Source organism: Solea solea, chromosome 17 (genome assembly GCF_958295425.1).
Source record: "Solea solea chromosome 17, fSolSol10.1, whole genome shotgun sequence".
Taxonomy (NCBI): domain Eukaryota; kingdom Metazoa; phylum Chordata; class Actinopteri; order Pleuronectiformes; family Soleidae; genus Solea; species Solea solea.
In genome coordinates this window covers 8,258,596-8,470,062 of record NC_081150.1, presented here as the reverse complement: position 1 = coordinate 8,470,062, position 211,467 = coordinate 8,258,596, and the positions used below count along the sequence as shown (strand labels likewise).

Genomic DNA, 211,467 nt, shown 5'->3' with positions numbered 1-211,467 from the left:
AGAATAAATAAATAAAATACTTCTTCTTTTGCACAGATAAAAGATAAATGGCTATTAGTCGCGTCTGAATGAGTGGATACTTGAGAGTCTGAGTCTAGAATGTTGCAGAACCTTGGTTGTGCATATTATACTTTACTTCAAACACAATATTAGCAATATTAAGTCTTAAAAGTCTCTTTATTTCTCATTACAAAGTCCCCTTTTTCAAGTCTTTGCTAAAGAAACCTCCAGAGATATACTGAAAAATGAGAGAGAAAGAGACGATCACTTTCATTTAAGATTTACATCTATGAAATGCACCAGAACACACACAACTATTCTTGTCCAGCATAGTTTGTCTGATAAACACAGATAAACATTATGCATTCCTCAACTCAACCATCACAACAAAATGCCAGACCATAACCTTTAACCTCACCCTAACCCAGTGTTTCCCAATCCTCGTCCTTCAGGGATCCCTGCCCTGCATATTTTTGACGTGACCTTGCTCCAACACACCTGATTCAAATTGTCAGCTCGTTATCAAGCTCCACAACAGCCTGATAACGAGCCATTCATTTGAATCAGGTGTGTTGGAGCAGGGCAACATCTAAAAACCTGAACCTGAGTGTAATCCTAACTCTGTTAACTCTTTAAAAAAGCCTTTAAAGGCTGTGAGGACCAGCCTAAATGTCTTCACAGCCTACTACAGACACACACACACGCATATAAAGAGAGCGCTCTGATTACTTATGACGTCTGTCCTGCTCCACAGCCCTTTGACTCCCCTGCTCTTCATCACCATGGTTACAATGATGCAGGCACCTCACACACAAAGATATCTATATATGTGTATATATATACATACACACACAGTATACACCCTGTCCGTGATGCTTAGGAGTTTCTTTAGCTATTTCTGGAGGGAGACGGCAACATTGAACTGACGTCATTTCTGCTCTTACTTTGTCTTCTCTGTCAATTCACCCACTTCATTTGCATGAAAACAGATGGTGGCTGGTCAGCAGCTAAGCATTCTTTTTCTACCCTTCAGATTCATCCTCTCTGTTCTGTGTTTATGTATAATCTCTCGGTTAAAAAAAGAAGTAAACATGTAGGGAAATGATTTATGACACTGACATCAAAGATCTACACATTTGAATGGAGCGTCTTTATCTGTTGCTGCCAGTCCTGTGTATGTGACTCTTATCTCGTGTTTGTGTGCTGGTTGTCTTTGGGGAGCGTTTAAATCTGTGCTTGTTAGGTCAGACTACCACCTTGTGGTCATTGTCAGAACTGCTGGAAAAAAGCATTTTGATGACAGCTGAAATGTCTAGCAAATTTGTGAAGAAAAATAAAAGGTTTTCTGATAGTTTATGGATCAAACTATTAATCGATTAATCGAGAAAATAATCGACAGATTAATCGAATTATTGAAAATAATAGTTAGTTGCAGCTCTAGAGGTTGTGTTTGAAAAGAGGAGACACACCAAATAAAGACTGGCAGTAGGAGGAAAGCTGTATGATGAAAAGGGAGGACAGAAATAAGACAGACCTAATGGAAGAAATAAATCATTAAAAGAGGTTTGTTTAAAGTGGCAATGAAGGAAAGGAAAAAGGGAGAAAGAGTGCAAGTGAGGGATGAGAAAATAAGGTACAAGAAATGGAAAGAATGAGCTTAAATGAAATGAAGCATAGAGTAGAACAGTGTTTCCCAAGCTTTCTATTTGGGGACCCACTTTATATAAATGGCAAACTATCATGATCCAAATCACAATATCAGTCTTGACAATAGCAAGTTTGTGCCTAATGTGGCGACAAACTTAAAGTCACATTAAGTAATACCTAATATCCTTTTGAATAGGTAAACAACAATTTCCAAAATGTGCTTTTTAAATGAACATATACATGTTTGTGCACCTGTACTGTACCTGAGTATGTTCAACTTCATCCATTTTAGGATTTACTCTTAGTAGTAATCCCATTTCTTCTAATCCCTTCCCCGCCCTAATCCCCTACATGCTCTCTCACACACACACACACACACACACACACACATACACGGATGCATACGTGTAGCCCACATACTCTCATTTAGACCCGCAGCCATTCATGTTGTTGGACTACTGCTGTCGTTGTTGTGGATTCACACTCATAAAACGCCATGGACACTTGTCCCTCAAGACCACACCCACTGATACCTGGGTAAGGAAAACACTGCACAATGTAGGAATAGAGAGTTGAGATGTTTTTTTATTAGTGCAGGCTCAGTGAAACAGAAAGGTGTTTATCACTATGTCCAGTGATTGATACAGCATGAACCATTTTACTGTGTGTTTCTATACATTTTTAATATGAGTAACACTATTGTCTTCATTTGTACAGATCATGTATTCCATTACATGTCATTTAAAAAATTATTATAACAGAATTATTTACTTTCTTTAGGAGTGTGCAATAATCCCAGTGTTAAACTGGATATTTATTGAAGTTAATGCCCTCATGTCACCGTCAGACTGACAGAATGTCAGTGGGTTCAGTCACCTGATGTCATCACGGCAAACGGTGCACTGTGAAGCCTCAGTGAAGTCCAGACGAGTCCAAAGATGACAAAAACACACCAGAGAGCTGGATAATGTGTTTAGCCGACTCTGAGGGTATTAGTATGAGATCAGCTGCTTAACTGATGCCCCCACATCCTCATGGCTCTCAGAACAGTGTGTAACTAGATTCCATGTGGTTGCCAGCTGAGGTGTCTACAGTAATGTTATTTAAAAAAAAATAAAAAAAATAATCATGATCTATAATCCCATGAATTCTTAGGATGATTTTTCTCACCACGATTCACCTCCAAAGGCAGAAAAGACAAAGACCCACAGGAGTGGATGTCCACAAATGACAATGTTAAAGCAAAAAGTCATTTATAAGGAGTCTGCAAACGTGTTTTATGTGAATGTGTGTGTAGCTGTAGTGAGACACAGTAACATCTTCACATAATGAAAAAGCATTATAGTCTTCATGTGTGCATGTTAGCTAATCAGGATTGTACATGCTCTTATCTCTTACATTTAATTGGAGATCTTGTAGATTTTGAGATATTTCAGTCTACACAAAGCAGCAAAATCGCAAACATATTATCATCCTCTTAAATGTCAGAATTTGCTCTTTATCCTCATATAAAAAGTTTGGGAAACACTGTAGAATAGTAGTGTCTCCCAAACATTTTATATGAGGATCTACTTCTTAAGGTTGACAAATGATCTCAACTCAATATGTGTATAAATTATGGTAAGAAGAAATGTGTAAATTATACAACATGTCTGGCTATTTTTAGTGCCATGTCTGCAACACCTAATATGATGAACAAAGTAATATAATATATATAAGATACGTTTATTTTGTGACCCCAAACATTTCCATGCAGATTTATAAAAGCAGCGTAGAGGAAAGTTTATATATATATATATATATATATATATATATTTATATATATATACATATATAGTATATATAGCTTAGACAGTGTGAAAGTTGGCACTGAATCTCATATCTTGTTTCTGTCACAGTAGATATTTGATTTGTCACAGCAGGGAAAGCCCACGTGTAACTAAAAACAATAATGGAGGCTCCATTTCCATTGAAGTGCACCACTAAGTCAGCCTGTAAAACTGTGCAGGGCCCTGGCACCTGCACACACACAAGACTGGCATGCAGCCCATTATTAATGTAAATAGTTAAAGCTCTGTTTGACAAGCTGAAATAAAGGTCTTCTATCTTTTCCTCTGAGGTGTCGTGTAACTCATTTCCTGTAAAGGCTGCAGTTAATCATCTGTGAAAGGAGACGCCAGCGAGGGGAGCGAGCGCCGACTGTCTGCTGCTCTCTCCTGTTATGAGCGTTACTTGTCTGTGTCATTAAAGAAAGATTTGAAAATGCAGGCGAGAAAATTGTCTCTTTGTAAACAGACAAGTAGTTAAATAGCAATTATCTCTTCACCCTTAAGAGCCCCAGCTGTTGTTCTTTTATTCTGATTGATCACACATTATCAGATGGTTAATGGAAGACAATTCAACAGCCAAATGGTACAAAGTCTTTTCAGTGACCAAGATTTATATGTAACCTACTTAATTGTATTAGGATTGTAATTTCATCTTTTATTCAACTGTCAAAGGGATATGAAAGAAAACAATGGACTAAGAGCCAAAAAATATTAATAAAATATTACAGATTTTAGAACTTATATTCAGACTATACAGTCACGGGAATATTTGTAACTGTATATGAAATTTAATTTCTAAAGAAGTCCTCGTCAGACAGCAGAATGTGATGTTCAGATTCTTCTCCTTTTCTCAGGTCGTCCTGCAGAATCTGTTGATGTGCATGGTGTGTTTCTACTCTCTCTATTACATTGCGGTCAGTCTTTGCATCGGACTGTTCAGGTACACAAACACACACAAATAAAAACCTTCTTTGAGTCAATAAAGCCTTGTAATGATGTCCCTGTGTATTTTTGGTGCACATCTAAGTCCTCTTGTTGTGCTACCAGTGTTCATGAGATCAACAGCTTGTTGGCACCATTCGACTACACAACGCAACCGTCATGGCAGAACCCCAAATACCTGGGTGAGTATCTGTGGTGGGGTAAAATTAAATACCTTTACATTGAGTATTTCAATTTTATTCCCCTTGATACTTCCTAAAATCTTCTTTTTATGCCCCTGCAGAAGCTGTGACAAAGAGCAAAAACACATGTGGAACTAATACATCAAATGATTATAATACGTTTATTTTATTGAAGTGTTTTTATCTCCACATCAATCAATATGATGCCTGGTTTCTCTCAATTGTATTACTAGAACTCCGATACTGCCCCAGCTGCTTTGAAGTTATTACTGTGGTGGAAGAAAATAGCTATGTTGATTTTAATGTTTCTATTTATCATCACATGAACAGAGATTAAGAGATTAATAGATTCATTCAAATGTTTACCACAGCGTGGTGGTTATCATTGTTACTGTCACAACAAGATTGCTGACAGTTTGAATCCCAATGTGACTGTAGCTCCTTTGTTTGCAAGTCCCTGTGTGTTTAAGTTTCTCTGGCTTCCTGCCACACTCCACAAACATGCAGATTTAGGTTCAGTCCATTTTTAAACTCTAAATTCACAATTGACTGACTGAATGAATGAATGAATCAATCATTTACTGAAAATGTTAACCATGTCATCATCACATGCTTCCCTCTCTGGCTAGTTGGTGTCATTTCCACAGAAGTGACCTACGTTTTAGGAGGGCTGATCTTTGCCTGGATTGTAGAGGAGTGCGTCTGGGATTACGCCATAACTGTGACACTGCTACATGTCGCGATGACCGTGGCAGGTAAACACACACACAAAGTGGATCAATGGCATGGAAGAGAAAATGGGATTGGAAGCCTGCCTGGCCTGGTTATGTAACTGAATGCAATGGCTGTAGTTATATTTATATCTTCACAACCACAAAATAATCAATCAAAATAAATCAACTAATTTGTATTAATAATCAGATGGAAGTTAGAGGTTTTTTTTGTTTCTTTTGTGTGTTAAACATACAGTATTGGTGTTGTATGTTTGCAGTGATGTCAGACTTCCCTTCAGCTGAACACTGGTGGATAGCTCTTGGTAAGTTCTTGATTACTTCTAATTCTTCATCCCTCTGTATTGCTTCATCATGTGTAACCTTATCTGACTCCAGTCCTATTTGCAGAATCCCACTCTCTATTTCTCACCACCTCATTTCTATTTGTCCAAGACATGATTTATCACTTCATTTAATCTGTCTTTCTGCAGGATCAGGCCTGGTGATGATGATATTCGGGGGACAGCTCCTGGCCTACAAACTCTTCAGAACCAACTTTGTGTGTCCAGCTGAACTGCAGAACTTCTGATGGACACAATGAGGAAATCTTTTAACTGGCTTACTGGTTAATCTCAGGCCTGCATGCATCCTAGTGGGTACACTGTAAAGAGTGTACAGCTAGGTTCATGTTAACACTGGTGTGTGTTTGTCTCCCAACACACTTGGTAACTTTTTTCATTCTCTTATTATCAGATCCCTCTTTGTGTATAAAAAAATACATTTTATTAATCCCCTTAGGTAAAGTATTCCTCTGCATTTGACCCATCCTAGAATTAGGAGCAGTGGGCTGCCACACTGAGTAGCGCCCAGGGAGCATTGGGGGTTGGGTACCTTGCTCAGGGGTACCCCAGCCCTTTTTGGCCAGGTGGAGATTTGAGCCGGCAACCCTCCGGTTACAAGTCAAGTTCCCTTTCCACTTGGCCACGGGCAAGCATATATTGTCAATTTAGCAGTATTTTTGTAACATTCTGTACAGTTTCAATATTTTTGTACATTTTTCTTCACAAATGTCATACTGTATACAATATAGGAAAATATTTGCGAGTTATAATATATTGTACAATGTTACATGGCTGGTTTGTAGAGTATACTAGTCTGATACCCGTCAAAATACCGTCTGTCAGGTCTGTGCTGCATCTACATGTACTCAGACAACATTTTTTAACCCTTTGATGTGTTAATACTGCCAACTGTATCTATTATGTAAAATGTGTTTACAATGGATAACTTTATTCAAAAAGATTGTTTTACTTGTTAAAATTGTAAAATTGAAGTGATTGATAATGATTGCAGTCGTACAAATAAAGTGAATACAGATCTAGACTTTTCCACCAGAATTGGGCTCCCCTTGAAGTCCCCCCCACCCCCATCTGTTTGTTGGATAGACCTATTTTGCTTACAGTAAAAATTAATAATTCATAAACTGATTTATGATTTATTTATACTAAATTCCTGCCAAATTGACTCTGGCACACAAGTATATGCCTAATCAACGTACTGCAATGTTCTCTGCCAGCTGCTTTTAATGTTTTTTTTGGTTTATTTTAATCATCATATAGTAATTATGTCTATAGCAGAAAGATGCGTTTTATGATAACAAACGGCATCTATTTACTTGAGGCTATTTAACGACTAAAATGAAGGGGAAGAAGAAATTCTGGCATTGGTTATGCCATGTCAAACAAGTGAACATGTATATACAGGGACATATATATCTTGTGGCAGGGGTACTAGGCCACCAGACCTGGCAACCCCGCTTTTAATTAAGCACCTACACCTGAGCCGTAACAGTTAGCTCGACCGCTACTGTGCAGGTGCAAGTTTTCACAATATACAAAACTCTCCAAACGACAAAAAAAAGTGACTGCTCCTCCGGTGAGATGTCGGGAAACGGGTTAATATCCAGCATCCGGAGGTTTATAAACACTGAGGCGCAGCCGAGGACGAACAACAGCCAACCTGTAAGCATGCTAACCTGTTGACCATAACCTCTAACATGCTAGAGTTGTTTTATTGCTATAGCTATTGACATTGACATGCTAATGCTAATGGTAACGCTAATGATGAGATGGTGAATACCAGTGTAATATTTTCCGCCATTTTCTTCATTAAAATCCAGTCAAGAATGAACCTTTTTCAGCATTTTAGTAGTGTTTTGTAAACCTTTTTTTTTTATATAGGGGTTGACACTTTTAAAAGGTGACAATAAACCAAATAAGTACATTTAACGAGTAGATGTGTACATAATACATTTCTAATGACCAATTTAAAAGGCAATTCTGTGACACTTAATATCATTTTGAACTGGTAAACCAGGCATTTCCCATGTACTTTATTGTATGTCAGTCTTGCATAAGTTACAGATTTCAAATGATAACAAGGATGGGACATACCACTTTGTTATCACAAACTCAAATATCTACCAATACGGTCCAATGCAGTCGTTTTAGAACTAGGAACTATTTATGAACTATGATCCGTTGACAACATATTGTTCTCCCAAAAAGAAGAAATAAACAGTCCAAACATGACATTTTTACAGTCTGTGCATAGTGAACCATGCGATGTAAAGGATTCTTGGATAGTACCGGATTTTACAGTTTTTATCTGTCGGATATCAGATGCAGTCATTTTGACCAGTATACCAATACTGACCTATACTGATTCCGATCCCTAACATTTACCACACTAAAGACTGACAACGGTGAAAGTTTATGACTTAAATTGCAGCTTTTACCATTAATTGACTTGAATGTAAAAATAAGCCTTTAGATTGAGTTTCTTTTATTCCAGAGCCCATTTGAACATCTACGTCAGCAGATGGATGACCTCCTGGGAGATGGAGGGATCTTGAAAGAGGTGGTCCAGCCTGGAGTAGGCCCTCCTGTGCCCCAGAATGCTTCAGTATTGAGTATTTACAAGTTCGATTTTACATTTTATTGTATTAACTCCTGACCCAGTTATAGTTTCCCAAATGTTTTTGTTACACCCCCTCCTTTTGTTTCTTATACAGTCCATTACTCTGGTTTCCTGGAATATTCAGATCAACCTTTTGAAAGCAACACATACAATAAATACCCACAGATGTTGAAATTAGGGAGAGGTCAGTAATTATTCTCATTACTAGTCTGTACAATTTACAGCTAATAGCAGATCCTAACTTTGGTGATTACAAAGAAATGATGTTGTTTTTAAAATGTACTGTTAAAACAGATGTGACACTGGCAGGATTGGAGCTGGGTCTGTACACCATGAAGAAAGGGGAGTTCTGTCGCTTCCTTTTCCAGCCTCAATATGCCTTCGGGGAGATGGGTTGTCCTCCGTTAATTCCTGCTGCTGCCACGGTTCTGTATGAGGTTCAACTCCTCGATTTCTTCGACTCAGGACAAGTGGATGAATTTCTCACACTGAGCCCGGTATTTTCCAATGGACAGGAGAAAATGTATACTAAACCTAGGCTTAGCTAACGCTTTATTTATATTGTCAGCCATTTATACTCAAAACATCATTATTTATTTTCATTTATGCAGTCCAGCAAAACCTGAGAGTCGTGCTTTTTGCCTCCAGAAAAAACACAGTCCATTATATGATGATGATGTAAATTGAGTCTATCCATTTAAATTGGTTACCTCACAATAATTTGTGTTTTTTTGTAATCAGGAGGAGCAGAACACTGTTCCTCTTTCCAGATTTCTCGATGTTGTCGGCACAATACGGAGCTTAGGCAACCGCTGCTTCAAGCAGAGCCGTTATTACAATGCCAAAGATCGCTACAAACAGGTAAAGCTTCAAGGGAATGACAGACAGGAAAAGCTTTCTCTGCATCTTTCTCTTCATTTGTGACAATGTGCCGGTCTTAGTCAGAATGTATTTCCTATTGGATTCTCTGCTTGGCGAATATAGGCCATGACACTGATGGAGAGCAGGGGATCACAGAGCGAGGCAGAGAAGGAGAGTATCAAGACAGCTCTGCTTCCTCTCTACCTGAACCTTTCTCTCACTGAACTCCGTCTGGACAGCCCACAAAAAGCCCTGAAGTATAGTAACAAGGTCTTAAAGATTGACTCCAACAACACAAAGGCTCTTTTCCGCTGTGGACAGGTTTGTTATGATTTCTCTTATTATTCTCACAGGCTGTGAAGTGTACAAGACTGAAGGTTAAGCTTGACTTGTAAAAAAAGTAAATGCATCACATTTCCAGCTTTACATGTTTCAGTTTTACATATCTATCTATGTATTGCATTGTTTCACACTCTGATGTCATATCTGTCAGGCTTACCTGGAGCTGCAGGAGTACGAGAGCGCCCAGAGTTGCCTCATAACTGCTCAAGCGAAGAGACCCTTTGACTCTGACATTAACAATCTCCTGAGGAAAGTAGCTTTGTAAGACCAACATTAGTTCACACATTCACTGCTTTGAAAATGAACTGTTAGTAATTCATTTACATGCACACTTGACCCAAAATGACAGTACTCAAAACGGTAACACTTAGAATTTTTAATCTATTTTCAGACATGAAAAGGAGAGGGGTGGCGACTGGGATGAGCATGAAAAGATGCTCACTCACTGTGAATTTTACAGATAATTTTCTGTTCTGTTCCCACATTTTTTTATTATTTTTTTGGCTGGAAAAGTTCCAGAAAAAGTTTAGCGCAACATTTGTGGATTTTTGCAATCTCACATATAGTGGGTCCTGGATGTTTTCCAGGACAATGGCCAGCCTTCAGTACATGTCTGAATGCAGCTTTAGTGTGTGGTGTAAGTGATGTTAGCCTTAGCTGTAACCTAACAGGTTATATGTAAATGACTGTAATCACTTTCTAGATTCTATAAAGACAATTTGGACAAGGAGAAAGACATGTACTCCAAGATGTGCAAAGACCTGAGGGGGCAGTGATGATGTAAATGCAAGAGAGAGAAAAGGTAAGAAAACCTGTTCATTAAAACATGTCATTGTGAAATGAAATGAATGTTTACCACACATGTAATTTCAAGGAGTTTTGGTTTTAGACAAAGTTACTTGATTGAGGGTGTTTGAAATCCAACATAATGATTCTCCTTCATTAAACATTAATTGCTCAACTTTTACGGTCTAACAATTTTAGATAGTAATTTAACTTATAATAAAGTCCTTGTGGATTGAGAAAGTTTTACCTAACTAATAAAAATCACTGTGTTGCAGATGACAAAGCTTCAGAGTTCTGCAGCACATTTTCTCTCCAGTTCAAGTGAATCAAAAGTTACATTTTCCATCATGTTTTTGATTGTGTCATGACGGTTGTGTTGCACAGATGTGTCATTAATTTACTTTAAAATAGGTGTTTACCATTCATCAAATGGTTGTTAACACTGTGCCCCAAGAGTTATTGTTTTGCAGAATTGGCCTTTGTCACTGAGATTAGTTTGAACAGTAATGAAACCTACCAAGTGTCTGCATTTTCTATTAAGTTGCCACACTTTTTGAAATATGTTCCAAATGTTTGTACTGGATTGTTAAACATTGACTTGGGGTTTGATCACTGTTGGTGCTAATGATAAAAATAATAAATAAAAAAATATTATGTCAAATCTAATATATCTTGTGATTGTTTAACCTGCATGTGTTTGTTGAATGTTGTTTTAGTTTGTGTGCTTCAGGGTCAAATATGTAGTGCTGAATGCTAATTATTAATCAATTACTAAATTAATAATTGATTGATATTTCTGCTTCTTAAATGTATATAGTTGCTGGTTTCTTTGCTCCATATAACAAAGAAATCATTCAAACTGAACCATTTTGTGAACAAAACAAGACATTGGAGAATATTAGAGTTTTAAGGTTTTGGGAATTAATATTTATCAACATTTTCTGACATTTACTTATTTGAGAATATAATACAGATTAATTAATTATGAAAATAATTGTTTGTTGTATCCTTGGACTGTATGTTGTTCAGTATAGTACTGACAGCAGCCATTTAATTAGATTAACAGCAGATGGTGTGTGTGTGTGTAATACAGTAAGTTCAGTACAGGGCTGCTGCGGGACAAATAAGATCATTTACTAAGGGCCACTGGTTGTAGTGTTGCGCAACAGACTCTAGGGGGCATATGAGCACTCTGTCTTCGCTCTGGTGTCCTACCTTCAGAGTGCATTTTACATCAGAAATGAATGAAAACTGAAATATCTTTGGTTTACTTTTTCTCATTTGCTTTATGATATTCACCAGAGGGCAGTATTGATTTAGGTTTTTCCAGCTTTATTATTTATTTTTCACCAACTCTCTTCTGTATGCAGAAGCTGAGACATTAGGGTTATCTTTAGCAAAAAAAACATCACATGTACAATATACAATGCAGTATTATGCTGCCTTTGTTTGTCTTTAGTGTTTGTGTTGCCAGATGATGGTGGAGGATATAGTGAGGTAGAATTGGTGAGGAAATGAGACTGAGGACCAGAGTAGAAAGAGAAGAGCGAAGATGGAGTGATGGGGTCAGAAGTGGGTAGATGGACAGATGGAGGTGCAGAAAAATCTGATTGACCTTTCTGGTTAATCCACTTGTCACAGTATGTGCGTGTTTTACCATCATATCGCAGCACATGGTCACACGTTCATAGTGGGTGGTGCTTGTGACAGACAGTTGGAGCGGACACCATGGTCTCCAGACTCGCTCACTACCTTCATCTTAAGTAAGGGGAATATTTTTGTGTGTGAAAAATAATTCTTCCCTTTACCCATTTTTCAGGTGTGTGTGACATTTGAACACAAAATTCACATCTATATGTGCATTTATTTCTATCTTGTTCTCAGTATTTATTAAATTATACAATAATGATCGTGCCACTTCAATTCTGTGATGTATGTTTTTGTGAACACATTAACATGAAATATAGTCGGCAGTATTTCTATATTTTTTAGTATAATGACTCTGTCTAAAATATGCAAACATTTGACCAAATATCAATTTATTTATTATCTGTTTAGTCTTGACTTTTGTCTCAAAAAGTGACTTGTACAGACAAGGAACAATTCACTGTTTGGCCTTGAAATATTTCAGTGTTTGTTTTGGCTGCACATTCACTGAGGAAGACAGTGTGTTTAAACAAGATTTCTACAGTTGTCACTTAATACCAGTGTGAAAACGAGCTCTAGTGTTGTAGAAGGTAGTGGCATTTATTATTCATGAAGTTAAAATCCCAAAAAACAAAGATTTTGCAACAAACAATCACATTCAAACCATCATCAGTCTCAATGTCGCTGTTTAAATAGTATTTCTACTCGTCTTGTTTTACCTTATTGAACCCTTTGCTCTTATATAGCACTTAAGCTCTACAACTGTCTTGTATTAATTCAGTCACTGGCCACTTTATTAGGTACATCGGACACCTAATAAATTGGCAGGACTCTGTGGTCATTGCATATATTCTCAATGCCAGTAGATCAGCAGTTTCAGAAATACTCACCTACAACCATACCATGTTCAAAGACACTAAAATCAACTTTCTTCCACATGCTGTTGCTTGGTTTGAACTGCATATTAAATTGGATAAAACTAGATTACAGTAGATTAGATTTGACTTAATTGATCCTACATTGGGGAAATTTACTTTTTACAGCAACAAAATGGATCAGTGTTGAGTACAAAACATGTATAGGCAAAACAAAGATAACAATTAAGCGTATAAAATAAAATAGGAATAGAATTAGCAATATGAGAAAACAAGAATCTAAAAATATAAGAGAAAATATTACAAATATCTTGACCTTAATCACATAATATAACAATATTCACTGTGTAGAAAAAGATAGCACAGGGGAATAGTGCAAAAATACTAAATTGGTCAGCAGGTCCTATTGACCTTGTGTAAATGCAGTAGATTGCTGCCATGTGATTGGCTGATTAGATATTTGCAATTAACAAGCAGTCTGAACAGGTGTACCTAATAAAGTGACCGGTGATGGCTTCAAAAAGAAGGTTGCTCACTTTGAACAGCAGGGGGCGCATTCACCTGTGAGAGACTTTGCCCTGTAGTTTCAGCCAATCATAGAGCTGTGTGTGACACACACAGTTACAGGCTGGAGAGGGAGAAGGGAGACGGAGGGAAAGAAGGAAGAAAGTGTGGAGTCAGAATGAGTCGACAGCATAACAGTCCAGCTATGGAAGTCGCGGACAGATAATAAGACATATGTTCTCCACAGACTGAGCTGTGTTTATATGCGAGCGGTGTGTGAAGCAGAGCAAAGAAGAAGAAGGAGGAGAAGAAGAGGAGAAACATGAGTCGGCAGCAGCAGGAGCAGACCCAGGGAGTGGTTTTAACGGGTTACCACAGCAACACGGAACTGTTGTCGAAAACGGGACCGTGTCCTCCCAACTGTCCGTCAGCACTGGACCACGAGCCCACCGGGCACAGGTGGGACAAGTTAGTGTGTTACCACGACTTTACACTACTACAGAACGAGGGCGTAGTGTGTGTGTGTACTTGTTTTTATTATCTCTCGTTGACTTTTCTGGTGTAAACACTGACTGAAAATGTCCCCAAAGTCTGTTAGTAACGAGACAGAACCTCATTTCTGAGGCTCTGGTTACACTTAGCACATAGCTGTGGATTGTGGTTAGGTTAAGGTTAGGGCTTACTAACATGTTATGGTTAAGGTTCAGGGTAAAAGTTTAGTATGATTGTCCAAATGAATGGGAGTCAATGTAGTGTGTGTACTTGTATGTAAAATGAAGCTACAACATATCACACACACACACGTGGGGACTATGAATATTGCAACCAAGTTTATTTGTTGTTTGCATTTGTACTGTTTTGTGTATTTATTTATTATTTACTTATTTCAGATGCAAGGGGCCACTTAGAAGAAGGTTAGAAGGTTAACCTGGATTTACAGTTAGGTTTATATGAGTGTTTAGGTCACGGTTTAGTGTCAGGCATTTAGTTGTGATGGTTAAGGTTAGGGTAAAAAGCTAAAGAATCATTAGTCTATAAGTGTACTCACTAAAAATGCTGCACAAGAACGTGTGTTTGTGTGCGATTAAGGGGTGGTGAGCAAAGGTCACTGTGTTCCAAAGCAAAAATGATGAAGTTTATTGAGCAAAAGAGTTAAATAAAGCCCATCACACTAATAGCCAATACTAACCTGGTCAGTTAGTTTCTCCTCAGAAGGCAACCATTTTCTTTTTTATGTGCTTTTTATGTCCAGCTCCTCCCTGCATGGCCCCGGGTTATGTTATTCCTTCAGCAGTTTCCTTATCAGCTCATCAGCAGGTTCACCTTGACTTAGTTATAACGAAGACAGATTCTTCAGGGTTGCCAGTCTTTTACCACTGTAGGTCTAAAGATAGTACGAACACAAGGATATGAATCAGCATGCATTGTTTTGTTGCACCTTGTGGGTTTATTAATCAACTGAAGGTTAGTCAGATAAAACTGAATTTATTAACCGCTATTTGAGCAAAACAACACTTTACTAATCACCTAGTTCTGAAAGTGATACGACTGAGTTAAAAGTCAGCTGATTTACACTGAAACCAGCAAACAATCATCTCTTTTTGCTACTTAAACGACTTAAACAAGTTACTGATCAGCATGTGTGATGATTGTATTTCTGATCATTTATTCATTAATCAGTTTGTTTAAAAGTTTTCTCTGGTCTGGCTGCAACTGGAGGGATGAATACCAATATCTCTTTTGTTGTTGTTTTTATGGCAGTGGTAAACAGATCTGTGATGACTCACATCTACAGGATAATGACAACAGTCCTCTCATGCACAGGAACTACGCTTATATGGAAACAACTGTTCAGTTACACTAAAATAATTATTGGGCTTGTTTATGTGTGGGGTTGTGTGTGTGTCCAGTGCATGCTAACTTCAGCAAACAACTGATGTCAACAACTGTGATGTGGTAAAAGTAAACAATCGTGTGCAGCTGGTATTCAGGGGGACACACCTGCACTTTGTATAAAAGTGTGTGTACAGTATATGTATTTGTGTGTGTGTGTGTGTGTGTGTGTGTTCCAGATGGCTTCTCCAGCTAACTGGAAAAAACCCAGCATCACATTACAGCCTGCCTTTGTGTCTCATCTCCCACAGCAGCGTGTGTCCCGTGTGTTTGTGTGCTTGTGTGTCCTGTCTAGGTTGACATGAAGGCTTGTTTCTGTGGTCATTGTTTCCCCTGGTCAAGGAATGGCAGACAGACAAACAGACAGACAGATAATCTGCAGGCCTGTAACCAGCAGTAGACATTTGGCCTAAGGAGCTTTAAGTGATGTGCTTGCTGGAAGTCTTGCACACAGAAGTTCGTCTTTGTACAACTGTTGTATTTCCACTGTATTTAGGAGGAAACACTTCCCAAAGTATGTGTGTCACACATGGTTTTGATAAATGTAGAGTGTGAGCCAGCAGCAAGTCGGCAGATATACTGAGCTGCACAGGAAATGACATGTGGAGGAAGGAAGAAGATCTGTGAAGAGTTACAAGACACCAGCCAAACGTGGGCTGCAATTAAAAGAGCCATCAGAGCTGATGTTCTGTAGCATTCTGTTTGTTTTCAGCTGAAGAGAACAGAAGTCATAACATTCTGCCGTAGTGAACGGAAGACTAAAAAGGCTCATGTAAAATAACAGTCTTGAGAAAGAAATAGCAAGAGAGACAGAAACAGAGAAAGAGACATTGATGAAGATGAACTGATTCAGACCTCCAGCACAAAAGAAGGGCAGGGGGGTGGATATGATATGAGCAGCTGACTGATTCAGCCTGTGGGTCATCGCTCACACACCAGCAACTTTGTCCAAGGGGGAACAGAGATGGTCACTGTTTTCACAGAGGGCAGCTGGCACCTGTGGATGTAAATGGAAATACCACACACTCTTCTCTTAAACAAACCCTTCTGAACTAGCTGTGCTTGATATGAAGGCTTCTGTTTAGGCAAAAAAAAAAAAAACTTAAATGGAATCACCACATAACATATACAGTGAGCACTTTACACTAGAGTTGATCAATTAATCATTTTCCAACCGAAATTGCAAAGGCCATAGGCCATGTGTCTCACGTCATTTCTGACCCAGGTTTTTTGGGTAATGGTAATTCATATCTTTAAATTCACATCCTTGTAGAGTAGTTTCTGTAATGACCCACAATTCTCACTACAAAACCATACCCTAAAAACAACCAAACAAAACAGGAAAAACAAGCCCAAGTGTTCATACATAAATCAAATGTCCACAACTTCACTCACTGTATATTCAGGGTCAACCACGTGTGGACAATCAAACAAAAACAGGCTGAATAAAGCCAATAGGTACAAAACCAGGTTTATAAGTAAATTTTATGCAGACAAAACTTTTAATATTGCTCTTTCACATTTATAATGTGAATATTGAATGGTAGATTAATATTCAAATTGATGTCTCTCTCTCTGTGTCACTGCAGTGATAATCACACTCACATGTGTTCACACCTTGAAAAGTGCTCTTTGCAGGCCGATACTGTTTCCTTCTAGTTATTTCTGGACCTTGTTGTTTATTTTAACTCACACTTTTCATTACACACACGCACAAAGCCGCACACTTTGTCTGGGGCTTTAAGGCACTGATAAAAGGTGTGTGCGTGTGGATAAAGGTACAAAGACTAGAACAAACACTCACACAGCTGTGGGAGTGTTTTGTTTTAGTGGTCCATGAATGTGTGCCAGGGAGAGCGTGTGCTTGTTTTCTGCACAAGGGCAGCTCATCTGTGTGTGCAGTGGAGTCATGCGTACAATGACTTTTATGCGGCTGTTGCTGTTATGTTCTATGACCTGAGATAGCGACTAAAAAAAAAACATCTCAGCATTTTGACCTCGGCTCACTTAATAGAAGCCTGTCTGTTTTTCACAGATTTTCCCAGATTGGCAAATCTCCCAGAGCGGTCAACAGAAACTCCACACTGTGGAAGCCGCAGTGATTAATATTTAACAAGCTTGTGGACATATTTTCTTGCACCACAGGATTTTAGTTGAATGGAAAACAAAGCACGAGCCCTTCAGCCAATGGGATAGTATAGAATCTGTTGCATCAGAGCCATTAAAAAAAGAAAAAGTAATCAATGGCAAGCGTTGGTCTGTTGTCGCCTTTGGATATTTGTTGTACATTAGACAGGTTTGGAGATAGATGATGAATAATAGCTAATCTTGGATTTATGGTTTTCCGAGGCTGTTTTTTTACTGTAGCTCTATGAAAACCAGGACATATCTGCCGTCGTTCACATAGCTTACTGAGCTGTTCAAGGTAGCTCACATGTGTCTTTTCTAACCACAAAGTGAGACAGAGAGGAAACACACAGCAGATGTTTCTGCACACTGAGGTTTAGGTATTTAGATTTCTGAGGTTTAGATAAATGCTCTTCAGGCAATGTCAGAAAGGATAGAAGAAGAGAGCAGTTGGCAGGGGGAAAATGCAGGAAGGAAAACAGCAGGAAAAGAAAAACAAAACACAAAACTCAGAGGAAAAGGAGATGACACAAGTGCCAGGTGAGGTGTAGGAGGCGAGGAAAGGGGTGAAGGGTAGAGGAAAGAAAGGAGATTGCTGGGAGGAAGAGGTCACATGGTTTGGTAAAGTGCCGGATATTCTTTGTAAAACCAGATCAAAGTGCCTGTATCTATATTTATCAGTGGGGTTTTTGTTATTGCTGTATTAATATGTACACAATGTGTGTGTGGCAGGAAGTCTGCTGTGGTATGTGGCTTTGCCTCAGCATGACGGACCCTCTGGGTAATACTCTCATACCCATAATGCCAAATTGATTAATACAGCAAATCAACCCCATACTGTTCACTCCAACTTCAAAATTAGAATCGCTCACTATTTCATACCTTTACTGCTTTGCTTTCCACTGCAGTTGGATGTGTTTGTGAGGAAATATTGGAAACAGCCCCGACCTCATGACCTATATGAAACAATTACCTCCATTTATGAGGTTGTGTCAGTTCCAGTGGGAATAACACATTATTATAAATGTGTCGTATAAAGTATTACAGTTCACATGAATTTACACACTTCATTCATCTGCATAACCACAATTTGAGCCTGTGTTATAATATGACAACTTGTCTTTAAACACGCAAATAGTACAATCACAGAAGACAAAGCTTTGTATGCTTACATCCAGAAATATAATTATCAATAATCTGTGCTTTGTTGTTGATGTTCGACATTCATTTTTGATATTCCACCATAGTGAGATGCCTCACTTGTGTTTCAGAGAACCGGGGTTAATCGCATAACCTTAAGTTTGCTGCTGTCTTGCATTGCTTGTGTGCCTGTCATGCTTCTGGCATCTTCCCTTCATCTGTCATGATATAAAAAACATCACTCTGCGTGCAGTGCTGGAGTGTCGCCACAGACACAAAAACAAAACACTTCTGTTCTGAGAAACAGCTCTGTGTGAACTCCTTAGAGAATAGTTTCAATATAACAGACATTTGTTTATATTTAAAAGCTTTGTGCTATGAGGGCCACACGGTTGGTGTAGTGGTTAGCACTCTTGCCTTTGCAGCAAGAAGACTCATGTTTGCAACCCGGTGGAACAGGGGTCAGAACATTAGGTTGGACTCTATGAGTGTGAGAGTGAATGGTTGTTTGTCTCTATATGTGATGCCCTGTGATGGACTGGCGACCTGTCACCTTTCACCCTATGTCAGCTGAGATTGGTGCCAGCGCCTCCCATGACCCTCATGTGCAGGATAAAGCGGTAGAAGATGAGTGAGTGAGCTTTACCGAAAACCAAGTTATATGTCTTTTTCAGCTTGAAACATCACTCTACATCAGTACTTTTGTTCTTTCTTAAGTGCAACCATGTGACAGCTGCTTTCAATAATTAAATGGACCAATCGAGTTTGATATGTTGAGTTGGTGGTGATGTCGTAGGTAGTATATCAACGTTATTGCCGACAGACATTTTACTTTCTCGCTGCTGCTGTTGTATTGGTTGCTTTCAGTGTCAGTAACAGAACTGTTTCTTGTGTGCTTGGATGGTTGAAATGATTCATAAGCAGATTTGTGAATGATGACAATTTTTACAGCAACCTTTGAGCGTGATTGGAATGTGGCACGGCAATGACAGATCTGCTGCAGGCAGCCATATACACCATCAGTCACTTTTATTAGAGTTGTAGTAGCTCAGTGAATACTTCCTGTGGCTAGAGGTGGGAAAGAAAGATTGAAAAGACAGAGTAGAAGAAAGAGGGCAGAGAAAGAACATACTGTGTTACTTCCTGTTATAACAAAGAGACCATTCAGATGAGCAGCAGTAAAATCAATGAAACAAGACCCAATATCAACGGAGTTTTATTTTGTACTGAAATGAGACAAATTGAGCTTGTTCCAGAAACAGAATTAATGTTAGTCGTGGAAGAAAATATTGATACACAAAAATATAATGACATTAAATGGTGTGAAAGTGCTGTATTGATATGGAAATAATGTTGACATTGGTTTTCTGAGTAGTTTTGTGTTGTGTTTACGACTTTGTCCCAAAATCAAATTGTATACAATTTGCACCATTAGTTCTGTGAACACCTCTTTGATAACCAAGCAAAATGTATATGGAAAATGAAATGTCTCTAAATTAATAAATATTGGAAAAAAATCGATTCAGAAAAAGACCTTGTAAATTGGAATCAGTAGCTATACCCAAATGGATCCTGATCCTTTCAAGTCCTGCAACTGAACAGGAACTCAAAGTAAAGACATAGGCAACACAATTACCCATTGTAAAGCAGTGTGCAATGTTTTGTTTTGTTTTGTTTTTTTCCCGAAAAAACTGCTTCTTGAAAACCACATTGTCTATTGATAGGGAGAATGGAGCCTCTTACTTTCCCACTCTGCCCCTGAACCTCTGTCCTTGCACTATGTAAGTTTGGTGAGCAGGTAGAAATCAGTGTGTGAAGTGTATGTAACTTCAGAAGCAATGTCCAGCAACATTATGGCAGCAAGTGACACAGTGTTGCTTAAAAATGTCCAAATTCGACTCCAAATTGTTATATACTTGTGAATGGCTTTCATGGTGTCTGATCTGCTGTGTAACAGGCTGCTCCCATTTGTTGTTGGGAGCATGTTGATTTTTTTTTAGGTGACTGGTTTATTGACTGCTTTAAACTGTGAAATGATATCAGCTTGTTTCAATTTCAGCATCAGTGTGACCATTTTGGTGTATTTTGATGCAGTTATGTGCGTGTTTATCACTTTGACCATTTTCTTTGTTGTAACTCTATCAGGCGGTTATATTTATAAAATGCAAAACAAAGCAGTAGAAGTAATTTGTGAATATCGTGAACATTTCCTTCATTGTGAGTGTCGGTTTCACATGTCAGAATGCAGTGTTGATATAGTATATAGTGTGCTGTATATGACAACACACGATGGCTGTCATTATAGTGAGACAAACTGTATAAGGTTACTTTAAACCTCTACTTAGCACTAATGGTTCATTCCGTCTCGATGGGGCTGAGATGAAAAGACTGTGTTGAGTAAGTAAAGTGAACTCCAAGCTGTTAGAGCTGCTATTCTTAGTCTTCTGCCGATGTTGACCTCATTAGTTGAGCTGCTGTAAATTCACCATGTCGTTAGTTATAGTCTTTTGGCTGATGGCTGTCTCTCTGACTCACTGACCACACTGTGTCATAAGCCATCTCTCCTTCTCTCTCTTTCTTTACCAGTCATTAAAGGCACACTAACTTCCACTGTAGACACAATGCTCACATAACAATTAAATGAAATAAAAGACAAAACTATTTGAACCACCACTACATACTCTCCTTTTTAGTTCTTGGATAATCCAACATTTACAATCCAGAAAGATGTCATAACGTCACCGGCGAACAAGGTGCAAAGTGCACCGCTGCAAGTGAGGCGGACCATTATGTAAAGGAGCAATGGTAGAGGAAAACAGATTAACCAACTGGTCAGTTAATCTGGATCATAGCATAGATTGATAGATTGATTTGAGTTTTAAAATGGACAGTGATTTTAAATTGGACACTCAAATTGGTGCAGTAGTGAAGTCCAGCTTTTTTCATTTCAGAAAGTTAACAAAGGTAAGGCATATAGCATATAAACAGTAATCCATGCCTTTATTACGTCTCACCTGGATTATTGCAAAGCCCTTTATTTTGGAGTCAGTCAGACTTCCCTCTCACGTCTTTTAACTGGAGCACGTAAGAGGGAACACATAACACCTATTTTAGCCTCACTCCACTGGCTGCCCGTGCACTTTAGAGTTCATTTTAAAAATGATTTTATTTGTTATTAAATCCTTAAATGGTCTTGTCCCGCCTTACCTCTCTGAGCTGCGCCAAGATTGTGGAACAATCTTCCTCTCCATGTTAGACACCCCCCTTCACTGTCCACTTTAAATGCATCTTAAAACCCATTTTTACTCTTTGGCTTGCGACCCAGTATGAAGCATTGGTTTTAGCTTTTTTTTATGGTTTTATTGTATGACCGGTTTATTTGTGTTGTTTTTATACTTTTTACAGTATTTTATTGTTTTATTGTATGTTTTATTGTTTGTTCTTCGGTCTATTAGGTCTTGTTTTTTTATATTTATTTGTTTGATTTATTTATGATGTACAACACTTTGTTTCAGCTGTTGTTGTTGTTGTTTTTAAAGTGCTTTATAAAAAACGTTGGATTGGCTTGGATTGGATAGAGAAGAACTTGTGTTGATATGTTGGCCAAGCTCAGACCATGATCATGACAAGATCATGACAAATAACCACATGTGTCTTTCTGAACCCCTGACTAACTTGTCTCTTGTCTGTTTCTCCTGTAGTCGCAGATCAGGCCATTACACCATTCCACAGAACCAAAACACACAACATGGAGACGGATGCACAAATGCCTCTGCCTCGAATGCCAGCAAGACAGGCAGTGTCAAGTCATCATCTCTGCCCAACTCAATCTCTGCGGCTTACTCCAGGTCTCACAGCTCCACCAGCCCAAAGCCTAGCTCTAGTCCAAAGCCTAACTCCAGTCTGAAGTCTAACTGCAGTCCCAGACACAGTCCCAGGTCCAGGAACCGACCCACATGTCAGCGCTGTAACTCTCAGGTAAGCCGTAATTGATGTGATGAAATAAAATAAACATGCGATGAGGCCATGGGCTCTGTCGTTGGCTGCTCTGTTTGCCCTGATCACATGTCAGTGTGTACTTTCTTTTCTATGTTTGTTTGGATTTCTGTTGGTTATATTTAGCTGTGTGTGTATATTTTTCAAGTGATAGTCAATTTCCAGGTTTGGCCACGTCTTTCTTGAAAAACAGATTTTAATCTCAATTGTTCACTTATGGAGTTCAAATACTATATTTACATTTAAACTAGTTTACTCAGTGGAAGTATCACAATGTTCATCTTGAGCAATGAAATGGAAAGATCAGACTTTAGTAGTGCTTCAACCTGTGTTTGTAGATCATTTAAATGAAGATGTTTAAGTTGTATTTCTCCAGGTATGATTATAAAACCATGTAAAAGTTTTACATTGTACAACAGCTCTTATAATAAAACTTGTATTTTTGGTTTGCAGTTATCGGCAAGATATTGTACATGTTGCTCTCATTCAGCCTAAGATTACGAATGTAACAAACAACAAATTTCACTTATCCCTCCTGCCATAAGTAATGTAGAGTAGTAATGTTTTAATGGGAATTCAGACAATTAAGTACATGTTTATTGTAAACTATTGCCTTGCAAGATTAATCAAATTTTCTTTATCAATGTAAACACAAAATATAAATGAACTGTCCTTATAAAACAGATTAGAATGGACTGGCTTTCATTTACTGTATCTATTTTGATTGTATCTATTTTGATTATATCTGGTGGTGAACGTGTGTCTAGGCTCCACAGCAGTGAGGAGTAAAAATCTCAGTAAATATCCACTGAATACATTCTAAGTTAAGTACCATTTTTGGCGAGACATGCGAGACGAGCTCTGTTTAAAACTAAGGAGTTTTACATAAACAGTGTGTGTGTTCTTTACTGTGTGTGTTAAATGAGAGCAAATGTTCCATCACGTCTTTCAAATATACAATTAACCTACAAAAACACAGTTCAAGGCACTGGAACTGGAATTTAAATTTGAAACTGTGAAATGTTTTTCTTGCAGGATTCTCTGGATGAGCTGGAGATGGACGATTATTGGAAGGAGGTGCAGAATATCACCAGTTCAGGAGAAGGAGCAGGGAGGGGAGAAGAAGGGGAAAATCAAGAGGAGGAGCAGCATAAAATTCCTGAAGGTGTGGTTCACTGAAGAACACTGTGTGTAGAGAATAACAACAAAGAGGCACATATTATTCTGTGTGTGGTTCAAGGCACATTTTCATTCAATGGACATACTGGACACAGATATGTTTCAAGTGTCCCATCTTTTCCACAAAGGGGAGAGAGAGGGACACCCCAACCAGAATTTGCTCCATAGTTAGAACAAAGCTTGTTTTTCGCCATCTTTACTGATAAACAAGATCTCTGGGATTTTCATAGAGTAGAAAAAGAAATAGAACAAACATTTCAAGCTCAGGCTTGTTCAGACTGGTGTTGTGCTGTTTTGCACATAAAATGTAGATTGTGAGTGTTATTTAGCTTAGTTATTGCAGACTATTGTCCTCAGGAGCAAACAAACTCTTTCTGTATGTGTCCAGTTCTGTCTGTGGTTACTCATTTCCCTTTCCTTCACCTCTATTTGTATATATGTATATACATGTAGTCTTAAATTGTATTTGACGTGGACAAATAAACAAATAGACAATAACTAACTGATACTGAAATCCACTTTTCCTTCAGTATGACACTAGTAATATACAGTATACTATATATTAACTCATAATATCACACACCTTTGTTTTTATTTTTACCCCTTTTTTCTTACAGAAGGAGAGCAGGAGGAGGCGTGGCTTACAGAGGCAGGGCTAGGACGAATCTTTGATCAGTCATTGGCTGACCAGGATCAGGTATTATTGAGACCAGGCTAAGTCTCAGTTTCATATTTTTTTTTTTTTTTTAGCTCAGATTGTCCTCTAAACGCTATGTCACCTGATTCATGTCCGACTTCATTGATTGACAGGAAGAAGACCATGCAGTCTTCCTGTCCACATTGACCAGAACTCAGGCCGCAGCGGTAGAACGGCGTGTGACCACACTACAGCAGACGCTACGGCGACGCAACCGGCAGCACGTCCCCGATGTTAGGGATATATTCAGACCTCGTGAAAAGGTCAGAAGACGCACACGATGGCACAGACTAATTGGAGTGTATCGACACTGAATTGGTGTGAAACATATATATAACAGCTAAAGAATGAACAGGTTTTATTGGAAACTTTGTGACTTCTTTGTTTATCAAACAAAAATAGTTTTTGCAAATTGTTTTATGTGTGTTTCTCACAAGTTGAGACCTCCATTACTCATTTTGGGGTAGTTCTTTTTCCTCAGTGATGTCTTCCTGCTTTTACAACATGAATTAAGTGTTCCACCACAACAGATACGTTTCTCATTTTCTTTTGTTAATGTGTTTCTTGTTGTGGCTTCTCCAGTCTGGAAGTGATCAGCAACCAATGAGGAAGTAGACTTAGCCACAAAAAAACGTGATACCCCCCCCAAGTCACTCCAATTCATGTTAATGGGTTTATAATACCGACATGTAAAATATGTTAATTGAATATATATTATTTAAGTTGACAGGAGTTCCAGTTTGTAAGAATGAGTGACAGTGAAAGAAATTATAACAAATGGTGGAATCTGTTCATCTTTTTCAAGTGCAGCATGGAACTGGCGTCTAAATAATAGCTTAGCTTCCACCTCAAAACAAGAAGTGATTATACACTTTTACAAACGTACTTATGGGATGTATAATTACATTTCTGCCAGTAAAACCTCCCAAATGTTACCCACTGGACCTTAAAGTATTAGACTGCTAGTTTAAACTACTGTTGTCAGCAAGAATAACCAAGTTGTTTCACTTAGATGTACCATTTGTCCAGTTATTAACAGACGAGATAATTTGTAACATGAAAAAAATGTGCTGGCCAGAGAAGTTGTGTTTGAAGTCATGGATTGTTGAACATTACACTGTGTGCTGATCACTTGTCTGCCTGTTTGCTGCAGGAGGAACAGCCAAGAAAAGTCAAAGAGGGAAGTGAGAATGGACAAAAAGATGTCATGGCTGGTATGTGTAACATACTCCTACACACACGCATAGGTCCTGAAGAGGAAACAAATTAAAGTATACATGCACTTCCATATAAACAAATGCAGTATGAGTCAGCATGGAGAATGACTAACTGAGGTACAAATAAACTTCTGCCTAGCAACTCCTAAACATATTTTAGAACAGGGAAAAAACAGTATTATGAGGGGATATTCAATTTGCATCAATATCTCACACAAACATATTTTATTGCCTGCAAATGTTCAGCAGGTGTAAAGAGGAGAGTGCTGCATGTTGACACTATACAAGGGAATACAACTCGATACAATAATACAATACAGTGATCACATTAGACCCCAGGTCCTAGTTTGGATATCATCACTGTAAAATCGGTGCAAACACCCAAGAAAGCCTGAAATGTTGGGTTGATTAACCAATGCTTTATTTATTTATGTACATAAAAGGCAGCAGGACTCTTTCTTCCTCTTTTTGCCATAGTAATGAAAACACTGTGACTTTATCACCATAGATACATGTAAATGCACTTAAATGTATACACTTGGACCATACATTACATTACATTACATTACATTACATGCCATTTAGCAGACGCTTTTATCCAAAGCGACTTACAGTAAGTGCATTTCAACATTCGGGTACAAACAAGAGCTGGAAGTAGGTAAGTGCTTCAAAAATGGCAAACTATACAGTGCTACTCATACTCTAAGTGCGATGTACAAGTAAGTGCAAGTCCATACCAGTTTAAATGGACCACTTATGTGATCTCATATGTTTTATTTTCTGTGTGTGTGTGTACACGTGAGCAGAAACAGAGACAGAGCTGAACGTTGAAGTGGCCTTTTCAGAACAAGCACTCACCTACAGGGAAAACCTCCAAGGGTTAAAGGTCATCACAAGCCCTAACTCACCTGATGACAAACTACCAGTGAGCCACACACAAAGTCGAAATCAGGGTGTTTCTTGATTGATAAATGAGTCTGTCTGTTGTTGTGGAGTACCAAGTGTTCCACTGACAGTGAATTAATAAGATGTTATGTTTTTGAATTTGTATTATTGTTGTAAGTATCTATATTGTCCTGTGGTGTGACATTCAAGCTAGATCTCACAGTTTATAAATGTTCCTTGCACTTCAATAATTATAAAAATTGTGTTTGTTTTGCTGTGTCACAATCAAGTATTAACCTTATTTATTGTGTGATTTTTAGTCCAACAAACATCCATTAGATTACGTTTTCATAGTTGATTTATTGTTAGAAAAGTGTACTGCCACACCTAATTGAGTATATAGCATAGCATGGAACACAGGTTATTTCAAATGATTATTTTGAGATTAGATGTACAGTGACATCTAGTGGTCATAGCTGGTATAACAGATTATTGCCACTATTCTTTTAAAATCCATAGTCAAAATTCTGTCCATTCAGCCTTTTATATGACGCGTTTAGTGAAAATGCTGTGTTTGTTTTACTTCTCTAGAACTTTAAGCTGCTTCGAGATAAAACAGGCCAAACCAAAATAGGAGATCTGTCTCCTCTGGATATGAAAAAGGTAAGTATGTTAGTATATGTTGTTATAATCCATGTATATGTGTGTTTGTGTGCATGTTTATTAATGATAAGCCTTGTTTGTTTTTAATGTTCTAGGTACATAGACTGGCACTTGTGGAGATGACTGCTCTGTTCGACACTGCTGGAATAGACCTTAAGGCGCACAAAGCTGTTAAAGTTAAAACTAAAGGTAAACACACATATATATATATATATATATATATATATATATATATATATATATATATATATATATATATATATATAATATGCTATCATGTTTCATTTGGTACTTACATTATTTTATTGTATCTTTATTGTCTAAGGCAGTGTTTCTCAATCCTGGTCCCTGCATGTTATAGATGTTTCTCTGCTCCAACACACCTGATTCTCATCAGCAGGCACTGCAGAAGCCTGATAACGAGCCTTTTATTTGAATCAGGTGTGTCGGAGCAACGAAACTTCTAAAACACGCAGCACAGTGGGCCTCCAGGACCAGGTTTGAGAAACCCTGGTCGAGAGCATGTTGTATCCCTGTTTTGAAAAGTGCTATATAAATGAAGATACTATTTGTATATATATTATTACCACAGAAATACACATTAGGCCCTGAAGACAAAACAATGGCAAAGTAAATGTACCTTCTCAATCCACACACGACAAATACAAACTCAAGACATGCACAATGACACAAAAACACAGAAATGACAATGAAAACAACAGATACATGAGCAAAAATATGTGTCATTTAAGTATGTTTCATTTCAAAGTCATTAGAATTGAATATTACATAGCATGAATAGGTTAGTTATTTTTTAACTGAACGTGTGTTTGTGTGTTTGTGCAGAAATTGGTCTGTTTGGTGTTCCCCTCATTACTTTATTGGATCAGGACCAGAGACGTGCTCCAGGAACCAAAGTGCCATTTATACTGCAGAGGGTGAGCAGCAGCCAATCACCATATCAGTCGGAGACAATGATGACATTTATTGATCAAACAGAAGCAACATACTTGTGCAACATACTGTATTTTTTTTATATATGATCATGCAATTTACATTACATACAGTACAACCAGATCACATGTGCCTGGTACTGTGCTGTAATCATTATTAATGATGTCCAATGTAAATCATAGTCTTCACACTTGTGGTGTCATACTTAAACATAATCTGGCTCTTGTCTCCAGCTTATCTCTCATATCGAGGAGGAAGGATTAAACACAGAGGGACTTCTGCGGATTCCTGGAGCAGCCACTAGAGTTAAGGTTGGTTAAAGTGTTTGACTGACACCATTATAGACACACTGTAAGATGGTTAAGATTATTAGGTTCATGTCTGTCATCACTGCTAACTTTAGCAGTCTGACTTCTTCTTGAAGCGGATAACATTGTGTCTGTGTTTATTTGTGTCTGTCCCATATTCAGTCACTGTGCCAGGAGCTGGAGTCCTCCTTCTACGATGGGATGTTTCCTTGGCAACAGTTGAAGCAGCACGATGCCGCAAGTCTTTTGAAGCTGTTCATCAGGGAGTTACCCCATCCTTTACTGACTGTGGAATACCTCAGTGCATTTATTGCTGTCAACAGTATGTACAACCTCTCTTCATGAAGTATTCAGCTTATTCACAAGAGCTTTAATGCCACAATGAATTAAAAACATGCATATTAACGTCTAAACACTTTTCTGTGTGTCTTTGATACAGAGCTCCCCACAAAGAAACAACAGCTGCAGGCTTTGAACCTACTGGTCCTTTTGCTTCCCGAGCCCAATCGAGACACTTTAAAGGTAAGTGCATGCTCAGTTTCAAACATTGTCATGAAAGTGATCAATCATTTTCCCTTAATTACTTTAGTAAATGTATTATTTATTTTTACTACCCCCCCCAGGCTTTGGTGGAGTTCTTCCAACATGTGATTGACCATCAGTCCAAAAATAAAATGACACTCAACAATGTCTCTGTTGTCATGGCACCCAACATCTTCATGTTCAAAGGCTTCCGTTCCAAGGTTACAGAACAACAGGAGATCTCCATGGCAACTAGCACAGCCAATATTGTCCGTCTGTTGATTAGATACCAGAATCTGCTGTGGACAGTAAGCAACTCCGGATTAAATTTTCTATATTCTGTCATTCATAACACCTGTAAAGCTGTACATGTGTGTAAGTGCCAGCAATATAGTTTTCGGTGTAGTTAGTTAAAATTTTTCCATGCAGCATGACTAATGATACTGTGCTGTACTGGGTAACACTTCTCACTCTCCATGTGTACTTCTTGTCCCCAGATCCCCAAGTTCATTGTGACCCAGGTCAGACAGCAAAACATGGAAAGTCAGCGGAAACAAAATAAAGAGAGAGCTGTAAGAAAACTGCTGAAGAAGATTACCACTGACAGACCACCTGATAAAGCTGTGGCTGAGGTAGAGGTTTAATTTCCATTTGTATAGAATAATTCCAATAATAGATCGGAGTGTAATTCAAAATCAATTTCAAAGTAGATTGTAGATTATATGACATCCCAAAAACTACCATACGTTTTAAAACAAATGTAGGTTTAAGCTTAGTATATAAAGCACATACACCGGCCACATCATGAAATATGAGAATTGAAATTTAACTGACACTCACTCTTGAAGTGTGTGTAAAGCAAATGCAGAGATGAAATATGTTAGAAAGTCGTGGCTGAGAATTTACAATCATGGAGTAAGCAATTATAGAGTGAAGACTCAAGGCCATAGATGCAAAATAAATCAATTAAGTAAAGCAGAACAGCCCTGGCACTTAATGTAAAATTCTTAAAGATGAAGAAGTTAAGTACAAAAGAAGAATAAGGAAGAGGAGCCGGCTCTTGCTATGAGCTGCAGGTACCAATAATAGAGGGCAGCACTGTAACTAATCCAGCTCAGTGTTTGTGTACAGTATTCATTAAACTACTATCAAAATGGTGCAAATGTCACTTTCTTCTCACTCTATGTTTATGCTTCTCTGTCTCTGTCCTTACAACCAGGAGAGTTCACAGGGATTCATTCGAGTCCAAGCTCCTCAGTTCAGGAAAGTTTCTATGGCAGTTCAGCTGACTGAAGAGTTGCAGGCTGCTGATGTTTTAACACGCTTCCTCAGCCAAGACAGGTAATGTGTGTTTGACTGTGTGTACAGTACATACAGTCCTTTGCGCACTGGTACATTAATAAATAAACATGATTTCCCTCCTGTATGTAAAGTTGATAATGTATTTTCTTTATTCTCTCAGTTCAGTGGCAGTGAAACGAGAAGAGCTGTGTCTCTATGAGATTGGGGGAAACATCAGTAAGTCCCTTCTCTGTCTATATAATTTAATACAGTTTTATTTGTATAGTGCCAAATCCCAACGTACATTAACTCAAGGCACTGTACATTGTAAGGCAGAAAACTTTACAATATTATAGAGAGAAGAGAAACCCAACAATTCATACAATAAGCAAACACTAGGCATCAATGCTGTGGCTCAAAAACCCCACAGGTTATTAAAGTCATACAGAGAATATCATATCCATTAGTTAATATTTTTCAAATTTAAGTAACTTTTACGGCACAAATCTGTTCTTGCCAAATCAGTTCAGAATTTTACATATCACAATGTCACGTTTTACAATTTACATCATGTACATATTACATACAGTATAAGAAAGGATGTGTCTTAAATCCATGAAATATTTATCTCTGTCTTTCTACTTGAAGAGGAGAGATGTCTGGATGGGGAAACATTCATGAAAGACCTCTTCCAGCTGAATCCTGCAGCAGAGTGGGTCATCAAAGTTGTACAGCGATGAAATTGTTCCTATGCTGGATGTCCTTCCGAGACCAGACTTCACCTTGTTCTCTGAGGTTTAAGACGTACTGTACACTTGGAGAAGTTGCAGAGTTTTAGCAAACATAGGCAGTGTAACATGGTTTTATGCCTCTGCTTTGACCTGAAATCTATCACAAAAATGAAAATTATTTAGTTGGAGAAAGGTGTGGTGAAATTTTTTTTTCCTAATTGTTTGGATGACAAGGATGCCCAGACAAGAATATATTAAAAAATTCAGTATGCAAAAACAACCATTCACAGTCTGCCTTTTGCTGTGTACTGCAGTTGTACAACTAACCTGAAGTACAATACAGTGAGTGCAATTACAAGAAAATCTCCTTTATGTGAATTACACCATCACCTCTGTGCTCCTGACAGACCACTGTTGAACGCTGGTGGAAATACATTATTTCCTCTAGTTTATCTGGTGTGGTGTTATGGTGTGAAACTGTAAGTATTTCAATGGTATACTGTGATTAATTACCTCTAATCACTTTGTTGTGCCTGCTATAATAAGCTAAAATATAGTTTGTGGCAATGAATGATCAAATTCGGTTAATTCTTGAACATTTATTTTCTGAAGCCAAATGTTGGCTTTTATTTATCAGTTTTTTTGTTCAGTCAAAGTTAACAACAGGTCATAATATCGAATGTCAGTGTGTGGATGCTCTTCATTGTAACCAGGAGGAACTATTGGACCTGAGGAGTGACTGCAGTCAGTTACATGTGAGTGGGGTCCCACATATGGCACAGTTCATGAGTGAGTGCAGCATAAACCAGCACAAACTGGTCTTATTGTCTCCACTTTTGGGATTTCATGATAAAAAAACTGTCGCAGTCAAGTAACCAGGACACGCAATGACAACGCCTCTGTTTTTATAGCACATTCATATATTGTGGTGCATTCTGACTTTAAACTGGATGTTTGAGTGTGTTACTGTACGGATCCATCCTCAAGACTGCGTAGCATAAATGTGCTCATGTGAAGAAAATGCATTTCTTTATTGTTTTTTGTATAAGAATGATCTCTGCCTTTTAACTCACATGAAATCAGTTAAACCACATGCCTTGCATGTTTTTTACATTACCATGTTAAATATACTGTAACCACTCTTACATTATAATTTTCTCACTCTAAAAATGGTCCTATGAAAAAAATACAACAGGTTGAATAGGTATCTGGACACACAATTGGAAATGAACACATGTAATACATTGGCAGCAGTTTAATTTAGCTGGGAGTATAAAATAATATTTTTTTGGCACATATGTCTTGAATAATCCTGTGTGATTTCTCAGTTTCATAAGCCTGTGGAGAATCGTATCTGCACCACAAAGTCAAACTTCACATATGTTTCCTTTGTGGAGCGCAAGCAACAAACTCTGTGTCACTTTTATATTATATTTTTTTTTTATCTCAGTATGATACTCCTTGCCTTGCATTATCGTGTTTACTGTGAAACTTTTCTTTCCAAATAATGTCTTATTACTGCCTTGGAAATGACCACTAAAACTGCTTGTAAATAAACTTGCACTTAATTTACCATTATATCTGCTGTTATGAGTCCATTTGTATATAAAGATAAAAAAAACACCTGCAGCTGAAGTGTCATTTCATACAGAAAGATAATACATATCTGTATACAAGATCTTTTCACAGATCCACAACACAGACACATGCCTTATTACACATTCTTTAGGACCAAGAGAATGTGTAGAGCTAGAGTCTACGTAGGTGAATTTATTATTTATTTACACGCTTGCACATTTCATGTATACAAATGCAACTTTATATACAGCATGTACATCTACATGAACATTTCAGATGGTCAAAATATTAATGGCCTGTACTTGACCCCCTACAATGTCAATATTTAATCTGCCAGAATAGTATAACAACAACCTTATTAGGCTATTCTAGTTTGCACGTTGTTTGTAAATTAACTTTATGGTGTATTTTGGTGTGCAGAGTACGAATTGCAAAAATCCCTGGATATCATTTTGATCAATAGATAGATAGATAAATTCTAAATGATAATATAAATAACAGGAGAAGGTTTCATGTTTAATTTTAATAAATTACAGACTCGTCAAGTGGCTTTTTTCTTTTTTTCCTATTGCAACCAACTGCATCTCCCCAACGTGTTGTGATGTCGTGGACGAGCCCATCAACGAGAAATACATTTGTGTACACACATGATAGGCTGACACGTCTTTGGTCCACGCTCATTGGCTACTGTTAAATTATACGCGTTCTGATTGGTCAAATGTCGAGAATAGGAAGTGTATCAGTAGTAGGGCTTAACATGGCTAGTTAAATAGTGTCTGGGCAATACAAACTAAACGCTTTAGTTTTTCCAGGTCTTCGTCTTTAACCTTGAATATTTTGTAGAACTTAAAGGTACTCGGCTCGTCCAAGTAGTTAGGTCACAAAGAGGGTGCGGTTTGTTGGGTCTTTGTGTGGCCCTGGCGTTGTAGCTCAACGTCTTTTTAGCCAGTTGACTAGCTTAGCTTTGCATTGGAATTTGTTAGCTTGTCTGACAGCTACAGCAGCTATAACTAACGAAGTTAGTGAAACCAGAGGGAATTGGGTTTTGTTTCATCTGGTCAGTGTGTTCGTCATATTTATTTATGCTTCTAACCACAGTGGATCTCAGCTCTACCTGAATGTTTGGTGTTAGATATAGCAACATCAACAGCTACAGCTAGCATATTGTTAGCCTGTCATTATAAGCTATGGATTTAAAAAGGTGTTTAAAGACAACGAGAACATTTTATTTGTTCACCATTCTGCTGATCGTCTTCGTCACAGTAATAACATCTGGTAAGTACCGCGGTTTTGCTGTACTCATTTGCCATTTGAAGTGTTTGTATTTGATATTGTAGGCTGCCAACTGTTTGTGTGCTCAGAACAGGTTCACATATCATCAAATTATTGATTTAAGTGCTGCATTGTTGAAACTTTTCAGATGAGGAGCAAGACGGAAATGACGGTCCAGAGCTGAAGGTATGTTAAACGGCATTTGATATTGGTTAAAGCAGTGTTTCCCTAACTTTTTATATGTAAACCACTCGCATATACATTGAAGAGCAGGTTTGTTCATAATATACTTGGGGCTGGACAAAAGCTCAATAACGATACATTTGCAATCCAATTTTCTTTAATAACAATATTAAACGGTGTGTGCCAATATATCTATTGCATTATGAAGCACTCTTTTAGAGCTGCAAATAACGATTATTTTTATAATTGATTAATCTGTCGATTATTTTCTCCATTAATCGTTTGGTGTTCAGAATATCAGAAAACCTTAAAAAATATTGAACAGTGTTTGACAGACCTGGAAATGATGATGTTATCAAATGTCTTGTTTTGTCCACAAACCAAAATGATTGACTTTTAATGATTTCTTGCTCGGAAATCTTGTTTTAATCATGAACAAAGCTTCAAACCGATTATTCGATTATCAAAATAGTTGTCGATTAATTTAGTAATCGATTAATAATTGATTCATCGATTTATCGTTTCAGCTCTACACTCTTTGAGATATAATGTAAATAAAAGTTAAAATATTGAATCAAATGTCATAAAGAGCAAAAACTAAAAAAATAATATTATCTGAAAAACTTATACATCATGTTAACACTTAGTACATTGCTGACATTTTGTAATGTGACTGGACAAGAATAGGGGATATCAGTTATGACAAATTCATGTGCGTATTTTATTTCTTTTTTTTAATGTGCATTTGGTTCCCCCACTTTTTGTAGTCTTATCACGACCCCGAAAATGAGGAGGAGGACGTACATCTGGTGTCGTCAGTAATTGTGGCAAGTGCCTCTGTGGCCTCTGGTCATGAAACCTCACACACAGAAGAGGAGAAATCTTCACCTGTAGAAGGACTGGAGGGAGAGGAGAAAGAGGACCTCCCTGACCAGCCTCCTCCACCTGAGGAGAAACCTAAAGAGGGTAAAGTCTAACATTTAAACTCGGAACAATGAGCTGTAAATAATTAATGGCAATTGAGGACTGTTAACCGTGTGCATCTACCCACACAACTCAAAAACATGTTTTCTTTTATGTACTTCATGTTATAAGGTGGGTTTTTGTGCCTTTCCGTTGTAACAGTAGAACAAAGGCTCTTTGTTGCTGTAACTTGCAGATGTGACTGTGAGAGACAGAGATGGCACCTGTCTAATTAAAACCCAGAAGAGCAGTGTGATTTTTGAAGGAAATGAATATCTTAAATCACATCTGTTTTTTAAGAATGGTTATTGCCTTGTTTTTGTGACATTGAGTCTTTTTTTTTATTTTTATTATTTGTTAATCTCTCATCAGAATTGCTGACTCTAAGCAATAGCACACATGTGGTTTCAAGGCAGCACCAGATAGAATGAATGGTTAAACCCCCTGAGAAATTAACTGTGCTGTGCACCTGTGGCTCATCTTGCAGTCAGTTACATCATTATACTTGGGGATTGTTAACCAGTTTTCTTACTGGCTTCTTGCAAGTTATATCAAACTTCATTTGGGAGGATTTATAAACCTTGGATAAAGGTTTTAATTTTATATACTCTGTGTGTTTTACACTAATTTTTTACTATAATTTTGTACAGTTCCAGTGGTGAATGGAGGTACAGCCCATGGAGAGCCCTGTGTCTTCCCATACTTATTTCAGCGGAAGGAGTACAGGGATTGTACCACCGATGGACGGGGTGATGGGCGGCTGTGGTGCGCCACAACCTATGATTATGACCGGGATAAAAAGTGGGGGTTTTGTGAAAGTAAGTCTTCAGTTAAAAGCTCTGAAACTAATTATGAAAGCTGATTTCATAGCATATTTTGTTTTATTTTCAAGAATGATAATAACCTCTCTTGCTGTTTATTTGATCTGTATGTTCTTATTGGCTTCTCCTCTCTTTCCAATAGCGGATGAGCAGGCACAGCAGAGACTGGAGGCAGAGGAGGCTGAAGAGCAGTATCAGACTGTCCTGCGCATGCTCAATATCACCACCAGGAGGACACAGAAAAAAGAGTGAGTTACTTCTTTCTGCTTTACTGTACTGTTGTAAGAAGCACACCCAGTGTGCACAACAAAAGGTTTAATTTTGTTTTAATCTTTATCTGCAAGCATTAGCTTCTCAGTTCAGTTTTTTCATTTAATTTAATTTGATTTGTTACTGGGTGAATGTAGTTACCACATCCATATTTGCATTGGATGTCACAATAGTTTTTGTGTACACATTATTTTAAAATGTCACACAGTGGCGCCACCATTCCTCCATCTCACCTCTGCTAATGCAAACACTCACTCTAACCAGGTTGTATGAAAAGCTGCTCAAAGTAGCAGAGAAGGGTCATCAGAAAGCCATGGAGAAGGTGGCCTACGCCATGCTGTTTGGAGATTACATGAACCAGAACATCACCAGGGCCAAAGAAATATTTGAGAAGCTCGCCATTGACGGCTCACCCAAAGCTCAGATGGTACGTTTACCTTTTGACAATGTTTTTATTTTTATGTTTATATTTATGTTTTACTAAAGCTTACATGTTGGGACTTAATCACATCTATACAAATGTGTCCACTTGTCAGACACACTTACATGCCACATAAACATTTTCTCTACTACTAGATTATTGAATTCTATCTTTACATCATTGAATAGCAAAGGAATCTCATTATTCATATACCAATGCCAAATAATAATAATAATCTGTATGAGGAAGAACCCAAAAGACAGACCATGGATAATCACTGTGATTTCCACTGCATTGCAAAATGGTAAAAAGTTGTGACCTGACATCTTAAATTCTTCATGTGTTCAAGATAATCATAATGTATAACGCTGTGCTTTGTTTTTCAAAGGCTCTTGGCTTTCTGTATGCTGCAGGACTTGGAGTTAACTCAAGTCAAGCTAAGGTGTTGTATATGTCTGTATTTGTTTTGTTTTTGTCTGTATGACTTATATATGCAGATTTATATGCAAGTTGTTATTTACCTCCAAAGTAAATGCAATTTCTGACTCATTTCAAACAATTGGTCACATAAGTCTTGTATTTCAGGCCTTGGTTTACTATACCTTCAGTGCTCTCGGTGGGAACTTGGTAGCTCATATGATTCTGGTAAGTTCATAGATCAGTCAAAGAATAAATTACAGTTGCATATTGAATCTATTACATTTTAAGAAAGCTTTTCTCGCTTGTCTTATTAGGGCTACAGATACTGGGGAGGTGTGGGTGTCCCCCAGAGCTGTGAGTCAGCTCTAACACACTATAGGCTTGTGGCAAATCAGGGTAAGATTTTCTTGCACTTAATAAACTCGTTATTGTAATAATCAGGTGTGATATTCAGATGCCTGAAGACATAAATTCATAATAAGTTTTTCTCTCACTGTTTCCCTTCTCCTCTTCCAGTGGCCAGTGACGTGTCTCTGACTGGGGGCTCGGCTGTGCAGAGGGTCAGACTCCTGGATGAGGTGGAGAATCCAGGGTCCACCAGCGGGATGTTGGAGGAGGACTTAATCCAGTACTACCAGTTCCTTGCTGAGAAAGGAGATGTACAAGCTCAGGTAAAACAAATCTCACTTTTTTTTTAATCACCGCAAGCAACTACATTTTCTCATCTTCTCTTAAATGCAATTTAGATTCAGTATTGAAAGTTTAACAATGACAGCTGCTTTCCTAGGCAAATAGAGTAATAGAAAATGAACAAAAACTCATTTGAATTTCTTGGTTTCATGAAGCACATCTGTGTTGCCATAACCTGTGTATATCATAATTTCTGCTTTTTCAGTTGTGCAGTTGCTTTCTATAATCTAATAACTGGCATGTCTTAGTTGAAAAACAAGTGTAGGTACATGGTCACTCATTACTTATTGCAGTGTTTCCCAAACCTGGTCCTCAGGGAACACTGCCCTGTATGTTTGAGATGTTGCCCTGCTCCAACACACCTGATTCAAATGGTCAGCTCGTCATCAAGCTCTGCAGGAGCCTGATAACGATCCGGGTGTGTTGGAGCAGAACTTTTTTTCACTATTGCACTATGTGAGAAATAAAATATCTTCTTTTATGTAGACATATCGACACCAGAATTCATATATAACAAGTTTTATAGTGTAGTAATTGTTTTTGGTTGCATAGATTATTGTATATGTTTTTGTTTCACTTCAGGTGGGATTGGGTCAGCTTCATCTGCATGGAGGACGTGGAGTTGAACAAAATCACCAGGTAGCTTCTCTTTTGAAGACCACTTTATATTATGTTTGGGGTTATTTTTTCACCAGCTAATATATTCATTATGCTTACTCTCCAACAGAGGGCGTATGACTACTTCGCTCAGGCTGCAAACGCAGGGAATACACACGCTATGGCTTTCCTTGGCAAGGTGGGTGAGATGAGATTAATGAATCTGTCTCTTACTTCATAGTTCTTGTTAAATGCAACTTTATTTTTGTTGTTCATTGGTCTTATCTGATAAGATTACTCCTCTGTCACTTCTGTGTTTGCAAATATTATGAAAATGTTGCCCATAATGTAGGAGAAACAGTCCAATAGTTGGAGAGCCACTCTCAATCCAGTCCAAAATTAAGAAAGCCAACAATCTGGCAGTGCTGTTGTAGGTGGCTTAGCGGATTTGTAGATAAGGCATTACATCAGTTAAATTAAATTAAATAATTGGCTGGCATGGGCTATTTCATCCATTTATACTGTTTTTTGTTTGTCGTCTGTTATGTTATTTATCATTCTGCACTCCTATTTTCTTAGTATGCGGTTTTAGGGGTATGCACATTTTTGTTTCATGTATGGAATTGCATAAGAAATGACGGAGAAACTCGAATCAAGTTTTCATTGCTTTGTTCCTTGTGTGGCTCAGATGTATTCGGAAGGCAGTGAGTTTCTCCCTCAAAACAACGAGACAGCACTGCAGTACTTCAAGAAGGCTTCAGACCTGGTAAGAATAAATAATGAAGAAAGTCACTTCTCCTTTTAAAAGACTCCTTATACCTCTGCAGAAGAACACGTGTTTGTTACCTTCTCAGAAGGTTATCAGACACACATCATTCAACTGTCTATTTCATATATTTATTCATCTATTTTTCCGTTCAGGGTAATCCAGTAGGACAGAGTGGCCTGGGAATGGCCTATCTATATGGAAGAGGTGTCCCAGTGGTAAGAAACCTCTTCTGGTCATGATCCCATAATTTGCCTGTACATTAACACAAGATAAACGTACAATGAATTATTTCAGACTTTTTGAACCCGACTGCTTGAGGCTTTTTGGCACTAAGAACAGTAGTTAATTACTGAGTTTCTCAGTAGTTTAATTTATGAGGCTTTCACTTTGTGTGAAGGCTGAAGTGAGAGCAGCCTTTTGAAAGTTGTGTGTTTGTGTCTTCAGAACTATGAGCTGGCACTGAAATACTTCCAGAAGGCAGCAGAGCAGGGCTGGGTGGACGGACAACTCCAGCTGGGCACCATGTATTACAGTGAGTGTTGAGGAATTAGTGCACATACACATGGCGTGCGTGTCTGTGTATGTGCACCTGGGTTTGGAGTATGTGATTTTTGCACACATTGTCCGTTGCCTCCTGTCATATTTTTTTTTTTTTTTTGCCATCTGTCTGGTAAATCATAATATCATGTCTCTTCCAATCTGTCAGTGTCTCGTTATCTTTATTTCCTTCAAATCATTTTAATTCCTGTTGACTTGAATACATCTTTTCCCAGAGTTTGTAGAAGTGCTTGAAATCCTTAAATGTTTTCATATGAATGTTGTTTTCGATGTTTGAAAAGTAGTTCAAGTGCTTGAAAATACTTTAAATGTTGTAACTTCTTTCATGACATTAGCTATTTGGCTGATGATACTTTTGAGTATCACTGTATATATTTGTGTAAGTATTTAATATACCACAGCTGTTAGGTGCTGGAAAAGCTTGAAAGTGGGCAGTGAAAGTGCTTGAAAAGTTCTTGGGTGAATGAAACCTGCTCACTGTTTTCCTCTCTTCCTCTCGCTCCCCAGATGGAATTGGTGTGAAGCGTGATTACAAACAGGCACTGAAGTTCTTCAACTTGGCCTCACAGGCAGGTCACATCCTGGCCTTCTACAATCTGGCCCAGATGCACGCCACTGGCACTGGTGTGATGCGCTCGTGCCACACTGCTGTTGAGGTGAGCCGCTCCTTTCTTTTTTTATATGCTGACATGAGAACAGATTGAGAGCATCTCTCTGCTGTGATACAGCAGTTACTCATCAATTTTTGCCCGTATGCTGCTGATTTATGTAGCCGTTCTTTTAGTTTAACACTCATTATTTACAGTATCGTGTGAGAGAGGCATAAAATTACTCAATTTGTTTGTTGTTTCACATTTTTTGTGCCTTTTTGTCTGTGCTGCAGCTTTTCAAGAACGTGTGCGAGCGCGGTCGCTGGTCAGAGCGTCTGATGATGGCCTATGGCAGCTATAAGGAGGGTGAGACTGATGCAGGACTGGTGCAGTATCTCCTGCTGGCTGAACAGGGCTACGAGGTGGCCCAGAGCAACGTGGCCTTCATTCTCGACCAGAGTAAGAAAAACCACAACATTTACATCATCAGGGTCCCTGCGGATCCTTAAAATGTCATAGATTTAATTATTGATATATAAAGGTATATCAAGTACAAGGTGAGGCAGTAAATTTCTCTGGGCAGAATGAACATATTGGTTTAATGTTTTATTTTACCTGTATTTAATGTCCCGACTTGTGGACGTGGTTAGGTATTCATTAGTGTGCGTGCACTGTTTATCGCTGTGACTATGACCGCCATTTAAATGTAGAAGAAGACAGTTTGTGCTCGAGAGCCACGGTGAGGAAAGGATCTGAAGATGAGGAATGGAGGGTGAACTATGGGCAAATGTAAATTTAACGAAAGGTGGCTGGAAGAGGACAAATACCGCAGCTCACTGAAACAATGCAGCAATGTGTATGAGACACAATGGGAACTTTGTTGCAAAAACTGCCTATAGTTGTTCATATGTGACACTTCTTTTTCCCCAGTAATGGTCTTAATTCTTTTTGAGGTTTTTAAAAGGTCTTAAAAGTCTTTTTAATTTCACCTTGTTGCCTTCACTGCTCTCTGATGCTGTTGTAGACCATTTTCTGTTTGTTTGGTCATCTTATTGAATCACAATGCGTTTTCTCAAACAAATGTAGTAAAGAATGCCTTTGTGTCAAAGCACTCATTTTCTTAAATGTAATATTCTAACCATTGAATTATTTTTGAATTAATTCAAACAGAAGGGATAAGGATCTTCAGTGACAATGAGACTTACCCTCGTGCTTTGCTCCACTGGACAAGAGCTGCAGCTCAAGGTGAGTCCACTCATCTGTCCCTCATCAATTTTGCATCTCTGTGAGATTTATTAGTAGCATTTAACCTTTCTCTTCTATTGAGACTTCATCTAGGATTTGACTGAAAGCTTGCTGAATTATTTTACTCTGGGTAGAAAGAAAGCTTATGCAGTTTATTCTCTTTCCCAGGTTACACTGTTGCTAGGATCAAACTAGGGGACTATCACTTCTATGGCTATGGGACAGATGTGGACTATGAGACGGCAGTCATCCACTACAGACTGGCATCAGAGCAGCAGCACAGTGCTCAGGCCATGTTCAACCTGGGTTACATGCATGAGAAAGGCCTGGGCATCAAGCAGGTGGGCACTGAGTCTCAGCTCAGACTCTTAAACATTAAACTTAATCTTTATTCATCTTTTATTAGTGCTTTGTTTACACTTGGTGATCAATATGTAGTAGTTAATGCAGTGGCTGATCTTGTATTCAGAGAAGATACACAGGCTGATTTGTAATTCAGATTTGCTTTGTGCAGGACATCCATTTAGCTAAGCGTTTCTACGACATGGCTGCTGAAGCCAGCCCTGATGCTCAGGTCCCAGTGTTTCTGGCTCTGTGTAAGCTCGGCCTGATTTACACACTTCAGTACCTGCAGGATCTTAATGTGAGTACTTAAATTCTTAAGCTGACAAATTGGCTTTGAAATGGAGACTTGGAGCTGTAACCCACTTAAGCACATTAAATACTTCTTCATTAGGCCGAAGTGAAATTAATCATGTTTTTTTCATTATGGTCTTTGTCCTTTTGGCTCCTCTCAGTTGGATGAGTTGACTTCTCAGGTGGACCTGGACCAGCTGCTTGGCCCAGAGTGGGACCTCTACCTTATGACTGTCATCGCCCTACTCTTGGGCACCGTCATCGCCTACCGACAGCGCCAGCACCAAATCATAGTGCCGCCTCGTCCACCTGCACCCGTCCCAGTGCCGCCTGCCAGACCTGCTCAGGAACAGCCACAGCCACAGGCCCAGGACGAGACCCAGGATCAGGGAGAAACACAAGCCCAGGACCTGGCTCAGGGGGAGGTGGATGAGGAGGAGGAGCAGCAACAGTGAGAGGAGGCTAGACGGAGCAAGGACAGGAACAGACAGACTCAAGCTGTGTTGGCACCACTGCACGAAGCAGCTGCTGGATACCCCGAGAGTTTGGGCACCTCTCTCTCTGTCTGTTCCACTTCACTCACTGGAAAAAAGACAAAGATGGCTGCAGAAGTGCGCAGCCTCACAACTCGTTTTCTTTATTTAAAATCCAGTCCTATGCTTTAGAGCAGAGGTGTTCATGGTCAGTGCTGCGGAACAGTGTTGAGAAGATGGATAATCGCGGACTTGTTTGTCTGTGACCCCCGACAGGATGCTGTCAGAAGCACCAAGGTCCTCAGCGTGGAAATAGTCTTGCAGTTGATGGATCAAGGGCATTTTCATCAACATAGCTGAGTCTGATGTGTGCATTAGGTTTTTCCTCACTTTCCCTTTTTAAGAGAGGAAAAAAAACACAGTTGAACTGCTTCAATTATTTTGTGCAGAAATTAAAATAAAAAAAAGTGAATGGAGATAATTTTATTTGCTAGCTAAATCCTCTAATGTGGATCCAGTTTGAAAATTCACATAGAATGTTGTTGTTGTTTCACTCCAGAGAGAAGCAGAGTGCATAGTCTTTGTGGAAATTAATTTTTAAGAGCAAAAGGTAGAAAAACAAATGTCCACAGCCTTGTAAAAGAAAGCAAAGGGCAGTGACAACTACTGTATATTCCTGTGATCGCTTTCTCCATAAATTTGCTTTGATTTGTTGGTTTTAGAAAAGAAAACTCAACGGTTTCCTATGTTCTTGTCATTTATTAGCCTCATGTTTGCTGAGGCAGAAAGTAGAGCAGCCTCACAAAATACGAGGGCTTGGAGTGTTTCCACTTCTCAGACAATTTTTTTTTTTTCACCCAATCTCAGCTGTTGTGAGAATATCCACCCCCTCTCATAGTTCATGTTGTAGCTCTGTGCTCTGCATTTCCTTTTTGCTCAAATGAGTCTTAATTGGTACCTTTTAGATGGGAAATGAATAAAGCCCTTGTTACAGTGTTTTATAAAAAATGTCCCACTTTCCCAGTTTATTCTATTAGGTCCATTGTTTTCAGTTATACAGTATGTACACGTTGTTGGAATTATTAGGAACTGATGTGCCGCATGACGTATATGAAGACAAAGAAAGAACAGTCAAATGTTTGTTGTTTTTTTTTTTGTTGTTTTTTTTCCAGTATGATGACAAATGATTCCTGATTCCAATGACACTGGCGTCTCTGCATTCAGGCGTTTGTACCCGCTCTCACATTCATGATGTCGCTAAAATGAAACACTGGTGAACAGAGTTGCGATGACTGCATTTTTATTATAGTAAATACAAGTTTATAAGGAAATAAATGATATATGGATATTTAGTTTTGTCACTTTTAATTTTTCAATGATGCGTTGGAAAGATGAAGGGATGAGTTATGTGTGATTGGATGAGGTATTTTGCTGCTGCTGACGCTGATTGAACGTTGAAAGATGGCTGTCAGAGGACCCACTGTTTGTCACTCGGCTTTGGAGGGAGGGCTCGACAAAGTGACAGCGTTGTAAAAAAACGGAGCATGGCATTGTGCAGTCTGCAGGGGTGACCCATTGACACTACTATGGAGTGGCTGTGGATCACCGTGGCAACATGTGTGCTCGTGTCCTGCACTGTCAAAGGTAAGTGCTGGAACAAGCAGGAGGGCAGAGCACGTGTGAGGCAGCATTCTGCATTTATTGTTTCAGCAATGTAGTGACCTACTTTAGTTTATATTAAACGTTTAGATGAAGTTTGAAGTTAAATAGCCTACTGCTTGCCTGGGGTTATGATTTTTCCTTTTTTTTGGACTAAGAATGATTCTTCTTCATTGATATGTTGATTGGTTTATTTTGAAGTGGAAACTTGTTGATAATCCTGTCAGGCAGCGACTGGTGGTTGGAGTACGAGGAGGGGATTAGACACTACAGCAAGGAGGCCCTCAGCAAGGTAATGTTTACACCTGTTTTATTCTTCAGCATGAATCTATCATACATTTAGTTTGTCATCTGATTTTGTTTGTTATTTAAACATGTCTTGGGCCTTGATGGACGCACAAAATGGACAAAAAAACAGCACATTTTATGTAACAATTGGTTATCTACGTTAACGATAAGAAACACAATTCCATGTGGTGACAGGTGACCAGAGTATGTGCACAACAAGCACAAGTAGAACCAGTCAGAACAGATTTGTTTGATTTGCTGAGTTCCAGTACACAACAATTAAGGATATAATTGGTCTGTCTAATCTGTCTCTCGATTTATTTTTCCAGGAATTTCCAGAGAAAACTCGCCCCGTGAACTTCAAGCATCCTGTTTTTCAGTGTCCAGACATGAGTCCTTCTCCCTCTGTCCCCTCATCAGGTTCTGTCCCCCATCCATCATCACATCCACAAATCACTTAACTCAGCTGAAGCTTCTCTGTTTCTCATCTTGTTTCTCTCTCTCGGCCTCCATGTTCCATTTTGTTTCTCCATACTTTTACTTCAGTTGAATTTGTGAAGGCGGCTGATATCAAAGTCATTGCTGCTTTGGGAGATTCTCTGACGGTAGGTGTTATTTTGTTATTTGTATTTCGTTTTCTTGGCTCCATGATGAGTAACACAGTGTACGACACGTATCTACTGTTTACAGTTGATTCATGCAGGAAGGGTCAAACACATATGCAGATTTTTTTTTTGTGGTAGGATCTTGAAATGTTAGGAAAGTGGAGGATGGAGGAAAGAAAAACAAAGTTAAACTTGCGATGACTAAGACTTACTCATTCCCGGTTTATTCTTATGAAAGAGTGACACTGGTTTCTTTATATATCAGATCCTGTGCATCATAATGACGTCATCTTTACTTTTCTTAGAATGAATTTATTTCTTTTGCAGACAGGCATCGGCGCCAACGCCACCACTGTCCTGGGGATTCCCATCGAGTTCCGACATGTTTCGTGGAGGTAGCGGATATTGTGTTGACATTTCTGACAATAGTGACAAATTTTCTATATATATTTACTTTACAGGAATCTTTTTTCAAATATATATGACATTTTTATTGTCATATTTTCACTGTTAATAATCTTTTCTTTTCCCCTTCTGGATCCCAAAGTATCGGTGGTTATGGGTCCGTTCAGGATGTTATTACTTTGGCAAGTAAGAGGATTAACTAATTATGTCTCACCTCCACATACTGTTTACTGAACAGGAAACATGACATGGTTTTCTTTACTTCTTCTCTTTACTGTTTGCGTGTCAGACATCATCAAGCTTTTTAATCCCAATCTGGTCGGTGCGGCCTCCGGCAGGACGATACATGGGATGCAGGCTCATATCAGCGCCACTGGCTTCAACCTGGCAGTGACTGGACATAACACCTTGTAAATTGTCATCACTGGGATGAACACTGTTTGTTTTTTACCTGTTGAAATAATCTCTGTTGATCCAGAGGGACCATTACACTTTTATGTCTCCGTGGCTAATTTTATGACCCGTTATATCATAACTGTTTCACGGTGCTTCTACTAAGAGCAATAGTGTATGCATTTCCTCTTTTATTTATCAGTGAATCTCACCAGGACGTTTTATTCTTCTGTTTGCTTGTAGCAATCTGCCCGGACAGACGAGACATTTGATCGACACGCTGAGAGATTATGAGGTATGGTGTGGTGAGGTGGAGTGTGTTGATAGACTGAGCTGCTTTTTAACACCTTCATTCTGAAATATCCAATTCATACACCCGACTCCTGTTGTCTCTTCCTTGAGGATGTGAATTTCGAAGAGGACTGGAAGCTTCTGACCATCCTCATCGGCATGAATGACATCTGTGATTACTGCAAAGACAAGGTCTGTCGGCTCCTCTTTTACACTGGTCATCCACAAATAATGCTGCAGCATCGCTTTAATTAGCTTATGCAATGTCACAACATTTATTTCAATCTACAGTTGCATTGATTTTTTTTTTTTTTTACCTACTGCTTCACTCGAGCACAACCTCAGTGAGGTTAAGGTCTGGACTCTGTGGTGGACAATCCATTTGAGAAGATGTCTTGTGCTTCCCAATGATTCCAAGCATAGGTCGTCTTAGAATATGCCACAAAAACCTAGTTATTCAGTATATTTAAGCAGTCAGCTGCACATTGTTTTTAAGGTTATTATGATGCTAAACCCAGATCACTGACCCCACAGGCTTGTACAGCAGGACACTAAGTGAAATATTAGATTATGTGACTTTTTGTTAATTTTGTCCGGGTTGTGTATGTTCTGAGGAAAAAGCAGTAGCAAATTAGTCGGACAGAATGTAATTAACCTCTGCAGCCTCTTTTCAGGCCCTTTATTCAGTGGATAACTTTGTTCACTATATGACCGTCTCCTTGGAAATGCTTATGAATGAGGTAAGATGTAAGGCATACCGTGTTTGGATTGATTGATTTTTTTGAATTCACTGATGTATAGAACACGTTGCGCTCCCTTCTGTGTCGTGCTGCAGGTTCCTCGCATGATCGTTAACGTGGTTCAGATTCTGCCCATGCAAGCTTTGAGGGAGGTACAGAAGCCTACTCCAGGCTGCCTGCTCCAACGGTGAGATGCTTGGCTGATTGTTAGCGCATTTGAAAATTAAGAGTTTGACACTAGAAGGCTCACATTTATCATTTATCTCTTACGTCCCACTTTAAAGTTGTTGTGTGTAGGTTTTTAGAATTCTTTGTTGCAGTTGATATTATTATTCTGCTCCTGGTTGGTCTTTGTGAACAGATATAATGTAACATCATTTGTTTGCTGTGTTTTTCATATGGAAGTGGGCTCTGTCAAGCACTACTATCAGACCTGACTGAGGGAGCGTCTGTGTGTGTGTGTACAACAGCAGCACAGGGGCAGGAAGGGGCACTAAGCATTTATCCCATCAAACAACGTGTTTTTTAAACATTAGCATTCACTTCTGAAACATTGTTGTCATTTTTTAAAGTCATACTCAAACCTGTTTGAGTATCACAATTAACTTCCTGTTTGCATTGGTAATGTCGCCGGGGTGACACAAGCTCTAAACGCTGCTATCCTGAGAAACACGCACAGAGAGTTGTGTACAGCTGATGACTTAATCAGAATTGTGTGATCTGATTTGACAATGCATTGAATGACATTTGTTGATATTTAAAAGTTCCGCACTACATTTTGATGGCATGAACTTTCAAGAACAAGGTCTTGTGACATCCCAACTGGGAGCTAATCTACTGCTTCACATACACATGCATACAGAAATAAAAGATTTAAAAGTGAATGGATGTAGTTTTATAAACTGTTAGCAGTTTCAAAGTGAAAACAAAATAATATCATTTTAATGTAGTGTAGCTTTAAAGCCAAACCCTGCAGTGGGTGTAGCTAATAATGACTTAAATTATGTCTTAAGTCTTTGGTTAAATTGTTGTTTGGTTCAGATTTCTACATCTTATTTGTTTTCGTCCTGATTCAGGTCTTTCTGTTCGTGTCTGATAGACCCAGTCGCCAAGTCTCCTGAGCTACAGGAGCTGGTAGAGGTCAATCTTGAGTTCCAGGTACACTTTAACTTATACCTCTAGTTTTATTGAATGTGTATTATGAGTATTTGTTTACTTTTATAAACATAAACCCATCAGTGAAGTATTGTTGTTGTCATATTTGCTTGTTTGCCAATAATACATTGAAAAATGATTGTGTTCATGTGTCCATTCTAAGAAAAGACTTGAGGAGCTGCTTTACAGAGATCGTTTCTTCAAGGATGACTTTGCTGTTGTTCTCCAGCCCTTCCTCAAACACGCTGACCCTCCCCGCCTCCCGGTAATATCTTTTCTCACTCTCTCTTTCTCTCCAAAGGCCAAAGTATTATTATATCAACATATCAGAAAGCATGGATTCACACTCGTGTGTATGTTTTGTGTCCGTGAGCAGAGCGGGAAGATTGATATGACCTTCTTCACTCACGACTGCTTCCACTTCACCATAAAGGGACATGAAGAGCTGGCCAAAGGGCTATGGAACAACATGGTGACAGCAATGACTTTCACTGGCTCTGTGCCTTTTGTTAAAGGCTTAAAAATGTAAGATACTACAAAGATAACTTTTTGTCTCACGTGAATATGTTTCCTTCTTCACAGTTTCAGCCTGAGGGAGGAAAGATGATTGTGAGCAGTTTCTCTGACCCCATCGGTCTCATCTGTCCACCCGTGGTAAGATACGGATGCTACCTGTGTCTTTAGTCTGAAAGGGTTTGGTGCATTTTCAAACAGACCGTTAAACCAAACAAGAACTAATTGATAGTTATTCTTGTGGGTGTAGTTTTATGTTTAGGGGAAAATTAAATTAGAGCATGCTTAATGCCTTTTACTAAATGTTGTTGGTTTGTTGCCATATTTCTTTCCTGGGGGTCATTTCTATTGTTGTATTTCTCTCATTTCTAATCCAATTGCTCTCAGGGACTATTCTGGGATGTTTCACTGTTGGTGCATTCAATAAAATTCAGACTTTTAGTCAATGAATGAAATAGCCAGTCTTGTATAAGTATAGTAGTTACCAGAACATGACTTTGGTAGAAGTTGAAGTCACTTTTTTATAATATTCTTAAAGTATATGACATTGAAATATCAAAAGTCATTTTCTGATATAAAATCTACTTAAACAAGTGAGGAGTTAGGATTGAGCCATGGTGGTTCAGTGGTGCGGCATGTTGTCGTTCCACTGAAAGGTTGTGGGTTCAATTCCTGGCTATATGTGTCCTTGAGCAAGACACTTAACGCTATGTTGCAGTGTGTCAATGGGTTTGAAAGATCATCAAGACTAGAAAAGCTCTGTATTAATAAACAGACCATTACCAACTCTTATTCTTCTGATTTTATTTTTTAACGAGTAACAAAGATAGTTAGAGGAAATGTAGTGGAGTAAAAGTTGCTGCAAATATAAATAAAGTAAAATACAGATACATGAATTTTTTTACTTTTGTATTATTTCCAACACTGGAAATAGCTCATGCTTAAATAGTTACATTTTCTTGTATCTTCTTCTTCATTTGTCTGTATGTAGAACATGTGTGATATAGTTGATGAAAATCTGGACGGCACCAAGAAAATCTGTTTTCAGCACCGTGTGTGTGTGCTTGCAGCTGCTTTGCCAAGCTGTAATAATTAGAACAAGACCAAAAGAAAACATCTGCTTTAGAAAAAAAGTGATGTCTTATTAAAGAGTGACACTTTGCAGAACCACAAGTGCAGTCATAAATATTCTCTGAGATTCACAACTCTGTGTCCCATCTGCAGGAACATCCATATATCTTCACCAGACCAACTGTGGCTAAGTCAGGCCAGCGTCCACTTCAGTCTGCTGCACCGTCAGACGCAGCCATCGTGCTGCTCTCACTGCTTGTGGGTTTGAGATCCCCTTGGACTTGTGTAGCTCTGACTCTGCTGAGCTATTTATCTCCGTGATCGCCTTCATTAGATCCTTCTGTGTGCTGCTCTTTTGCTTTATTGCATATCTGTGGCCTCAAACGGCAGCAAAGAGCAATGATACCGGATAATGCGACAGAGTGAATCCTGCAGCCTAAATATTTAATTTTATTCAGATGCAGTTGGAGTCGGAAGTGGTGAAGAGTTTTTACTCGTCGTTTGTGACCAGATGAGTTTTTTTCTTTTACATTTTAATTCATCACAACTGCACCATGATGATTTTGGAGATTTTTTTCCTGTAGTTATTTTTAAGAAAAGTCTTGCCTGGTTCACGTTTAACTACACTATATGACTTGATATCAATCTCAAATGTTGTAATTAGCAAATATAATTATGAATAATGTAATAACACTAAAACATTGATCTTATTAGATTCTGTCCAACAGTTTAGTGAATGTCTGTTTAATCTCTGAAAGTGTTTTCTTGGAAAAAGTACTTGGACACAATCCTGAATCTAGATTCAGTTACTCTGGACGTAATGCATCTTGGCAATGTCACAATACAAATCATTTTTGTTGCACTGGCAGTAAAAATCTCGGGTTTCCGATGACAAAATTTACAATTTGCCACAATCAGCATGCTGGAATTCATTCATCCAAGAGGCTGAATGAGATTTCTTCACACGCAGAGGTTGAAAAACCCTGATCAGCTCAGTGACACCATTTAGAAAAGAAAAAAGAAAAAAAGAAGGAATTTAAAGAGTATATCATCCATCTTATCTCCGCAGAGTTTCCAAGTAACCGGTGACTTTTTCAGCCACAGACAATTTAGTCGCACGTCTGTTCCTCAGATCTTCAGGATGCTGCTGTCCCACTTTCACTTCTCACTCCTGCAGGAGCTGCGTTATTATGCACCGAGCAAATGGAGGAGGAGGGGAAGTAAGACATCACATCAATAAATGAATACATATTTGTCTAATATTTTTGAATAACAAACCACGTACAGAAAAAAAAAATAATAATAATGAAACTAATTGATACAAATATTTAACATATTTTCAAATAAGTAATCTCTTCCCTTTGCAAAAATCATTTTAATAATACACAACCTGCTTTCTTATCATTAAATACTCCTCCTTCCACCCTCTCACCCAAAGTTAAAAACAAATTTACATTAATTATTCATATTAAACAGCAGTAACCATCGTAAGAATAAGAGGAAGATAAACTCAGCAAGAAAAAACCAACAGTAAATAGACAAGAAATTCTTGAAATAAGATAACCTTTGTTTAAACTGATTTATGCTTGTATGATGCTTTAGTTCCACACTTAATATCCACACTATACGTATATTCTGATGAATTTCTATGAATCTACTGTGTCTGCACACACGACACAAAATATGACCCGTGTTATATGATCATCTACTGCATATCACTCTTCTATACATCCAGTCTCTGGTCAAACAGAGAGAACAGTGCATTATGTATTGACTGTTTAATTAGTGTAAGCGCATGGACAGGTGGAGGCTATAATAAGCTCATGTCAGGCTACTGTGGTTCACTTTGAATTGATAATTTAGCCCTTGAATGGAAAATAAGAGCACTTTGCTTTGTATGGTTTAAATGATATGGTTTTCTACAGCCCCTTTCAAGGTAAACACAATAAAACCTATTGGAAGAGTGAGAAGGCCCTTTCTAATCTGTTTATTTAGCAATTACAGAAACTTGAGTCGACATGTTATCTCCCCATTAAGTATTTTTTGTTAACCTTACACTTTAGGATATAATGTATATCCCCGTTTTCTATAAATCTCTTGGATGTGGCGGTGGACTGAATTTCATTCAGTCCTCGTCGCTGCTGGGTTTCATAATGACCTTATTATTGCTTTCAAAGAAACCCTTTTCATGTTTAAACAAAGCGGTTGCCAGTTTGTGTGGCACAAATATGGATCAGGGCTCTGACGCAAATAGGGCCTTTATTGTCTCTCTGGAAGCATAAAGAGATCTTTGGGATCTCGGTAGGAAATTTGAAACAACAAACAGCGCGGCCCACACCTTGGAAACCTCTTTGTGTGTCATTGTGTTTTTAATGAACATGTCGGCAACAAATGAAAGTGACCACAACATCTGCGCTTATGAGGTAACGGAGAGCAAACAGTGTTCATGTGTCCACACAATAATAAGTCCGTAAGACATTTATGATGTCGTAATGCGAAACGTACAATGCAATGAATGTATTGTATGTTTTGTTTGATTCGGGGAATTTAAAAGCTGTAGTCTGTAACTTTTTAATTTAAAGAAATGTCTGCTACATTCAAACCTCAGTGCAGCTCTCACAGTGCTGAGTTAAGCCTTTCCGCTCCACACAATACTCATTCTGAGTATTCACTCAATAAAGCAGTGTTTTATTTTTGTGACACTACACTGCACACAGAGTGAAGCACTTATGTCCCAAAATGACTGGAGCAAGGCTGAAACTCAACAGCTACAAAGCGCTAGTGAAGTGATACAAATATTTAATTATGGTCATGAATTTGGTATTACCAGACCTCTACCTGAGCAAGGTACCCAATCCCCATTGCATACTGGAACCTGCTGATGGAGGCAGCAGTGGATCAACAACTCCTGTGTGCCTAATAATAATATCTATATTTTTATATTTTCTATGTGAACTATGATGCAGAGAGAGAGTGTTGAAAATGTGATTTTCCAGCCAAAAACTGTTGGAAGTTAGGAAGGAAGGAAAGGATCTTTATAGTCATTATACAACTGAAATTGCGAGGTCAGATGGGGGGGCAGATAAGCAGCAAACTAATTCTTAAGATATAGACTATGACACACATTTTAACCGATAATCTAAAATAGTTTTCGCCCTCTGTTCCTGTCTGTAGCCATGTGTTCAGATCCCAAGCTGGTTCACAAGTCACACAAGTCACAAGTCATTAACACATTAACAAATGTGTCAATATACCTCAAATTTCTTGAATTATTTAAAATAACCCTGAATGAAGTATCCACAATAATCACGCTGACTTATACTGGCTCTATCTTTAAGATATTCAGAATACATCTTGTACAATTTCATAACCATGCACAAGTTAAGCATGTGTTTTGATCTATAGTGTGTGTGTGTGCGTGCGTGCGTGCGTGCGTGTGGTCGGTTGTGTGACACCTGCATGGCTCTGTGTGCTGATAAGAAGTGAACACGTCCTGGGTTATTAAATGTGAAAGGTGGCTTTCTTTTTTTCTTTTTTCCTTTTTTAAAAAAAAAACTCCTATTCAATCCAGCGGCTCACATGATCAAAGTGGGCACTGCAACAACAATGGTGGCAATAATTTTCAATAAGCGGTCACCTAGCAACACGTTCAGGTAGTCAAGAGACATGATCAGTAAATACAGTATGATGAGACAGCATTGTCCTCCATGAGAACAGCATTTGATGGAGATGTGAGACATAATGTCACCATTTATCCACAAATACTCTATTTATAAAAACATTGAGATATAATTAATGATATAGTCACAGTGTCTTGTTTTTTTTTTTTTATCTTTGCAGAGTTCAGGTTTTGGATTTAAGGTCATTTAAGGGCTTTTTCTTTTTTTATACTGTGAAATTAAATAAACAAAACCTATATCACATATGAACCAGTCCACTTCCTGTGAGGCGCTTTAAACCTGTACACGCCCTGACAACCACTTAGGTATATGATCAGGTGCATCAGCAAATAATTTGTTCTCGGGTGACGTCACTTCCTGTGTCCACACCGCCCTATAAAGGCAGGCGCTGTCGCGTTGAGGTGTTGGTGGAGAGACCTGAGAGGACGGAGTGTGTCGGGTCACCGACGCTTCAGGAGAATTTAGCTCTCCAGAAATACCCGAAAGGCGGATAAGTTTTGGTTCAGAATGCGTCCTTGATCCACTGGACTTGTTTGAAAACGGAGGGAAAAAAACCAAAAAAAAAAACAAACCTTCTGACATAAAGCTCCGCTGTTTTTTCTATTCCTGGAGAGCTTCGTGTCCAAACATGATCGGGAGAGGACTGTTCATAGTGACAGTATTGTCCAACTGCGGTAAGTCAAGCATCCTCTCAGTGCAGTGAAGTTAATTGATGTCACAGTGGAGGCTGCTCGTTGTGCGTATATTATTATGTGAGGGTTTTCAGCACCAAGGACAGCGACAGACGCGTCCTTACATATGCAGCTACAGACGCAGAGAATTCACCTGAATGCACCTTTGGCACATTCACAGTCCCTGACGCTGACACTCACATTATTAACACACACAGTGTGAGGGGTTGTAACACGATTACTGAGGAAATCATCACATCTGTACGGGTTGTTTTTAAACAATAACAACATCTTCATTTCAATGCTTTTCTCTTGCAGTTCTGTCATTGCCAGTGACTTCAAGTCAGCTGGAGAATGAAGACGTGAAGGTAAAATTTTTTTTAATCATCTTTATTCTTGTAATATAATTTGTATCTGAAATATTGTTGCATTACGTGTAAATAGTATGATACATTTAAATGACATTGCAGTAACAATATGGTTATAATATGATTTATCTTAAAGGGAAATCATTTAATAGTAATCACTAACTAATAGGATGATAATAACATAGCCTATTGTAATTTCCATAACCAAGCTACTACCTGGAAATAACATGGTATTACTGTTTAATATAATGACACCATTACTGTTGTTACTGCCACGTTGGAAATTGCATTGAGACACTTCTACCTTAATGCTACCTCACATTACCTTGATGTTACTGTACTGTAATACAAAATGTAATAGTTGAGTTACACAGAAATCAGAGATGCACTGTACCAAATACTGTTTCATCACATTGTGGCTTTAATTGTTTCATGGTTTGCCACACTTACACACAAAATGTCTGATCTGAGCAATTGAACTCATTCATGTAGCTTCTCCACTACAAGTTCCCTCACTGTGACCTTGTTAAAATCAATACATACCATCCAGAGAGTAGAGCATTGACATGTTTTGGTATTACTGGATCCATTGCTCTGTAGAGAGAGAGCGAGAGAGAGAGAGAGAGAAAGGGAGAGAGGGAGGAATGGTGTGTGTGTGGGTGGTTATAATATTTGATATTCTCCTGTAATAATGGGACCATAAATCGTCATGGGTTCTCATCAGGCAAAACATTGTCTAAGATGTGTCACTGTAAAATATGAGAGTTGTATAGTTCTTAATACTATACTGACATATTGTATTTACAGATGCAATGTCGTACCACATGATGTTGTAAAGTGTGAATGTACAATGACGATAAACATATTTTATGAGGTGTGACGTAAAGTGAGGTTAGGTGACAGTTAGAGGTAGTTTGTGTTTGGCTTTACAGTGAACAGGAGTCGTTGTGAGGGAAGGTCGTTTCCAGAATGGGTTTTGGAGAGATAAATACATAAAGGGAAGATGTGGACGATGTTCAAAAGCTGTGTGTGTGTCGACTGTGAGGACTGACTCAGCAGCAGCAGCCAAAGATCTGGCAGAGTGAAGCAGAACAAAGGAGAGAAAGGAACTAAAAATGATCAGTCATGTGGGAATGGTTTGACATTGAACACACAGTACAGTAGGAGCTGAAATGATGTTCATGTTTCACTCTTTTAGCTGGTGGAGTTAGGAGCAGAAATGCGTTCAAAGAGAAACAGAATTATTTGAATTCGTTAAACTGTGTCTTCTTATTCCAGTCTGACCCGGTTAAAACAACTCACTTCTAGACATGAGACAAATATATGGATCTGGAGGTTTTTAAAACCAAACTTTGTCTTTGTCCACAGGTGATGAAATGTATCGTTGAGGCGTTGGCAGACGTGTTATCAAGGCCTCACCCCGTGCCTGTCAGTCAGGAGTGTCTGGTCTTATTGAGGACAGGTGAGTCGTTCCCACAGGCCAAGACATTTGGACAAACCCCATCTTTAATGTCCCATTTTTATGAGCGAAAAGTTATGGGAATGTTGAGATTTTCAGCATAAACGCATCATTATTGTTAACTTTTCTTTACAATATGTTATATTAGGGTTGGAGCTATGAATCAGTTATTTAAAAACTAATTCTCTGTTTTTTTAGCTACTTAAATATTATTATTTTGTTGCTCATTAATGAATAAGACACCAGAAAAACTAAATATTTAAAATGTGAGACACTTGTGATCAACAATGCATATTGTTTTCTGAAATGTTGTGGACCAAACAACTACATTTATGAAGGAAATAATGAAGAAGTTCATTGATTATGCATGTGATTCATTATTTTTCATATAGTTTAACAAAAACATGTCACTGTGAGTTATGTAAATTGTCACTATCTTCCTCATTATCATCGTCATGCTTCTATTAAGTTTCTTTTTTCACTTTGCCTGAACTGCAACCTTGAGAACAGCATCATTTTCATGAAAGCCATCACATCCTCTCTCCTCTCGCATCTGCATGCTGCTGCACGAGGCCTGTACATCTCAACGTTAATGGATTAATGCAGTGACTGCTGGGTGAAAAACCCACTGCAGAGTGTTATAATATACAGCAGGATCACTAACACTCATGGAAGGCTATTCAGTTACATGGTCATTGTATTACCTTGATGCCGTCCTTGTAAAAAAAAAAAAAAAAAAAAAAAAATCAATCAGAGCACTATACTCTGAGCATTTGTCACTGAGCTGGTTCTGTGAGAGAGAAACTGTAATCCACCCGAGGGATGAGGTGAGGGGGGGAGGAAAGGAGGGGGAGTCATAGCCAAGGAAACGAAGAAACGAGAGAGAGAAATACGAGAGTATCACAGGCTGATAGTAGAGCATGAAAGCACAGTCGTTGTGTCTTTTTTTGTGTGTGTGTGCAGTGTGCGGTGCCATCTGTGCGTTCAGCAGAAAGTCCGGGTTCTCTAATTCACTGGCGGGGAGTCACTGTGAGCCAAATGATTAATTGTGCGCTTGCTTTGAAAGCAGTACATTTCAGGGCAATTAACTCTGACGAATCACTGAACCAAAGTGCTGAGTCGTGTTAAAAAGAAATGAAAAGGAAAGACATATATCTGTGTTTTACCCTGCTGCCGTATCATGTCATCGTCTTCTATCTGTGTGTGTGTGTGTGAGCAGATGACAGACTTGTGACAATCCTTCGCCATCAAAACTTTCTGAAGGAGCTGCAGGAGATCGCTGTGCACGGTGAGTCACGGATCGGCCAAAGCCTACGTTCGTGAAGGCACAGACAGGAAGTTTGAATAATATCATGTTTTAATTTCAGGAGGCCAAGAAAGAGCTCAGGTGCAAAGAGACGCGGCTGAACCTGCTGCGATGACACAGACTCCTCAGACTCCTCAGACTCCTCAGACTGCAGACGACGCTTCTGGTGAGTTTCTTCCGTCGCGATGATTCACGGGAAACTGACGTGAACAAAGGTGTCCACTCTGCTGCATTGTTATTGTGTTTATTTATTTACTTCCACAACATTTCCGTCACTTGCAGTTTGAGAAAGGCACTGTAAGTATAATCAGCACCTTTAAATGCACCATCCGTCAAAAAATGATGCACGACTTCCAGTTTTGCCTGTATTCCATTGTCAGCAAAAAATAGGGCTGATAAACGGTGGAGAAGAGAAAAAGTGCTGAGGTGAATTCAAACCAATGTTTTCAGTGGACAGAATCAGGTCAGACGCACTGAGGCTTCCAGACTCACAGAACACCGCACAGACTCTGGATGAGCTGTGAGGAAAGAACCAGAGCAGCACTGACGAATATGGAAAGAAAAGATCTTTCCAGAGCATCTGGAGATTTTGTCGTAGGTTCGCCTCTCGTCTTAGGGTTAAACTTCTTCAGAATCTACAACCATGTCCAGTTGTGACAGACAGAAATCTACTAATTCTGATGTATGAATCAGTCAGGCTTTAGTTAAAAAAGTAGTTTTTATATGTTTGTAAAAATCGAACTTACTGATTTCTCTCCATTAGACAGAAACTGTGTGAAGTTGTACAGCTGTGGCTGAGAATAACTCCTCTAATACATTTTTCAGCATCACTGAAAAATCAATTCCTTCTACTTAAGTAAATTTCTACCTCTCCCATTTATTTTAGATCGATCCATGCTGGAGGCCTTGGGAAGCATCGGCGAACGATCCATCCTCTCCCAGAAAAGAAAGACAGAAAACGGGGACGGAGAAGAAGAAAAGGCTGAGAGCCTCAAAGATGGAGACTCTCGGGAGGACAGTGTTGACATCATGGAGGAGACGCCGGTGAAGAGGGAAGAGGACGAGAGCCCAGGAGGTCACGTCTCTGAGTCTGTGGATGAGTGGAGCGAGGGGAAGACTGGAAAACGGGAGGATGAGGATGAGGATGAGGAGGAAGAAGAAGAAGAAAAGAGAGCACATTCAGAGGAGAGTTCAGAGGAGGAGGAAAAGGAAAACCTGTCTAAGAAGGAGAAAGGTAATATAGTTTGGTTTTTTTAACACCAAAAAACAAACTATGTTCAGTCATAATTGTTTTTACTTATCGAAGCAAATTAAAATACTGAAGTTCTCTGAAGGCAGCACACACAAAAAAAACTGCCTAGTAAATGTAACAGCGTGCCATCACAGGACTGGCTGATTGATGGAAGTGCCTCCATCAACCAGATGAAATTCAGGTTGGGGGGAGGGAGCGAGGCCAATGATGCTGGCAGACTGACAGACACACACACACACACACACACGCACACACACACACACACACAGAAACAGAAATGATTAAACATCTCCATGACTTCGAATTTAAATTAGCTGCTAGGAGGTAGATCGTTTCACATCTACCAACATTTCAAAAAGCACACTGAGGTTAAATCTGCAGTCAAATCTTTCATCATCATTTTCCTTTCTTTTTTTTTTTTAAATGAACAGGTACATACTGTACATACTCTGTAAAAGGGAGCCTCAGCCAAGTCAACTAATTACCTCGCCATGCTTTTCAATCCCATAAAGCACAGCTAGCAGTACTGGAGCCCAAGCTGCCAGCTGGCAAGAGACGTTTGATTACAAGAAGTGCAATCCTGCTGATGGAGAGCATTGTGTGTGAGGTGTGTCAGGACGATAATGTCGACTCTGTTTGCTGTTCCCAGGTGCTGCATCTGAGGACAAGCCAGATGCACCCAGACACAAATCAAAAGAGCAGACTCTAGGTGAGGAAGGTGAGGAGGAGGAGGAGGAGGAAGACAAGAGATCTTCATTTCGCTCAAACAAACATGAGGAGGAAGAGGAAGGTGACGTGAAGGGAGGGAGCAAGGAAAGCGGCAAGCAGTGGAACAAGAGAGGCAAAGGCTTGCGACTGAAGAAGAAAGCCGAGAGGAAGGAGGCGCAGCAGCTCGCACATCATTCGAAGGAGGCTGCAGAGGACGAAGAGGGGAAGAAGAAAAGAGATGCACAGAAGAGTCCAGAGGAGAAGGAGCTGCAGATGATCGCAGGAAGGTCACCAGAGGAGAGGAAGGGTTTGGAGGAAGAGGGGAGCGCCAGTAGAAAGTCAGAGGTGAACATTTCACGCCTTTTATCTCTTAACAAAGAAGTCTCTACAGATAATGTCACTTATGTCACAGATAGCCTAGCTTAGCATACATTATTTGTCTACAAGTTAGAGCTCACCAGCACCTCGAAACCCCGCAGTTTATCATGTTATAGACTGCTTGTTGCTACAAATGGAGCAGAAATAGTGTGGCACTTTGTAACAAATGACATGTAACACATTACTCAGGGGTTGAATTTGTTATATGAATTCTTAAAAACTCTCTCTTTGTCCTCTCTCTCTCTTATCTCTGCAGGAACCTGAGATTGAAAGCCTGGCAGCCATTGAGTCAGAGCTGGAAAATGTTGCCCAGAAACTCCATGAGCTGCGACGAGGCTGAGAGAGAGAGAGAGAGCGGGAGAGAGACAGAGAGAGAGAGCTAGAGAGAGAGAGAGAGAGGCTGGTTGACACTGCTGCAACCTCCTTTGCCTCCTTTGCCTCCTCGTCCTCCTCCGCTTTACCAGATGCCTGGTTTCCATAGATAGTGTGTGAATATGTAACAAGTTTTTATCTTTTGCTGTTTCTCTCGAGGATGTCCACACTGCTACAGTCTCCCACGCCTCCCTCCCTCCCTCCCTCCCTCACGGACACACACACACACACACACACACACACATAAATACTAAAACAAAACAAATGCACCCGTTTCTCTGCATTAAAACACAAATCACAACACAACATTCAGCAAGGCTCCTGACGGGGGAAAATCTCTCTGCCAAGTGAAAGACGACAGTTTGCCTTTTCCCTTTTTCTTTCTTCTCCTCTCTGACAATCATCGCTGCCTTTCTTTGCAAATGCGTGTCGCCTGCTTTTCAGATTATTTTTGAATCCTGCACACTGATTTATGTGAAAGGTTAAGGCAGATCCAGGTATAAACACACTATCACCATGAGTTTGTACATGTACACGGCTCTTTCTTGAGATGCTTACTTAAATATTATAAGGAACAAGAATAGATACATGCCTGTTTATTATTCTAAATACAGTCGAGTCTAGTCACGCCAAGGCAATAAGTGAACATTTTTAGCAGACAAAATGGCCAGATTGTAATCTGAAACTGTATGAAATTTGTGTAAGAAAAAAAATAAATTTGAATCTGGAAAGCTGGTTGGTAGATTCCTTGGATACAATATGTGCAATAAACTTTGTATCCTTCATAGTGAATGAAGCTCCTCGCTGCAGAGAGACGATCGATTCACATGTATAGTTTGAGTCTGCACTTGTTTGTGTCTGTGGGCGATGGAGCTGAAAACATGATTCATCACATTCCATAGTACATGTGTTCATTTCTTAGACGACAACGTTTTGATCCTGGATTTATTATGCTTTGGCCGTTGCTAATGAGAAGGAGTCGTCAATCAGCCGCTGCAGAGTGGGTGACTCTTACTGATGAGTAATAGCTAAGGAGAGAGCGATGCTTGAGCAAAGGTGAAATAAATAAATAAATAAACGGATTGAGACGAGACAAAAATAGATTGCAGGCAGAGGAGAAAAGTTTGACTTTCTCTGGCAACTTATATAACTATAGCTGCTGTAGACGCAGTCGAAATCCACAACCTTTTATGTCTATATTAATATTCAAAGAATAAAAAAAATATAACACAGTTAAATCACTATTTGAAACTGGTAACACATTCATTATAAACAGAGTGGATTTTATTTGATTGCAGACCTCTTAGCCGTTAATCACACTGTATTATAATCTGCAGCAAAACACATTCATCAGGAAAAACCTTGTTATAAATGCAGAAATATTGAGGACAACAAAGTGAATTGGACACCAGGTGGCGACATTGTACAGTGGGGTTTATTTTTTCTTCATCAAAAACAATCTCGTCATATTACTCCGATTGTTTACTTTATCAGCGGTCACACACTTTCTTAATGTATCAGCTCATTACAGAAGAAGATGTTTTCTTATGTAAATTCAACAAAGAGGAAAAACTCGCGCACATGGTTAGAGGTCAATTATATAACATTACAGGATTACAAATCCTTTCAATCAGCTTTATTATTTACTTTTTTTCACTCAAGCTGCAAACGTGACACAGTGGAAATGTTTCATTCGTGTTCAAAAGTAATAATCACTTGCAGTCAGTGCTGTTTGAAGGCTTTAAATATGTTAAAAATGTCAGCCAGTGGATGTAATGAGTGAAGAGTAGTTATCAATTAATAACAATTAAAGACACATCTGGAAAGCGTGTTTTGTATAAAAATATAACATTTTATTTCCAGCTACAAAGTCAAACATGTAACATCTTTGTCACACTTCTCAATAAAAATACACTGTTGATACATTTTTCAAAGCACAGCACAACATTTTGGCTTTTTAAATTAACTTAAACTATACAAATATGTACAACATTTACATGTCGACAATAAAAAGGAATGAAATTGCAATTCTTCCAGTCGTTCCTCGTACATTTTGTACAAAATAGTCACGTCTTCGTTTCTTCCTTCTGACCTGAATCAGGAATAGTCATGTTTTCTTTCTTTTTTTTCCCTCAGTGCTGTGGCAAAGCCCACTGTCTCCATATCTAACCCTAAACTCAGGGCGCTGCTTGCTTTCTCATCCACATGCTGGGCGGAAACTCTGACCTTTCCTCCACTCTGAGGAGAGTGAACAGCGTCTTACACAGACAAGGCTGACATTCAGGCCTGTGCTTACACAAACACATGCACACAAACACACGCACGCACGCACACACACACACACACACACGCACAAGGACACATTCAGACCTGTTTGGACAGGGGAACACTGGCCTGCTGTGGTCTGCATGCTCCCTCTACAGCTGCTACAAGTGCGCAGGTCTGGTCAGGACTTAGGGTGGAGGGAGTAATTAGACACCTCATTTTTTAGAGGCGGCAAAGGTTTAGATAAGGTTTTTAAAATGCACACTGTAAAATGGACACATTTCAAGGGGAATGGGTGGAACCTGACAGCAGGCTTGTCAATAGTTATAGTGCAGGAATCTCTCGGAGCTGCTACGCAGCCCTCTGTCTGAGTCTATGTGGCTGATATTCAGCAGCCATAAAATACTCACAGACACTCAGACAAAGTGTCTGGACTACCTTTACAATGAGACAATGTCAAACTTAAACGTGAAAAAAAACAAAAACATATATACTGAGCTGCAAAATGAGATGGAGTTCTGCGTTTTTTTTTTGTTTTTCAAGTCATAAGCTCTGATCGTCCTTGAGTGGCTCACGCCATGTCTCCCAACATCTTCTTGTAATACATGGACTCAAAGATGTCGTTCTCCCCGGGGCAGTTGTGGTGGCAGGCGCAGGACTTGATGAACATCATGTGCTTCTTCATGACCTGTCCATCGGGGCATTTGAACTCCATGGGCAGGGTGGTGGTCCTGTGGGGGGTGCAGCAGCGGCCATCGAGGCAGACGCCACAGAACTTGGGCCTGTAGGACTTGGTGGTGGTGCAGCCAGAGATCTCGAACTTCATGGGTTTGGAGAGTCTGGGAGTACGGATGCATTTCTTTCCTTTCTGCAGGAAGACAATGGAGGACAAAGACAACATAAGCAGGCGTTCGTTGTGAGTTCAGGTGTGTTTCGTGTTTTATGTGAAGCGTGTGGGGGCAGCTCCGTAGAGAACAAAGACTCACCCTAATGCTCTGCTCCAGATGTGACTCGCAGGGTCGCACCATGCACAATCGGGTCTGTTTCTCAAGGCGGCAATCGCGGTTATCGTTGGTGACCCTGGTAGAGATGCCAAGGCCACAGGTCTTAGAGCAGGCGCTCCATTCAGTCGTCTGAACCAGGCAGTTCTCCCTCATCAAGGAGAGATCTGGGCCATAGGTCTCTTCCTCTCTGTAAGCTATAAAAACAAGAGGAAACACAGGATTAGATTACAGCTCATTTGCATATTAAAAAACATGCAGTATGATGCCCGTAAAGAGATTAACTTACAAGGCAAAACTGAGCCCATGAAGCTGTGTCTGTAGGGAGAATCACACTCCCACTCCTCGCAGCACTTTCCTGGCACCTTCACTCGTCTGGGCATGGGACAGTCGGGACTGGGCAGCCTGATGTCCATGGAGCAGAGAGGGACACAGCCTACAGCTCCATCCAGACAGGTACACTGGTACTTGCAGCTGCTCTGGAAAGACTCTCCACTCTTGTACACCATCCCTCCAAACACACAGGTGGCGCCTTCTCGAGCTGTGGAAGGAATCAACAGGGCAGAGGTCATGATTCAGTTCACAGCTGAGGGCATTTACAGTGGACTCCTGCTGTGGAGTCAGATTTCACCGTGGCTCACCTGTGCACACTCCGATGCGTCTGTTGATGGGGGCTCCGAAGTCGCAGTCAAGGCCTTTGTGGGGATCACACACGTCTTTCTCGGTGCAGAGTTCTCCCATCTGTTTGGCACACACCCTGCAGCAGCCACAGCCGTCCAGCACCAGACTCACTCCAGGTGCACACTGAGGGGGAGTGGAGGGGCACGAACACTGGTTGCTGCACTCCTGACCTGCAGCCTGAGGTAAATATCAAAGCCACATTTTGCATTATAGCAAGAGCTTTGCATTCAGCACACTGACAACACAATGAGCTTACTCAGCAATAAAAGTTGGAAGAGTCAATGTTCAAATAAAATGCAGTTGTAAAACTAAAACAATGCAATCGTTCTCTTTTTGGACTTACCATGTGTGAGAGCATGATGCACAGGAAAGGCAGCAAAATCATTTTCTTCAGTCCAGCAGACATCTTTTCTTCCTTGCAGAAATAAATTCTAGTTTTTCCTTAAAGTCTTCTTTAGAAAGTCTTCCTTGAGTCTTCGAGTTTGAGCTTGAGAAACCTTTTTCTGATCAAGTCGATCTCGTTTTCGTTTCTTTGCTGCTCCGGTCAATGTCTTTCTTTCTTTCTTTCTTTCTTGGTATAAGCTAGAGTTTAGCTTCAGTAGAGGAGTTGATCTGAGTTCTGACTGGAGAGGCGAGCTCCCTTTATACTCGCTGGCCCTCGCAGCACGTCACTGGGGGCTGAATGGAGAGCCAGCCCTGGACAAACATGGACATACTTGGCATTCTTTCCTCGCTTCCTGACCCCCACTCCAGACATCCCACATTCCTGCTGTCTGAAGGCAAGGCTCTGCTGCTCGGCCAAACAACACCGTCTCAGAACAGCTTTCATCTGAAATAGGAGGCTAAGTCTGGTTAGAGACCAGGGACCCCACACTGGGAATTCCTTAAGACTGACTTCACAAACAGACAGCCGTACCTAATTCTCAGAAAAAAAAGAGGAAGAAGATCAGAAAAAAAAAAAAAAGGAAGCACAAAGAGCTTTACATGAAAGATGGGCAGTTAAAAACAACAGGTAAACTCGTAAAGAAACACATAAACATGCCTCGGTTTAATAAACGGATTGATGTGTAATGGGTGGTTAGGATCATAAGCCTGCAGCTTTTACTTCAAAGGCACGCGGGCAGTCTGTACTTTAGCAAAGGAAGAGGAGCTGTTGGTGAAAGGAAAGCCATTTTGTGTCATTATTAACCTGAGCTGCTTATCTATCAAGGTGCTTGTTCCAAACTCCAGTGCCGCAGTTTCTCTTTGTCCTCTGTACTTGTGTGGTTTCGTCTGGGACACTGACTGCAGTGGCATTTTTGTCCACTGACATCAGCGGCTGAAATGCATCGTTCTGTATTACTCACTTAAACACATGTGGGTGCATGAGTATGAATGAATGAATGAAGCATTCTGGTTATTATCGGTTATTACGTGATGGTGGTGAAAGCAACGCAAAAAAAAAAGAAGAAGTGAGTTTTGTTTTGAAAACACTTGCTTTAGTAAAAGCACATGAATGCTGCTGCGGCAGGAGTGAAAGCAATCATTCTGACAAAAATTGGCTCCTTTGAGTGATCTGTAAATGTTGTTAATACAGTTGCAGCCATGCACATGTATTATTATACTGTAACAACTGTGTCCAGGTGGAGCTACTTTGTATACAGCTGCTGTAGGTAGTTTACAGTGGTTTGTCAATGATGGGTTGATGATTATTAATGGAGTAGAAACGAAAGGAGAAGAAAAGTTAGTGCTTTGTTTTGGTGACATATGGGATAATTTGACATTCATAGGCCTCCAACAGTTGTTTAAAGAAAAAGCATGGGAGACGTTCAGGGGAAAAGTTACATATCAAAGAAGAATATCAGATACTGGTATATCAACCTTTGAGCTTTTCATGGTTTTTAATGAAAGCTCTTACTTTGAAGAGTATTTACTTTTTTACTTTACATCAGAGAGAATAAAATAAATCAACTCAGCATCAGATAAACCCCCTCTTCATTTAGATTCCCTTCTTCATGACGCAATAAGATTCATCCAAGTCAAAATACCTGAAATATAAAGTGTGCTATCAATACGTTTACATTTATTTATAGGAACTGAATACTATGAGATAATGACAGTCAGTTTTCTGAGACACCTGAGCTGAATGCACAGATCAGCCAAGGCATGCACGACAGGTATTGAGGGGATAAAGACTATTTTTCTCAGTTATTAACTGATCATAGCATAAGGTGGCTTTTCTTAATTTGAGGATTTTTGCTGAACAAAACATTCGGGGATTTTATTTCACTTTTGACAAGACATTTTGTCTCCACCAGGTCTTAGAAAGAACAAATGGTGATTAAAAATCCTGAGTCGGCTGAAGTGAAAGTGCATCCCGGCCCATGCAGGTATGTGTGGTTGAGATTGTGGGAACAAAAGCTCCATGTTCCTTGGCTTCTCACCTGCCTAATGAGGTTTAGTCTATGAGCGACTTGAGAGGCCAGGTGTGCTGTGTCCCTGGCCAGGCTTATTTCTACTACATCAAACCCCAGAGTTGAGGATTGCAGGAAAGCGGCGAGACGGAGGTTTGTGTATTTTTTTTGTCGAAGGGGGATCACACACCAGGCCAGACTCTTATGAAAGGCGGCCCTGCTCCTTCTCCAGCCAGCAAATCGGAAATGAAAAACTCCCAGAGAAACCTGGAGCTGAAAGAATGTGAGAAAGAAGCCAGCAGACTGGGCTGTTACTACGGGGAGGAAGCATCCCCATATAAGGATGTCTGCTCTTTTCCTAATATGGATATGTTCTCTCTCTCTCTCTCTCTGCTGGCTCAGTACAGTTGGAACTACTATCAAACCAAGGAAAAATACAGCCGGGAATGAAAGTGTGGTTTGTGTGGAGTAGTCTGTCTCTCAAAACAGACTAGTGTGCATACGTGTGTGTGTGTGTGTATGTGTTGATTACTCATTGCAGCATCAGGACCCAAACGTCACCTCTGTGATATCTAAAGGAAGCAGCTTGACAGAGGGACACACTCCAGCCACGCGGCACAACAACATCAAGTGTAGCTGATGCTGTTATGTTGCGTGCAGAGTAATTTACTGTCTGACAGGTTGTTTATAAAGTCAGTGTGTCTTACATCACAGGAAAGAAAGGAACATTCTTGAATGGGCATTAAGGAATGTTCCTTAACGATAAATTTAAAATCCTGTTGATGGCTTTCTCTTGCCTTAAAATAGTGCAAGATGTACACATTTTCATCTGATGACATCGAATTTAAACAAGCAGCCTTAGAATAAGCCTTTTATATGTACTTTAGGCAACTACGGAAAACAAAAAGAGCGCTATCTTTCCTGGTTACCTGACTCCCTTGTTGCAATCTGCAGTCTCACCATTAGATGTCACTAATTCTGACTCACGGGACCTTTTTTCTGCATGCTGTTAGGTTACTGATTGTAAAATTCACTGAGCTCAGCTTGTCAGGTCCATGGTTTCAAATGCAGACTCACTGTTCGGCACATCTAAATGTGTGGATGGGCCTGACTGTGGTGGCCAAAGGAAACATATGTCTCCGTGTGTGGTAGGCCCCGATATGTCAAGACTAAGTATAGACCGAGATATTTGTCTAAGCAAGTGGCTGTGAGTGAAAATCAGTAATCAGAACTGTGGTGGTGATACAGCGTGTGTTCAGCTCTGTACTTGTTGGCATCGGTGTTTTTAAACATACCTGTGCAAGCTGTTTCACTTAAAATCTTTAACACATGTGCACACTCTGAAATGTAATGTTGTTCAGTGTGTCGATGATTCGTGATGATTTAATGATACAATTACAATCGTAGATGAATGAACTCAAGTAAAAGTACCACTGTTTTGATAAAATTGTACTGAAAAAAGTAGCTTGTTTAAAATGCACTGAGAGTAAAAGTTACTTAGTTACTTTTTTTTTAACAAGGTTGGGGTTCTTTCTTGTGTCGAGCAAAAAGGACAAAGGGACACAAATCTCACATTCATTATTTTTAATCAACGGCAAACCTTTAAGAATTAAACAAAATAAAATATGCATCATTCATAGCCAAAGTTTCCAGTGCGTGAAGTTTTTTATTACTCCGTAACGGATGTGATTTAAAATGTAGTGAAGTACAGTAACTTCTACATAAAACATAGTTGAGTAAAAGTAAAATGACACATGTTTAAAAATGACTTTAAAAAGGACAAGTATGCAAAAAACCTACTAGTAATGTGAGTAAATGTACTTCATTGCTCTCCACCTATGATCATTTTATAAAATGATGATGTCATGAATTATCAGTGATATTTCTGTTTTAAAGTTATTCCACTAAGTTGTTGTTTCTTGGTTATCCTGTTATTTCAGTTGCTTCCCCTCCTCCATGTTAGATAATCACCTAACTTCCTTCACCTGCTGGGCCACACCCATCTACTCCTACTCACCTGCAGGCCATTCACTCATTAGTCCCTCAGCTTATATATACGCGGTGCTTTTCACCGCTCTCTTGTCTTGTGTGTGCTTTGTTGTTTTGGGGTTGTGCTTGTGGGTTCGAAACTGTGTTCTGTGCTAGTGCGTTTAAAGATGATGTACGTGTTAAGACAAAGAACTGTCCGACTGCATGATGATGCATTTTGTCGTAAAAACAAGTAGAAATGAAAAAGTCCTTCCTCTACTAAAAAAGACACTAGTCCCATTCACACCTTTTATAAAGTGGATGTGATTAAATTGTTCATCCAGCAGAAAATGTATTGGGGGGGGTTTTTTGTCTCTGGCGCCTGGACAAGTGTATACAACACTGTATTCACCTCCTCACCAACTTCCTAATGTAAACTGTCAGTTAACAGCCAAATGTTCCACTAACTTCATTAGTTTTGGACTTGGATGACATTTTTACTGCTTGTGTTGTTGGCAACGGCTGCTTGTTGTGACAACACTGACACAGGCAGTGAATAGAAATTCCCAGTAAAGCTGTGGTCCAGAAAACCAAAAAAAAAAACAATGACACAAACACAATATAAAATGGAACTGCACTAATAGGAAACAAATGTCTCACACAGTAATTCCAGACCCTCGAAATTGCCCTCTATTCTAGTCTGGGTCCACGCATGTTGTTACCTCCCATTCATAGCCTCATGACTTCACCACTCAGTTTTTAGTACCAGTGTGACATCACAAGGCCACACAACGGTGTCACTTCAGCTGTGCAATTTCCGACTTTAGGATCAGTGGAGACGACACATGCTCCGACCCTGGCTACATATTTGCCCACATCAGACTCTGGTGATGACACTGTCCTCAGTTTCTCGCTCAGGAATGGAAAGTGGAAATTATTCACAGGTTTCCTTAACACCTCGTGTGTGTGTGTGTGTGTGTGTGTGTGTGTGTGTGTGCCCTTCCATCACACCATGTTTGGTGATGTCACAGCTAAGCCTGATGTCACACAGGAGGCCTCTGTGTCTCGTGCGACATCATGGTTCCCGCATACTGCTCATATTCAGTAAAGCTGCAGTCACACCTTCCAGGGCAGCTAAATGGGTAAATAAATAGTAAACAAGGCAACACAAACTTTGAAGTAAAGTTGCATTATTGCTCGTCATAGGGACAGATATAGAATTTTATTTCACAGTATACATTTTAGTACACAAAGTACCTCTTCAATCATCTGTCTTTCATTTGTTTTGTGTACTTTCCTTTTTATGCCAGTTTGAGAAAAGTGTGTGAGGTTTGCTGGATACATATCCAGCCCATGCTGAAGTAGTTAGTGGACTTTAATTGTACACTCACTTGCCAGTTTATGAAGAACACCGTCATAAATCTGCAAGAAAGCTTCATATTCGTTATTTTTTAATTCCTGGGTTATCATTTAAACCTTCAAACACAGTAAACACACATGTAAACATGTATTTGTTATGGTCTTTTCCTGTATTTGAAGTTGAAGCGGTGTTATCTGCTCTCAGCTTTCCATTAAACTAAATTCCATTAGTGGTAGCTGGCAGGATATTTGAGGAATGTTCCATGGCTCTGGCCTTCAAACCAACCATCTATATACCACTCCGTAAACTGAACATGAAACCGAGATCGCAAAATGATTTTCCTGTCTGCATATTTCTGCTTCTTTGAACTCTTGGACTGCCTGCAGAGAGATGTGAGGGTGGAAAAATCAAAAACAATACGGCTGCAAACTGGAGGATTCTGTTGTCCTGCATTATACTGACATTTAAGGCACTTGTATTGACTTTCTGTAAACACAGTTTGAAAAGAAGTGCACCTTTTTTGTAGCACCAGTTTACAAAACAAGGAAACAACCTCGCCAAGATCGTAGCATAAGTGCACAGCATTTCTCCATCGTCTGCAATATGTGCTTCATCAGCATCGCTAACAATGAAACGGGCCAATGAGGTCGTGCTGGGAAAGTGAAGTGCGGCCTTATTCAACAGTTTGGAGCACGCCTGCAAAAACACTTATGGGGAAAATTTAAATGGATTGGACGGTGATCTGTTGACATTTAACAGTGGAGAAGGGACAGGTCCATTACTGAGAGATGAAAGAGTTGGAAGTGATGGAATACTTTTTTGAAGCCTGCCTATGAAGAGACGAGCAGTGGAAACTAATAATGGATCTGGAGCCCGGGATGATTTGTTGAGATTTAACAATGGGGTTGGTGGGCAGATGAACTGTCAAGATGGAAACTGTTTCTATTTAAAGCCCAGAATGGGGGAAAAGGTTCAGACTGAAAACACACATGAGACCCAATCTTTTGTGCAGCCTGAACAAAGCACTTGGGTTTAGGGTTTCTTGGCTTAATGGGCCAAGATATAATATATTGATTAATACCAGAGGGGCGTTGTTGGAAGGAGGAATACATTTTTTGGTCAAACTTTCTCATAAATCATTTGGTTAGGGACATCGAGGGGAATGCATTTGCCAATCTGTTAACAAGGGAAATTATATTGCTTTCATCTGCCTTGAACTAAGTCTTTTTTTTTAATTATTGGCTGAAGCTCACAGGTGGAATCTAACAATAGACTGAGTCCCTGGGAACATTTGTACAGATATAACAAGCTGGACTGAAGGGGGAGAGAGTGGAAACTGCCTATTTAAAACCTGCATCTTGGAAAGTGTTTAGACTAGTGACGGTGATGAGAATTTGGGCTGTTGGACTCTTTCAACAAACAGCCGAAACTCATCTCAGATGTAGATTCACTGCCACACACATGGCTATGGAAGCGGAGTGGTCTTAACTTAAACACAGCTCCATGTGAGTCCAGGATGGCCTCTGTTCTGTTTCGCTGACCTTTCAGCCAGAGGTTCAGCGGGTTACTAATCTTAGCCTTCAGGTCTGACACACTGCTTGGTGCTCACTGAGCACTTTCCTCCTCTGGACCTCACATTAGACCATAACGGATGGATGAAACCAGGCAATGTCATGGAGCAGCCAGCTTTAGAAATGCCTTTTGAGCCAGCTGTTAATCACCTGAAGCCTTCAGAAGTAAAAACTAACCACCTTTCTCACGTTCAAAAATGCCTGCTGCTGGATCACACTGAACTTTTAGGGTCACATAGCATCTATGACCCGTACGTTGGTCTGCTTTTTACAGGTGATGTTCCCAAGTATAGTGTGGGTCCTGCTGCCACACACAGTGCTTCAACTAAAACAGAAGCATTTGGAGGCTCATTTGGTGTGACTAAGCCTGGCAGTTTATTGAAGGTCTGCTTCTTCTAAAGAATAGTTCAACACTTTGTGTAAAAAGTGAGTAGATTGATTTCATGTCTGTTCATTCAGTGTGGAACTTAAGAGCTGGCTCTGTGGCTTAGTGTAAGACAATAAACAAAACACAGAGCTTGACTTAATTCAGTTACATTTAAACTGTATTTTTAACTGTCATGCAATAAGGACACTCACTCGTGATTTGAAGAATTATATGTGCTGTATTGATCTTGGGCATCATTGCAGTAATTGCTGCTGCATGTTTTGCACATAAATCAAATCGCTTTAGCAAGCACAGGGTGTTGATTAGTGAGTGTTCGGGCCAGGGTTTGAATTTCATGGTCTATTAAAAAGATACACCAATACTGCTATTAGGTGTCATCCCTGTTTCATTTTAGTTCCTATTGTCTTGTACTTCCTGTCTTATTTTGATACTCACATCTTATCTTATTTCAGGTGTCTTCACTAGCTGCCCACCTGTGTTTCCCACTTCATTGATTACCTGCACGCGCCCTAATTTGTCACAGCTGCTTCTCCCTTGGTCTATTTGTCTTTCCCTTTGTCTGTGCTGTTTCTCCGTTTGTTTTGACCCTTTTCTGGATTATTCACTCTGTCATTTTGACTTACCTTTGCTGTGTGGTCTGATTTCTGTGTACTGCACCTGAATGGCCCCTTTGCACAGCAGCCATTTTGACATGTTTTAGTGTCACAGTGTGACAGTGAACCAGCATGTACCCTTAACGTGGGGAAGCCAAATGGAACTCAGCCATCATTCATTTTGATTATAGTGTGACCCTTCAAATTGGTCTATCTCAGAGCCTACATTTCCTCCTCTTGTCTCACTACTTCAATCTGATATATAGAAAGCAAAACATTCTAAACAACTTTCAAACTTAAATGGTTTTTCATCTCAAAGTGACTGAACATCCAGTTACAGCAGGACAAATAACCTGAGCACATCTCTTTTTCCACCGCTCTCTGAGCTCGACCACATCCTAACTTTCCCTGTGTTTTGAAAGTAAAAAAATCAAATCATGCACATGAGAACATGTTGAATTGAAAGGCTTGTGTGTAAATACATATTCTGTTGCGTTCTGAGGCTACGGCTTTCCTGCAGGAATGTCAGCTTCCCCCTATTAGCTTGGCACACGACTGCATACCTCAGCTAATTAGCTTCCTGTAAAAGCCTTGAATAAAAACATTGGCTTTAATCACACGCTGCCACTTTGTCTCATTCGCTGCCAAGGTAAATGTTACTTCAAGCGCCATTTTCAGTTGTGGGTTTGTGTTTCCCCCGACAGGTGTTTCGAGGCGTGATGTGCCGCAATCCAGGTCAAGGCTTCACCTTCCCATTCCTCTACATCAAATACGCTCAGACTGTTTTTTCTATCATTAGACTTTTTTAAGACTTTCATTTAATTTGTGTTCTCTTTTTTTCCCGTATACTCCGGTTGCCTGGGATGTCAGACTGGTCTTGAAAGTGTGTGTTTACCGTCTGTTTCACTGGATGGTTTGGCTGTCAGCACGAAAACTGTGTCCTCAAACACAGTGTTCACCTAAAGCTGGGAAAGTTATTTTACAACGTGTTTCTTTACTGTCAGAGAAAGAGTGTGTCTACTCTGGAGTTTGTTGACTGATTTTACTGTTGACCGTAATTCCCATTTACAGCACTCCAATCTAACTTACTCATGGTTTATGAGCTGTTTACCACACAGAACATCATTGATGTAGATGAAGAAGGGCACAGTTAGAAGAGCGAGGAGATTTTAGTGTGAAATCATAGTGTTTGTCATGGATATATGAGTCCAAGTCCAAACATAGTCATATTTCCAAGGTCCTAACACATGCTTTTATACAACATGGTCTTCAGAGATGTGTTCAAATGTAATTATTCCCCCCCCCCCAAACTCCGTCTTTATACGCTGATGAAAACCAGTAAAAGCTTCACAGACCTTGAGATGAGATGTTTTAATTTAACTGATTTGTCTTAGGAAATAATTATCTCTGAACCATAACCAATGTGGATGAGGAGTCCACTCCCATCACAGCTGAGCAAACTCAGCACGCTGCTGATGAACAACATGTGATATCACTGAACATAAACTGGTTATTCAAAGAGACAAGACTTCTAAAAATGGTCAACATGGATATATCCTGAATTTTTTTGGTTTGAGTCAAAGCTCCAAAAACGACTTGATCCATTTATTTCCCATAAAGCAACTTGATATTGTGTTTTCGTTAGACCTTTCTTGCCTGTTCAGCGACCATGTCTTTCTGACTCAACAGTTCCAGTTTGTATCACAGGATTTAAATGATGACATCGTCAAGCTGCAAAAGACATTATACATCTACTAGGTTGTATTGACTTTTTAAGACTGAGTACGCTCCATAAGCAATAAACTGACACGTGTGTAAAATCAGATTGATATGCATTTTACACAGATTTTCAAATGTCATTGGGTCAGTTCTTGTGCTGCTTTATAATAAATAATATTTCAAATCAATGAAATAGTGCTGTTAATGTGTGTCTGCACCTTGTTGGCATAGTATTGTGTGCGATGTCAATGTGAAACCAGCTTCGAGTGTAGGTGTCCCAAACCTCAGAGTGGAGGGATAAAGGAACAATGTCATCATCTAAAAGAAGACATGTTGAAGACACGTTAAAGCCACAAGTGCCCTTGTTATTAAGGAAGTGTACGATGAGTGCTTCTCAACACTGCTGGAGTTTTGGCGTTGCCGGTGGAACCTGGTTGAGCGCTCTGGCATCAGCGATGAAAACTAGCACTTGGGTGTCGTCTAAAGGGAAAGAACATTCAAGGTCAACAATACCTTTGTGCTTTGATGAACACGGTGAAAGGGAATGCTGTTTTCAAATGACTAACAATGACGAACAGCAATGAAGGTGACTTTTGTGGCTTTTTGTCTTTTGCTAAGCTGTCAATGCAAACACAAATGGACTGGAAACACAATAGGTTGCCTCTACACAAGATGGAATAATGAACTTCACTTTTGTGAAGTGGCGGTTTTGGTGAATTAATACTCAATCGTGGAGCAAACTGTTCTCAATAAACTCTTGAGAGAATTACACTGTGCCTTATAGAAACCGCTTGGCCAGGTTTCCCATCTGCTCTAATTGTTTCCAGATATGCAGTTTTCTGCACAGTGGCTAACAGGACCCCTCCCAGTCTGTCTGTATGTCTGGAACGAAAAGGCCTCTCCCCATCTGTCTGCAAGGTCAGACTGCAGCCTACACCCTCGCCCCATGTCTGTCTGTTTGTCTGTCTGCCTACTCACAATTTGACCCCTTTTCTGCCAGTACATGTGACTGTTAGATGCTAAATCACAGGTCATCTGTTGTGAATCAGTGAATTTCTCTCCTTGGCGAAACAGATCGTCTACAGTATGTTGTTTTCTGAGTAGAATGATTACTGCTTTTGTGAAGGCAATTATGACCAAGAGAGACAGAGCAGCATCTACGGGAAACTCAGTAATTGGTTACATAAAGAAGAGGACAATAAGGATTTGATGATACAACAATTAGATCAGATGTGTTAACATAGAAATTATAGGAGGGGAGACAAACCACTTGGATTCCTCAACACAATAGTTCCTAATGTCAAAGATGATAGTTATCTCATCTTCCAATCTGTGAAACACATCAATCAAGATGATTATGTTGTTGCACAAATGCAAGCGCATGGTTAAACTGCACACATAATGTGGATGTAGTTTCAATTAAATAGCCACCAGGGGGTGAGTCTGCTGGTTGCAAAAGAAGTTTGCATATTTCTTATTTGTTTTAAAAAAGATTTCTGTGGAGTTAATGGTCTCAACCACTCATTTAAAGTCTTCTGCAAAAGAACCCGATGTCCGTTTTGTAAATTATGTTCCCATTTTGAGGAAAATAGACTATAAATCATGGCACATCAGGAGACACAGAGTAAACGCCAGTGTGATCGACTGTCTGCCTGGTGGAACGTGATATCCGTGAATTTCCAGTTGCAAAACGTCTTGCCAAAAAGAGTTCAGAACCTTATGGGTGACACTTGGATTCAAGTGAAGAATCCAAGTGACAAAAGGTGTAGATGTACTTTGAATAAGCATCAAAACAAAGTCACATGATGTTAACCTTGCATAATAGCAAGGATAGAAGTGTTTAATGAAGGAAAAGTCACTATTAAGCTTTAATGTTGGGTAATGTTGCCCAACTGTGTCTGATTGTGATCAGATTGGACACGATGATTGTATACTCGATAGGTTTTATAATCTATGACTGTTGAAAGCACCAGTATGCACTCTCTTTTCGGTTCATTTGGATTGGGGCCCAAGCTAGTTATCCTGCAGTAACTGCCAGACTGTCTGCTGAGTAGCAAGACTTAAGTTTGAAGACTCTGGCATTCATGCACAAACTAAGAGAACAGTGTAATATTTTAACACTGACAGATACATGGGGGGGCGGGGGGGGGATCCAGTCCAGTCCAGTCGTGTCCTCAGCTGACAGGGTGTTTTTTTTACCTTGTAGAATACCTGCTCACGAGTGGTTGACAGTGGAAAATGTTATGCCCTCATCATCATCCTCTTCACAACAACATGGAATATTCCCCAGCTGGAACAGTGGAAGCTGGATTCCTCAGCAAAGTGAAGAGGAAGTGATGACGCAGGAAGGTGTCATCGCTCAGGCTGCTGTCAAAACCCACAGCAGATGACCCAAGTTTCGCATGTTTCTTCTACCTCAGCACAGGCTGACAGAAATATGTTTTCCACCCTCAGCAGGAGTGAATCAGAGTGAGAAACGCAAAAGGTTTAAAATAGTTATGTGGTGGCGAAACCATGACGTCCATTTGGGAATTAGAACAATGCAAATGACATTGCTGTTCTCAGTTATCCACACCTAACTTACATAACTTTAATTATTCATTATTTTAATGTTAAAGGCCCAGGGTTTAAGAATTAGTGACTTCTAATGGTGAGACACCCTAACCCAAGTGGGTGAAGGTGTTTTTCATTTGTGTACATACTAATGAGTGATATATTCAATTTATGCCATTAAAACCATTCTAAATGTTACACTCTGGACCTTTTTAAATGATGCGATATGTGAAATTAAATTAGCCATATACACATTTATGCATGAAATTGCACTGAGTGTGCACTGACAACAGTCTGCAGATCCAACAACAGAATAGAACATAGTAACAGCAAGATACTGTAATGTTTGTTTTAAAGATTTCTCGTTTGTCAGCTTTATTTAATCAAGTCAAAATTTGTACATGTCACTCCCAAATGCAACTCATGCATCAACAATGAGCTCACTGCTGTTTTTCCAGCTGTATCCAGTCCATCAGCAGCAGAGGAGGATGAGGTGATGACGCAGGAAGGAACTATCGGACTTATGTGTCCGTCAAATCAACGGCCGCAAACGAGTGATGCAAGGCATTTTTTTTTTTTTAATAGATACGACAAAACAAAGAGCCCTGTGTTTTCAGTGCCAGATCCTTGCCTCGTTAAATTGTTGTTTTCATCCCAGATGGGCTCAACAGATTATTTCAAAATACAGGAAACAAGATTAAACGCTGGACTAAATCACATCTTAAGGGCATTTCGACGGCTCAGAGTCCTGCAGGATTAAATGTGGAGGCCTGTCTCGCTGAAACTGAACCTCTATAAAGCAGCAGAGAAATGCAGGGCCCCTTGTGAGGTCTCACTTACAGCACAATGATTGAAAGGTGTGACAGTTGCATAACTACTAGGTGTTGTGTGATGCTGTGTCGCTAAGGAGCCTTGTCCCTGTATAGAGAACCTATATAGACCATGTCTGACATGTACTTGTTCTGTCACAGTGTGCCAACGTGTAGACTTCAGACTCTTTCTAACTTTGTTTAATTACCCCTGAAGTTTCTTTCACCAAATCTGACATTAGTACTTTTTTCCCTTTGTATCCTTTACCTCATCTGGCTTCACTCTTTTTCTCTCTGTGTGTTGGAGAGCCAACGATCTTTTAACTCGTTTGTTTTATGCCACACATACAGTGTTTTAGTATATTTTGTCTGGACTTGCAAAACCTGAACCTCACTTTTCACACTGGTTTGTGTATGAAGTGAAGATTGCACCTTTCTTACCCTGCAACCTTTAGTGGTCGGCTGTATTCCACTTTGCCTTCGCTTCTCACGGTAACTGCTCCCAGGTATGCTTTTCTGCTGCCTTTTGGACATGTGGTTTAGTGTGCCTGTCAAGGCGGCAGGCAGCTCTCTTGGCTCAGTGTGTTTATGCAGGTGCAGGACATTCAGGACACACCGCCCTGCAGATTATTTTGGAGGGGCTTTTCAGAGCAGTATAAGAAGGGGCCGCCTATATGTGGCATTTAATGGGACAGCCCAGAAAAGGCATTTCCTCAGGTTACTGGAAATATGGCAGTAAAAGTTTTGAAATGGGGCAAAACTCATCAGAGTGAGAGATGTTTTAATTGCAGGGGAAAAGTGGATGTGAGTTCACACGGATTGGATGAATTGTGAATTAACGCCGTCATCAACTACAACAACAAAGCCACTCAATATTCATTACATCATCCACCAGAACGTGTTGACTTACCATGCGTGCATAGAAGATTCTAGTAAATACACTGGACTGGATTATCGTCTGGACAATTTTCTTATGTTTTACTCACTTTCATGAAACAAAAACATTGCAGTGCAGAGGACAATCCCAAAGTGCTTAAGAGGTAGATGTGAAAGTCTATACCACTCTCATGACTGCACGGTGCCAGGAGACAGTTAAGCACAAAGACCGTTGCTGTGTCTTAAACTGGACACCTCCGTCTGTGTAGGACACTGTGTACTCAATGGTGTAGAGCGTCAATTCCAGCAGGATAGTGTTTGCCCCAAATCAAACACGGCCATTGTGCGTTTACCAGAAAATGACAATAACAGCGCGTGACCTCAAGTGTCACCTGCCACGAATAACTGCCAGCCACTTTGCTCACCCCACTTTATCCCTTTGTCTTCATATTCACCGATATGAAACACCAATCTGTCTTGATGCACCACCAGGGAACGTGCTTGTATAATTCTACTCTTACAAATCTGACCTGTTTTCATTTAATTTGTACAAATGTGTCACATGTAAACCTACACTCTGTTCAGTATCTCTTGTACTTTTTTGTGTGGCGTAACGCCCACGTTTACACAAGGTTCCCACAGTTCTGCCGTTGAGGAAAAACATTTTTTACCTCATAATTGCCTGGAGGTGTGAAATTGAGAATCAGTGGTTGGTTGTCACAGACTTGTGACCTGTCTGGTTTGTAATCCACCTCTTGATCAGTGTGAGCCAGGACAGGCTCATGCTGCAGGTGGGCCGGGACCATTAAACGACAACAGATGAATTCATATACAAAACGAAGTAGGGTGCTGAAAATTATGTAATTCTGTATTTATTTCCTTACTCAGGTAAATAGTTACATAATCCAAAAGTACAGTTGGCTTCCAGGACAGGGGATGAGTGTATTATCATGTCCATGTTTCTTAACTTTAAGGAACTTTGACTACATACTGTACCTCAACACAACTATGACTATGACTATGAGGCTACGAAAAGCAAAGCAGTTATTTGATTGGGTGGGTCAAGGCAATGGTTCTGGTCCAAGCCAGGCCAGCAAACTGCCATGGCCCTGGATGCCAGGGTAAAGTACAGTTCACAACTGGAGCAAATAGTTTCTCACATTTTCCTTGCTTGAAGAATCAGGATCCAGGTTAACTTTCAGCAACAGAACAAAGCCATTAAGTTTAAAATCAAAGGCCTCCTCATGACTAAATCAACAAATCTACACTCTCAAGAACAGGAAAGTAGTAAAGCATTGCCCTGCTTGGCTTACTTTTGCTCTGCGAAAAGTTTTCTGGGATAATGAATTCCTCTGGTTTGGTCAGCCAATAGTAGAAATGAGGCGAGAGGGGAGGAGGACGCCTAAAAGCATGAGAGGGAAAGCCTTGTCCGGTCAGCACTGAGGGCGTTAACAAACCTGCAGTATTATGGATAATGAGTATTGGTGAGATAAGTGGATTGACTAGAAACAAATGTGGGCGAGTCCAAAAATGTAAAATAATAGATTTAAGGCAGATTCTTGTCCGTGAACCAAAGGAAAATGAACAGATCTCAAGGAATCCTGAGCCTTCAATCAAACATAATGTAGCTGTATTAAAAAAAGAAACCGATGCATGTTGGCAACAGAAAGCAGAGGCATGTGTCTTTGACTCATCAATGATCCTCTCTGGAGCTGGCTGGATTTACAAAGGCAATGATATACTCAAACTTAATCATATTTTAACTCTCCTGTATGTTCCACTTTAAAGACTGTGAACTTTGGCACCGGCTTAAAATGAGCACATGCTCAAAGAGCTGCACTGTTGCCGCATCGGCACAGCACAGATGCACACTTAGCACACACCTTAAAAAGCAATAAGCACTCACACACACACACACACACACACTGAGCTTCCACATTAAGGTTAACTCAACTCAACTAGGTTGAGAAATTTTGAAAGAAAACAAACAGGATTCCAGAGCCGTGTGGTGTGGCGTGAGACTACTGGCCTGCAGCACAAAGAGGGGCCTGTTAGCAGCGTGCAGGAGCATTCCAGCTAACAGAACAGGCTCTGGGACACTGTTGACCTAAGCTACTTTAGAATGTTTGTGCAATAGCTTTTGACCACTTGATTAAAAATATCGTTTGATGCAGGAGCTGCCGCGTCCCAGCGAGGGGCAGTTCAGACTGGTCTGAGCAGAGCAACATGCAGGGAGCATGAAGGGAGGGCTCTTATAAGGAGGTGAGCAGAGAGCTGTTCACCTGGAACTGTGAGCCACAGTCGAACCTTTGAGGATGACCATCAATGACTGACACCTGAGTCTGTAATTATACAATGTCAGCTCTGCTGAAAGATGTGTCATTTTGGACCACGTGTCACTCTTTTTTTGTGCGTAATCGACTGAAATCTTACAGAGTAGAGAAACTGCCCTTAAAGCTGTTAAAGTTAAAGCTGCAGTGCATACATTCTGGTGTTTACTATGTTATTATTCTGCCTCTGTTTGGTCTATTTTGTAACTTAGTATAACTTTGTCTGCTTTATTATTTTATTCTTCTCTGTCAAGCAATACTATCAGACCTGGCTGAGGGAGGGTTTGTGTGTCTACAGCAGGAGCACTGGTGTTTTTGTGCTATAGAATTAAACTTCTGAGACCTTTTAGAATTAGAAATATTTCTGAGCACTTCTTTGTCTTTTCAGTCATACTCCAACCTGGTCTGGACGCTTTGTCCAGTTCTTGGTGATCATGATGACATCCTTGCAAACCTGATGAATTGTCAATATTAATGGCATGTAGCACTCCACGACTCGCCTCAGATGGCACGGCACGGTTATTTTACTAGCGATGGTACCTGGTACTTTTTTTTTTATTACCTGCTCTGGCGAGGTTCCAAGCGAGCTGAGGCGATACTATGCGTGACGTCGTCAGACTGCAGTGCACTGACTGTTAAGAGGGTCGTCTCAGGAAGAATCAAATCACTTAAATAGACTTAACAATCCTGAAAACATCTGGTTGGTTAATCTCCAACATTTAGCAAGGAAATGTCCAAAATCTCAATATTTAACAGAGGAGTCTGGTCTATGTAGTGACAGCACTGCTAAAAGCCTGCAACTGCAAATTAACTGATTCTAATGATTCAGTACATTCAGAATAAAACTGCTTTACAAGTCACTAGTTTGTGTGGGTATATGTATATGTGTATATATATATATATATATATATATATATATATATATATATATATATATATATATATATATATATATATATGTTATATGTGTGTGTGTATATATATATATATATATATTATATGTGTGTGTATATGTGTGTGTATATATATATATATATATATATATATATATATATATATTATATGTGTGTGTATATGTGTGTGTGTGTATATATATATATATATATATATGTATGTGTATGTATATGTGTATATATAAATGAAGTCACGATAGTTTCATGCAGCTGTGCTGTGATGACCCCGCCCATGTTGAGGAGGTATTTTAATGGAAAACTAACCAAAGCGTGTTGAGGCGAGGTGGTACTATATAATGGGAAAACGCCATAATTAACCTATGACAGCATCCAAACTAAGTTAAGACAGCGAACATTGTGATCAATATTCATCTGAATGTTCATTATTGTGAGTGCTCAGATGTTAGTTTATAATCATTTGCATTATTATAATTAAATGGATATTAAAGACGGTAAACTATTACTTTCTAACTGAAAAACCAGACTGGAGACATAAATAAAGTGTTTATGAGGTCATGAGGTTTCAATAGTGTATGTGGAGGCCTTAAGTTTAGACGAGTTCAGGCTGATGAGAGGTGAAATTTTATATTCCATATTTGCCAAGAAAATATAGATCAAATGTGAGCGGCTCTCCTTTTCTTCAGTTAATACCGTGGAAATGCCCTTGGGCTAATGTCTTTAATGTCCAGATTGGTCTGCTGGAGCTGCCCACTGGATCAACAGTAAAGGTCTGTGGTTGCAGGCGGCAGCAGCCAGGTATAAATGTGTGTAACTCTGTATGTGTGAGTATGGTGTTGATGAAAGAGAAGCGTGTGTGCTTGGCAAATACTCCCAGGATAAATTGAGGCAAAAAAGCAAAAGTCTTTACTGAGATCTAAAATGAAAACATTTGATGTGGTGGCAGATTGTGCCTTTGAGGGTCAGATTGAACCGGTCAGGGAACAGCTCAGATCCTGTTTAGCTTGTGTCTAATTGATTCTGTTTGAACCTTCACAGAAAATCTGAAGCAAGAGAAAAAACCTGCTTCAATTCATTTTCATTTTGATGCCAAACCAAATCTCATAATTCATTCCATTATCTTCTTTCTTCTAGTCTTGTATTCTATATAAATTATTATCACACAGTAACCAATTGTATTACCAAGCTGGAAATGACATTAGAAATAAGATGTCATTACCTACTTATCACAAATTATGAAAGAAATAGCCTAGTACTACCATGTTGTTGCTATACTGTAATGTTATTATCCATTTTGGTGTCATTTGTGATGTCTCGCTTTATCTCAGACAAAATGACTTGTCTCCATCCTTCCATCCAATCCATTCATCCATCTGGACAGTTGAAAACAAATGCCAGACAGTGAAATGGAAACAAGCAGTCTGAGAATCCCCCCGGTGTGAAAACATGACGAACATACCACACCACTGTGAGTAAACCGAGGGCCTCCCTCCTTCAAACTTTCCCTCTCGTGAGCTCCGTACCTCCTTCCCTGCCTTCCTCACACCACTCACCCTCCCTCTGACTCTCTCACAGACCTGCGGTTCGTCCGTACATGTGATGTGTTTGTGATAGCAAGCTGTGTTTGCCGAGCAGCTTTCACCCGTCCCAAACTGCTGCCCCACCCATCAACCCCTCTTAGCCTTTCACCTCCACGGTCCCACCTGCCCACTCGTACTCGTGCACACAGTCTTCACACCTCTCGCTCTGTTAGCTTTGTCCACTGCTGACGTCAAACGTCTTTCAGTGCAGCTGATTAACACGTATAATTCACCTACAGGCCTCAGGGCCAGGATGTGTAAAAATGATGGGTCTGCATTCCTGCTTGTCTGTTGTTTTCCACTCCAAGTCGACTAAAAATTAGATGAAAAATGGAAGATGACGTTTCTAATTTGTCCAACCAGGTTCAACATATCAGTGAACAAATCACTTTTTTATTTAATTATTGATTCTAAATTTGTATATTAACCAGAAATTGAAGGTACTAAGTGATTCTACTGGATTTTACATTTCAGCTTTGAATATGTGATTAACCTTCAGCAAATGATTAGCCAGAAATGTATTAAGGATGATTAGAGTGTCTGGAAAAAGAAAATCTATAGGATTTTCTGTTGTAGGATTAACAGAAGAGTCCACGAATGACTAGAACATATGCTGGGAAACTACATATATATAGAAGATGTAGTGTCGTAAATACTTGTTGTAAAAAACCCTGTTTTTTTTAAGGGTTGTGAAGCTCAACTTTTCACATGGACTCTTGGAATATTTGCAGTGCACAGCAACTCGCCACAAATCTCCGCCTTTTCCATTATTGCATTTTAATGCTCACTCTCTGCCAACCCAGTCAAATAAATTAGACGGCATGTAGGAAGGAACATGGGAGGAAAACAAACACAGAAAATGATGTAGATTCGGTTCCTTTAATTGCCTGAAACCATGCAGTTTGGACGGAACACCATCTCACTGACTCTGCTGGTATGTTTTTCCTTTCTCATCCAAATTCTCTGAATGTGAGTGTAGTTCATCAGGAACCCAGAGCCGAATTCCTCCGGTCTCACCATGACAAACACCCACAATTTATTACCCGCCGTTATAAAAACCAAGAATCAAATGCCTATTACTGTACAAACCCAGACCCTAATTCCTATGGCGAAGCCTCAGATTTTAAATCCTTACCACTGCATAACAATAACAAGGGCAGAAGCTCGGAAAAGGCCTCGCTACCAGTGTGTGTGTCTGATTGTGTGTATGTGTGTATGTATGTGTGTGTGGTCTGACCGATGCCCACATCCTTCCAGAGTAACAGCACGGCCACCTAGGAGACACACTTCCATTCCTCAATTACCTTCCTGCCTTCTTCCATGCCTCATTCTTCATTCCCACCAACGGTGAGGCGGTTGGAGATTATGACGTCTGTTGAGATGCACAAGGTCACCAGAGTTTGTCTTGTTGCATTTTTCCTCTTGGCTACATTCCTCTATACAAACGACCTCCTACATATATAGGCAGTGATTTGAGGTGAGCAAACCCGGTTGGTATTTAACTTGTACACACATAGTAACATGTAAAGGGAAAAAGTAAATGGGGAAAGTTGGTGAAGGCCTCCTATTGCTTTCTCTTTTATGACAAAAGGAATAAATCAATGCACAGTTTGACCTGCGAGTTCACTAAATCAGAGAGGGCGGCAGGATGAACAGCTGCTGGGTTTCCAGGAAGGTCAGAGAGTTAAGATACAAATGAAGCTTTTAAGCTCCACATTTAAAACACATGACACAGTAACAACAAACAAGTAGTTGGTGTAGGAGTGTAGGAAATTGTACACTGAATAAAGAAAAACTGAGATGAGATTTTTTTTTTTATATATAAATTCTGTTAAACAGCTGAAACACACTCAAATTAAAGTAACATTTCTTTTTGACAACAAATAATATAGTTGTATTGAATGTGTGTGTGTGTGTGTGCTTTCACTTTTTCCACTCCTGATTCAAGACTTAGGAGTTTTCATTTACCATTTGTACATGCACACTTGACTCAAGATGGGTGCCTAGGAGTCTTTGTGGAGGCTTCTTGAGTCAATAGTGGGTTTACATGGTGGTTAAGTGGCAAGCACGGTTGTCTTGCAGACAGAAGTTCACCAGTTTGAATCCTTGCGATGGACTGGTGATCTCTCCAGGGTGTTCCCCTGTCAGATGGCATACACCCACCAGCCACTTCATTAGGTACACCTGTTCAACTACATATTAATGTAAATATCTAACCAGCCAATCACATAGCAGCAACGACCTGCTGAATTTAAAGCTGAGCATCAAAATAGAGAAGAAAGGTGATTTAAGGTGACTTGTGGTTGTGACTGTCATGATTGTTGGTGTCAGACAGAATATCAGAGAGTGCTGATCTTACTGGGATTTTCTTTACAAACAAGGAATGCAAGAAAAAAACTCTCTGAAAGCATAATCTGACACTTAATCTGACATAAATCAAAGAGGATGAGCGATCTTGAGCGACTGCAGAGCTGTTGATCAGTGAAGTGAGGAAGGGCAGCACAGACAGGTGATTGGAGAAACATGGCATGTGGTGGAAAAGACAGAGCCAGTGATTAGAGGCACTATTTGCACTCATTTGATGTCTGATGTTTGTTTATTTTTCAGCACACGGGCAGTAAACAGGTGTGCCCATGTTTTTTTCAGGGTTGCAAACTTTGAAATGGCAGGTGAGTGCAGCGGTTTCCTCTCAGCGTGGAACATCCTGTCACATATTTAAAAGCTACTTCCTCTTCAGAAAAACATCAATATTTACCAGAATGAACACACCCTGGCAGGTTTTTCTCTTCTTGTGCCAGTTGTCATCCCACCAGTTGCCAGCTGTACCTCATTTTTATTTATGACTTTTTCTACATATTTCTTTTCAGAGAGAGGGAGTTGCACCACAGAGAGGAGCTTTTAACACGCTGCATTCCTGCTGCTGGTCCACAGCTGGACTCCAAAGTAAAGTTTACATTCCTGGGTTGCTGGGAGGAATGCTGCCCTCTGGGGCTCTGGATCAGGCCTGTGGATTACAAGTCAGGGAGCACGGATGGAGACTGGGATACTCACCTACTGGAGATATCAACAGCACTGACTCCATCTACCCAGACTTTGAGTTTGAACCACACGTGCATCGATCAGATCTATTGACTTGATGATGGAAATATAAAAACTTCAAATCGTTTTGGAGTGGCTCCTATACTCCTAAAAATGTGGCAGCATAATTATTTTAATTGTAGATATGAAGTCTAATTGAATCCATAAAGGGGGAATAATGCTAAGTCATAAAAATGTTAATTCAATAAGTCAAAAATAAGACGCAACCTGATTTTTCTTGATGTTTATTGAACTGAAAGGAAAGGAAAGGAAAGGGGGCAGTAGGTAGCGAGGAGAGTAAAACCATTTATGATGAAGACCAGGCTTCTGCTATAACAATTTCAGCTGAGAAAATAATGTAGATGTAATGCAGCTCTCACCACTCCATCTGATGAGAATCATGATTCGCTGATCTGCATCCCGGAGCAGACAAAGCATTCATTGTCTCGCTCTCAAGGACACATCTGCAGCTGAAGAGCCTAAAACTGAGCAACAGCCACTTTGAAGAACAGTCAGCACATTGATCAAAGACCCGGCTGATGATGCAGTTTGGTGCAGAAGATTTCATTATTCTTTTACTGATGCCTTCTTTCCTTTTCTTTTAACTTTCTTCCCGTCTTTTGTAACTGGTGAGAAATCAAAGATGCCAGACATCGAGTGTAAACAGCTCTTCCAAAGATTATGCTAATTACAGTCGTCATGTTAATCCACTAGAAAAAGACATTACATAGTGGAATATTTGGGATTTGAAGGCTGTGCCAGTAATCCTGCACTGCCCCCTGCTGACAGTGATAACAAGTTTTCTTTTAATATAATTCAGAAAAGGTGTTTTTGTTTTTCCCTTTTGACAAATGTATACATGAATGCTCAGTAAAGTTTGATATTCTTGTTGCACAAATTTACAAATTCATAGAATCCATACAATATACTCACCGTGATGATATGATTGGGGTTATCTTGTAATTGTTTTTTCATCATTTTGAGACACAGTTTGAGAGGAATAAGCATTTAATTAAAGATGCCAGGGAGTTGGAATAAGAAGTGTCTCAGCCTGTGTCTTTGGAGCTTAGGGTTAAGTTCAAGCCCAAAATATCCAGCGTATCTCTTTTACACAACGATTTTATCTTGTGTAACTGTCGAAAATTGTTACTAAACCATATTTGCAGTCAACTGTATCCAGTCAATTTTTTAGATTTATGAAAATGTCTCTTGTGCTCTGTCTCTGGGGAACAGTAACAAAAATGCAAAGTGCCACATTTGCTGTTAGAATTCCACATTGAGGAACACCCATGTATTTCCCCACAGCCCATGTGACATAACTTCACTGAGTTTAGTGTTTATTGCTGTAATTTGTCCACATCCTAGCAGAATGAAATGTTTATGTGCAGTCTCTACCGAGAGTCCAAATTCATTTGGTCATTATTTGTGATTTGTTCCGCATCAACAGGTGAAAAGAGCCTCTGTGCGTCAGACTTGTGCTTTCATAATGAAGGAGATTCATCAACAGGTTCAACCATTAAGTTCAACCTTCATTTTTGTCTGCTGGAGTCATACTGTATGTGGACCTGTGTTTTTCTTAAATGAGGCAGTAAAATAAATGTTTGGGCACCATGACATCAGCTGAGCAACAACCTATTAATTCCTTCACGTGTCTGTCCACTTCAAACAGCTAACTTTGCATCCGTTCAAACTTTCCTGAGCCTTCTCAGCCGTGACATTTCTGTTTGGTGTAGGAAAATCCCACTCAGCTCTTTGCAGCAACCTGCTACTTTCTGCATGTGTGTCCAGCCCAAGAATATTCCCTGTCCTACTGACGCCCAGTTCAACCCATTCTCTGCGTCCGAATCCTCCGTCTCTCACTCCGCCAAGGAAAGCTTTGCCTTTTGCGTCACAGCTCTCTGTTACTTCCACATCCCAGTCCAACTCCAACACTGCCTGTTCCGACATTTACCTCACCTGCCACCTGATCTCATCCTCTCATGCCTGCCTCTGAAATGTATTTCAGTCAGTCCTTCAGAGGGGTAAACAAGGACATGACAAATGATGTGAGTTTTTAACTCAGTTAATGTTTATTAAAACAATTTACAAGAACGTCTTCTGTGGTGTTCCACAGGGACATGTTGTTGGCCCTCTACTAGGGAACACCAGGCCTTTGTCGCAAAAGACGCTGAATCATTGGGAACGACTGCCAGTCAACAGCAGTTATGGAATGTGGAAAACTAACCTGCAGTGAGCTCTAGATGACAAGTCGAGTAGATCATGTATAAGTGTATTCATTATTTCAAAAATGGACCTGGCCGTGTAGTCAGATTAAATTTCACACGTCTCCTCTGTATGAACACTGATGCTTTCACAGCAGCACAGAGATAGTGATAAAACACTCGGACAGTGTCCTCTTCTGCTTTTGCAGTATCAGTGGTTATACTACTCAACATTTGTATGAAAGAAGAATATAATTTGACAAAAATCTACCTCATTTCCACTTCAGTACATTCAGGTAATTTATTAAAGCTTAATCTCAACATTAAAAACATATATATATATATATATATATATATATATATATATAATCATAGATCATAATTTTACATCTTGGTCAAACTGTTGTGATATGTTAGTTTGTAGTAACTTCCTCTACTTTGTTTTAACGGCTAGCAACTTGTTCCTGTGGTTGTCTTTGCATACAATATTTAAACTAATGTGTGAGTACATGTCAAGTGTCTTATTAGACCCTCTCATTGGGACCATGACTGACTGATGCAACCACGGCCGTGTGGTGTTTCAGGGGTTTAAAAACAGAAAAGCGTAGTAATCTGTGGTGTGATCAATAACTTGATTTAATAAAAACGATTAGACATGATGTACACTCACTTATTCCTCTGAGCTACACCGATATTAAACAGTCGGTCTGAAGGAAACAAACCGCTGACTCATGCTCTCATTTTCATTATCCGACTAATGAATATCTATGGGGCTCATGATTGGTTGTTAGTGGAATGACAATGAAATTAGAATGAATATGTGCAGTACTTCATTGAGCATAGTAGAAAACAATGACATTCATTTGATCAGAAATGAGCTATTAATCTTAATTATAACTTTATGTACAATAGATATGAGATTAAAAAAGCTGCATTGTCATGAAAATGTAGTTGTTTTTTTGGACTATGGTTACATTTTTTTCTGCTGAGTGAATAAACTTAGTGTACATGATTCACAGCAAATATCAATTTAAAAATGTAACCTGATAAAAAAAAAAGCAGCTAAAGAAATGTGGCATTTTGAAGACAGTTCAGCAGCTTTGTCAACACTGGACACTTTAACTATCAGCACAACAGAGATACTCTCAACATTGTCAAGGCAGCATAGAAACAGTTACTCTGTGTTTCACGGGACATAAATCGACATTTTCCTGTCAAAGTAAATCAAGGTTAAATCACACAAACAGTTCAGTTAAAGCTGAAGATAACAAGAAAGCTACCAGCGCTAGTTTTGTGGGGGAGTGTGTCCTCCAAGGACAGACAGGCAGTTTAAAAAAAAAAAAAAAGATTCCCCATTTGAGGAGGAGGAGGCACAGGAGAGGAATGAAGGCACTTCATCTCATGTCCAGGCTGATGACGGAGGAGGACAGGAACAATACTCATTTTTTGGCCACTTGCCAGATGATGATTGCAACGACAACAACAACTACAGCCAGCACGATCATCAGGATGCATATCTTCTTCCGTGAGCGCCTCTGAAGTGGGGGGAGGGGAGGGGAGGGGGGTGATCATGAAGGGCAGAAAAGCACAACTTACAACAAAAATATACTGTACAGTTATAATCAGATTTTTATTGCGTTCAGGAATTCTTTATTCGGGCTAATTGACATCTTGATGTGACTCACTCTCTTTGTCTGTTTCATTTGAGCAAAGAAACTAACAACTTGGTTACATAAAGACGTTCATATGCCCAGAAGTGCCTTAGATATATATTATGTATGTTTACATTACTATATACATACACATACTCTCTCTCTCACTCATATTCTACTGCTTTATCCTCCACATGAGGGTCGCAGGGGGTCGCTGTGCCAATCTCAGCTGTCATAGGGCAAAAGATGAGGTGCACCCTGGACAGGTCGCCAAACCATCACAGGGTCACACATAGAGACACACAACCATCCATAGAATCCCTATTTCTATAGAAGATAATTCATCTTATTGGCTTTTGCAGAACTGCTGATACATGTTTTACACATGGTTTGCCTCTGAAAATCGCAATAAATAATAAACACGAAGGCTCTAAATGCTCCTCTGCGTTCAATAAAATGGCAGAACTCTTTAGTATGAAGCTGCACATCTGCAAATATCTCACAATAAAAGCCTTGTTGAAAAAAAGGAGCAAAAATGCTGGAGTGCTTTTACTTTGAAACAAACACTGCATGTTGTGCTTGTGAGACATGGGACAGATAGAGGTGCAGTGAAGCGTCTACAGTAAAAATCTGTCACTGCTATGAGCATCTAATGCCATTTTTTTTGCATTATTGCTGTCCTGCTTGGGGCTCGACAGATCATACAGTTCATTGATTGAGAGTTTTAATATGCGACTCATCTGAAACAAGACAATAAGGTTTTGGCGAAGTTATTGTCACACGTTTTTACAGTAGCTGATCCTTGTGTAGCATATGCAACTCATAAAAAGCTGGAATACAAAGCCACTTTTGTGTGCAACAACAATAAAAAGACGGAGAGACAGAGCTCATGATCAGATGCTGCTCCCTGATGTCATCAAACTAGAACTTTTGTTGTAAATGTTTTGATTGCAAGAGAGAGAGAGAGAGAGAGACCCCTAGCAGCATACATGACATACTGCAAGTTTAAAGAACAAATACTACGTATAAGCAATGAGTTACAAACCACCTACAATAACATTTATACACTTAAATTATTTTACAGTCCTCTCTCTTCATTTGACCCGTTCTTCCTCTATCTGTCTTCACTGTCTTCCGTGGTGTTGTTACCTGGTAGTCAGCAGCTCGTGCTAGCTGCTGGGTGGCGCCCTGGACGTTCGTATCTGCACTCTCCACGTTGGCTTCTATACTGTCTGCAGTAAACACACAGTAAACACACACGGTTTTACATGAGGTAGAGGCTTTTGTTTTTACACATCTCTCAAGGCAAACTACAGGAAAACACACATGTTTTACATTTCAAATATGGTGAATGCAAATATGTGGCAGGCTTCCCATTTGTTTTGTTATTTTAAGAAGGAAAATATTATGTATTTTGATATTTAATAGCTACATATACTGTAAATATCAATAAAAACCCAGTTGCAAGGTTTATACATGGTTACATGGAGGCATGTCAAATATATCTGCTGAGACGCTCACCTATCATGTCTCCCTGCTCATGCACCATCATCCCCAGGTCCTTGAAGATGTCATTGATATCCGTGATGTCAGACTAAAGCAAAACACATGAAGAAAAAAGTTGTTCATATGAGTTATGTGGTGTAAATGCGCCGTTGCAGACATTTGATTCTTATTTGTACCTCCAACTGCAAGATGGCCGACTCCCTCTCTTGGATCAGTCTCAGGTCTTCTTCGGTGATGGCCTCGGCCTGAGCCTGCATCTGGGACTCACTGCAGGAGCAAAAACATACACATGTAATAAGAATAATAAACAGAATATGCTAATGACAGCAGAAGGAAGAGAAAAAGGTGGACTGACTTTACAAATGGAGACACATTTCCAAAGCTTTCGTCAGGCTGGCCTCCCTGTTGACGGGAACAGAAGGTACAGGATGTTATAGTGATGTTAGAACACCCATGACCTTAATGCCTCATTAAATAGAATTAAATCTCCAGAACAGTTTGTTGTCAAATATACAATATATGCACAGCTTCTTCTTTTTTTTTTTATCCTCCCTGCCAAAAAAATGTTCTTCGCCTATCCTTTCAAAAGGTGAGGAAGTGTTCCTGCTTATCAGTGTGAACACAGTGGGTACAGATAACTGAGAGGGAACAGAGTTGCCAAGCAAGCAGGCTGCCCGGAGGGAACTCTGTTTCTAAAAACAGTCACAATCTAACAACAATCTCTGAGGCACGGCGATGTGAGAGCTCCTTGTGAAAGTTTACTTCTAAACTTTCAGTGAAGATAAATATTAATAAGTGGTCGTTACAGACTACAGTGACACATGTTTTGGCAGAAATCTACAGTAATTGGAAGCAGCTTAAACAAGTTGTTTATTTATATATATATATATATATATATATATATATATATATATATATATATATATCAGAGTAGATGGCACTGACAGATTATTGAACACAAGACTGTATGTCAAATGTAGTAATTTCACAATGAATGAAAAATCTTGGCCACTACACTAAATGTTTCTGCAGTGCCGAGAGTAACTGGGAATAAAGAATACATTTAGAAATATACAAGTTTAAAATGGAATTAGACATCATTGATGTACTGCAGTTTCTACAACGTATGTGCTGGCCTTTATGCAGACTCTGATATCTACACTCAACCAAGATAAATTCTTATTGTAGCAGGAATCTGCTGCTGGAGGATATGCAGCACTTAAAAAAGTGGGTCAGTGAGTCTTGATGAGAGAGAAATGTTTCATGGGCAAAAGCAGCAACAGCAGCTACAGGACAACACACAGTGAGACAGAGACAAACAGACAGGACATGCATTCTCACAGTAAAAATAACATTGCACACGCTCTAAAATGTAAAGCCAGGTATAATAAACGCCTTAAGACACAGAACACTGTAAAAACAAACCACTATTGAAGAGTAAAGTTAACCAGTTTCCTTGTTGCGTTGAGTGATAGAGTTTGAGATGGATGGTTTTACATTTGCTCGCTCTATTTTATATATATAATAATATATCTTATAATTGTAGGTGCCTAACAAGACGCATTGTAACAGAACCTATTCAGAAGATAGAATGTGTGATAATATGGCTTATTTATAATCCTTTTCATGATATGACAGTGCGCAAACACTTCTTTATGTGTCATTTTTAATATCTGATAAAAGACACTCTTTCTGTGTCTGGTCTACGCGCATACTCTTGTGACATTGCAGGCGCAGCAGATTACTCACCGACACCCTGGAGCTGGCTCTGACTCTGGCCACAACCTCCCTCTCTTTGTCAGCTGCCTGCCGCTGGGTCTTTTGGAAGTTATTTAGAGCGGCCGAGAAGTCATTTAGCAGGCGCTCTTTCTGTATTTTTCTCTGCCGCTAGGAGACGTGCAGAAAAATATTAACAGAGTAACCACAGAGTATAAGTTACAAAAAATCTGATTCATTTAAACATGACTTTAAACAGCTGTTTGGGGGAAAGGTAATTGAAGGGTTCAGTACCTGATCAGGGCCAACAGGAAGTGCAGAGAATGTCTTGATCAGTCGGTCAGTCTCTTTGGCTAGTTGGTTGCCCTGCTGCTGTTTCTGTTGCCTGGTGACAAAAGAAAAATAATGTCAGAGAACATTTTTATTTTTTGGACAGAGGAAGAGCTGAGTATCACTGGACCTTTATAATGTTGGAAATTATGCTTTGATCACAGACTGTATATAAAAAATGGGCATAATCTTCCAGGTGCAAGACAAGATTCACACTTTGACCAGCACCATGACAGATTTTGCAACTGGAAATTCACCGACCTCACCTGCAACCAGGTTCCTATTAAATTATATCAGCTATCAATTACACCGGTGTCCACGGATATGTCTATTTTCCTCTCAGTTGGAACATGATTTACAAAATCGACATCATGTGCTATCACAGAAGACCTGAAAATAGTGATTAAGACCATTAACTCCTCTAGTTAATGTTTACTGAAGGTAATTATGGTTCAAGCACAAGGTGGGTAGAAACCTATTGAAACTGAAGAAATTATTATTATTATTATTTTCCCTTAGACTTCAACCAGTGGAGTTGCCCCCGAATGGCTAAAAGCAACTTCCTTCCCACCTCCTGGCTTAACTTTCCAAATTAGAAAGACTATCTTTATTTTTTTTAATACAGTCATTCATTTTATTAAGCTGTATCAGCATAACAAAGAATATCCACAAACTCACAGTGTGTGTGTAAGCTGGTTGCTGTCCTGCTCTGTTCCCAGCAGAGATACTGCCCTCTGCAGCTCGGAGTCTAGTGAAAAAACGAAACCGTTTAGTAAATGTGTGTGTGTATGTGTGAGTGTGTAAGTGTGTGTACAGTCTTACTCAGCAGTGTGAGCTTCTGGATGTTGGAGCTGATGGTTTGAACTAAGGCATCAGGCTCCTCTGGAATCCCAGCATAGTACGCCATGCTGAAGAGCTGCGAGGACACACAACAACACAGTCACTTCACTCGTTCATAACTCATCATAAATGATTCATCATCTGTGACTGCACTTATTTCATGCCCTTAGTAAGTGACATGTGAAAATATTGCTCGACTAAATACTACTGTGTATCGACAATTTGCATTATACGGGTGCGACATCACACTGACGGATTAGACAGACACAATAAAGCTGTTACACGCTGAAATATGTGCTGCTAACAGAGTTCAGTATGACTGTTGTTTGTGAAGAAAATAAGGATTCACAAATTAATCCACTTTGAATGATGTATGGATTATATCTTAAAATTGTTTTATGGGATGGTCTGCACTATAGTGACACAATAAATTATATCTCCCTAAATGTTGTCAACAGCGGCGTGTGCTTATCTGTAGGTTTGTCCTTCTGTTACCAAATTCCTGTCTAGTTTTTGATTCAGTTTAACTTAATCTGGGTTTTTTTTTTTGAAGAATCTATTACAAAAAAATAAAGTTTTAAGAAATCCTTGTCTCTAACAAAGGGCAAAATCGGTATGGTTTGGTTTGGTTCATCTGGATCTGATCCAGATTATAGACTTAGCTGGAATTTAAATATAACATTTATCAAGTTCCAATGTCAGGCTTATGTAAGATGTTAATAGCTATGAGCAGAGAATGTGCTCTGGGTCAAAATATCAATTTGGTGAAATTGATATTTTATTATTATTATTTTTAAATTTGTAAGTTACCTGGACGAAGAACGTTCATTGCGATTACAAGACTTTATGCACTTTGTTGTGAATAAATAGAGAAATCCTCCACTTTTAACTTTTCACGGACGTTTTGTTTTCTTCAGTTCGACAGATATCATGATGTATCGCTACATGATTGTCTTGCAATATATTGACTATGACAGAATCGTTGTATCGTGATATTATTGGTATCGTGGTAGGTTTGAGAAGCTATTGATATGTCCATATAGTGGAACTGACTAATACACCAGAGAGCATGGATTCATCAGTTAGTGATGATGTGTTCATTCTTGCATACACAGCATTGATAAACCTGTGACGGGGCTGCTCCATGTTTACTACAGTACAGTCAGTCAAGCAGACTTCCGGTGCTGCTCCCTCAAGCAAACTAACGCCACAAAGAAACTGTCAACCCTGCTATTGACTCTGAAGGTGTTCATTATACACTTAATTAATGTAAACATTTAACACACGCTTTCAGCTTCAGCCAGCCGTGCTGCACCTCCATGTCTGCAAACATTAGTCAGTTTACTGGAGTAGCCCGAGGAGAAAAATGCGGAAATCACAGCAGTTTACAACGGCAGAAGAAATTATTACAACATTTATTTCCGCCGTAGTGTTTATGACATTATTTCCACCATTGTCAACGCTGCTTTTTCTATTTCACTGCTGTCATTAAAATAAAAATTTAAAGTCGCAGAACATTTTAAAGATCGTTTCCTCTCTTCGTTTTACAAACACATTTCATTAATTTCTTTGTGTTCTAATAAACATAACACAGCATCACATGTTCAAAGTTTCACATTCGAAAGTGTCCACAAGCCTCTCACACAGTGAAAGATAAGTTCATAAAGTAAGAATTTGGTGCTTTTACCTTTCTGCTGACTTGTTGCAGCGCAGGAGTTTCCTGATTCCTCTGCCACGCCCCCTGTCACATGACAGGTGGAGCGCTGAGAACACGTGACCCAAAACATAAGAACGAAGTTCATAATAAAAAGTCAAAGTCATCAGTGTTTGAAAGCTGAAAAAGCATAAAAAGTTCATTTCAAACTAAAAGTCCAATCCTCATTGTGTGGAAACTGATCATAGCATAAAGATAACGTTTAAAACAAAAGACAAACATGAATTTAAAGGCAAGTCTTAAAATAAATTGAAGTGTAAATGCTAATACTAAATAAAGAATGGGATTTAATTTTTTAATTTTGGGATTATTAACAACCCCTCTGCTTATTTTCTTATCAGGATGTTGGGCACCCAGCCCTCACCTGTCACTTTGTTTACTTGACATGTTTGGCCAGACGTGAACTTGGACCTAGTTTTTCTAAAATCTTGGCTCCAGCCATTTATACTAAAACCTGCAAACAGTAAATAACAACTGTAACACACTCACATGTCCCATACAAGAGTAATCCACATATGTGTTACAATAGTTAACAAAAACTAAAACAATAACGAAAACTAAATAGAACCCAACAAACTCTCTCTAAAAACGAATTAAGACTTAGTCATTTTAAATTAAACGAAAAATCCAGAACTATTATAACCTTGGTGTGTTGTACAGAGATCCATATCTGTGGTCATGTGTGTGTGCCCAGCAGGATGCATCAGGGTTCACGTGGTTTAAGCTCCTGTGTTTGTTCGCAGGACAAACTTCTAAGACAGATCCTGAGGCATCTGCCTTTACACAACAACTGATGTAGCACAGTCTGTCAAACAATGTTCAAAACCAATACGGTGTCCCCGATAAAAAGGTCAACTCACATGCAGGGGTCACATCAGTTGACCTTATGTTCTGTAAATACAGTACGTGACACAAGTCATATGTAACATTATGAAATGAGACTCACTTTTAACCCTTCAACCCGGCTTCTGCTGTGAGTTAAAGGAAAAAAATAAGAAAAAACATGTTAGCTTAGTTTGCCCAAAATGCAGCACTTGTCTTTGAGACAGTTAGCAAAAGTTACATGACTGTTACTCAACAGAGATATGGCTTCAACTCTGTCCACTCATAAGGTTGATGTGAGCGTGATTTCAAATAAGTTCAAAGTATAACACGAGCAGTATATAAGACGGAAAATATCAGATGAACATATTAATTACAAAATCTTGATTCTGTTATGGATAATTCAGAAAGGTTTCTGGTTTCTTATCATTGAATCTGTCCCTTCCTGTTCATCCTTTTTTTTTTTTACACCATTTCTAAAGCTTATGGATGTTATTTTCTGTACTCTCATATAAATTCTATTTTTACTTTACTCCTGTCTCAAGCTGAAGGAGGTTAAACCTGCATCTCCTCCATTTTACAACCAATAAACCAAAGATCTGATAAACATACTGTTGCACCCTCAATGGCTCACTTAGAAATTTTATCTTGGACCAGGGAATAAAATCTCTAAATAGTTATTACCTCCCGTTTTGTTTCAATGAGATGTTGGATTTTTTTTTTTTTACTGCGTTATAAGTCTAAATTTATTATTTGTATACATTTAAATTTATACTGCATGCATGCTGCTGGCATTAATACATTGTTTGATAGAATTTCTAACACAGTAAGAACAGAATGTGGCTTGCTAATCAATTTGAAATTGAAATCCAATGTCATGTTGAACACTAAAAATGATTGTGTTTGGGTTGATAGTGTTTTATGTAATAAAACATTTGAATGACTGGATCATGACAAAATGTTGCTTTCATAAGCACCATGCACATCCATTCTGCCTATCTTATCTGTCTGTGAGGGTCCAGTGAACTATGTGTCATGTGGCCCGATGTGAGTCGATGGCTCTGTGTTTGTTTGCTTGCAGGGGTCAGAGGGTCTGAACTCTGGAGAGGATATAAACCCTGAATGTACGTAACAACCCTCAGTCTAGAGTACAAGCTCTTGACTCCCTGACATCCCTCTGCTCTGTGCAGTAGCAGCTCATCGATCATGCATCTGGCCGTCCTCAGCGTCCTCCTGGCATGTGCCGTGTCCCTCAGCAGCTCTGCTGTAGTTCTAGAAAATGGCCTGCCCGTCCTGTGGGCTCATACGACCGAACAGATGAGTGACCTGCCGAAACAGAATGACATTCTGAACCCCGATCCTTGGCACTACCTTCACCGTATGAGTCTTTACCGGCTGATGATAGCTGCTACAAATCCATTCATGGGATCCATGGGGACAGACGCTACAGACAGTCCTCTTTGGGGGCTCCCACTGCAGCTTGCATGGATGGTAACTTCAGGTATCATAACAATAATTATACCTATAAAAACCTCCCATTAAGCTAAGAGAGAAATTTAACTTAAGACAAACAAATGTCCGTGTCTGAAAATGCTTCTTACTTGTCGTGAGTGAACCTGAAATCCATGTCAAATGTCTTGCTCCTGCAGGGCGTCTCGCAGATCCAACAGGTGCTACAACCTGCGGCCTGGAAACGGGAGATAACATGTGCATTTCTACACAGAGCTGGTGGGGATGTAAGTATGACACACACAGAGTGAGTTATTTTGTGTGAGAGAGATATAGTGTGTGTGTGTGTGCCGTCTTAAATAAACTCTTACATTAATATCTCCTATTTCAGGTGTGAACTATTTGTCCTCAGTACTGCCCTTCCTTTCTGCTGTGCAGCAAGGCTTCCTGGGACCTGATCTTCAGGTACAATGAGACACGTGAAAAACTGTCTCAAAAAAATGGAGTAACTACAATAAAAGCTGCTTTTGGTTGGTTATAGACAGTTTTGATGATAATAGGACTGATTATACTGTAACTATGATCGTCATCAGGTGCAGATGCAGGTGCCTGAAGGTGTTGTGGACTATTGCACCACCTACGCTGACTGTGCCACTCGTTTTCCTGATGTCATGTCTAAGTGGGATGCCTTTTTCCAGGTGCAGTATGTGCAAAACTCTTTTGTGGGTTTGACTCATAAAGGTTAATCCATACATGATGTAGTGCAAAATGACATTTTGCACTTGTCTGCCTCACGTGTTCGGACCGAAATGGGAAAAAAAAGCTTTCACAGTGCCTGTGTTCTTAAATTGTTACTGTGACTACAACTCTTGCACTTTATGTTTGTCTAGTTGTACTCTTGTATTTCCATGTTTGTATTGTAGTAGCTGCCTTCCTGTTTTTATTTAACTATGATGTGTGCTGCTGCCTTTCTTGGCCAGGTCACCCTTGTGAAAGAGATTTTGATCTCAATGGGTCTTTTATCTGGTTAAATAAAGGAGAAATAAAAAAATAAAAATACAAAACAACATAGCAGTGTGAAGTCAACATCAACAACAACAGCATCTGTAACAACTGTATTTATCGTATTATGTACTCACAGAGAGTATGAGGCTGCGGTTTGTCTCATCCTGACAAACCACACAGCAGAATCAAGACAAACAAACAAATCATGATAACTGGGGTAAAGGCGAGTTTACTGTTCACAGGTGGGAAATGATATAACTGTGACACACATTTACAGATATGTTACAAGCCAAAAGAACGGGCATCAGGGAGGCTCTGACAATCACAATGTCTCAGTTTCTGCTGCTTCTGTTTGTGCCTCTGTATCCTGACTCTTTATGGAGGAACTCCTGTGTGTGTGTGTGTGTATTTTGTGTTTAAAGGGTCTCAAGAGTGCGAGTGAGTCTCCTCTGTCTGATGCTGAGAAGAAAGATGCTCTCCTTGGTCTCAACTGGGCTGCTCAACTGGCTTCAACTCATTCCTCTTCAGTATGCGACACCAGGTAACACTCATGAAACCTTAAGCACATTTCATTTGTGTGGTCTCCGCTCCGGTCTCAAGTCAAGTCAAGTAGTTTTATTTGTCAAATGTACTATATGTACGACATACAGCACAGATGAAATTGCAGTCCTCTCAGACCCACGATGCAAAACAGGCAGTTACATAAATAAACATAAATAAACAATCAACAATAAACAATCAACAATCAACAATCAACAGACATGACAGTCTCCACTTCAGTTCACACCATGCAGAGCATCTTCACGTTGGCAGTCTTGAAGCAAGCAGCCAGTTAGTTCATCATATTAAGTTTTGCCATAAAATCTCTCTACAAGCTCCTTAGATACCATGTTGAGTTAAGCAATATTGTGAATACGCCCATCTAATTACGAGCGAGAGAGCAAATAAGCAAAGAATCGCCTTGTCGTCAGTTGATGACAGCTGCAGGCTTCACTACCATGTAATACATGAATGATTTCCAGACTTCCTTTCTTTAAAACATCATGCAAGTTTATGATAACAACCTCAAATTTATTTTGATGGGTCAGTGACTTTGAATGGTTCCTCTTTTCGTGCCCCCTCTGCACCCTGAACCTCTGTCCTTGTACGTCTTAAAGGTGCGATGTGTAGATTTTAGTAACCTCTGGCTATGCTATCCTTTAGTTATAATCAAAACTCAAAAGGTGTTTAGTTTGTTAGTTAGAACACAGTGGTCCAACATGGCAGCCATCCCTTATGTATTGTAAATATAAAGGTTACTTGTAAGCTGCAAGAATCAAACCCAGCATGAAGTCAGCAAATGTTAAATAGTGTTTTAACATCTCTGATCTTGATATCCTTCCTGTCTTCTCCTCTCATCCAGGAAGAGCTTCTACTCCTCCACAGAGCAGTCGTTTTTTAACAGCTGGCTCAACTCAGCAGAGTATGTAGCGGCAGTGCATTTCCATTCCAATATCGCAAAAACTGTGCCGTTCATAAGCCCTCTGCCAGGTCGAGTGCTACAGGTACAGGCTTACCTTTTCATCCATTCATTTCTGAATTTCTGAATAATATTAGTATTATGCCATACATGTGGGCCCTTCTAATGTCTTTGTCATAATTTGTATGTCTAGGAGAACGACAACTTCGCTGATCTGAGTGACGAGGAGAGGCACACACTGTCCATCTTCTCCTGGATGCAAAGCATCAACAGTTTTCTTGGTGGGGAAGTCACACATCAAATTATATTTGTGTTTCTTTGTTTTCTTTTAAAATGGAATTGGTGTCTGTTAATGATGGCTGTGATTCTGTCTTCTTTCAGGTGGTACACTGGTTAGTATGTGGCAAAAAGCCATGTGTTCAGTACAAACAAGAGAGAAAGGCAGGGACATGCTGGAGCAGCTCCTACTCAACCCCGGGTTTGCCACGAGTTCTTTTGTGTCCCTCATCACTGGAATGGCAACGAGCTGCTGAAACTAGCCCACAAACACATTTCTACAGCGACAACTCTTGTATTATGAAAGGTTTAAGGCATGCTAAAATACATTTCACTTGATTACAGTGAATAATAGCCTATAATACAATAGATGTAAAATAATGCGATTTTGTGGAGGATGTAGATCCATCTGTATTGTACATGTTCTCATCATTATCTTGTGAATGTGTAGCAAACTCTGCATTTCCACGTTTCATTTTCATTAATAAACTCTGTAAACAAAGTTCTTAAACTCTTGCTTGTGCGTGCAGATTAAGGGTTACCACTCAAAATGCTGACATAAAACTGCAGTCAACTCAAATACAAGTGCTATATCACAGTGTATGGGGCAGATAAATGATAGCAAAGTACACCCACTGAAGTACAGGGAAGACTAATCTAGGTTGCTTTCTTAAGAGGAAAATGGTCCTTACACACAAAATAATTCAAGGATGCAAGGAAACTTAATTGCCATTCTGGCCATGTAAAAACATTAATGGAATGAAATGCAGTACTCGGGTCTCAGTGAATAGTCTACTTCAAATGACTGCAAAAATAATGAACTATAAATATAGATCAACAGAAGCTTATGGGGGTAATTGTAGAAGGTTAAAGTGCAGTGTGTGCCAATTATCTTTGTCCCGTGGCTTCAATTATTATTAAATATGATGCATGTTGTAGATTACATAAAACTCTTGGTACATAAAATGTTTATGAAATGATTATTTTATTAAAGAAACCAGTATTCGTCTATAAATCACAACATTTCCTGGAGCTCCACTTCATTCCAACAGTGCCCCCTAGTGGTGATGTGGTGAAAATACAAACCTGGCTAATTTACATGAGAAATAATTTTATTCAGTTTCTTGTCATTCAGTGTGGGAAAAAAATACTTTGAAATGTTTGAAAAACCACTGTATTATCCAAGCAGCACGGCATAGAGTAATAATGGAAAAGACAGTCAAATGCAGTTTAATCTGATGCCTTTAATGGACTAAACGTGTCCACATGCAAAAGATGTTGCCAGGCAGAAGGAATGACGGGGAATCCTGCCTGATTGGCTGGCTCATTTTAAACAGCAACGACAACACATTTTGGAAATGTTTTTATTTCAACAAAAATCTGTAACATTTACTTTAACAAAACACAACATACAATGTGTATCACCCTAGGTGATGGTATCAAATCAGAATGACATCCAAGACATTTTCAAAAGTAAGACACAAAGGGGGTTTGTTACACCCGGCATGAAAAAAGCACAATACAAAAACCCTCTAAACATTATCAACATCGTAAATCTATGCTAACTCATGATTGTCGGTGGAAAAGCAAAGTCAAACACAAACTTACAATAACAAAACACAAATACAGAATGTGTTATCCTGTCAAGGCTTGTATTTTAAGGAGGTTCATTACCGAACGTGCTGCCAAAACGTTTGCTAACTACAAAAACATAAAGAAATTGCATTGATGGAATTTCAAACACTTAACTACCAGCAAACCACTTACTCATATGACAAAACAAATGCAGAATATCCAGAATAAATCTGATTATGACTACATAAATTACAGTTGTCACATAAACTGTGCCAGCTTCCAGACACACCAGTAAATACTGTACACTTTGGACACAGACAGACCGTTTAACACAGTAATACTTGGGAGAGTTGACGATGATACAAATGCTGCACTGGTTAACTTGCAGCAGTGGTTCCCGAACCATGGGCTTGTAATCTATACTTCCACCTTTCCAAGAAACATTATGTGAGGTTACGGGTCAGAGACATCCCTGATCGGGACTGGATCGTGTTTCATTGAAGCCAAGATTCCTTTCGGAGTCCAGAAGTACATTAACATCTGCCTGACACTGCCTGTAACTGTAGCTTCTTCTGAGCCACATTTAGTACATACAGTAGATAGCCATTCAACCTTGTGACAGTGCTCTTGTTTAAAATCAATCGGCTGAAAATAAAATCCAGGTTCAGTAACAGTCACTGAGGCAGAGCAGAGCTTATCAAAGGGTTAAATACTACACATTGTAGTCATTTCTTGAATGACGCTCTTGTTGTTTCCCCTGTGTCTGTTTAACATGATGTTAAAGAGAAAAAACATAATGCAGTTCATGTTTATCTCACTGTTATTTCAGCATCAACTTGAAAAATGCTACTTATTTGCATGTTTGGCTGTGGTGGGGTCACATACCATAAAGTGAACGTGGTCTTCTGTGTTGCCAGATGGGGCTAACCTGGAAGCAACGATGTATTGAATAGCCACCGGGGGCAGCTCCTCTGGTTGCAAAAAACTTCATGGTCTCAATTCATAGTTTCAGGTCTTGTACAGTAGAAGATAAGTAAATAATGTTTCAATTTTGAAGAAAATAGATGATAAAGTAGGGTACATGTGTGTAGAAACCACTATAATTGACAGCTGTATTGTCTAATGGGTGCCTGGTTGCATGTGACGTATCAATGACTGACATGGCACTGGTTAAATTGTGAATCTAAAGGCTTCACAACAGGATTTTGCTCTGAAACCAGAGGACTGTATCCATTTTTACAAACACTCTATAGGTGAGGTGAAGGGCCAGTGAGCTTCATGGTATCCACAGGGTACATGACAGTAAAGGTCTGGGAACCACTGATTTACAATAATAATGATCTCCGTGACAGTAATAATTGACCATTACAGACAAAGCATAAATAGATGTTTCATCACCTATTTAAAGATATGTTAAAATGGTGACCCAGTAACTGCATGAGTACAGAAAACAGACATGGATTTAAATGTCAACATGCTCTAACGGGAATTATAGTCAAGGCTGTTTTATCTCCCCATTTCCTCTTAGCATTGGATATAAATTTCACCAAGCTTTACAAATACTGTGCACGGTGACAAATCTAACATTGAGTCTGTCCAGAAATGAAATCAGGAATGTCACTGGAAAGTTTAAACAGGAGAGACTGGTAGTAGAGACTGGAGGGAGAAATTTAAACAAACATCAGTCAAACCCACTCAGGTTCCCCTACTGTAGAGCTGGAACACCAAGTGAAACCGCCTCAGCAGACGGCAGCATGGTCCAAATCACACTCAAAATAAGTCAAATCAGGAGGAAAACATCCAGATGCTCGGTCTAAAATGAATGCACACCACGTTAAAGCAGGTAGCTGGTGTAACTTCATGTGGTCTAGTATAAAAGAGTTCATTATGATCCATCAGTGCTCTAAATGAAATCCTTATTTGTATTTTCAGTTCTTTTCTATAAGCCAAAAACACACTGATGTGCCTGAATATTAAAACCAGTTTCCAGTTTCAACAGTCTACACGCACTACACAGAACAGAATTGACTCTTTTTTCAATCCTGCTTTTGGATTCCTGCCATCTGCTGAGTGGTGAGGTAGAGAAGAGACTGAATGGCCGACCTGCTCTAAGCTGACTTCTGGTTGAGATTGCATGTTGATGGCGTTCGCATCTGGAGTGTTGTTCGGCCATGAGAGGTAGAGGATTTATGCGCCTCACACAGGAAACTGCCCTGAGCCTGCTAATGCACTGAAGTGTGTGTGTGTGTGTGTGTGTGTGTTTTAATCCGAGTGTGTGTCTAATTCTCTGTGAGATAAAGCTTTTGCTCATATGTGTCAATTACATGTATATGTACAAATATATGTTGTGTGTGTGTGTGTATGTATATGCGTGCAGTGAAGATGAGCCGCGACGTCATTATGCTTCTCCATGAGCTGAGGCCTTGTCCTTTAAAAGGTCGAGACACAAGTGACAGCTCCAGGTCCCTGAGAGGACAGAGAGAGATAATCAGAGGGAGGCTGAAATCATCATTGTCCTTGCTATTTTTCCATATATAGTCTTTGCCTGTCTACAACGTACAGTTCATATAATAGTCATTCACTGATGTAATAATAACAACTATATGAGAATGGCTCTTGGCTGCTGTACCTTCTGGAGGCTGGGTCATTGGAGGCTTCAGGCAGTACATGTGGTATCCTCTGTCACAGTCGTCACAGAACAGCAGCTGGTCCTGCACAAGCAGCACACAATCAAACGCACGTAAATAAATAAAGTATGAAATGTGCACAGGGGCGGGGGGCAGAAAAATAAATTGTTCTGTAGATCAATATGTTCTATATTTATGTAAAAATGTGCAAGACAAAAGGCTGACATGGCTGCCAACCGTAACCCTAACAAAAGGTTAATAATACATGACAATACAGCTTTTGTTCAACAAGGAATATATTAAAGAATCACTGAGTTATGATTTCATAATGAAAAATAAAACCTTTTCACATGAACTTAAAAGCATCAGCCTGGCATTGGCAGGCTGAAGACTGGCTGGTGGAAAGGTCATGGTATTAAAAGAAAACATATCCAATTCAACGCAGTTCAAAGAAAAATTCAAAAGGAAATCTTGCAATAACATTTGGCCGTTCATTCGAGCCTCCCCTTCCCTCTGCTACAGGACACATACATCATTCTCTGAGGTTCCACACAGGCTGCAAGACTTGCACTCGATGCACTGCCACTGGTACGTCGTCACCGCCTGCATCATGTTGTCCGTGAACTGCAGGCACGTAGGGTGACCTACGAAGGGGCGGAGAGGAGAGAGGAGAGAGGAGAGAGGAGAAGAATGAGGGAAGGGAGGAAAGAGTGGGTTTACAAAGCAAAGTCAGATCAAAGGTCAGGTCAAATCTACTGCTGGATCTATTTGACCTAGTGTTGGCTTCAGGCTTTCAAGGCTTTATAACATTATACATTACACGTATATTATACATACACTGTTGAAATTAAAATTGTTGTTTTTTTTTTACTTTAAGACAGGGATTAGTCATTACAATATGTTTCATCCATTCACCCTCTACTGCTTCACTCCCACACTCACACCTACAGTCAATTTTAAGTGTCTAATTAACCTCGGCATGTCGAGAGGGAACTGGAGAACCCACGTTCACACGGGGAGAACATGCAAACTCAGAGAGGCCCTCGGTCGAACAAGGATCCCTCAGTCTAATAACAACAAGTCTGTGTCTGTCTGTGATTTAGACAGAAGGTTCACACAGCTGTTTAACATTTAGCATCAAGAGCAATCTAGAGACAAAAGACAAGTGATTATGTATGTGAGGAAAAGCTTAATGTGGGTGTGCGGGGGGGGTTAACACAGTTGGGCAGTATATCATTTCCTCCATAAAGTAAACAATACTTTAAGAATGGTGTTTGCCTCACAATACTGTCAGCAACCAATGATCACAGTTATCTGAGCCACCCCAGGTATCAATGAGCCATGAATCAACCATAATTAAGGATGAAATGATTTATATCTAGACTGGGAAAGCAGCAGCAAGTACTGAATATTCCCCAATCAGCTAGTGACTAAAGACAAATGTGAGTAGAATTTAAAGCAGGGAACCAGAAAATATTAACATTTCAGATGATGAGAAATCAGAGAACTTGTTTTAATCATTAAAAAACACAACAGCTGCTGTCTGCCTCTCAAATAAACATGGGGAATTAGAATAATTACTGTATTTCCACTCAGCATTTATTAACGTAAGAAAGAAAATGTAGTCCTCAAAGAAAGAGAGGAGCAATTAAGTGCTGATAGGTTCTTACCTCTTGGCTATCTGTCCTCTGTCCTCTAGCCAATGAAGTGACTCAAAAATCCACGTTCAACCCTCTCCCCTCCACATTATCGGCCAGTATTTTACTCACTTTTCTCTTGTCCAACATGCTTGATATTTATCTTTTATTTATCTGATGACAGCAAGGTCAAGAGTGTGGGGTTTCATTTTTTTATGGAAAATGTCATAACAGTAATATCCATATGAGAATGTTTTTGGTTTTTTTGGGGGAAAAAAAAGCCATTGTATCCATATGAGACAAAGTTTTCAAGAAGCAGCCTGCTTTTTCATTCAAAGAAATCCGGGTCGATGTGTCTTCAAGGTGAGCCACAGAAGTCCGGGATTTGAGTCCTTCAGGAAATATTTAATGAGAAAGTAATTTTTTGTTGCCACAAGGTCCAACTGGTCACGCTGTCCTGATATCAGCTGTGAGCCACATCATCATCTGATAACAAAATGTCTTCCAGCTCTGCTTCTTCAAAGCCATGAAATGTGGAGGCCTCGCTGTCGGACGCGTTGCCGAACAACTCTTCTAGAGCACTCATCTTTCTCCCATCCTTCTTCACTCCTCCTCTTCCAGCTACCATGAAAACATCAGCGTCAGAGCAAAACAGACAAGGTCCACACACTCACACACTAGCACCGTAGCAGGAAAACTTCTCACTCACTGAGGTGAGGATCTTAGTCGTGGTTGAGCTGACTCGAGAAACATTTTTTTTGAGATATCCAGCAGTGGCTTTGACTATTCTAAGAACAAAAAGGGTGGGGAAGGAACAAAACATTGCAGCCAATTGTGTAATAAAGCATGAAAACTCAGCAACAAAAGAGTGAAATCATGACATCAAAAAGCAGAAGATCTCACTGATGGACAAGGTTGATATGGAGAAACATGCAAAATGGAAGCAAGCAGAGGAGCTGATGAATCAATAATATCTTCAATGGAATTGGCTCTCAGTTCTTCTGGTCTACATGGCTCATTGATAACCCACTGGAACTTCATTTGTATGAAATCATTGTCATCTTAAGACAAAAGCTGGTTTGAACAAAGATGACTTAGGCTGTATTTTGGCAAAGTGGACTGATTTCTAGACTTTGTGATAACGGCATAGTGCGCGTAACAGAGATAAACACTGCAAGAAAGCAAGAAATAAACATGAACAAGACTGGATCAAAGGGAAGTGAAGCAAAACAAAACTGAGGTGTGTAACTGACATACATTAAAGTATCAATCCAGCAGACAACTAACTTGTAAAAACCTTTATTTATTCATTTATTTATTTAAAGTAAAATATGGACAACGACAAACAGTGATGTAATGGATGATTGGTTGGGGACTCACCAGATCGTCCACAGTCAGAGCAGGACACCAGCTCCTCAGCCTGACCCGTCTTCCTGTTGGAGTCCTGGTCCCCCAGGCAGAAGTCACAGTAGTCGTTGGGGATGATGGAACCATCAGGACCCTTCTGAGCTGTCGGTAAATACAGGCTTACATACTTGAAGGCATTGCTGTCAGCATTAGGGATAGGATATTTCGAAAGTGTGTGGCTCAAAGTAGCCTCTTACGTTTGTGGTTGTCCACACTCATAGGAGGAGATGGGGTCATCTCTGGTTCTTTCTCCTCCTCGCCCTCTTCCTCTGCCAGGTGAGTGTGGGCGTAGTGGTAGCTCAGGCCAGGTCGGTTCTTGTAGCGCTTTCCACAGACTAAAAATAAAATATCACAGGTCTTTTAGAAATATGTAAAGTCTTTTCCAGAGCCAGTACATTGAACTAAAAAGTCAGAATCAGCTTTCAACACTGGCTAACGAAAAACAGATCTGATGAAAAAAATTGCAGGTATATTTGAACTCACTGTCAGTATTAGCACACTGCACAAATCCAAATAGAAGCATTTCATCGTATAATACCATACCAAACTGTTTTTGCAAGCCCAGTAGTTACTGCGAAGACCTAGAAATGTGTCACAGTCAATATAACATTGAATACAATTTATGGCAAGCTGCAGTGAGGCGCGTCAAAAGAATCTGCCTATTTCAACAAATAATGACGTCTGTGGCTCAGTTATGTTTGCTGTTTAGTAGAAGTGTAACACTATGTGTATTTGTGCCAAACATGCCCAACTAACTGTTCAATTCAGTTTGTGTTGTGATGCTAAATAATTATAATTCAGATAACGTACGGAAAATCTTTACCGGGACAGAATGGCACAAATGCGCATGTACTGAAACACACTTTCTTCTGTTGTTACTGCACTATGGCCTCATTATTCAATATGCAAATATAATGTGCAAAGCATTTTGTGCACTAAAAATAAAATAATCTAGTCTAACATCGCACTACATTTTGAATAAGTGAGGCTTCTTCACAGTCATTGAAGCTGTTGCCATTGTACACAGTAAATGTTGCAGTGTTAAATCAACACTGTGTCCGAGTGTATTTGGTGTATTGGTGTTTAATTAACTCTTTCTACTCAATCTGTTGTTGTAATAACTCTGTAAGAGTCACTGGACTTTGACACTGCATATTTAACACTGCGAAATTGACTGTGTAGAAGTTAGTCTGGTGTGTGTTACAGTTGTGTTTGTTGTGGAGCCGTTTCTGCCTCAACATTCGTTGGTTGGGTGTGAGACTACTCGTCTCTAAATTCATTTGTCAGTGTCAACACTTCTATAATGGCTACATCCGTGGATCACATCACAGCTACAGAGTCAACTAAGAAACATGCATCCCAGATTAGCTGAGCTGCTTCTAAAGCATCATTACAGCGCGCGGAGAAGCGTTAGTGTCATGCAATGCTTGCACTGTAGGAAGGGAGGCCTGCACTTGCATTAAGCATTGGAAAGCATTAGGAACCTTCAGAGGATTAGTTTTCAGTCAGCCATTCCTGCACCAAATGCCCATAAGCAAAAATGCCAATCATAAAGAGTTCATGGAGTCCCTGGAAACTAAAGGCAATCGTGATGACAGGTACAGATACCTTCTTCAGTCTTTTTTGAGTTATGCTTTTGTTTGTATCTATCTGGAACAGAGAAGACACAAAAGCAAACAATAAAGGAAAGACAGAAACGAGACACAAAATGAGAATGAGAGATCATTTGGTTTGAGGCTTAGTCAGCGTGGATAATCTCTGTCCACCTCCCCATGGCAATCCATTACTGGGGTTTTCGTTCAAGTACGTAAGTGGCATGCCAGTCAGGTCTGGATTAACAGAACACTCTTTCTTCATGCTGCAGAGGGTTGCTCTTAGAAACAGAAGAGAAGAGGGCTATTGTTGGAAGATGAGAGAAAATGACCTGTCTGAAAGATTATCTCTGTTTTCTGGTATATGGAGACAGTTGTCCTGACAACACATCATAAAGAAAATCACAATATGATCAAATGTTCCTTTTTAATAGCTCTGAGAGGAATGTATTTACCTCCTTGAGCTTCAAGAGTTTGACAGAAACAGCACAAACAAATGAGTGGTAAATGATTGCAAATGACGTTTTCTTCTCCCTCTTACTGTCACAGACGTAAGGTTTATCCTGATCTTCAGTGTTAGCAGGATCTGTCCTCCTGCGACTTGATCCTCTGTTCTGAAAGGAAAATCAACATCAACGACTGATATTTAATTATTTATTTAATGACATTTAACACAAAACACTGCAGACTCTACTTATTAAGTGGATTATCTCATGTTATTTTGTGTTGATTACACCAGGTTCCCACGTGTAAAATCTGTGCTTTCATCTCTGATACTCACTTTGCCTCGGTTTCTGTTTTTTCTCTTCGGAGTGTCCATTTCAAAGTCGTCGTCATCTTGGAAACCGTCTCCATTTTCATCTGCCTCCAGTACTCTCTACGGAGTGTGAACACAAAGGAGGGAAGGATTCCAGAGTCATTCAGTGTTTTTCTAAAAGTACTGAGCACAACAGGCCTCGCTTGGGTTCACACTGTGTGACTCTCCAGACCAGTTTTCTAGTTGTTGACGAGTTTTGCAACCTGCAGACAAAAGCCTCTGAGGGGCATGTGATCTACGGGTGCCAATCTCTCTGCGTGAGACCCTAAGCAGGCCTTAACAAACACACTACCTGTATTTCCAGCAACGTCTCCTCCTCCTTAGCGATGTTGTTTTTTTTCTCCAGCAGATTGTCGCTCCTGAGTAGGGCCTCCAGGGCTGTGGCTTCCCCTTGGGGCACCTCACGCTTGGGGGCCAGTTCAGCCTCTGAGGAGGACATGGCACTGAAATTAGTGGGATTATGTGGAATTTTTAAACTTGGGTGAAAACACCTGGTGGGTTTTTTTCAACCCTGTGTCACCCATGACCGAATTGTGAAGCCACGTACATGCTGGAAACAAAACATGTCGGGGAAGACAAAAAGAAAACAAATACCTCGATGAAATAAGAATTAAACTGGATTTTTGACCAGCGGATTTAAGAGAAAGACTAGGGCACTTGATATGGCAGGTGTGTGTATTTGTGTAGAATTTGTAATTCATATTTAACAATTTTGTCTATTGGTTTGCTGACCATATGCAACATTGCATGTTTTATACAAATACACTTCCTCTTTGAGGTACCTGCAAAACCAGCTTCATGTCAAATCACATGACTTTCAAAGAGCTCAGTTCTGGGTGAGAAACAAGCCAGTTTTAAGTGTAGATGGGACAACAAAGCAAGGGAAACTTGAAAGAGAATCCCAGTAACAGTGACATGGCAGCGTAGCAGGTCTAATAAATGAGGTGCACCAGGTGCAGCGCAGCAAAGGACATGATGAACCAAAGATGTAAAGTAACACCTCTTGTAAGCATGGCTTATATTTCACTCTCTCTTCCAGTCTGTTTCATCTTTCTTTTCGCTTCTTCTTTTGATTTCTGTGGAGATGAACTTGCTTCAGCAACAGCAATCTTTCCCCGTCTTTGAACTCTAATACCACAATGAATACAGAAAGGAAGAAGGGATTTGATATAAAAGGCAGAGCTACAGAGGCTGTAAGACTCTTATTGAGCTGCTCTCCCATGTTGTCTCCTCTTTTATTTCCTCTTCTTCGCCTCCTTCTTCAGCCCTGCTCTCTGTTAACAACCAAATATTTTACAATAAATACCATTTTCCTTTGAATAAGTGAACCTGAGTGTTCTGCCATTCCGAACACACACAAGCACACACTCAAATACGGTTAAATCATTTTATATTCCTCCTAAATGTCAAAAGAGTGGCACCATCCCCAAATAAACGTCCCAGAAATGTCAGCAAACAGTCCTCAGTTTCATCTCACCTCACACATTTGCTTGCAACTTTTCATTTTTAACACACATCAAAAGCTGCAGTGTGTAACCTTTGGTGATTGTTGTTGCTGATGTTGTTATTCTGCCTCTGTTTGGCCTGCATGAACAGACACATCTGCATCCTTCATCTGAAAACAGGCTCTGTCAAGAAATATTGAGGGCAGGTCATACATATCATGCTCCGCGCCTGTGAGCGGCCACTTCACACGTCCACTTGTGCGTACATGCCAGTGGTTCCATACATTCTTTTTCAGCCTAGTCCTTTGTTATTGTCTCTTTTGACCAAAACTGAGAGTGCAACACCAACTGCAGTGTATAGTGTTGAGCTATTGGAGAATGCATGGGTTAGGGTCCGTGTGGACAACACAGAAATGAGCGGATGACGTAATTTACGTCAGGCAGACACAGACAAGTGGATGTGGAAAGTATGACTTGGCCCTTATCAGACCCGACTGAGGGAGCATTTGTGTGTATACAGTGGCAGCATGGAAGTGTTTATCTTGTCAAACTGCTGAATGTAAAATGTTTTTGGAGCAGTGGATTTCACTTCTGAAACTTTCCATAGGCTCTACTCTACTCTGTGTTTTCAGTCATACTCTAACCTGTTTGCACTTAAAGGTTATGCACTACAGTTTTAAACAGGGCGTTTATACTGAGAAGAGTAAAATGGCTGCTGCAGCACAGCCTCCAGCCACCCACCCACCCACCTGAGCTGTGGCATTAAAGGCAGAGTCAAGAATCTACAAAAACAAGGAGTTAAGTTCAGGTTTCCAACTCTGTCAAAGTAACCTTTGCGACAGAGCCTTTGTATATCTTCACGCACACAGAAAAAGACTCTCTGCTCAGGAAGCATTAAATAAACACAAAGCATTTCAACTAGCCCAAGAGAGGAGCACTCACATTCCTCTGTCGTGTTATGATAGATATCTGGGCCAAAGTCGAGAATTGGATCTCAGAAAAACAAAACTGTAGATTTCAATATTTTCATACTTGGCTTCAAAGGCGTTCGTGCCCTTGCTAGCTGCACAGCATATCACTATAGTTTTCTTTCTCTTCGGTTGTTTGCTGGGTGGTTTGAGTGTTTGCAGCTCTTGTGACTTTCTTCTCCTTTACTCCGATAATGACTCTGTCCTTTTCTTAAAGCTGTGGAGTATTATATTGCATCTGGAAGACAGCGAGGGGGGAAACAATGGTGTGGCAAAGCAGAAACAAAGATCTGACTATATGTCGCCCCTGTATCAGGTTTCTGGGACATTCCTTTGCTAAAATCCCCTATAACACACATATACATGTATGCAGGCATGTATACATGCATATACACACGCACACGCGCACTTCTACCTCATTGGACTCGCTTACATTCTAATGGCGCATGGATAAATGATTATAGAGGCCCAGTCGGGGTGCTTCTGTGCTGTAACAGGGAGCAAGAGTCGTGTGTGTGTGTCTGCTGCCAGAGAACAGTGAGAGGAGGCATTGATTCAGGAGAGAGAATGAACCTGGAGACCTGGCGAGAGAGACGGGGCTAACCAGAGCCAGATGGTCAGATAGTGAGCATTAATGCCACTCAGAACACCGAAGGCTTGGTGCAGCAATACCAGAACACTAAGGGCACACATACAAACATATACTGCATGTGCGCATCAAAGGGACAGCAGTTTGACCACAGAAATGACTGCGTACACATATTATTTCATGGTCGGTACGGCTGTGGCTATGGCTTTTCACTGTATAGGCAAGTCAATGTGCTGCTGGGCTGTGTGTGGGGTTTGTGTCTTACCTAGTCGCAGTTCACACAGGCGGAGCTGGGGATCCAGAGGAGGGTGGAGTCTCCTCTTCTTTCTCCAGCATCGAGCAGGGTAGGTATACATCTGTCCTGCTGCCTGGCCTGGGTAAACACACACACACACACACACACACAGAGAGAGAGAGAAATGGTAAATGTACACACATGCAGACACACAGGCACACAGGAAGAGCTTTAACTACCTTGGGTGAGCTGGACTTTTTGACAAAACCTGCACTGAGACTCCTCCACACATATTCAATCAACCACATGCACAATAGTGCACTTAACATGCGCCAATTTCGGGCTGATGATCCAAAACCAAGTTGTGGTCATATTCATACAACTGTTTCTCACACAAAAACATGTTTTGGGTTGTTTATCACACGTACAGTATCACTGTTGTTGAAACTTGACATCATGTTGACATTAGCTATCAGCCACATCCCATTTAGCTCCAATTCATTTAAATAATTGTCAGTATGTCAGCAAACAGGTTTGTTCTAGTTTATCTCCCCTCTCGTGTGTAATCATATTCTAATCATATTCCTCCCCTAACTTGGGGGAAACATGGGGTTGGGGGTGGTGAGGTTAATGTGTGCATGAGCACAAAAAAGGCAGAGGGAGGGATAAACCCAGAATACATGCATATAATGTTAGTAAGCTCTGCCACAAAGTATAGGGTGTGGCCTGAAGGGCTTTGCATATGAGATGCAGCGCAGTCTATTTGTGTCCAGCACCCAGTAAAGAGCAGATTGTTCCCTTTGGCTGCACAGGCGACCCAGATGTGACTGTCAGTCTCAGGACTAATTACTCGTATAACTCATAAATCACACCATATGCAGAGTGTAAACTCTGTGAAAACATTAGTTAGTTAGATTTTGCAGTGACCTCCTGGAATCTACGTCATTTTCCAGGAAATATCAATTACAGGAGCAGAACAGCCCCATTAAAGGTCCAGTGGATAACATTTAGGAGAGCATATTGGCAGAAATTCTACCCATAAGTATCTTTGTATATGTTATAAAATAAAAGTAAGTACCTTATCTAAGGTATACATGCAGTTTCTATCTGTTATCGTTTATAGCTTTATTCTTTTTTATTGTTTTAGTCATTTTTTGTCCTTACCGGTAGCTGTAGCTGTTTTTTTCAAATATTTGTACAGGCTACAGCCACATCAACCCAATACGTAAACAAAGAAGGAGAAAATGGCAGACTGAGAGGGAGTGGAGAGAGTTGTGAAAGTGTGTTTACATCCTTTCTGGTTTGCAAAGGTCACTTTAGTTCCCTGATGCTCGTGCGGAAGAGAGGTGGTGAGCAGAGGAATTCTTTATTTGACAATCTGCAGTCTCACCATAGGATGTCACTAATTCTTACACACACTCTTTATTTCTTTATACCATGTCTATGCTCATTTTTGTTGTTGTTATGATCTTGAAAACTCAAGAACCCAGCAACCTCAAAAGTGACCTCTATGCTGGTGAGCTTCATATGCTTTCCCAATAATTATCTGCACTGTGACAGCCTGTTATACACACAGTTACTCAATGAACACGTTTTAACACCTCTTATGATTACACAGAAGAGCTCTAATTTTGGTTTTACTCCATCGGTTCATCTGACCCTGCAGTTCTGTTTCTCACCTGGCTGGCGGTGGCGCTTTTCCATCCAGATGTAGCAGTTGTTCTGTGCCACCCCCGTTTGCGAGTCCAGGAACGGTAAACGCACACTGCGCTCGGCACAAAGTCGGGCATTGTAGCTGCGGCAGTGTTCAATGGCCTCCCTATAGAACTGGTCACCGAGCCTGAACACACACAGACACGGAAAGAGGGAAAGTAGCAGATAAACAGTGAGGTAAACCTGAAGGAGCAGATAATAATGTGATTTGTTTAATGCAATGCATCAAGCTCATAATTGTTTACTATAACGGCTTCAATCATTCATCAATCAATAGTTTCCTCCAGCTAACATTATATTACTGATCCATTACTGCCTCAGTTTCTGCTTTCTGTATAATTGTGGTAAGTTAATGATAATAACATGGGCGGAGGATGTCATGCTCCGCCTTCATCTCCGCCTACATCTCCTCCTTTCTCTCCTGCATTCATCTCTGCATGCAATCAGTTCACCTGCGGTGGGAGCACACCTGCTCCCAATCTAATCATCAAACACCTCTACTTATTTCCTGGTTCTCCAGCCTCTCCTTGTCAGATTGTTACAGACCTCTGTGTGGCAAACGTCACGGCTCTCTTGAGGATATCTTAGTTCTCTAGTGCTTAGTTATTTGCTTTGTTAACTCCTGTGCTCAGAACTTCCTCCCGCGTGCATGCTGCCACTGACGCTTTCCTTCTCCGCCGTCTGGATCTGATCTCAGCCTTCACCTCCGGTTCCTGCATTGTTCATCTGTTAACCCATTCATCAATAAACTGTTAAACTGCCTACTGTCTACGCCTGCCTGCTCTTGGGTCCGGCACCACCTCGCCCCCCAACAGAGGAGGCTGAGGAGTTGACACAGTCCGTGAAGTAAGAATGAGTAGGCCTCTTCAGTCCGGATGAACATAACTCTGGTAAAAACACATTTTGAATTTTCTTAGTTTTTTCACTTGGTTTGTTGTGCAAAGTCTGGACATGGTGAACACATCAGAAGCAGAATGAAGCTGGGCTGAAAAGGAAAGTGTAAACAGGGGGGGGGACACAGTAAGGACTGTGTGTACAGGAAATAATTATGAGCCATGAGAGGAGAAGAAATGTTTTAAACATCTTCATCCTGTCAAACTGATAGATGAGGGCTGCTAAATTGAAGTCCACTCAACAGATGGGCTAGACACAGGTACACCCACACAGATAGTCCACCAGCATGTAAGCCACTAATAACCGCCACAGTCTCAGTATAGAAGATCTCTGCTGCTGAGATCATGACAACATTAACTCTGCCACAGAGGAAATATCCACCGTGAGTTACTCAATATTTAATTACGTAGCTGAAATCCAGAGAGTACAGTAGAGATTACATAATTCTAATGAGATTTGACCACATGTGACAAAGCTTCAGGAGCAGCTGCCTTATAGATAGTATCTTGTGTTAAATTTCCAGATATTGTCCTTATTTAAGTGAACATAAAGTTGGCAGGGAGGTTTTAAAAAAAGAGAGAAAGTAAAAGTGCTAGAATAAACCCAAAGCAATACGATCTGCCTCTCTGTTTATGTGCTTCCAAGTTTATCTGCCAGAGCAGAAATGCTGGTGCTGTGTGGATTTTCTACATAGATATGTAAAGAATGCCAGGCTGGACAAAGACCAGCACTCTGGTCACACTGAATCTCACAAAGATGTGCAGTGTTTGGGAGCTGAGGGAGCAGGAGAGTGGATGGAGGGAGGGAGGAAAAGGACAGGGGGAAGGGCGGAAGATGGACGAGAGGGCAGAGTGAACCAGGTACTGCATGTGAAGGACGAAAGAAAAAAGGGAAACGTTTCAGAAAAGCTATGAAAATAATTTCAGTAAAATTTACCATTTACACTTGTAAATCTGAATTACACCTCAGCTTTTTTGACTATTACCACATCTGGACAACGGTTTAAGACATTTGAATAAGTGATGTGACAACATGTGATGGAAGATGAGGGAATAATGTAGATGTATTCCTTCTGTAATAAGACTGTTACAAAAAATAACTTTGTAGTGATGTCAGAGAGAACAAGGCAGCTGTTTTCAGACTTTATACTAAACTAACATTGGTCTTCAGCATCATGTTACTGAACAGATATGACAGTGGAATATGTGTCTCTTCTGAATTATCTACTGGCAACAACCAAATGAGCACATTTCTGGAAATGTGGAACTAATCATTTAGGTATGAATTCATTTTTTATGAGGATCAACAGATACATCAGGATTGTGTAGTGAAGGACATAAGAAGTCATCCAAACCAAGGATGTCTGTATTTACATCACTGTTTAGAGTCCAAATAAATCACAGGTGAAGCAGCAGCAAAGGTTAAAAGTATAGTGCCACAGTAAGTGTAGACTGTGTATAACACATGGCGGTGAACTGCCTGATGCTTTTGTCAGAAGATCTTTAGAAATGAGGAGAGCAGCTGGTGTTTTTGGTACTACATCTTTTTTTTTTGCAGTATGACAAACTGGCAGTCACAGTGATTTAGTCACGTCCAAATCTCCAGAAGAGAGACTGCCTGTCACATAACTCACATTCCCAGAGGTAAAGTGTTATCTCTGCTGTCACTCTTTGTTCCCTGAACTTAGGCATGTGTGTTTGTGTATGTGTGTGTGTAGGCCAACAGGCATTTCTCCTCATGTGTCTTTCCTCCCTATGTCATCCTGCGTTGCCTATATGTTACCGTCCCGTTTCTAGCCTGTGTAACATCCCCAGACAAGCTTCATAAACTCTTACATCAGGAAAGGTTCGGGCCTGCTTGTCTGCCTAATGCACATTTGTCTGTGTGATCTGTCTGTGCATTTGGTTAAGAGAGAAGTAAAGTGAAGTAGTGGGTGTTTCCTGGCGTATGTGTGTATGTGCGTGACTCTAATACCATCTGTCTATGAGATGCATGTTCTGAGACATACGACGCCCCTCCCCACCCCGCTGAACCCAATTCTGAAGTCTGTGCGGGGCTCGACTGTGTGGCTGATTATAGTGATTTTGTTTATGTAAGTTGATTTTTGCATGTCAGGGAACACATTCCTTTTGGTCAACAGCTTCCTGGTTACTGATGGAATCTGCAGTTGTGGTGTATGCGTGTGTGTGTGTGTGTGGTTTCACCACTCTGCAGTAGAGAGGCTTTGTATTTGATGGTCACTCTTATATCATATATCTATGTAAAGAAGAAGTAATGAGTAATTTTATCAACCGATGCTAGATGTTTACATGTCAGTGGAGAGGAGAGGAAAATCCACATTGTATTTTGTTTGGCCAGAGAGTTATCCCAAACCTTAAACATAAACCTAACCTTATCCTAACCACAATTCTAATCTTAGCCCTAGACTTAACCAGTTCCTCAGAAAAGAGGTTCTGCCTCATTAGGACCAGGTCCTGGTCTCTATGAGGACAGCAGGTCCTGACAGGGTCCCTGTTTATGCCAGAAAAGGTAAACATACAAGCACACACACGCATACAGTCTGGTTTCCATGAGGACATTGCAATGACTTGCATTCATTTCGTGGAGACTTACTCAAATCTTAACCATAATTACTACAGACCTAATCCTGACCTAACAATAACCTAACCCTAACTGTAAAACACATTTTCACCTTAAAATGTAGTAATTAAGACAAGTGCCCATAACGTGACTGTGTAACCAGATTTAGGTTTACACACAGTGACAACCTAAGAATCACTTTTCCTTTTCAATCTAACCCTCGAGGTTGAGTGGAAGTTCTGTTGATCAGTTTACATGTCTGCGGTCAACCCTCTCTCCATTAATCTTAATCTTACTCTATGTATTTCACATATGGCTCACAGTTCCTTCTTCTCACACTCCCTAACTAGAATAATTAATAAATGAAAGCACTGATTAGTGGCATAATAAATCATTCTACTGCTCTTTTGATTAGTTGAATGTGACGCATTGTGACACATTGTGTTATTGGTGAAATAATCACCATAATTAAATTTGCCAATTTGTTTTAATCACTTCTCATTATCTTTATACGGCATTATAAATGCTACATTCTATTTGCTGCAACATTTCAGCTGTCTGACATTTTAGACCATTTCATTTATCATAAGTATCCTTTTTGCATTGCATTAAAGCAAAAAGTGCTACAGATTTCCAGGAGATGTTGCCATATCAATCATTTTAAAAGCATCTCTGCTCTAAAGTGAAAGCTTCACTGATGGCATATGTCAGAGCATCCGTGAAACCACTTCAGGTCCTTAGGGTCTGCAAAATAAATTAAGGGGAGGACAGTCTGACACAGACACATAAAGAATAATCTTTTTTTTTGTTATTATAATGTAAACAAACCCCTGCGACCCTCCTGTGGAGGATAAAGCATTAGAAAATGGATGGATGTTAATGTAAACATGTTAAGTTTATAAGAAAACATAATTATTACTTTGCACAGACACATCTTTGTAATGAAGCTTTTGCAGGTTTGCCTATCAGGAAATGTGAATAACAGCTATTATGTGGGAATAGTGTGTTTTTTTTTCACAAAGATAGTGAGAGGAGATGAAAACCAGTTTGGGATTGGAATAAGTAAGAGGCCCCAAAGGAAGTGCAGGCTAGGGCAACAGCATATGGGCACACTGATATGCTTCTTTGAGACGTTTAGTAAGCAACACAGTGAGAGGAGGAAGACACAAGCAAAGAGGAGAAGGAGGAGCTAAGGAGGCAGGGAAGAGGAGGGGTCCGATGTGTCCCGGGGCACACACGTGTTCCCTTTCAAACCCTGTCACACTCATTTTCTCTCCCGAGTCACGAATGTGTATAGGCCCATGTGCTCACACACACACACACACACACACACACGCACGCTCTCTTTCATGTACAAACAGACACACAAAGGGAATAAAGGGGAAATGTACAGAGTGCAGTCTGAGTTGGGGGGAAAGGGGAGAGCTCGAGCAAGCAGCTGAAAAGGAAACAGTGCTGCAACGGGAAAACCCTGATTTAGATCCTGCTGTTGTTTTACTGTGTGTGATGGTGGGGGGGAGAGACACTGAAAGTGGGTGAGGTGAGTGAGAGCTGGAGACATGCGCTGAACGATAACTCATTTCAACTTAGCATGGGGTAACTGGAGGAAATATGAGAATATGTGTCAAAACAGAATACAAGATGAATAATTTATATGTGAAGAATTGCATGCACTCACATCTCACTTATCTGCACATACACACAGGGATATTAGTATTCTCTATGTGCAGAGCAGAGAAAAAGGGGGGACTGATCCCTGCAAGGAGCTTTCCATTTAAAAAAAAAAAAGAAAAAAAGAAAATGTTCCTGGACATATAATTCCCCATGTCTGGAAACCATTCCTGGACATTCCCATTCCCTCATATAGACAAAGGCCAGGGTTTGCCCCTGTGTGCTGAGGATGTAGTACAAATGTACGCAGTAAATTTAGTCGGGCAGACACCCCACCACAGCTCCCACCCCATACACACACACACACGCACGCCCCAACCTCCATCACTCAAGCCAATTGGGGGAGGGGCGCATGGTTGAACAACCGCCCACGCATGTAACAAATACACACAATAAAAACACAATTCCAAACGCACTGACCCTCCTCCCTTGTCCAATACAAATTGTATCCATATCATCTTTTTAAGCCATTCCCAGGAACAAATTTGGTTCACTGTAAATCCAGACCTAATGACAAGAGAGAAGCTAAAAGGACACAGAAATATGCACACACACATAAATCTCTGCATATGAATTATGCTGCTCATTTGAATACTTTTCATGTCAGCTCTTCATTTAGTCCCATCAAACATGGCTGCCTTCCTCTTAATCACAAAGAAGCCTTTGTAAAAAAGAGATTTAAAATAAATCAAGTAAATCTGGATGGTTAAATATGACTGAATGGGTCGAGCGATTCAGACGTATTTACTGCCAGCCTACGATTGTAATTCATTGTTTAAAGGCTGAACACTGGTGGGAGAGGAGGGCCAGATCACTACGTTGTCCTTATTGACTGCACATGATTTGCCGGCCACATCCTGGGGACAGATGACAAGTTCGTCCCATTGTTTCAAGCAGACAGTGAATTCACACAACTGCACTGCCTGGAAAAGTGGACCACAACATCATTTCCCATGATGGTAATTCAATATTGGCTCTTGCACTCCTACACACGCCGATACAGTTTTGGACAGTTTCCTTTTATTTATTATGATTTTATTATAGTCATACATGTTTTTCGTTTCTTATAATGTATGCGTTAGGGGAAAGTATTACCCTATATGAAGGGCAGATGGGGTTCCCACCCTCTATCTTTGCAGACTTTCTTTCTTGACCTCTCTCATTCTGTCAACAGATGGACCCAGGAAAATACTGGGACGCTTCTAATCTGCTGCTCTACATGCACAACAGCAAAAAACACAAATACACACATATACCTACACTCTCTCTATCTACAGTCTGATCTGTTTTGCAGCTTTAAGCTCACAGGATATGTTTGTGGCAACATTTTTTTTTCCATAAAAAGCAGACCAGATGGCATGTATGACGCTTTGTTTAGTTAAAACACTGATTTAAGGTCTTCACAACAGATTTTCTTAAACTGTCATAACCCTGCACATTCCACATTATTGATAGTAAACAACTGCTGTCAGCCTGCATAGACACAGACCATTCACAAAAATGTTATCACTATTTTATAACAATTGTATCACTGTTGCTGTGGTGTGCAGTGTGTCCTTATTATTTATTCATTTATTATGCAAATTTAGACTTTTATGGTGTTGCTTAACAGTAAATAATCTTTACTCGCTTTAGGTAGATACAACTGAACTGAAAGTTACAAATGAATCTCAGCTCATTCACAGCTTGACATATTTTTTTTCATATTTGGCGATGTTTGCATATTAAAAAATAACATTCAGCATAAATTATGCAGATCCGTGGCAGACGTTTACACACATTATTAGAGTGCAGCATCAAAAGTCACCAGATATACACATCTTTAGGGAAACTGCAAGCCCTTACATCACTATTACACGCTGCAGATTTGTCATACGAGCATGAAACAGGGTCAGCATCCGCGATGCTTTGTGTGCATCTGTTTGACAGCACGAGCCGCGCAGTGTCTACATGAGCGCTTTGAGACGCTAATTGTATAAAATGATCTGCAAATACACGCGTCTCGCACGCACAAAGAGCACCGCGTGCAAAGTTTTCAGTCAGTGCTGTTCTGTAAAATCCGAATGTAGGCGATTTCAACTTTTTCTCGACCAAGTGGAGTGAGATGCAGAGCTTTTTTTACGCGCGGGTTGTGGACATACTCAGCTGTGCATGCTTTTACGTGTATCAAACCAGGCAGCCGCACAGGCTGCAGATAACACACATAGACACAGACACGCGTGGACTGTCCATGACAAAAGTGTTCATTTTGTGCATCACATATGAAAGCGCGTTTGGCCCTATACTGCGCTACAGTGCGGCCAATGCATGCAACTAACTATTTAGTCATTTCATGTAACATTTGTAAAAACTACTCACGATTTTAGAGGATTATGAATGACAGCCGCCATTTCCCTGCAGGACTGTATCGTAATAATCCAAATCTCTGTATAGTTTGGGACCCTTATGAAAAAAAAGAAAGGAAAAAAAATGCTACAGCCAATGCAGTCCTGGGCAATGTCCTCCCCACCAATACTACAGCAGCATGCAGGCAGGGGGCGTGGCTTCAGAGAAATCTGTCAAAATCAATGTCTCCGTCTTTAGATTATCATGATCATATGTCTGAATTTACACGAACATCACACCGTTTGTGCGGTTTTGGAATGGGCATTTGGTGGGTGTTTGGACAATAACATTACTGTTATAACATTATTATCTCTTATAATATTTGAAAACGAATCAACAGCGGTAAAAATAAATAAAGGCGCTGACCTCATGTGTATACATATTAAATTAAATACGTCATCTTTTTTATTACAATTTATACCAGATACTCGTAAAGAAATCAACCAATGAAGGCCTGCCACGTCACAAACTATTTTTCAGCAATGGACCAATCAGTGACGTTTGGGCGGGACAACATGGCCGGAACTTCAAACACTGTTGTTGGCTCATGAACTGAGGTGCTAAAACTGGAACGATTTACCAGTTTAACAACAAAATAAACATTGTTGACCGTTAACTTAACGCGTATTTAATGACATAGTGAAAATTCAAATGCTTTGTGTTCAACGTGTAAAGAGGGAACTGAAGCTAACATTGGCTCAAGAAGAGCGCTAACCATGGGGGCTTGCTAACTCGTGCTAACATGGAAACACTAGCTTTACACGCTTACGGAAGTGAACGAAAAACTGTATTGTGAGGACTTTTGTTAAGTCTCTGGGCTCAAATAGCAGGGATGAAGAAATTCACCTGGCGAGGACAGCGACCGTACAGGCGACAGGAGGAGAACGGTCACCGCCGCGGCTGGCACAGAGACAACCGTGAGAGATCTACTCAGGACGAACAGTGGTATGTGGACATAGAACAAATCTTCACTGTTGCAGGGACAATGGAAAAACAGCTTAGCAGCTCTACATTTAACAGCAATGTTAGTTCAAGAAAAGTGCTGCGGAAAGAGCAGTTAATCTATATAAAATTCAGAGCCACATGCAGCCATTCTATATACAATATAAGGTGCAAAATGGAGTCAGTGGTGGTGTTGCATAGTATTGCACAGTTGTCAGAGGTGTGGAGTGGGTCATCAGTTAGCAGCAGAGGTTGAAAGAGTACTGAAATATTCTATTAAGTAAAAGAATCACTATTTTGATTTTTTTTTTTTACTTAAGTACAAGTAAAAGTACTGGTTTAAAAATGTACTCAAGTTAAAGTAAAAAAAAAAAAATAATAGCTTGTATAAAAGAGTAAAAGTAACTTGGTTACTTTTTTAGCCAGGTTGGGGTTTTTTCTTGTGTTGTGCTAAAAGGACAAGAGGACACTTGAAATCCCACATGAATTGGTTTTAATTACAGGTAACCCTTTACAAATACAAAGTGCTGACAAAAATGTAAACACATAATGTATCAGTCAAAATAGGTCAAAAGGTCACTCACTCAGGGACCTTAATTAATGTCAATTCACCTCATCATTCATTCAGCTGTCCTCATCATTCACTGCCAAAGTTTGCAGTGCATGATTTTTTCTAAATCTTTTTTTTGCTCAATAACGGATGTGATTTAAAACATAGTGAATTACATCACTTCCATTATCATCTCCTTGGTCTCGGCTGTGTTCAGGACCAGGTTGTTGCTGTCACACCATCACCTCAGATGCTGGAACTCCTCTCTGTGGGCTTATTCGTTTTTGTTCTTAATCAGTCCTACAATGGTGGTGTGGTGTCATCAGTAGATTTGACGATGCTGTTGCATACCTAACTTTGAAGGATTTGATGCATGTCTACAGTCTATGTTTATCAGCATTGATGTTGTATATTTCTTCAATAATGCGTTCATGCATCTTCATTTCCTCCTTTCATTTCACAGGAATATACACAGTGATGCAGGGCCGTCATACAGAGCTTCACAAAGGAGATATGACAACCAGTCCTCTTCTTCCTCGTCCTCATCGCCTTCTTCCTCTTCCTCTTCCTCATCCCCATCTTCGTCTTCCTCCAAATCCAGCACTGCTGCCCCAGGTCAGTGCATCACCCTTGAATAAATACATAACTGTCTCATTAACATCTGCCTAAGTTGTGGTTTCTGAGTGAACATAATGGATATGGATTGTTTTTTTTAAAGTATGGTTTACACCATAGGTACAGAGGGGAGAACAGATTTTAGCCACTGAATAAAAGGTTCACCTCATGAAATACACAACTGCTTAAGTCTATGATATCTTAATATGTTCCCCACTTTGTCTCAGCATTAGACAGCCTTTTGTGTCTGCAAACTGAAGTTTGTAAACTGTTCACTCTCCTGCATCAACGTTTATAAAGACAAAACTGTGATTTTAGCTTGCAGGGACACAGAAACTGCTGGTCTACTGTTGCCTTGTTTGGTTAGTTTGTGTCACTTCAGGTTAATACAAACAAAGGATTTCTTAGTGTGAGGTCACAAAATTACACATTTCGAATTTACTGCTGGAGGTAGCAGTGGATTAACTCTTGTGTGCCATTATAAAATTGCGGGGAGAGAGCAGTTTACAAGCTTCAGTTTTACAGGCATAAAAGGCTGTCTAATGGCAAGGAAAGGTAGCAAAGATCTTAAGACTCCATAGACGTAAGCAGGTTTAGATTTTATTAGTTTTTTGGTTTTTTTTGTTGTTAAATGGTCCAAATCAGTTTTCCATGTTTGTCCATGTTGATTGGCACATATCTCTGAGTGACTGTCCACTTCCAAGGCTGGTTCTAGGAAATGGCAGCATGCTTGGTGAAGTCAGTGTTCAGACTGTGTCCATACCTCATACACCCACTCATCAAAAAACTAACCTTTTGAATTGAATTGAATTGAATTGAATATACTTTATTAATCCCTTGCGGGAAATTCCTTCGTCACAGCGCTCCAGTGTACAAAGGTAACGAATCTTATAGCAGCAATTTTGAAGATTACAAAGTCAAAAACTATAAGAATAAGTAAGAATAAAACAAAGAATAAAATTAAAAAGTTACAAGAATACGAATAAAATAAGAATAAATTTACACAGTTAAAAATTTCCAGAATATACCTTTAAAGCTTGTACCTCCCCCTCCCCCCATATTACAATATATACAGATGAAATATAAGCTTATTTATCCAACAGAAGAGTTGTACAACTTAATAGCCACAGGCAGGAATGATTTCCTGTGGCGCTCTGTGGTGCAGCGTGGTAGGATGAGTCTCTTGCTGAATGTGCTTCTGTGGCTGGTCAGCACATCATGGAGAGGATGAAGAGAGTTGTCCAGTATGGACCTAATCCTTGACAACATCCTTCTCTCTGACACTGCTGTCAGGGAGTCAATCTCCTCTCCAACAACATGACTGGCTTTGCGGATGAGTTTGTCAAGTCTGTTGGCGTCCCGTACCTTCAGTCTGCTGCCCCAGCACGCCACAGCGTAGAGAATAGCACTGGCCACCACAGACTCGTAGAACATCCGCAGCATTGTCCGGCAGATGTTGAAGGACCTCAGCCGCCTCAGAAAATAGAGACGGCTTTGACCCTTCCTGTAGAGTGCGTCTGTGTTTTTAGTCCAGTCCAGTTTATTGTCTACGTACACTCCTAAGTACTTATAATCCTCCACTATGTCCATGTTAACCCCACGGATGGAGATAGGGGTCACTGGAGCCCTGGTCCTCCTCAGGTCCACCACCAGTTCTTTAGTTTTTGTCGCGTTGAGCTGCAGATGGTTCTGCTCACACCACGTGACAAAGTTGTCCACCACACCCCTGTACTCAGTCTCCTCACCCTTACTGATAAGTCCAACTACTGCAGAGTCGTCAGAAAACTTCTGAAGATGGCAGGTCTCTGTGCAGTGGCTGAAGTCTGTGGTGTACAGGGTGAAGAGGAAGGGAGAGAGGACAGTCCCCTGCGGTGCCGTTAGTAAGCTACACTCCACAAACTACACCTGAAGGCACCACTGGCAAACACTGCAGCACAATGCACTTGAACTTGTCTTTGTGTCTGAACCTAGAAATGCTCTAACCTGAATACTATGGCAATGTACTGTAAATCAAAGATGCGTATGACTGTTATGTTGACAGAACTGCCTGGTTTCTACTTTGACCCGGAGAAAAATCGTTATTTTCGCCTGCTGCCGGGTCACAACAACTGTAACCCACTGACCAGAGAGCAGTTGCAAGAGAAAGAAAGGGAAAAACAGAGAAACAGGATGATTGCAGAGGATGAAAAGCCTACAAAAGTAAGTCTGCTGTGAAAGAAAATACACTTTCTAAATGTTTTCTCTCGTTCTTGAAACTCTCCATACATTTCCTTTTGAGAGTAACATCTATTTAAAAGTACACATTAATGAACATTTACATGTGAATGTGCCAGACCGTAGCCACTGGCTCATTTCTATCTGCAGTCCTCAGGCAGGTTAACATACAACAATGCACATAAAGCGGTACACAGTGACACCTACACCAATAATTCTAATATAGATGTTAAAGACACAACAGCGTTAAGTACCAACAATACAAAGAGCCATTTAGGATTACGTATCACCCATTCTCGTGCAAAACGATAGTTCTTATTTTTACACAGTGCCCTTTAATATTGCATATTTGCTAGTTTTAAATTTGGTTTAATTGCTTTTGTCACAAATGCATAAGTCTCATGTTGAGCTATGGCACAGCACAGAGAAACTGCAGGACTTTTGCATATCCTCCCGATTTATTTCCAGAGAAAAGTAAATGTTTTCTGTTGCATGGTGATTGCAAATGGGTAATAACATGGTGTATTTGTACTGCATGAGCTGGGAATGAGCTATGTTCCAAAACTGACTTCATTCCTGTCTTAATGACATCCTGTTTTTTGTAGAAAGCACCAAGACGAGGACTGAACACTTCATTGCTCCTGCAGAAAAGACATCTTGGTTTGTTACCTAGAAACTCCTACTGCAGGTATTGAATCACGCTCAAGTGTGCACATATATGTGAGGACATAGAGCTGCCCCCTTATCCCGTACAATTCAATACCCACAGCTGTCTTACATTACAGAAAGTAACCCCCAGTGAAACAAAGACTACCTTCAGTACTAATCAGTTCTGTGTGTTTATGGTGAGGTTTTGTTTCAAGGTCTGTCAGTAACTAATAATGATGATAATCTTTTTTGATTTGGGTTGAAAAGCAGCCACAAAAATACAAAACTGTGATTAATCGTAAACATTTTATGTTCCCTGGCCGTTTGAATTGTATGAATTTATCTCGCAACTGCTACAGCAACATAAATTATTCATATTCAGCCTCTCGGCGAACATGTATTTAAATAATCACTTCACTTTGTCAGATAGCTGGGAGGAAGTGAGTCAATTATTCTTGCTCTATGGATGGTCTTCAGACAGTGGTTACCATGGTTACTGTGTGTCTTTAGGATGATCCATGAGGTGAAGGTGGGTTCAATGAGACGCCACAAACTAGAGATCCAGAGCACGGACAGCAGCAACCCCAACACCGACAACTTCAGCCTTATAGTGGTGAGAACTCACAGACATGCAAAATACTCACCTGGGGTTAAAAAAAAAAAAAACGTTTTTTCCATAATAGTTTTTTCTTGTCTTGTGTACTTGTGTCCATGACTTGCTGTTGCTTTATCTTCCTCGTGCCCCTTGTCTTTCTTAGGGAGATTCGGCGTGTGAGCGAGTGTTTACAGTCAACGATGTCTCTCATGGAGGCTGCAAATATGGCATCATGAACTTCAGCAGCAGCAGCCAAGGCTCTCTGTCTGTAGAGATGTGTGATAACCTCTACTTCACCAACCGCAAGGTCAGATATTTCACTAGATACAATTGAACCTTGTTTATCTATGCTAAGTCATAGTGGAATGTTTTAAATCTATCTTTTTTCTTTTCATTAAAACTATTTAGATAACCTGAGTTGCTTTAAGTGGTTGTACAAGAAAATAATGTTTATAATATTATCAGTTCTTAAAGCATTGATAATAATTCTGATACTGGCTAAATGTGTTTCAGGTGAATTCCATCTGCTGGGCCTCAGTCAACTACCCTGACTCTCATGTCTTGTATCCGTCTTGAGCTGAAACTTTAACACTAGTCAGTCCATATGTCTAAATCTTAAGTGCTGTTTTTGTTTGAAAATGATCTGTATTTGATATTTTATAATGCCTCATTGTAGCCAAGTACCTTTCTTGAAATTATCAGTGTTTTCACACATTTAAAATGCTGTTATATTTTAAATGATGTTTTTCTTGACCGAGTTGACTGTCAGGCTTTGTCTGGTTGGAGTGGTAGACACGCCTGGCTGTGTCAGTTTGCTTCCTGCTTCCCTCTTCAGCAACTCGAACCCAGGTTAGATTCAACTAAATGTCCTCTACACTATACCTATTCAGTGTTGTTGTTCATGAATTGGTTTCCAAGCATTTGCAAGAGTTGTCTTTGTGATTAATTGCTTTGTAAAACAGCTTTGTTGTGATAATATGGGACATTTTTAGTCTGCTTCTCCTTGAATGGGATTCCAATCAACAGAACAAGTAATTCATACATGTGATTTGTAATGTTCTTTGTGTTTTTTCTTTTCCTCTTCATTTCCTCCCCCTCTCTCCTCAGAGCAGCCCGGGATGCTGTGTAGCTTTAAGATCTCCTCAGCCTGGTCTTGTGCTTGGTGTCTCAACCCACAGTTTGACAAGACCTTCAGCACTGGTTTGTTATTTTACCATCATCAGCTTCTTAAATTATAATATTCTCTAGTTTCTTTGCTCCATGATACAAGAAATAAGTAAACATGAATAATTTTGGTGAAAAGACATCCACAAATGAACAACTTTTCACACGGGTTAACCGATGATGAAAATAAGTGTTAGTTGCAGCCTTAGACAGAAGCTGTACAAATTCAAGAGTGTATCATAAGTTGTTCAAAGGCTGCGTGCACAGAAAGGCAAACATGTTTCAAAGCCATGTTTGGGTTTCACTTTGCCTGAGGCGCACAGATGTTTATTTGGATGGAGTATAGAGTAACCTAATTACTGATAATTGCTGTAAATTATTCAAATAAGACAGCTTCACAAATTTCCCATGCACAAAGTTATAAATATAAGAAAATGGGTGTTTGCATGTGTTGGCAGGCCTGTCTCGCAGGGTAATTGTGAAAGACGCAGAGACGGGCCGAACACAGACGTACAGCGCTGGCAGTGACGTCTTGGCTCAGCAGTTTGCCCTCAGGGTGAGTCATTTGTTACATCAAAGTAATTAAAGCACTTTTCCAGATACAGTGTTTATTTTTTCGTTGATATGACTAAGAACAACACAAAGTAAAAGGTAATGAATACCAAGGGAAAAAATATTAACAACCTCCCTTTTTCCCTCAGGTCCCTGTGCTGTTTAACGGTTGCAGGTCGGGAGAGATCTTTAGCATAGACCTGCGGCAGAGAGGTCGCAGGGATCAAAGCTGGAAGACCAGTCGCTTCCATCAAGAATCAGCCATCACTTCCGTACGCGTCCTCCAGGACGAGAATTACCTGCTGGCTGCTGACATGCTGGGCCAGGTCAGGGTTTTGTTTTGAGTTTTTTTGTGACATTTTGAAGTAGGAGTGGGAATCACAGGATACTTCACGATACCATATGTGATACATGGTCTATGATACCAATAATATCACAATTTAATGATTCTGTGATAATCAATATATTACAAGACAGTCATGTAACGTTACATCAACTCTAACTGAAGAAAACAAAATGTCTGTGAAAATTTAAAAGGGCAGAATTTCTCTATTTATTCACAACAGAGAACAAAGTGCATAAAGTCTTTGTGTTGTAGAGGATGGGGCATCTCTTAATGTAGGTTTCTTGCCGTCATCCCGCTGTAAACTTCCTCTTCTTCGGCCAAGGAATTTCATTTGAGCAGCGTCACCGTGGAGCGCCTTAATTTGTGAAATATCAATATTTCTCCATATAAACATTTGCTTCTATATTACAAATATGTTAAGTGTTTCAATGGTCACTTCATGGCCAGAATGACTGGTCGACACCCTGGAAGAAAGCCACGTCTTTTACTGAATATTATTTATATGTTAAAGGAATGGCATCATGAGAAGTTTAGACTGTACATGTAAAATGTGCTTTTCACCTTTTTGCCTTCAAGCCATAGCAATCTCAATGAATGAGACATTAAGTTGAATATGTAAACTGACGTGTATATTATTGCTTGCACTTTGTTTCCTTTATTCATGTACAGATCAAGTTGTGGGATGTGAGAGTGACAAAAGCAGTGCAGGAGTACAAAGGGCATTATAATGAGCATGCCTACCTTCCTATTCATGTTAATGAACCAGAAGGGCTTTTGTTGGCAGGTAAATAAAACATGCTTCATATAAATCTATTCACTACTGAGTTTAATTTTCAAAACATTCACCACTAATTTGTGTTCTCTCCACAGTGGGTCAGGATTGCTACACAAGGTTGTGGAGCCTGAAGGACGGCCACCTGCTGCGGACCATCCCATCACCTCACCCGGCCGCTAATGACCTCATCCCGAGCGTCGTCTTCTCCTCCAAGTTAGGGGGCCGCAGGGGGCTTCCTGGCCTCCTAATGGCTGTCAAACATGACCTGTACTACTTCCCATACAACACTGACTACCAGGAAGGAGGAGAGCAGCAGGCAATTTTATGAAAACACTTCCTCTCATGAGTGAGTTAAGAAAAAACAAAGTCACTAATTAAAGGTTTTATACAGTGTAACTGTAAGACTGTATATAGAGTGTATGCAGTGCATTTCCACGAGGTTGTACTGACCTTTTGTTTTGGACGATAACCTCAGAAAAGTTCTAATTGCATCTCAGGGAAATATTTGTTTGAGCCGAAGGAAAATGGAAGTGCTTCATACACGAGTGCACACAATTACTACAGTTACACATTGTTTACGGTGACATTTAAAGTGTACTTAAGGTGTGATTTTACTTAAATTTGTAAGGTAATTCAAGATGTTTTTGATCTGAATTTGAATAGAATATTTGAGCATTCATACGTTTTCTAACTGCTGTTTGAAAATCATTAAAGACAGTTCTGTACATAGATGAATGGCAGTATTTAATTATTTGGATCCAATGACACACAACCCCCAAATTTTGTTTCTGCAGTTTAATACATACTGTGAGCGTACATGAACAAAGGCATTGATTTGTTCCGTGTTATATCTGTATTCATTGAAGGTGTACACGGATGTCAACATATCAGGTGTTCTTTCACCTGATTTGTTGACATCCAACAAACAAAAATCCGGTTACTATCAAATGAGTCAGACCTTACAATGCTACGACGACTGTGTTGCACTAATAAGGTAACACCGCTCAATTGGTGATGCAGCATATTGAAATCTACACAGCCTAAGCTGATGGGGTAAAGGTTTTGTTCTCTTTTAATTACCTCCTGTTTTGAGGGGCCAGCCTCAAAAAGATGCTTAGAAGTTCAAAGTCTCTTCTGTAGAATATCGTGAGCCAGCTCGGTGAAAGCAGTTTGTTGTATTCTATCCTACTGCAGTCAGACCCATCAATAACAGATATTCAACAAATGAGGCCATTTAAAATGAAACAATTCCCCCATATACTGTATGTTTAATCTATGCAAATGTTTTAACAGTCAACGTGGACAGCGTGACTAAAGCCGTCCTATTATCATCCATCCATTCAAATATACTAACAACCACAAAGGATAAAGGGCTTATTGTAAGTTGTAATAACCAAGTAAATATGCTGGAATGCATCTTGGTGCTACAGTACATCCGTGGCTTCCCACTGGTTTAAAAATGGCAGGAAAGCCAAAGCTAAGTCAGGCTGGAGTAGAGAAAAACCACAGTAGATTTTGTCAAACGTGGATCAAAATAATTGTGGTAGATCATTGTTCCATTATTTCCTCTTGATCCAGTCCCAAATGTTATATCCAGGGCTCCTGCAGAGACATTCTTAGACTAAAAAATGCTTTCCTGGAATTAGTTCTATGATTATGGTTTACATATGGAGGCCCATACTACAAAAGGTGCTAACAGTCCTACTATATCACACTGGGAAGGATTGTCAAATGGATAAGGGTTTCATCATGTACATGAGTAGAGATTGAAAAAGGTCTAAAGGGGCACATGGACATTTTTCCCTGAACTCAAACAAAAGTAAGCATTTAATGAACAATACTCACTTTCATAATCTCTGAGTAGCACTTCTTCATGCTATATTCAAGTCTCACTCTGATTGGTATTCTTCACAGTGTAAAAAAATAGGCATATTAAAGTAAAATAGCATTGAGGGACTGAAATTACACGGGGACAGAGTTATTAAAACCAGGAAAAAAAGTCCAAACTGAAACACAGACACAGTCAGGCAGCAGCCAAGACAAGCAACTAAAAGCAACAAGGATATGAAGTCTTTCAGCCAAAGGCCACGTAAATTGAATTCCAGTTTTCATCAAGTTAGCATCTTTAACCATTCTCCACTCTAACTCCCACTCCTGGTCCTGCTAGAGATCCCCAGGTTTCTGGTTGCATCCGTTGCATACCCTCACGGGATGATCCCAGCCACGGGAGGGCACGGAGCGCCGTTCCTGAGAGCAGTCATCACACACGCCCTGGCCGCAGGCACGACAGTGGTGGATGGAGAGACGTGGGGCGAATTCCCTCTGACACTCGCAGCAGGAGTGGATGTCCTGATCTGGGACCCAGTATGCTGGGCGAGCTGCGTCCTTCACCAGGCCTGGATGCATGAGAGAGTTTATTATTAAATAACAAGCTACACTTAGAGCTGAAATTATCAGTTGATTAATTAATGAACAGATGGGCAGAAAATAACTAGCAAATACAAAACCCATTTCCATCTCTAAAAAGCCAATAAAAACTCAAATCTGTAATTTGTTAATTCACTTAAACTGTTTAACAGAAAATATTTTCAGCAGTTTTTGCTGACTTATCTAAATTGTATTTGTTAAACAAACATTATTGTTAGGTCACATCACCTCTTATCAACTTTCTAGGTCTGTCAGTAAAAAGTTTTAAGTAAAAGTTTAATGCATTTTTAGAAAGTGTCCCAACTTTTTTAGAAATGGGGTTTGTATGTGGCCTGTACTGTGACCAACTGACCACTAGGAGTCCTCCAACTTCAAACAGTGGACAGAGCTATTTTCAATAAGGAGTGATTCTGATAAGGCAAATAAGTCAAGTGCTCACCCAGAGGGATGTCGATAGCACCAACTACAGCACCTAAAGTGTTCTGAACAGCCTCCCCAACCTTCCTGGCAATCAGTGTTCCTCCTTCTTCTTCCAGGGCAGCATCCAGTAACTCTATAACAGCAAAACATCCACCTATCAGGTCACACACTCTCAAACTGCCTTAGCCTGTAAGGTTTTTATATTTGCATACCAGTTGAGATTTCCCTGTTGTGAAAACATGCATCGCAGACTCTGACGGGTGCGAGACCCCAGCCCCTCTCTGGAACTGGTCGGGATTTGGAGGAGCAGGCGTCACAGAAACCCTCCCCACAGGCACGGCAGTGGTGCTTGGTGTCATTGGGCTGGAACTCTTCTGCACATTTATGGCATTTCTACATCAAACAATAACAAAAACACATGTGACTCTTAAATTGAGTTTCATGCTTAAAATTTGCATGTGGGAAATGCCTCTAAAAATGCTACAAACAGTTCTACTTTCAGTGGGGTTTTTTTTTTAGCTTTTGATTTTAGTCATGTACTGTACCAGGATAAGGGAGTTTGGTTTCCAGTAAGCAGGAGCAATCTGGTCAGTAAGCCAGGAAGTGACTGCTTTGGCAGGCTTGACGCTGAGTTCAGACACGGACTGAGAAATGTATTTCACTCCATCCAGCAACCGCTGAGCAGCATTGTTGTTGTCTTTCAAAAAGCCATCAGACTGAAAAGAAGGCAAGGATACAACAACAAAAGAGCAGTTTGGTACAGTGTGAATTGTTCTTGGCATTATTTATATAACTCTTCAGCACTTTTGTCTCGATCAATGTGGTAAAATGAAAACACACAACACACCAAAAGTGAATGCGACTACATTAACTAAATGTTAATGTAGTCGAGACTAAAAGTGTGTTGAATTGATTTAACCAGAATCTTATATAAGCTGCTCCACTGTGGCCTCACCCCAGGCCAGATGTGCTGGATCTCTGTTCTGACCACTGTTTCCACTGGATCCTGGTTTCCATACCAGTACTGCCTGCTTCTGTAGATCACTGCACAGTTGGGGCACTCGATTACATACCTAAATAAAGAGAAAAAAGACCTCAGACCCACTAATAAATAGACAGATCAGGTTGCCTTATGGTTCTGTGATTTGATGAGATACTGTTACATTTAAGCAAAGACAAAAGTAAACAAGCAAATAGTTCCAGTTTAATCGACAGCTGAACCACACTTGGTCAAGTCTTCCCATTTTTTGACCACAATAAATATGGACGTATTGTTTACGCTCACAAGGAGGCCATTTATAATCATTTTCCAAATGGCTGTGTGGCAGATGGACTCACCCAGACCAGGCGTAGATGGCTAGACCAAACCATGGTGAGTCAGATGAGGCTGTCGTTTTTGGAACAACTATTACCTCTTTCCCTCCCTCGTAGCAGACCTGAGAATTTCAGCACAGACACTCAGATCACATCAGGCTTACTTTAACATGTGCGTGTGTGACGTTGTAGGTTTGTACTTGCCTTGCAGGTGTAGATGCGATTGTCGTACTGTGCAGAATAGCGGCAGCGATGTTTGGCTTCGTGGTCGTCCCCTTCCTTTAGGTGATTCATGCTTCTCCTACAGCCTGAGCTGGAAGTGGGAGAACACCAATTTAGAAAAAAAGTTGTTTTTTCCACAATAAGTGACCTATTGCCATTTATAATTTAAATGATATACAGAGATATTTAATCTTATTTAGTGTGGTAAATAAGTGAGAGATACATACCCACAGCTGAGGCAGATGCTAGAACAGGTAAAGTATTCGTCTGGAAAGAAAGAGTTACTGGTCAAGTGCTCATCTGGTATATCTCCACTGAAACGGTCACTCAGGGCCTGAAGAGAGAAGGAAGGAGGAAATGTGGGAGAGGAGAGTCAATACTGCTCTCATTGCAGATACATGGCTATAATACACCCATTTTATTATACAAGCAAGCACCACGACCTGCAGAGCCTTGAAGATGACACTGGCAGAACGTGGTGAGCGGGTGGTGTTGTTGTCCAGTTGCTGCTCCAGGCTGCGCAGCAAACCACTGAAGTCTGTGGGAGGGTTGTAGGTCCGAGTTCCTCTGTACTGGATAGAGCTGAACGCTTCTGGATACAGACCCAGTTTCCTGAAACGTTCCTGAAGTAGACGGTCAGCTGATTCAGAGGGCTTGTCTACAGAAGAAAAAAAGAGAGTGAAGGTCAGGACCACTTAAAATGGCAGTGTGCAACTTTTAAATATAAACAAATGTCTATGAGATTCAATCCATGTATTTATTTAGATATTAAGTTGCCCAGCAACATTTCTTCACTGCAAACAAGAAGGGATTTGTTTTAAGTCAAGACAGATAGAGACAACAGCAACATTGTGCTAGTAAAGCAAGACAGCTGCAAACAGGTTGGCGTCTGACTGAAAAAACAAAGAAGCACACGAGAGAAATTTCAGAAGTGAGCTTTACTGCTTAAAAAACCCTGTTGTTCGGCAGTTTGATGGAATAACCACTTCTTACCAACCCACTCCAGGTCAGGTCTGATAATATAGTTCGACAGAACCAGTACTGTACAAATCTTGGACGGGGTTTCTTTTATGTACCTGATCCTAAAAGCTTGGTATGGACAGTCTCATGGAAGATTATCACTGCAGGGCCCAAGGTGGACAGTGGGACATCCAGACCACAGCGACTGGTCGTCGCTTTCAGCTCTCTGCTGAAATGTTTCAAGTAGGCATCAGATGCATCACCCAGGAACTTGAAGAGATCATCATGGAGACGATCAGCATGGGTTCTGTAGATGACCACATCAGAAATGGCAAGCACCTTGAGAAGCAGCCGGGTTCGCTGACCCTGATTGGCTCCTTGTGATCAATATAAAGAGAGCAAACCAAAAAACATCAACTGATGGAAACAGCCTCATATTACCCCCATTTATGTTTCAGGTTATTAAGCAAATCAGTTGTTTGATTGTCCCTTACCAGCCCCAAGTAGTCCCTCCGTGTCGATGACTACAACCCAGTGCACAGGGTCCATAGCTGCCCAAACACCCACAGTGCAGGACTCCTGGGTGGGTGAGGTTTTGAACACTTCTCTCCCGAGGAAAAAAGTGTGGTTCAAGGTGTGGGATTTTCCCTCCCCAGTGTTCCCAAAGATGGAGACAACTTTGAGGAGCTCATCCGGTCTGCAGCCCAGGCAACTGACAAATTCTTCCTCATCCCTCACCTACGAATCCACACAAAATGCTTCACATCATGACATCACATGAGAGAGATGTGAGTGGCATTTTCTCACACACTTACCTGCATCTCCTCCTTCTCATCCACCAACAGGAAGCTGCACACTTTCTCCAGCTTGGCCTTCAGGATCTCCATCTCTGACTCCCCAGCCATGATGCTGCTCGCCTGAGGAGCTTTGACCGGAGGGTATGGTGTCAGTGGGTGCTTCTTCTTGTTGACTCCACTGTGGGTGCGTTTCTGACAGTCCAAACACAGGTTGATCTTACAGCCCTGGCAGCGTACCACTGCTCTGAGCCGCCCACCACTCATAGGGCAGCTGCTGTCACCTTTGCAGGAGTCACAAAAAGGAACGTGTCCGGGTACAAGCCGAACCCGGTCATGATTCCTCATCCGCTCCTGCCGATGGAGCTCCAGTTCACAGCGGGCACACTGCAAGCTGCCACATTCATCACATTCAAACGCAGCCTCATCCGAGCCCCCACAGGCATAGCTCTCCTGACAGACTAGGACCGTGTTCATTCCTTTATCTATGGCTGAACCTTGACCACTCATGTCAAACCTGACAGGACAGGACACAACCTATGATGCTGATAAGGAAGGGGGAGCTGTGACTTTAAATATTACTCAGAATATCGAGATTGCCAAAGAAGTGCAGGTGGAAGACACAAGGTCATGGTACAGTTGAACAAATGTCTGAGACCAGATGTGATGCAACTTTTTATGTTAAAATTATCTAAAAGTTTAAAAAGCAGTCAAGAAAAACAATAAAATGTTCGGTTGACTTTGTTACTCCTTACTGTTAACGAGGACGTTCAGTCTGAAGTAAATCCGATGCAGGCAGCAGCTTCAAACACACTTGTCCCGACTAGTGTTTACTTTATGTTTTGGAACAACAATTTGCTAACCAACATTAGCTGCCTCTTGTTGTTTTTAATAATGTTACACCTCAACAGACGATGCCAAGTTGCTGTAATGCTGGTCAAAATCCCATGAAAAGCGCTATATAACTCACTCAACAATTACCAGTCTCTAGCTATTATTGGCTAAACAAAGAGTCTCACTTGTGACTAAACAAGCTACCTTCATTTCAGTCGACTGACTTAGCAGCGGCTACTGATCGGACGGACAACGCCTGAGTCGCTGCCTCAGCACAGTCTAAAACCGGACACGTACACCAACACCATACACCGGCTGCCACACACACATACACACAGTTAGCCAGCTGAGCTGTTTTTCATCAGACCTTGTAGATGTTGTTGCTTTTACATCAGCTGATCGGCTTGTTTTTATCCAGAGGTCAAAAGTCGTAAAATACGCAATGCACACTGGGTAATGGAGGCGTTACGTGTCGTTGACAATAAACAAGTAATTTCATTACGTTGATAAAGAGTCGTGTTTGGCTTGTAGCACATTTACTTAACTGTACTCTTAAATTGTGTATAACTGAACTTGAACAAAAGTTATTTCAATAACTTGGACGGCACTTAGCAAAATGCCACGACTACCCACAATGCGTTGCAACTTCAAGTTGCTCTTGGGGGAACTTTTAATTTGTAGCCGGCGTACACCGGTGTGGGCGGAGACAGCAATTCATACTCATTTGGTGAAGTAATATCGAGTGCGTACGCATATATAATTTATTTATAGGCTTCTAATTATTGATATTATTCTGTTTGCTGTGGAGTTTATGGGTCGTCGCTTGCTCTAGTTTATTAGAACCACATGAACTCTATCGAATCCGAGTGCCCCGGTGTTGATAACGAGTTCGACTTTGTTTAATGGCATCAATACACTTGTTGTGGGAACGTTCGCAATTCTGACATCTTGTATTTCATTTCTTTTAATGTAACTGGAGCATTAAATATAGGTTCCTATGCACTGCCGCTAAGTAAACGCCGTTGACTTTGCGCGTTTCGATTATCCTCCCCGTTTACAGCAGCTAGCTAACGGTAGTTCCGAGCTAACCCGTTTTCATCTTTAGCTAACTTAGCTAACTCTGTTTTTATTCTCAACCTTGATACTATTGCTTTTCGGAGGCCGTCACGATGGAAGACGATGCGTTCACCGACATCAGTGGCAAATCCATATCTTTGAACTGTCAGACCCACTCAAGCCTCTGCAGGGAGTTCATAGTCAGCTCCCCCAAAGTGTCCATCGGCAAAGTGATGGCGTTCACCTGCTCCGTTTGGCTCCTGGCATACGCTGTGTTCTTCTTCACAGAGGTAAAACTTCACCGGCTCTTTGGTTGCTTTCTCCTTCTATATGTTACAATTCTCAATCTTGGCAGAACACACAGAGAGGGATAGAGGTTCGCTTTAGGACTTTGCAATGAATTCCATTAATTTATCCCCAACCTTAACCTAACCACAATTCATACCTTAGCCCTGAACATAACCAGATCCTCAGAAATGATGTTCTGCCTTATAAGGACAAGGTTTTGGTTTTGGTCACACACACATTCTTGTACAGCTATCTTGGTGAGGCCACTCAAAGGCGTAATGCATTCCCTAGTCCCATAACCCTTACCTTAACCATTATAAATAAATTCCGAATTTGAACCCTTAACCTAACCCTGACATAAACCCAGCTCTAAAGCTTATCCTTAACCCATAAACAGGTGTGACAGAAAGTGAGGACCAGTCAAAATGTCCTAATTTCCTGTGGTTTATCATGTTTTTTTGTAGACAAAAGTGTAGACAAAGTAATATCATATTCTTGTGTTCAAAAGGGGGTGATTATAATGAATAATGCATAATAATGCATAATAAAAATAATATTGACAAACAGTAGTTTGGAATTGCAGTTTCACATTTAATCATCAACAGCTATGGATGTCTCTCCTATCTGCAATAAGTACAGTGCACTTCTGTCAGAAATGAAATTACTTCTAATTTAAACATTTACTATTTTGATAATCAATAAATAGGAGTTCTCTATTTTTCGGCCTTTTTAATGTATATATTTTGCTGGTCTCTTTGTGTCATTTAACAAAGAAATCACAACAATTGAATATCTTTGGTGTGATGATTAAACAAGCCATTTGAGAATGTCATGATTTAATGTTGGAAAACACTTGTAATGTATCACCATTTTCTCTAAGCCTGCAACGATCAATTAATTAATCAATAATTGATAAATAATCAATTACTAACTTCATTGTTAAGTATTGTGATAATTGATTCATCGGTTTGAGTGTTTTTTCGAATAATTAATACAAGTTTCCAGATTTTTCAGCTTCTTAAATGTGAATATTTTCTGGTTTCCTTGCGCCATATAACAAAGACATCATTAACACTGAATCCTTTGTTCTAAGCTATGTTCTTTTCTTTGACTGTGTAACTGTGTTTGTTGACCTTCAATGACTAGAGAAGGTACAGTGAGTACTTCTCGTTGTATAAGGTAAGCAAACAAACTTACACTAGGCAAAGAGAAGGACATAGTTTTGAGAAATAAAATTAAAATTGTGCCTTTTTGGACTGAATCCTTGTTTTGTTTTTTGGACAAAAAAAGACATTTGAGAACAGATTTGGGAAACACCTATCAACATTTCATAAAAATGAAATTAAAATTGTCACAATATTTCTATTGATTCTGTACTGTAGGATTCACATGAAGAGGCCCCTCATGTGAACGTCTTTCCTTTTCTTGCAGAACACCGCTGTTCTGTCCAGTGCTATAATCATCACCCTGGTCGGTATGATGCTGCACATCCACTTTGTGAAGGTGGACCATGAGTCCCTACTCGTCATTGGATCTTTAGGCATCCAGGTGTCCTCCAGCTATGCCTCAGGCCGCGAAACGACCACTTTCATTGAGATCAGCAAGATCAAGGATATTGTTATTAATGAAGCAATATATATGGTGAATAGATACGTTTCAGCTCTATGCAAATATCAATTCATTCTTTGTTTCTCATACTGCAGTTATTTCAGTATATGTGTTTAAAAACTGAGTGAATTGATATATCATGCTTTTTATTTTAGCAACAAATCATCTACTACCTTTGTGTACTGTTGAAGGACCCCTCAGAACCCAATGCAGTGTCCAGCGTTGTGCCGTTGTTTCAGGTAAGGGCGAATGCACAGTGTAAGCTTTCTGTTTCATATAACACGTAAACTTGCTTTCGCCAACTTTCAAGGTTTTTGTTTGTCCACCTGCTGTGTTGAGAGCGTAAACATTCAGAGTAACCTGTTTCTAATGAGCAACCTCTTTTTGTCTTTCAGAGTTCAAAGCCCAGGCTCAATTGCTTGAGGAAGGTTTACAAAAGCTGTCAGGAGATTCTTTCAAAGTGCTGATGACGCACATGCGTTTCTGGTTGTACAGCATGCCTTTAATATTTTTTTTCTTTAGTCTTAGTTTTGTTTTTAGTGAATAAAAGTAGAACACCATCGGTTTTGTTTATCTTTAATTTAGTTTAATTTAATATAATTACATTTTCAGTGTATTTTATAGTCTTATACTGATTTGATTTTGTTAATGCTTGTGTAGTTAAGAACCAATTTCTGTATTGTACACAATTTTTCATATACAAGTATTTTCACATTCTTCCAATTAAAGTGTATGATGAACTGAATCATTAGCTGAACTGCTCATCATTTGAAAGGGGGCATGGAACCAATCTGTGTGAGAAGTGGGGTTCTGGTCAGGGTTTGAGGAGCTTAACTTTACTTCCCCAGTAGGGGGCAGTAGTAGGCTAAACTCATGAAACCAAAATAAACTTTTCTCATTGTGTATTTGGATAAGACAAGAGCTGATCAGCCATTTCACTTTAGTCTTTGTCCACTGTTAAATAAACAGACATTCAGACAATTCGGGAACATTCTGAATTTACCTTTTTAAGACACTATAAATTAATTTTATAGTGTAATTATATCATGTCAGATGTGTTGTATATATTTTTATAATATTAACGCCTTCTTCCTCAAACATATTTTCACTTCCTCATAACTACACCTTCACCTCAAAGACAGTTGTCCGTGGAGATACTGCGAGACCTGTTAAGAGAACTATTACTTGAGATAAACTCGGATCAAATGACAGTGAGGAGGATCAGTTTCAGAATACATGGAAATGTAAATGTTGACCTGGCTTTAGGTATAATGCAAAGTCAGGAATTGTTAGCAAACTATTGAAATTGTGATGGTAGATAAATATCTTCCAGATTTAATTTCATAAAGGTCAGTGTTTTAATTAATGTCCATATATATATATATATATAAAATGTGTCAATATTATTAAAAAGACAGACAAAGAGACCAAAGAGCTTAGCAGAAGTAATTCAAGTGTATGTGTAAACAGCAGTACTGTATGTGCAGGCAAATGAAAAAACAAAAGTGAGAGTACGTGTTCAGTATTTTCCACCAAGATGAGAAAGTTCTTCAGAACATTTGCTTGTGGTTGTCACTAATTTATACCAGCGTGTCTGGAAGTGTAATGGGTTTCCACTGCCTTCACTCTGAAGTTCAGAGGCCTTTCCTTCACCAGTAGTCGGCCTGTGATTCCCACCAGGCCTTGTATTTTCCATCCACTTTATCTCTTGACAACCATCTGCAGCTGCAGGTCAGACCTGTGTGTGAACTCTGTGCTCCACAGGACGACAAACCGGGCACAAGGGTGTGATTTTTTTGCTGTGATTTCTGCTGTGAAAAGTGGCCCTCTGACAGGATAATAGTCCCTCCTGCGTTGAGGTGTGAAATGGTCAGGAACCAGGCAGAGGGCAAAGCCTGGGAGTGTCCACGAGTGACACCTCAGGGCCTCTGAGCAGGCCTTATAAACCAGAAGTCAGCCCCCCCCCCACTGTGTGTGAAATCACAGGTACAGTGGGGGTTTGGTGGACTCTTAATTATCTCTGTTTTTAATGTGGGTTGCGATCCCACAGCTACTTGTTTAGTTCGCCCACATTATGTATGTCTGTGGCTATATTTCACGTTCAAACTCTCGTCTATTCTGTTAGTCATCACAGCTGATTTTCATTTGACAGTTCATTAAGTGATCCATTATCTTTGTGGCGACTGTGTAAAATCAGCTTATGGTGTTTAGGTTGTGGGGATCGGTTTAGTGGAAGAGGAGGGTTTAGCGTCCTGCTGAGCTGGGGAGGGTCTCTTTACCACCCATAGTTTACACACACACACACACACACACACAATTGAATCTCTTATATTATAGTCTTTTAAATTCTTTGTACAAACAGGGAAAACAGAAAAACAGCTGGTCTGAATATGTCTACATGTAGACTAACACATTTAGAGCTCAAAACGTAGTGGTGTAGTGTTGACTAAGTAGTAGATAAGGAGTTAATTCTAATTTAAAAAAAACCAAACAAACAGATTCAGGCTCTGATTATTTTAGTTTCTGTTTATGGCAAAGCTAAGCTGCTTTTGTCATGTAAACATGAGATTGGTGTTAATGTCACCAAAGTCTAAGCAACAGAAAAAGCATTTTCCTCAAACTGTCCAACTAACTCGCATATTTTACCCATTACCCCAAAAAAGTCCAACACAATGGATTTAACAGAAGATATGTACACCAATAAAGTTTGTCATTTGACACACTTCACCCGACCCAAAAAACCCCGACATTTTCAAATAAAACTACTCTTCTGTGTCTTTGTATTCTCTCTGTGTTCACGGCTGAGGGGCACTGAAGAAAGAGAGTGTCACTGTATTGTTTGGAACACGTCTCTGTATTCAGTCTACCTACTGGTCCACACAGGCAGGTGTAACTCGGTGGCAGTTTGGATTTGAATCTGGAAAAAAAAGAAACTCCCCCCTCCTCCCCCCCCCCCCTCCTTGCCTCATAAAGTCAGTCTTATTTACCGGTCACCTCATTCTTTGACGCTGAATCTATATGTACATGTATACAGTCTCGTAAAGAAGTCTACCTCTCTGTAGGGCACCTGTGTTTGTATTTGTTTACTCCCATTTACTCTCTCATCATGGAGAGTTATTGTAAAAACAATTTGGACCAAGTAATAATTTCCACAGTCAAACAGTTCAGTTTACTGCTTGTCATCAGAGCTCACCTTGGGGACTCAAAGTACAGCTCATTGTTTCCTAACGCTCTAAAGTGCTTGATCACTTTCCGTCTGTCGGAAGGCCAGCGTGTGGCGTCCTTTATTGTGTGAATCCCGCGTGGACAAGCCCGTGCAACCCAATATGATGTGCAGTCTATTCAAGTTCAACAGTACTCAGCCTCCTCCACGTTCAACTAGACGGTGTTTCAGAAGAACAGATAAGACTAAGCTGCAGGTTGGGAGGATAAGTACGGTCTGCTGGGCGGCATTGCAGAACCGGTCTTGGCACAAAAGATCATTTATAGCTTTGTGCAACGTTTTCAGTAACATGATCCTCTGACTGACTGAACTGGTAGCTGCTCTAATGGCCGTTGCTAAAAGTGCACTATATATAATAATATGTCATTTATAAATCCTCCTCTAACCCTTGTGTTGTAACTCTATGGGATCTTTATTCTTTTTGTGCTGGTAATACATCAATATAAGTTCAAAGATGAATTTAGGTCATTTATCAACCCCTTAACTAAAGGCTGACACACTGCTTTGACGTCTCCAACCACCTTGATTCATAGTTTTCTTCTTCAGGGGGAAACTTATTTGCTCAGAAACCAGATTTCCTCACAAAGAGGAAAGTCCAGCGCTGCCTTTCTTCTGTCCTCTGACAGGAGAGAGTGTTGGACCTGAGTAGACAGGCTGTCCAAAGATGTTTACCTAGGCTTTTCTCACCGCACCCAGCCTGCATGCTGCTGCTGTCCCTGCTCAGAGAAACCTTTCATGGCACTACGTGTAAAAGTCGATGTTCCTTTTTGGTCGTGACTGAGCTCCCGCCATCCGATTTCATTTCGGAGTGGAAACTTGTCGTTTGAAAAGCACAATTAAACGAATGAAACTGCTTCCTCTCAGGCCACGCCCTTGCAGCGTCACCTGGTAGATAGAGAGGTGAATTTCTTGTCAGACCAGCTGGCAGAGGCAGAAGCCTGCTCTTCAGGTTGTGTCAGGGGAGCTGACAGCAGAGAGCTACCTGCAAACACACATCCATTTTCTCTGTTTGTCTTCACAGAAAAGAGCCAGGACATATGGCCATGTCTGTGTCTGTGTGTGAGGGCGGGTCTAAACTGCCATATTCAAATCCTCTCATTGTCTTTGAGCTGCAACAATGATGCTGTCATTGGCAATATACTGTGTTGTTGTTGACAGCTGCTTAGTTTCTTCACTGACAGTGGTACCACTGTGTCTGTGAACAGTGACTTTTATGCACTGGTTTGCATGAAACTGTAAAAAAAGAGAAAAAAGAGACCATTAACAACGACTCCAGCCTCTTGAAAGCCCCTTCACATTTATGGAGTGTTTTGTTTGGGTCCATTACTTTTAATAGTCAATCATAATTATGAGGCAAAGCACAAACAGACCCATTAACTGTTATGACTCCGGTGATGTCATTTATTGTTTTGTGGTCAGCCCCATCTTTAATTTTCATCCCATTGACAGAAACTTCCCCCAGACAGCTGCTGATGTCATGATAACAGGGCTGTCTTCCTGTATGTATGTGTGTGTGTGTGTGTGTGTGAGTGATAACAGATAACAGATAAGTACAAGTATGTGAAGATACTGTACGTGACACGCGAGACATAAGCATAAGTACGTCTCATCTTTAATCTGATGAGAAGGAGTCGAAAATTTTTAGAGATGCTATGTGACTTGTTCGGCGAGAACCCCTATGCTTACCACATGCCAATCACATGTGGAATAATAAGTCACACAGGGCGAGTGAGGGAGAAGTGGAAAATGATCGCAGTGACAAAAATGTTTGGCGCTCTAGAAACCTGTGCTTCCAGACCAAAAATGTCCAAGTTTTCAAGTGATACAATATAAACATCATTATTTTGAATTAAAGTTTGGCTTTAATATCCTTCTTTAAAGTTCAAAGACTATTTTTTTGGTTCAACCTAACAGTGACTTTAAAGCTGATCCTGCATTTTGCTGGCAAAGGTCAAAATGTCTGTGTCCATATACGACTGTGAGTGTGTAAGCACAGGCAACAGGAGGAGGTTGTCTCATTATCCTGACTAATGGGAAGCCCCACGGCAAGTTTCTGTTACATCATGAATACTTTACACGTCCGTGTTTAAAAAAAACCAAAAACAAAAAACATTCAGTACGCCACGTACTTTACTGTACTAGACATTTTACTAGAATATTTTTCATTTCATACTACTTTCTACTTGTGTGTCACCATTCTCTGACATCATACATTAATTGAATACAGTCACTCAAGTTATACATATATGTACTGGTTATGAAAACTTATGAATGAGACTTCTAAACTTAAATGATTTCTGAAATAATAGTAAAAAGTGTAGTGTTTAGCACACTTGCCTTTGCAGAAAGGTGACCCATATTTGCAACCCGGTTGGAACGAGGGCCTTTCTGCATGCAGTTTGCATGTTCTCCTCGCGTGTGCGTCAGTTTTTCCTCCTGTTTCCAATGAGGCAAATTGGACACTCTAAATTGACCTTAGGTGTGAATGTGAGAGTGGATGGTCATTTGTCTCTATGTGGCCCTGTGATGGACTGATGACCTCTCCAGGGTGTCCCCGCCGTTTACCCTATGTTATCTGGGATTGGCACCAGCACCCTCCGCAGCCCTCATGTGGAAGACAAAGCGTTAGAAGATGGATGGATGGATAAATAGGAGTCATTTTGTATAACATTGGGGAGTTTTTTGTCTGACGTTTTCCTAATTGTAATACAGTAACCAGCCATTAACTGTTTAATGTTTCCTCTATGACAGTCATAAAAAGCATGTTGACTGAAGGAGCCATACAAGTACTTTGTGAAATCCCAAACCTGCAGAGTTGCAGAAGAGAAAGCGGTGGTGAAACGAAAAAAAAAAAGCATGTCAGGTTCAATGATGTTAAACTGAGATGTAGACATTCAAGGCCATCGAAGGCAGCAACTTCCGACTGACTACATCACATCCTCATGAGGTGTGCGTATGTTGTAAAGGACTGATTCATATAATACACCTTTGATGCCGGTGTCACAAACCGTCTGACTAAGCCGCTGTACTGTGTTGTGAGTAACTGGACGGCAACCAGTCATTCTCTGCTCAACATGTCCAGACAGAGCGTATCGCTCGCTCAGAAACTTGAGCGAAACAAACAATATCTATTGTGTGTCATTATTAACTGCGCTCCATCATGTGTCGGCATATGGTCACGAGTGTCTGCCTGTTTGAGTTTTGAGGAAGCTGCGTGTTTACACACTCACACTGTACACCTCCTCCAATACATCCCTGGTGTTTGAGCGCGTGTACACTGAAACTGTGTGGTGTGCGTGTGTGGTGTATCCAGCAGAGGTTACATGAGAGCTGTGCTGACTTGCACAATGTCCTTGCTTGCTCCACTGCCACCATGTGTGTTGTACAGATGTCACAACACTGCAGCGCCTCCCTCCTCTCTTCATCCCTCAGTGCCACTGTGAGAACACTTCACCCCCTTGATTCCCAGACAAGGACACACCCTATTTACAGGCTCACCTCCAATCAAATCCCACCCTTCCCATATGCAAACAACACTCAATATTCCCTCCAAAACAAGGTAACTGTCACTTTACAGAACTGACATGCACACAGTCGTATTTACAGTATAGGGTCCGTGGTTACGTGTCGCCATCTCCAGCTCTGCGACGGATTTAGATGCAGTTTGATAAACAGTGGCAAACCCAAATGAATCTCCCTTTAAACTTTACTTCAATTTGTGCCGTTGAAGTTACAGTATGATCAACAGTGCGTCTGTAAACATACTTCCTTTTTATTCATGTACATACATGTTTACAAATCATATACTGTAAGGTCGAGTGCATAATATTTCAACAGAAACAAACAACACAACAGAATGTTAAAAAGACAAAACAAGAACCAAACCCATAATCTATTTTATATTTACTGTAGTTATCCCCTGGTTGCCATATATCTGCCCCCTTTAAATACCCTTTATTATAATATCATATTAAATCTGTGCCAAAGAAACTTTGCATTTTCTTAATTCATTTATTATTGAAGTAGTGCAAAGTGCAAATCTAAATAGGCCTTCAACATGGAGCTAAAAATCAATCCTATGATCGCATTACTCTTGCAAAAAAAGGGCCAACAACTCTATTATTCTCACTGCAAGTACTGGAGATTACAGTCACAGAGGAGTTGATTGGAGAAATAGACAAAGCTCAAAGACATTTTTAATCTACAACCAATGTGTATCTCAGACTTGATAATATAGACTAGTTGTATCACTCCCCCCACCCCTCCAAACAAGCCATTCAGAAAACCGTTGTCCCTTTTAATTCAAATCAGAAGGAAGGTGTTACGATCTGCCACTTAAAAATCACTCCTGCTCTCTGTTCTGCTCAGATAATGTGGTCGTTTGCTGCCGCTCTCAAAGACAATACGTCGGTAGATGTGTCCTGCAGAGAGTGTTGATAAGATTGTGACACCTTTAGTGAGTAAACCATCAATCAGACTTTCATCAGACTACGTCTGTTTCATCACAGGAGCAGGCTTGGACACACAGAGGGTCGGATGTGATGCTATCACAATAAACATCTGTGTATACGTCACGTGTCAGGTAATTGTCCCCTGTTTGTTGTAAAACATTAACCCGGGTCCTGTATTGTGTATTTCAGTGAGTGTGTTCAAATATATAGCTGGCATGTGTACATTAAACACATATACGAATGCATGTGCATTACTGCATTTAACGCATTGATTCTTCTCCATTTATCATAATATTAGATCTTATATTATTGACACTGCGGGTCACTGTTGCACAGTATTGCTGCTGTTTTGTCGTGTATGTTCTTTTTATGTGTGTTTACATGCAAATGAAACCCAAAGTGCTGCCAAAGACAAAAAGACAAACATAATTATTAAAAGCTACGTTTAATTTTTGACAAGTAAGTCAAATATTGTGTCATAGTTTGATCGTGAATTCAGAGAAAGCTCTGTTCCACCCATCAGTCCTTCTCCTTTTACACTACAAACACCACAGTTGATTGCACCACTTTCTCACAGCTTTCTGTGTGTGTGTCCTGAGCTGTGAATAGCTCACGGTGTCCAGCGTCGTGTCTACGTGTCACCAGTAACATAATAAGGCCTGAGACGAGGCCTGATTGAAGTGCTAATGAGCTAATCATCCCCTGAATACCCTCCTCGGCTGTCTCATCTCAGGTCAGGCTGCGTGAACTTCATCTCTGCACCACTTTGTTCGTATCTGCTCACTGTTAGTCACTATAAAGCCATTATTTCACTTGATGACTGCAGATTAAGATTGAGGCGACAAAACTACAAATGGCTCAGATGTGATTCTAACCCCTCGTACGTGACAGCACGGCATATCTGAATTAAAAGGAAGCAAAAGCTTGTAATTATGCACAGATGTTGACTTTGTTTGCATGTGTTGGAGGTTGTTTGCATTCGGCTGTTCCCATATATTTTCCTCAGCTGCGTGAATGACAAGCCCAGCAGATGCAGGGACAGAAATAATCGTTGCTGCCTCCAGGCACAGTTACAGTCAGGAACTGGGATAAGTCTCATTGGCTGCGGTTGACACCGAAACTCACAGTTTATGTTTTGAGAGAATTTGTCCTGTGAGTGATTGTTATGTAAATCAACTTTGAAACTTTGGAAAGATCCAGTGCTGTGAAATTGAGCAATTGTACAATCTTTTTGACTTTATTTTTGCAGTGCGCAAAATCACATTTCAGTGGCTCACGCATGTGATGGTCTAGTAGCAGTTCACATATTGTACTGATTGTTGTTGATGAGCCTTTTACATTTATATCAGGAGCTACAGAGGCCACCATTTCGGTCCACAATGGACAAACTAAACATCTTTTGATTATATCTGCAACAGTTGCATTATCTGCAACATGCAACTTCACCGATAAATGTTGCTTATTTGTACACACTGTGCATTTAAAACTCAGTTCGAGCAAAGCCACCCAATCATAATAACACACGTATCCGTCACCATTTCTCAGAAACACACAGGCAGCAGGTAAAGGTGGAAGTACAACAATAACAACAACAATGTGTGAAAAAGACACTGCGAGTCATGCCAAGTCTCCCCTTAAGCATAACTGTTCAAACTGCCAATGCGGAGGACCCAGGAGCAGCAGCAGTGAGCCAATCGGCTTTCCACTCGTACAGGCAGACCTGTCGGTGCACCTGCTGATTCCCAGGCCTCTTTGCCAATCTTCGACTACAGTGAAACCCAGCAAGAGTGAAACTGGCCGCGAGCCAGAGGAAGAGCTGATTGACTACTCATGACACAATTGTTAGGTGCAGGGGATCCTGGGAGGAGGGTCAGCCCTAATAGACGAGAAAATAAAGATGACTAACCCTGAGAAGAGACGAAAAGGAGGAGGAGAAGGAGAAGAAACAGTTCACTGAACTCCTGGGAACCTGAAACCGGTCCAACTTGGCCTTCCCGATTGCTCAATGAGTGTACGATGACTGCACATACTGTGCAACTGTCTGTGTTTACGTCATGTGAGAGTGTGTAACCACCTTCACGCTGCGGAATAATATTTATCATATTTGACGTGTTTTTCCCAGACCAACATGAAGAACTTTGCAAAGCATCTGTGTTTTCCTTTTGAATAAAGACTGGAAAATTGTCATAAATAAGACGTGATCTTTCATATGCGTTTGACAAAGGTGCGTCATGGCTGGTTTTGACCCTGCTCTGCTGCTCCCTTTGAAGCTGCTAATAACCATAGAGTTCCTGTCTGACCTTCTTCATCCTTTACTCTTCTGCAAAACAAAGAGAGATAGGGTGGAAAGCAAGATGAACTTTATCAAAGACAGCATTCACATTTCAAAGTGTTCCTTTGATATGTGCCACTGTTAACCACTTTGGTCTGCAAAGAATTGCTAAAAAATGATATTATTTGGTGGGAAATCCGCATCATTAATTCAACAAAATGACCAAACCACTACTCTACTTTTCACTTTGTACTCTTATTGTAAAATTTACAAATACTTTTTATTGTGATTTTAGGTGTTAGGTTTGAGGTCTTTTTCTTAGTGTAATCAGTGTTGTTTTGTCGTCTGTAATTGGTGAGCCAAAGACAATTTTCCACCTCGGTAGACAATAGACCTATTCTATTCTATTCTATTCTATTCTGGACATTCAAGTGATCAACCTGGTGTCACTCTGAAAACTTGGTCAGATCACTCATTTTTTGTTTCTTGGTGACTTCTTGTCAGTTTAATTTATTCTATTTTACTAGTATTAACTTGGTAAATACAAACTTTGTCATAAGAACAGCTAAAAACCTGTAATCACCACAGTGAATACATTATCAACTAAAGTTTTTAATGGTCACCATGTGTTGCCAAATATTATTTAGTACTGTTCATTTGTCTCCCAACCTAATTAATGATTAGTCTAACACTCGCTCTCCCTTTAGCTCTGTTTAGGTCTCAACCAGGAATATACTTACCTGTTCTATATGTTTACAAGACAACTGTTCACAAGACTTTGTCTCTTATTAGAAACCTTTTGGAGCTCTTTTAGTTGACAAAAAAGAAAGGCCTCAAAAACTAAAAGAGAGATGCTAAAACAAACTGAATCAAATTGAGGGGGAGTTATTTGTAATTTAATCTGTAGTTAAAATATTGATTGGAGCAGCTTTTGAATTTAAATCCCCCCCTTGTTGACCACTAATCAAACCTGGCAAACAAATGGCAATGGCTGGTGTTAACTTCTTCCCTTATGTGCACATCAAAGGTCATGATGAGTCCACTTGTGTCAGATGACAAAACTCGTAACCACGCCATAAAAGGTCACTGGGCTGAGACGCAGGATGTCCTGCTTTAACCCATCGATAAGCGCCGTACAAACAGAACCATGACACGTGGTTGCATGATGGAGGGCACACTGACTGATGGCAAACACATTGCTGGTGCATTGGGGTGTTTTTAAGCCTCCTATTCATCTGTGACTGACCCACCCTGCACAGAACAAATGCACTGCAGAGCCGTTGCATCCACAACTGTTTTATAGCCTCCCTGTCATGTTCACCCCAGTCTGTTGTTTTAAGTATCGTCTGTCTGTACGGTACGTTTTCCTCTGAAAATGGAATAATAGTAATGTGCCGATTCCATTGTTGTATTAAATCAGCACAAAGCAGATTTTTGTGAACAAGTGAATCCATCTCCTCTGAATGTCTCTCTGTTCCTTTCAAAGAAGACACAGTGATCAGTCACAGTATGGCACCGCCAGACCCCATCAATGGTCATGTGGATTGCATTAGAATTGGTTGACCTATGGCACAGCTGGAGACCTGAGGCTACTTATCATATCCTTCAACAGGGACCTGGTTCAGGAAAAGAACCTGGTGTGCTGATGAGGATTATTCAGACTCCCTGGAGTGAACAGTTCTTTGCTGAGTTTTAATAGTTTTGGTGGCCCCTTAAAAAAAAACCCAACCTCCCTGAATATTAAGTAACTTACAATCAGACATGATCAGTGATTATTATGGTGCAAATTGTGTCAAACGTGCAAAAATGTTGATCTCAAAATACACATGACAAAAGAAGGTATCATTTGCATTTCATTTATTTGCATCACATCACTCCGACACGTAAAAGAACACACAGGTTAGAGAGATATAAGGCATTAGTGGTGTAAACAGATGCAATTTAAATCCATGTTTTGTCTAATCATAAACATGACAAATAAACTGTTTTAACAAACAGAATAGAATATACATTAAAATGACTTCCACAAGAAGCATAGTAAAGTCCAGCAACATACCGTATATATACACTTGTATATCAACCACGTATCATTGTATGTATGATAGTTGTAATTGTCACAGGTAAAAAAGAGTTTTTTTTTGTTTTTTTAAAAGTGCACAGCATACACTGACTTTCACACGGAGGCTGTTGAGCATCACCTACCTCTGCACACTGGGCTTTTCAGGAGATAAGGAGTGTATTGAACATGTAAACAAAGAGGGGCATATATAAAAGAGCCAGGCTGATGGAGGTGGTGGGAGGATCTACAGGGTGGAAGTCAAGACTCCTGCAGTGCTTGCTTTTACAGATGCAGATGAAGAGAGTTACGAGAACAAAAAGGCATGGGTTACTGCTGCCATGCAAGCTTTCACATCAGACAGGGGGATTTTAAAACGAGTTCCTGTGCTCAGCAGAAGATTTAAAGGAAACACATTTGTCACAAACAAAATCCTCCCACTCGGCTTCTATTTCCTTAATCGCGACATCAGTTTGATAAAATTCCATTGGAGATGCAGGTCTTGGTGATCGCATTGCTGTTACAGCCAGAAAATAACCAGCTAGGAGAGATCTGTCACACACAGGTCAGAACGCGGCACCATGCTCTGCAACCTGAACTTGCAGCTGCTGCATATATAAAAAAAAAGAAAAGCTGGTGCAACCAGACAGCAAGAATACAACAGAGAGGCAGCTAACGCCCATCTGCTCAAATATGGCCCTTACTCTCTCTGTTTCCCTCCAACTTACAGTAAAAGGCTGCAGTTGGTGGCAAAGCTTGACATGCAAATTCAAAGCATTTACATGAGAGCCTGGCTTTTCTCTCTCTCTGCGTTGAGTAGTCATTGAGTAAATCAGATTTTTTTTTTTCCAATTCCTTTCAAATCTCACATCACTGCTTTTCTTTTACATGTGTCAACAATGATACATACAAATTAAATCACCAGACAATATTTTATTATACACATAGATGACGTATATTCTGCCTTTAAATATATTGTAAACAAAGCCGCTTTCCTTAAGTCCACCTGACGGAGCATGAACTGAGATCCTGGATAAGAATGACCCAGAATCCTCTGCTGTCCCCACCGATATTTGTGTCTATGCTGCTGACTGTGAACCATCCCTTGTATCTGCTCCATTTGGCATCCCAAAAATCGAATAAAAAGCCAAACACTGCACAGAGAAAGATGCTAAACTAACCACAAATAGAACCTGTAGCATCAAGTGAAAGTAAAGAACTTAAATAAGTTAATTTTGCCCACAACCCATAGGGTTAACGGTCAACATAGTTCAGATGAAGCAGAAGAACTTCTTCCAGCTGCACCTAGAAAACGCTTTGGTGCGCCTGTCGGAGAACCTCCTCTTCTTTGTCTTGCGAGTTTTGCTTTTGATGGCGGCAAAGATGGCCGCATCAAACGCCTCCTTTAAGTTCTTTTGGGTGAGTGACGAGCACTCGATGTAGTCTGCAGCCCTGATCTTCTCCGCCATGCTTCGGGCCCGTGAGTTCAGAATGGGCTTGACATTCGATTGGTCCAGGTTAATGAGAACATTCACGTCAAGTAAAAGGTCCGACTGTGTCCCGACGAGGATGATGGGTGAGGACGGGTTGTAGGCGCGGATCTCTGGGACCCACTTCTTGGTGATGTTGTGAAAAGAGGTGGGGTTGACCATGCTGAAGCACAGGAGGAAGACATCTGCGTGGGCATAGGAGAGAGCTCTGAACTCATCAAACTCCTCCTGATGGGAAAAGGAAGACAGAAAGCATGAGTTAGTGTCTCTATCAAGCTCCGGACAAAAGATGGATGAGGACCGAGAGAAAGTCACTGACTCACTGAAACCTCTTTCATTCTTAAGTATGGTGAAACCTTGTGCATCACGTTTTAGATTGAGCAAGTGAATGACACATGAGACACCTCAATAATCAACTTCCTAAACAACAATTCAACAAAACTGCATATTGTAATAAAAGAGGGAAGTTTGGCAATAAATGACAGAAAAATAATGCCGTTGGTTGTAGTTGTCATCTGAAATACTGCATTACTGTCCACTTCTTATTAAACGCTATAATTTGCCTTCTAGGAAATAGATGGTAACGATAACATATTGATATTTAACTTCATTATTATTGTCTTACCTGTCCAGCAGTGTCCAGGAGCTGAACTCTGACCGGAGATCCTTCGACTTGGACCTGACCTGTTAAAAAGCAGAGACACAAATCAGTTAGTTGAACGTAAACTCACTTTCAAACAAGTTAGGTAATTTATGGCACACAGAGAGTAGCAGATGATAGCAGATGATATTCCCTAATCTAATATGGGTTTTATTTTGTTTTTGGGGGTGGAGGTAGGGTGAACAGTTCCAAAATTACAATCAATACTCGAATGTGTTAAAACAAGTACACACTTTGTATAATATTGACACATCAAACAGGAAAAAAAAACAAAAACAAAACTTTTGTCAAGTACATTTTTGGATGAAGGAAGTACATAAAATATAGTTGTGTCGTTTACTGTATTTTCATCAAAATGGAAGTTTGGCAGTAGGTGACAGAACATTTAAACTATAAACCATACTTCAGTGGAAACTGAATAAGCTCCACACTAACCCAGCAGACTGATACTCCAGACTCAGTATTTTCCTTGATAAAAAAACAGAACCTGGAAAATGTGATAATGGAAAAGAGTAGAAAATATGTTGTGACTCACCGGAGAAGACATCGAACCCTGTCTGCTTGTACTCTGAGGGGTAACCGTTGGAGGTGTAGCTGACGACCATGCTCGTCTTCCCGACGGCTCCGTCTCCGACCAGCATACAGCTGATGACCCCGGGCTCCAGCTCGTCCTCCCGGGTCAAGCCGCAGGCCGAAGGCACTCGGGGTTCGTGGTAGAAGTAATCCATGTGAGGTGGCATATTAAACTCCAGACTGCAGACTCTCCTCCTACTCCCTGTCTGCGCCGAGAGCTGAAACTATACACTGTAAGTCAGCTGAGAGCTGTTACCTCTGTCTCTGTCTCACATACCTTCAGACTGTCTGACTGCTTCCATTCTGACTGACGGGACACATGTGGGGGCGGGGCCTTTGTGGAGAAGTTTGTGCTCAAACTGGTTGTGATTTGCATAGACACGCCCACTCGAAACGTCTCCATAGCTAGTTATAAAAACAATTAAATTAATTCAAATTCAAAGAACTTGACTTTTTTTAAGGCACCCGGAACAGTTGGACATATTTACAAGAGACAAACAGGAATAAAAATGTAAATATAACAACCAGATTATATTACCAACTGTATTTACATAGGTGCAAGTTGCAATGGGAAGTACGTACATGGAGACAATGTGAAAGCAGCTGTCAAATAGAATAGATTAATACAAATCTAATTTTTCAAATCAAAATATTTTCATATGGTTTTCATATAAGCTATTTTCTGCCTCTAGTCCCGAGAAGTCAATAACAGAACAAAGTAAACGAACAAATACATTTAAAAAAAGTGTAAGACTATAATACAATGTGTTAACTGTGAGGCACACAAGTTTACAACTGTACTACCTAATTTCAGGCAATACCTGAAACAAAGTATTTTCTCTGTCTTATTTTTCATTAATTCGTTTATTTTTTATTGTGATTATTATTATTCTTCGTCTTCTTCTTATAATTATTATAGTTTATCCATCATATTAATGAATTGATTATATATGTTTATATTACACATACAACATGATGTAGAAATAATTGTGCAGATTCTCATTTATTAAGGACAAGTTATACAAGTTATTGAATCAGTAGCAACTGGACTTTTTGGGGATTTATTGAGTATTATTATAATATCTATTTATCAAGAAGTATTAAATGTAATGTTATTAAGTATCTATTCTGTTCTGACTGCAGTACTATGCACCGCAATAGGATTCTGCATAAGGTTTTTCTTATTACTGGGCAAATTGCTCCCCCTAGTGACAAAGTCAGGGCACTGCACTGAATATGATCACATGATTCCGGGTGTCACCTGATTATCCAGTCCTGTGTGGTGCAGGCGGAAGCTAAGCTAGCTGTTATGATAGCACGAGTTGGTTGAAATATCCTATGTTTTCATATTTATTGTGGAGCGTCAGAAATATTGTACACATCGCACGTCAGCAAAGGCTCACGCAACGACAGGAAATAATGCGGCGGTGGGTGAACGGGAGGAAGCTGTGACATGATAGCTAGCTTTTTTGTAGCCATGTCGTCTCTGAATTGACTCGTCACTGTCCTGTTTATGTGGAGATCATTTATTTACTGGTACTAAAATAAGGCGAATTAAGGTCATTTCAACTATGGCTTCCATTCTCGACGAGTACGAGGACTCGCAAAACATAAGGCAGCAGCACAGCCGTTTGTCAAGCACCAACATCGGAATAGCACACTCAGGTAGATTGCATTTTAAGGTTATTAATGTTTAATAACAGATGGACACACTTTTAAAAAATTGTTTGTATTCATATAAGCGTTTTCTCTAATTGCAGGCTTTGTGAATGTGAGGCTTGAAGAAGAGAAGCCGATATTCAACAAGCAGAGGATCGATTTTACTCCACCAGAGAAAATAAACCATCTTGCAGTTTGCAACAATCAGCTGTGCATGAGTCTGGGGAAGGACACCCTGCTGAGGCAAATAACACACTGTCAATCAACACTGCCTTAGTGGTCACTAGTGTCTTGATTGTGTCAATTTGGATTAATGACTGCTCTACACTGATTAATTGTCAAAGTTGTTTATTAAAGCATTGTCATTGCTTCTGATACTGATGTATTTATGTTCTTTTGTATGTAGGATTGACTTGGCCAAGCCAGATCAGCCCAATCAGATTGAATTAGGAAGGAAAGATGACAGTAAAGTGCACAGACTCTTCCTGGACCCCACTGGTGAGAAAATACACAATGTGTATTCTATTTTGAATTTACAAACTACAAACACAGCTACACATTACCAGCCATTAAACATATGCCTAGTATTGTTTAGTGTGTTTTTTAATATATAGCATGGCTCAGACTATAGCAGCACTGCATTGATCTGGTATGGCATGGTTGTGACTTACTAACAGCTGGAGCCCTGTCCCTCCTCCATGTTATCCCACTGCAGGCTCCCATGTGCTGATCAGCATGAGCTCCTGTGAGTGTCTGTACCTCAACAGGAACACACAGAAGGCACGCAGCTTGTCCCGCTGGAGAGGCCATCTCATTGAGAGTGTTGGCTGGAACAAGGTGCTGGGCAATGAGACCAACACAGGGCCCATCTTAGTTGGCACCAGTCAAGGCATCATTTTTGAGGCTGAGATCTCCGCAAGTGAGGGCAGCCTGTTCAACACCAATCCAGACCAATACTTCAGACAGGTCTGTCTGATTATCTGACAGTAAACTACTTGGCCATTATAACGTACATTTTAATATATATTACAGGGGTAATATTGTGTCTACATTACTTTACCAACAGCACATGATGTTGATCTACATGTCTTATTTTATGCTTAATAATATAATTTTTCTCGTGACAGGTCCACTGTCTGGAGGAGGATGGGAAACCAGCACCCGTCTGCTGCCTGGAGATAGAGCGTGGCCTGGAGAGCAAGTACTTTATCATCGCCACCACCCGCAAACGCCTGTTCCAGTTTGTGGGTAAGGTGGCCGAGGGGACAGAGCAGCAAGGCTTCAGCACTATCTTCAACCAGAACCAGGACCTGTTGCCCAGTTTCCAGGAGTTTCCAGCCAACATGGGCTACAGTGAGATCACGTTCTACACCTCAAAGCTTCGAACCTCCCCTAAGGCGTTTGCCTGGATGATGGGTAATGGAGTTCTTTACGGTCAGCTGGACTACGTGAGGCCTGATTCCCTGCTAAGTGATGTGCAGGTAAATGTCTCTATGTGTGTGGAGGAGGGGGAGAATGTTCACTTATCTTAATAATGTTTAGTTCTGCCTTCTTGTAATTTCACATTCTTTTCCATGTTTCAAAAAGGTATGGGAGTACACTCCGGACATTGATATTAGCCTCAACAAGCCCATCTCCATTGTGCTGACACAGTTCCACTTCCTGTTGTTGCTTCATGACCGAGTCAAGGCCATCTGCACCCTGAATGGGCAGGTGGTTTATGAGGATGTGTTCCCAGATAAATTTGGCTCCCTTAAGAAGATGATCAAGGACCCAGTCGGGGGGTTGGTATGGATCTACACTGAGCAGGCAGTCTTCCGATATCAAATCCAACGTGAGGCCAGGGATGTGTGGCAGATGTACATGAGCATGAATAAATTTGATCTGGCAAAGGAGTACTGCCGTGACCGGCCTGAGTGCATGGATATGGTCCTGGCTAAGGAGGCTGAGCACTGCTTCCAGAATAAACGATACCTGGAGAGTGCCAAGTGCTATGCGCTGACACAGAACTATTTTGAAGAGATAGCACTCAAGTTCATCGAAGCCAAACAGGACGAAGCCTTAAAAGAATTCTTACTGAAGAAGCTAAATAATTTGAAAATGAGTGAGAGAACACAGATCACCCTGCTGGTCACCTGGCTAACCGAGCTCTACCTGAACCGTCTTGGCCAGCTGGAGAGTGATGGTAACACCATCATCTTCCAGGAGACCCGTGAAGAGTTCCGCAACTTCCTCAGTAGCTCGAAGCACAAGGAGTGCCTTTTCAACAATCGCAGCACCATCTATGACCTGCTGGCCAGCCACGGCAATGTGGATGACATGGTGTACTTCTCCGTTGTCATGCAGGACTACGAAAGAGTGATATCCCACTACTGCCAACACGATGACTTCAGCGCTGCTCTTGGGGTGCTCTCCAAGCACTGTGATGAGAAGCTTTTTTACAAGTTTTCCCCCGTCCTCATGCAACATATTCCCAAAAACGTGGTGGATGCATGGATTCAGATGGGCAAGAAGCTGGATCCAAAGAAGCTCATTCCAGCTCTGATGAACTACAGTCAGATGGGCAGCACCCAGCAGATCAGTGAAACCATCCGCTACATGGAGTTCTGTGTGTATGAGCTTAATGTGACAGAGGAGGCGATCCATAACTACCTGCTGTCACTTTATGCCAAATATAAGCCTGCCTCTCTGCTGTTGTATCTGGAGCAGGCAGGCACACACGCCTCAGAGATACACTATGACCTGAAGTATGCTCTCAGGCTGTGTGCTGAACATGGCTACCTCAAGGAATGTGTCCTGGTCTATAGGATAATGGAGCTGTATGAGGAGGCAGTAGATCTTGCTTTAAAAGTAAGTGGTGCCCATTGTTGGGTCAGTGTGTAGATAAAATAAAACATATTTCAGTCATTCAAGTATGGAATCTGCTTGCCCAGTCATATTTAATATTAAAGTTACTCATTGCCACCAATGTGTGATGTATTTATTATCTCTAGGTAGATGTGGACTTGGCCAAGTCATGTGCTGACCTGCCCGAGGATGATGAGGAACTGAGGAAGAAGCTTTGGCTAAAGATTGCCCGGCATGTTGTGCAAGAAGAGAAAGATGTAAAGAAAGCCATGAACTGCCTGTCCAGCTGCAATCTACTCAAGATTGAAGACATACTGCCCTTCTTCCCAGACTTTGTCACCATTGACCACTTCAAGGTTTGTTACATAGTATTTACTCTCATGTGTTTTGAGTAAAGTAAGCCATGTACGTCATTTTTCTATTCACCTTTGTGTCTCAGGAGGCCATCTGCAGCTCCCTGGAGGAGTATAACCAGCACATTGATGAGCTGAAGCAGGAAATGGAGGAAGCTACAGAAAGTGCCAAACGAATAAGAGAAGACATCCAAGAAATGAGGAACAAATATGGTGTAGTGGATTCCCAAGAAAAGTGTGCTGCCTGTGACTTCCCATTGCTCAACAGACCCTTCTATTTATTCCTTTGTGGACACATGTTCCACAATGACTGCCTGTTTCAGGTAACCTTTTAGAAAATCAAACAAATTCATACATTTCTGAACATCTTCAGCGTAGTCATAGTTTCCAATCACATATGACTTTTTTTGTTCCTTCCAGGAAGTCACCCCTCACCTGTCTGCCTACAAGCAGAGTCGCCTGGAGGAGCTACAGAAAAAGCTTGCCGCAACCACACAATCCTCCAAGTCACGCCACCGTCCAGTCCCCAAGGATGAGGGTGATACTTCCAGTCTGGGAAAGGGCAATGCTGGCACAAGCCGGGAGCAGATAAAATCAGACATTGATGACATCATTGCAACTGAGTGCGTGTACTGCGGCGAACTAATGATCAAATCTATTGACAAGCCATTCATTGATCCACATAAATTTGAGGAGGAGAAATCCAGCTGGCTATGAATTGGGGATTCATCTTCTCCCAGTAGGATGTACACCTATGTCAACCCACTATCTGTGTGTCGGTGAAACTGCATCATCCATAGGACAGGCCTATGATGAATGTGCTTGCTGTTGAAAACTGTGTGTGCTTCATTTGCTCTTTACAGAATACATCTTTTTTGTTGGTAGTATTTGAAGCAGACTTTGAGACCGTAGCACTTTATATGGGAGCATTGACATTGAGTGATGATCCGAAATAATGTGGTGAGGTATAACAGTGCCAGAGATGTACAGTACATAGACGTGCCTGAACCTATGAATATGATGGTTGAAAATGATTCAAATGTAACTGCACTATACGTTTACTAACTGCATTAGCTTATGCACTTGTTTGGTCGATTAAAGCATAACATCCATTTGAACAATTGTGTATGTTATGTGTGTCATCTTGATTTCAACATCAATGATTTACAGTACACTGTTCATTGCACACTTTATGCTTTTACTTAGTTGTACTGGTGGGACATGAATAAGACCACATATCTTAATTGACATGGTTTGGCATCAAGCTTAAGTATAACAGGAGGATTTGAGTGATAACACACAACATGGGCAGATCAGTATGTTACTGTAAAATAACTTGACAGCCATTTTAACAATTTCAGAGAAAAACTTTATAGTTGTCACATTTAGTGAGTATTGAACTGCCATAAACGGAGTTCCCTTCTGGTGACGTCAGACGTAGCTCGGTAATCTTCGCAGTGAGCAGACACCACTAATCGAAATCGGAAAATCATCGATACGTTTGTTTTAAGTGTTTCATAACTTTTCAGAATTGAATAAATTGTGGGTGCGTACATTGCACAGTTTGCAAAATATGCCGTTTGAATTACTGTCAATGTTGCGTCCCCGTAAACATCGACGAGCGAACGGCCCACTTTCTGCGATTGATTAAAACGCCTGCTCCTTGCTGTACCCTCGCCATGGCGTCGTGTCTCTGCTCTCTCAGTAACAGAAAGTGGCCGCCTCTCTGCTGTTGCTGCCGACTCAAAGCTCACAGACTCGCTTGGTGCCTCAAACCGCCATTTTGGAGTCAGAGAACCGAGAGTCGGCAGCAGCGACGAGAGAGGCGAAAAGGGGGACACGGGGCCCAGGTGAGAGACTCCGTGGTGGTTGTTATGGCGAAGGAGCAATGGGGGAAGATGGCCGGGAGGAAGAAAGAATTAGAACACAGGGATCATTCGTTCACCAGGCAACCGACTACCCGCTCGTGTCCGCATTGAGGGTACGAGAGGCGCGGGCGGCGGGCCTGGCTGTTGCTGTGTCGCAACTGAACAATCCAAGAACTGCAATTAAACCAATATCATTTCTTAATACATTGTTAAGGAAGTGCGGTGGTGGCCTTAAAGAGACAGAGTCGATTTGAATGCTTCATATTAACGGCGTGAGGGTCCGTGTTAGCGAAAACCAGTATTTCATAAGCTAACGTTAATGATGTATGCTACATGAGATAAGTGGTATCACAGATGGTCCTGTTTCTAAGGCTGGGCGTTGGATCACTTAGCAGCGCTTGCAAATATCTGCAGTGTTTTCTTGTAGCAGGACTGTGAGTGCAAATCACCACCTTGACCCTTAACTATCATTGATCGCAGGCAATGTAGCTTCTGCTAACAGCTACAACTCGTTAGCCCGGGAGTTGTACCATCCAAGGTTAGCTAGCAAAGCCTGGCTAATGCTAGCGTGGACTTGTCAGCTAGCCAATAATAACACAACCACACGATGTCAAAGGAAGGCCAACATTATTTCTGAATATATTCATTTTAATAATTATACCAAAGTCTTGCGTGGCTTTAGTTCATGTCACCCCCTAGTTTATTAGAGAGGTTGTGTAGTAATTACTTAGGACAAGTGTTGTAGTTCCCCTATTGAAACGCCACAGCTTTAATACTCAACTTATATGAAATATTAATATAATCAAATATACGAAGATTTCAATTGCTCTGACTTCAGTGGCCTGATCTTTTAATAAGATATGGAATGTATAATGGAACTAAATTAATACATACTATGTATTAGCACACATGTCTGTGTGTGTCAGGGAAAGGGATATTAAATTAAAATAAAAAAAGAGGATCAATCTACAGTTCTTATAAGTGATTATTTTTGCAAACATGAAGCAAACCGTTAACAGCTGAGATCACATGCAGTTTAATATTATGTGAATAAAATATGTTTTGTGGAAACAGTGCCCTGTTTTAAAGCTCAAAACACTCAACATTGAAGTGCTGCACAATAAAACTCCAGGCAGAGCACATAACACATGAAACACCAGCCCCTCATAAATCTGCATTTGTCTTTAAATATCACTTGTGTGACTGGGATTTCCTTTTTTACAGGGTTTGTACCCTTTGTCAGATCATTATTCTTGGAATCAAGTGCAATGATGTACTTAACTGAGAAGGTAGGTACATTATTGAACCATGAGTTGGTACAATTCTGCAAGTCAGAAGGTGGCTTGGAATAAATGGTTGTTCTGTTTACTATGAAAACAACTGAGATGTGGGTGGATATAAGGACTCTGGAACCAGGCTGGATGGAGAATATCTCTTGCAACCCAGATTTGACTAGTCAGAAAATGATTGGGATTGGGGAAATTAAGGCAAAATGAAACTGCTTCTGAGTTTTGTGAAATTTTATTAAGATACTGTAACTCTATTTAGGTAAATGGATGTAAAATTGCCAAACCTTCAAATGCTACCTTTTTAAATAGGTAACCTTGCCCTGTGCTTGAACTCTGATCTTGAATCATATGCCCATTACTGTCTATCTTCACTCGGCTTCTCTCTCATCAGTAAAAGTTGCTGCCCTTCTGGGCAGAGGAGTCTGTGTTGCATGGCGTCAGGGCAGGGCGGCCAACTGGAGGTTGGGGCTTCAGGAACCTCTGTCCTGGCCAAACCTCTCTACCTGCAACGTTTAGAAAGATCACTGAGGTTGGACAGTTTCCTGCGTCAAACTGCTACCATCTTCAACAGAGACATAACCAGGTACTCTCTCAGATTTAATTAATGCATTGTTACAGGACACAATCTAATGTAAGTTCAATTGGGTGTTGCTTTAAGAGTTGTTCTTTTGCTTTTACAATGTTAGAAAGTGAGGTAGTTGGAGCAATATTTATTAAAACATTAAAAAGCTTGAAAATATAATGTTGGCATCTTTTTATGAGACATAAGACAGTAGAACTTTCTCTGAAAACAAACAATGAGTTTATAGCTACACTTTTCTCATTATGTAGTGATGATAGCGATGACAGTGATGGTGCATTGGGGACTGGGCTCTCCCTGGACCACTCAGCACAACATACAGCTTTGACAGTGAAGAGTGAGTCATGTGAACACGGTGATGGATTGGCTGAAAGTAAGACTCTTAATGGAGTTTTGCTACAAGGTAAAGGTAAGATGCATAGAGAAACACTTTGTTAATGTTTCTCCTATATTACTACACAAGTATGTCCTTAGCTGCTGTCATTTATTTTGGCTTTGTTTTGTCTCTTTTTTAAAACCCCATAGACCAAAAAGCAGATAAAGCAAGCCTCTACAATTTCTCCAAGCTGAAGAAAAACAGGAAATGGCTCAAGGTATGTATAAACATTTCACATCTTACAATAGAAATTTAAATAGTATTTAAGATTGTGTTGTCCTCCAGGAAGCCAGATTTTTTGAACACTGCATTGTTTTGTTCTCATCCTTTCTTTACCTGACACACTCCTTTCAACTTCCTTGAACCACATTCTCCCTCTTCCTCCTACAGAGTATCCTGTTGAGTGATGACACCACGGACTCGGACACAGATTCAGATGATTCTGATTTCAATTTGTCTCAGGAGGAGCTGCACGACATGCTGAGGCTGCATCGCTTTACCAGGCAGCATCAGAGCAAGTTCCACTCTGACCGTGAGGTACACGTGCTCATGAATACAGTGCCAAGAAAGACTTAGATAACACGAAACACATGTTTTCTTTTTATATATCTTATATATAATAAATATATCTGTATATTTCTGTCCATTTTTATCTGTCCCACAGCTGCACCAGTATCAGTACTACAGCACTGGGCTCTTGTCTACTCATGACCCATTTTATGAGCAACATCGCCATTTACTGGGCCCAAAGAAGAAGAAAATCAAAGATGAGAAGAAATTCAAGGGTAAAGACAAAGCTGAAATCTGTTGGAGATTTGTTCAGATAATTATTGGAAAAAATGTGAATTTGTTTTTGTGTGTGACTCTTGTTATTCAGCTAAACTGAAAAAGGTGAAGAAGAAGAAGAAACGGGGTGAGGGAGAGTTTCTGGAAGAGGGGCATCCTTACATCAACAAGGTCTTTGCAAGGTTTTCCCATGATGCTCCGCTGCCTATCGTGAAGAAGAAACATCTGACCATTGAACAGCTGAATGCCCGGAGACGCAAAGCCTGGCTGACCATTGCCAAAAAGGAGATCCCCAAAGTTAGTATGAATGATGTTAATCATAGCTATGGTCATTAATAAATGCTCAGTAATTTTAAGTTTTGGTCAAATGTTCAGTACTTAATATTCTATTTATACTTAAATTGCAGACTTTCAAGCAGAAGACCTCTGCTAAGAACCTGGTGTTGACTAATGCTAAAAAGGTAAGTCAAGCGTATAGAATATTATGAGGTTGGCACTACATTTCAAAGATGTTATGAAAAAACATGATAACCCACTTGACAAAGATTCTTGAATGTGAAATATTAGTTTCAAGCTTAATTAAAACCATAACCTCTGTTTTGTTTGTACTAGCTGGCTCACCAATGCATGCGAGAAGTGCGGCGTGCAGCTATCCAGGCTCAGAAGAACTGCAAGGAGACGTTACCTCGAGTTCGACGCCTTACGAAGGAGATGATGCTTTATTGGAAGAAGTATGAGAAAGTGGAGAAAGAGCACAGGAAGAGGGCAGAGAAGGAGGCGCTGGAGCAACGTAAGCTGGACGAGGAGATGAGAGAGGTGGGTGGAGCAGAAGTTTTTGTCTTCAGAGGTGTTTCACATGAAACATGAACATGAAAAATGTGCTCAAACTTGGAATATTCCACTGTGTGAAATGACTGAATAGTAATTTGTGATTTTTTCTGTTTTGCAGGCCAAGCGTCAGCAGCGCAAACTAAATTTCCTCATCACTCAGACGGAGCTGTACGCTCACTTTATGAGTGGTAAAGCCAGCATTGGTGGTCCAGGAGGGGATGCCGCGCAGGAAGAAATTCTTAGAAAGCTTGAAGACACTGGGGCTCAAAGACAGATAGACATTGGAGGGGGTGTAATGGTCAACATGGGACAGGAGGAGTATGGTATGTATGCTCAACTCTGTCATGTTTGATGTGTTTTTGTGGAGCTCAATCAATAAGAAATGCAATGTGATGGTTGACAGTTATATGTATTCAGTCCCTCTGTGGGAATGTTAAACAGTTTCCCTTGAACTGTGTCCAGAGCCAAAATAAACCCCAACTTTTCCATTTATCTTTTTATGTAAGTCTTTCAACTTCAACAACTTCTGTCTGTGTTTTATGCCAGTAACTACTGTATATATGAAGGACAGTGTTTGTCAAACAACAAATTACTTATTAGTTATTACTACCAATTACTATCTACTCATAATCAATGGTTATATACCACAATTTAATTAATCACAAACTACATGTGATTTCAGATAGTGATTACTACAAGTCTCAGGCTCTGAGGAATGCCAAAGAAGCCTACCAGATTCATCAAGCGAGTGTAAGATAATGCACCCAACACACACACATACACACCCACACACAGTGCTATACTGTCCTAACTGCCAAATCTCTGCCCGTAGACACGAATGTTTGATGAAGATGCGAAAGACAGTCGCTGCGCGTCCCTGCATGCAGCTGTCGGCTTTTCCTCAGGTGCTGTCTCTGGTTTTGGAGAGAGCTACAGCCTCTCCAACCCATCCATCCATGCTGGTGAAGAGATTCCTCAGCCAACCATCTTCAACGGCAAACTCAAGGGTTACCAGCTCAAAGGCATGAACTGGCTGGCTAACCTCTATGAACAGGTGATGTCCTGAGAATTTCTGTCCTGTCTGGGTATCTATCTTTGATTTATAGGAATCATTTCTGTGACTTTTACTTGTGTCAGTTTTCCTGTTTGAAATTTATGTTTGCTCATTTTGTGGTTCGAGGTAACGGTATCCTGTTCTTGTGGGATTGTTCTTTTCACAGTAGCCATTTTGACATGTGTTGGCAGGAGTTACCGAGTACAGGTGTTACCGATCACATTAATGATGGCTCTGTTCAGTCAGGAGAGTAAAACTGAGGAAACTATATGGAACTCAGCCACGCAGCCTAATTTGACCTGTCAAATTGTCTTCACTCACACAACCCCTAACGTAATAACATCCCTTTAGGCCAGTGTGGATGCTCAATTTGAAATTCATGAATCAATTAAAGTATTTCTGGTTTAACAGTCATTGTACATTGACTTCCGCTAATTTTAATATATTTTTTACATGTTAAATGACTTGTATTCCATTTTGTTTTCTTTTTTATCCAAAGGGCATCAATGGAATCCTGGCAGATGAGATGGGACTGGGGAAGACAGTCCAGAGTATTGCCCTTTTGGCACACCTAGCAGAGGTGAGAGACAGCAATGGGTCAAAGGGGCTCATGCACTACAAGCCTCCACAGAGTTCTGTGGAATATTCAATTGTCTCTGCTGTTACTGCTGACAACATCTGACATCCATTTTCTCTGTGCACCTGCATCCTTTAAAAAGCCGCCAGTTTCTGTCTGAGCTGTTTGCAGGTGGTGGAACATTTCATTGAATGAGTCAGATAACGTATTTCATTGTTGTGAATGACTGATTTTTGATTTATTTGGTCCCTAAACTCTAAATGGAGAAAAAGTGGAATTTAGGGGAAATGTGAGTCTTTCAGTTCAAACTGTTGCTGACAGGAAGATGCATGTCGTGTTCCTCCAGGGTTTCCTGTCATTGGGTGCTGCAGTGCTTGCACAGGCAACATACAAAGACCAGCTGTTAGAGTGGCTGATGGTGTATTTTTCTTTTCTGTTCCTACACAGAGAGACAACATCTGGGGTCCATTCCTGATCATTTCCCCTGCGTCCACGCTCAACAACTGGCATCAGGAGTTCACCCGCTTCGTGCCCAAATTCAAGGTGGGAATCTTTTTTTTGTGCTGCTGAGTGAGCACGCCGGCGGAAACACCTGCAGAAACATGCCTGAAGGAATCATGGTTCCTAATTCTGACCGCTCTCTGGTGCTCATTTACATGGACCCAGTGGTGCTTTGTTCTGGTGAAAAATGCAGCAAACAGCAATCACACTAAGTATTCACAGATTCTGTAAAAAAATGACAAACTATCCAGGAGGGGGCAGTATTGTCTTAGGGCATTTATATCATTGCTTGTGTGGTTGTTGCATTCTCTGCATGCTTTTAGCCTTGAAGTTATTTATCAGGCACATCGATGTGTCAGACACAGAGCACTCAACTATCCCCATTTTGTATGCTTGATTGAAAGTGAATCAATTGCAGCTTATTTTGCTAATGAAGTGTGAAAAGACCCTATTACGTGATTTGAAGATAAGCTTCCTGAACACCCAAAGCAAGGCTGATCAAAAACAATGGGGAAACCAGTTTTTGTTGAGTGAGGTAATGATGTGTAAATCTTTTCACATCACTGTTCAGCATCAACAACTCAACAACTGAAGTGGTGATTCATATGTGAAAGTGGTGCCTAAATGTTCCCTCTGGGAACATCACTGTAGCTCTGTTTTTGTAACAATGCTCAGTGTTTTGGAAGAGCTCAGTTTAAATATACCATAGATCAGGTGAAAAAAGTTACACTTGATAGATCATTTTGGCACTGCTGTGTTTCTCATGACAGGCTTGACCCACTTTTATCTGTTTTGTTAATGCTATTGATTTGTCCACTAGGTGTTGCCGTACTGGGGAAACCCTCATGATCGTAAGGTGATTCGGAAATTCTGGAGCCAGGTGAGGATGAGATGATGGTGTAAAAAGGAACATAGAGTTTCTGATGTGTAGTTTCGTTTGTAAAGACTTTACTGTCACTCTCTTTCCACTTGTGTACAGAAAACCCTTTACACACAAAATGCTCCATTCCACGTGGTTATCACAAGCTACCAGCTGGTTGTCCAGGACGTCAAGTATTTCCAGAGGGTCAAGTGGCAGTACATGGTGCTGGATGAGGCCCAGGCACTGAAAAGCAGCACCAGGTAAAAGCATCGACATAACAATTGCCATAAAATGAGTTTCAAGTCTCAGTAAGTCAGTTATTCTTCCTCAGAGCTGTTGAACCGTGTGTTTCTGTAACTGGAAATCGATACACAAACATTCTGGAATGCCTGAGAAATGGAATAATTCTCATGCACAACTAAACACATACAGTATGCATCATTTCACGGCAAACATTGGATGGTGGCCAAAGCCTACACATTTAGTGGGAAAATGCCTTTTACAGAGGTGTGTTCAAAAGTCTGCGTCCACACATGCAAACTATATTTAAGAATGTGAGTAATATGTAGAATTTAAGTACTGTTCAGTTTTTAATGATGATAAATGCTATCTGAATGCTATAAATCAACGCTTAGTGTTTCTGTTGTGTGTGTTTTTTTTTCAGTGTTCGGTGGAAAATCCTCCTGCAGTTCCAATGTCGAAACAGACTTCTGCTTACAGGGACACCCATCCAGAACACAATGGCTGAGGTGAGCAACATATGTGTCTGTGTGTGTGTGTGTGTGTGTGTGTGTGTGTGTGTCTACGAGTGTGTATACACAGCTGTTGACAAGTGTGTATTATTACTGTCTCTCAGCTGTGGGCCCTGCTGCACTTCATCATGCCCACACTGTTTGATTCCCATGAAGAGTTCAACGAGTGGTTCTCCAAGGACATCGAAAGCCATGCTGAAAACAAGTCTGCCATCGATGAGAGTGAGTCTTAGCGCTGAGAAAAAAAATATTCCTCTTGGCTATGTGTTAGTTCTCTCTTGTTTTTCCAACTGACCACACTTATTCATTTCCACCTCATTTTGTGGGGACATTCTACAATTTTCTGCCAGTGCCAGCCTTTTATTCCTGCTCAGTGTTCCATGTAACAGTTTGTGTTGTGTGATTTTTGTGTTTCAGACCAACTTTCCAGACTGCACATGATCCTCAAGCCTTTCATGTTGCGCAGGATCAAGAAGGATGTGGAAAACGAGCTCTCAGACAAGGTAGAAGAGCAAACAGCTTTCATTCTCATTGCAGCAAAACAAGCCCTAGATTTTTAACTGCATAAAAGACAAAAATAGTTTTCTTTAAAACTCACGGTCCATTGTCAACCTCCTCTCAAATTTCAGCCGTCTGTATTTAAAATGATCCACACTACAGAACCTTGTTTTCTTCTTCTCTGGTCGCGGTGTTTTTGAGCACGGTACAGAGGCTTTTTAGGTTTGATATAGTGCAGCATTTCTGACAGATACCAGCTAGCTGCTCTCTCTGCTGGCAGCCTGTGAGTTTAACCCTCTTATGACCATGATGGTAATCAAGCCGACTGGATTTATCTTTGATATTATGTCTGTAGAATTGTCAAAACAATTTCAATGACTAAGCGCTTCTTCCCCTTTTTTTCAAGATAACTTTCACTTTCAAAATCTGGCAGTTATTTAACCGTTTAGAAATACAGTACTGAGAAGCTGACATTACAAACACGTGACACGCTGGTGAATCTTGTCTGTGATTGGACAGTTGTTCCACGGAGGTCCTGAGGGCTACCGTAATGACAAGTATATGGGCGCAAAGCTCTATTTATCTGCTTTCCGGTATCTATCCATCTGCCTTTTACCGCTTTATCCTCCACATGAGGGTCGTGCGGTTTGCTGTGCCAATCTCAGCTGACATAGAGGTGTACACCATGGACAGATTGCCAGTCCATAGTTTTTTTTTAATTTTCTAGATATCACAAACGGTCTAGGAGATATGGTAATGAGAAGTACGCATGCCAAATCCTGTCTGCGATGACCGCATGGTCACAGAAGGGTTAACTGCTATAAACTGCTTTATTTGGTGGGTGGTGCAAAAGACCAAAACACAAACAAAAATTCAGCCTGCAAATGAAAATGTGTTTTGTGAATAAATTGCCTGCACCATTGTTATGATTGAAGAGACTTATCTTCATTGGTGTTAGACTCTATTGACACATCATGGTCACACATGGTTTTATTATAATACATTTTTCACATATCTCCCCTTTAAAAATGCAGCATTATACTTTTTCAGCACAAAACTAACCTCACTTCTCCACTGCACCCGTCTTCCATCTGTCTCTCTCTGCACCTCGTTGACACAGAAAGTGTTGTAACGTGCTGGTGAGTGATGCTTGTGCTGGCAGATCCTCTTGACAGATGTTGGACCCGGGGTCTCTTGCTGTCAGATGCGGTGCACACATACTCACTCGTACGCAGTGGGAGTCTTGACACACAGAGTCAGAGGAATGGCAGTGTTCACCACACCCACACATCTGTCTTTTTCACTTTCCCTCACACCCACATACGTTCCTGCCAGCTTCTCAGGTTTTCTGCTCAGCCGTAGTTGATTTCTCTTATTTAATCCACCCATTAAAACCAATAGGAATTACAGAAGTTTTGAATTGTATGTTGTTCCACTTCACTGTGTTTTTAAGATGTGTGCTTAAAGAATGTGGGGTTAGCTGACCAATGAGTCTGTAGCCATCAATTGAGTTTTGGTTGAGATCATGTGAAAAAAACTGAATGTGGTCTTAAGGAATGGCTACATCATGTTGGCACTGAATCAAAAATGGAACAGTCTGCTCTTGCTGTAGGCTTATTTTATACTTAAATTTAAAAGAATCAGCATTTTTTTACCCTTGCCAGGCCAGAATGAGAACATTTTAAATGACTCATTTACTGAAATAATGTAGAAACACTTCAGTGGACGTGAATCCTTTACACAACAAAGACAACAAAATTGATGGCTGTGTTTGTAGTGCTCATTCTTGACCTTTCGTTTGCACAGATTGAGATCCTGACTTACTGCCAGGTGACATCCCGGCAGAGGCTGCTCTACCAGGCCTTGAGGAACAAGATCTCTATCGAGGACCTGCTCCAGTCGTCCATGGGCACATCCCAGCAGTCTCACAGCACCACCTCTTCCCTCATGAACCTGGTCATGCAGTTCAGGAAGGTAGGAAATTTAACCTAGTTAACTATCCCTTTGCTTAAATATTCAATCAACATACAAACATATTTTCTTTTCTAATGAAAATGTTGAGAAAATCTTGAAAAATTAAAGGAAGTGGGGAAAATACACATATATCCACCTTCTTTATCACGTGTACTTCAAATTTCAATGGATTCTTCCATCGGTCAATTGTTTTTGAGTGATCCTGCTAACAGACGGACAGACAGCAATAAAATACATAACCTCCTTGGCAGAGTGTAATGTTTATGGTTATAATGGTTACATCTATGAAGTTTCGATTATTTAAGTAGATGATTTATGACCCTTATTTGTTCAATAATTATAATATTAATAATAGCAGAATTCTTATAATTTCTAGCCACATTTGGCATTCCAGAGGAATGTTAATGTCCCATTAGTCATGAGGGCACTGCATTTTATTGGTGCGAACAATCCTTCTCTCTTTAACAATGAGTTGGCATGTGTAGAATAAACACAAGAATGAGGAATGCTCATGTTTCTTTGCACATTTTTTGCCAACCACACTCTTTGTATTGTTCTCTGTAGGTGTGTAACCATCCTGACTTGTTTGAGCGCCAAGAGACACGCTCTCCGTTCCACATGTCCATTAAGCCCTACATCATGTCCAAGTTTGTCTACCGCCATGGTCTCATCCACGCACAAAACCAGGCCAAAAACAAGTGAGTCTTACAGCAGACTTGAAACACACACGCACGCACACACACACACACACACACACACACACACACACACACACACACACACACACACACACACACACACACACACACACACACACACACACACACACACACACACACACAGACATCCAGGCAATCTAGGTCTTGAGAAATATGTTCAAGTCCAATTCAAACAAATAAAGCAAGATTTCTTTTGAGTTGTTTCAAATTGGTCGTCAATTACATTTGTTTTCACACCAACTCTTTTTGCTGGTTTGGGACTCACAGAAGACTATTATCCCAATTATACTTTTCACACAGAAATGTTGTGGGTTTGACTGGGATCCGATTATATCCTAAGATTTGTCTCTTGCTTTTTCTCACATTCAGTGGTGTCTTTCAATCTAAATCTTTCTCAGATTGCTGCAAGTGCTGTTGTCCCCTTTCTCTCCAAACCACATCCAGCAGTCTCTTTTTCACAGAAAAGGTGAGCACAAGTCAAGTCAAGAGCTTGTTATATCATCTGCAAAGATGATTTCTTTGATTCAACATTGATTTGACATTCAAAACTTTTCTTTCTTCTGATGTTTTTGTATGTTATTATCACGTTTTGTCTTTTCTTCTCAGTTCATTCTCTATTGTTACTCTCCCAGGTGATGACAAAGGAAGTTGTTTTTCTTTCCTGCGCTTCATTGATGTGTCACCCGCTGAGATGTCCAACCTTATGCTGCAAGGCACCTTAGTGAGGTGGGCTTCACCTTTCAATTTTCAAACCATATAATGTCTTTGTCTGTGAAAAAAGGTAAAAATAATGACTGTGAGATGTGTTTAAATCAGCCCATTTTTTTTATTGTACATTAAAACACTGGAATTGAAAGATGTGAATGAGTGCAATGGAAACAGAATTAGTTGATAAAAAAAAAGACATTGAGAAATCATGTGGCTTCAAATGTCCCTCCTACGTCCGCATTTCGCCGTACTGAAAAAATAGCAGAAAGGGTGGATACAGTGGACCAGAGGAGGAATGTGTTGACTAATGAGGAAACCACAACATTCCTCCACACAGCTCAAAAAACAAATATTACTACAATAATGAATTTAAGCCGCTCTTCCTTAACTTGATTTACTTCATCAAGTTGCACCTTGTTATCCCTCTGTGGTGACATAGACTTTTGTGCCACCGACTGCTTATTACTGCTTAAGTGAACTCAATATTTGCTTTGAAACACACATAAGTGTGCATTTTCTTTGAACAAATCTTTGAATATTCAGTTAAGTTTCCTCTTATTGAGACTAAATGTGTTTAGCTGCACTTTGCTTAACATATATAGAAGGAGGAGTTCTTATTCTTAATATGATGTTGTATCCAGTAATGGCCAGCTTTACATGGTAGTGATAGTAGAATTCCTTTTAAAATGATTTTCTTTAAAGGTTCTTTGTTATATCTCTCACAGATGGTTAGCCCTTTTTCTGTCTCTGAAAGCTGCATACCGGCTCCACTATCAGCGTCTGTTTGGCCTTGAAGAAAAGAGGCACCAGGAAGCCAGAGATGGGGAGGGGGAAAGAGGCTTGTTACACCCCAGGATTACGTGTCTGTCTCAAAAGGACCTGATTCTGTGGCTGAACAGACCCACCGCCTTTCCCAACATGCACACCAGTCCTGTCTTCCAGGTGAGAAACACACAAGACTCACTCAGGCTAGAAGCTCTGCACACAAGAGACTCTCAAGCAGCCATATGTGGCACACACTGGTGTGTAGGAGATGGGTGAAACTCCAGAAGGGATGTATGTGGCACTAATGTTGCTGACATTTTCCCCAGAGCTTTAGTGTGTGTTGCGCCACACAGTTTGCTCTTTGCCCCAGGCTTCCTCTCCCTCCTCTGGGATCCAGAGTGGAACCTAATCTCTGTGTCGCTCTATGACTGAGTATCACTGTCCTCCCTCTCTCTGTCACACACCAGAGACTGTCTGTGCGTCTGTTGTCAGACATGTTAGAGAAAGCTCCAGGAATCATGAAATACAGTTTAAAGGTTAAAAATGCATCTTTGGGGAGAGATGATAAACAAATGGTTAGCAGGCATGTCACATGGGTGCATATGCACTGAGTGCCAGGTCATCAGTTCCCTGACTTTTCACTGCTTGTTCACTGCTATTCTCTTCCAGTTTCCTGTCTCTCCTTTACTGTTTCCATCGAATAAAATAAAAAAAAGCCCCCCAAAAACTCATGCGGGATTCCGGGAACTCACATTTCGTTAGGAGTGATGTCCAGGAACATTTCCAGGATTAAAAGTTCCTCCTGGTTAATGTGATTTGTGTTTCCACAGCAGGGATAAATCCTTGGGAAGAGCAGCAGTTTTGGCTTGCTCCAACCTCATTTCTGTCAGCTGCAAACTACAAGCCAAACCATTGTGTTTACAGTTAAGGGTTTAAAAAAATGACAGGTGTATAACAACGCTGTGGAAAATATCCCAGAGCTCCATGTAGAACTTGCATTGCTCTGATGGAAAATGCAGGTAGGGGAGCTGAATTCCTCTAAAAATCTCTGTTCTAGGTTAAAGTAAAGTTCCTGTGGTGGAAACGTCCGTTTGTTGACATGGTAGTGTAGTATGAAAACAATAGTTTGGTTTCCCATGGTGCTCAGTGTTTCAGAGGTGATAATAATGAAAGAAAAGCATGGGTTCAGAGGACAGTAACTGTTGAAACAGACAGGTAAATAGTGCCAGCGCCTTTGTCCTGGAAAACACTTAAATCTTGCAGTATTGCAATGTCTGTCGGTTACATGTTGCTCTGGATAAATTGACGAAACCAGTTTTCTTTTCATCTGCACTCAAATGTTTTCATATGTGTTGGATACTGAAGCCGAGAACAATAGGGTTATGATGAGACAACAAATATTTCCTGGAAGTATGGAAATCCAATTGTTAGTACTGGAAATAGGAAACTGCAAAACATAGGTGCTAGTTCAAATAGGCAGATGACCTGAAAAGAAACAGCTGCATGCTGCACACGATCTAGCACACTGCTCGAGCAGTTGTTCTCTTTAGTTTTTCAACTCTTAGTTGAAAAACACACTGAACCTTTCATAGCAGTTAGGCATTTCCAGATAAGTATCACATTATCATCTTTCACTGATCCTTAATTAATTTGTTGTGTGTGGAAAACTCTCGGGAGAAAATGCTCTCTCTGTGTAATTCCATCCTCGTCTTCTCTTGCTCCACTCGCCTCATGTCACAGAGTCAGGCAACTGCTGCCTGTCTTGAGTTCACACACACACCCTCGGAGTGACTTGGAGAATGAGAGAGCAGAAAAATATAAGAATTAAGTTCAAATATAAGAGAGACAGTGAGAACTTGAGGATACCTGAAGAGCTAATACTGTATGTATACTGTGTGACCATGATGACCGCAGACTCCCCCTTGAGTTTCTTGAAATTGCTGTCTCCCAGAGTTTCGGCCAAGTTCTGTCAACTCCTCATTTTTCTTTTGAAAACTGTATGGAGCTGGCACACAGTGCATCTCTCTTCTTGGCTCATCTCTCCCTGGCTGAATACATGACAGTGTGGTCAGTATTGCTCTCAGCTCTCCTGCTGCTCCTGTTTAGCAACTGAGAGAAGCAGGCAACTTGGAAAGTTGTTACTCATATGGCTGTGAGCCGCTGCTGCAAACGGGCTGTCTGTCCTCGTGTATCAGTTTCGCCCACTGTCCATCCTTGCGAGAAACATCTGTCACTCATTTGACTGGAAATTAAAGGAAAATCATTTCAGCATTTGTATATTTATACTTTATATCATTTAGAATGTTTCTACCTCTGTCTTTTTCAGTCAGATGTCACCCGTGTGTAAACATTAGCACTCATTCCACCCCCATAAGCTGTGTTTATCCCACTTTTGCACTGGCAAGATTTTTGATTGGTTTGTTATTTAAAAAAAAATGCAATATATACAGTTCATATCGTTCATAAAGACGAATATCACAAATCAATTTGCAGTAAATATCAAAAGATAGCAGTGAGATAGTTGAACACCTACACTGTAATTGTTGAAATGAGTACCTGCTGATAAGTGGTGGAGGTGAACGGATGTTGTTTCTAGTTTGCACCATCAGGTGGCACTGTGTATCCACCACTGTTTTGATATCTCACTGTAAACAGAAAAAACATAAGCATAACCATGGGATATTTTTCTCCAATCTACTGTAGCACTGCATTTTTTGAGCATTAGCTTTAGCTCAAAATGTATTCCTTTTGACTCACACCATGTTCTGCCCAAATGTGAGATTAGGCAGCCGTGTTATCCCACATTAAGATCCATGCATCATATAAGCTGAATATTCGTACATTTTGTTGCTGTTGATGTTTAAAGCTTTTAGATGATTTTTTTTTACATAACATTTCAGGCATGTGGCCAGGGAAACCTGCCTACACTATCAGTTATAAAACTGATGGATGATGCACTCAACAACTGTAACTTTTGCAGTGAACAATGTTTTTTCTTTTACAAATCACAGCAGGAGTCACACAGCGGGAGGTGTGACATCACTCGAAGAGATAATTTTAAAAACATTTCTCCACTCTAATATGATCATTGCATTTGGATGCTTTGAATGGACTAGCACTATGAAACAAGGGTGGTAATGTGTTTTTGTATGTGTGTGTGTGTGTGTGTGTTTCAGGAACTGGTTTTCACAGCCTTGAGGCCTGGCATTGTGGGACACACGGATGAGAAAATCCACAGCAGAAATTCTACCACTTTCACAGTGCGGCCATGTCGGCCCACGCTACCACCAAAGTTCCTGCTCGCTGCCACACCCCGGGTATGTAACTGTGTGTGTGTGTGTATGTGAGAAAAGACACCCATGCAAGTCCTCTCTGTGTTTGTGTGGACGGTGCATCTGTGTAAAGATGGACCAGCATTTGGGTGGTCTTGGAAAGGGAAGAGGGGAGTGCTGTGCACATAGCTTTTGTGGGCCTTCAACAATGAGCAGCCCTTATCTGTGAAACGTGTGTGTATATATGTGTGTATGGGGTGTGGAGGTGACCACTGTGGCTTCCAGCTACATGTTGAACAAACGTGCCTTTAAAGGGCTTCTCATTCAGGTTTTTCACCAGTTGTTACAGCTTCTCCCTGACCTCTTGCTGTACACATGCACGCACGCACGCACGCACACACACACACGCACACACACGCACACACACAGAATTTTGCTGATTCATTGAAACCACTCATCTTGCAGGGATTTTTCCCACTGACTACAATACAATTCCTTTGGTCGGAAGTGTGTGTGTTCTTTGCTATTATTGCAAAACTGTCACATGCCAAACAAACACTATTATATTTTAAATGAGTCAAATGTTACTTAAAAACCTGCACAAACCCTCCCATGTAACATGCAAACGCCTCTCATCTTGACTCAATATTATCAGTTGTTTCAAATATAGAAAAAAAAAACACATTCTTCTTTTTTGGTTTCCTAGGTGACAACAGTTCCCATGGAGCGTTACTGTAACGACCGCAGTGCAGAGTACGAGTGGTTGGTGACGCGCAGTGGAGGGGGCACAGTCTTCAAAAACTGCTTCCTCTACGGCTCCCCTGAGCTTGCGTCAGACTGGCGTATGAGGGCCAATGCCTTCCACCCACAATGCCCTGGGGGTGTGATGGCCCTCTACCCTCGCCACGGATGGTCCTTCATTCAGATACCTGGTAAGATCAATGTGCCATTGCTTTTTTCTCTTGGAAACCGAAACTGACTTCCTGTTCTGGCGTTTTCATCAGTCCGGTGTTCTGCTCTGCAGTTTCTGACCTTATGCTGTGCAACTAAAGGAAAACAAATGAATGAGCTTCCACTATTGGCTGACTATCAGGACAACCTATAAATGTCTAAAGGCCAGTGCATACTAGGTCTGGGACAATATGCCTTTGTCTCGATTTGATTGTATCATGATGCCAGTTCAATTTGTATTATGCTTCAGTAATTGCAATTTTCAGTTTAATGATACATTTCTTTTTTTTTTTACTTATGCCCACTCATTGTTCGCTGAGCAAGTTGCTGAAAGTAAATAGAATAAAATGCTTGCAAAACAGGACACAGCACAAAACCTCGACACTGATTAAAAAAGAACTTCCAATACTGGTTGAGGTAAATTTGCAGCCGCTAATATTAGCTGCATCTGTTTATCAAGCCAGTAGAAAAATCACCATTCTGGGGCAGGCAACAATTTTTTTAAAAGTCGAAAAAAATCACGATTTATCAATGTTTAAATGTTTTTCCCAGCCTTAGTTAATACAACTGTTTATACAAGTGCCTCATTCATCAGTGCCTACTACCCGTTTTTTGACCGTTAATAAGCAGCAGCAGTCTATGTTGACATTGGAAGAGATAGTAACACTCCCTAAAACTCCATTTTCAAAAATGAGTTTGCTTTAAATGTATTTGTTATCATGTTATTTTGCTAATAGTTTAGTTTGGATATTCACTCTGGAGAGAAGGGCAATATAAGGGCCCGTGGGAGAATCCACAGTGGACGGCCCAGGGTCAGTGGGCACATCACCCTCCTCTGTCTGTCTGTCTGTCATGCAGCCAAAACCTTTATAGTCTCATGGAACTGCTGAGATAAAGAACTTCTGTACAACTGCACTTGCATAAACACATACCAGCGATTTCCATTAAGGTGTGAATGCATAATTGTGTATGCGTGTGTACGTGGGGGTATGTGTGTGCTCACTAGTGCTTTATCAAAAGAGCCTGACTTGTTGAGTTAAGGGTCAGCTGGAGCAGAGTTGGAGCTGATTTGCTGCCAGGATTTAGATGACTGATGGATGTCCAGGGTGAAAGAGGCCATTACAGTTTTACAGACAACACTTCCCTTCTCACCGACCTGGTCAGCCTTTCTACCTCTGATAAAGTGTCGCTGTCGTGGATTGTGATGACGGCTCTCTTTTTGTTTTGTGTGGAAGCAGAGGTTCCCGGCACCGAAAATGGACATATGTCCTTGTATCCTTATTTGATAAGCTCGCAATACACATATATGGATATTGGTAGATAGATACAGTTGCTTGATTATGTCATGTCTTTTCTTACTGGCTCTTTTATTTAAAGCTACAGTATTTAACTTTTTTTTTGTTCTGTCTGTTTTTCATTGATGCGATTGAACAGAATGAATGAAACATTATTTGTATGCTGCCATCTTCATCTGAAAAAGGACTCTGTCAAGCACTACTATCAGACCCAACTGAGTCTGTGCCTGTGTGTATACACCAACAGTGCCAGCAAATAAGCTTTTTGTGAACTACAATTCACTTCTGTATAGTTTTGTGGGAACATCTTTGTATATTCAGCTATATTTCAGCCCGTTTGCAGCCGTCTCACTTGATGAGCACAATGTTGCTGTTGCTAATGTCTGTCATGTGTGCAGTGTAGGCTTGAAAGTAAACATTTTTACAGTTTTAAAAGCCTCCAATTAGCCTTCAAGCCTGATTTATAATATTCTTAAAAGGCACACACTCAGAATGCTTACTTTTTCCTCTGCGTATATGTGTGTGCACAAAACTTGTGCTTGTGAAAATGTAAAAGTGAGAAACAAAACAAATGTTTGTGTGTCTGTGTGAGAACAGTCTGAAAGCTCTTGTGAAGTTATACGGAGGGAGACAAAGCGAGGAAGTTTAGCTACTGGTCATTGTTCAAATACTTAGGTTAGGTAACACTAATAGATGGTCCGTCCGTCCGCGCGCCTGTGTGTGCGTGCCTGTGTGTGCGCGTGTGTGTGCGCGTGTGTGTGTGTTAGAGGGAGAAAGAGAGTGTACATGTGTGTGAACCATTGAGTCTATTCATGGAGCTCTGCAATGTTCACATGAGAACTGAGGTGTCTCTCACCTCTCCCCTTGCACACTCTCCCACGCTCGGCAGCCTTACCTTTTCTCACACACACACAGAGGGAGGACAAGCTTTACCTCTGTCTCTCCCGTTAACGGACGGGGCCACGGTCTGATCTGAAATCAGTATCTGCTTCTCAGTCCGTCTGGTCTCCCACTTCTTTCTCAGCCTCAGTAGGAAGGAAGTGACCCAACACACCGGCACCCGTCCTCCGCCGAACACATTGTTGCCACATCAAGGCCCAGATATGTACAGTAGCCCCGCTGAAGTTTCCCACCCTCCCTCTCCTCCTCACTCCCAGCCCCACACCTTCAGAACAAATGGCAGAGCTGAATAACTGTTTGTTTTGAGCGCCATGGCGTGAGTATGGCTGCCCACTGATATCAATGGAGGAATCTAATCAGAGGTCTTATTAGGAATCAGGCCACAGAGGAGGAAAAAACAATTGAGGCAGCAACGTCTTGGGGCCCCGGATTCTTTTTGTTATTCTTCTGGTGGTGGAATTCTACTAACGGGAAGACTGTGACATGTCTGCTAATTATATTAATATAGAAGATGTGATACTGCTGTATGTTTTAGAGACGCCAGGGTTCTGTCAGCGAAGAATTGGCCCGGTGCAGTCCCTCAGTCTGAGCCACCGGGACGCGACAGGAGAGGAGGTTTTGACTGTAATTACAGAGACGTGCCTGTCTTGTTTGTTTGCTAAATTGCTGAAATTCTGCGGTCATTGCGTTCGTTCTCTCGAAACTTCACATAAAGCTGCAACAACCGAGTCACACAACGGGGAACAGTTTGACGCTAAGAGACGTTATTGGTCAAGTTAAAAATCAGGTTCAAAGGACGTTAAGCTGTTGGAGTATTTGCAGAACACTCCAATGTCACAGAAATTACATCCTTTCTGTCTGTGTGGCCAGTGTTCGTCACGCACAATAATTAGAAGGAATCGCTCCACAAAATGACGGCCTTCTCACTATAGCACACATTATTGTGAGCTGGGAACCGACAGTCACCACTGTGGAGAGAGTACGTGTGTGAAGGAGATAGTGGAGAACCTGGTATTTATGTGTGTCTTATTCGTGTCTGTGTGCATGCTTATGTATCAGTTTGACTGTGTGTGCGGGGAGAGAGGGAGGGGGGGGGTGTTAGGTCTGGCCCTGCAGCCCACACCAGGCTGTGGGAAATGCAGTCCTGCCTTCCTGTCCCTTCAAAGAAACTCTGCTCTCCAGCAAAATGGCAGGAAACTTCTCCAGCCCTCTGATAGACAGGCACAAAACAACTCAGACAGCCAGCCTCACCACATCACGGTCTGACTCTGCCCCTTTCAGTCTTCATTAAGCTGGCACTGGTAACTGTCTGCAGAGTGCTGCTTTTTTTCTTGCACCAGTAAATAAAAGGAAACACAGATGTTTTGGTTTCCTGGTCTAATTTATGGCCAATAATGTATCAAGAGGGGGGAAATGGTGCTGCTTTCATTGATATTTAAGAAACTCAAAGACCCAAAGTAGACTGAAGGGGGAGACATTTGCTGCATTATACTTCTAAGATGACATCTTTGTACATGGAAGCCAAGTAATGTCTAAGTCACTCTGTCTTTTAGCCAGCTAGCTGTCATCTGTGGCGTGTGTTGAGTCATTGCTGGCAGAGGCTAACCAGCAGTAATCGATCTTAATGACAGAGTTCACCGTGGGGCACTGTGGTGTGGTGAGGTTCCCCTGCGAAACTCGTATCAGACTGTCTGTCTCTTCCCCTGGTTAAAGACTCTTAGGGAACCAAGAGGAGTGCAGCTCTTGCATGTTTGAGGGAAGACAGTGATGTGTGTTCAAACATGCACCATTTATATTTATATATATATATATATATATGTGTACACAGCCCATCATTCACTTTCTGTCGCACATAGTCACGCAGACTCATTTTTGTGGCTTTCTGAATGGCATGTTTGTCATTTCACTCAGTCGAAATACCATGTTCTAGATGCAGACAGATTTTTGCTGTAGCTCCTGTCAAACATCACAGTCCTAATAAGCAATGAAAAAGCTCTTTTCCGTCAGTCACTCTGCTCACAGCTTAAAAAGCCTCCTTGTCGGCATCTGGCTCTTAGTTATACTGATGCTGTAAGAAAATTAAGTTTAAGTCTGATTTTTGTCAATACATGCAGAAGCAGCAAAGTAGTGTCAGGCTAATATTTCCATCATCTGCAGTGCTGAACAAGTGTTGTCCATTGACTTATTGATTGCACAGTGTAATGTATCATTATACAGTGAGGAGCTGACGCTTGGTTCGATCGTCGGTTCGACCTGTTCTGTGGCCCCCCATCTGTCTCTCTTTCTCACATATCCATCCATCTATCGTCTTTCATCAGCTCCTTTTTTATTAGCTTTGCGATCTCCCTTCTGCTTCTCCTCTCTTTTTGATTGCATCTCCACTGCTTCCCTCCCTGTTGAGGGTGGCTCTGCTCTTATTTTGGCAGCAGTAGAGAAGGAAGAGAACAGGACAGGACAGAATATTGTAGTGGCATATTAATGAAATTAGCGCAGTAGTTGGTTTGGGAGTATCAGGCGCCAGGCACCAGGGCTGGGCCGGGGTTAATTAGCTGGCAGCAGGCCTCTAATTGGGTCAGGACCGTGTCAGGCCCCTGGCTCTGGCCCTACAGGGATTGGATTACAGTGTCGGGGGACAGACAGTAGAGAGGGGGAGAGAGGGTGTGTATGGGGGAGCAGAGGGGAGAGGTTTTAGTAGTAGAAGAGAGAAGGATGGAGCTGGAGGGTGCAGTGGTTTTGGTGAAAAGGGGGAGAGGGGAAAAACAGGAGAGTGTACCCTAATCTGCCAGCAGGAGGTATGGATAGGGGGAGCCAGGGAGGGTTGGCTGCATGAATACTGCTGTTAGACTGGATTAGATTGGGACAGGGGGAGGCTGTGAACATGGGGCAGGGCAGGTGGTGAAGCTTGATTTGTGTATCCATAGCAACAACGGAGTGGTGTGACAACACATGGGATTTGCTTGTATTTTTTAGGATGTGGTCTTATCATTGTCCTCGTCACATCTATGATTACGAAGTTGTTTTGTGTCCATTTGATTGCATTTAGTCCAAAGTCTTCATACGTGTTAGGACACATTTCATCCCAAATGATCCACTGTTGGGTTTTTACACAACCTGAAAAATTAATCATTTTCAAATAGAAATCGCAATTTGAAACTTGTACCAAAATGACAAAGGCTGCAATTTATTTACTTTACTTTTGCTTGTTCTTTTCCCATAGCAAATGTAATACAGATATGCTGGAAACAATGGGCTCTTTTTGACATATTTTAGCAGGAAAAGCACACGTGTTACTGATCACATTAACAGTGGCTCTGTTAGTAAATGTAAGTCAAGACAGTGTGACACAGAACCAGCATGCACCCTGAAACTGAGGAAGCTAAATGGAAGTCAACCATCCTGAATTTGATTATTTACACCTGTGATTTTCCTACTGTGACCTGTCAAAGTGGCTTCTGTGCAAAGGGCACATTTCGGTGAATATTGAAATGAAGATTGACTTAAAAAGATTATATCGCAGAGAAAATTGCAGTCAATATCTGTCACAAAAATGGCAACAAGATATTTTCCCCAAATCATTCGGGTTTATTTGAGGTTCTTTTTGTTTTCCCTCTAGCTTAATAATAATAGTGTTACTATGTGAACACATTTTGTCTCTAATCCAAACAAAATCTTGAAGCCCAATTCATTTGACGCATGACAGGGTTTACATGTATAGACATATCCTTTTTAATCCCTCTGAGTCCTCATAATTTGTAATAATATTACATATGCCATTACTACATCCAGTTTTCCCTCATTTATGACCAATGGTCATGCATTTCACTGCAGCCACATGTAGCTTATAATGTAAGCCATAAGTGTTATGTTGGAATGGGACAGACCACCAAAGCTTCCCTAAATCACTATTATTCATTTTCATGGCTTTGGCTTTACAGCAATATTTAGACATAGGGATATTCTGTATGCACTAAATAGTTTGAACTCGGCCACCTCTCTATGTAAGCCACATTTTTGGGCTTTGGGGAGTTTGCACAGTTGCTGGGGTGGGATTTTTTTTCATACAATCTCGCCATTTCTGTAGGACATCTGTTTCCCTGCCTTCCTTTGATTATTTAGCATATTTTTCACACAGATCATTTCCCCATTGGGTGAATGCCACTGAGAGTCACATAGGTTAGTGATCAGATGGTGTCCTCAGCTACTCCACAACTGTGTAGTCAAATATAAGAGTTCCTCGTATATGAAGTGATTTCCTGTGACTGATGTTTCTTCATACTGCACAAAGATGATAGAATGGGATTTTCAGATTTAAGTTTTTTTTTTAAGATTTTTGTCTTGTAAAGCCACAAAAATCCTCCAAAAGGGTTTTTAATGCATCGACAAACATGACATTAGAGTCTGGAGGCTTAAATAAAATCTGCTAAACAGAAACAGATTGGTGGCAGGGGTTGAACATCATTGCCTTATATGAGCACTTCCATCTTTGCCAAGCGGTGGTTTGCATCTGGGTGGTTGGCAGTGTGGCCCACAGTGCTCGTTGGTGCCCTTGACTGAGCAGTGGCCCTGGTTAGACTGGCACCTGTGGTGAGAAGGCCCCTGTCTGATCTAAACCACAACATTACCGCCGCCACCACGCTAATACCCCTCCCCTGTAGCCGGAGCCACCACAGACCCCCTTCACCCACCGTCTGTCCCCCTCTGTCTGGACCGTTTTCTCTGCTGCATATGTCTAATCCTCTGTATGTATCAATATTTTCTCCTTTTTGCTTTTTGCTCCATCCATTTTCTTGACGCCAATGACAATTATAGGCCTTTGATCATGGGATACAGTGTTTTTGAATCTCGGGGGTTGCGGTGCACTGGTCTCTTGGTATGCACTAGTTTTAAGCCACAGTAATGTCTAACATGTGTACCTTTCAATACATCTACAGTTAAGTTGAATCTTTAGCTCAATGCATCTTGGTATCAGTGTACCCAGTACATGAATATCCTCCTTTACTCCTCTTCCCCTTTATCCTGCATGTATTTTTCTTCTACTACATAATATCTCTGTTTTTTCCTTCTTTCTGTGCAGTTTGAGAGTTGTACTCCAATTTGTCCGTTTAATTTTTTTCATTTTAAGAATATGACAAAGAATGAGAACAGTAATGAAAAGCAAATACACTGTACCCACAATGTACTAACTGTCTCGTGAAAAACCAAGGAAGTCAAATTAAAGACATGTGTATATATAATTTTGAGTCAAAACTTGGCCCGTCATCACTTTCTCATGCTCATGAGTCCGTGTGTGCAATGGGCTGACACCACTTCTTTGTGACCTGTAGGTGAGGTTTACTATGCCTCCCTAGAGTGTTTTCCTTGTTCATCTCTTCTATTAGTTCCTCTTTAACACCTCTGCAGGGCCTGACCTTTTTGGGGAGGGGGTGCCAAAAGGGTCATGGGTCAGGGTTCAGTCTAAGTACTCATTAGCATCAAATGTTACTGGTTTTAATTTAAAAAAGGTTCTAGTTTTGTGGGCTCTACTGGCTCACAATGCAGGCTTGAAAACATTTGATTGTCTTTAAGACATTGTTTTATGTCTCTGTTTACAGACATTGTGGCTCAACTTTGTCATATGCAGTGCACATTATTGCCTAAAGTATAAATGATCTGAACTTGTGTTGTGGATTAATGGAACGTGATTTAAACATGGTTGGTTACATTATATTGACAAAGCACGGAAATTAGACGGAAATATTTATAAGTCCCATGTTTTCACTGTACAAAAGGGGTCTTGGGAACAAGTGTCCAACTGGAGCATGAGGCGGCCAGGCCTGACTCTCCCATAGGGACTTTGTTGTTGCCCTGGCCAAGACCCTGTCACCTGACCCTGGACCTGGCCTTAGGTTCTCCCCACGCTGGGTCACAACCCTTTGCTCAAACACCATAGTGTGCCTGTCACTGGGTCGATGGCTGCCCTGGCCTTTCTCTCATTCAGCCATTGTGTCAGATGACGTTAATTCCTCATCAGCTCGACACATAGGCAACCACTTCAACAGCAGAGCTGGGGTCAGATTGCTCCCCATTCACTTTCTGTGGTCAATCATTTGAAAGCTGCAGAACACCCGATGTGGTGTTGTAAGTAACGTCATGTCAACACCAACTGCCAGGCCTGCTTATTCATCCTCTGTGCCATTATGTGAAATGCAGTGTAAATCACTTTATCTTACTATTTCTTTCTATCTTGTTGTCACCCTTGTTTCTCTGTTTTCATCAGCAGTACAACCAAAGGGCACATGCTTTATTTAAACAAACTAAATAAGGGACATATATAGAAGGATCAATCCTCAGGCAAGCCTTACCCAAAGTAATACAGCCACATCGAAAACATGTATTGATTAGGGAACAGTTAATAACCTCCATATTGAGTGCACTGCTTTTGTGTTTTCTGCCAGTAAGCATATGTGTTTGATTATATTATGTTGAGAAATAAAAATGGCATAAGGCTTTGATTTTTATATGAGAAAATCAGTATTGTGCAAGGTTACATACGTATTTAGACACAACCATCAAGAAACCATTTTGTAAATTGTATGTGTTTTGAATGCTTAAAGTGAGTGCCTATCCAGGTGTTTTCACTTCTTTTTCTGTCTCTTTCAGATAAGGAGAGCCTGATCACTGACAGTGGCAAACTCCACACTTTGGATATTCTGTTGAGCCGGCTAAAAGCACATGGACACCGAGTTCTCATCTACTCCCAAATGACACGCATGATAGACCTGCTGGAGGTACACACACACACACACACACACAGACCAGTGTTTTCCATATAATTTTTTCAGAAGTAGTTATGTTGTGCCAGTGTTGATGAGGATGCCATGATGGCGTGGGCCCATATTCATCCATCCATCAGCTACCACTTTATCCTCCACATGAGGGTCGTGGGGCTGCTGGTGCCAATCCCAGCTGACATAGGGCAAAAGGCAGGGTGCACCCTGGACATGAGATTAACGCAGGGCAAACACATAGAGACAAACAAATATTCACTCTTGCATTCACACCCATGTGCAATGTAGTGTCCAATTAACCTCTATGTTTTTGGACTGTGAGAGTAAGCGGGAGAACCCAGAGAAAACTCATGCCCACACGAGGAGAACATGCAAACTCCATGCAGTTTTGTAATAGTTTTAAATTAAATAGCCTAATAATTATCTTTTATTTTTATATTTATGTTTAATTTCTTTTTCATTTTGTTGTCATTTGTACCTAAATTTGCAGCTTTTGGTGCTCACTCATGCAGGTTATGAATGATAATCATTAGTGGCACAAGTTTTGCAGCAGTGCTCATTAATGTCGTCGTAGTAGTGGTGGTACACTGCACACACAGAAGTACAGATGTTAAAGATGTTTTTTACTACCTCTACTAAACTTCACAAGTTTTATCAGTGTCCTAGTAAAATGAAAGTGTTTCAATTAGAGTAGTATTTCCCAAGTTGCGTGTGTTTGTAAGATAGACAGACCAAAACCACCAGTCATAAACAATGAATTAGTGACTCAAAACATGCTGGCAGAGGTTTTCTGTCTATTGTCATTAACATCTATTGTTGCATTACTGTCCGCCGGATGTTTGAGGTTTTTGCCGTGGTATTGATGTAATATAACATACACAGTGTTATCTTAGATATTAAAAAGTATATCAATTGCAGTGTGTGTATGTGTAGCAACCACCAAAATAAAAAAATTTACCTAATCAAAACAGATGTAATTTGCATATCCATCTTGTGAGATGGATTGAACTCCTTTAATCAGCCTGCCTGTTCCTTGTTAGTGCGCTCATTAGACGGCTAATTAACAGGTCAGGGCTAATTAGTGGCTTCTTATCTGCAGGGAAAGCAGCCAGATGGGAGGGATGACTGGAAGGGGTGAGAAAAGGGGGGAGATGGGTGTGGCTAGGTCCTGCGTTTAGAGGAGGGAAATAAAGACAAAGGTAGATGAGGAGATGAGAGATGGAAAGAAATAAAGAAAATTATATAAACAAAATTTAGGGTAATTTCAAGAAACTTTCATTTACATAGAGTCTCCTTCGATCGGTAAAGAGAAATTCGGGTTGAAAAGAAAAACAATCCACTGTTCTCAGACACTTTCTCTGCTCTTAAGCTTCTGTGTTTCTTTTAAGCTTTTTTAATTTTAGGTCAGTGGGACTGAAGTTTAGGTAGAAAAATTGAGTATGATTTGCGTCACTGCTTCTCCATGGGAAAACAATAGCACAAACTAATGATGTCAGTGATCATGTGTCGACAGCCTTAGTCCGTTACTCTATTGTTGCTTCCATATTTGTTGCAAACATCATTACGGAGCCAAAAGCCTTTGGCATGATGTCATTGGGAATTCCTCCCCCATTCACACACTGCAGCACTGTACTGTGTTTCCACAGCCAAATCTTTTGATGGCAGATGGACCCAACCCAGGTGGTTAAGGACTGTCTTCCTGTGTGTCTGGAAAACAGTGGTGGTTTAGGAAAACGGCAATGGTGAGAATGCTTGAGATGGTTAAGATAAAGCCAGCTAGCTTTACGGCATTAACGTTCTTCAAACCACCTTTTGTTGTCCCATTCAAACAATGCTTTCCTGTTGTTATGGAGCAATACTACAGTGCTGCATTGTGACCTCATACAGTAATTGGGCTGTGACAACATTGTCTCCTTTTATGGCTTAAAGACACCCACAGATGAAATCATCAATATCATCTTGCTCATTGGTCTGGGGGATAAAAATTCTGCAGATGGAGTTGATTTCCTGAACATAAGTCTGTGACTTAAGAGAAAAAGCGAAGGAGAAGCTGATGTTAATCTCTGTCATTAGCGTCACTGTTTTCGTCGCCGGTTGGCTGCAGGTTCTGGTGACATCACATGGTCGGGTGATGGATCATCAAGATCCGGATGGCTTGAAGAAAAATAACATTGTTGACTTTCTCTGGCAGCAGCCGACCGTAGAGCAAGACCACCAATTTACCCCCCTTCTACTTGAGTGCTGTGTTTGTGGCTGCTTAGACGGCACTTTACAGCACTACAAGTCTGCGGCTTCGATTCCAGCTCTGATTGAATTTTTCCATCCATCTCTTTTTTTTGTTGAATTGAGATGGATACAGTGATTCATAACACAAAGCATGGACTCGGCTTGGATTTTTTTTATGATACTAACTGCTTTACTTAATTCATCTCCCCATGGTGTGGTTGTAAACACAATATAAAACATGTTAACTGTGACAAATAATGAAAAGACACATTGAAGTGTTAGTGGGTCATTAAGTTTTATTCACTTGGGCTGTCGACATTGAAGCTCTAATGGATGGATGGATGGTCCAGCAGCTTCTTAAAAAGCATTCAATTCAGTTTCTTTACAACAAGGACTATAAGTTATACAATTATATTTTCTCTCACATGTTGTTAGTTCACATTTAGTAAATACAGTACCAGCTCATCTTTATCCAATATCATTGTCCAGTACGTTATACATTAGACATAATGAGTTGATAAAAGCGGCAAATGACTGAGTTCTGAACACATGTATTTATTTATTTATCTCATTAGTATTGTTTAAATGTATTATTTGCTAATTCTTGCTGAAAAATGCCAAATATGATATACTACACAATGTAATACATAACTACAGTATTAAGTGATGTTTTTCCTCGTTTTCCTTCATACTTCCATACGTGATAAATGGATTTAAAATTGAAACAAAAAATATTAATGGCAGCATATCCCAATTTACACTGTAACATACTTGCTACTCTTTGGGTAAAGCACTCTGCTGAGAAGCATTATTGAAGCGCAAACTTGTTTTTCAATTTAGGGACAACATTTCATTCTATGTGGAAATAAACCAAACTCTTAAAGTCTCAGATGTAGAATCCTGCAGAATCCTCGTAAATGTGAGTGACTGAAAAGCTAATCTTCATGTTGTTGGGATTTCTTTTTTGTATGCCACACATTGTTATCTGTCAAAACCTTGTTCCTGTTATACCCAGACTGCACCTCACCTGCTGAGAGTTAATCCTGAGGTTTGGCTGTGGTAGAATACTGTGTGTTGCTGGCACAGTGTGTATTAATGGTACTGAAAGCAGGCAATAATAACTGTTATCAAATTATTAGGTTTTAAAGCCACCACTTCGTCTTTTCTTTGATTTGTGAGAACAGATTGTGACTTGTGCACACGGTTCCCGGACAAGATCTACAATACATATACACTGTGACTACACACGTCTTTTTTTAGATTTTAAAAACTTCACAGACTCATTGTTTGGCAAGTTGAGAGCAACCTGGCTACTATGTTTTGTTTTAAGAGATTATTAAATTCCCAGTTTAATTTAATGTAAAAATGCAAGAAATATAAACATTTAATGGCCTGTGATCTGAACACATGTCTTTATTTACAACATTTAAAGTGGAACATATTACAAAATGAGTGACAAACTGCTGAGCAGCATCAGAGTTATATCCTGCAGGGTTTTGTGAGCACTGAGGCTAATGGTCTCCTTGATGTAGTGTTGACTCGGTGCATATGGGACTGTTCAGACACACACACAGAGGAGGGCAGGTCCTAGGTGTCATGATGCGGGGAGGTCAGTGAAAACATGGTGTCAAGTCACTGATATCATCAGTAATGATGTGTGTTGTGTTGTGGTGTGGTGTGTGCCAGCAAATGTGATTGGTAAACTGGTTGAGAGGCACAGATTCAGGAGCTCAGACATCAACACGTCACCTCATCACTGCTGTTGCCCTGCCCTCGGCACTGAAGAAGTCCATGTGTTAAACATTCACACACAAATACACAAATAAACACACATTAGCACAGATCAGCTTACAAGATGTTTGGGGGGGGGGGGGTTAGAATATTAGTCTCAGCATTTCTCAATGTCTCGCTGGAATTGTGGTTTCAGCTCCAGTAAATAAAGTATGCAAAAGAAATGTGGAATTTTGATGTTTTAAACACAACAGACAAAAAGGTTGTTAGTGACAACCTAAAGTGACTATTCCCTAAGTAGAGTAGTTTGCGTTTCCAGTCTCCTCTCGTTTGGTTTATTTGTTTCAAAATCTGTGATAAAAATAATATGGGTATCAGAACATGCAAATTCTTGAATCTGTATGCTTTTGTCCTGAATTCTTGGGTTTGGCTGTGTCTTTGTTTAAGGGAAAAAAATGGTTCCGTTGAAAAATACCATCTGCTATTTATTTGGTAATCAGCAGATTGTATATCTGATTGTATATGACAATTTTTCTCTTGCAAGCATTTTTCCATTGTTAGATTAAAGATCCTCTGTGCTGGGACTGTGCTGAGCATAGTTTTGGCACCAGAGGAAGCGAGAAACAAATCACATGACAGTCTCATTTGCTGTCCTAATCATTTTCTCCTTTCTCTGCAGGAGTACATGGTTTATCGTAAGCACACCTACATGCGCCTTGATGGATCCTCCAAGATCTCGGAACGCAGAGACATGGTGGCTGACTTCCAGAGTCGGTGGGTAGATACAATCGAGTGTGTGTTTGTTTGTGTGTCCTCATGTTCTGTTTCACATTAGTGTGCAGCTCTGAGGCTCTTGTTCTAGAGGGCGTAGGTGCTGAACTCAACTGTTAGTATCAAGTGCATGTTTCATTTTTCATGCCAAGTTTTAACAGGCTGTCATGCCCAAGAGTGGTTCTTAACTTACACTGTAACTTAATTTTATGCCATGATGTATGGATATTTGTACTGTAAGTCCAGGTGTAAATGATATCCTTCGATTTTGTGCGTCTCTCCTTTTCCCTCCCCCGCCCTCCTCCTCCACCCTTACCCTTGCTGTCCCCCCCCCCCCAACAGGACGGACATATTTGTGTTTCTCCTGAGTACAAGGGCCGGAGGGCTTGGCATTAACCTGACTGCCGCTGACACTGTGAGTCATCGACACAATCAAGGAAAAACTCCACTGATGCAGAATCTCTGTTTAAAACAGCATGCGTATTTTTTAGTATAGCAATGCAGTGCTTTTATTTGTCTAGCAGAGCCAGAAAACATCAAATTCGTGCTTGATGGTTTAACAAAGCCAAAAAAAAAAAAAAAAATGTATCCACCCTTTGAATTGGATCTGCTCCAATATTTATTTTTTCTTCCTTTGGTCATTCTCCACCCTCCCACAACATTTCATGGAAATGGGTTTTGCAGTTGTTGAGTATTCCTGCTAAAAGCCTGAAAACATAACCTCCTTTGAGGAGTTAATAACATGTTGACGCAGTGGTGTGTGTGTGTGTGTGTGTGTGTGTGTGTGTGCGCGTGTGCGCGTGTGCGCGCGCTAAAGGGGGGTTTCCATGCATTTATATGAATGATGATCTCTGTGCTTATCAGCATCTCTTAACATGTTCCTTTATTTCCCTGTAGTACTGTTCATGTAAGATTAGCTTTCCTCACAAATAGTTCGAAGTGATTGTTAACACAGGACATCTGTCATGTTAAGGGATAGTTCACATGGGATAATGTGGAGGGATGGGTGTCTACGTCATATCATCACTGTAATTCTACCAGAAAAATTCAAAACTGGACCAAAGTTGACTCTGACTTGTGTGGTTGTTTGCTCCCCCAGGTCATCTTCTACGACAGTGACTGGAACCCCACTGTGGACCAGCAGGCCATGGACAGAGCTCACCGGCTGGGTCAGACCAAGCAGGTCACCGTCTATCGCCTCATCTGTCAGGGAACCATCGAGGAGAGAATCCTGCAGCGGGCCAAGGAGAAAAGCGAGGTCCGACACACAAGCACTTATCTGTACTACATAAACAAATATGATAAAGGATAATGGGGTTTTAAAACAATCAATACATAAACATCCCATAAGTAATAGAGTGGCGGCATTTCAGCAACATGATGTAAATATAAATGAATTACACAGTTGATTAATGCTGCATTGTTCTTGTGTGATAAGATCCAAAGGGTGGTGATCTCCGGAGGAAACTTTAAACCAGACACACTCAAACCCAAAGAGGTGGTCAGTCTGCTGCTGGATGACGATGAGCTGGAGAAGAAATGTGAGTGTTATGAAGGTTATATGAAATGGAACAAAATGTCATAAATAAATAAAATAAAATAAAATTGTCGTCTTTTCTTGTAGTGCGCCAGAGACAGGATGAGAAGAGGCAACAGGAAGAGTGCAGCAAGGTGAAGGAGCGCAAGAGAAAGAGGGAGAAGTACGCTGAGAAGGTAATTTGCAGCAGCACTATCACCTCAAATATCTGCACTTATCTCCGTCTTCCAAGAGGAAGAGTGGGTTAAATAAGAACACGAAGAGGCAGCTTTGTGGGGGGAAAAAGAAACAAGGGAAGAATTCAAGGAATGACAGAATTAGAAAGTCAGTGATGTGAGGGAAACATTTTAAAAGCAGCACATATACTGCTCCTTCCCATACTGATACCAAACAATGTTAATTCATTTAAAGAATTTTATTGCAATCTGATTCTTCTAAGTGTTTGGCTTAATGTGAAGCCAGAGGGAAGGGGAGAGGGGTCACAAAAAACATAAAGCCCAGTTCTCTGGGGACAACAGTTATCCACAGCAAATTTCATTGAAATCCAAGTGTTCATTTGAGAGACCTTGTCATGGGCCAAATTAGTGCTAGACGTGAGGTCAGGAGGTCGCAAAAATCATTAGAAGCCATCCTCTGGGGACCATATCCATACCAGATTACATGGCAATCTGGCCTGTGGTCATTGAGATTTCTTGCTCTGGAGTTAAGTGTTGGACAGACGGAGAGGCCGAGCGGCTGAGCACTCGATCTTAGTGCCTTGAGAAGAATATGAAGATCTGAGATATAACAACAACATTAAATTGGAATTAGTGTGAAAATTATTATTCCTAAACAATGCACTCACACTCTCCTGCATGTGTTTTCTGTGTCTGCAGAAGAAGAACGAGGAGTCGGAGAGCAAGAGGAAAAAGGAGATGAATCTGGTCATCTCCCATGCACCATCAGCAGACAACTCCAACCTTTCTGCAGACGGTGATGACTCCTTTATCAGTGTTGAGATGGACTCAGCCATGCCCAGTCCCTTCAGTGAGGTGAGGGTAGAAGGGAAATGACTATGATTTATGTCACAGGAGGTTGTAAATCGTTGATTTGGCATTTATCCACAAACTCGCTCTGTCTTGTGCTTTTAAATTCTCCTACCCCTTCTTTTTGCTCATCCTACTCTTTTATTATCTAACACTGATTATTTTTTCATTATATTCCTCTCTTTTTCTTCCATCTTTCCCTTTGTCATTCACTTGTCTTTTATATTTCCTTCTCTTCCTTCCTACGATCTCCTCTTTATTCCTTTACACTGTCCCTTGATTCTTTCCCTTTACTGTACCGGCCTGACTTCCCATGTTCCTTGTGGGTCTGACCCCTAGCGTGTGTGTTTGTCTGTGTCCACTCCTGTGCACGGCCAGATCTCCCTGAGCAGTGAGCTCCAGCCTGGCTCGCTGCCGCCGGACGCCGACGCAGACGAGAGCAGCAGCGACATGCTGGTCATCGTGGATGATCCGGTGTCTTCTGCGCCTCAGTCTCGTGCCACCAACTCCCCCGCGTCTGTGTCTGGATCAGTCTCTGACAACATGAATGGTGAGAACACAATTTAATATTGACCTTTGAGTATTTCTAGCTATGGTAAATACATGATCACATTTTTACACACACATACATGACCACTAGGGGTGATAATAACAGGGCACCTCACAATGCAGTACACGAAACATGGTCCACCATAGCATTAATACCACAATACAACGATTCTGTGATAATCAACATAATGCAAGATAATCATATAGTGATACATCAGAATTTCTGTCTAACTGAAGAAAACTAAACGTCTGTGAAAATTAAAAAGGGCAGGATTTCTCTATTTTTTGTCACAACATAGAGAACAGGGTGCATAAAGTTGTATGTGTTGAACGTGGATGGAGCATCTCTTCATGTAGCTTACTCCACCATTATCCCACTGTAAACTCACTCTTCTTCAGCCAGGTAACTTCCACCCTAGTTTCCTTCATTCATTTGAGCAGCGCCGCCGCAAGAAGACACAAAAGTAGTGACCCCTGGCGAGTTAAACTGGCAGGGACTGTTTACTTTAGAGCGCCTTAATTTGTTAATTAAAATATCGATATTCGCCCTGGTGTATCAATTACATTACTGCATGTGGAAGGATGACGATATATATCACCAAATCAATATTTCGACCCACCTCTAATGACCACCCCTTAAAATATAACTTGATATATACAGTATATATAACAATTTATAAAGTAATTCACCTCCACCTTGACCAACATCAACAATGTAATGCTGCCAACACATGAATGCATGTGCAAGAGAAAGCACTCGGAGAGCACCAACCTCTTGTCAGTGTCTAACCATCAAGATGTTATCATCTCTTTCTTAGGACATAACCTACATTGCCAGAAAATGTCATCAAAATCCATTCTTTACTTATCTGTAATAGTATAGGTATTTTACCATATAGACTACTCACATATTAGTATTCTTCAAGAATTTTTGTACTGAAAGATACTGGCAGTAGATAAGCTATTACTGAGTAAATTGATTCTTTGACTTAAGGTTCTTCTCCCACAATTAATTGAAAAACTGTAGCTGAAGTAAACAAGTAGCTAAAATGATAGCTAAAGTAAACATGTTTCCAAACAATGGTGTCAGATTTTGAAATGGTAATTACCACATATAACTGTTGTGCTTGCTTCGGGGACATGTCTGTACATCATGACGAGCAGTATAGGTCACACAGCCTGTGTTTTCATATTTGATAAAGATAATCTTTATACATGTGATCTCTTTAGCCGCCCTTAATTCCAAAAGTGCCATGCTTGCCAAATAAAACATAACCTGCGTGTTATCAGCGAGATTGTGTCAACTTGTTACAGCGACACTGGAGAAGCAAATCTAAGGGACTTGCGTGAAGGTCATGAAGTCTGGGTTGTTATGTTCTCTTCACTATCAGAAGTTGTTTTTTTAGGCTTGTGTCCATTGAGATTAATAGTCTGTTACATCATGTGTATTATACAACTGATTATTTAGATTTATGAGGGTGTTATTTTGCCTTGGCTGCAGTGCTGGTATTCTGTACAATGAAATCCAGATAAATAGTGAAAGTATAGGTGGTGTTTTATCCGTATTTTGGATGCGTTGCAATAGCGTAATCCCTCCTAATTACATGCTGCTTCTCCGAAACGATTTAGATTTTATCTTTTGCTGCCATGCTAAGAGATTCCTGCCATTAAGATTATTGATGGACTCTGCTAACCAGACCCACTGAGCTGGGAGAAAGTCGGTGCAGACGAGCAGAGATGCAGGCGATGTTGTAATGAAAGGTTTGGAAACTGCGTTGTGGTAATTGGTTGAACTCAGACATATAAGCGAAAGGGGAGGAAGTGTGGGATTAAGGTCTCTGAAGGGTGGGTAAGAGCGAGGGATTTGTGTGTTAGTGATAGGACTGACTCATCTCCCCCATAGAGAGGTTTTATGCCACAGTGGTTGGAGTGAAAAGGGTAGACGGTAGTGAAGGATTAGGTGCAAAACCAGTGAGGCAGTCTTGGGCTCTGATTCTGCAAACAGTACGGAAAATGAGAGTAAGGTTCTTGTTATTGCTGGAGCCCCTATACTTAAGGTAATAAGTAATATTGAATGTGTTATAATTCTTTTGTATCACAGTATAATTACCACAGTATCATTGAAGGACTGGGTCCTGGCCAAACCAGACCTGTACTGGGTTTTCTTGCTTAACTCTTTCTGGTTTGACTGTAACGTTATGAAATCAAAAAAGGGCCAGTTATGTAAATATATGAACTTGAACTTGTTTAAATTAGTGAACAATAGCTTTTGTTATTTACCGCTTTGTACTTTCGGAGCTCATTCACTTTGAACGGAGCAGCTTGACGCATTGCCGAGCTGCTCTGTGGTTCGGCTGTTTTTGCTTTGGTAGCAGTTGTTATGCAGATATTTCGGCACAGATGCTAGCAAATCAAATCCTATTTTTGTGTATAAGTACAGTGTCTATACAGAGCTTTTGTACAAGGCTGTTTTCTCATTTGCTGACATCCTTGTCCAACAAAGTGAACCCAACCACGATGGACACATGTCCCCTCATCAACCATGTGTTTCCTTTCTGTCTTCAGGTGTTTCAGCCTCAGACACAGTTAGTCCCGGCAGAGGCAGGTCAGGGCGGAGTCGGGGAAGGCCTAAAGGATCAGGGGGCGGGCCCAAATCGGGAGGAAAAGGACGTGGGCGCAAATCAACAGCAGGCAGCGCAGCAGCTATGGCAGGAGCCATGGCCGGTGCTGCGGCTGCATCAGCTGCAGCTTATGCTGCGTATGGCTACAGTGTTTCCAAAGGTCAGTGACAATAGTATGTACTCCTGGGTCATTTTTAATACCAATATTTCTATGTGTATATTTGCATATACAGGCATTAGAAGACAAAACAGTTGTAATATTTTAACATACTATATACTACACTCAGCACTGTTATTCACTTGTGTATGAATTAATGACATCTAATGGAGAGGACCCCTCCACTCACCCGTCTTTTTCTCGAGCATGTCAGGGAACTACAGTGGCCTTGTTGTTCTTCGTTTGCATAGAAAGCTTCCACAAAAAACTCTGGTTGGTTTGTCCGTTTAGGCTACTGTAAAAAAAACGGTGTCACAAGATGGCAAGCTCCGTGTTCCCCCAACCATTCAGAGGATCCTACATGTTTCCATTCTCTGCCTTCTCAGCAGCCCTAGCATTGCACATTGGTTGAAACATAAACCTTACAAACGTCTCTCTTAGCTTCCTCTTTGGGTTAACACTGCAAATATAATACATGCTTTGTCATTGCTGTCGTGGCAGTAATAGCTACTCTGAATGCCAATCAATATGGCAACAAGACTCTGAACACTGGACCTTTACTGTGCAAATTCTAAAAGGAATTATCAAGTTTCTATCATGAGAATAACAACACTGATGTCTGTAACCCCGTCACCCCCTCCCTCCCTCCCTCCCTCCCTCCCTCCCTCCAGGAGGCCTGACTGCGTCCAGTCCCCTGCAGCCATCCCTGGGCCGGTCTGGTACCAGTCCAGCCTTCAACCCGAGCAGAAGCTCGTCCCCACAGGCCAAAGGAGGCGTCTCCACCCTGAGTCCTCACAAACAGCTGACCCACAGCCACCACCACAGCAGCCAAGGTGCTGTCAGGAAGGGAAAGGGCCCTGGTGGTCCCGGGGCTCGATGATGCACTTAAAGACATGCTGTCTTGCTGTAGAACACACACGCACACACATAAAAACACAGAGATAACAGACCCTCTCTCACTGTGATCCCCACAGACACCCTAGGTGTAGGCTTATACTAATAGATAGGGAGTATAGTAACTAAGGCTCACTACCTGGAGGACCATGCTGTGTTGTAACACACAGTCATTTTGAAGGTACAGTCTCTACTACCAGCCGCCCTGTGTCTTGCGTCAGATTTATTTTCATGCGTCTGGGTCAGTGGATGAAATCTGCCTTGAGTATTTTTGCTTGCATAGTGACAACAGTATCTCCAAGTGCTTTTTTTCAAGAAGACAAACTGCGATTTTCTATTCTTGACAGGAAGCTCTTTTGATTTGCTACTAAGCATTAACAATACAACAAAGACGTGAATGAACATGTGTAGCTCAAAGGGCTTTGAAAACCTTGTGTTTGCCAGCATGGTGAGGCAACGGAGTTTCTGTCAAATGCACTGAGCCATGTCTCCCCCCCCCCCCCCCTTTTTTTTTGTTAATAATTCTCATTCATGTACACTAGGTTATTTAATTGTTCTGTAGATATTCTCTGTGCAAACTGGCGAATGATCCTGCATTTCTACAGAGCTTAATGTGAAGCCACATCAGACCAACCAAACAATATGTCTACAGTGTTTCTACTAAAGCTTATTTTTGTAATAATCAATCATAACCCAAAAAACAACAACATGGCCGGTCTCATAGTATAAATGCAAAGAAAAATTAATTATATATTTTTTTTTGCCCAATGGAAAAAATGGATGATTTAAACATATGACAAAATAAGAAGTTCTGGGTTATGTGGCTACGCTGCTAACAGTACATTTATAAATTCACTCCGATTATTTGGTTTTCTAATATTTAAGTTATTTGACCTGTGTTAAAAGTGGGCGGTTCATGATAATTGTGAATGAGATAATCACCTGTGAAACAGTGTAAATTGTACTGAAGCCATTTATTTTTATTTTTCAGAGGTCACTTTTGTGATGATGAGTCTGTGGTTCTCTTTGATGTCATTGATGTTTTAGGAAAAAAAAAGGTTTGCATCAGTGTCCTACGTTGAGCACTACATCCGTTTAGAGGTTTGATTGTTTTTTGTGTCGATAGTGTTATTAAAATATGTTGTTTAATATTGATGTAAATACTAATAAGAGCAACATCTCCTCTGGCTTTTCCCTCATTTGCCCGTCTATTTTTATAGGTCATGTACATATAAAGAAATGCATCTGCCATTTTACTAACAGGAGGAGCCAACTGGAAATAAAAAAAAAACAGTGCTAAATCAGCCTCTGAATATTTTCTAATGGTTTTACTGTATTTGGTTGTTTTTATGATACTTATATTGTTCACTAAAATCTGGTTGTTGCTCAAAAGTACAGCAGTGGGTAAATAAACTAAGCTACGGTTTTCATTATAATAAATAAATGGAGAAGAAAACTTTATCAAAACGCTTCTATAAAAAATTTGGAGGCCATCAAATTGATCAAAGCTGCAGAGATGAGTGCTGTATAAAACAGTCGGGGAGTTGGTAATTGAAAGAACCTCCTCCTGTGCAAAAGAATCAGTTTGACATATCCCTGTCTTATATTTCTCCTGATCCACTGACTGCTTCACCTCACAATAGCCTTTGTCGAGATTATCACAGATTTATCGAATCAACTGTGGCTTTTTAAAACTACAATTTTGTAGCCTTTGGCAAATATGACACTTCCAGTGCGCACGGTTCTCTGTATGAAACGACAATCAAAACTAAAATCCCACTTGTATTATACTGTTATGTTATATGCCCAAGAGTCAGTCCTTATTGCATTAGTGGTGCTCTTGGTTTTCAGATTTCTACTGTAGTGTTTCCAGAGATAAGGTCCCTGCAGCAGATCTACAGACCTCACTGAGGACAATTTTTGTTGGAAACACTTTGGAAAAACATACTAATGTCGAGTTTCCAAATGAAGATTTTAAGTGCTTTGAGCAGCACAAATTAGATTTAATTCCCCTCTGTTGTGCTTGGAAACAGAATCAGAAACGACATAATGACGTTTTCTCAATGGCTGAATGGGTGTTATGTGACTGAATTGGGTGAACTGCCCCTTTAAATGCACTGTCGATCTGATAAGCCGACATTCTTACATTTATCTGAGTCCCTGCTGGGTTTTTTCACACGCTTTGCTGCAGGGCCAGTGTGTTTTCATCTCACTGAGCACCACAGCAGCATGTTCTTCTTGGTGAACTCTGACATGGCCACAGTGCAGACTATAAACACAGGACTTCCAGGTCTGAGCTTGTTCCTGATCATGGTTATATAAGCCAGGGCCTCCAGATAGATTCTTTTGATTTGACTTGCATCCAAGGTACAAGCTGCTCCGTCCAGTGTTTGGGAGTGTCCCACATATGTTTGTGTGTGATGTTTCAAAACAAAAACACAGGTTCACGGAGGTCATTTTAGGATAAATCTGCTGAGCAACAGTCTGTGTGTAGAAACATCATGGTTGGTGTCTTTTGTCCGCCAACAACAAAGTCCATTATTGCTATGAAAGGTGGGAATGACTAGGTTAAACTGAGTGATCCATGATCTATAAGCTCAACTTCAGCCTTCATTAATTTGGTGTTTTGGGCTATAATTATTTAAATAGTTGTTTTTTTCTGTTGTCATTGGCTAAAGTAGGCATATGGATGACATTTTATGTTAAGCCTCAATATAAATCTTATATTGCAATTATTTTTCCCTAAGAACTTAGCATAGCACATTCAGAAGTAAAATATTCAGTCCTTCATTCCTCATGTTACCATGATTCACTGTCTTGACATTGATCTACACCACATACTTTCCAAGTTACCTTGCAAAGCAGCCTCCTTTGCTTGACTATATATGGATGTCAACAAATTCCACTGCCAGTACATTCCTCACCACAAAAGCTGAAGACACAGGGTATTAAAAAATATTTTTCCTGGAAACAATTCAAGCCTTTGAACCAGATTTCAGTATGAATTTTTGTACCAAGTCAGCACAAGCTAAAGTTTGCTTGTACCATGTTTATTAGCTTGTTCATGATTAGAGGACAAAAGCCCACCATTAACAAAAGACAACAATAAAGTTTCTGTTAACCTTTTATTGGCAGATGCAATGGATGGAAATATTGACAAAGGCCAAAAACAGGCAAACAGTTGAACAGTAGTCACTTAGCAACCGCTGTAGTGCGAATACACTGGACGGGATCAAAACTGTGCAAATAAAAAAATATATACAGTACACTGTTGTGACAGATGTTTACAGAAAACAAGTCAGACATTAGTTTAGTAGATGTACTAACGGTTCACAAAAAAAGTTGATCGAAAGCTTTTCTCATCACTTTAGTATTTAATGGATGAATGTGTCATTTAACAACATAAGTTTGATACGAGTGACCGATGGAAAGCCTCAGTGTTGTGCACATGTGTGGTGTTTGACAGGGGTACCAACTACTGGACTTTTAACAGACAGGACACCACTCTAAGAGCTGCTGCTTCAATGGCGTACAGGTGATGGTCATCCACATGTGGGCAGCTGCTCCTCATGAACTGAGCCAGCCGGAGCAGGTACTCCAGGTTGTGGCCTGTCTTCCCTCTGCACACCGCGATCTGGGCGCCGATCTCTTCCGGACTGGCCGGCCCCAGGTACAGGGGGTTTTGGGTTGTGGCGATGTACACGAGTGCCTTCACTGGTGAGTGGCTCTCCCCATCAGGGAAGAAATCTACCATTTTGGTAATGTAGCCACCGCATTCGGTCTCACGCACATTCAGGTACTTCAGAGACTCCTCGACTTGAGGGCCTGTCACCTCGAACGCCACACCCCATGTGCTTGCCTGAGGAGGAAGAGGAAGAACACTTTTAAATTCAAGTCAATCATAATGAGAAGAATTTCTTCTGCCTGGAAACTCCCCCGCATTATACAGTAAGCCAATAGGAAACAGAAATGTCCACTTACGTCATCATCTTCAATCAGCGTCACCACTCTTCCGGGCTGTGGGGAGAGGAAGAGAAATGAGTCACGTCATGGGCAACGCCTCAACAGAAAGGCCTGTACTTCATAATAGGCCAAGAACAACTTCATATGTCAATGTAGACAATAATAAAACTTACCAACTCGTCGTTCCCGCGATGGAAGTTGTCTCCATGCCAGAAACGCCTCTTGTAGCCTTCAACGTAACCGACCTTGCTCCTCTTGTACTTGAAGTCAGGCTTCCACACCAGTGAGCCGTACCCGAAGATCCACAGGCTGGCCTTCGCGCTGATGATGTCTTGAGGCTTCATTTTGATCGGTGTTGGTGATGACGTTCAAATGAAATCGATGGATCAAAATCTTTTAACTCGATGTCACGAGTTAATGGCGGCTAACTTGCTAGCGTTAGCTTCCTCCGGTCGAGGAGCAGGGGGACCGGCTGGCTCACAGGTATACCGCGGACGGTATTCGAGCCCAACTGCTTAGCAGTTGCGAGGATGGAGTCTCGCAGTTGATATTTCTTTGCCTGATGCATTGCCATTGCTATACCCGCCGCATTATGCCTTAAAAATCCATGGCAGCCGCTTTGGCCTTCTGGTCGGAGGGGGGGAAAAGTCAAAAACCGCTTCAGCCAGCTGCTTCGCCGGCTGATGACAGAGAGGAGTAAAAGCTATCAAATCAAAAGATCAAAGATTGATTTGTTGTTAGCGCGGTTTCTAACGGGTTGAATTCGAGTCGTCATCGACTCCGCACAGCTTTGATCTCGTCCAGTTTCGTACTTAACATGGCGGAAAGCCGCTCTTGTATTTATACAGTCCACAGTAGGCGGGTGAGTCTACGTGAGCTACGTGGCTACGTTTTTAGCCAATAACATTTAAGAAAGGGATTTTCCTCGGTCACTAAACCCAATCAGATTTCTATGCGCCGAATAAGGCGGGACCTTGAGTGAAACTCACTATCCCATTGGTTTAAAATATATGTTAGATCCTCCCCTATTCTTCAAAATGATTGGGCAATAAAACGTCACTCAAACTGATTCGTTTGATGGTTGGTCGCATTTGTTGTCACAGACTCGGCTGATGCAACTTCTCACTGCATTTCGGGGCCTTGCCAGCAGCAGCAACAGAGACAGACGTTGCATCAGATTTGTTCCAGGAAATAGAACAGGAACTATGCTGTTGTTTTCTAAGACATTACTGTTAAAGATGTTGATGTAAACCATATGTTAAAACCAAAATAATGTACAGATTTTTAAATCAAACATAATTACTGTGCTGAATATTGTGTTGAAGCAGACTCATCAAGAATTAAATGGCAGATTAAAGTGGTCAGGAAGAATGTAGGTTGTGTGAATTAGGAGAAACACACTTCCTTCTGTATTGCCCTTGTTTAAAACAATGAAATGGCTTGGTGTAATGACCATATGTTGCCTACCAACGTGTCTAAACCCTGGAAAAACATGAAGAGGGTTAATTTGTTACTCAGTAGATGGCATAAAAACAACAATAAAAACCAATCTATATACATTTTGAAATGAATAATGAATGTTTTCTGTCAGGGTTATATGACACGTGTCCACGGTGAACCCTGCCTTTCGCCCTATGTCAGCTCAGATTGGCACGCGACCCTTGTGTGGAGGATAAAAGCGATAAAAGACAAGTGAGGGTTATATAACCTAACACATAGCAGACATGCACATTTTTGAAGCAGAACTGAGGACTGTTAATGTCCAGCCCCACAGCTCACACATCCAATGGTGTGGCAGAGGTTAAGACAACTCCTCTCCTTAACTTCAAACCAACCCCTTTAAACATGCAAAACAAACTTGTTGAAAGGAATCAAAGTCTTTTTGGCAGCAGGTTAGTACATTTCTTAGCGCACACGTTTCTTTTCTTTATATATATGTTTTGCCGAGTGTCAAGCCATAAAAAAGGATGATTTCTGTCTTCACCTCAGGTTTGCACTGGAAGCTAACCAATGAACCAGTAAAAAAAATGCGGACCAAATAAGTGAACTCACAACCTACATAATTAGGGACACATGATGGTTGTTTATTAGTGCCTGCTGCTGCAAATTAATTAAACAGTGCATTTGTATGTAAAAGTTACTGTTAAAATAAAGGTGTGAAATAACCATTGGCCCCCAAACATCTTCACATGATCAAATCTGGCCCTTGTTAATAAAAGTTTGGACACCCCTGGTCTAAATTCTTTAAGTTTTAAAGGTTCAATCCACCCAAAATCGGCACCATGAAGCAGGCACAATAAAAAATTTTTGCTGCAGAATGTTCTAGTAGTGAGTGCCTGCTCCTTGCGGGAGCACTTTTTTTGACAAAAAAGTCATACTATAGTATGTCGTCCAAATTTTGACAAAAAAAGTCATAGGTTAGTATGTCGTCCAAAATTTGACAAAAAAGTCATGCTATAGTCAGTCAGTCAGTCATCATCTACCGCTTTATCCTCAACCAGAGGGTCGCGGGGGGTGCTGTGCCAATCTCAGCTACATCGGGCGATAGGCGGGGAACACCCTGGACAGTTCGCCAGTCCATCGCAGGGCCACACACAGATAGAGACAAACAACCATTCACTCTCACACTCACTCCTATGGTCAATTTGGAGTGTCCAATTTACCTATCCCCACATTGCATGTTTTTGGACTGTGGGAGGAAGTCGGAGTACCCGGAGAGAACCCACGCACACACGGGGAGAACATGCAAACTCCATGCAGAAAGGCCCTTGTTCCAACCGGGGCTCGAACCCGGGTCTTCTCGCTGCAAGGCGAGAGTGCTAACCACTACACCACCGTGTGGCCCTTCATGCTATAGTATGACGTCCAAATTTTGACAAAAAAGTCATAGTATTGTATGTTGTCCAGATTTTGACAAAAAGTCATAGGTTAGTATGTCGCCCAAATTATGACAAAAGAGTCATACTATAGTATTACGTCCAAAATTTGACAAAAAAGTCATAGTATAGTATGTCGTCCTTATTTTGACAAAAAAGTCATAGTATAGTTTGTCGTCCAAATTTTGACAAAAAAGTCATAGTATAGTTTGTCTTCCAAATTTTGACAAAAAAGTCATAGGTTAGTATGTCGTCCAAAATTTGACAAAAAATAAATGGTATAGTATGTCGTCCAAATTCTGACGAAAAAGTCATACTATAGTATGTCGTCCTAATTTTGACAAAAAAGTCATAGGTTAGTATGTCGTCCAAATTTTAACAAAAAGTCATACTAAAGTATGTCGTCCAAATTTTGACGAAAAAGTCATACTATAGTATGTCGTCCTAATTTTGACAAAAAAGTCATAGGTTAGTATGTCGTCCAAATTTTGACAAAAAAGTCATAGGTTAGTATGTCGTCCAAAATCTGACAAAAAAGTCATACTATAGTATGTCGTCCAAATTTAGACAAAAAAGTCATAGGTTAGTATGTCGTCCAAATTTTGACAAAAAAGTCATAGTATAGTTTGTCGTCCAAATTTTGACAAAAAAGTCATAGGTTAGTATGTCGTCCAAAATCTGACAAAAAAGTCATACTATAGTATGTCGTCCAAATTCTGACGAAAAAGTCATACTATAGTATGTCGTCCTAATTTTGACAAAAAAGTCATAGGTTAGTATGTCGTCCAAATTTTGACAAAAAAGTCATAGGTTAGTATGTCGTCCAAAATCTGACAAAAAAGTCATACTGTAGTATGTCGTCCAAATTTTGACGAAAAAGTCATACTATAGTATGTCGTCCTAATTTTGACAAAAAAGTCATAGGTTAGTATGTCGTCCAAATTTTGACAAAAAAGTCATAGGTTAGTATGTCTTCCAAAATCTGACAAAAAAGTCATACTATAGTATGTCGTCCAAATTTAGACAAAAAAGTCATAGTATAGTATGTCGTCCAAATTTTGACAAAAAAGTCATACTATAGTATGTTGTCCAAATTCTGACGAAAAAGTCATACTATAGTATGTCGTCCTAATTTTGACAAAAAAGTCATAGGTTAGTATGTCGTCCAAATTTTAACAAAAAGTCATACTATAGTATGTCGTCCAAATTTTGACGAAAAAGTCATACTATAGTATGTCGTCCTAATTTTGACAAAAAAGTCATAGGTTAGTATGTCGTCCAAATTTTGACAAAAAAGTCATAGGTTAGTATGTCGTCCAAATACTGACAAAAAAGTCATACTATAGTATGTCGTCCAAATTTAGACAAAAAAGTCATAGGTTAGTATGTCGTCCAAATTTTGACAAAAAAGTCATAGTATAGTTTGTCTTCCAAATTTTGACAAAAAAGTCATAGGTTAGTATGTCGTCCAAAATCTGACAAAAAAGTCATACTGTAGTATGTTGTCCAAATTTTGACGAAAAAGTCATACTATAGTATGTCGTCCAAATTTAGACAAAAAAGTCATACTATAGTATGTCGTCCAAATTTTGACAAAAAAGTCATACTATAGTATGTCGTCCAAATTCTGACGAAAAAGTCAGACTATAGTATGTCGTCCTAATTTTGACAAAAAAGTCATACTATAGTATGTCGTCCTAATTTTGACAAAAAAGTCATACTATAGTATGTCGTCCAAATTTAGACAAAAAAGTCATACTATAGTATGTCGTCCAAATTTTGACAAAAAAGTCATAGTATAGTTTGTCGTCCAAATTTTGACAAAAAAGTCATAGGTTAGTATGTCGTCCAAAATCTGACAAAAAAGTCATACTATAGTATGTCGTCCAAATTCTGACGAAAAAGTCATACTATAGTATGTCGTCCTAATTTTGACAAAAAAGTCATAGGTTAGTATGTCGTCCAAATTTTGACAAAAAAGTCATAGGTTAGTATGTCGTCCAAAATCTGACAAAAAAGTCATACTGTAGTATGTCGTCCAAATTTTGACGAAAAAGTCATACTATAGTATGTCGTCCTAATTTTGACAAAAAAGTCATAGGTTAGTATGTCGTCCAAATTTTGACAAAAAAGTCATAGGTTAGTATGTCGTCCAAAATCTGACAAAAAAGTCATACTATAGTATGTCGTCCAAATTTAGACAAAAAAGTCATAGTATAGTATGTCGTCCAAATTTTGACAAAAAAGTCATACTATAGTATGTTGTCCAAATTCTGACGAAAAAGTCATACTATAGTATGTCGTCCTAATTTTGACAAAAAAGTCATAGGTTAGTATGTCGTCCAAATTTTAACAAAAAGTCATACTATAGTATGTCGTCCAAATTTTGACGAAAAAGTCATACTATAGTATGTCGTCCTAATTTTGACAAAAAAGTCATAGGTTAGTATGTCGTCCAAATTTTGACAAAAAAGTCATAGGTTAGTATGTCGTCCAAATACTGACAAAAAAGTCATACTATAGTATGTCGTCCAAATTTAGACAAAAAAGTCATAGGTTAGTATGTCGTCCAAATTTTGACAAAAAAGTCATAGTATAGTTTGTCTTCCAAATTTTGACAAAAAAGTCATAGGTTAGTATGTCGTCCAAAATCTGACAAAAAAGTCATACTGTAGTATGTTGTCCAAATTTTGACGAAAAAGTCATACTATAGTATGTCGTCCAAATTTAGACAAAAAAGTCATACTATAGTATGTCGTCCAAATTTTGACAAAAAAGTCATACTATAGTATGTCGTCCAAATTCTGACGAAAAAGTCAGACTATAGTATGTCGTCCTAATTTTGACAAAAAAGGCATACTATAGTATGTCGTCCTAATTTTGACAAAAAAGTCATACTATAGTATGTCGTCCAAATTTAGACAAAAAAGTCATACTATAGTATGTCGTCCAAATTTTGACGAAAAAGTCATACTATAGTATGTCGTCCTAATTTTAACAAAAAAGTCATACAATAGTATGTCGTCCAAAATCTGACAAAAAAGTCATACTATAGTATGTTGTCCGAATTCTGACAGAAAAGTCATAGGTTAGTATGTCGTCCAAATTTTAACAAAAAAGTCATACTATGGTATGTCGTCCAAATTCTGACAAAAAAGTCATAGGTTAGTATGTTGTCCAAAATTTGACAACAAGGTCATACTATAGTATGTCGTCCAAATTTTGACAAAAAAGTCATAGGTTAGTAAGTCGTCCAAAATCTGACAAAAAAGTCATACTATAGTATGTCGTCCAAATTTTGACAAAAAAGTCATAGGTTAGTATGTCATCCAAAATTTGAGAAAAAAGTCATAGGTTAGTATGTCGTCCAAATTCTGACAAAAAAGTCATACTATAGTATGTCGTCCAAATTCTGACGAAAAAGTCATACTATAGTATGTCGTCCAAATTTTGACAAAAAAGTCATAGGTTAGTATGTCGTCCAAATTTTGACAAAAAAGTCATAGGTTAGTATGTCGTCCAAAATCATATACTAAAGTCATAGGTTAGTATGTCGTCCAAAATCACATACTAAAGTCATACTATAGTATGTCGTCCAAATTTAGACAAAAAAGTCATAGTATAGTATGTCGTCCAAATTTTGACAAAAAAGTCATACTATAGTATGTTGTCCAAATTCTGACGAAAAAGTCATACTATAGTATGTCGTCCAAAATCTGACAAAAAAGTCATACTATAGTATGTTGTCCGAATTCTGACAAAAAAGTCATACTATAGTATGTTGTCCGAATTCTGACAGAAAAGTCATAGGTTAGTATGTCGTCCAAATTTTAACAAAAAAGTCATACTATAGTATGTCGTCCAAATTTTGACAAAAAAGTCATAGGTTAGTATGTCGTCCAAAATCTGACAAAAAAGTCATACTATAGTATGTCGTCCAAATTTTGACAAAAAAGTCATAGGTTAGTATATCATCCAAAATTTGAGAAAAAAGTCATAGGTTAGTATGTCGTCCAAATTTTGACAAAAAAGTCATAATATAGTTTGTCTTCCAAATTTTGACAAAAAAGTCATAGGTTAGTATGTCGTCCAAAATCTGACAAAAAAGTCATACTATAGTATGTCGTCCAAATTCTGACGAAAAAGTCATACTATAGTATGTCGTCCAAATTTTGACAAAAAAGTCATAGGTTAGTATGTCGTCCAAATTTTGACAAAAAAGTCATAGGTTAGTATGTCGTCCAAAATCATATACTAAAGTCATAGGTTAGTATGTCGTCCAAAATCACATACTAAAGTCATACTATAGTATGTCGTCCAAATTTAGACAAAAAAGTCATAGTATAGTATGTCGTCCAAATTTTGACAAAAAAGTCATACTATAGTATGTTGTCCAAATTCTGACGAAAAAGTCATACTATAGTATGTCGTCCTAATTTTGACAAAAAAGTCATAGGTTAGTATGTCGTCCAAATTTGAACAAAAAGTCATACTATAGTATGTCGTCCAAATTTTGACGAAAAAGTCATACTATAGTATGTCGTCCTAATTTTGACAAAAAAGTCATAGGTTAGTATGTCGTCCAAATTTTGACAAAAAAGTCATAGGTTAGTATGTCGTCCAAAATCTGACAAAAAAGTCATACTATAGTATGTCGTCCAAATTTAGACAAAAAAGTCATAGGTTAGTATGTCGTCCAAATTTTGACAAAAAAGTCATAGTATAGTTTGTCTTCCAAATTTTGACAAAAAAGTCATAGGTTAGTATGTCGTCCAAAATCTGACAAAAAAGTCATACTATAGTATGTCGTCCAAATTCTGACGAAAAAGTCATACTATAGTATGTCGTCCTAATTTTGACAAAAAAGTCATAGGTTAGTATGTCGTCCAAATTTTGACAAAAAAGTCATAGGTTAGTATGTCGTCCAAAATCTGACAAAAAAGTCATACTGTAGTATGTCGTCCAAATTTTGACGAAAAAGTCATACTATAGTATGTCGTCC

The 211,467-nt window shown here is 40.3% G+C and overlaps 17 protein-coding genes across 24 annotated transcripts; 11 read left to right on the top strand and 6 right to left on the bottom strand.

Annotated features, from left to right (window-relative positions):
• The first annotated feature begins 2,045 nt into the window (after nt 1-2,045).
• tmem244 (transmembrane protein 244) lies at nt 2,046-6,824 on the top strand. Its single transcript, XM_058613870.1, has 6 exons — nt 2,046-2,184; nt 4,331-4,416; nt 4,524-4,600; nt 5,230-5,355; nt 5,592-5,636; nt 5,805-6,824. The coding sequence occupies exons 1-6, from the start codon at nt 2,092-2,094 to the stop codon at nt 5,900-5,902; spliced, it is 525 nt and encodes a 174-aa protein (XP_058469853.1). The 5' UTR covers nt 2,046-2,091; the 3' UTR covers nt 5,903-6,824.
• A 146-nt stretch (nt 6,825-6,970) lies between these two features.
• fkbp6 (FKBP prolyl isomerase 6) lies at nt 6,971-10,947 on the top strand. 2 transcript variants are annotated; one of them, XR_009233674.1, is made up of 9 exons: nt 6,971-7,334; nt 8,167-8,284; nt 8,387-8,476; nt 8,587-8,789; nt 9,034-9,153; nt 9,277-9,474; nt 9,647-9,756; nt 9,887-10,297; nt 10,557-10,947. XR_009233674.1 is itself a non-coding variant. In XM_058613948.1 (9 exons), exons 1-8 carry the CDS (start codon nt 7,254-7,256, stop codon nt 10,269-10,271), a joined length of 993 nt encoding a protein of 330 aa, XP_058469931.1. In that variant the 5' UTR covers nt 6,973-7,253; the 3' UTR covers nt 10,272-10,297; nt 10,557-10,947. The 2 variants fall into 2 exon arrangements, 1 of the variants encoding a protein (XP_058469931.1); XM_058613948.1 differs by having other exon boundaries at nt 6,973-7,334; nt 10,199-10,297.
• Nucleotides 10,948-13,425: 2,478 nt separating this feature from the next.
• Nucleotides 13,426-32,478, top strand: arhgap18 (Rho GTPase activating protein 18). Its single transcript, XM_058614350.1, has 18 exons — nt 13,426-13,766; nt 22,169-22,445; nt 23,499-23,628; nt 24,260-24,339; nt 24,453-24,602; nt 25,493-25,553; nt 26,363-26,481; nt 27,033-27,104; nt 27,200-27,293; nt 27,951-28,042; nt 28,292-28,369; nt 28,529-28,688; nt 28,806-28,888; nt 28,990-29,196; nt 29,386-29,520; nt 30,108-30,229; nt 30,351-30,406; nt 30,818-32,478. Exons 1-18 carry the CDS (start codon nt 13,630-13,632, stop codon nt 30,907-30,909), a joined length of 2,145 nt encoding a protein of 714 aa, XP_058470333.1. The 5' UTR covers nt 13,426-13,629; the 3' UTR covers nt 30,910-32,478.
• A 716-nt stretch (nt 32,479-33,194) lies between these two features.
• sel1l (SEL1L adaptor subunit of ERAD E3 ubiquitin ligase) lies at nt 33,195-42,875 on the top strand. The gene is made up of 21 exons (XM_058614157.1): nt 33,195-33,753; nt 33,899-33,936; nt 34,701-34,899; nt 35,547-35,714; nt 35,860-35,965; nt 36,252-36,414; nt 36,797-36,850; nt 36,994-37,053; nt 37,143-37,224; nt 37,345-37,499; nt 38,101-38,157; nt 38,246-38,314; nt 38,804-38,881; nt 39,037-39,099; nt 39,329-39,416; nt 39,950-40,098; nt 40,326-40,491; nt 41,203-41,277; nt 41,446-41,618; nt 41,792-41,920; nt 42,075-42,875. The coding sequence occupies exons 1-21, from the start codon at nt 33,666-33,668 to the stop codon at nt 42,366-42,368; spliced, it is 2,454 nt and encodes an 817-aa protein (XP_058470140.1). The 5' UTR covers nt 33,195-33,665; the 3' UTR covers nt 42,369-42,875.
• A 1,025-nt stretch (nt 42,876-43,900) lies between these two features.
• Nucleotides 43,901-50,687, top strand: si:dkey-177p2.18 (phospholipase B1, membrane-associated). Its single transcript, XM_058614152.1, has 16 exons — nt 43,901-44,030; nt 44,273-44,337; nt 44,663-44,753; nt 44,880-44,938; nt 45,266-45,333; nt 45,486-45,529; nt 45,633-45,753; nt 45,980-46,031; nt 46,139-46,219; nt 46,702-46,767; nt 46,863-46,954; nt 47,844-47,925; nt 48,086-48,187; nt 48,299-48,394; nt 48,505-48,576; nt 49,660-50,687. The coding sequence occupies exons 1-16, from the start codon at nt 43,973-43,975 to the stop codon at nt 49,825-49,827; spliced, it is 1,317 nt and encodes a 438-aa protein (XP_058470135.1). The 5' UTR covers nt 43,901-43,972; the 3' UTR covers nt 49,828-50,687.
• Nucleotides 50,688-53,586: 2,899 nt separating this feature from the next.
• On the top strand, nt 53,587-62,634 carry chga (chromogranin A). The gene is made up of 8 exons (XM_058613905.1): nt 53,587-53,860; nt 54,176-54,225; nt 55,594-55,687; nt 56,904-56,972; nt 57,052-57,156; nt 57,877-58,224; nt 58,892-59,295; nt 59,585-62,634. Exons 1-8 carry the CDS (start codon nt 53,815-53,817, stop codon nt 59,666-59,668), a joined length of 1,200 nt encoding a protein of 399 aa, XP_058469888.1. The 5' UTR covers nt 53,587-53,814; the 3' UTR covers nt 59,669-62,634.
• On the bottom strand, nt 61,532-64,271 carry ccn2a (cellular communication network factor 2a). The gene is made up of 5 exons (XM_058613906.1): nt 63,991-64,271; nt 63,608-63,824; nt 63,256-63,507; nt 62,952-63,163; nt 61,532-62,833 (listed from the first exon to the last, which is right to left on the bottom strand). The coding sequence occupies exons 1-5, from the start codon at nt 64,051-64,053 to the stop codon at nt 62,537-62,539; spliced, it is 1,041 nt and encodes a 346-aa protein (XP_058469889.1). The 5' UTR covers nt 64,054-64,271; the 3' UTR covers nt 61,532-62,536.
• Nucleotides 64,272-87,822: 23,551 nt separating this feature from the next.
• Nucleotides 87,823-95,774, bottom strand: LOC131443445 (syntaxin-7-like). Its single transcript, XM_058613098.1, has 10 exons — nt 95,709-95,774; nt 94,004-94,097; nt 93,860-93,929; nt 93,146-93,236; nt 92,885-93,022; nt 91,491-91,537; nt 91,312-91,402; nt 91,151-91,223; nt 90,779-90,861; nt 87,823-89,512 (listed from the first exon to the last, which is right to left on the bottom strand). The coding sequence occupies exons 2-10, from the start codon at nt 94,086-94,088 to the stop codon at nt 89,417-89,419; spliced, it is 774 nt and encodes a 257-aa protein (XP_058469081.1). The 5' UTR covers nt 94,089-94,097; nt 95,709-95,774; the 3' UTR covers nt 87,823-89,416.
• A 1,921-nt stretch (nt 95,775-97,695) lies between these two features.
• LOC131443443 (protein LEG1 homolog) lies at nt 97,696-101,262 on the top strand. The gene is made up of 8 exons (XM_058613096.1): nt 97,696-98,058; nt 98,207-98,293; nt 98,398-98,471; nt 98,600-98,704; nt 99,434-99,552; nt 100,414-100,555; nt 100,664-100,751; nt 100,852-101,262. Exons 1-8 carry the CDS (start codon nt 97,764-97,766, stop codon nt 101,001-101,003), a joined length of 1,062 nt encoding a protein of 353 aa, XP_058469079.1. The 5' UTR covers nt 97,696-97,763; the 3' UTR covers nt 101,004-101,262.
• Nucleotides 101,263-102,094: 832 nt separating this feature from the next.
• Nucleotides 102,095-122,963, bottom strand: dpf3 (double PHD fingers 3). Of its 4 annotated transcripts, XM_058613092.1 has the most exons (12): nt 122,855-122,954; nt 115,318-115,478; nt 113,669-113,776; nt 110,694-110,827; nt 110,366-110,461; nt 110,126-110,198; nt 109,601-109,642; nt 108,190-108,327; nt 107,966-108,094; nt 105,480-105,592; nt 104,951-105,032; nt 102,095-104,787 (listed from the first exon to the last, which is right to left on the bottom strand). In XM_058613092.1, exons 1-12 carry the CDS (start codon nt 122,884-122,886, stop codon nt 104,720-104,722), a joined length of 1,176 nt encoding a protein of 391 aa, XP_058469075.1. In that variant the 5' UTR covers nt 122,887-122,954; the 3' UTR covers nt 102,095-104,719. The 4 variants fall into 4 exon arrangements, with proteins under 4 accessions (XP_058469075.1, XP_058469076.1, XP_058469077.1 ...); XM_058613093.1 differs by lacking the exon at nt 109,601-109,642; XM_058613094.1 differs by lacking the exons at nt 102,095-104,787; nt 104,951-105,032; nt 105,480-105,592 and adding an exon at nt 105,601-107,206 and having other exon boundaries at nt 122,855-122,963.
• A 417-nt stretch (nt 122,964-123,380) lies between these two features.
• On the top strand, nt 123,381-131,987 carry wdr21 (WD repeat domain 21). Its single transcript, XM_058613115.1, has 13 exons — nt 123,381-123,826; nt 124,837-124,988; nt 127,030-127,187; nt 127,808-127,890; nt 128,361-128,463; nt 128,609-128,752; nt 128,959-129,008; nt 129,215-129,294; nt 129,553-129,645; nt 130,068-130,165; nt 130,311-130,487; nt 131,177-131,291; nt 131,378-131,987. Exons 1-13 carry the CDS (start codon nt 123,714-123,716, stop codon nt 131,608-131,610), a joined length of 1,599 nt encoding a protein of 532 aa, XP_058469098.1. The 5' UTR covers nt 123,381-123,713; the 3' UTR covers nt 131,611-131,987.
• Nucleotides 131,988-132,062: 75 nt separating this feature from the next.
• Nucleotides 132,063-138,922, bottom strand: zfyve1 (zinc finger, FYVE domain containing 1). The gene is made up of 12 exons (XM_058613113.1): nt 137,441-138,922; nt 137,120-137,363; nt 136,742-137,002; nt 136,109-136,323; nt 135,893-135,999; nt 135,648-135,756; nt 135,468-135,565; nt 135,085-135,202; nt 134,675-134,845; nt 134,342-134,522; nt 134,149-134,262; nt 132,063-133,678 (listed from the first exon to the last, which is right to left on the bottom strand). The coding sequence occupies exons 1-12, from the start codon at nt 137,927-137,929 to the stop codon at nt 133,446-133,448; spliced, it is 2,340 nt and encodes a 779-aa protein (XP_058469096.1). The 5' UTR covers nt 137,930-138,922; the 3' UTR covers nt 132,063-133,445.
• Nucleotides 138,923-139,149: 227 nt separating this feature from the next.
• pigh (phosphatidylinositol glycan anchor biosynthesis, class H) lies at nt 139,150-141,887 on the top strand. The gene is made up of 4 exons (XM_058613116.1): nt 139,150-139,599; nt 141,029-141,238; nt 141,361-141,444; nt 141,601-141,887. The coding sequence occupies exons 1-4, from the start codon at nt 139,423-139,425 to the stop codon at nt 141,670-141,672; spliced, it is 543 nt and encodes a 180-aa protein (XP_058469099.1). The 5' UTR covers nt 139,150-139,422; the 3' UTR covers nt 141,673-141,887.
• An 11,104-nt stretch (nt 141,888-152,991) lies between these two features.
• Nucleotides 152,992-156,245, bottom strand: rhov (ras homolog family member V). Its single transcript, XM_058614336.1, has 3 exons — nt 155,894-156,245; nt 155,323-155,381; nt 152,992-154,925 (listed from the first exon to the last, which is right to left on the bottom strand). The coding sequence occupies exons 1-3, from the start codon at nt 156,096-156,098 to the stop codon at nt 154,479-154,481; spliced, it is 711 nt and encodes a 236-aa protein (XP_058470319.1). The 5' UTR covers nt 156,099-156,245; the 3' UTR covers nt 152,992-154,478.
• Nucleotides 156,246-157,181: 936 nt separating this feature from the next.
• Nucleotides 157,182-161,903, top strand: vps18 (VPS18 core subunit of CORVET and HOPS complexes). Its single transcript, XM_058614305.1, has 9 exons — nt 157,182-157,596; nt 157,692-157,833; nt 157,997-158,088; nt 158,306-158,556; nt 158,718-159,071; nt 159,178-160,440; nt 160,584-160,793; nt 160,877-161,113; nt 161,211-161,903. Exons 1-9 carry the CDS (start codon nt 157,503-157,505, stop codon nt 161,505-161,507), a joined length of 2,940 nt encoding a protein of 979 aa, XP_058470288.1. The 5' UTR covers nt 157,182-157,502; the 3' UTR covers nt 161,508-161,903.
• A 591-nt stretch (nt 161,904-162,494) lies between these two features.
• ino80 (INO80 complex ATPase subunit) lies at nt 162,495-200,699 on the top strand. 4 transcript variants are annotated; one of them, XM_058613166.1, is made up of 37 exons: nt 162,501-162,640; nt 163,883-163,947; nt 164,339-164,530; nt 164,779-164,930; nt 165,053-165,120; nt 165,294-165,440; nt 165,568-165,688; nt 165,781-165,986; nt 166,097-166,150; nt 166,302-166,505; nt 166,639-166,843; nt 167,203-167,270; nt 167,353-167,574; nt 168,074-168,154; nt 168,599-168,694; nt 169,473-169,532; nt 169,632-169,774; nt 170,179-170,263; nt 170,371-170,488; nt 170,684-170,769; nt 172,571-172,738; nt 173,303-173,436; nt 173,856-173,923; nt 174,090-174,183; nt 174,891-175,107; nt 178,107-178,247; nt 178,909-179,134; nt 187,988-188,115; nt 192,752-192,846; nt 193,186-193,258; nt 193,943-194,101; nt 194,282-194,384; nt 194,468-194,556; nt 195,256-195,411; nt 195,784-195,955; nt 198,520-198,735; nt 199,404-200,699. In XM_058613166.1, the coding sequence occupies exons 3-37, from the start codon at nt 164,379-164,381 to the stop codon at nt 199,610-199,612; spliced, it is 4,716 nt and encodes a 1,571-aa protein (XP_058469149.1). In that variant the 5' UTR covers nt 162,501-162,640; nt 163,883-163,947; nt 164,339-164,378; the 3' UTR covers nt 199,613-200,699. The 4 variants fall into 4 exon arrangements, with proteins under 4 accessions (XP_058469150.1, XP_058469149.1, XP_058469147.1 ...); XM_058613164.1 differs by having other exon boundaries at nt 164,779-164,936; XM_058613165.1 differs by lacking the exon at nt 162,501-162,640 and adding an exon at nt 162,651-162,771 and having other exon boundaries at nt 164,779-164,936.
• A 2,038-nt stretch (nt 200,700-202,737) lies between these two features.
• chac1 (ChaC, cation transport regulator homolog 1 (E. coli)) lies at nt 202,738-204,410 on the bottom strand. The gene is made up of 3 exons (XM_058613168.1): nt 203,763-204,410; nt 203,608-203,643; nt 202,738-203,485 (listed from the first exon to the last, which is right to left on the bottom strand). Exons 1-3 carry the CDS (start codon nt 203,931-203,933, stop codon nt 203,102-203,104), a joined length of 591 nt encoding a protein of 196 aa, XP_058469151.1. The 5' UTR covers nt 203,934-204,410; the 3' UTR covers nt 202,738-203,101.
• Nucleotides 204,411-211,467: the final 7,057 nt, after the last annotated feature.

Excerpts from the sequence above, each read along its gene's own strand:
- tmem244 (XM_058613870.1), top strand. The coding sequence starts at position 2,092 with ATGTTGTTGGACTACTGCTGTCGTTGTTGTGGATTCACACTCATAAAA. Across the intron at positions 4,417-4,523 it reads CTTTGCATCGGACTGTTCAG|TGTTCATGAGATCAACAGCT; the intron begins GTACACAAACAC and ends TTGTGCTACCAG. Across the intron at positions 5,356-5,591 it reads TGTCGCGATGACCGTGGCAG|TGATGTCAGACTTCCCTTCA; the intron begins GTAAACACACAC and ends GTATGTTTGCAG.
- fkbp6 (XM_058613948.1), top strand. The coding sequence starts at position 7,254 with ATGTCGGGAAACGGGTTAATATCCAGCATCCGGAGGTTTATAAACACT. Across the intron at positions 7,335-8,166 it reads GGACGAACAACAGCCAACCT|AGCCCATTTGAACATCTACG; the intron begins GTAAGCATGCTA and ends CTTTTATTCCAG. Across the intron at positions 9,475-9,646 it reads CTCTTTTCCGCTGTGGACAG|GCTTACCTGGAGCTGCAGGA; the intron begins GTTTGTTATGAT and ends CATATCTGTCAG.
- arhgap18 (XM_058614350.1), top strand. The coding sequence starts at position 13,630 with ATGAGTCGGCAGCAGCAGGAGCAGACCCAGGGAGTGGTTTTAACGGGT. Across the intron at positions 28,889-28,989 it reads CCAATCGAGACACTTTAAAG|GCTTTGGTGGAGTTCTTCCA; the intron begins GTAAGTGCATGC and ends TACCCCCCCCAG. Across the intron at positions 29,197-29,385 it reads ACCAGAATCTGCTGTGGACA|ATCCCCAAGTTCATTGTGAC; the intron begins GTAAGCAACTCC and ends TCTTGTCCCCAG.
- sel1l (XM_058614157.1), top strand. The coding sequence starts at position 33,666 with ATGGATTTAAAAAGGTGTTTAAAGACAACGAGAACATTTTATTTGTTC. Across the intron at positions 36,415-36,796 it reads GCTCACCCAAAGCTCAGATG|GCTCTTGGCTTTCTGTATGC; the intron begins GTACGTTTACCT and ends TGTTTTTCAAAG. Across the intron at positions 36,851-36,993 it reads TTAACTCAAGTCAAGCTAAG|GCCTTGGTTTACTATACCTT; the intron begins GTGTTGTATATG and ends CTTGTATTTCAG.
- si:dkey-177p2.18 (XM_058614152.1), top strand. The coding sequence starts at position 43,973 with ATGGAGTGGCTGTGGATCACCGTGGCAACATGTGTGCTCGTGTCCTGC. Across the intron at positions 46,768-46,862 it reads TGGAAATGCTTATGAATGAG|GTTCCTCGCATGATCGTTAA; the intron begins GTAAGATGTAAG and ends GTCGTGCTGCAG. Across the intron at positions 48,395-48,504 it reads AAGGGCTATGGAACAACATG|TTTCAGCCTGAGGGAGGAAA; the intron begins GTGACAGCAATG and ends CCTTCTTCACAG.
- chga (XM_058613905.1), top strand. The coding sequence starts at position 53,815 with ATGATCGGGAGAGGACTGTTCATAGTGACAGTATTGTCCAACTGCG. Across the intron at positions 53,861-54,175 it reads GACAGTATTGTCCAACTGCG|TTCTGTCATTGCCAGTGACT; the intron begins GTAAGTCAAGCA and ends TTTCTCTTGCAG. Across the intron at positions 57,157-57,876 it reads GACTGCAGACGACGCTTCTG|ATCGATCCATGCTGGAGGCC; the intron begins GTGAGTTTCTTC and ends CATTTATTTTAG.
- ccn2a (XM_058613906.1), bottom strand. The coding sequence starts at position 64,053 with ATGTCTGCTGGACTGAAGAAAATGATTTTGCTGCCTTTCCTGTGCATC. Across the intron at positions 63,164-63,255 it reads CATGGGCTCAGTTTTGCCTT|CTTACAGAGAGGAAGAGACC; the intron begins GTAAGTTAATCT and ends TTGTTTTTATAG. Across the intron at positions 62,834-62,951 it reads ATCTGGAGCAGAGCATTAGG|AAAGGAAAGAAATGCATCCG; the intron begins GTGAGTCTTTGT and ends GTCTTCCTGCAG.
- LOC131443445 (XM_058613098.1), bottom strand. The coding sequence starts at position 94,088 with ATGGCGTACTATGCTGGGATTCCAGAGGAGCCTGATGCCTTAGTTCAA. Across the intron at positions 91,538-92,884 it reads GAGCCAGCTCCAGGGTGTCG|GGAGGCCAGCCTGACGAAAG; the intron begins GTGAGTAATCTG and ends TCCCGTCAACAG. Across the intron at positions 91,224-91,311 it reads CGGCCATCTTGCAGTTGGAG|TCTGACATCACGGATATCAA; the intron begins GTACAAATAAGA and ends GTTTTGCTTTAG.
- LOC131443443 (XM_058613096.1), top strand. The coding sequence starts at position 97,764 with ATGCATCTGGCCGTCCTCAGCGTCCTCCTGGCATGTGCCGTGTCCCTC. Across the intron at positions 98,705-99,433 it reads AGTGGGATGCCTTTTTCCAG|GGTCTCAAGAGTGCGAGTGA; the intron begins GTGCAGTATGTG and ends TTGTGTTTAAAG. Across the intron at positions 99,553-100,413 it reads TCTTCAGTATGCGACACCAG|GAAGAGCTTCTACTCCTCCA; the intron begins GTAACACTCATG and ends CCTCTCATCCAG.
- dpf3 (XM_058613092.1), bottom strand. The coding sequence starts at position 122,886 with ATGGCGGCTGTCATTCATAATCCTCTAAAATC. Across the intron at positions 109,643-110,125 it reads TAAACCTTACGTCTGTGACA|ATAGATACAAACAAAAGCAT; the intron begins GTAAGAGGGAGA and ends TCTCTGTTCCAG. Across the intron at positions 105,033-105,479 it reads GTGGAACCTCAGAGAATGAT|GACCAGCTGCTGTTCTGTGA; the intron begins GTATGTGTCCTG and ends CTGCTTGTGCAG.
- wdr21 (XM_058613115.1), top strand. The coding sequence starts at position 123,714 with ATGAAGAAATTCACCTGGCGAGGACAGCGACCGTACAGGCGACAGGAG. Across the intron at positions 127,891-128,360 it reads CCTAGAAACTCCTACTGCAG|GATGATCCATGAGGTGAAGG; the intron begins GTATTGAATCAC and ends GTGTGTCTTTAG. Across the intron at positions 130,488-131,176 it reads CTGCTGACATGCTGGGCCAG|ATCAAGTTGTGGGATGTGAG; the intron begins GTCAGGGTTTTG and ends ATTCATGTACAG.
- zfyve1 (XM_058613113.1), bottom strand. The coding sequence starts at position 137,929 with ATGAGTGGTCAAGGTTCAGCCATAGATAAAGGAATGAACACGGTCCTA. Across the intron at positions 135,757-135,892 it reads AGCATCTGCCTCAGCTGTGG|CTCAGGCTGTAGGAGAAGCA; the intron begins GTATGTATCTCT and ends TCCCACTTCCAG. Across the intron at positions 134,846-135,084 it reads TCCAGCACATCTGGCCTGGG|TCTGATGGCTTTTTGAAAGA; the intron begins GTGAGGCCACAG and ends CCTTCTTTTCAG.
- pigh (XM_058613116.1), top strand. The coding sequence starts at position 139,423 with ATGGAAGACGATGCGTTCACCGACATCAGTGGCAAATCCATATCTTTG. Across the intron at positions 141,239-141,360 it reads TTAATGAAGCAATATATATG|CAACAAATCATCTACTACCT; the intron begins GTGAATAGATAC and ends TTTTTATTTTAG. Across the intron at positions 141,445-141,600 it reads GCGTTGTGCCGTTGTTTCAG|AGTTCAAAGCCCAGGCTCAA; the intron begins GTAAGGGCGAAT and ends TTTGTCTTTCAG.
- rhov (XM_058614336.1), bottom strand. The coding sequence starts at position 156,098 with ATGCCACCTCACATGGATTACTTCTACCACGAACCCCGAGTGCCTTCG. Across the intron at positions 155,382-155,893 it reads AGGGTTCGATGTCTTCTCCG|GTCAGGTCCAAGTCGAAGGA; the intron begins GTGAGTCACAAC and ends GCTTTTTAACAG. Across the intron at positions 154,926-155,322 it reads TCCTGGACACTGCTGGACAG|GAGGAGTTTGATGAGTTCAG; the intron begins GTAAGACAATAA and ends TTTTCCCATCAG.
- vps18 (XM_058614305.1), top strand. The coding sequence starts at position 157,503 with ATGGCTTCCATTCTCGACGAGTACGAGGACTCGCAAAACATAAGGCAG. Across the intron at positions 157,597-157,691 it reads CATCGGAATAGCACACTCAG|GCTTTGTGAATGTGAGGCTT; the intron begins GTAGATTGCATT and ends CTCTAATTGCAG. Across the intron at positions 158,089-158,305 it reads ACTCTTCCTGGACCCCACTG|GCTCCCATGTGCTGATCAGC; the intron begins GTGAGAAAATAC and ends ATCCCACTGCAG.
- ino80 (XM_058613167.1), top strand. The coding sequence starts at position 164,379 with ATGGCGTCAGGGCAGGGCGGCCAACTGGAGGTTGGGGCTTCAGGAACC. Across the intron at positions 192,847-193,185 it reads GTGGCTGACTTCCAGAGTCG|GACGGACATATTTGTGTTTC; the intron begins GTGGGTAGATAC and ends CCCCCCCAACAG. Across the intron at positions 198,736-199,403 it reads TGGCTACAGTGTTTCCAAAG|GAGGCCTGACTGCGTCCAGT; the intron begins GTCAGTGACAAT and ends CCCTCCCTCCAG.
- chac1 (XM_058613168.1), bottom strand. The coding sequence starts at position 203,933 with ATGAAGCCTCAAGACATCATCAGCGCGAAGGCCAGCCTGTGGATCTTC. Across the intron at positions 203,644-203,762 it reads ATCGCGGGAACGACGAGTTG|CCCGGAAGAGTGGTGACGCT; the intron begins GTAAGTTTTATT and ends CTCTCCCCACAG. Across the intron at positions 203,486-203,607 it reads CGCTGATTGAAGATGATGAC|GCAAGCACATGGGGTGTGGC; the intron begins GTAAGTGGACAT and ends CTTCCTCCTCAG.